The sequence below is a fragment of the Oncorhynchus masou genome, chromosome 16 (genome assembly GCF_036934945.1).
Source record: "Oncorhynchus masou masou isolate Uvic2021 chromosome 16, UVic_Omas_1.1, whole genome shotgun sequence".
Classification (NCBI taxonomy): domain Eukaryota; kingdom Metazoa; phylum Chordata; class Actinopteri; order Salmoniformes; family Salmonidae; genus Oncorhynchus; species Oncorhynchus masou.
The window spans coordinates 15,833,342-16,096,329 of record NC_088227.1 but is presented as its reverse complement, the minus strand read 5'-3'; the positions used below and the strand labels follow the sequence as shown (position 1 = coordinate 16,096,329).

Sequence of the window (262,988 nt, the reverse complement as noted above, 5' to 3'; positions counted from 1 at the left end):
CCAGCATGTTTTAGAATACTTCCTTATCTAAATGCATGCAGTGAGAGGATGTTTGTGTCCTTCCAGAGTACCTGCAGTGGAGAGGAGAGGGAGAAGCGTGAGCAATCTGTCCCCCTTACCAACCAGAAAGAGGCCTGCAGTCAGCACTTTAGCTGCAGGAAAATCCATCCCAAAGTGCCTTTGAAATCCTTCAGTGGGACTCTGGAAGTACAGATAGACCAGGGAAAAAAATAACCGGACTTGGAAAATAAAAAATAAATAGGCGATTCTGATTGAGAAAGGGGAGTTTTTTCCACATCCTCTCATTTTGGGGGGAAATAGAGATGAATTCAGACAAATGTACAGGAAAGGAAACAACATGCACACATCGGAGTGGTTTTTGAATTAAACAATATTCAACATTGGATCGTCTGCTGCACTCCAGTATTGTCTACTTTCAATTATGTTATCGAGGTGTTTCTATGTAGACCACTGATTGTGGAATCAATCACAGAGTGATATTTAAACACCTCATTAACCAAATCTGCATGGATTCTCCATACAATCCATACCATACAGCTACACTTTCTAATGTTGGCCTGCCCATCAACATAGCCTCTATCTAATCCTCATTTATGTCATAGGCAAAAGGTACTTTAATAAAAATGCCATCTTTTTAGGAGACGTTAATTCCCATTTTTGCTAGCAAAAGGTTTACTGGAAGTATTTTACTAAGAAATGCCATGGTAGAGAGAGAGGGGGAGAGAGAGTCATATTTCCATAAAATGGAAAACAAAGCCTGTAATGACACAATTTTTGGTGAATTCAATAAATGTGAGATTGAACATTACACGCTATTGCAATTATTCAGGAGGAAGATATGGCTGAGAAACATCAGGCGTAGGGACATCAGTCTGCAGAAGTCATTTGAGGACCTGAAGTAAGGGCATTATGCTGTGTGTGACGAGCACTTTGAAGAGTGTTTTATTCTGATTAAGGTACTATCTATCTTTGTCAATAAAATACATTTCAGTGAAATGATACTGAACTTTTCTGGTAAAAATGTCTCTTTCAAAAGGGTTCACGGAAGACACTGTCCTTAGAGGCAGTACCTACCAGAATAAATTGCTGGGTTGGGCCACCGATTGAGCAGCCCTATCTTATGAAAACCCAAATCTCACATTTTAGAAGCTAAAATCACATTTCATCCCATCACAAATAATTTAATATTCAAACATTTAAATTAACAACATTTCCATGTGAATCCGATAACTCTGATGTGTAGACTTTCTACTGTAAATTTTATGTCATCTGATTATTGATGAGAATGTCTCAGATGACCACCGAACTGACATCATATTCACTAAGTACCACCGCATATGTTCCATTGGTCAGATTACCAGAATATAGTTCATTTCCCCCCACCTTCTGATGTTCTCAGAATCTCCATGTTAATCAAGGGTTTTGCAAATGTAACATCAGTAGAGTAGAGAGAGGAAAAAGGGGGAAAGAGATATTTCTGACTGTCATAAACCCAGCCCCCAGGCCAACGCCATGACACTAGGAAGAAACCTAGAGAGGAACCAGGTTCTGAGGGGTGGCCTGTCCTCTTCTGGCTGTGCCTGGTGGAGATTATAAGAGTACATGGCCATTTAAGGCCAGATTGTTTATCAGGATGTTCAAACGTTCATACATGATGAGCAGGGTCAATTAATAAGAAGTGGTTGTACAGGGTGCAACAGGTCAGTACCTCAAGAGTAAATGTCAGTTGGCTTTTCATAGCTGAGCATTCAGAGGTCGAGACAAGTAGGTGCGGTAGAGAGAGAGAGTCAAACACCAGGTCCGGGACAAGGTAGCACATCCTGTTCCCTAGCCACAGGCAGAAGAGTTTAAACTGGAGCAGCCCCCAGACCAGATGGACTGGGGGCAGTGAGGAGACATCAGGCCAGGTAGCCCTGAGGCATGATCTTAGGCCTCAGGTCCTCCTGGAGGGGAGGGAGAGAGAGAATTAGAGGGATCATACTTAAATTCACACAGGACACCAGATATGACAGGAGAATTACACCAGATATAACAGACTGATATCAACAGACTAAAAACTTAGTACCCTGAGACAAGGTGGAGTATATCCAAAATGCTTTTGCGTTCTGAGTTGGGGCCCTCTCGCACTCCCTCTAACATGGGGGATGCAACAACGGACTCAGATAGCCGTGATGATGACCTGCTCTCCACTCGGGCATCCAACTTAGTGACCAAGGTGATGAGATGCCCAACATGGTGAAGGAGGTGCCAACCAATGTTGTGAACCCATTCAGTCTCAACGCTAAAGATGGGTCAGAGGAGTCATTCCGAGGTTCTGATCACACGGAGTCAGAAGAAAGCTCTGCCTCACTACGAGCGGTCCTGAGTGCAGCCTTAGCTAGGATAGAGCTTGATGACCCTGCAGCTATCCTGTTCTTTTAGAAGGCTGTGGCAGCTACATTGTTCAGTGTGCAACCTTCACCAGCTTTTCTTACAGAGCTTCAGAGATACTGGGCCGACTTGCGGGCTCTCACCCACCACGGCAAGGATAGTAGGACGCTATCTGACATGTGCGATGCATAACAACATGGGCTGGACCATATGCTTAAGGTGGATAAATGCACAGCAGAGCTGATGCTCTGATGCTCTCTCCAGATGGAACTCCCTTTCAGTGCTCATGCAAGCAGAGAACAGGATGCTCCAGTCAGAACATGCAGTCCTGGATCTCTGCAACCTGAAGGATGCATCTCTTCAAGCGTTTGCGTTCATGACCAGAGCTCTAGGCAGACTGAAGTCCACCCTAGTTGTGACTCGTCACCAGGTCTGGCTTGCCCGAGCCCCAATGTCCTATGACTCCAGTCGGACGCTGAGAAAGCTCACAGTAGTCCCCGGACTGCTCTTCGTCCCTGCAGCTGAGCGGGTCATTGAACGTAGAAAACAGCTGAGTCAGGTTACAACACTGGGAACCCACAGTCCAGAAACCATGCATACGAGAGGTGTGGCAGAGGGAGGCCTGATGACCGTGAACATCGCCGCTCTCACTTGGTCCAGCCCTACACACGCCCTTTGCCCCATCACCAGCCTAACAAAGGTCCTCGCCAGCCCCAGATGGCGATGCAGCTACCCCAGCCCCCCAAGAGGCCGGGGCCATGGTCACCCCCCACCAACCCCACAATCAGGCGTGGAGGCAGAAAGGGAATGGCGGGGTCGGCCGAGTTACCCAGCAGCACAGGACCTACTGGGCATCCCACTCCTCAAACCAATGGGTCAAGGGTACCGGCTGCAGTTCCAAGGCCGACCCCCACCATTCTCAGAGTTTAGAATGACTTCAGTCACAGACCCCCTGAAAGTTAGCACCCTCAACCAGGAGATGACATCTCTCCTGGAGAACGTCGCGATCACCAGAGTAAAAGCATCAGAACAGCAAGATGGCTTTTACTCAACCTATTTCCTTGTTCCAAAGAAAGACTGAAGTTTCCATCCATGGTCTAAAATGGTCTAATGAACCTAAAGGTTCTCCCCATTCACAAACTGTAGCCGCAGGGTAATGGTTCACTTCCCTGGACTTAAAGGACTCTCCTTTCACGTTCCTGTGTTACAGGAACAACAACGTTTTCTGTGGTTCGTCTTCCAAAGACAGGTATACCAGGTATTGGCCTCTCCCTGGCTCCTTGTGTCTTCACAAGATATGTGAGCGCAGCCCTGAGCTCCCTCCACCTACAGGGATCAAGATCCTTCCTTACAACGACAACTAGCTCATCTGCGCACCTTCTCGCGAGTGTGCGGCCAAGGGCACAGCACTGAACCACGTCACCACACTGTGTCTTACTGTGAACAACAAAAAAAGCAACACCACGCCAGAATGTCACTTTTATTTATTTATTTTTATATTTTATTTTTGCATTTTCCAATTAAGATCATTCAAAACAAAAGTGAAAAGATATTAAACAGCGATAGGACAAAGTAACAGTAACAGACGAGCGTAACAAAAAAATTATTATAATTATATATACAAACATACAATAAGAAAATAATATTAATAATGAGACATTGGATCACTTGCCGTAGGCTACATATTATACATTACGTGTGAAACATTATGTGAGGATTATATAGAGATTCAATCAATGAGATGTGGGAGGAGATTCTCCATATAGTCAATAAAAGGTTGCCAAATTCTGTAAAATGTCTTTAAGTTATTCCTCAAGCAGTAAGTGATTTTCTCCAAAGGGATACAACTATTAACTTCCGATAGCCACATTGCAACTGGCAGGGAGGAATCCAATTTCCATTTCAAGGCAATACATTTCTTAGCAATATTTCTGTTAGCTTTATAGTATGGCTTTGCCTAAGACTGGAGTTAGTAAAGTTGCCCAGTAGACAGACCTCTGGGTCTAAAGGGAATGCAACCCCGTGAATTGAGGATATGGTATCGTATACCCCCTGCCAGAAACCGTGTAGTTTTGAACACTGCCAAGTGGAATGGAGGAATGTTCCTTCATCTGAGCCATCATCTAAAACATAGGGAGGAGATATCTGGGTTGAACTTGTGCAGTCTAGAAGGGGTGATATAGAGCTGATGGAGGAAATTAAACTGGATCAGTCTGTATCTGGAGTTCAATGTGGATGTAACACCATCCCTGCATAGGTCACTCCATAGATCCTCATCAAGATCAATACCCAGATCTTTTCCCCATCTAAGTCGGGGTTTATCTAGCCCAGGCAGTGTTAGTCCTGACATAAGAGCATCGTAAACACGGGAAATGGTCTTGAACAGTGGTTGGTCTGCGTGGCAGAGTTGTTCAATAGGTGACATCTTAGGTAAGATCCATTGTCCCTTGAGAGTCACCCTAATAAAGTTTTGTAGTTGTAGGTAGCTAAAGATGTCCCTGTTAGGCAAGTGGTATTTCTGTTTCAGCTGATCAAAAGACGTAAGAACTCCCTCCTCGCAACAATGTTCCAGAAAAGTGATATCCTTATCAGACCATGGTCCAAAGTTACTATTCTGGAAAAACATAGGGATCAATCTATTGTTCCATAAAGGGGTTTTAGGGGAAAGGAATCCCTCTCGTCCGAACAGCTCAGGCAGTTTTCACCATGCCAGGACAGAATGTATGATTAAAGGGTTGTCTGTGATGGTTTTTATAGATTTTCTGTCCCATTAGTGAAACAATTCTGCCCCAGTGTCATCATTTACCTCAAGCTTTTCAATGTTCAACCATGAGGGAGAGGGACCATTGTCAAACCTCTGAGCCATAAACCTAGACCGTGCAGCCCAGTAGTACATTCTAAAATTGGGGAGGTTTAAGCCCCCTTGACTGGAATCAATGGTCAGTTTATCCAGGCCAACCCTAGGGGTTTTGCCGTGCCAGATAAACAGTCTTTTCAGCTTGTTGAGAGAGCAAAAAAATGCTGCGGGAACAGGGATAGGGAGAGATTGAAAAAGATATAGAAATTTGAGCAGGACATTCATTTTAATTACATTAATTCTACCCAGTAGAGTGAGAGGTAAGTCCATCCATTTACAAAGGTCACCCTCCACCTTTTGCAACAAACTGGCCAGATTGAGTTTATAGAGGTTGTTCAGATTACCATCCACCATTATGCCCAAATATGTGAAGCCCATAGGCGAACATCTAAAAGGAAAGAAGGTCACCTTTATTGGCATGGCTCTGAACTCACACACTATGAGGGCATGTATAACACCTCAGCGCGTGGACAGCCTTCTTCTTCTTCTGCAAAAATTCCAGTTGAATGCGTTGAAGGTACGAATGTTACAACAACTGATGGATATGCTCGCGGCGGCCTCTGCGCTGACACCGTTAAACCTGCTCTCTTTAAGGCCACTACAAGTGTGGTTTAACGAACTCTGCTTGGACCCCAAGCGGGACAGAAATGCCAAAATACGGGTGACAAGAGCATGCTACTCTAGTCTGTGGCCGTGGAGGAAGTACCTACCTGACTACAGGTGTCCCTCTCGGTTCAATTCTGGCAAGGGGGAAGTAGTGATGACTTAAGCTTCACTAACAGGCTGGGGAGCAGTGTGGCGACACAGATCTGTAAGGGGAGAGTGGTGCCCTCGCTGGAGGAAAGAGCACATCAACGTGCTAGAACTTCAGACAGTTTACCTAGCCCTGAATCACTTTCTGTCGGTTCTCAAACACAAACATGTCCTGATATGATCAGACAATACATCGACAGTGTTCCACATCAACATCAAGTGGTAACCAGTTCTGTACAGTCCATAGAAGTGTTCCAACAACTGCTGACATGGGCACTACCACATCGGGCCTCCCTACAAGCCATTAATCTCCCAGGCAAGGTGAACGAGGTGGTGTTCTTCTTATCATGCCAGAAGCCTCCTGGGGGGATGGAGACTTCATCCGCAAGTAGTGAAGATGATATAGCAGCAGTTTGGACCAGCACACCTCAGAGCAAACATCACACTGCTCCCTCTGGTTCTCTCCCCCTGGGCATGGACGCCTTAGCCCACACATGGCCAGAGGGCCTACTGTATGCTTTCCATCCAACCCCCCTGATCTTAGCAATGCTGCACAGGGTCTCTCAAGCTCAGCACAGGCTGCTGCTTGTAGCCCCCAGATTTCCAGCGAGACACTGGTCTCCAACCCTCCTCAGTCTTCCCGAGGAAGAACCTTGGCAGCTCCCTCACAGACAGGACCTGCTCTCACAGTTGGATGTCAGGATATGGCATCCCAGACCAACTACAGCTATGGGTGTGGCCTCTGAAGAGCCCAACCCTCTACAGATTGGCTGCAGTCCTGCTATTATCGAGACGTTACAGAAGGCCAGAGCCAATCAACCAGGATTATGTATGTTGGTCGCTGGAAGCTCTTTACTGAATGGTGCTCTAATAAGGCGGTCTCTCTGCCTCGAAGACATATGCCTCAGCCATATCGGCTAACCATTCATGCATTGATTGAAAATTGGCAGGGGCCCACTACATCATCTGCCAATTCTTACAAGGTGTCCACCGGCTGCATCCTTCCAGGGCCGTCCGCGGAGCATCCTGGGATCTGCCACTAATATTTGAGGATTTGACACAACCTTCCTTTGAGCGTACGGAGGAGATGGACATAAAATTGTTATCTCTGAAAATGGTTTTCATCTTAGCTATTTCATCAGCGAAACGTGTGAGTGAGTTCCACATGCTCTCTGTGAGTCCTGTCTGCCTACGATGGAAGGCAGACGACTTAGGCGTGACCTTATGGCCCAATACAGCTTTTTTACCTACGGTTTTATCATCCTTTCACATCAATCAAGCCATCGAACTGGCGGCCTACTGCCCCCTCCTTTCCAGAATGCGGAGGAGGAGCAAGCAAATGTCCTGTGTTGAGTCCGTTCCCTCAAACACTACATGCAAGCCTTGGAGCACTACAGGAAGTCAGACCAGCTGTTTCTGTGGTTCGGTGGGAAGTCAAAAGGCCTTCCATTGTCCAAGCAGAGTCTTTCACTCTGGGTTGTGGATATCATCGCTCAGGCCTACAAGGGTGTAGAGCTCCCGGTCCCAGAACGTGTGATATGTTGTCACATCCTGGGCTGCGCTGAGAGGCATCCCCCTGAATGAGATATGCACAGCTGCTACCTGATCGGCGCCCTGCACGTTTTCAAAATTAAACAAGGTTAACGTCACATCCTGCCACACCTTGGGCTCTGCCATTCTTCGAGTGGCACTGGCGCATTAATCAGAGGTTAGTAGTGCTATTTCTCGCAACCTTGATGGTATGAGTCATCCATACTTTCAACCGTACTGGCGGTCTGAAAGGTATGAATTATAACGGAAGTTACGAATGTAACTATGGTTCTACGAATACCTGGAAGACAGCCAGTACATTCCTGTCACTCTGAATCTTTTGGCAAAAAGATTCTCTGTACTCCATACATTTTCCCTGAGACCCAAAAGTACTCGTTACATTTTGAATGCTTAGCAGGACAGGAAAATTGTCAAATTCACACCCTTATCAAGAGACCGTTCCTGGTTATCTCTAATGCCTCTGATCTGGCGGACTCACTAAACACAAATGTTTCGTTTGTAAAGATGTCTGAGTGTTGGAGTGTACACCTGGCTATCCGTAAAAAAAAATAAACGGTGCCGTCTGGTTTGGTTAATATAAGGAATTTGAAATTATTTATACTTTTGATACTTATAACCAAATACTTTTAGACTTTTACTCAAGTAGTATTTTACTGGGTGACTTTCACTTTTACTTTAGTAATTTTCTATTAGGGTATTTTTTAATTTCACTCAAGTATGACAAATGGATACTTTTTCCACCACTGTATATAGCCTGCCTAAATAGCTGCATGTAGTCAAACTCCCCTCCTGAAAAAGGTACATGAAATCGCCAGACTACCTGTTCTCGTGCTTATGTTTTCTTTGATTACTGTTACAACTGAAAAAGTACTACGTTTGTTTGAACAAAGCGGTAGCAGAGTCATGGAGTGAGTAGCAGCTGGAAGGCTGTAAAGTGTAAAGTACTTAAGGGAAATTCTTTAAAGTACTCCTTAAGTAGTTTTTGGGGGGATCTTTACTTATTTATATTTTTGAAAACAAAGAGTCGCACACTATGTATATACTCACAGTAATTTACTGGGTAAACCACCAACGTTTCTGCATCACTGTGCCTTCTCTTTGTTTTCATAGCTTACGGTATATTCACCATTAGTCAGCACATCTACACTAAATCATTTTCTCCAGCTCATGCTTTTTGTTAGACTATTTATATTTTTGACAACTTTTACTTTTACTCCGCTACATTCCTAAAGAAAATATGTACTTTTTAATCCCATACGTTTTCCCAGACAACCAAAAGTACACGTTACATTTTGAATGCTCAGGCAGGACAACAATGTGGTCCAATTCACGCACCCATCAATATAACACATTTTTATCTCTACTGCTTCTTATCTGGTCGGACTCACTGAACACATAGTGAGTTTGTAAATTATGTCTGAGTGTTGAACTGCCCGTCTGTCATAAGAAAAGCAACACAAAAATTGTGCAGTCTGGTTTGCTTAATTTGACTTTTACTTGAGTCCTTTTTCATCTTTACTTTTACTCAAGTGTGACAAGTGGGTCCTTTTTACACCACTGCTTAGGGTCATGTAAAAAAAAGCTGGGTAGGCCGTTATTTTGAGCTATGATTTTGGCTACCATGGCTATGCACTCATAGCAGTGGCGACCCGTCATTCAAATCAAATCAAATCAAATCTTATTTGTCACATACACATGGTTAGCAGATGTTAATGCGAGTGTAGCGAAATGCTTGTGCTTCTAGTTCCAACAATGCAGTAATAACCAACAAGTAATCTAACTAACAATTCCTAATCTACTGTCTTATACACAGTGTAAGGGGATAAAGAATATGTACATAAAGATATATGAATGAGTGATGGTACAGAGCAGCATAGGCAAGATACAGTAGATGGTATCTAGTACAGTATATACATATGAGATGAGTATGTAAACAAAGTGGCATAGTTAAAGTGGCTAGTGATACATGTATTACATAAGGATGCAGTCGATGATATAGAGTACAGTATATACGTATGCATATGAGATGAATAATGTAGGGTAAGTAACATATATATATATATATATAAGGTAGCATTGTTTAAAGTGGCTAGTGATATATTTACATCATTTCCCATCAATTCCCATTATTAAAGTGGCTGGAGTTGAGTCAGTGTCAGTGTGTTGGCAGCAGCCACTCAATGTTAGTGGTGGCTGTTTAACAGTCTGATGGACTTGAGATAGAAGCTGTTTTTCAGTCTCTCGGTCCCAGCTTTGATGCACCTGTACTGACCTCACCTTCTGGATGATAGCGGGGCTCGGGTGGTAGATGTCCTTGATGATCTTTATGGCCTTCCTGTAACATCGGGTGGTGTAGGTGTCCTGGAGGGCAGGTAGTTTGCCCCCGATGATGCGTTGTGCAGACCTCACTACCCTCTGGAGAGCCTTACGGTTGAGGGCGGAGCAGTTTCCGTACCAGGCGGTGATACAGCCCGCCAGGATGCTCTCGATTGTGCATCTGTAGAAGTTTGTGAGTGCTTTTGGTGACAAGCCAAATTTCTTCAGCCTCCTGAGGTTGAAGAGGTGCTGCTGCGCCTTCTTCACGATGCTGTCTGTGTGAGTGGACCAATTCAGTTTGTCTGTGATGTGTATGCCGAGGAACTTAAAACTTGCTACTCTCTCCACTACTGTTCCATCGATGTGGATAGGGGGGTGTTACCTCTGCTGTTTCCTGAAGTCCACAATCATCTCCTTAGTTTTGTTGACGTTGAGTGTGAGGTTATTTTCCTGACACCACACTCCGAGGGCCCTCACCTCCTCCCTGTAGGCCGTCTCGTCGTTGTTGGTAATCAAGCCTACCACTGTTGTGTCGTCCGCAAACTTGATGATTGAGTTGGAGGCGTGCGTGGCCACGCAGTCGTGGGTGAACAGGGAGTACAGGAGAGGGCTCAGAACGCACCCTTGTGGGGCCCCAGTGTTGAGGATCAGCGGGGAGGAGATGTTGTTACCTACCCTCACCACCTGGGGGCGGCCCGTCAGGAAGTCCAGTACCCAGTTGCACAGGGCGGGGTCGAGACCCAGGGTCTCGAGCTTGATGACGAGCTTGGAGGGTACTATGGTGTTGAATGCCGAGCTGTAGTCGATGAACAGCATTCTCACATAGGTATTCCTCTTGTCCAGATGGGTTAGGGCAGTGTGCAGTGTGGTTGAGATTGCATCGTCTGTGGACCTATTTGAGCGGTAAGCAAATTGGAGTGGGTCTAGGGTGTCAGGTAGGGTGGAGGTGATATGGTCCTTGACTAGTCTCTCAAAGCACTTCATGATGACGGAAGTGAGTGCTACGGGGCGGTAGTCGTTTAGCTCAGTTACCTTAGCTTTCTTGGGAACAGGAACGATGGTGGCCCTCTTGAAGCATGTGGGAACAGCAGACTGGTATAGGGATTGATTGAATATGTCCGTAAACACACCAGCCAGCTGGTCTGCGCATGCTCTGAGGGCGCGGATGGGGATGCCGTCTGGGCCTGCAGCCTTGCGAGGGTTAACACGTTTAAATGTTTTACTCACCTCGGCTGCAGTGAAGGAGAGACCGCATTTTTCCGTTGCAGGCAGTGTCAGTGGCACTGTATTGTCCTCAAAGCGGGCAAAAAAGTTATTTAGTCTGCCTGGGAGCAAGACATCCTGGTCCATGACTGGGCTGGATTTCTTCCTGTAGTCCGTGATTGACTGTAGACCCTGCCACATGCCTCTTGAGTCTGAGCCGTTGAATTGGGATTCTACTTTGTCTCTGTACTGACGCTTAGCTTGTTTGATAGCCTTACGGAGGGAATAGCTGCATTGTTTGTATTCAGTCATGTTACCAGACACCTTGCCCTGATTGAAAGCAGTGGTTCGCGCTTTCAGTTTCACACGAATGCTGCCATCAATCCAAGGTTTCTGGTTAGGGAATGTTTTAATCGTTGCTATGGGAACGACATCTTCAATGCACGTTTTAATGAACTCGCACACCGAATCAGCGTATTCGTCAATGTTGTTATTTGACGCAATACGAAACATGTCCCAGTCCATGTGATGGAAGCAGTCTTGGAGTGTGGAGTCAGCTTGGTCAGACCAGCATTGGACAGACCTCAGCGTGGGAGCTTCTTTTTTTAGCTTTTGTCTGTAGGCAGGTATCAGCAAAATGGAGTCGTGGTCAGCTTTTCCGAAAGGGGGCGGGGCAGGGCAGCTTATATGCGTCGCGGAAGTTAGAGTAACAGTGATCCAAGGTTTTTCCGCCCTGGTTGTGCAATCGATATGCTGATAAAATTTAGGAGTCTTGTTTTCAGATTAGCCTTGTTAAAATCCCCAACAACGATGAATGCAGCCTCCGGATAAATGGTTTCCAGTTTGCAAAGAGTTAAATAAAGTTCGTTCAGAGCCATCGATGTGTCTGCCTGGGGGGGATATATACGGCTGTGATTATAATCGAAGAGAATTCTCTTGGTAGGTAATGCGGTCTACATTTGATTGTGAGGAATTCTAAATCAGGTGAACAGAAGGATTTGAGTTCCTGTATGTTTCTTTCATCGCACCATGCCTCGCTAGCCATAAGGCATACACCCCCACCCCTCTTCTTACCAGAAAGGTGTTTGTTTCTGTCGGCGCGATGCGTGGAGAAACCCGTTGGCTGCACCGCTTCGGATAGCGTCTCTCCAGTGAGACATATTTCCGTGAAGCACAGAACGTTACAGTCTCTGATGTCCCTCTGGAATGCTACCCTTGCTCGGATTTCATCAACCTTGTTGTCAAGAGACTGGACATTGGCAAGAAGAATGCTAGGAAGTGGGGCACGATGTGCCCGTCTCCGTAGTCTGACCAGAAGACCGCTACGTTTCCCTCTTTTTCGGAGTCGTTTTTTGGGGTCGCTGCATGCGATCCATTCCGTTGTCTTGTTTGTAAGGCAGAACACAGGATCCGCGTCGCGAAAAACATATTCTTGGTCGTACTGATGGTGAGTTGACGCTGATCTTATATACAGTAGTTCTTCTCGGCTGTATGTAATGAAACCTAAGATGACCTGGGGTACTAATGTAAGAAATAACACGTAAAAAAACAAAAAACTGCATAGTTTCCTAGGAACGCGAAGCGAGGCGGCCATCTCTGTCGGCGCCGGAAGTAGTAGGGTTTTGAGCTCCACACTTGCCTGTGTTGTTTGATATTTTGGCATTAATACGTGTCACATATCAGTTTGCAAACAATGTAAAAAAAACAACAACAACATGTAACTGAGTTAATAAAACCACATACCAACATGGTCTCTTTTTTGTTTTCTTATGTAAGGCAGCTCCAAAATGCAGGTGTTTCAGCCTAGCTCAGTTCTTTCTGTGGTGGTGGGGCTAGCTAGCAGAAAATACAGAGCGTTGCGCCTGTTTGGCTGTTTTCTGTCATGATTGGCTCAGTTTTCTGTCACTCATGGGACAGTACGTCATCCCCAATTCTCAAAAATGTTAGCCCCTTGGGTTCTGTCAAAGAGTTATATTGGAAGTGCCCATCCAAGAAGGCTCAATGTCATTGGCCACAGATAGAATGATATCAAATCACATTATATGTACGATAGCTTTGATTGGACTGATCATGTCAACATCATACTTTCAAAATCTTGCAAGCTAGCAGTTGTCACACAATATATAGGATGCCAGCGAGATATGTATACTGTAGCTAAAGTAATACTAAGTGTATGTTGTGTAGTAAGCTGTTAGTAGCCCATGTGCCTCACCCCAATAATTTGGGACTATTTTCACCAACGTGGTATTGTGAACACATGGTTCGTGGCCGCTGTGTGCTTGTTTGCCTATAACCTGTTTTAAAGAAATGTAATCACTGAATATTGTAAGAGCTTTCATTGTCTGTTTATATGTAAGAAAGGCCATGTTCTGAATTCTGTCGCTGTACATTTTAAAAGTGCTGAACAAAAAGTTATATTGACTACGTCCGTCGCCTCTCGCTCGTTAATGTCTTAATCGAAATTACAGATGGCCTCTTATCCACTTGTACAAACTATGGCACAAGGGGACGACATCTCATTTGTCAGTAGAAACATCATTTGTTTAAGCAAGTCAGCCATATCAGCTATGTTTTTTTTGTAACACAGTAAATGAGGCTGAATGAATTGTAGCAGAGGTAAGGTGTTGGGACTCTGCTTTTGGGACAGCTTTATGTAGGCCCAAACAGTTTGTGTTATCACACCTGCTCCTGCTCTCCCTCCCTGGCGCTCAAGGGCGTCAGGCTTCCCAGCATTACACACTCCTGCCACCATCATTACGCACTCCTGCCACCATCATTATGCACACCTGCTTCACTCATCACGCGTATCAACGATTCATTGGACTCACCTGGACTCAATCACCTGTGTTATTACCTCTCCTACATTGTTACGTTCCCCCGTTTCTGTGTTGTGGTTTTGTTTGTATGTGTGTGTTTCAGGATGGCTTCCTGAAATTCCCCCAAGCAGCTTATTGGTCGGCCCCCATTGATGTTTGGAGCTGACCCCGCCCCCTCGTCAGAAAAAGCTGTCTTCAATTACAGACTCCTTCTGAAGTAATATAAGCCAGTGTTCTGTTGTATAGAAAAGAGATGATTGCTGAGAGAATAGAGCTGAGGCTTATATCAAATGTTGGTTGTTATGTTATGTGTTAGTTTGTTGCTCAGAGCGAGAGAGCCTCTTTAATGTCCTTCGTTAGTTTTTTCTCAGTTTTTGTTGTGAAATAGTTTGTATTCTGTTTCATTTGATCCTGAAGGGGAAGGCACCTAGGGAGTGCTTAGGCAAGAGACCTGCGGGCGTACATAACCTGTAGTATTTACTGTCTATGCACACCAGGTAAGACCTGGGCAGACCACCACCTGTATTTTGGCTAGCGCACCAGGTGGTGCTAAAATAGGTAAGTAGTGGGTAAGGTAGGAGAGGGGGCTTTGACATTGACTTTCTTTGCTTTGGTTCCGTCCAGCCCCTTTTCCCCAAATTAACGTGTGATAGAATAACTTCTCTGTAAACGGTACCAATCTGCCTTTGTCATCCTTACTTGCACCTACAGCCCCATACTTCTTTCACTCCATGGGGAGTTGAGTTGTAGCAGGGTGTTGCGTTCCCTCTTCCTAGAGCTGTAGGTATCATACATCTGTCTGTTCCCAGCTTCTGCATTGATTGTCGTATGTCGTTGTGTTACCCGGTTCTGACACTGTAGCTGTCCATTCACCACCAACAACTGATGTTGGCACTAAGATGGCATTCAACAAGCTCTAAGGCCATAAGTAAACAAGAAAATGCTCATCCGAAGGTAGCACTCCTAGTGGCCAGGGATTTTAATGCAGGGAAACTTAAAGCTGTTTTTACCTCAGTTCTTCCAACATGAATGTGTAATCGGAGGGTAAAAAAAACTCTAGACCACCTTTACTCCACACACAGACGCGTACAAAGCTCTCCCTCCATTTGGCAAATCTGACCATAACTCTATTCCCTTGATTCCTGCTTACAAATAAAAACTAAAGCAGGAAGTACCAGTGACTCGCTCAATAAGGAAGTGGTCAGATGTTGCAGATGCTAAGCTACGGGAATATTTTGCTAGCACAGACTGGAATATGTTCCGGGATTCTCCCAATGGTATTGAGGAGTACACCACATCAGTCACTGTCTTCAAAAGTGCATCTGACGTCGTCTTCACAGTGACCATATGTACTTACCCCAACCAGAAGCCATGGATTACAGGCAACATCTGCACTGAGCTAAAGGCTAGAGCTGCCGCTTTCAAGGAGGTGGACTCTAACCCGGACGGACGCTTATAAGAAATCGCACTATTCCCTCTAACAAATCATCACAGGCAAGCATCAATACTGGACTAGAATTGTATTGTCCTACCCTGGCTCCAACGCTAGTCTGATGTGGCAGGGCACAGCTGCGAGCTGCCCAGTGACACGAGCCTACCAAACGAGCTAAATAACTTCTATGCCTGCTTCGAGGCTCGCAACACTGAAGCATGTATGAGAGCATCAGCTGCTCCGGACAACTGTGTGATCACATTCTCCATAGCCGATGTAAGACCTTTAAACAGGTCAACATTCACAAGGTCGCAGGACCAGACGGATTACCAGGACGTGTACTCTAAACATGCACTGACCAACTGGCAAGTGTCTTCACTGACATATTCACCTGTCCCTGAGCGAGTCGGTCGTACCAACATGTTTAAAGCAGACCACCATAGTCCCTGTCCCAAGTCCCAAGAACACCAAGGTAACTTACCTAAATGACTATAGACCTGACTACAGGAAAAGGAGGACAAGCACGCCCCCATTCTCATCGACGGGGATGTGAGCTACAAGTTCCTGGTGTCCACATCACCAACAAACTATCATGGTCCACATCACCAACAAACTATCATGGTCCAAACACACCAAGACATTTGTGAAGAGGGCATGATAACCCATATTCCCCCTCAGGAGACTGAAAATATTTGGCAAGGGTCCTCAGATCTTGAAAAGGTTTTATAGCTGCACCATCGAGAGCATCCTGACTGGTTGCATCATCGCCTGGTGTGGCAATTGCTCGGCCTCCGACCACATGGCACTACTGAGTGTAGTGCGTATGGCCCAGTACATCACTGGGGCAAAGCTTCCTGCCATCCAGGAACTCTATACCATTGCCAAAGACTCCAGCCATCATAGACTGTTCTCTCTGCTACTGCACGGTAAGCAGTACCGGAGCACCAAATCTAGTTCCAAAAGGCTTCTTAATAACTTCTACCCCGAAGCCATAAGACTCATGAACAGCTAATCAAATGGCTCCCTGGACTATTTGAAACCCCCCCCCCCATTTTTACACTGCTGCTGCTGTTTATTATCCATGCATAGTCATTGTACCTCTACCTACATGAACATATCTCAATTTTCTCGATTAACCTGCGCCCCCGCACGTTGACTCTGTACTGGTACCCCCGTATATAGCCTCGCTGCTTTTCTTTTATTGTTGCTCCTTAATTTGTTTTTATTTGGTTTCTTTTTTCAGTTTATTTTAGTAAATACGTAACACTTTGTTTCTTAACTGCAAGGTCTACGCGTTGTATTTGGCGGATGTGACAAATACAATTTGATTTGATTTACCAGTACAATGGGGCTTCACCTTTGAATCCGTGGCTCATGGAACGTTAATGCTGTCTTTATGCACTGAAAGATGCCATTTACCAGATGATCAGACCAGTGGAGGCTGCTGAGGGGAGGGCGGCTCATAACAATGGCTGGAACGACACAAATGGAATGGCATCAGCTTTTGATGTATTTGATACCATTCTACCTATTTCGGTCTAGCCACTACCACAAGCCCGTACTCCCCAATTAAGGTGCCACCAACATTTCTGTGGATCCCACAGTAAGTTTATTTTATAGCAGAAATATACAATATCGAACCCGGGCATCTACATATCCGGGTTCGATCCCAGGCTGTGTCGCAGCTGGCTCCGACCGGGAGACCCATGAGACAGCACACAATTGGCCCAGTGTTGTCCGGGTTAAGGGAGGGTTTGTTCAGCTGGGATGACCTTGTCCCATCGCGCTCTAGCGACTCCTTGTTGCGGGCTGGGCGCATGCACACTGACCTTTTTCGGTGTTTCCTTCCACACGTTGGTGCAGCTGGCTTCCAGGTTAATTGAGAAGTGTGTCAAGAAGCAGTGCGGCTTGGCAGGGTTGTATTTCGGAGAACGCACGGCTCTCGACCTTTGTCTCTCCCGATTCCATACGGGAGTTGCAGCAATGGGACAAGACTAACAACCAATTGGATACCACAAAATTGGGGAGAAAAAGCGGTAAAAAATCTCACCTTTTGCAATATAAAATTATTCATTATCATTTGGCAGTTAACATTAAGGCAAACTTAAAGGTAATGATCAGTTCACCATCATATTTCCATTCATACAAATGGCTCTCAGAACATTAAACATGCCCTCAGGCGGGGACATTTCTATTGAAATTGTTGACGTCGCATCCTTTGATGTTCTGTTGTGTGAACACTTCTCATCATGTGATTCTGTTGACTCCTACTGGGAATATAATATGAAGGTGTTCCAGGGTGTTATATCCAGCAATAACAGCCATGATTCAAAGCTAATGTATGACGGTCCTTGTCAGGTTATGAGTGAGCTGCCATTGTCCCCATTCTGTACTCCAATACCGCACTATCCTACCGGGGACTAGAGCCTACAACCTTCTGATTTACACTAGGGAAGGTTCCAAGCTGTTTTATTGCCTAGACTGGCCTATAGATCATCTATCAGCATTATGCCTTAAGTGCTTTGTCCATAGCTGTCTATTAACCAGTTCTGCTGCGAATATGGATTTCCTTTAAAGAAGAGCACAATGACAGACTGGGGTCATGAATCTCTGATATGATCATTCACCAACCATAAAACCTAGTTCCCTATAATGAAAGGGCTTTGGAGAGGCTGTGTGATATATTCAGCTCAGACTTGTACAGTATATTACCCCATGGGTCAGGCTGGGAGGATGACAGACTTGGAAGCTTGGACTGGTGAAGATCCGCTGCAGGCGCACGAGGCAATTGTGCAGAATTTATGTTTAGTCTCAGCACTGTGTTCAATATCACCCCACTAACCCCTCGTTTGTGCAAAATAAGCACTATGACAAACAGGAAAGTGCTCCTTAGTCTTCCTCAAAAGAGTGTGGCTGGCTGTGAGAGGAGTGTGTGATTACTTTACTTTGATGGTGTTTGCCGTGGGTGGACCAATTGGAAGCAGAGCCTACATATTTGAGCTCTGTGTAATTCTGCATATCCACATTTGGCAGGCTTGTGAGATGCAGCAGAGCTTTTCTAAATTGGCTAAATAGGATCTTCCTAGGTTTTTCTTAATAAGCATATGAATTATGTTTTCTGCATAAGTCAAATGAATGCTCAAAGAGAAACAAACCTTCTTAAATACAACCTCTGTTTGAAAATTTGAAAATCAAACATTGAATGTGGACAGAGACAATGAGATAAGCTTGCCTTAAGCTATCACATTTGTACAGAAATGACACTTGCAGAGCATGAAATTGTCTCAGTAGTGCACCTTCCAAATCCATATCTTCCAATTCACAGTCAGTACAGATGAAAGACTACCAGCCTGGTCTCATAGACTAGACGTAACATAGTAAATAAAATCTGGGACACTCCAAATTATTTTATTGTGTTACGTTTGGTATGGTTACATAACACCGATTAGTTACTGAAGGCAAAAATGAAAGTAGGGTGGTTGGTCTGGCATTTAGCAACCCAAAGGTTGTGAGTTCAAATCTCATCACGGACAATTTTAGCGAATTAGCAACTTTTTAACTACTTAGCATGTTAGCCAACCCTTCCCCTAACCTTAACTATTCTAGCTAACCCTTCCTCTAACCATAACCCTTTAATCTAACTCCTAAATTTAACTTGACCCTTAACCCTAACCCCAAGCCTACCTAATGTTAGCCACCTAGCTAGAATTCATAACATATACATTTTTCATTTTTGTAACATATTGTAAGTTTTGCATATTTGTAAATTCGCAGCATATAATATGAATTGTAATTCGTAATAAAACAAACTCTGCAAAATGAAACATCCTCTCACTGTTAATTGTGATTATTTTCAGCAAACTTAACATGTGTAAGTATTTGTATGAACACAACAAGATTCAACAACTGAGACATATAAACTGAACAAGTCCCACAGACATATGACTAATATAAATGGAATAATGTGTCCCTGAACAAAGGGGGGTCAAAATAAAAGTAAGTCAGTATCTGGTGTGGCCACCAGCTGCATTAAGTACTGCAGTGCATCTCCTCCTCATGGACAGCACCAGATTTGCCAGTTCTTGCTGTGAGATGCTATCCCACTCTTCCACCAAGGCACCTGCAAGTTCCCGGACATTTCTGGGGGGAATGGCCCTAGCCTTCACCCTCCGATCCAACAGGTCACAGACGTGCTCAATGGGATTGAGATCCGGGCTTTTCACTGGCCATGGCAAGACATTCCTGTCTTGCAAGAAATCACCCACAGAATGAGCAGTATGGCTGGTGGAATTGTCATGCTGGAGGATCATGTCAGGATGAGCCTGTAGGAAGGGAGGAGGATGTCTTCCCTGTAACGCACAGCGTTGAGATTGCCTGCAATGACAACCAGCTAAGTCCGATGATGCTGTGACACACTGCCCCAGTCCATGACGGACCCTCCACCTCCAAATCGTTCCCGCTCCAGAGCACAAGCCTCGGTGTAACGCTCATTCCTTCAATGATAAATGTGAATCTGACCATCACCCCTGGTGAGACAAAACCGCGACTCGTCAGTGAAGAGCACTTTTTGCCAGTCTTGCCTGGGCCAGCGACGGTGGGTTTGTGCCTATACGAGACGTTGTTGCCGGTGATGTCTGGTGAGGACCTGCCTTACCACAGGCCTACAAGCCCTCAGTACAGCCTCTCTCAGCCTATTGAAAACAGTCTGAGCACTGATGGAGGGATTGTGCATTCCTGGTGTAACTCGGGCAGTTGTTGTTGCCATCCTGTACCTGTCCCGCAGGTGTGATCTTCGGATGTACCAATCCTGTGCAGGTGTTACGCGTGGTCTGCCACTGGGAGGACGATCCGCTGTCCATCCTGTCTCCCTGTAGCACTGTCTTAGGCGTCTCACAGTATGGACATTGCAATTTATTGCCCTGGTCACATCTGCAGTCCTCATGCCTCCTTGCAGCATTCCTAAGGCACGTTCATGCAAATGAGCAGGGACCTTTGGTGTTTTTCAGAGTCCGTAGAAAGGCCTCTTTAGTGTCCTTAGTTTTCATAACTGTGACCCAAATTGCCTACTGTCTGTTAGCTGTTAGTGTCTTAACGACTGTTCCACAGGTGCATGTTCATTAATTGTTTATGGTTCATTGAACAAGCATGGGAAACAGTGTTTAAACCCTTTACAATGAAGATCTGTGAAGTTATTTGGATTTTCACAAATTATCTTCGAATGAGTGGGTCCTGAAAAAGGGACATTTCTTTTTTGCTGAGTTTATACTGAATGGAGTGTCCCAAATGTACGTACATAATGATACGAAATGCTCTGAGACCAGGTTGACTGCAGATGTGCCTTTCTAGGAAAAGAGACCCATCTAGTGTACATCTATGATTCTGTTTTGATGATAGATATGAAGTTTTGGTTTCACTTGTAAGCAACAGATTGAGGGCATTGATGTGTACAGTAGCCCTGTATTACATGCATTTATTTATTTTATATCAACACTGAGCTAGTGCTAATATTTAAAATGTTACAATTTCAAGAATGTCTGAATAATGGGGATAAAATACTAACATCCACTCAGCTCCTCTTTTCTTAATCCTGATTGGTGCATTTTGGGCGACTAAAAGGCGAGAGTAAGGCCACACAGTGTAAACAGCACAACACAGTTAATAATTAATGAGCACCAACCAGATGATGTTAATCCTTCCTTTTTTTCAGTTCCTCTTTTCAAAAGCTTTCATCACGAAAGAGTGTGGCTTGCTTGTGTTATACCTCACAATGAACAAACATTATGCTTCAGGTAGTATGTTCCATGTTTTTTTAATACTATAGAATATGTTGTAGGCATACATCATTTAAATCTTTTTTTTATTGAGAACAACAATCAAGCATCGCTTTTCTGCACACAATGATGTATGATTTAAAACTCTTCTCTTGAGTCACTGCCCTTCTGATATAATGGTTGTAAACCCTTGCTTGAACACACACAGATAATCACACATTCACACCATATTTCAAATCTGTCGCCTTCACAGGGCCGTAAGAAACTAAACTTTATAGCTTGGCCTTTATTTGCTCTTATCATTTTCATGGTCTTACTCAAAACAGTAACTGCACCTTCTTTACCAAAGATGACAAGATATTTCATAACCAACATGACTTCTATAGTCTGTTTCCTCAAGTCCTATCTACTCAAGATTCCATGGTAATATGTGGATGAAGACCCCTCAGCTATGGGTCAAGGCATGGACTATTATTACCAAATAGGTTAGGTTTTGCTCCGCACGGACGGTCATTTTCCTCATTGAATTACACCTAGTGTGGGTTAATCATTAATGATGCGCACCACGTGTCATATTAGTATAATTATATCATAATATAATCATATTATAATTTACCAGTAACGAGCCTGCAGATGGAACCGGTAGTTATCAGCGTGTACGAACATCTAAGATCTGGCACTAACATCTGACTGGGTGAGTCACGTGTAAAGACTTCAGGAAAGTGCACATTCTGCGCTATAAAGACAAATCTGTTTTTGATGTTAAATATCAAACACCCATTGATTCTCTGAGGTAAATCTTTGTTGACCTTTGTGGTTGCCATTTGGCCACATCAACCAAATCCTTTTTAATGTGGCTTTTGGGAAGAAAAACAAACAAAAGGTCCGTCTGTTCACCTTCTAATCTGTCGACTTCTTCAAAGAGATCATGAGAATGTTCACATCCATGTGACAGTCAACTGTTCATAAAAAAATATATCTATGGGGGGAGGCATTTCATACATGCAGGCAGTCACACACAGTCACACAGACACCAGTAATTGCACTGAACAAAAATATAAATGCAACATGTAAAGTGCTGGTCCCATGTTTCATGAGCTGAAATAAAAGATTCCAGAAATGTTCCATATGCAAAAATGTGTTTACATCCCTGTTAGTGAGCGTTTTGTTCTTTTAGGTGCTGAGGAGTATTTCTGTCTGTAAGAAAGCCCTTTTGTGGGGGAAAACTCATTCTGATTTGCTGGACCTGGATCCCAAATGGGTGGGCCTATGCCCTACCAGCAGGAGTAGGAGTACTGGAGCTGAGGTGCAGGGATAGACCTGGTTTACAGTTTGAGTGTTCAGGCTTCAACACATTTAGACCTGGCTTAGTTGACTAATTGAGTTCAAGCATAGGTGCAGACTTTGTAGGTATGTAAATTGCATCTGAAGTACAGGTGTAGACCTGGTTTGTATGAATAGTATGTCTGAAATGCAGAAGTACACCTATTTCTATGACACATGGGGCTGACATGTAGCAGTAGACTTTGTTTTTCAATATTGGGTTAGACTTGCAGGTGTACACCTGGTCTGTAAGAATATTGGGTTAGACTTGCAGGTGTACACCTGGTCTGTAAGAATATTGGGTTAGACTTGCAGGTGTACACCTGGTCTGTAAGAATATTGGGTTAGACTTGCAGGTGTACACCTGGTCTGTAAGAATATTGGGTTAGACTTGCAGGTGTACACCTGGTCTGTAAGAATATTGGGGCTGAAGTACAAGTGTCGACCAGGTTTGTATGAATGTTTTTGGGCACTGGGGTAAACCTGTTTTATATGAGAACCCATGTATTGATCTGGTTTATATGAGTCATGGGGTGTAGAGATACACAAGGCTCAATTCAGGTAATGGGTCTGGATGGACCTCTATTGCCCATTAAAATCCTTTTTGGCAATAGTTTTGTGGTAGGAAATGATTAGCGTGTACAGGTTAAGGTCGTAGGACTAAGATATGCAAATGACAGGGTTGGGATGTACAGCGACTAGCTGGATAGGTTACTGTTGGTGACGTGGGGAATACACGCCTAATGAAAGTGGGTAACATGGCTGAGAAAGGCAAGTAACATGGATGAGGTGTATTGGCAAAGGAACTGGGGTCTATGAGTAACAAATATGGCATTTGGGGCTAGGATATGTGTACTTGATTGTATCAATATTAGGGTATTTGTCACACCCTGCCCATAGTAAGCTGTTTATTCTCTGTGTTGGTTGGGGTGGGATAGTGACTTGGGTGCCTCATCTAGGTGAATTTGTATTTCTATGGTGGCCTGATATGGTTCCCAATCAGAGGCAGCTGTTTATCGTTGTCTCTGATTGGTGATCATATTTAGGTAGCCATTTCCTCATTTATGTTTGTGGGATCTTGTCTACAGTTAGTTGCCTGTGTGCACACAAATAGCGCCACGGTTCGGTTGTGCTTTATTTGGTGTGTTTCAATGTTTTAAATATGTGGAACTCTACGCACGCTGTGCCTTGGTCTACTCATTATGACAATCGTAACAGTATTGGCATGTGGGTGTTAGGTTTTGGACAAGGGGGTAACAGGGCTGGTTTGTGTGGGTAAGTAAGGGTGGCAGTAAGATTGGCAGGTTGCCCCTAGCGGTTAGAGCTTTGGGCCAGTAACCGAAAGGTCAATGGTTTGACTCCCCGAGCCGACAAGGTGAAAAATGTGCTCTTGAGCAAGATACAACTATGGCTGACCCTGTAAAAACAACACATTTCACTGCACCTATCTGGTGTTAATAACAGAAACACTTTTTGAGAGGTGTATATAGATATTGGGGCTGAGAAAAATGGCTAATTGTTTGTTTATTTTATTATAGTTCCCATTGGTCACAACTGTGACCAAGAATAAAACAATTTTAAAAAAAATATACTTTTCAATAAAAAAAATGTTTTTTTAAACAATATGGATTACAAGTTAGGGTTACTAGTGGTATAACATTGCATAGTGGCGTGCCTGAGAAACAATGTGGGAACAAATGGGTTAACGGTAATTGTATGACATCGAAGTGTCAAAATATTTGAGGAAAAAACTAATGCATCCTTCATTTGCATAGACAGGTCAGTCCAACAATTTCCCTGAAAAGCTTTGTCTTCATAGTCAGAGGGAAGTACATATTTTACATAATGTACTCTGCAGGTGGAGGACAGTAAGCTTTAGTGTGTTATAAAACAACATGGTAAGAGACCATTACAGCCACACTCCTTCCTGGTTGTTAATCATCATGAGGTAAAGTGACATTGCATGTGCATTCAATTAAATGTTGTATGAAGTTGTACACAAAAAAAGCTATCTGGCAATATATCAATCGTAATAAGTAAGTAGAAAAGTATGGATAAAGTACAAAGTTAAAAAAAAACTATTAACTCAAAATATGTTAGTTACAATCACAGTGCTAAAGCAGTTAAGTGTTTCAGATGAGTTTAAAAAAATTCCTTCATTTGATTTGGCAATTTTTCCACATACGGTAAACATAAACAAATTGCCATTATGAATAGCTATACCACTCTTTAGTAGTGTGTCCCCCAAAACCCAGTGTAAATGCCCAATAAGTTATTCTTCCATGTTGATCACTAGGCTCCAGTTGTTCTGTAGTTCAGTCAGATCACTCTCACCCTCGCACTCCTCTGACTGCCTCACCACCACAGAGGGTAAGATCTCCACTTGCTCTAACTCCCTGTTCATCTCCACCTCCACCTCTGGAATAGGCTTGGAAAGCAGAGGGATCTGGAGGATCCCTGTTGTAGGGCTCCAGTCAACACAGTTACCTCCAGATCCATCCTCTTCCTCAGACTCCTGTGGAAACAGCGTATGCCTCTGGGTTCTGTACAGGTTGACCTGGGATAGCCGCAGGGGCTGAGTACCCCTCCTGTTAGACTGTGTCTCGTACTCTGAGGGGTAACTTTGGGGCTCCTCAGCCTTGTCTTCCCAAAAGTCCACCTCAGGGGTCTCTCTGACTGAGAAGTGCTGCGGTGCGTAGGGACCCACCCGATCAGGCTCTTTGTAACACGTGCTCTCCTCCCCCATCTTTAGACCAGACAGCAGTGGAATTATAAAGAGCCCTTTCTCCACAGGCCCCTGTGAACATGGCGCAGATCTCTGTGCTATGTGCGTATTGACCTGGCTGAGATGCAGCAGCAGGGTTTCCTCACTGTGAGATGCCTCACTTTCCCTCATTTCCGGAATCTTTGAGGACGCTCCAATGAAGCCGTATTCTAGGGGCTCTGGTTGGGCCTCCCTGAAGTCATCTTCCCACGATCCCTCCTGAGAATCCTCTCTGCCAGGGGCTTGCTGGGCAGCGTAGGGTAGTATGGGCTCCCCCTCTGAATGTTGGATGAGGGCAAGGATAGTGTTGGGATTTATGGGCATCATCTCCATGGGCTTGGCCATGTTGACCAGTACCACGTTCACTGTCACAGCTTTCTCAGGACAGAAGGTCTGCGGTGGGTTCGGAATGTCCGATATTTCCTGAAACAGGAAAAAAGTGGACATGCATTTTAGTAAACTGCACTTCATAGCCATGGTTGAAGTCTTCTATTGGTCACATAAGTCACACAATTCTTACCAGGAAAGGGGGGCTATTCTGTTTATTACCACAGACAAAGTGGTAGACAAGGCATCCGACCAGGATCAGCATGAAGAGGCAGATGACTGATGGGACAACGGCTCCCAGCAACATCAGTAGCAGCTGGCCATAAAAGGGATCTGTAAAGACAGTGGTAAGGTAGAGGTAAAATAAGACAGATCTATACAGTACACAGCCGTTATAGGAAAGGGAAAGCCCATAGGATAAAGCTGAGAAGACAAACCCACACTCACTCACTAGCACACGCACATACACACACACACAAACACCCCTTGAAACATCAACATAATTCCTTCTCTAACAGGAAGAGAAAATACACCCTGGGAAAACACCTCAAGTTGTCTCATTCCTCAAGTCCTCTCGATTGTTTTGTCGTGCTGTACCAAAACCTGTTGAGTAGACTTATCCTGACAGATAGAAAAGAACAATGCACACTAGGTCATTGGAGCAAGATTAAATCGAGTCTTATCTTACCCTTTGGGGTTGTTAGGCACTGCCATTCAGATGCATGACAAGCAAAAAGAAGTGATAGGACCTGGGCCTTAGCAGAGAAACAATACTGGGTTTCAAAGGCAAGCAGCCTATATTCAAAGGATCTGTTTTCCACAGTGAAGTGTTGCTGAAAGACAAAATGTATACAGAAAGTTAAAAGACACAATATAAAACTAACAATCATAATTAATCTTAGCTAAATATATAATACAAAAAATATATAATTGTAGATCACAATCTATTAATGCAGCAACTTTCACTGATTAAAGTCCCTGTAGACAGTCCTACATATTATGTAATTTAATTCTTTACACAGTTACAGTAACCTATGTAACACCAACCGTTTTGTTGCTTGTGTTGTCGTACACAGACAGGTTGTAAGTCATCTGAGGGTAGAATTTCAACAAGGAGTACTCTTTTGTCATATTCCCAGTCTTCCATCTCATTGGACCCTTCAGCTTAACGGTAACACTATTCTCCTTCACCACAAGTTTGACAAGTGGAGGTCCAAAGGTTGCTGTTTGAGAAAGGTATAAAACATGTCCTATCATATGTGGCCTGACACATTCTCCGATTGAGTGTTTCACTTTGGCTCCTCTTTCATAGATAAGGTAAATGATCTTTGAACAGGATCTCAACTTACTGTCAGCTTTGGGTTCGAAACACTTTTCTGTGAGTGTCCATTTGGAGGATCCATTTTTGCCCAAAGCCTTGACTCTGGCAAAGTAGCCTTCATCCAGGTCAGTTGTCTCATTGGATAGATCACACCAGGTCTGAGGGATGTCTCTGCACTTCTTCTTCACCCTCCAACGCACCCGTCTCGCTCCACCATCCATGCGGTCACCATAGCTAGGAGACAACAAATAAACACAATGAGATGTGTCCTTAAATCCATGGATCATGGACATTTATTTACAAGTAGTTCATGGAAAGCTCAGTCTCTCGTGACAAAACCGAGTAGCTGATTTGGTTCTGAGTGCTGAGATCATGATAAAGTATAAAGTGTCCTCACATTGCATATTCCACTGTGTAGTTGGTGTCATTTGGTGCGTCTTTCCCAGGATGCCACTTTACAATGTTCCTCAGGTTCATGGAGTTGAAGTGTACTCCTTTGGGACGCGCTACAGAGGTAACGTCTGAGACCACTAGGAAAGGAGAAAGAGCAGAAAGCAGATGATCAAGGTCATTTCAAAATGACTGCTGGAGCATCAGTCCTTAAACAGTAAACAGTTCTAAAATAATAGAATTATATTATAGAGAAATAAAGAGAGCGATTTAGACCCTTCTTTTGGAGACTGAAAATATTTTTTTTTATAGAACAGGATGCTGTGATGAAATTTCAACAATAAAAGATTTCATAAACCCTCAGCTTTCCCTCTGACTGTACGAGACCACATATTTGTTTCCTGTGTGATTCAGAATACCACACGATCACGTAATTCAAGGACATCTCATGATTAGATAAAAGAAAATGAACCCTGTTCAGTGCATCATAAATGTCATTGAGCGCTGTTTTTTCTGTATGCATGCCAACAACCTTTTGAAATAGCTTTGATCAATGCCTTGAGTATCAACTTATCATAAAATGTAACACATTTCTCTACCATTTCATTACTATCTACATCTGCTGGGTATGCTGATGGAAAATACATTTAGAGTGAGGTTCCACATCAAGCACAAGTAAAGTGAGTGAAAACAAAAGCAAACCAAAGTAAATACCACCCACATAACGATGAACGTGTTTGGGTGAGTTCCAAAGTAACAAAAAAGTATTACATTGGTTAAACATGCTTAAAATGAGTTTTTAGGGGAGAAAGGGGGAAACAAATTGAACAATGACAGCTGAACAATGATAGCTGATTGCCAGGTGATATGTGATCAACTGGACTGCACAGCAGTAGTAAACATTTTCTTAAATTGATTATGAGCTGCAAATGAAAATTAAGCCTACCTGCGGTCCATAGAGAAATAATGTAGAGATATTTGACCATTATTTCCCGTAGAATTGTTGGTAAATAGTTTATAACATTGTCATAACAAAAGTTTTGACACCTTTAAAAGGAGAAATGAGCTCATGGACATTTCAACCGATAGGCTAAAGTAAATTATTCAGTTCTCGGATCTCGTTCTTCCACATCGCTTCCATGTTGTTCACGCAGAGTGGCATTCTTATCTGATATACCTTACACTGGCCAGGTCGCTTAGTCAAGTGACATGGGCGGAGTTATTTACTCTAAGATATTAGGAATTCGAAACATTAGCACATGGGGAAATAAACTAGGCCGAGACGTTAGTGTTTTTCCATATATTTTTAAACCCAGGTTATGGGATGATAACTTTTGTGATTTGATATGATTCAATGTTTTAACATTTAAAGTATGAATATGAAAAACACTTGTTCCGGTAGGGAACATCTGTCAGATTCGTGTAAAATGTAGTAATAACTTAAACATATTTGTTTGTGTTAGGTCACCATAGCTTGCCACTTTTGACAGGCCTACAACATTCTTGAGATGGCAGTGCAGTGATTAATGTACTTGTATAGGCCACATTGCAAATATTTCCAAGTTTGAAGACTTGTTTGACTGGTGTGAATAGTTTATTTAATTGTCATAGATCACCACCTTGTGGCATAAATGCCAACTCTCCACTTGAGGTTATTGATGACGTTGACGTTTTTACATTATGATTTTGCATAAGCACGTTTACTTAGTTTAAACTGGTCTAGACATATTAAATGTATCAGTATGATTAATAGTTTCATTTTAGATATGCCACAGACCATTGAAACGTAGATCGTATTGTTTTATTAAACGAAATGGCACCACAGACATGGAACAATGTACTGTGTCATATCGGTTTGTTTTTAAGGCTGCACCAACTTCCGGTTAACAAACCTTAGCCTTGTAGGAACCATCCATAATCATTTAATGGAGCAAAGTGTCTATGTGATTTCTGACATGAATTGGTAAATTGTAGTGTTCATCGTCGAAGCATGGCGATTTCAATGGAAACCCAGCTCCAGAGTATATTCGAGGATGTAGTGGTATGTGCATTCTGTATCAGACAGCTAACTTTAGATAGCCAGCTGACGTTAGCCACTTACCTTTTGTTAGCAGCTAACGTTACTAGTTTAGCTAGCTAGCTTTTTTTGCTAATTCACTTATGGCCGAATAGTTTTTGGTTAGCCACATTTTACAACAATCTCAGCATGCATTCTACTTAGCCTAATATTTGCTGCCTCGTGTTGATCAAGCTAATGATACATGTTAATAGCAATGCCAAAACCCGCTAGCTAACTTTATACAACATTTCTACTTTAGCTATATAACGTTAGCCTATGACAACAGGGGTGTAATCATTATGCTGATTCTGTAGCAAAACCCGAAAACGACAGGTTATATTTGACAGGCAGGTAGGTCCCTCCCCGTTTAGTTCCGTTTGGCTCTTAAACGGCAAACGGTTTCCGTAATGAATACATCCTTAGATCGTGCACGTTTTGTCAGGTCATTAACTCTATATGTGATAGCTGGCTAATTTGTCGAGTGTAACATTCTAACCATTACTCCATTGATTGTCTATTCACTGAATGCATCATTTTCTTTTTCAGAAAACAGAAGTTATTGAGGAAGCCTTTGCAGGGTATGACTTCTGAAGCAGACTTGTTTTGTGAAGACATAGCTAGGCCAGATGTGCACTGTCTGTCCCAGTTAAAGATTAAGTGCAGTATTAAAAAAACCACTTCAGTGTCATACAACTTGTGGAGGAGTTATGTTTTCATAGTTGTCTTTAATGGCTTCGCATTTGTCTTCTCAGCATGTTTATGGACACACCTGAGGATGAGAGAACAAAACTTATCAGTTGTCTAGGTGCCTTTCGTCAGTATTGGAGCACTCTTCCTCCGGTGAGAGAGATGCCCAAGATTTGACACATGCAGCATCAAACATCATTCAAACCTTATACATTGCACTTGTTTCTGTAATTCCCCAGTAGTAACAAGACAGTTTGCTGCTTTTTTTCAGGATTCCCATGACCAGTGTGTGCAGTGGATTGTCCGATTCATTCATGGCCAGCACAGCCCCAAACGGATCTCTTTTCTCTACGACTGCCTCGCCATGGCAGTGGAAACCAGTCTGTTACCTCCCAGGTAAGGATGTGTTTTTCTCTGTGAGATAATGACTAGTGTTGTGTATTGTGCTGAGGACAGACAAATGAAATGTCATGTTTTCTCAGGATGGTGTGTCAGGCTCTCATAAGCTCAGATAACCTGGAGTGGGAGCGGACACAGTTATGGGCCTTGACTTTTCGACTCATACGAAAGATCATCGGTGGTGTGGATTACAAGGTAAGAAACAATGCACTTGGAGAGGCGCTGTTGGAAGCCAAGGATGTACAACGTGTTTCCCTATAGTTCCTGAGTTAGTGACCAAATTGATATATTTAACCTTGCAAAATTGTATATATTTCTGTTTGGCCAGGCGTCTGAAGAGACCCGTAAACAATTCAGATCAAGTTTGAGAATTTTAAGTTTAATGTCGTCGACTCGGAAAAAAACGAAGTCTGCAAGAGCAGGCCACAGCAAGCCCGCGTCCTCTCCTGATTCTCTACCGGACGCTGTTAATGCCGGCCCCACGGAAACACTGACTGTGGAGATGCTACAATCCGTGATAGGCACCCTCAAAACCGACTCTCTCTCTACCAATCTCAGGTCAGAGATATCAATGGTCAAAGATGAGCTTAAAAAATCTATTGAGAGTATAACGTTACAGAATAAGCTCGACGCACACGGAGTGGCCTTATCGGATTTGGAACGAGATGCTGCAGACCACAGCACTCGCATTAGCGAGCTAGAGGCTAACGTTGGCTCACTGACAACCAAGGTGGCATACCTCGACAATAGATGCAAAGATATGGAAAGTAGAATGCGGAGGAACAACATTCGTCTACTGGGAATACCGGAGGGAGTGCAGTGCCCAAGACCAACGGAGTTCATGGCCCAGCTGCTTCAGGAGCTGCTCGGTCTGGAGGAGAACTCACTGCTAGACCGGGCCCACCGCACTCTGCGGAGCCGACCACGGGATGGAGAACCCCCGCGACCATTAGTCATCAGGGTGCCTTTCTTTCACGTTCGCAATGACAGACTGAGGAGATCGGGAGAAGCATCCCTTGTTGTACCGCATGGTGTGGAACAAATGGTTGGTTAGCTGATATTCTTAGCAGGCTAGTTAGCAGCCCGAATGGTTTACTAGCGAAGCCAATTTTGCTGGGTTCATCAACATTTGAATGTCATTCTCTTTTTCATTTAAAAAATGTCTAACCCAGGTTGCCGCCTCTTTCAATATCTGGCTGTTTTCATGGTTCAGTCGTAGTTTTACCATCTGTATTGCTGTTAACCCGCTCTTAACCAAAGCTAGTTTTCCTTAGACTCTGTTGGGGGCCAATCTATGTATGTTTGGCTTACTCTAGTTAAATGGTCACAACTCCCAGGTAGCACAGGGTAACAGTTGTCATGCTTTGCGCATTTTTTTCTATTTAGGGTTTTGCTTGCATCTCAGTTGGGGAGATGCTTCTGGAAGGGGTTTTAACCTCTTTATTTGTATATAGTTTTTGTCTTTCGTGCCTTGTCGTTTGTCTTTGTTTTTTGGAATGGAAATACCTTTTTTACACTCTAAATAAATTATACTTTGGCTCCAAATTCATGGTTTGTATAAGACTTATGTAGTCATCCCCTCAAGCCTCTGTCAGGACTAATAACACTCAGACTGCTTCCCTTTGCATCGATCGACACGCCAGGGTTGCCCTTTAAGTCCCTTACCTTTTGCCCTCGCCATAGAACCACGTGCAATAACACTTTGCTCCAACCCCCTCATCAAAGGTAAAGTCGGATATGGACATGAACTATATGCAGATTTATTATTATACACATCCAACCTTTCTGTTCCTGCTGCCCTTACCTCTTGCATCCTTCGGTCACTTATCATGGTATAAACTGAATCTCAGTAAAAGCGAATTGATGCCGCTGAATATGGCAGAAAATAACTTGCCATTTAAAATTGCTCACAGTAGTTTTATTTATTTCGGGGTACATGTCACAATCAGATTTAACCCCTTTTTTCAAGCCAACTTTGTTCCTCTTTTAATCCGTACTAAGGACGATTTGGAACGCTGGTCTTTGCTACAACTCTCCTTAGTCGCAATAATTAATTCTATTAAAATGAATACTCTCCCTAAATTCTTCTATCAGTTCCTTCTGATTTTTCTTCCCAATACATTTTTCAAAAAGATCGACGGCCTAATACCACCATTTTATATGGGACAAAAAGGCACCAGGATGCGATAACAGCTTTTGCAGAGGCCCAAACCAGACGGCAGTCTTGCTCACCCGGATTTCAGAATCTATCATTGAATCTATTATGAACCTTAGGATCATTCACTACTGGTTGCAGAGCAGAGAGATATTCCCACCCCCAATTTGGCTAGAGATTGAGGCTGCCTTGTCTATACCGGCATCATTGTCTTCCCTTGCTCACTCCTCTGTTACAGGCCTCCTCCTTCACCAAAAATATGTTTCAAAACAACATTGAAAATCTGCAATCAATTTAGGCGCCACTTTGGGTTTCAAACAACCTCTTTGGCTCAGGTAGCCTCAAACCCAGCTTTTCCCCCATCTATGGTTGATGGTGCTTTCTCAATGTGGTCTAATACGGAGCGTATTAGAAGATTCAGAGATCTGTATATTAACAATACATTTAATACGTTTTAACAATTATCAGCTAAATTTGGTCTCCCCATACATCAATTTTTTTAGGTTCTTACAAGTCCGGAGTTCATCCGCAGCATAGATCCAGGATTCCTCACCCTTCCTGGTGAAACCCAGTTCGACACACTTCTTATCCCACTTCCTACTCTGAAAGGCACCGTGTCAATAATCTATAGTCAAATTTTCTCACTACAAGTTATCTCATTAAACAATATTAAATCCTCATTGGAGGAGGAACTGGGTGAGGAAATATCTGATGAACTATGGGACGGGGCACTCAAGGGTTACATAGCTCTTTTATTTGCACTCGACACGGCCTCATTCGATGCAAACTCATTCATAGGGCCCACTGGACCAAAGCAAGATTATCCAACATTTACACGGATGTGAACCCAAATTGTGTATGACGTAATCTGTCTCCTGCTAGTCATGTACACATGTTTTGGTGTTGCCCATCTCTTGTTGGTTTCTGGAAAGACATCTTTAACACATTCTCAGAATTAAGCGGCACACAGACCCTTTCATTGCACTATTTAGGGTTTCCTTACCCACAATACAATTGACAAATGAATAAGGATAAAATTGCCTTTGTCACTTTGTTAGCGAGACAGTTAATTTTACTTTGATGGAAATCATCTGCAGCCCCTTCTCATGCTCTTTGGATTAAATCTGTTTTGAATTGCATACATTTGGAAAAAGATTAACACACTCAATGGGTCTATAGACACATTCTATGCAATGTGGGCTCCCTTCTTATGTTAAACGAATACATTTCCCTGCAGTTCCAGAGTGATGTATATTTATATATTGGTGACGTAAGAGGCCTGGTATGTGCATACACGACATCTCGGATGTTAAGGACGGTATTTTCTGTACTCGTTGACCTATAACAACTGTATCAAAATGTTTTTCCTTATTTATTTTAATTTTGTATTTTCTTTTTGCTGTATTGTTGTTTTATACTACTACCAAATAACTTACAAGTGCAATTCTTTTCTAAATGCTGGTATTGAAAATTCAATAAACAAAGTATTTTAAAAAATAAATACCAATGCACTTGATTTCAATCAATGTGACTAGAGATCGTAGGATAGCATAGAGGAAGGGAAGTCTTATACAACAGTGTAAATAGTTTTATTACATGTGTATTATAGGATATTATCTACTAAATAACATGAATGATGTGCTTCATTGTTTTCCATCACAGGGAGTTAGAGATCTACTGAAGGCTCTGCTGGATAAGATTCAGACCATCCCCAACACTGTCAGCTCAGCTGTGGTCCAGCAGCTGCTAGCTGCACGAGAGGTACGCCTCCTTTCCAGCTATAGGCTTTTTCACAAGAGTTTGGGGATTTCCTGTTGAAATAACCTGCTGAAATGTTTGTTTATCTCCTCGCAGGTGGTGGAGTACATCCTCGACAGAAACGCGTGCCTCCTGCCTGCCTACTTTGCCATTACAGAGATCAGAAAACTCTATCCTGAGGGGATGTTGTCACACTGGGTATGTTTTTAACCAGGCTGTATTCATGTCATTTGTGTGGATGATGAATTGATTTGAACTGAGATACATAGCATCTGAGCTGGTCAGTCTTTCACGCTATCCTTCTCTTTTATTCTAGCTTCTGGGCAGTCTCATGTCAGATTTTGTTGACAGTTTTCGACCCACTGCAAGAATTAACTCCATCTGTGGTAAGGCCACCATATGCACCTAACCTGCCTGGTATTGAGCAGTGAGATGCATATATTTATTTGGGACTATTGCTCAGAGACCTTTAAGTGACCTATCATATGTTTGACCTGTAGGGAGATGCAGCCTCCTTCCAGTTGTCAACAACTCTGGAGCTATCTGCAACTCCTGGAAGCTAGACCCCACCACATTACGATTCCCTCTCAGGGGCATGCTGCCCTTCGACAAGGTACTACTCCTAAACCTATCATACCTATCACCTCCATAGAAATCTTTTACCCAAACAGTGTAAAGCCTGTTTTTCAAAGCTTTTGTCAAAGGATGTGGGTGTTTTTCCCCCAGGACCTGTTTGAACCACAGACAGGGCTGCTGCGATATGTGCTGGAGCAGCCCTACTCTCGAGACATGGTCTGCAACATGTTAGGGCTCAACAAGCAGGTACTTCTCCTCTCCTGCCCCGCCCTGTCAGCTCTCCCCTTCCTCTACCTCCCCCCTTGCTCTTGGTAACACAGGTACAGTACACAAGCCAAGGATGCTCCAGATGACCAACCTATCTCGTGAGGTGTCTTGTACTGTATTTAGTGCATCTGATTACCTGTAGAATCCAGATGAAAGCAAACAACAATGGTTTGCATTGCTTTGTTTCTATAAGGCCAGCCTCCAATCTATTCCCTGCCAATTCAGTGCTCCATGTTTACCCCCAGCCCTGCTTGGCAGCTCAAATCCACAGTGTTTCAAGTTCTGTCTGACTCTGCCCCTTTGGCCCAGGGACACACAACAACGAGTATTGGTGTAAGGGAATACACCAGCTAATATGCACCGTCACATTCGCTTGATGTGTCTCTTAGGAGTACTCCGGCTTTACTGACTGACAGGGGAACTTGGAGCTGGCCTCCTAGTCACTGTTTTGTCTTCTCCTTTTTTCTTCCTTTCTTTTTGTTCTGTCCTGTCTTGCCCATCCTCCAATGCTCTAGACCTTGAACATTGCTCAGGTATGTTCACAATCTTCCTGTTGTATTGTGACTAACCAGTTGCTGGACACAGCTTCCTAGCTACACTGATCACGTCTAGACAACCCAAAAAAATGACAAATAAAGCATAACATAGGGCTTGAAATTACCTTAGATAGAGGCCAATGTCCAAGAGCATGTGAAAGAGCTGATATGACAATGCATCACATTGACAGGATGTGCAAGGGTCTACAGTTCCAGCTCCCCTTGTTGGCCACGTAGTGTGGTCCGTAGACGTCACATCTCATTGGAGTTTTAATGCTGTGGCTGTTGCTGTCTGTCAAGACATCTCTCAAAGCTGTTTTTTAAGAACATACTTTCCCACAGATGCGTTGTGTTCGGTCTTGGGTTTCAGAATTCCATCTCCCGTCCCAAGATCCTGTATACAAGTCCAGAAACACAGCAGCTTGACAATTATTTTGCTTCTCTGTCTTTCATAGATTATTCTACTTCAAATTTTCTATACATAGTTAGACACAATTGAAACACTCTTTCAACTGCCTGTACACTGTGGCAAAATTAGTTAAGCAATTTACTTAGCCACCATAAAATGAGAATTTAACTCCACTGCCCCTGTAGTCTCCCTGCATTAGACTATGAATTCATTTTGTTGAATTCATTTAGCAATTCTAAGAATGTGCAGAACAGCATTGTAAAAGCTCTCGTGAGATCTAAGGGAAAATGATTGTAGTAAAATGTGAACAAATTGTATCAATTGCCACCAATTGATACAATTGCAAATTTGATATTATTAGAATCTACTTTGGTGTGTTATATTATTGAATACACTAGTTCCTTCCCTATTCCAATGTCCTTGAATTTAGTAGCCTATATATATATATATTAATTTTGAATGAAACAAAAGCATGTTACAAATCATTAATCGTTTACAATTTCAAACATGCAACATTACCAAATCAACAAAGAGGATTGGACATTTTCTGTTTGAAACTAGAGGTGTACGTACCTGAGAATGACATGTTAATTTCAAGCCCTGATCTGCTGCATGCCGGAATGTAGTATAGTCCTGTCTGTTTTCAACTGTGGTTCAGGTGTATCTTCACGTTTGCACTGCAAGAGTTTTCCATTTGAATGTTAACACTAGATTGGCTACGTTGTTTCAAGGTACTAGATTGAAAAGCATTCCGGGAATGTCCGGAATTGACCATGTCTTTGTTCCCATTGGAGCATGATCAAATTTATCTTTTGCCATTGAGGTTACATTATTGGATTTTGACACATCCACCACAACAGGGATGATTTGGTTCAAAAGCTATTATGAATCATGTGCTGACTGACTAATTATTTTGTCTGCCAAAAGTCATGGTGAAAGCAATCTCCTGATTTTGAGTTGTTTTCCTAATGCAATGGGCTGAGCCTTACTAAAATTATCCTTATTATGTTTCAAAAGAAAGGTCCAAGTAATCAATCTTTGGTCCTGGCCCTCTATCGGAACATTGTACTAAAAGGCAGCAAAAAGGCTCAAAATAACCCACTGTATACATAATTCCATCGAAGATGGCTTTAACTCTTTTAGATTCCATAAACCAATTCCATTGGTTAGACACCCATCAGACCAGCCTTAATCCAGTAAAGAAACCCCCATCTCAGAAGAGCATGTGTTGTACCACTGTCTCCCCCCCCCACCCCGCCCTTTGGAGATGATGCTACCCTCTGCTCACAGTGTGGTGTTGATGAATGGCAGTGTGTCCTATACCTGCATGTCACTTTCAGGGGCAGCTGCAGTATATCAGAAAGAGAAAGTACTTTGTGGTGTCAGAACAGACTGGGTATATCGACGCTTGTTCTCAGTCTATCAGCATTGTTTTTCAGTAAACGTTTTGACCACAAGCCATTTTATTTATTCAGTGTAAGACTGATTGTAAATGTGCAGAGCACCACCTGTTGAGTAAATATTGTCTTAACAGGTCATTCACATTGGCTAGATTACTGAAATTACTTTATCAATGATGGCAAAAGTGACCAATGTGGTGATATAGTGCAGCTACTCTGGGATCTGGGCTTTCATTGGCAGTGGTGTAGTCTTCATGTCATGCTCTGTTTTGTGTGTGTTTGAGTCAGTGTGTACCCTCTGTGTGCCCGGGACAAGCTCTGTTTGTACCCAACATTTATGAGACTCCCCCGTTTGAGCCAAGTGTCTAGAGTGATGTTGGTGTGAGACAGTGTTTGGAGTGGAGTAAGAGGGAATGGAACTAAAATGAAGCAGTCAATGAGGCTAGTCAAGGGCCCCTTTTTTTATTTTTTATTTTTTTAAACTCAACTACATTTCTGAATCCACTGTATGCTGATTTCACTTGTTTTGGTGAGGTATGGGCCAGTGCTGAATTCCCTGTGTGAGGTACATTTGACTTTTCATTTTTTTTTTGTGAACATTTTTATACACCCCTCTGACACCTGTCTCTTTGGGCTCTTCCCCCCCAGCACAAGCAGCGCTGCCCGGTGCTCGAGGACCAGCTGGTGGACCTGGTGGTGTACGCCATGGAGCGCTCAGAGACTGAGGAGCAATTTGACGACGGCGGCACCAGCCAGCTCCTGTGGCAGCACCTCTCCAGCCAGCTCATTTTCTTTGTGCTCTTCCAGTTCGCCAGCTTCCCACACATGGTGCTCTCGCTTCACCAGAAGGTGAGGTAGTGTTGATTTGAAACAGACACAAAACTTTCATAGAAGTGGACACAGTCATTTGTCCTATTATCGTGAATGCTCTATTCTTGCGTCATTTTTACCATTGGCGATTGAATTGGCTCTTTTGTTCCACACTGCTCGTCTGTGCGACAGAGAGACTGTTATACAGATCATGTCTAAAATGTCTGTCTTGTGTGTGTGTTGCTCCTCAGCTGGCCGGTCGAGGTCTGATCAAAGGCCGAGACCACCTCATGTGGGTCCTCCTCCAGTTCATATCTGGCAGCATTCAGAAGAACGCCCTGGCTGACTTTCTCCCTGTCATGAAGCTGTTCGATCTTCTCTACCCAGAGAAAGAGGTAGCCACTGTGTGTGTGTGTGTGTCTGTCGTTTCAGCTCCTCCATTTGTCAGAGCATCGCTGCAGGAACCAGGAGGCTCCACTCTGAACTGCATCGAGAGCTGCTGTCTCCAAGGGGACGCAATGAAGGCATCTGCAGCCCCATCTCCCCCCAATTGACTTCTAGCCAAGTCTTCCATTAGCATGCAAATACTGGATCTGTTTACTAACGCTAACACAGAATCATGGCTTACTTGTCCTGCTTAGTCCAGAGCTAAGTGGATATTTATTAGCTTTCTGACCAATGATGATACAGCCAATTGTGAATGATTGAGTGACATAATACATTTTACTAGTTGGGTGATACAACCATTTACTTGGTGTCTACATAATTTAGAAGATATTGATATAAATTGAAAGTTTTATTGGTATGACTGGAGACATCGTGATGTGTGTGTCTCTACAGTGCATCCCGGTGCCAGACATCAGCAAGCCCCAGTCGACCCACGCCTTCGCCATGACTTGCATCTGGATCCACTTGAACCGCAAGGCTCAGAACGACAACTCCAAGCTGCAGATTCCTATCCCCCACTCCCTCAAGCTGCACCATGAGTAAGAGAATGTCTCAATCAATCAAGTGTAATTTTATAGAGCCCTTTTTACATCCGCAGTTGTCACAAAGTGCTGTACAGAAACCCAGCCTGAAACCCCAAACGGCAAGCAATGCAGGTGTAGAAGCACGGTGGCTAGGAAAAACTTCCTAGAAAGGCAGGAACCGAGGAAGAAACCTAGAGAGGAACCAGGCTCTGAGGGTTTGCCAGTCATCTTCTGGCTGTGCCAGGTGGAGATTATAAGAGTACGTGGCCATTTAAGGCCAGATTGTTCTTGAAGACTTTCAAGCGTTCATATATGACCAGCAGGGTAAAATAACAACCACAGTGGTCAACACCTCTGGAGTAAATGTCAGTTGCCGAGCATTCAGTGGGTCCAGGCAGCAGGTCCCACAGAAAAAGAGAATGTCAAATCAGCAGTTCTACCTTTAGAGGCCAGTATGTACTTAACACCAGCTCTTGTCTGTCATGTTGTCTACTATAACTCTCATAAGGAATCACTTAGGCAGCCAGTCTAAAAGTGTTTGTAGTCAGTGGTCACCAACTTGCAATATAACTCACAGATGCATGATTTGTGATGCCTTTGAGATAAAAGTAACATCTCAAATCTGGGGTTCGATTGCATTTAAACTGCTTGCCTCCCTCCTACCCCCTATAATATTTCACCTGTCCTTGTGTGTTTAGGTTTCTCCAGCAGAGCCTGAGGAACAAGTCCCTGGGGATGACAGACTATAAAATCGCCTTGCTGTGTAACGCCTACTCCACTAACTCGGAGTGCTTCACTCTGCCCATGGGCGTGCTTGTGGAGACTATCTATGGCAACGGCAGCATGCGCATCACCCTGCCTGGCACCAACTGTACCGCATCAGGCTCCGTCACACCACTACCCATGAACCTCCTAGACTCCCTCACCGTCCACGCCAAGATGAGGTGGGCAATACTTACCACAGAGAGAGATACTGTATATCTCTATAGTCCCTACGACTACTACTGCTCCTTTCAATGGTGCTGTCATGATATCACAGCAACATCACCAGTAATACTTAATTTAGTTAGAGCTCTTTACTAGGGGTTATTGAAGTAAGAATGGAGCATCCTCAGTCTTCCGAGGCTTACAGGAAAACTTGAGGGTGCGTCCTATGATGATTTTAATTAAGTAATAAAAATAAAAACGCTTGAAATGCTGTGCTAAAAATAATCTACTTTAAAATGCATAATTTTAGACACCTGCCATGTTCTTTTTAAGGACACGCCATTATGCAATTTTATTCACATTTATACTGCCCTATTTAAAATTCAAGAAGGCTTGGATAATTTGTTTTTTATTTAAACGTATAACATTTCAACTCTAGTCATCTTCCCTCGCTCTGGTTTAGTGTAGCCCAGGGTGTATGAAATGGCTCTGTGCTAAATTACAAAGAACAGATGAGTGTTGAAGCGTGGTGTCTCCTCCCTCTTCTGTTGATCACTGTTGTATTCTCCCTGCTGTTAGTTGCCATTTACAATCGAAAGAATGGAGAGTGATAATGAGTTTAAACGGCATCCACCCATTTCAACCTAAAAGCTTTTTATTTTTTTCATGTATTTTTTTATACAGTTGAGTGGGTTTTGTTTTTTTGACAAGATATTGTCGCTAATGAAAAATCATCTGCTCTAGCGGCTTTACAGTGGATTCAGTGCTTATTCATTTTACAACAAAGCCACCCACAATTTCTGAGCCAATAATGCCTTGAACATTTGTACTTGCATAAGCAGTATTCTGACAGTTTAGTGATCAAAGTATAATATATTAGGTGAAAACTGCATACATTGGTCAAGTCTCGTTCACATTTCCCCTGTCCCCTGTACTTTTAAGCCTGATCCATAGCATCGCCACTCGGGTGATCAAGTTGGCCCACGCCAAGTCCAGCATCGCCCTTGCCCCAGCCCTGGTGGAGACCTACAGCAGACTGCTGGTCTACATGGAGATAGAATCTCTGGGCATCAAAGGATTCATCAGTAAGTCCTGCAAACTCTGAATATCCTTACAGAGCTTATCAGTCCCTGCCTGCATTTTTTTCCCAAAAGAGACCTGGTTCATGTTCCGAAAGGCACACCATAACAAAACCTTTTCTCCCTGATGAACACGACCCTGAGCGAGCAGCATGGCCAGATTAACTGTATTCCCAAATGCATCACAGATGTTCTGACTGCGACGACATGGTGTCTGTCTTGTTTTACCAGGCCAGCTCCTGCCCAACGTGTTCAAGTCCCACGCCTGGGGCATCCTTCACACTCTGCTGGAGATGTTCAGCTACCGTATGCACCACATCCAGCCCCACTACCGCGTCCAGCTGCTCAGCCACCTGCACTCGCTAGCCGCCGTGCCCCAGACCAACCAGAACCAGCTACACCTCTGGTCAGTAACGACAAGAGGAGGCACAGTCAGACACAATTTTTAGGGCCAGGTCCTGGTTGCATAGTAGAGTAATGGTTTTTCATCTGAAGCAATATGTTGATCCTGTTTTACTATCTCACAAAATAAATACGATTTCTTTGACAAGATGATTAGTCAGTGAATCAGGCCGTCTCCGTGGTAACCAGATACTCTTTCTGCAGTACATGCTTTCAAACTACCATAAAACCCCTTGAAGTGTGCCCTTACGTAAGGTAATATTTTAGGAGCTCTATGCAATACCCTATTTCCCATAGGTAAGATAACATTATCATTCCTTAAGGGAAACACTTAAGATGTTTTATGCAGCCGTAATCTGACCAGGAAACACTCAACACCCTGGGTGTAGTCATATACTATAACTAGAGGCCTGAATATTTCCTGGTTAGGTCATTTGACCAGTTAAAAACTCCTTCACCCACGTGATCAGCACCACAGGGGTTGCAGGTCCTTGAGCTCCTGCGCAGGCAGGGATGGCTCATTACAATCACAGATACATAAGACCAGAAAGGATTTAGTACTAGTCTATATTCTGGGGTCAAGCCAGTGCAAGCCAAGGTGTTATAAGAGGAATGATGTGCTATTGAGCGGACGTTATTCAATCATTGCCAATTTCAATAAGAACATTACATAGAAATGGGTCAGCGTTTTGCAAAGACGTAACTGTACATAACCACGAGCTTTCGCTGTGAAATAAAATTAACCTTTTTTTGTATGTCTGTTTCTGTGTCCTCAGTGTTGAGAGCACAGCGTTAAGGTTGATCACAGCGTTGGGGAGTTCTGAGGTTCAGCCTCAGTTCACCCGCTTCCTCAGTGACCCCAAAACGGTCCTGTCGGCTGAATCTGAGGAGCTCAACCGTGCCCTCATCCTGACTCTGGCCAGAGCTACCCACGTCACAGGTCTGCCTCTCTAGCTTAGAGTACCAGTCAAAAGTGTGGACACACCTACTCATTCAAATATATTTCTTTATTTTTTTACTTTTTTCTACATTGTAGAATAATAGTAAAGACAATAAAACTATGAAATAACACACATAGAATCATGTAATAACCCAAAGTGTTAAACAAATCAACATATATTTTATATTTGAGCTTCTTAAAAGTAGCCACCCTTTGCCTTCAAATCAAATTGTATTTGTCACATGCACCGAATACAACACCTTACTGTGAAATACTTACTTACAAGCCCTGAACCAACAGTGCAGTTCCAGAAATGGTTAAGAAAATATTTACTAAATTAAAAGTAACACAGTAGAATTACATAACAATAACGAAGGCTATATACAGGGGGCACCGGTACCGAGTAAATGTGCTGTGGTACAGGTTAGTCGCGGTAATTTGTACATGTAGGTAGGGGTAAGGTGGCTATGCATAGATGATAAACAGCGAGTAGCAGCAGTGTAAAAACAAAGGGGGGAGGGGTCAATGTTCATATACCGGGTGGCCATCTGATGATTAGTTCAGCAGTCTTATAGCTTGGGGGTAGAAGCTGCTAAGGAGCCCTTTGTACCTAGACTTGTACCGCTTGCTGTGCGATAGCAGAGAGAACCGTCTGACTTGGGTGACTGGAGTTTTAGACAATTTTTTGGGGCCTTCCTCTGACACTGCCTGGTATATAGGTTTTGGATAGACTACACTCTGTAGCACCTTACGGTCAGATACCGAGCAGTTGCCATAACAGGCGTTGATGCTACTGGTCAGGATGCTCTCGATGGTGCAGCTGTGGAACGTTTTGAGGATCTGGGGACTCATGCCAAATCTTTTCAGTCTCCTGAGGGGGAATAGGTGTTGTCGTGCCCGCTTCACGGCTGTTTTGGTGTGTTTGGACCATGGTTGGTTATTTGGTGATGTGGACACCAAGGAACTTGAAACTCTCGACCCGCTCCACTTCAGCTCCGTCGATGTATAATGGGGGCCTGTTCGGCTCTCCTTTTCCTGTAGTCCATGATCCTTTGTCTTGCTCACATTGAGGGAGAGGTTATTGGCCTGGCACCACACGGACAGGTCCTTGACCTCCTCCCTATAGGCTGTCTCATCGTTGTTGCTGATCAGGCCTACAGCTGTTGTCATCAGCAAACTTCATGGTGGTGTTGGAGTTGCGCATGGCCACACAGTCGTGGGTGAACAGGGAGTACAGGAGGGGACTAAGCACGCACCCCTGAGGGGAACCTGTGTTGAGGATCAGTGGCAGATGTGTTGTTACCTACCCTTACCACCTCGGGGCGGCCCGTCAGGAAGTGCAGGATCCAGTTGCAGAGGGAGGTGTTTAGTCCCAGGGTCATTAGCTTGGTGATGAGCTTTGTGGGCACCATGGTGTTGAACGTTGAGCTGTAGTCAATGAATATCATTCTCACATAGGTGTTCCTTTTGTCCAGGTGGGAAAGGGCAGTATGGAGTGTTATTGAGATTGCGACATCTGTGGATCTGTTGGGCGGTATGCGAATTGGAGTGGGCCTAGGATTTCTGAGATGACTGTGTTGATGTGAGACATGACCAGCCTATCAATGCACTTCATGTCTACTGAAGAGAGCTATGGGGCGGTAGTCATTTAGGCAGGTTACCTTCGCCTTCTTGGGCACATAGTGGTCTGCTTGAAACGTGGGTATTACAGACTCGGTCAGGAAGAGGTTGAAACTGTCTGTGAAGACACTTGCCAGTTCGTCCGCGCATGCTCTTATTACACGCTCTGGTAATCCGTCTGGCCCCGCGGCCTTGTCAATTTTGGCCTGTTTAAAGGTCTTGCTGACATTGGCTACGGAGAGCGTGATCACAAAGTCCTCCGGAACAGCTGGTGCTCTCATAAATGCTACAGTGTTGCTTGCCTCGAAGCGAGCATAAAAGGCATTTAGCTTGTCTGGTAGGCTTGCGTCACTGGGCAGCTGGCGGCTAGGTTTCCCTTTTGTAATTCGTAATAGTTTGCAAGACCTGCCACATCCGACATTGCAAAGTTGTCATTCTTGGCATTCTCTCAACCAGCTTCATGAGGTAGTCACCTGGAATGCATTTCAATTAACAGGTGTGCCTTGTTAAATTCCACAAATTAACTTTTATTTCCTCTTTAATGTGTTTGTGACGAGGTAGATGTGGTATACAGAAGATAGCCCTATTTGGGAAAAGACCAAGTCCATATTATGGCTCATATAAGCAAAGAGAAACAACAGTCCATCATTACTTTTGACAAGGTCAGTCATTCCAGAAAATTTCAACTACTTTTAAAGTTTCTTCAAGTGCAGTTGCAAAAACCATCAAGCGCTATGATGAAACTGGCTCTCATGAGGACCGCCAAGGGAAAGGAAGACCCAGAGTTACCTCTGCTACAGAGGATATGTTCATTGGAGTTAACTGAACCTCAGATTGCAGCCCAAATAAATTCTTCAGAATTCAAGTAACAGGCACGTCTCAACATCAACTGTTCAGAGGAGACTGCGTGAATCAGGCCTTCATGGTCGAATTGCTGCAAAGAAACCACTACTTAAGGACAACTGTAAGAAGAAGACTTGCTTGGGCCAAGAAACATGAGCAATGGACATTACACTGGTGAAAATCTGTCCATTGGTCTGATGAGTCCAAATGTGAGTTTTTTTGGTTCCAACCACCGTGTCTTTGTGAGACGCAGAGTAGGTGAATGGATGATCTCCTCGTGTGGTTCCCACCGTGAAGCATGGAGGAGGAGGTGTGGGGGTGCTTTGCTGATGACACTGTCTGTGATTTAATTAGAATTCAAGACCCACTTAACCAGCATGACTACCACAGCATTCTGCCATGATACGCCATCCCATCTGGTATGCTCTTAGTGGGACTGTCATTTGATTTTCAACAGAACAATGGCCCAAAACACACCTCCAGGCTGTGTAAGTGATGCATCAGCTGACCTGGCCTCCACAATCACCTGACCTCAACCCAATTGAGATGGTTTGGAAGGAAAATCTACCCATGCTAGATTACGGAGATGTAATTTATAAATCAAATCAAATTTTATTGGTCACATACACATGATTAGCAGGTGTAAGAATGCGAACAGCATTATTTATGTCCAGATGGGATAGGGCAGTGTGATGGTGATTGCAATTTATAGATCGGCAGGGTACTCTCGAGCGGCTAGGTGTTCTTTAGCATTCAGCCATCAGATATGCCACCAATGCTCCTTATAGGACACATCACGGCACTCTACTCCCCTGTAAACTGATCATCTCTGTATACCTGTCGCAAGACCCACTGGTTGATGCTTATTTATAAAACCCTCTTAGGCCTCACTCCCCCCTATCTGAGATATTTACTGCAGCCCTCATCCTCCACATACAACACACATTCTGCCAGTCACATTCTGTTAAAGGTCCCCAAAGCTCACACATCCCTGGGTCTCTCGTCTTTTCAGTTCACTGCAGCTCACGACTGGAACGAGCTGCAACACACTCAAACTGGACAGTTTTATCTCAATCTCTTAATTCAAAAACTCAAACATGGACACTCTTACTGACAGTTGTGGCTGCTTTGTGTGATGTATTGTTGTCTCTACCTTCTTGCCCTTTGTGCTGTTGTCTGTGCCCTATAATGTTTGTACCATGTTTTGTGCTGCTGCCATGTTATGCTGCTACCATGTTGTTGTCATGTGTTGCTACCATGCTGTGTTGCTGCCATGCTATGTTATCTTAGGTCTCCCTTTATGTAGTGTTGTGTGTTGTCTCATCATGGTGTGTGTGTGTGTGTGATATATATATATATATATATATATATATATATGTATATTTAAATCCCAGCCGCTGTCCCCGCAGGAGGCCTTTGATAGGCAGTCATTGTGAGTTTGTTCTTGACTGACTTGCCTAGTTAAATACAAAATAAATGTTTTTTACAAAGCAGCCAACAAGTGCTCAGCATATGTGGGAACTCCTTCAAGACTTGTTGGAAAAGCATTCCCCATGAAGCTGGTTAAGATAATGCCAAGAGTGTGCAAAGCTGTCAAGGCAAAGGGTGGCTACTTTGAAGAATCTCAAATATAAAATATATATCTCAAATATAACACTTGTTTTGGTTACTACATGATACCATATGTGTTATTTCCTAGTTTTGTTGTCTTCACTTATTCTACAATGCAGAACAACCCTTGAATGAGTTTGTCCAACAGAATGAGTCCAAACTTTTGACTGGCACTGTGTATGTAATGTCAGTTCAACATTTAACACGTGTCTGATAATGCCTGTGAAACTCATCATAGCTCGGCGTAACGCTGACTAGTAGGTCAGCATTAACAAAAGACTCATTTTCCTTCCACTGCTTTCTCTGGTCCAGATTTCTTCACGGGCTCCGACTCCATCCAGGGTACGTGGTGTAAGGACATCCTGCAGACCATCATGAACTTTACTCCTCACAACTGGGCCTCTCACACCCTGAGCTGTTTCCCTGCTCCTCTTCAGGTACGGAGAGAGAGAGCGAGTCAATTTGGGCTCGCTTACAGGGGGCAGCCATAGAGAATTATTGACTGAGAGAATCCTATTTCAAACGCAACATATCACGGCGGTACCGCCCCAACCCGGCTTAAGTGAACATGTTATATTAACGGTACCTACAAAACCGACTGAGCCCATTCATATTTGTCAGATGACAGACAGACACAAAGTCCCAGTGGAACATATGAGTATTTATCCTTTTTCACAGAAGGAAAGGAGAAAAAGACATCTGTGTGCGCGTGTTCCCTCAGGCGTTCTTCAAGCAGAACAACGTTCCCCAGGAGAGCCGCTTCAACCTGAAGAAGAACGTGGAGGAGGAATACAGGAAGTGGAAGAGCATGACCAACGAGAACGACATCATCACCCACTTCTCCATGCAGGGATCGCCGCCCCTCTTCCTGTGTCTGCTGTGGAAGATGCTGCTGGAGACGGACAAAATCAACCAGATCGGCTTCAGGTACACCACAAAGTATTCACTTCTTTTCTATTTCTACGGTTGCACAACACTTAACCATTTTATTTGTGCATTTATGAAATGTATTCGACAGGGACGGTGCACATGAATCAACGTTTCCGGTTCAACATCGGGCTATCAGTTCCTATTTTAACGGTAGCAGGGCCACGTCCTGTGGATTTTGTTCTCATTATATCCTGCTGGTTTTATATGGTCATCAATAAATATTAGAAGGTAACCTGGGACCGTTTTTAAGGAGGTCAACATGATTGGCTGAGCCCTGTGAATGTTAAGTGGGTGGGGAACAGAGGGGTGTGGCTTCTCTGGGGTGCAGCTGCTCCTTCTCCAGACAGAGGGCAGTTGTGTGGATGGAGATGCCTGACCCCACGCACACGTCCCACTTGTCATTCTAGTCACGGTCGCTGAGAGATAATGATCTTTACACTCCCCGCACGCTCCGACAGCACCAATACAGCTCCGCTGCCGCTATCATCTCGTCTTTTAATTTATTTCTCTGAGCTCCCCCCCCAGACACAGTCTGTACCAGCAAGGCAGTTTTTAAAGTGCTTTCTGAAGCAGAAGTTGTGGCGACTGCCTGACAACCTGTAACCAGTGCCCAGCTGCTAAAGTGCTGTTGCTGATTCCATGTTGGTGTGGAAATCAGCACAGCCTCACAACCTATCCCTTGAGCCAGATTGCGGGTTATGTGCTGAGTGCTGCTGTTCCGTAGAGGCTATGTGCTGTCTGCTCTCTCTGCAGGCCTGGGGTTTGAGGCGATTGGAGTGCAGAGCTCTTCTAATTATCACCAGGCGGGAGGGGTGAAATGGCTGTGAAGGGCTGCTGTTTGCGTAACCCTCCGGAGGGAGTCTCTGTAAAAGTTCTTAAACACTCAATGACTCTCTCCCAAGCACCTTCTATACCCCTCTCTCTCTCTCCCTCCCTGACACTTTCTTTCCAACTCTCCCTCTTTCTCTCTCCATCTCTTGTCTGTAGGAAAGAATCTATGGCCTCTCCCCAACAGAGTTTGAGTGTGAGGAATGCGAATAGCCTTGTCTACTGTAAACCTGCCTCCGGCTCTTTACGTCACTACCCAGTCGAGAGTGATGGCTTTCCTTGAGTAGGCAGTCATGCACCGCACGCCACCATTTGTAATATGATTTACCTTCAGTGAAAGGTATTTTGCAACGGGGCTTTTAAGAAGTGACTAAGGACTTGGCTTTTGCGGTAACTGGCTGCTGTTAATGACAACCTGTGAACGCAACCGAGCCGGTACAGTGAAACTGCTCTCCTTCTGTCCTCTAAATAGGGCCTGTCTGCTAGGAAGCCAGAGTCTGGGGGATTGGGAGAGAGCAGTGGTGGTGGTTGTGGTAGGGCCAGGTGGGGTGGTAGGAAGGCTGCCACAGGGGGCCACTACCACTGGGAATGGCTACTGTGGGCCCTAGGCTTGGCTCTCAGCTTCTGGATGCTGTTGAGAGGAACACACTGAAGCAGATGGTGTCAGGCTGTTTGCTGGTTGTTGTTTGTGTTGATGATGGCTGTAAAGGGTGTTGATGGTGTTTGAGAACAGCTTTGCATTGAATCATGAAGTAATTGTGTTATTGACAGATGGCCTTTTGAATTCAGAGGAATAAATGCTCACTCGTTATAAAGACTCATGGTAAACAAGCAATGGTACTGTACATTATGTCAATTTGACGTGTGCGTGACTGTGCAGGTGTCTTTGTGTTGTGACACAAGGCCATCCTCCTGACCAGCCGTGTGTCCTGTCTTGCCCCAGGGTCCTGGAGAGGATCGGGGCGCGGGCGCTGGTAGCCCATGTCAGGACGTTTGCAGACTTCCTGGTCTATGAATTCTCCACGTCGGCCGGTGGCCAGCAGCTCAACAAGTGTATCGAGATCCTCAACGACATGGTGTGGAAGTACAACATTGTCACGCTGGACAGACTCATCCTGTGCCTGGTAAGGATGAGATGAAACTATGGGCCAGTCGTATGGTTCACCTCAAATGAAGCCTTTGAAAGCTTCAATCACATTATGGATAATTATGTTTTCAGATCGGACATTTAATATCTCATTGTTCAATATGAAACTGGTTCAGGTGTTCGATAACAATGTTTAGTTCCCTACTAATCTCTCGTTCCCATCGCTTCCCTCGCTCTGATCTCCCTCTCCTCTCCAGGCCATGAGGAGTCACGAGGGTAACGAGGCCCAGGTCTGCTACTTCATCATTCAGCTCCTCCTCCTCAAGCCCAACGACTTCCGCAACCGCGTCTCTGACTTCGTGAAGGAGAACGCCCCCGAGCACTGGCTGCAGAGCGACTGGCACACCAAGCACATGACCTACCACAAGGTACCGTACTGGCCCCCGACCCTGGAGCTCTGACTGACAGCTCCAGCACGGAAAGAGCAGCTCTGCCCTAAAGACAGTCTGAAAGGAACCAGAGAGGGGCTCAAGGCGATACGAATGTAAATGTCAACGGGAGGCCACTGTAGATCAGCCTGCGCCGTTGCCTGTTGAAATTTGGCCCTTTTTTAAATGTCACATTTACATTGGCTGGGCTGGGATCTCAACCAAGCTTTCTGTGGTGTTAGCTGTGTTAGTCTCCATCTGTTCTGCTGTAGTGATTGAATGACCTCCACTCACTGTTTCATGGCTCCCAAGCTTGCTCTTTCATTAAAGCTTGCAGGTGATACAGTTCCATTTGACTTGGACTCTTGTTTTCTTCCCTATTGTAACAGAAATACCCGGAGAAGCTGTACTTTGAGGGATTGGCCGAGCAGGTGAACCCGCCCATGCAACAGCAGTCCCACTACCTGCCCATCTACTTTGGTAACGTCTGCCTGCGCTTCCTGCCTGTCTTTGACATCGTCATCCACCGCTTCCTGGAGCTGCTGCCCGTCTCCAAGTCACTGGAGACCTTACTGGACCACCTGGGAGGACTCTACAAGTTCCACGGTGAGGAGAGGGTACAAGACCACGGGGACGAGTTCTGGTCTGTTGCTTTGATTGTCCATACAGCCTGGAGGTATACGGACGTCACGAAAGAGCCCCGATAGAAGAGCCCCGATAGAAGACCCCCTTTATGAGTCAATGTTACGCTTGCACTTGAAACATTTGGAATGATGTTATGTGGTCAGTTCAGATGGACGGTCTAATTGAACTGAATTGTGTGTTTCTCTGTGTCGTCTCCAGACCGCCCGGTGACCTACCTGTACAACACGCTCCACTACTACGAGCGTCACCTGCGCGACCGCACCAACCTGAAGAGGAAGCTGGTGCACGCCATCATGAGCTCTCTGAAGGACAACCGGGCGCCAGGCTGGTGCCTGAGTGAGACCTACATCAAGTGTGGCATGAACCCCCGCGAAGACAACGTCTGGATCCCCGATGACACCTACTACTGCAAGCTCATCGGACGCCTCGTCGACAATATCCTTTGCTGCAGTTTGTTCCCGAGCACATTTGACCTGTCCAAATCATTATCAGCCAGTTTTCTATGTCTCTGTCGGGATGTTCAGACCAATGAAAGTAGTCTCACGACATCTACGAGGGAATAGTTGACGTGCTAGATTGCTAGAAGGTCTTTCCAAGAATGAAAGTCTATGGTGTGTTCACTCACTGTTGTGTAGCTGGTGTATCTTCAGTATCATCCTTGACCTGCTGTCTCACCGATGGCTGGCAAGTCCCCCGGGCCGTTCCCGAACTGTGACTGGAGGTTCAACGAGTTCCCCAACCCAGCCGCCCACGCTCTCCACGTCACCTGCGTGGAGCTGATGGCCCTGGCAGTGCCCGGCAAGGACGTGGGCAACGCCCTGCTCAGCGTCGTCCTCAAGAGGTCCGAATGGGGTCATAGATCAAACGGGGGGCAGTAAGCAGCCAATTAGAGGGGAGATTGAAAGGTCTCTATGCTATGTAGACAAGGCACAGTCTTGTGGGCTCTCGTGACGCACGTGTAAATGTGTCCATTTTTATGCGGAAGTTCTTGTGCGAGGAATGGACGACGAGTCATCTCGAAGTGGTGCTGAATCACTGCAGTGTGTTAGCTTTCGGCAGAGCTCAGTTAGACCTGTGTGCCCCTCTGCATGACAGCGTCTGTATCTGTATGGTGTTGTGATTGATTGTCCTCCTGATGTCATGTGACCTCCCTCACAGCCAACCGCTGGTGCCTCGGGAGAACATCACCGCCTGGATGAACGCCATCGGCCTGGTGATCACCGCCTTGCCTGTAAGACTCCTCTCTGTTCTCACACACTTAGCACAAAGGCTTTGTTACATATCAGCAACTTATTGCGCCAGAAATCTCAAGTTCACGGCACACAGCAAACCTGTTTTTTTCCATTCGCGTGGTCAAGTTTCCACTATCCATGAAAAACAAGGTTCATACATTGTTGTTCTTACTGCTCACAGTGTAATTCTGGGCAGCCAGACAGTAGTGACAGCTTTACCCAAATAAACATCTATTTCATCCTTCAGCCGTCCTGCAGACTCCAGAGAACTGTCTGACAAGTCAGCTAAACGGTATGCGTGTCTGTCTGCCTGTCTCTCTCCTCTCTCTAGGAGCCTTACTGGGTGGTCCTGCAGGACCGTATCGTGAGTGTGCTGGGCAGTCCGTGCTTCACCACAGAGACTGAGTGGGTGGGTTACCCCTTCGCGCTGCTGGACTTCACCGCCTGCCACCAGTCCTACTCTGAGATGTACTGCAGCTACGTGTTGGCCCTGGCCCACGCCGTGTGGCACCACTCCAGCATCGGACAGCTCTCCCTCATCCCCAAGTAAGAACCAACATTAGTCCCCCGATTTAGCTGTTCTCCAGCCTTCTAGTCCTGGTCTACCAGCAGTCTCCTGATGAGCTGTTCTCCAGTCTTCTGGTCCTGGTCCACCAGCAGTCCCCTGATTAGCTGTTCTCCAGCCTTCTGGTCTACCAGCAGTCTCCTGATGAGCTGTTCTCCAGTCTTCTGGTCCTGGTCTACCAGCAGTCTCCTGATGAGCTGTTCTCCAGTCTTCTGGTCCTGGTCAACCAGCAGTCCCCTGATTAGCTGTTCTCCAGCCTTCTGGTCCACCAGCAGTCCCCTGATTAGCTGTTCTCCAGCCTTCTGGTCTACCAGCAGTCTCCTGATAAGCTGTTCTCCAGCCTTCTGGTCCTGGTCTACCAGCAGTCCCCTGATTAGCTGTTCTCCAGCCTTCTGGTCCTGGTCCACCAGCAGTCCCCTGATTAGCTGTTCTCCAGCCTTCTAGTCCTGGTCCACCAGCAGTCCCCTGATAAGCTGTTCTCCAGCCTTCTAGTCCTGGTCCACCAGCAGTCCCCTGATAAGCTGTTCTCCAGCCTTCTAGTCCTGGTCCACCAGCAGTCCCCTGATAAGCTGTTCTCCAGCCTTCTAGTCCTGGTCCACCAGCAGTCCCCTGATTAGCTGTTCTCCAGCCTTCTAGTCCTGGTCTACCAGCAGTCTCCTGATGAGCTGTTCTCCAGCCTTCTGGTCCTGGTCTACCAGCAGTCTCCTGATGAGCTGTTCTCCAGCCGTCAGGTCCACCAGCAGTCCCCTGATTAGCTGTTCTCCAGCCGTCAGGTCCACCAGCAGTCCTCTGATTAGCTGTTCTCCAGCCGTCAGGTCCACCAGCAGTCCCCTGATTAGCTGTTCTCCAGCCTTCTAGTCCTGGTCCACCAGCAGTCCCCTGATTAGCTGTTCTCCAGCCTTCTAGTCCTGGTCCACCAGCATCTCCCTGTGGTAGGGTGGTCGAGGAAAGTGTTAATTCATTAGTAGGTGAACGGAAGAGTGTCCTCCCCTCAATAGCCACCTTTCAGCGAGGATACTCATGTATATCCTACCGCGAGAAATATTTTTGAAATTTGCCATACCCACTTTGAATCAGCTTTTGTTTTGTCAGAGGAGAAAACATGCCCTCTTTAAAATAAAATAGAAATAATATGCTACTTATTGTTTTATCTATAAAATATCTGGAACAACTAACCTCATTTGTTTCCATCACTTTCCACATCTATATTGGGATCCGGCCCTGTAAACGTCATTTTCCTAACGGCGCGGAGAAGGACCCATCTCAATTCAAGCAAGCGTATTTTCTTCCATGTTCACTCTCAGCGACTCTTCTCGATTAACTTTGACCTTCAAAGGAAGGGATAGAGGACGCAGGAGGTGAGCAAATCTAATTGACAAAAGTCCCTCTTGCCTCCCTCCATCCCCACCATCTTGTCTCCTTCCTCGGCCCAAGCTGCTCACTCCTGTCTTATATCAGATGGGGTTTTGTTAAGAATTTGTCTGCTTCACGCCTACCCTGTGTTTTATCTGGACACAGTGGGATAGTCCTGCTGCTTCCCAGCTCAGGCTTAGCTTAGCAGGCATTCTCATCTAGCCTGGGAATATCTTCCCCTGTAACACTGTGTGTTCAGGCTTCGCTGGACTTCAAGCCCAAATAGTTATGCTCCCTGATGTGTCAGCAAGTGCCCTTGTGCTCCTGTGTGTCTGCTGGACTGTCATGTGAAATGACAGCAGAGCCCTGGCCTGCTGGGATTACATTACAATGAAGCAGATGGAAATGCCTTGGGATGAGACCGAGAAGTACAGTACACTATGTATTGGGCTGGCTACAGATTTCTGACATTATGTGATGCTACTGTTTAAGATGAGTAATGTGCCCGTAAATTGGACTGAGCATGGGGATTCTAATTTCAGGAATTGGTGCATATATGCCTTCATACTCTTTGGTCCAATAACATTTCTGTACATGTTCTACTTGCATAGTATCTCAGATTTCACTGATGATTAAATATTGTAACCTTTTACCCCTTCTCCTCCCCAATTTTGTAATATCCAATTGGCAGTTAGTCTTTTCCCATCGCTGCAACCCCGCCCTACGGACTCGTGGGAGAAGTGAAAGTTGCGAGCCACGCGTCCTCCGAAACGCGACCCTGCCAAGCCACACTGCTTCTTGACACACTGCTCGCTTTACCCGGAAAGCCAGCCACTGACGAGTGTCAGCTTGCAGGCGCCCAGCCCGCCACAAGGAGTCGCTAGAGCGCAATCGGACAAGGATATCCATGGCCGGCTGAACCCTCCCCTAACCCGGATGATGCTGGGCCAAATGTGCGCCTCCTCATGTGTCTAGCGGTCATGGCCGGCTGTGACACAGTCTGGGATCAAACCCGGGGCTGTAGTGACCCCCTAGAGCGCTGCGCCACTCGGGAGGCCCAATATTGTTTATCTTTGAGATTGAATTTGAAAAGCAACCAGAATAACTACAAAAGCAATTTATATTCAAAAGCTCATCAGTATGAGTGAGCAAGATATATACGATGACCTCTCCTTGCCAGACAGTCATTACCTTTGTGACGGCTCTCAGCCTGTGTTTGTGTTAGTGTGGAAGCGCTATCATATTATTGTGACGGGCAGGTTGCTGCTATCCCCAAGCTGTCTTCATCAGTGTGGTGCGGGGCGCGTGGGAGATCTCAGCAGGCGTCACGGCGTTCTGACAACAGAGCCCGGTGACGAGACGCACCGCCTGTGGTTCGGGCAGCCGAGTGGGTACACCTCACGCTGAAGCTTCTGGAACACAGATCACACATGACAAGATCCCAGTGGGATCCATCTTGTCGTCTACAAACACACTGAGGCTTTGGTCCTGCTGTACCTGGTTTATATTCCACTGCCTGTTCATTCAGAAAAACCCTGTCAATTATCATTCAAGTTCAATGCCTCCACTGTCTTTCCCCCATTTGCATACAGCTCTCACAGTTAGAGCCTTAGTCACTTTTGAACATCGGGTGCTTGGTTTTACAAATCACTTTCATTTCTGGGGAGATTTTTCAGTCCCTTTCTCCTCCATCCCAGCATGTCTTTGAACGAGCGCAGTCCATCTTCTCCTATTCGGTCTGTCTCTTTACGAGACGTGTAACATTCTCTCTCCCTCCCTCCCCAGGTTCCTGTCTGAGGTGCTGAAGCCCATAGTAAAGACCGAGTTCCAGCTCCTCTATGTGTACCACCTAGTGGGGCCCTTCCTCCAGCGCTTCCAACAGGAGAGGACCCGCTGCATGCTGGAGGTACTGACTACTCCTGTCAATATATACCTCTCCTCCTCCATCTCCCAGTACAACCCTAATACACCATACAATCCCACACAAAAGGCCTGTCAATTAAATTCCCTTTCACACTCCCTTGACCATTAAAGAGGATAGAACTGATTGTGTGTGTGTGTGTGTGTGTGTGTGTGTTAAAATGGACAATAGCTGGTTAGGTGGCTCACTGAGAAATCCTGTTATTTGTGGAGAGGGAGAGTGAAGGTCCTTGGTCTCCTCTCCCAAGAGGCAGTGGCTCTGTGCTGGGGTTATGCTGTGGCTTCCCATGGACAGCTCTAATGAATCTGCAGTTCTGCTGTTGACCAGCCTGCCACCCCCCTGGAGCGGCTCTGAAAAAATATCCGTTCTGAAATAGCCATTCATTCTGTTTTCCAGTCTGGCTTTGTGTTAATCAGATGTGTGACCCACCATTCACCATTAATCAATGACTGATTTTTGTCTGTGCCTTTTCTTAACGATCTACGCATTTGTGTGTGTCGTGAACTGCAGATTGGAGTGGCATTCTATGAGATGCTACAGGCTGTGGACCAGCACAGTCAACACCTGTCCTACATGGATCCTATCTGTGACTTCCTCTACCACATCAAGTACATGTTCACCGGGGACAGCGTCAAAGACCAGGTTCGAGAAATACTCAGGGTTAATGTTCTTCGCCACTCTGGTGTTCAGATGAAGGGATTGAAATAGTCTGTAATGCGCACCACTGCAGCGCTTAAGTCAGTCCGCTGTGTGTAGCTTACTTTAGCTGCCGCAAAGTTATTCAAAGCGTATACTTTATCACTCAGGGATGTAACTTTCCACTTCAATTTTTTTTCCCATGTAATGTTATTTAAGCCAAAATCGGACAACCCCATAGTAGAATAGTTCACCTATTTACCTAGTCAGCTTGTGTGTTCTATGCCAGATAAATATTCCTCTTGAGGCGCATTCAAGTTGCGAGGGCCATAGGAGGGAATCGTGTATTCTGGTAAGCAGTCGACGCACAGCAATTCTTTATGCAATCATGGGGAAACACTTTTGAAAGCAGTTTTGGCAAATATGTTTTGAAAGCAGTTTGACCTTTTTAAGAAAGGGTGGGCTCCCAGTTTTCCATTGGTGCCACGTTTATTTCTCTACTCCTTCCTTTGAGTGTGTGGCGTCGCTTACAAATGCAGTTTTTACAACCAGAGTCTAAAACATGGTTTAGGCGCAGCTGCGCTACAGAGCTCTTAAAGGTGCAGTGCCGTCTTAAAAGAACAATTACATACTTTGTAATAGAAACCTATTTTTCAAGTGAGTAATAATTCATAATGATTTATGCATTTATAATAAAATATTAATTATTAATAATAATAATAATAATAGCAACAATCAGGATGTTCTGTGGGATAAATGCAGATGGACATTCTTCAAGTGCCTTCAGAAATTATTCATACCCTTTGATTTATTCCACATTTTGTTGTGTTACAGCCTGAATTCAAAATGGATTCAATTGATGACAGAGAACATGTTTTTGAAATGTTTGCACATTCTTTTTAAAATTATTTTTAAAATTCTTCAAGCTCTGTCAAGTTGGTTGTTGTTCAAAAAGAGCCAAGTCTTGCCATAGATTTTCAAGGAGACATGAGTCAAACTGTAACTCCGCCACTCGGGAACATTCAATGTCGTCTTGGTAAGCAACTCCAGTGTATATTTGGCCTTGTGGTTCCTGCTGAAAGGTGAATTTGTCTCCCAGCGTCTGTCAGAAAGCAGACTGAACCAGGTTTTCCTCTGGAATTCTGCCTGTGCTCACCGCTATTCTGTTTCTTCTTCTTATTATTATTATTATCAAAAAAAGATAAAGTGTTGGATATGCTCCCAACAACGCTTTGTGTTCAGGACATAAAGTACAGTTCTTTGCCACATTTTTTTGCAGCTTTACTCTTAGTATCTTTTTGCAATCAGAAAGCATGTTTTGGAATATATTTTTATCTCTTTACCAATAGATGCCCTTCTTTGTGAGGCATTGGAAAACCGCCCTGGTCTTTGTGGTTGAAATTCACTGCTTGACTAAGGGGCCTTTACAGATAGTGTGTGGGGGTACAGAGATGAGGCTGTCATTAAAAAAATCATGTTAAGCATTATTATTGCACACGAGTCCATGCAGCGTATTATGCGACTGGTTAAGCACATTTGTAGTCCTGAACTTATATAGGCTTGCCATAACAAAGGGTTGAACTACTTATTGACTCAAGACATTTCAGCTTTTTGTTTTTTTTATGAATTTGTAAACATTTCCTAAAACATAATTCCACTTTGACATTATTGGGGTACTGTGTGTAGGCCAGTGACACAAAATCTCAATAATCTATTTTAAATTTGGGCTGTACCACAACAAAAAGTCAAGGGGTGTGAATACTTTCTGAAGGCACTACATTTTATAGTCACTATGCTTCATCAGTTGGGCTACAGGCGATAATGTTTATTGCTAATAGCACATCCTGATAATATAGACCATGCTTAGGCTATAAGATTGTTCCAATGTGTTAATATTTTTTACTGAATTATTACAAATATGTTACTGGGCCCATTTCTGGAGGTGGAAATTATATTTAAGATGGTGTCAGCAGCATTTTCTTTTCCTGTCCTTTTAAAAGGTCTCCAGAACTGAGCTTCTCAGTCTTTCTACAATAAAGGACCCTGGACCCCATAAGCCATGCGGCTAGAATTGTTCAAATCGCAGTTTAATACATGTACAAAATGATCCTCTCTCCCTAAAAGCATGTTGGTCATGACTTTCTTACATGAAAAGGGGAGGTTAACTTGGCCCCAGACAATCGATCTGAGATTGACATAAGTTTCAGTTGTGGGATTTTTTGTTGTTGCTTTAGCCCCCAAATACTTTATGCCTTTCCTTGACCTCAATGTTTGCTCACTTGGTTTTCTGTCATGTCCTGCATTGGTATTCCTCCTCTCCTCCTCTAATTATATCAACACACCCTGAATTTGAAATTCTAATTAGTTTGTCCTCCAAACATTCCCACTCTTACTTTTGAAGTCACTTGCTGCACGTCCCACTTCATTTCAGGGTCTGAGGCTGAAGTTGGCTTCTCTCCTCAGTAGTAGTGCAGAAGAGAGTTGAATTCTTAGTTGAATTCTCCTCCCAGCTTATCCCTGGTCTCCCCTAGTGTTGTCTGATGGTGTGTGTGTTCCCAGGTGGAGAAAATCATCCTGACCCTGCGTCCGGCCATGAAGCTCCGTCTGCGGTTCATCACCCACACTAGCAAGATGGAGCCTGCAGCCGCCAGCGTTCCCCAGCCCTCCTCCTCTGTGTCCTCACCCGCCCCACAGAGCAACCCTGGCCCCTCCAACCTCCCCCTGTCTGGGGCCCAGTAAAACACACACACACCAAGGAAGGAGTCTGTCAGCCCCATGGCTGTGGTCCCACTGTCACCAGCTGGAGTATTGAGATGGACACACTCCACGAATGTTTAGGTCAGGGTCGAGACAGACAAGATGACCCTGAGAGTCTGGTCTCTTGAGGCTGACATTGCAACACCCCAGTGCTGTGGTGTGTTCCAAAGCTATAAACAGCCATTCAGTCCCGAAAAGCAACATAGAAGAAAACAGACATGAACTGTTACACAACAGACATTACCTTTTTTATAACCTTTAGCTTTGTAGTGCTTTTTATTGTTGAGTGTATTGGAAAAAGACAAGTGTTTCTGCAATCATTGGTCTGCTGGAGTATGTATATAAAAGGAGTTGGTGGCGGCTCATTCTGTTGTTGCTCTCCCTTTGTCATAACATGAGATGGTCCAGTGCCTTGCGACTCCCCACTTAATCATGAGAGGCGATTTATGTTGTGTTTTTCACACAAAGTAAAGAAACAATAAAAACGTCTTTAGTATTCTGTGTTGGTTTGTCGTCTTGTCTGATCCCCTGCTATTCTGCTCTGTCGAGAGGACCTGTATTCTGTCAGCTCAGGACCTCCGCCAGGTTTCTGAATGTTGTTATGGCTGCACAAACACTAAGGTCAGAACAGGGTCAACAACTCCCAACTCTTTAAACACAAACTGGACTGGAGCTGCGTACGGTGCTTAAAACACTATCTCTACATGGTGTGAAAACATGAGCATGGATTTTTAATGAGGACGGGTTGACAGGCTCAGAGCAGCGTTTCCTAACCCCCCCCCCCTTCACATTTGGTGGGTTTTTTTGCCCTAGCACTACACAGCTGATTCAAATAAGCAAAGCTTGATGAGTTTGTAATTTGAATCAGCTGTGTAGTGCAAGGGGAAGGGGCAGGACTGAGTTTGGGCACAGAGGACCCTCTAGAACTCCTCAAGCAGAATAAGAACCACTGAAGTGGATATGAATTAATTCTTATATTTGCCCTCTTGTGGATTCCCTTCTCTTGTCCTTAGTATTCTCCCTTACGAATATAAAACATACTGTATTGTTGTTAGAGGATGACTGCCAATGTTTTATTTATTTACCTGTTATGATAAGTGGCTAAATCAGAGTCCTTTAGTTATGTAATTTGTGTTATTATGCAAAGCACATGCCTTCACATCTCCCATAAATTCAAGTATAATTTGGCTGTAAAGGACTGAGTCAATCATGCCTTCAATATCAAATATTCCCTGCTGCCTTCAGTGCCAGCAGCTTTCAACAATTTTTCAGATATCAGCAGTAAATTAGGTGTTGCTGCTAAAGCAGTCTCTTAAGACATTACCAAGTTGTAGAGTAGTCTCTGGCAAACAGCATGACAGCACTAGTAGTCAGTGTGGGAATGGGTGATTTCACGTCGGCAGTGATGCAAGCCCTGTGCTAACTGGCAGTGGTGTAACGTAAAAATACTTGAAAGTACTACTTAAGTTGTTGTTTTTTGGGCTATCTGTACTTTAGTATTTCTATTTTTGACTACTTTTACTTTTTACTACATTCCTCAAGAAAATATTGTAGTTTTTACTCCATACATTTTCCCTGACAACCAAAAGCAGGACAGGAAAATTGTTAAATTCAAGAGAACACGTGGTCGTCCCTACTGCCTCTGGCCTGGTGGACTCCATAAACAATATTGCTAGAGGTATGATAGCAAATACCCCCCCATTTTTTCATCAAGCACATTTCTGAATTAGCGTCTCATTGCATGCGTACTGCACCAGAATTACAATTACTGTACATTATAAACTGGGTGGTTCGAGTCCTGAATGAGAATTGGCTGATGACAAAACTATTTTTACTGCTCTAATTACGTTGGTAACCAGTTTATAATAGTTAAGGCACCACGGGTGTTTGTGGTATATGGCCAATATACCATGGCTAAGGGCTGTATCCAGGCACTCCGTGTTGTGTCGTGCCGAGGAACAGCCCTTTGCTATGGTATATTGGTCATATACCACACCCCCTCGGGACTTAATGCTATTATAAACTGGTTACCAATGTAATTAGAGCAGTACAATGTTTTGTCATCAGCCAATCAGCATTCAGGGCTCGAACCACCCAGTTTATAATGTACAGTAATTTGAGTGTGCAGGCAATGACACGCTAATTCAGAAATGTGCCTGATGGAAAAACTGGGGCAGTGTATTTGCTGTCTAGCAATATTGTTGGTATAAATGTAGCTGAACATATACGTTAGAATTTTTTCTCTCCCATCTATTCATTTTTTTCACTGGAGAATTACATTAGCCGAGACCATGTGGACTTTTCAGACTGGAAGGGCCAGAGAGGTGATTCTATTTGACAGTTGGGCTGCTGCTCAGCTCCAGACATTGGGGCAGCTGTGTCTTCATCTGTCATAGATTTAGGAAATGTGGGAAATTGACTCAATAACACTTGAAATGAATCAAGTAGTTGCTGAAGCTCAGTAAGATGAATCTGCTGGGTGACATTGATAGGAGGTATTCTCAGTTTGATAAAATACAATGCAGAAATACATGGTAAAGGCAACACAGGCCGTGGATCAAATAGAATGAGAATAGATTATGTTTGGTTCAGATTTCTACTTTATGGGTTTATGTAAAGAGTTTCACTAATCTAATAAAGAATTACACAAAGGCTTCCAGTAGCAGTCCTTACTCTCCGACACAACAGGGTCTCCAGAACAAATCTATTACTTTACAGAGAGTCATGACTTTGTTACTGTGGAGAGACAGGGCCATGTCTTCATCTCCCACTGACATTTTTGAGAAACCCACCTCACCTCTACTTCCTGTTAACAGTCCCAAGGACCTGTAATCTGTGGTCTGCTGATGATGCGGTTGCCATGGTCACTTTGACCAGCCAGACCTCTCAGACCAGACCAGAGATAGCATGTGACTCCAGGGGACCTGGGGGAGTGGGCAGGGGAAAGGCAAAGATAGGGATGGAGGGGGTGTGGACTGTCTTTGTAAGGCGCTTTGCTGATTCCTGTGTCCAGAGGATCAGGCCCTCTCAGTAGGGTTGCATGGCCGCTACATTAAGCATGATTGATTTCAGTAATCCCTGGCTCAAGTCGAGACATTCCATTAAAACAAATGATGCTCCTTGTACAAGGGTTGAACCTTTCTGCTCTGTTGAAGGGAACAGGCTGAACATATAGGAGAGTTATTTAAAAATGTTGAATCCAAAATGCAATACGATCATTTGCTTTTCTGGAAATGCATGCTGTCTGATGTTTGATTGTAGGTTGCACTGTAATTGCTGCTATTCCACCCACCCATTCAGTTTCTGTTAACAGCTACATTATTTCCCTTGCGATATGCCACTTTTATTCTCTCAAGTGGGTTTATTTGTTAGCTGCTCTGAAAATGCCATGCGTTCTCAGTCCTTGATGTTCTCCCAGCAGGATACAACAAGCCCTCTCTCGAAATGCCACACTCACTGGTCTAAGAATGAATTATACAGACCTGTTATACAGGTAATCTGCTCAGACGGTCAGGTGGGGCATCTGTGACAGACTGACTTGCCTGTCTCTTCCCAGCCCCCCAGAACGTCCACCCCAGCTTCCCTGTCTCTCAGTCCCTCGGCCTCTCTGTTCCTCCAACCCCTCAGCCCCCAGGCTTCCTCATCCTCTGTGCCTAGCGTTCTGCCCCTGGGACTCCTAATGAAGAGTAATCAAGCCAGAGCTGTCATTAAGACTGAAGAGACAGACAGCCCTGCTCGTGATGACAGGGGAGCAGCCATGAACTATGTGACAAGGAAAACCTCAGCACCACAGTCATGAATGGCACAAGTCAATGAGCTTTTTTTTCCCGACCATACCAATCTCGCTGAATGTAATAGGCGCATGCATTTAACAAGTTGACTTGATACAGATAATTGATATGCAGTCGCTACTTGGAATAGAGTCTAGACTTGATTCAATTATTAAGCCTCTGCGAGAGAGGCACAGTTGTCACGTTTTAAACTGATGTCTTATAATCTCCCCTGATGACATTACAATTGCCGAAAGAGACACACCTGATGTGAACAATTGAATTTTTTTGGACAGACTGAGATGAATAGTGTCTGAGCGCGTGATGTCACAAGATTCTGCTCTCTGAGGCTACAGTGTGTCTCAGTGATTCAGGGGTGCCTGCCTCGTCGTTGCACATTAGTCGGTCGTCTCAGATTGCTGTTCCTGTGTTACCTGGCAACGTAAATGTAGACTGCACCCTGAGAAGCCAGATTCTGCCTTTGTCAGAGACTTCATGCCCTCACAATTCAACAGTAACTATATTTCCATTTTAGGATCATGTAAGTTCATGAAAGTTCACACACTGAGTCGTAGTTGTATACATTTTTATGATGGTCTTAAAAGTAGCCTTAAGTAGCCTTTTGCATCAAAGCAGGGACCGAGAGACTGAAAAACAGCTTCTATCTCAAGGCCATCAGACTGTTAAACAGCCACCACTAACATTGAGTGGCTGCTGCCAGCACACTGACTCAACTCCAGCCACTTTAATAATGGGAATTGATGGAAATTGATGTAAAATATATCACTAGCCACTTTAAACAATGCTACTTAATATAATGTTTACATACCCTACATTACTCATCTCATATGTATATGTATATACTGTACTCTATATCATCTACTGCATCTTGCCTATGCCGTTCTGTACCATCACTCATTCATATATCTTTATGTACATATTCTTTATCCCTTTACACTTGTGTGTATAAGGTAGTAGTTTTGGAATTGTTAGGTTAGATTACTCGTTGGTTATTACTGCATTGTCGCAACTAGAAGCACAAGCATTTCGCTACACTCGCATTAACATCTGCTAACCATGTGTATGTGACAACTACATTTGATTTGATTTGATTTTACACTGTCGCAACCTCAAGGTTTCATGATCATCTCTGTCTCAGAAAAAAAAAGAGCTGCGTCGATTTGTATTCTGTCTGAATAGCTTTAGCCATAATGACCGAGCCGTCGACCTGATTCCATCTCCCTGCCTGCCCTTGTGACTGTACTGTATAAACACTTAGGGAGTAGGAACTGCATACCTATTAAAGCAAACCCACAACTCATTCACTTTTGCCTCTTTTTGATAATGTGAACTGAGGTTACCAATTTCTACTTAACCTGATGGAACATTTGCCTCTCCCCAGGAACAGATTTGCCTTCCCCGCCATCCAGTGCCTGGATACAGTTCGCTATTTTATTGAGAAAGGTGAATACTTATCTAATCAAGATATAGTAGTGTTTTATTTTTCATTCATTTGTAATAAACGTAAGAATTGTAACATTACTGAGTATTTTGTGTAGATCGTTGATCAAAAATGAAGTAGAGCCAGTTCAGAAACTAAACCCAAATGCCCCGCCTCAGGCAGAAGCATCAGCTGAGATGGCATCAATTAGAGGCTAATATCAATCACGCCTACCTTATTTGGTGGTCTATTTAAGCTGAGTGGGTCTGCTCACTCATCCTGCTGCCTCTTGCTGCTACTATGCGCTGAGTTCTTGCTTCAACCACCACCTGTAGGAGCAGAGCCTATAGCGCCAAGACTTGCATTATTCATTGCTCTATTAATGGTTAAACATACTGTATTTCCCCATGGCATTTTCTTTCTAAAATGACAGTTAAATCCATTTTTATCCTACTTTTGTAACTCAACAAAATGTGCAAAAAGTCAAGGGGTGTGAATACTTTCTGAAGGCACTGTAAATCCATCCACATATGTCTTTGGCCTCTAGTCAACTCCAGTCATGTGCAGTTGAATAGGAAACTGCATATTTATGCCTACATCCTTAGTGCTCTATTTTCTCACCGCCAGCCAGGGTTTCCATGGTAACGGGGTGCATGGGGGGGATCGGTGTCTACCTGTTGTTTGTCTGTCTATCATTGCCCCTCCCCCCCGCCCGCCTAATCTGCCCCTACCGTGTGTCTTGTTAAACTGCCTCATTCGCTTTTCATTACTTCTGCTACAAGCACTCACATCAGCCTCCTGAGGACGAGAAGGAGACAGACGAGACCCCTCGCGCCAACCACAGGCTTCTTCAGTCCAGCGACAAGAGCCTTTATCTCTCCCAGCCTCCCTCACTCTCTCCCCAAAGAGCAGCCTTGGCCTGGAGATGTGGGCTGCTGTCCAGAGATAGTGTTTTGGGAGAATGTGTATTTGTCCACGTGTGAGTGCTTGTGTGTGTCGAAGAGAGAAAGATAAGAGAGAGCGAGATAATGCAGTATCTCATGAACGACAACATAGTTCAATCCACAGCGGGGACAGTGTAATGTGGACAAGAGATAGAAACAAAGCCAGAGCAAACCGAGTTCATGCCTTCAGAATGGTCACACCAAAGTCGGACGGTCAAAGCTACCTGGACACAAAGCAGTGTTACAGGGATTCAATAGACATGCCCCACCGGGCACACCACGTCAATTCAACGTGGTTAAGTTGGTAATAATTGGTTGAGATGTTGATCAATGACATGAACCTATATTCACCCACTCAAAAAGACAGCAAAAAGTTTGTGATAGCTGGATTTCCAATGTGTTATCACTATCAGATCACGTCTCTCTGTTCCTTCAAGCAGTAACTCAAGAGGAAGCCACCAACACAATGAGGCCTGGACAAAGGAGACAGACTCAATGCTGCAGGAATTTTGAGAATACTGATTGCATTATGTTCAAAGAATCATCCACCCAGGACTCCTCCATCGACAAATATATATCGTCAGTCAGGCTTCATTTGGAAATGTGTTGATTTTATACCCACAATAACAATCCGAACAAAGCCCAACCAAAAACCCTGGATGAACAGATATCCATACCATGCTGATAGGCCTTACTGCAGTATTTCATGTCAGCAGAGCGAATCCCGATGACTCGGTGGCACAACAGCTGGCGGGCATCATCAAAGCTGTCATCGAGGCAAAGGGTGTCTACTTTGAAGAATCTCAAATATATTTTGATTTGTTTGATTTGAACACTTTCTTGGTTACTAAATGATTCCATATGTGTTATTTCATAGTTTTGATGTCTTCGCTATTATTCTACAATGTCAAAAATAGTACAAAAATTAAGAAAAACCCTTGAATGAGTGTCTCCAAACATTTGACTGGTACAGGATATATCATTTATATTCAGATCCCCATTATCAATCAAATGCATTTATAAAGCCAATTTTACATCAGCCGATGTCACAAAGTGCTATACAGAAACCCAGCCTAAAACCCCAAACTGCAAGCAATGCATATGTAGGATAAACTCCCTAGAAAATCATGAACCTAGGAAGAAACCTTGAGAGGAACGAGGCTCTGAGGGGTGGCCAGTCCTCTTCTCGCTGTGCCGGGTGGAGATTAGAACAGTACATGGCCAAGATGTTCAAACGTTCATAGATGACCAGCTGGGTCAAATAATAATAATAATCACAGTGGTTGTAGAGGGTGCAACAGGTTAGCACCTCAGGAGGAAATGTCAGTTGGCTTTTCATGGCCGCGCATTCAGAGTTCGAGACAGCAGGTGCAGTAGAGAGAGAGTTGAAAACACCAGGTCCGTGACAAGGTCTTATTCTCCTCAATTAGGTTGGAAAAATAGGATGATCAAGCAGCAGTGAGGGCTCTTCGATATTACACTGTACTGTCTTCCCAGGCTAGTCGGAAGACTTCCAGTTTGGTGGAGCGTCATTTCCGTCCCAATTTTCTGGAAGCTTGCTTCTGTTAGGCGGAACGACACAGGGGAACCCAAGAGCAGACCCAGGTGAGGAAACAGGGATGAATGAACCAAGATATTTAGTGTAACACAGGGAGATATGGAGTGCAGATCCGGGGAAGCTCGGATGAGTTGTAGAAACTGAGGTTGGAGTGAGCTGGGTAGAACCGGGTAAACAGGTCCGTAGGGGAATCCAAGGTAGTGGTGGTGAGCTAAATCCAGAACAGGGTAGTAGGGTGGTGAGATGTGGAACGGGAGACAGAGATAGAGCGGTAAACTGCAATGAGAGGATAAACAGTGTCAGGCAGAGTATAAGGATCTTGAATACTCATAAATAGCTAGAACCATGAACTGACTGAGCAGAGATTAGGATCTGGCAGAGTGGAAGTGGCAGGACTGAGTATTTGTAGAGGTCTTGATTATGGAACGAGTTGCAGCTGGTAGGGTTCTGCTCTGACTCCAGCACACCTCTCTCCAACCACACAATCACACAGAGAGGGCGAGGGAGAGAGGGAGTGTACTGTGGGAGTAACTGCAGGTCAAGAAGGCACCGGATGAACACAAGAGGGTGAAGCGGGAGCAGATGTGACAGCTTCAGGGTTTGGGCATTTTCTGTATACCAGGGAGCTAGTTTCTTGTGACAAATGTTTTTTGTTTTTCAGGGGTGTGAATGCATCTAGGGTATTATGCAAGGTTAAATTGAGCTCCTCGGTTAGGTGGGTAACTGATTTTTGTACTCCGATGTCGTTGGGTAGGTGGAGGGAGTCTGGAAGGGCATCTAAGAATCTTTGGGTTGTCCGAGAATTTATAGCATGACTTTTGATGATCCTTGGTTGGGGTCTAAGCAGATTATTTGTTGTGATTGCAAATGTAATAACATGGTGGTCCGATAGTCCAGGATTATGAAGAAAAACATTAAGATACACAATATTTATTCCACGGGACAAAACTAGGTCCAGGGTATGACTGTGGTAGTGAGTAGGTACGGAGACATGTTGGACAAAACCCACTGAGTCGATGATGGCTCTGAAAGCCTTTTGGAGTGGGTCTGTGGACTTTTACATGTGAATATTAAAGTCACCAAAAATGTGAATATTATCTGCCATGACTACAAGGTCTGATAGGAACTCAGTGAGGGAACTCAGTGGATATAAAAAGTGATTGAGAAGGCTGCATAGATTTCATGACTAGAAGATCAAAATACGAAAACTCAGTCATTCAATTTTTTTAATTTGCTATCGGAAGTGTTAGCAAAACCTCTGCATTTGCGGGATGCGCAAGATATATGGTCACTAGGAGATGAGAGGCCTCATTTAACACAGTAAATTCATCAGGCTTAAGCCATGTTTCAGTCAGGCCAATCACATCAAGATTATGATCAGTGGTTAGTTCATTGACTAGAACTGCCTTGGAAGTGAGGGATCTAACATTAAGTAGCCCTATTTTGAGATGTGAGATATCACAATCTCTTTCAATAATGACAGGAATGGAAGAGGTCTTTATTTCAATAAGATTGCTAAAGTGAACACCACCATGTTTAGTTTTGCCAAACCTAGATCAAAGCACAGACACCGTCTCAATGGGGATAGTTAAACTGACTACACTGACCATGATAGTGGCAGACTCCACTAAACTGGCAGGCTGGCTGACAGCCTGCTGCCTGGCCTGCACCCTATTTTTTTGTGCAGCTAGAGGAGTTAGAGCCCTGTTTATGTTGATAGACAAAGTGTAGAGCTGCCGCGTTCAAGGAGCGGGACTCTAATCCGGAGGCTTATAAAAAATCCCTCTATGCCTTCCGACGAACCATCAAACAGGCAAAGCGTCAATACAGGACTAAGATCAAATTGTACTACACCGGCATCCGACGCTCGTCGGATGTGGCAGGGCTTGCAAACTATTACGGACTACAAAGGGAAGCACAGCCGAGAGCTACCCAGTGACACGAGCATATCAGACGAAAGGAAATTAACAAAATAACTTCTGTGTTCGCTTTGAGGCAAGTAACACTGAAACATGCATGAGAGCATCAGCTTTCCCGGACGACTGTGTGATCATGCTCTCCGTAGCTGATGTAAGTAAGACCTTTAAACAGGTCAACATTCACAAGGCCGCAGGGCCAGACGGATTACCAGGACGTGTACTCAAGGCATGCGCTGACCAACTGGCAACCTCTCTCTGTCTGAGTCTGTAATACCAACATGTTTCAAGCAGACCACCATAGTCTCTGTGCCCAAGAACACTAAGGTAACCTGCCTAAATTACTAAATGACCCATAGCACTCATGTCTGTAGCCATGAAATGATTTGAAAGGCTGGCATGGCTCACATCAACACCATTATCCCAGAAACCCTAGACCCACTCAAATTCGCATACCGCACAAACAGATCCACAGATGATGCAATCTCTATTGCACTGCACACTGCCCTTTCACACCTGGACAAAAGGAACACCTATGTGAGAATGTTATTCATTGACTACACCTCAGTGTTCAACATCATAGTGCCCTCAAAGCTCATCAATAAGCTAAGGACCCTGTGACTAAACACCTCCCTCTGCAACTGCATCCTGGACTTCCTGACGGGCCGCCCCAGGTGGTAAGGGTAGCTAACAGCACATCCACAAAGCTGATCCTCAACATGGGGCCTGTGTGGCTCAGTCGGTAGAGCATGGCGCTTGCAACGCCAAGCGTGCGTGCTCAGTCCCCCTCCACCCATGTACTCCCTCTTTGGACAAAAGCTCATGACTGCACCCCTCCTGTACTCCCTCTTCACTCATGACTGCACGGGCAAGCACGACTCCAACACCATCATTAAGTTTACTGATGACACTGCAGTGGTAGGCCTGATCAGCGACAACGATGAGACAGCCTATAGGGAGGAGGTCAGAGACCTGCATGTGTGGTGCAAGGGCAACAACCTCTCCCTCAGCGTGATCAAGACAAAGGAGATTATTGTGGACTACAGGCAAAGGAGGACCGAGCACGCCCCAATTCAGGTTGAGAGCATCAAGTTCCTTGGCGTCCTCATCACCAACAAACTAACATGGTCCAAGCCCACCAAGACAGTCAAAAGAGAGCACGACAAAACCTATTTCCTCTCAGGAGACTGAAAATATTTGGCATTGGTCCTCAGATCCTCAAAAGGTTTTACAGTGAACCATTGAGAGAATCCTGACGGGTTGCATCACTGCCTGGTATGGCAACTGCTCGGACTCCGACTGCAAGGCACTACAGAGGGTAGTGCTGACGGCCCAGTACATCACCGGGGCCATGCTCCCTGCCATCCAGGACCTCTATACCAGGCGGTGTCAGAGGAAGACCCTAAAACTTGTCAAAGACTCCAGCCACCCAAGTTATAGACTGTTCTCTCTGCTACCGCACGGCAAGGGGGACCCGGAGCATCAAGTCTAGGCCCAAGAGGCTTCTGAACAGCTTTTACCCCCAAGCCATAAGACTCCTGAACAGCTAATCAAATGGCTATCCCCCTCTACGCTGCTGCTACTCTCTGTTATTATCTATGCATAGTCACTTTAATAACTCTACCTAAACTCAGCAAAAAAAGAAATGTCCTCTCACTGTCAACTGCCTTTATTTTCAGCAAACTTAACAAAACCATGATTCGTCAGTGAAGAGCACTTTTTGCCAGTCCTGTCTGGTCCAGCAACGGTGGGTTTGTGCCCATAGGCTACGTTGTTGCCGGTGATGTCTGGTGAGGACCTGCGGTACAACAGGCCTACAAGCCCACAGTCCAGCCTCTCTCAGCCTATTGAGGACAGTCTGAGCACTGATGGAGGGATTGTGCTTTCCTGGTGTAACTCGGGCAGTTGTTGTTGCCATCCTGTACCTGTCCCGCTGGTGTGATGTACCGACCCTGTGCAGGTGTTGTTACACGTGGTCTGCCACTGCGAGGACGATCGCCTGTCCGTCCTGTCTCCCTGTAATGCTGTCTTAGGTGTCTCACAGTACAAACATTGCAATTTATTGCACTGGCCACATCTGCAGTCCTCATGCCTCCTTGCAATATGCCTAAGGCACGTTCATGCAGATAAGCAGGGACCCTGGGCATCTTTCTTTTGGTGTTTTTCAGAGTAAGTAGAAAGGTCTCTTTAGTGTCCTAAATTTTCATAACTGTGACCTTAATTGCCTACCATCTGTAAGCTGTTAGTGTCTAAACAACCGTTCCACAGGTGCATGTCCATTAATTGTTTATGGTTCATTGAACAAGCATGGGAAACAGTGCTTAAACCCTTTACAATGAAAAATGAGTTATTTTGGATTTTTACGAATCATCTTTGCAAGACAGGGTCCTGAAAAATGTATGTTTCTTTTTTTTTCAGTTTACATGTACATATTACCTCAATTACCTCGACACCGGTGCCCCCGCACACTGACTCTGTACCGGTACTCCCTGTATATAGCCCCACTATTGTCATTTACTGCTGCTCTTTAATTATTTGTTATTCTTATCTCTTACATTTTTTTAACTGTGTTGTTGGTTAAGGGCTTGTACGTAAGCATTTCACTGTAAGACCTACACCTGTTGTATTCGGCACATGTGACAAACAAAATTATACGATTATACGATACGATGAGTCCGTCACTCCTCAGCAGGCCAGGTTTGGTTTTGTTTGTGGATGAGTCCCTGAAAGAGGGCCAATTATCTATAAATTATATATTTTGGGAGGGGCAGAAAACAGTTTTCAACAATCGATTGAGTTGTGAGACACTGCCTGTCAAGCTCATCACTCCCCCTAACAGAGACAATTAGCTGTTGAAGAAGCTGTTGAAGATGCTGTTGAAGAAGCTGTTGAAGATGCTGTTGAAGAAGCTGTTGAAGATACAGTAGCTATTCTTCCTGGGATCCACGCAAAACATAGAACATGACAAAATATACAACACTAATGGACAAGAACCGCAACACAAATTCAAACTAAGAACACAACGACCAAAAACCTACAGGACTACTTTAAAAAAATAACAACAACAAGAAAGAGAAACAAAGAAAAAGAAAGAAAATAAGAACACTATTCTCAAACATTAAAGTGCTTTGATATGTTGACACTCTAGGCTGTTGCAGTGTGAGCGTGTGTAGAGTTTAGAGTGTGTGTGTGTGTGTGTGTGTGTCTATGTGTCTCTTCACAGTCAGTATTGTTCCTTGATGTGTTGTTTTATCTGGGTTTTTTTAAATATTAATTTGTAGACTCAGCAGATCTTTTGCATTGTTCAGTAGTTGCTGTGGGAGGGTCAGAGTCTGTAGGGTGGAGGAAACGACTGATGGTGGAAAACAAGGTCCTGGGATTTCCTCTGTCGTTGTCTATAATGGCAGATTAGAAGGTGGAGCGGGCTGCTTTTAATGCTTTGCTTTTAAAGCCTGGTGGTCATTATACACCTGCAGGTGGACAGTTAGGCCAGTACTTCTCCACAGATGCTCTACCTTACGGTCATGTGTCTTCATGCTGCACAGCTTCTTTGTGAACCATGGGGAGGACCATTGGAAGGATACTTTGCGTGTTCTTTTCAGGGTCAAGGCTGTTTAAGGTGTTCCTTAGAGCGCCTAGGATAACACCATTGGAGAGGGTAGGACACAGAGAGGTGATCAGCTTAGAACACTATGTAGTAAAAGAGACAGTGTTTGTTGTAGATAAGTATCACAGTGAGGGGACTGGGAGACTTCATTTTATTAAAAGCCTTGCACTCAAATGATAAGCCAGCATGGACAAGCAACATTTTCAGTTCAAAACAGTCTTTGTGGAAAACAGAAAGACCACCAGCCTTGTCATTTTCCAGATAGTTATAACCAGGTGGAGCTGTTTCATTGAGTAGATAGAAATCACAATTTCCGGCAATTGTTACTGATTAAGTCTTGTAATAGTAGTCTTATTTGTTAGAGACTGTGCATCAAACAGTCTTAAAGGGGCCTCAGTGAGAGGTGGAACATGGACTTTTTTTAACTGGCTGAAGAGAGACTCTTTTGGCTTATGAATCGCTGTCCTCGATGTTTAAGCTTTTTCCATAGGATTCCAAGTTGAAGAAGACCTTTTTTGAGCTCATTAAACTTTTGTTGATAACCGAAAAGTCCAATTTCTTGTCCAATTTCAGGTAGAACAAATATTAGATCAAAATTATCAATACTTGACAGTAAGCAAGCCAAAACAAAAGGTTTTTCAAGAAAAATGCACAATAAAAAACACTTAAAACGAACAATTGTAATTAAAATAGCAGAGCAATCAGCCTAGGCTTTTCCTGGTTAAATAAAGGGACTGGGGGGCAGTATTGAGTAGCTTGGATGAATAAGGTGCCCAGAGTAAACTGCCTGCTACTCAGGCCCAGTTGCGAATATATGCATATCATTAGTATATTTGGATAGACAACACTCTGAAGTTTCTAAACCTGTTTGAATGATGTCTGTGAGTATAACAGAACACATATGGCAGGCAAAAATCTGAGAAAAAAATCAGACCAGGAAGTGGGAAGTCTGAGGTTTGTCGTTTTTCAAATCATTGCCTATCGAATATACAGTGTCTATGGGGTCATATTGCACTTCCTACAGCTTCCACTGGATGTCAACAGTCTTTAGAACGTTGTTTGAGGCTTCTACTGTGAAGTGGGGGCTAATGAGAGCTGAATGAGTCAGAGGTGGCATGAGCTGATCACGCACGCTCACGTGAGAGTTAGCTGCGTTCCATCGCATTTCTACAGACAAAGGAATTCTCCGGTTGAAACATTATTGAAGATTTATGATAAAAACATCCTAAAGATTGATTCTATACTTCGTTTGACATGTTTCTACGAACTGTAATATGACTTTTCGTCTGAACTTTTGCCTGGACTTGCCCCCGCGTCGTGATTTTGGATTGTGTACTAAACGCGTGAACAAAAAGGAGGTATTTGGACATAAATGATGGACTTTATCGAACAAATCAAGCATTTCTTGTGGAACTGGGATTCCTGGGAGTGCCTTCTGATGAAGATCATCAAAGGTAAGTGAATATTTATAATGCTATTTCTGACTTCTGTTGACTCCCCAACATGGCGGATATCTGTATGGCTTGTTTTGTTGTCTGAGCGCTGTACTCAGATTATTGCATGGTGTGCTTTTTCTGTAAAGGTTTTTTGAAATCTGACACAGCGATTACATTAAGGAGAAGTGGATCTAAAATTCCATGCATAACAGTTGTATCTTTTAGCAATGTTTATTATGAGTATTTCTGTAAATTGATGTGGCTCTCTGCAAAATCACCGGATGTTTTGGAACTATTGAACGTAACGCGCCAATGTAAACTCAGATTTTTGGATATAAATATGAACAAAACATACATGTATTGTGTAACATGAAGTTCTATGAGTGTCATCTGATGAAGATCATCAAAGGTTAGTGATTAATTATATCTCTAATTTCTGCTTTTTGTGACTCCTCTCTTTGGCTGGAAAAATGGCTGTGTTTTTCTGTGACTAGGTACTGACCTAACACAATCGTTTGGTGTGCTTTTGTCATAAAGCCTTTTTGAAATTATTGCTCACTGTGGCTGGATTTCCAACAAGTTTATCTTTAAAATGGTGTAAAATACTTGTATGTTTGAGGAATTTTAATTACGGGATTAATGTTGTTTTCAATTTGACGCCCTGCAATTTCACTGGCTGTTGGCAAGGTGGGACGCTACCGTCCCACATATCCCAGAGAGGGTTTAAATAAGTAATGGCGCAAACAATATGTTGGATTCACATCTTCATATCAACCAAAAATCTAAGTTAATGAATAGGACTAAATCAAAACAAATCTATCTTTTAAATGCATTTTCAGTAAAGTTTGATTTGATTTAGTCCTATTCTTTAACAGGGGGGTACCGGTACAGAGTCAATGTGTGTGGGCACTGTTTAGTTGAGGTAATATGTACATGTGGGAACAGTTATTAAAGTGACTACGCATAGACGATAACAACAAAGAGTAGCAGCAGTGTAAAAGGGGGGCAATCCAAATAGTCAGGGTAGCCATTTGATTAGATGTTCAGGAGTCTTATGGCTTAGGGGTAAAAGCTGTTTAGAAGCCTCTTGGACCTAGACTTGACACTCCGGTACTGCTTGCCGTGCGGTAGCAGGGAGAACAGTCTATGACTAGGGTGGCTGGAGTCTTTGACAATTTTTAGGGTCTTCCTCTGACACCGCCTGGCATAGAGGTCCTGGATGAGGCTGAGCAGTTGCCATACCAGGCAGTGATGCAACCAGCAGGATGCTCTCGATGGTGCAGCTGTAGAACCTTTTGAGGATCTGAGGACCAATGCCAAATCTTTTCAGTCTCCTGAGGGGAAATACGTTTTGTAGTGCCCTCTTCACGACTCTCTTGGTATGCTTGGACCATGTTAGTGTGTTGGTGGTGTGGACACCAAGGAACTTGATGCTCTCAACCTGCTCCACTGCGGCTTCGTCGATGAGAATTGGGGCGTGCTCGGTCCTCTTTTTCCTGTAGTCCACAATCATCTCCTTTGTCTAGATCACGTTGAGGGAGAGGTTGTTGTCCTGGCATTCATTTGTAGACAAACTGGAATTAAAGACAAACACAATTCAATATCACTAAACATACTTACATTTTAAATCAACCAGAGCTTGAAACCCTATTCTTATTCTATTGTAAAAAAAATCTGGGTTGAATTGAAACAATAGCTGTTGATGAATTTGCAAATGCTATATAGGCCTAAATAGCATCATTGATGTTACTGTATATGAGTGGTCACTTTTCATTTTCTCTGTTAAACCTACCCTTTGGAATGACTCCGATAGCAAGTAAATAGATTTATTTTGTTTTTAGGTGGAGATTTGTCAACAATCATTCTCACGATAGCTATTTTCTGATAGTGTATATACTGTAATGTTGAAGATCTGACATTGTTTTAAAGGTACAAATTCAACATATTTTATACAAGGTTTTTCTATGTTGAAATGAGGTTACCATGATGACATAATCCTGTGGTTGAAATTTCAACTTTAAAACAACAGTTTACGTCTAACTTTTTTCAATTCCAATATATTTTCTACGTAGATTCCATGTCGCAATAAGTTGACAAATTATGCTAATTCAACCAGTTTGTGCTCAGTGTGGCAGTTTAATTCAATTCAATAGATCTTTATTGTTCCCGAAATACAATTCTTGATATTTCTACCCATTGTAAATAAAGGTTAAATACTGGCAGGTGCAGTTATATCAGGCAGGCACACTGTAGTATAATGAGGCATGTAGGCTGAATAACATTATGATTATGACATGGTGGATCTGTTGAAGAAATACTCCTCCAACTCATACACAGTGTGGCATCCATCATTGCTACCGGGACCACAGTAATTGTTGATGTAATATAGGCTTAATTTTTTCACAATTGAATAGACATCAGGTAATTAGGCGGGCCAGCCACTCGGGAAGGTCTGGAGAGTTGGTAAGGGAATTAAATTGAGGTTGAGAGGAGTTTTGGGGGAGCGTTCGAGATGACAAACCCTCATTTCGGTCATCACACTTGATGAATAGAGCCCAGTCCACCCACACACATCTTATCAAGACAGAGAGGCAGCGAAGGCAAGGCTGTTGGAAAGGCACTTGCACCTCTCATGGACAAAACAGAACAGTCCTGGGGAAATAGGTGGATCCGGGATCCGTGTGCTTGATTCCAACTGAAGGTTGCTTTTTCTTACATTGAATGTGATGCTTTTCCAGATGAACATAAATCCGTGCATCAGTGTATGGCTCTAAGCTTTCTGTTCATTGCAATCCCTCAGATTGGGTTTAGACATTGCCTCGGGGGGAAGCTGAAAACTTGGCCCTGTCTCCCACAATAACCAAGTCAAGACATTCTCTGCAGATGAAGACATTTTGTTCTGCCATTCTGGTTGTTTGGGAGAAAGTAAACTCTGCTACTTGGAGGCCCGAGCAAATCAAGACCAAGTCAAGACCGAGACTGCGAGGGGTGCGTGTGGGGTCCAAGACCGAGACCAGAAAAATGTCCACTTCAAGACCATGATTGTAATTGTGTCAAATCGCCACCATAATAAGAGTTGTTGTGTTGCTGTGTTCATATTTCAGAAGAATATATGGATGGTTTAGATCAAGGATGGGCAACAGTGATGGGGGGGGGGCACAAAACATCTGAACTCACCACCACAGTGGCTCGCGGGTCTGCGTACCCACATCCTTAACAGAGCCAACCCTAGCCTGTTGGTGGTCATAAGCCCAATTTTGTTGATGTTACGATTAAAGTAGGAAGCTCAGGTTTCAATTTTATTTTATTTATTTATTTAACCTTTATTTAACTAGGCAAGTCAGTTAAGAACAAATGATTACTTACAATGATGGCCTACCCCGACCAAACCCTAACCAAGAAGACGCTTGGCCAAATGTGCGCTGCCCTATGGGACTCCCAATCACGGCCGGTTGTGATACAGCCTGGAATTGTACCAGGGTCTGTAGTCACGCCTCTAGCACTGAGATGCATTAACTTAGACCGCTGCACCACTCTCAATAGGCAATAAGATATTTATGTGTCATGAAAGGAGTGTAGATATTTGTCCTGGCGAATCGGTTTTATAACGCTAACTGAATAGAAGCTGACAATTATGATATGTTCTTGGGAAGAAATGATGAGTCCTCACTGTCCGAGACCGAGTACATATATATCTGACACAGAGACAAGTCCAAGACAATGTGTGGTCGAGACCGGACTCGAGTACTACAACAATGCTTTATGTAATTATTTATTAGACAAGTAACCCCATCTTTGTATCATTAAAGTCTAAAGATAAATTATATTTTCATGAGCTTGATTAATCATGAACTAAAAGTTTATTTTATTTGTAAACCTACAGTGTCTTGCGTTTTTCCTATTTTGTTGCCTTACAACCTGGAATTAAAATGTAATTTTTGGGGGGTTTGTATCATTTGATTTACACAACATGCCTACCACTTTGAAGATGCAAAATATTTTTTATTGTGAAACAAACAAGAAATAAGACAAAAAAACTGAAAAAAACTGAAAAGTTAATACTTTGTAGAGCCACCTTTTGCAGCAATTACAGCTGCAAGTCTCTTGGGGTATGTCTCTATAAGCTTGGCACATCTAGTTACTGGGATTTTGCCCATTCTTCAAGGAAAAACTGCTCCAGCTCCTTCAAGTTGGATGGGTTTCGCTGGTGTACAGCAATCTTTAAATCATACCACAGATTATCAATTGGATCTGGGCTTTGACTAGGCCATTCCAAGACATTTAAATATTTCCTCTTACACCACTCGAGTGTTGCTTTAGCAGTATGCTTAGGGTCATTGTCCTGCCGGAAGGTGAACCTCCGTCCCAGTCTCAAATCTCTTGAAGACTGAAACAGGTTTCCTTCAAGAATTTCCCTGTATTTAGCGCCATCCATCATTACTTCAATTCTGACCAGTTTCCCAGTCCCTGCCGATGAAAAACATACCCACAGTGTGATGCTGCCACCACCATGCTTCACTGTGGGGATGATATTCTCGGGGTGATGAGAGGTGTTGGGTTTGCTCCAGACATAGTGCTTTCCTTGATGGCCTCAATTTTATTCTCATCTAACTAAAGTACCTACTTCCATATCTTTGGGGAGTCTCCCACATGCCTTTTGGCGAACACCAAATGTGTTTGGTAATTTTCTTCTTTAAGCAATGGCTTTTTTCTGGCCACTCTTCCGTAAAGCCCAGCTCTGTGGAGTGTACGGCTTAAAATGGTCCTATGGAAAGATACGCCAATCACCGCTGTGGAGCTTTGCAGCTCCTTCAGGGTAATCTTTGGTCTCTTTGTTGCCTCTGAGTAATGCCCTACTTGCCTGGTCTGTGAGTTTTGGTGGGCGGCCCTCTCTTGGCAGGTTTGTTTTGGTGCCATATTCTTTCCATTTTTTTAAAGAATGGATTTAATGGTGCTCTGTGGGATGTTCAAAGAATCAGGTATCTTTTAATAACCCAACCCTGATCTGTACTTCTTCACAACTTTGTCCCTGACCTGTTTGGAGAGCTCCATGGTCTTCATATTGCCCCTTGCTTAGTGGTGTTGCAGACTCTGAAGTGTATACAGGTGTATATATACTGAGATCATGTGACCGATCATGTGACACTTAGATTGCACATAGGTGCACTTCATTTAACTAATTGTCTAACTTCTGAAGGTAATTGGTTGCACAAGATCTTATTTATGGGCTTCATAGCAAAGGGGGTGAATACATATGCACGCACCACTTTTCAATGTTTTCTTTTTAAAGAAGTTATTTTTTGCATTTCACTTCACAAATTTTGACTATTTTTTGTATGTCTATTACATCAAATCCAATAAAAATCTATTTAAATTACAGGTTGTAATGCAACATAATAGCAAAAATGCCAAGGGGGGGGGGGTGAATACTGTATGTATCATCATGATGGTTTTGTGTCTCCGCAGAGCTTTAAGGATAAGTGTCTGAACTGTAATTTGGGAGGTAATGTCACGTGGATATCACAGCTCCTGCAGGAGTAGCACAATCCCACAGGAACAGCACTGATTCAAATGATAATGGCATAGGTTATAGGGTGCACTGAGCTATTGAATAGATACCGCTCCCACATTCACACCTACACACACAGTGAAACACCACACTATGCTCATCTGCAGCACACCATGCCTGGTAGATATCTGGCTGCCTGTGTTGTGTCACCCTGTTGGAGCGATGCTATGCTGTGGATTAGTTATGCTGTAGGATGATAAAAGACACATCTTTAGACGGTTTGACGAGGCATATGAGACACGTGCAAGTATTACTGTGCCTGCGGTGTGTCAGAGTAACACAGTGGAGGGAGGCAAGCTTGCTAGAGTCGTGTGGGCCTCAAATGCTCTCCTCAACATCATTATTCTTATGAGAACTAGAACAGCCTCCCTCCTCCACAACATCCCTCCTTTCATTATAATGTGGACGGCTGGACTCCAAGCTAACAATTCTAAGGAGAGAGAAAGTTTTTGTAATGTTATCCATAATGTTCCCCCAAGATGTTTGAGTGTCCACTTTTCCGTTAGTTTGGGGAACTTTCTGTGTATGTTAGCAAATAACCTCATGAGAACCTGTTATTATTGTCATTAGAGTTAGGGGAACATTCCCTAAATGTCAAACAGAACTTACCCAGAATGTGGTTGCCATGTTGTTTGAGACACGCTTCATGGGAATTTTGCAAGAACATTCCTGTGCCCAGTTTTCTGAAGGTTAGGAGAATATTCCATCAATGTCCCACCAAACACACAGAACATGATTGACATGTTCTCAGAATATAAGATATTAATGTTCTAGACACTTTTCATGGGAACGTTGCAGGAACATTTCTGTATATCAGTTGTCAGGATGTCACCTGATGGTCCCAAAGAAACATTCCCCCCTCCCCCGTAAATATTTTCCCTTACACATCACACCTTATTACTGAGGCCATCAAGGCCCTGATTGGTGAATCACTAATCCATTCACAGCTCTTTGTCTGTTGGCAAGGTTAGGGACACACAGTGCATTTAACATAGTGTTTTCAAATTACATATTTGACATGATTATGTTGTGCATGTTCAATTATACAGTAATTATTTTTCATTTTTAGGGCTTTCTGTATAGTGATCTGATGATGGTGGGGCTTTTTACCCTGTTTTAATGTTACTCCTGAATCACTATATAAAATAGTTTTTCTTGTACTTTTAATAGAGCTGAGATTTACTTCGAAGTGCATTCACCCTATTGCTTACACCTATACAGTTGGTTCCGATTTACACAAGTGGATAGGGGGAAGAGGTTAGGGTTTGCTTCTGGACAGGGCCTAATTATACTGGCCCTGTCCTGTGGTGGATGAGTGACTCAGGCATCCACCGTCAGAAAGAGCAGGCGGATCACCACCGCAGTGAGGCTCCCATGTCCCATCCTGGTGATTGCGTCTGGCTCTCCACCAGGAACCTCCGTTCCGCCTGCTCTGTAAGAAGCTGAGTCCCCGGTTTGTGGGGCCGCTCAAGGTCCCCTCACCATCTTCCATGTTTCTCTCCTCAGGCCGGTGGTTCCTGGTCCCCTGGCTGATGCAGTCCCACACGACACCCCTACGCCTCCCTTGGGCATTGAGGTGGAGCCCTGCCTATGCCGTTAGAACTCTCCTGGACTCCCGGCGTTGTGGGGGTCAACTCCAGTATCTGGTGGACTGGGAGGGGTATGGTCCAGAGGAGGGGTGCTGGGTTCCGTTGGACAACATTCTAGATCCAACATCATCCAATAATTCCCCCTTTGCCTCGCCCTCGGGGCCTTCCTCCTGCCTGGCGTCGTGCTCCTGGCCAGTCTTGTTCTGCGGCTGGAGCCCCGCGTCAGGGAGGGGTACATTCACATCTACTCTCACTCCCCCTCTATACAGCGCTCGACATCGCTGGTCTACTAATCACTGGTCCTGGCAACCCATCATTACGCACACCTGGCAACCCTCATTACGCACACTTGTGCCCCATCATGAAGCTCACCTGGACTCCATCACTACCCTGATTACTCCCCCTTTATCTAGCATCAATCTTCAGGCAATATTGGTTATGTTTCCTTGTCAGATGTTTCTCTTGTTTTGTATTGTTCTACCTTCATTATTATTAAACTCACTAACTGCACCTGCTTCCTGACACCTGGCGTTGACTTTACAGACGTTGATGGAATGAATATTCTCCTAACCCTCAGAAAACTGGGCACATCAATGTTCTTGCAATGTTCCCATGAAATATGTACAGAACATTAATTTAATATTCTGAAAACATGGCAACTATGTTCTGTATTTGTTTGATGTGACCTGGATGGAATATTGTCCTAACCCTTAAAAAACTGGACACGGGAATGTTCTTGCAACGTTCCCATGAAACGTGTCTAGAACAGTAATATTCAATATTCTGAGAAAATAGTAACCATGTTCTGGGTAGGTTCTGACATTAAGGGAATGGTCTCTTGGAAACAGTCATTGCACGTCACTGGGGCATTCCTATGAAAACTTTAGGTAAGGACCTAATGAGAGTCTTCAGGAAATGTTCTCTAGATCGTTTGTTGTTAATGAGAGAAAAAGGGCTGTGAGATCGTGCCGATAAACCAGGGGGAGAGTTTGCGGAGGGGCAGACCCAGAGGGGCAGATCCTTGGTGGATAGCCATACCTTCTGCCCAAGACGATACCAGGGAGCTGGAGCCTGATGGTGATCCGCTTGTTGTCGATACCTGGAGATGGTCTTGAGGAGGGCTGACCGGGCTCTCCTCCAGGTACAATGACAGCGGAGGACAAACATCTAGGCAGAAGGTATACCGACCTCCTCCTCCTGCTCCGGGAAGAGCAGGGGCTGATACCCCAGAGAACACTCAAATGGTGATAGGCACGTGGCAAAGCAGGGAAGGGTGTTGTGCATGTATTCCACCCACACCAGCTGCTGGCTCCAGGTGGTGGGGTTGGCAGAGATCAGGCAGCACAGGGTGGTCTCGATGTCCTGGTTGGCTCGCTCCGACTGACCGTTAGACTGGGGGTGGAAACAGGAGGACAGGCTGGCCGACGACCCAATGAGGGTGCAGAATACCTTCCAGAACCGGGACAAGAACTGAGGGCCGCAGTCCATGGATCCGGAAGACATGCTGCACCATGAGCTGGGCTGTCTCCTTGGCAGAGGGTAACTTGGGGAGAAGAATGAAGTAGGCGGCCTTGGAAAAGCGATCCACCATGGTCAGGATGTCAGTGTTGCCATCAGATGATGGGAGACCCGCGACAAAGTCCAGGGAGATGTGAGACCAGGGGCAATGAGGGACTGGCAAGGTTGGAGGCCAACAGGCATGACCAGATATTTGTAGTGGCCGCTGGTCGTGTTGAAGGCGGTCTTCCACTCGTCCCCCTCTCGTATCCGCACCAGGTGGTAGGCGTTACATAGATCCAGCTTGGAGAACACAGTGACCCCCTGGAGCGGCTCGAAGGCTGAGGAAATGATTGGTAGTGGATAACGGTTCTTTACAGTGATGTCATTGAGTCCCCGGTAGTCAATGCACGGGCCAGCAGGAGAGGAAGAGGGACGGATAAATCCAGTAGCTAGGGAGTCCCCAGTGTAGTGCTCCATAGCCTTGGTTTCAGGTCCAGACAGCGAGTACAGACGCACCCGGGGCGGCGTTGTGCTTGGGAGAAGGTCAATCCTGCAGTCATAGGGGCGGTGAGGCGGAAGGAAAGTGACCCGGGACTTGCTGAACACCTCCTGAAGATCCTGGTACTCCACGGGAATGGCGGAGAGATCCGGAACCTCCTCAGAGTACACAGGAAGAAGTCCCAGGGCAGGTTGCGCTGACTTCAGACAATGGACGTGGCAGAATGGACTCCAGCCCATGATGGCACCCGTCGACTAGTTGATGAGTGGGCTGTGTCGCTGGAGCCAGGAGAATCCCAAAACCACGGGGGTCTTGGGCGACTTGATAAGCAAGAACTGAATTGTCTCGCTGTGATTCCCTGACACACGTAGGTTGATGGGAGTGGTGTTATGGGTGACCCAACCTATAGAGCTCCCGTTCATCACTCTAACATCCACGGGAATGGAGAGGGGCTGAGTGGGGATGTTCAGCTCGGAAGCCAGTGTGGCGTCCAAAAAGCTCTCATCGGACCCAGAGTCAATGAGGACCTGGAGAGATTTGGACTGGTTTCCCCACAGCAGAATGACATGAAAAGGGGTGCGAGTAAGGGAAGCAGAAAAGTTCCCCATATGGCCCACCAGGATACTCGCTCCTACCGGTGAGCCTGGTCTTTTACCGGGCACGAGGACACAAAATGACCAAAAGACCCACAATACAGACAGCTCCTTGTGCTGTTCCGGTGTTGCCGGTCCACTGGCGACAGCCCAGCCCTGCCTAGTTGCATGGACTCGGGAAACAGTGCCTCGGCCCTCGTCGGTGACTCTCGAGGAAGGTCAGGAAATCTCGGGTGCTCTCGGCCACGGGACTTCCGGGATGACTCGGAGGCGAGATGGAATCCCTGGACGTGCGAGTGAAATTGAATTTCCTCTCCATCCATCGTTCCCGCAATCGTCCATCAATGCGGATGGCCAAAGCGATAAGGGAGTCAAAATCTGTGGGTAACTCCCGATCCGCAAGCTCATCCTTAACCTCCTCCGAGATGGTGTACAGGAACATGTCAAACAGTATTTCTGGATTCCAAGCACTCTCCGCTGCCAACGTACAGAAATCCACCGCATAGTCGGCCACAGTGCCTGACACACTTTTCACTTTTCAAAGATCCCTAGAAATGTACATGTTTTGAGCTCTTGTTGGAAGCAATCGCTCCCATATTGCTGACTACAAATGATCTATAACTGGGATATTTACTCACTAACTAGCAAAGGATATGAACAATATGTGCACATGTGGCTACATGCATCTTTTGCTTAAATCTCAAAACAAGAGCATCTACTCATGACCTCTCATGCTGTAAACACAGTCCAGTTCAAAGTAAAGGGCACAGATCCATATATGGCAATGGTCTGTTTGCATATAGGCCTACTGCAGCACTGATTGGTTATGCCGCATTGGTCTGTGTAGAGAACGGGCTGAGTAGTGTGTGTGTCAATATAATAGAAACCTATTCTGATGCATTCTGCCTACAACAAAATGTCTTGCATAGCTTTTTGTTTCAGTATGTTGCATTGAAAGTGGCTAATATTGCACTGATTTATCAAAATTGCCACAGTAAACGGAAACGTTGATAGTGTTAACAGGAAAAACTCTAGAACAGTGGTCACCAACCATTTTTGAGTTAAGATCACTTTATGAGTCAAAATGTAAGCAGCTCAGTTTTTTTTAACATGACTTAAAAAACGTAAGCTTATGCAAAATTAACCAATTAAAAACAGCACTGTAGCAAGGAGATTTGTGCAGTAAGCTACAGGCCCAATACATTATCATAGCATATTGGACTTTCATTGAATTCCCCTACCAATGCATTGTTGTCCGGGCCATTTTTTTGCAATTATATAAAACAATTTGAGTTAGGCTACATGATCACACTGGTAATATATTCATTGTATTACTTGTGAGGCACAGCTGAGTATACATTTAAATAATTTGCTTTCTATTTTACTGGGCTGATGGTGCCTGCATCTGATGGTCAGTCTTAGCGGAGGGAGAGAGAAGCAGAGTGAGGGTCCTTCGCCTATCAGCATCCCACCGCTCTCCCTTTCCTCCACTGACACTGACCAAAAAGGGACACGGTCTTCCAGCTGATGGGGAAACTTGAGTCACAATGCATTATTTTTGCCTCGTGCACTAATTCATGGTGTTACTCATATGAATAGAGAAAGTGAAATATTCCTTGATATAAATAAAATACCCAAGCGGCTAATACAGGTACGGCGCTACACCGGGGAGGGGGACTATAGCCATGTCACAAATCTGCATAGCCCCAGTTAAGTCCCCTCAAGCATTTTAGTATTTTTAAATAAAGAAATATGTCAAAGTTAATAACCAGTCATTCTGTTCCCAATCCGATCCCTGGCTGCGTGCTCGTGCCACCTACAGTATATCACAAAAGTGAGTACACCCCGCACAGTTTTGTAAATATTTGAGTATATCGTTTCATGTGACAACACTGAAGAAATGACACTTTGCTACAATGTAAAGTAGTGAGTGTACAGCTTGTATAACAGTGTACATTTTCTGTCCCCTCAAAATAACTCAACACAGGCATGTCTAAACCGCTGGCAACAAAAGTGAGTACACCCCTAAGTGAAAATGTCCAAATTGTGCATCATCTTTAGAAGAGGCTTCCTTCTGGGACGACAGCCATGCAGACCAATTTGATGCAGTGTACGGCGTATGGTCTGAGCACTGACAGGCTGACCCCCCACCCCTTCAACCTCTGCAGCAATGCTGGCAGCACTCATATGTCTATTTCCCAAAGACAACCTCTGGATATGACGCTGAGCACGTGCACTCAACTTCTTTGGTCGACCATGGCGAGGCCTGTTCTGAGTGGAACCTGTCCAGTTAAACCGCTGTGTGGTCTTGGCCACCGTGCTGTGGCTCAGTTTCAGGGTCTTGGCAATCTTCTTATAGCCCAGGCCATCTTTATGTAGAGCAACAATTCTTTTTTTCAGATCCTCAGAGAGTTCTTTGCCATGAGATGCCATGTTGAACTTCCAGTGACCAGTCAGTATGAGGGAGTGTGAGAGCGATGACACCAAATTTAACACACCTGCTCCCCGTTCACAGTCAGTTGCAATTGAATGCCCAGGCCTTCAGCCTTGCTCTGGGACACGAGGTCACCCCCCCCACCACACACACACACCTCAGTGTACATACAGTATATCACAAAAGTGAGTACACCACTCACATTTTTGTAAATATTTGAGTATATCTTTTCATGTGACAACACTGAAGAAAGGACACTTTGCTACAATGTAAAGTAGTGAGTGTACAGCTTGTATAACAGTGTAAATTTACTGTCTGAGACCTTGTAACACTAACGAGTCACATGACACCGGGGAGGGAAAATGACTAATTGGGCCCAATTTGGACATTTTCACTTAGGGGTGTACTCACTTTTGTTGCCAGCGGTTTAGACATTCATGCCTGTGTGTTGAGTTATTTTGAGGGGACAGTAAATTTACACTGTTATACAAACTGTACACTCACTACTTTCCGTTGTAGCAAAGTGTAATTTCTTCAGTGTTGTCACTTGAAAAGATATACTCAAATATTTACAAAAATGTGAGGGGTGTACTCACTTTTGTGATATGCTGTATGTACACTGAGGTGTGTGTGTGTGGTGGGGGGGGGGGGTGACCTCGTGTCCCAGAGCAAGGCTGAAGGCCAGGGCATTCAATTGCAACTGACTAGGTATCCCCTTTCCCTATCTCCTGTGTGTCTCCATCATGTCTTTTCAGACCTCTCAGTGGGAATGGGCAAATGTCCCCCCCCCCCGGAGGTAAACAGATGCATAAGGTGATGTTTGAATAAATGAATTCAGATGAGGCACTCTCTTAATCATGTTATCGGGTTGCCGTGGAAACAGGAGCCATACCAACTGCTAGCTTAGATCACGGGGATATGTCAGTCTGCTGTGGCATGGCTGCTGCCTCTATCCCTCCTCATTACTGGACTGGGTAGAGATAAGAGGGAGCGGGAGGGTTCCGGGTTGCTCTATCTTCTCAGGGTCGTCAGGCTGTGGAGGCAGTGGCTGGTGACACAAGGCTAATGGCCATGTCGGAGCAGTGGTAACATGGGAAAGCAGTGGCTTTTCTTTTCCTTCTCATCCACCACTACAGCCCAAGGACATACGCCACAGGTCAGAATGGATGGGTGGAGCACTGAAGTGTTCCCAGAGATGTGAGAGGTCAGGATCAAACAGGGGGTGCATATATTTCTCCTGTTTCAAACTATACGTGTGTGGTGTGAAATGGAAATGGGTATTTTGCATATCCCCCCCCACCCTCGGCACCCTCGGAGAGTGGAGTCACAGCCAGGGATCAGCCATTATTGACGGCAACTCTGGAGTAATTTGGTGCCTTGCTTAAATTAAGGGCAGATCAACAGATTTTTCACCTTGTCGGTTAATTGGCCCAACAGTTTCACCGCTTGGGCTACTTGCCCCGGGGCTTTCATTGTGTATTAGCCTAATTTTGGGATTCCCATGATCTAGAGAGCTTTTGTGAGAGCGAGGGAGAAGGTTTACTACAATGCCTGCAAGAGTAATGTCAGACCTCTTCAACTGTTGAAGGGGAAGAATTCGCACACCCATGAAAGTAAACATCATTTTTTATAATTTCGCTACCGTCAGGCATGGTATTTCAAGACCATCATACAGAACACTATTTCATGGATATAGTCACTTCAACACAACACTGTTTTCAGCCATTATTCAGCCTGATGTGTGCAAGCTGCAACTAACTGACAATAATCTCTCTCTCTGTGGTCAGAAAGCATCAACAAAAGGACGGACAAAAATGTCAAGAATGTGTGGAATAAAAAGGCAGAAAACTTGCTGTTTGTGATTTATTTCTGAGGATTGGGTGGTGTGTGTGTGTGTGTTTCTCGAGTCCTGAGGTTGACACATGGCATTATGAGGCAGATGTATGCACATCCTGGGGGGATATGACTGGAACAGGGAAAAATACACAAACTCAATGCCAACAAGAAACCACAAGCTTTTAGCTTTCTAATGAAAGAGAGGAAAAAGTTGAAAACATATGGATAGAAAATGTGATAATTGTACTTCATGTATGGGCAAAATCATTAGTAGCAATAGGAAATTGATGGAGGTAGAAAAATAACAGCTCTGCCCTCATTTAATACAATTCAAACAGCATCACGCAGGGTCATTATGCAATGTCAATATTTATGTTCTGTTTTCTTGAGAGAAAATGAACTCTGCACAATCAATTTATAGATCTTCGTCGTTGCTGTGAAAACAGGAGCATTAAAAAAATGTACAGCTGGGAAGTGAAAATGCCTTCATTATCTATGGGGGACGGGAGGGTTTCCCAGTGCCACTATGGCTTCCTTATCCATGCCATGGAAAGACAAACGCTACATTACTTTATACACACCTAATGAGGCATGATGATGATGATTCTGGGGGTATCGGTTGACCATCACAGAAAAACCAAAAGCTCTAACAACTCTAATCTCTTCCTCATTTAGGTCCATTAGTCCAGAATAGATGACGCCATTCCTTGGTTTAATAATTAACTGTTTATGAATATGTTATGAATGGAATGCAGACATTGGTTATCTATGAGCCAAAGTTCAATAATGCTCCAAATAGCAAAACATATTCACATTGCACTACCTCACCTACCTCCCAGTTAAAACAATAGTCAAATATTAAAGATGCTTTCTGCTAGGAGAGTGAACCTGCATGCTGCGATTGTCTATGAATACTTGTCAGGATTTGTCATGAACAATTAAAATCATTCAAGGGATTTGTGGTGACATGGTCATGGAAACACAAGTAAATATGGGATACAAAGTACCGTATATTGGAAACAGGTGATTCCACACAGGTGTGGATCCAGAGTTAATTAAGAAATTAACATTCCATCATGCTTAGGGTCATGTATATGTGCCCAGTTGCCCATTATTTTGGCTACCATGGCTAGAAGAAGATATCTCAGTGACTTTGAAAGAGGGGTCTCAAAGGAACATTGGGGGTTTAAAGGGTGCGTGTCTCAGTCACCAGATCTCAACCCAATTGAACACGTTTTCCACCACCATCAACAAAACACCAAACGATGGAACTTCTGGCTGGAAAGCAGCCAGGTAGAGCATCATACAACACAATCTTGGAGAAGAGAAGTCGAGAGTAAAGAGCAAAGGTCTGCTATTTAATTTACAGTGGGGCAAAAAAGTATTTAGTCAGCCACAAATTGTGCAAGTTCTCCTACTTAAAAAGATGAGAGGGGCCTGTAATTTTCATCATAGGTACACTTCAACTATGACAGACGAAATGAGAAGAAAAAAAATCCAGAAAATCACATTGTAGGATTTTTAATGAATTTATTTGCAAATTATGGTGGAAAATAAGTATTTGGTCACCTACAAACATGCATGATTTCTGGCTCTCACAGACCTGTAACTTCTTCTTTAAGAGGCTCCTCTGTCCTCCTCTCTTACCTGTATTAATGGCACCTGTTTGAACTTGTTATCAGTATAAAAGACACCTGTCCACAACCTCAAACAGTCACACTCCAAACTCCACTATGGCCAAGACCAAAGAGCTGTCAAAGGACACCAGAAACAAAATTGTAGACCTGCACCAGGCTGGGAAGACTGAATCTGCAATAGGTAAGCAGCTTGGTTTGAAGAAATCAACTGTGGGAGCAATTATTAGGAAATGGAAGACATACAAGACCACTGATAATCTCCCTCGATCTGGGGCTCCACGCAAGATCTCACCCCGTGTGGTCAAAATGATCACAAGAACGGTGAGCAAAAATCCCAGAACCACACGGGGGGACCTAGTGAATGACCTGCAGAGAGCTGGGACCAAAGTAACAAAGCCTACCATCAGTAACACACTACGCCGCCAGGGACTCAAATCCTGCAGTGCCAGACGTGTCCCCCTGCTTAAACCAGTACATGTCCAGGCCCGTCTGAAGTTTGCTAGAGAGCATTTGGATGATCCAGAAGAAGATTTGGAGAATGTCATATGGTCAGATGAAACAAAAATATAACTTTTTGTTAAAAACTCAACTCGTCGTGTTTGGAGGACAAAGACTGCTGAGTTGCATCCAAAGAACACCATACCTACTGTGAAGTATGGGGGTGGAAACATCATGCTTTGGGGCTGTTTTTCTGCAAAGGGACCAGGACGACTGAAAGGAAAGAATGAAAGTGGTCATGTATCATGAGATTTTGAGTGAAAACCTCCTTCCATCAGCAAGGGCATTGAAGATGTAACGTGGCTGGGTCTTTCAGCATGACAATGATCCCAAACACACCGCCCGGGCAACGAAGGAGTGGCTTCGTAAGAGGCATTTCAAGGTCCTGGAGTGGCCTAGCCAGTCTCCAGATCTCAACCCCATAGAAAATCTTTGGAGGGAGTTGAAAGTCCGTGTTGCCCAGCAACAGCCCCAAAACATCACTGCTCTAGAGGAGATCTGCATGGAGGAATGGGCCAAAATACCAGCAACAGTGTGTGAAAACCTTGTGAAGACTTACAGAAAACTTTTGACTTCTGTCATTGCCAACAAAGGCTATAAAAGTATTGAGATAAACTTTTGTTATTGACCAAATACTTATTTTCCACCATAATTTGCAAATCAATTAATAAAAAATCCTACAATGTGATTTTCTGGAATTATTTTTCTCATTTTGTCTGTCATAGTTGAAGTGTACCTATGATGAAAATTACAGGCCTCTCTTTTTAAGTGGGAGAACTTGCACAATTGGTGGCTGACTAAATACTTTTTGCCCCACTGTATATGACCCCAGTATCGACTTCTCCCAGCAGACAGTGGAATTTAGTCACCAGATGATGAACAATGAAATACTCAACTCTGACATCAAACATGGATTACAAATATACTGAAAGAGATTGCTCTGGGCCTGATATCATGACACATTTAACCTTTGTGTGACTGTTATGCCTTCACTATGACAGATGGTGGCTTCAATGCAGTGGTCATATACAGGTAGCTCCGTGATAAGTATAGTTTCAGCCCACGATCGCCAATCCTACTTCGATCTCTGGGCAGCGTCCACTCCCCCCCCCTCTGCTTGGGCAGATGGTGCCAGGGCTCAGGCGAACGGGAGCTTTGAGGGCCAAGATCCAAAAATGGAAGAGAAAACATGTAAAAGTATGAGTAAAACAACTGCTTGAGGCAGATGCTTTTAAAATACAGGAACTACCCACTGACCCATCTGTTGTGAGGAAATTCCAATGAGGTTGCATCACAAAAGGCTCTAGACCTTTGCCTTGAACCATCCCCAAAGATCGACACCATAGATCATTCAAAACATCCTCAAGGCATCAGTCAACCTGACAGGAAACAAAGTCTGTTTGATCGATTTTCATATCCTGATTTATTTTTATTTTTTATTGTTCATTGTGGCTAGACATGACACACAAAACTGTCGTTGACATCTAGCAAACCTGGTACATAGACTGTGGAGGCCATAAGCAAGGCAGCAGACAACGCTGTAGCATCCCATGACACAAAGCATATGTTAAGGTTCTGGTGAATTTATGCAAAAGCTGAATATAGACATAAACAAAACACAAGCCTCCAAGAGCAAGGTAATAATAAATCAAGGTCTACTTCACTTCAGTCATTATTAAGGCCAGTTCGGATGTGGTATTTAAGCATCTACTTCGCTAACAGCATGTAAAATAAAAACTGAAATTCATCAGTTGTCCTTTTTTCAGCCAACTATTTTTTTCCTACTCATTTCAAAATTACAAACATCTTTTTTTTGTAGTAATGTAAATAATAGTATCATACAAAAAACCTTCCACTATGACAACTGGATGTACTTTCTGTTGTGTTTGTACTGTGGTGTCTCTCTCCTGTGTAGTACAGTAACCTACTCTTACAGTATGTGTTACAGTAACCTACTCTTACAGTGTGTGAAGTTCCTTGGTGCTGTCGCCGCCCTGGAGGTGGGCACTGGGAGTGTTCAGTCAGTCAGATGCAGATGGACCCTGACCTCCAGAGATCTTCCGGCGGATGCTAGCCTGGACAGCTGGCTGGGATAAAAGCTCCTTTATGTCCTGTAGTTTCTGACACGGACACTGGTTCTGTGTGTGAACGGGCTTCCCAACCAGGTCTGCTGCATCAACCAGCCTCTTCTACAGGGGACAAACAAAACACACAAACAAACTAACAGACACACAATATAATCCTCATCGTCAGTAGGTCAACCTTTTTGGCTGTGTATATTCATTACATTTTAAAAAGCATATTTTTACCACAGGTAGGACATGGAACCCACTCTACATTTACCCTTCACGTCTTAACCTCATACAGCACAGATGAGACAGGATCATGTAAACATAGTTCACAGCATATTTTCTAACTGCATAGTCCAGCTCAATCCCCTTGGCCTCAAGATTTTGAGTTGCAGTTCATTTTGTAGTGATGTTTTGTTTTAGCTTTAGTAGAAAGACGGTGATTGTCTTTGCACTGACCGCACCTTGCGGAGGGCTGAGGTTTAGCCCAACCTAACCTCAGGTCCCAGATCAGTCTGTAGTGTGTGTCGTGACACGTCAGCTCCACTCTGAATGTTGGGGCGACCTTTGGCAGCCAATAAATCAGAACAGCAATTTCCTTCAAAAGGGAAACTCTTTATAGGAGGAAAGAATGAAGGTCCAAACTAGTCAGACAGTTGGGCAGACAGACACGACAGAAGCTTGTTTGGAGGGAGACTGCTGAGAGTAGTGGGTGACAGAGTTAAAGATACACAAAATGCTGCATAGGGATTCCACGATCAATTCAGTGCCCCAAAAAGCCCACCTTCCTTGTCTAGTAAAACCCCTCAACTGCCCATTGGCTCCTGGGCTGGCTGACTGCCTGAGTTCCTGCCTGGGCTGGTTAGTGTCCAGTGCCGCCTGGGGGAATTGTCTGTGGTCACTTGCTGCTGGCGCTGGTGTCGGTGGTGGTAGTGTTGACAGTGTTACTGTTGAGGTTGTCTGAGGGCCGCGCCAGGTCAGATGACGCGGCCCCGTTGTGCTGAGTCTCATCCATGTACTGCTGCACGGCCCGCAGCACGGCGTCCTCCACCAGCCTCTTACTCAGGCTCACCAGCTCCTCATCGTCAGGCTCCGGACCCCTCTTCACACCTACACAACCAACGACACCACAACAGCTAGCGTCACTACTACACCCGGTCACTACTCACACCATGCAGCCTAGCAGCTCTGAGCTACATGACCTTTACCCTATTCCAGCTCAGTGTCAAGTTCTGTCAACACAACACGAGCCCCTTGGTTAAAGGCTCTTCAAGCCTCAAAGCTCAGTGATGGTAAGCTCATACAGTGTCAATTAAGTACATTCCCAGAGGAGTACAATTCACATTTTGAGCACTTAAGTGATTAAGGTAAGCTATGAATTTACTGTGGCTATAGTTTTAGGAGAAATATGCTGTGCCTGCAGTACAGTTCTCTTGTTAGCTACTGTATCAGTGACAGTCTGCCAGTATTAAAGTATGTTCGAGTTGGAGGGTGCATTAGAGCGACAGGGGGATTTGGCATTAACAGTGAGAACACTGAGGAGCCGAGGCTAAAAACAAGACAAACACTGGTGTCATCCTTTCACGCTCTCGTTCCAGTATGGTTTAGAGTCAAACAGTCTGCTAGTTACACAAGAACATGTCAAAAGGAGGAAGTCCGGGAGAGTACAGTGCTTTAAATGAAATGGTGCTTTGGGAACTCAGAGAGCTCACTGAGAGACAGAGACACACGTACTTGTCCGAGCAGCCCGGGGCCCGCTCTGAAAAAGATCTGCAAGACAAACAATAGCCGTTTAGCAACAGAACAGTACTTCAACACAAATCAGACTCCATTTTCCCACAATCAGGGGCGGTTGTGCGGCAATTAGCCTATTCTTTATTTTGATTGGCCATACACATTTTTGATTGACTGAGAGCATACCTTGATTGCAGTGCTGAATGATCGGTTTGGTGAATTTCAACACTCAGTGATTTAGGAATCTCACACATTTTGATTTCTGTGGTGTTTTATGGTCTCGCACTCAGAGGACCACTGCGTTGCAGAATCAAGTAGTCAGATTAAGAAAGGTTCATCAGTGTTAAGTGTATTTCTCTCAGGGATGAGTCTCTCTCCAAAGACATTTAATGAATACTTACAGCAGAGGGGGAGAAATAAATAGCTTTCTTCACACGGCAAAGTAATGACCTCTATTCTACCTTACAGTATGCTGATTAGAATGAAGCGTGTGCTGCGATACGAGTGACACATGGAGAAGTTGGTTTCCAGAAGTGTGAAGCAAAATATGTCAACTCAATCAAGGCAAGAGTGCACTTTGTACCATGGAAGTCCACAGAACACAATGTGAGAGAGTGTGCAGTACATAGAACGGCGTGCATACATCCACGGAACTAGATACTAGTAATTATATTTCTATGTCTGCATTTGCCACGTGAAGAGGGGGGTAAACTCACAAAGGAGACAGACCCCTTATGGGTTGACAGACGCCAAACCTGAACATCGTAGACTAGAGAGACTCTCTATCTCGCTCTCTCCCACGCGAACAGTGAGCAGCGTGAAGGTAAACTCTAGTCCATTAGTTAGTGCTGTGGCTCAGAGAGAACTTTATGAGAGCATAAAACGCTACATCCACACCAATAATAATGCAGGAGATATCAGGCTGACAGATTAAGAGCTAGCCAGCAGGGTGCACCTGAGAGACAAGGCAAAGTGGTTCACCTTTTTGTATTGGACTGAGAAAAGGGAAGCCAAAACCCAGACTAGCATACGTAGTAGTCAAGGCGATAGCATTAGAACGATTGAGAGTATTAAACTATGCAAGTATCGAACAGCAGTCTCTCTCTCCGCCTCTACTCCACTCCTGTGCCCAGACATTTCATCAGACGTGTTATCAAACGAGGCAGCAGGTAGCTGGTTCTAATCCCCAAGCCGACTAGGGGAAAAAAAATCTGACAATGTGCCCTTGAGCAAGGCACTTGACCGTAATTGCTCCTGTACGTCGCTCTGGATAAGAGTGTCTGCTAAGTGACTAAAATGTAAATGTGTGTGGTTTTCCTCCACCCCTGGAAGGGGGAGTGGTGCAGTGGAGTCTGCTTGGAGGTATTTCCTGAGGAAACGGCAGCTCCATTAGGGAGATCCTGAGAGCTCCTCCTAAACCACCAGGTCATCTGAGGGAAATGAGGCGAGGAAGGATCTTTTTAGCTCTGCTCGCTCTCTGCTGTACACACACACACACACACACACACACACACACACACACACACACACACACACAGGGACTCAACCGCTGCACTGCACCTCATCAACCAGCACACTAGATTGAATCTATCTCATGGATAATGGATAAGCCACATTCCAAAACAAAAATGAGTATTCACAACACAGCAACTAGGATATATTCTCCAACAAGATAAAGTGATGCATCAAATGAGCCCGTACAGTGGGTGTGTGTGAAAGTCATTGCATGTTGAGCCTAGCGCTTCTGGACCTTCTGCAGTCATATATCACAGGGCGCTTGTCTCTCCATCACTATAGGGACCTAGTGCTGGTGGCCTGACAAGGTTGCCATTGGGTCCCAGCTCCAATCTGTCCTTGGACGGGGTTAGAATAGGCCGTGTGTATGTGTTTTTCCATGACTGTGCACTGCGTGTGTGTGTCTGTGTGCATGCATATGTGGCTGCATAAAAGCAGACCGACAGGAGTGCAGACAGGCAGCAACAACACAGCGCCCTCTGCCAGTCATGTATCTTACTCATCAGACACACAAGCAGGAATGTGCTACACACCTCAGGCTGACATGATGCCATAGCAAAAGAACAATCAAGTGGTCTCTTCCAATATGGATACAGATCACAATGAAGCCTCTGCTTGAATCAGCAAACCTAACTAGCACTGTATGTGTCTGAGTGTGTTCTGAGGCCCTCTCCCGTCTTTTCTAACTACACTGGGAATACCAGGCAGACAGATCGGCTTTAGCTGGTTACAACTACCCGCCCCCCACTCCCCTCCCCCCTCCACTCCACCATGCTGCCTTTTAAAATTCCAAAGCTATTATTTAGCGCTGTTGGGGTTGTCAGATGCTCAGGGCTCACAGTTTGTGCCCGTGGAAGAACAGACGGTCTCCCTTTTCCGTGGAAAACACAGACACCCTTTCACAGTATTCACACGGCCAGCCAGCGGCCAAACGAGGACACGCTCCTCGCACCCAGCTGGGCTCACGAGGCGTGGTGACAACACAATCACATCACCCAACGAGCATCTGACCTCTCATGACAAACCTCTTCACCCTTCTCTTTCTTCCCCTCCCTCCCTTCCTCCCCCACCCCTCTAGTTTCCCTCTCACTCCTACTCGCTCTCTCTCTTTCCCTCCACCAAGCTAGAATTAAAAAGTAGGGCAAACATGCTCTCAGAAAAGGCAGCTCTCTGATTGCAGTGTTTCAACAGAGAAAGTCCCCCATCGAGTTGGAGACAGAGAAACAATGCAGAGAGAAAATCCTGCCAAATTAAACAAGACTAGCTTTGCCAGACTGGCAAGAGCTTTGGACGGATTTATAATAGAGAAATGAAAAATAAATTGTTTGGCAGCATGGGAGCTTCCAGTGCTGAGTGTGCTGCATTGCCAATTGTTGGAGAGGCTGTTGGCACATAGCAGCTCCAGAAAAAGACACAGGCACTTTGACAGACAGCCCCAAGTTCAGATATCAGTACACTGGTGACAGAGACAGGAGCACGCACGTTTATGGCATGTGCACGTCGTTTATAGTGGACTATAAACTCTTCCGCAATGCCAAGATAAGACCTAAGGTGCAAATACAAATACACACACAAAAGCACATACTTACCCACACACACACACACACACACACACACACACACACACACACACACACTGGACACCCGGATACAAACACACATTCTCACAGAGACATACAGTAAAATGATAAGCCCCTTTCTTTCTCCCATAGATCTGAGTCCCAGCCACAAGCAAACCAGAAGACAGAAAGACCACCCACACCCAAGGACTTACGGATCTTCTCCTCTGCTCGGGAGAAGGGAAAGCAACACAACTGCCCCATAGCCGCACTGCTCCTCTGCCCCCTGTCTCTCTCTGTCTTTATCCTCTCTCTATCACTCTCTACTTTACCCCGCTGCAAACAGATGAGTAGTAAAATCCAACACGGCTTCCACACTGCCTGAGATGGAGTGAGTGAATGAGGGAGTCAACTGAGAGGCTGAAGGCTGCGTTCACTCTGTGACAAAGAGGGGAGGGGTGTGTGAGTGTGTGGAAAGGGAGGGGGTTACTCAAGCTCCACCCTCTTCCCTTTCGCTGCCTTGGATAACTGCTTTGGAATGGCCGGCAGCTGACTGCCACAGTTGTGTGTTCTGCTGTGGGTGTGTGTGTATATATGTGCGTGGTCTCCGAAAGATGTGCCAGTTTTGATTATAGCTACAACTGTCCCAGCTCCCCGGTTAGGCAACTTAGGATGACCAGTGGGAGACAGAGATTTTCATTTTAATACCACGCTCAAGACAGCCGGCATTGAAACAGGAAGTAATGGTGGAAGTGGTTGTATCATCAGCAATGCGCTATCACACAGTTGGGAAGTCCAGGTTGGAGGATTGTCCTTGTAGGAAGGCTCCATTGGTGAGTTGTGTTGAAGTGGTGCAAAGTTCTTCTGACCGGTTGTCTCTCTGCATCTCCTTGTTCAACTAAAGCACCGACTGTGTTGGGGGGGTTTGAGATCCTCACCAAGTACAGCCTGTGATTGGGGTGACCAAGTCACATGACTCTAGCCAGGGAAGAGTGTTCTGGAAGGACCCATGGCAACCCCCTAGCTACAGAGTAGCCAGGTCCAGAGGTGTCCGAAGGTTTGCGTCTAACTCCCAGGACCAGAGAGAGGGTTTTCAACAAGACCAAGGTTACTCACCTCGCCAGCTTCTCGGCATTCCACACAAAGACGAGCGATCATTAGGAACCAACTGAGAGGCTAATAATTCAAAGCTGTGTAGGCACTATGACTGTCACTCACAGCTGGCAAATTCTGTTTCCATTTAATGAGTTAACCTACAGGTCAAAAAGATACAATAAAAATCAAATCAGATCTGAGATGAAAATGTCGACCCGCAATAGAATGCAGTAAGTGAAAATCCAATCCTCCTTTTTTACAATTCAATATTTGAACAATGGTAATTGCCTTTAGAGAGCAGCTTTCTACTGAGAATAGAAAAACGACATTAGGCAGAGAGCCAGGACATACAGAGCCTATAGAAAGTCTACACCCCCCTTGGATTTCTTCACATTTTATTGTGTTACAATGTGACATTAAAAGGGATTTGTCATTTTTTGTCAACGAACCACACAAAATAATATGTTATGTCAAATTGGAAGAAAAGTTATATATTAAAAAAATAATAATAATTAAAAATAACACTTCAGTTAAGTATTCACCTCCCTGAGTTAATATATGTTAGAAACATCTTTGGCAGCGATTACAATTGTGAGTCTTTTTGGGTAAGTCTCATAAGAGCGTTGCACACCTGTATTGGGCATTATTCCCATTATTCTTTTCAAAATTCTCCAAGCTCTGTAAAAGGTGTGGGGATCATAGCTAGACAGCATTTTTTAAGTCCTGCCATAGATTTTCAAGCAGATTTCAGTCACAACTGTAACTTGGCCACTCAGGAACATTCACCGTTTTCTCGCTAAGAAACTCCAGTGTAGATTTTGCTTTGTGTCATATGTCATTGTCCTGCTGAAAATGTGAATTCCTCTTCCAGAGTCCGGTGTAAAGCAGACTGAAGCAGGTTTTCTGCTAGGATTTTGCCTGTGCTTAGCTCCATCCCCTTTCTTTTCATCCTGAAAAACTCCCCAGTCTTTACCATTGTCAAGGATACCTTACCATGATGCAGCCAACACCATGCCTGAAAATAAGGAGGCAGTTATTTCAGTGATGTGTTGTGTTTTTCCTTCTGTGCCTTGTTGCATACATATGCATGTTATGGAATATTCTGTATATTTGTATTCTTCTTTTCACAATTCGGTCATTATTGTAGAGTCACTACAATGTTGATCCATCCTCAGGTTTCTCCCATCACAGCCATTGAACTCTGTAGCCGTTTTAAAATCACCAATGGCCTCATGGTGACATCCCTAAGCAGTTTCCTTCCTGTCCTGCAGCTCAGTTCAGAAGGACGACTGCATCTTTGATGTGTTGGGGTGGTTTAATACATCATCCACAGCATAATTATTAACTTGACCATGCTTGAAGATATTCAATGTCTGATTTGTTATTGTTACCCATCTACCAAACACATACCTTTTTTTTTAACGAGGCTTTCAAAAAGCTCCCAGCTCTTTGAAGTTTAATCTATTCTTGAAATTCAATATTTGACTGAGGGACCTTACAGATGTAGTATGTATGGGGGACAGAGGAAGGGGTAGTCATTCAAAATTCATGTCGACCCCTATTATTTCACACTGAGTGAGTCCATAAAACTTGTGATTTGTTTAACCAAGTTTTAATTCTGAACTAATTTAGGCTTGCCTAAACAAATGGGGTGAATACTTACTATATTTGAGACATTAAATGTTTATTAATTTGTAAACATTTGTAGAATTTTCTTTTCACATTATGGAATATTTTGTGTAGATTAAAAAATGTAATAAATGAAATCGATTTCAATCCCATTTTGTAACGCAACAAAATGTGAAAACATTTCAAGGGGGTGTAGACTTCTTATAGCACCGTATAGGCCTAGCTAGAGTTAATGATATGAATAAACACCATCTCATCTCCGATGACTCCTTCACTATTAGGTAGTGGAAAAATGTGTAGAGTGAGTCAACGCAGTCTAAAAGCCGAACTGCCAGAGAAACTCTGACCACTAGTGATGCGCGGGTTGACTTATAGCCCACAGCCACCATGGTTATATCCGCGGGCCGGGTGGGTTTAGGGTCATGACATATTGAGTGGATGAAGGGTGGGTGGGTGGATTAAATAAAGAGAAAATGCACTTATAGATTTAAATAAAATGTATCATCATTCTTGTGCAATTTATATCTATCTGCCATGAGTGCGTAAGCCTAAGCTGTAGGGCCTAACTGTATGTGCGCCACATAGCCGACATGCCAATCGTCAAATGCTTTTGTGGACAATGTCGGAGTTTAATTCAATAAAGAGAAAAGCTGTGAAAAGGAGAGTTGAAAATAAAGGAACGATCCAGAAAAGCCACTTCAGATTTGGTGGTGGTAAAAGAGGATGATGGTAGTGCCGGCTTTGTTATGTGCGATGACTGTGAGGTGCTATAGAAGTTCGACAGTCACAAGACGGGGAGGGGGCGTCAAGTAGACTGTAGCCTACTGTTCAGATGGGTTAAATAGAAACTCTGACTCTAGGTCTATAAACCTCTCAAGTAGCCTTAATATTAACTATTTTAAATAAAATAATGTTATTGGTCACATGTGCCGAATACAACTGGTGTACACTTCACCGTGAAATGCTTACTTACGAGCCCATTCCCAACAATGCAGAGTTAAAAAGAACAATATTTGCTAAATAAAAAAGGAAATAGTAACACAATAAAATAACAATAATGAGGCTTATACAAGGAGAACCAGTAACGAGTCAATGTGCAGAGGTACGAGGTGAGGTAACGCAGGTGGGGTACGAGGTGAGGTTGAACCGATTAATCGGAATGGCCGATTAATTAGGGGCGATTTCAGGTTTTCATAATATTTGGAAAACTGTATTTTTGGCGCCGATTTTGTATTTTTTTTTTTACACCTTTATTTAACCTTTATTTAACTAGGGAAGTCAGTTAAGAGCACATTCTTATTTTCAATGACGGCCTAGGAACGGTGGGTTAACTGCCTTGTTCAGGGGCAGAACGACAGATTTTCACCTTGTCAGCTCGGGGGATCCAATCTTGCAACCTTACAGTTAACCAGTCCAATGCAATAACGACCGAATGCAGTAAGACAAGCTAAATTGCTAGCTAGCATTAAACCTCTTATAAAAAAAACAATCAATCAATCATAATCACAAGTTAACTACACATGGTTGATGATATTACTAGATATTATCTAGCGTGTCCTGGTTGCATATAATCTGACTGAGCATACAAACTGAGCGGTGGTAGGTAGGCAGAAGCAGGCACGTACACATTCATTCAAACAGCACTTTCGGTCATTTTGCCAGCAGCTCTTTGTTGTGTGTCAAGCATTGCGCTGTTTATGACTTCAAGCCTATCAACTCCCGAGATGAGGCTGTTGAAACCGAAGAGAAATGGCGAGCTAGTTAGCGCGTGTTAATAGCGTTTCAGGAGCGAGGAGAGGGATGGAAGCTATACTATTACACTGGCAATACTAAAGTGCCTATAAGAACATCTAATAGTCAAAGGTTAATGAAATACAAATGGTATAGAGGGAAATAGTCCTATAATTCCTATAATAACTACAACCTAAAACTTTTTACCTGGGAATATTTAAGACTCATGTTATAAGGAACCACCAGCTTTCATATGTTCTCAAGTTCTGAGCAAGGAACTGAAACGTTACCTTTCTTACGTAGCACATATTGCACTTTTAATTTCTCCTCCAACACTTTGATTTAGCATTATTTTAACCAAATTGAACATGTTTATTATTTACTTGAGGCTAAATTGATTTTATTGATGTATTATATTAAGTTAAAATAAGTGTTCATTCAGTATTGTTTGTAATTGTCATTATTGCAAATAAGAAAATGCAAAAAAAAAAAAAAATTGGCCGATTAATCGGTATCGGCTTTTTATTTTGGGGGGTGTCCTCCAATAAATCGGTATCGGTGGTCGACCTCTAGTATGTACATGTAGGTAGGGTTAGAAGTGGCTAGGCAATCAGGATATACTGTACACTAAACAGTGTGAATGTGTGTGTGTGTGTGGCATCAGTATGCATGTGTGTGAGCATGTATGTAGGAGTGTGTGTGTGTGTGTGTGTGTTTGTGTGTGGGAGTGCCAGTGTAGTATGTGTGGGTTTGCATAGAGTTTTTCTTTCTTTCTTTGAGAGGATCTTGAGAGAATGTGCAATTAGGAACCGTCTGTAAAGGTGCTATGTTTATCAGTATCATAAAAGCTGATTTTATTTCAACCACATAAAATATGCATTCATGCCAAACTGAAATGTTAACATTTTGGGTCGTTTTTACAGCTTTCTATTTTCTTACAACTGGTCAAACTGATGTCATTTATTACATTTTTACAGAAAACATTTCCTGTTTTAAAAAACAAAATGTATTACATTTCTTAATGGTCCCTAAATGTCTTTGCTCCGCGAAAGAAGCAGAGAGGACAGAGAAAAATGTAACGACGTCAACTACAGTAGATTGAAGCATTCGTTCTATCGATTTATGACATTCTGGTGAGATAGGGTTTTTATTTTGTCTTCTCATGACAAAAGAGAAGCTGAATGTATCTAATTATAGACAAGTTGACTAACAAATAGCTGACCAAAATGTTGGATATTCTAGGCAGAAACCTATCTAAATTAGGGCCCTTGTAGCAGTCCACTCGTAAGGACAAAGATTCAGCAGGAGGCAGGCAGGTCGAGCTGTAAATGGTGGTTGAATTTATTTACACAGTGATGAATTTACAAATACAATATTCACATTCCTATTAAAATTTAGTCAAGTATTCATCCACTTTTTTTATGGCAAGCCTTAATAAGTTGCATGGATTCATTCTGTGGTCAATAGTGGTTAACTTTTTTTAATGATTACCCCATCTCTGTACCCCACACATACGATTATCTGTAAGGTCACTCAATCGAGTAGTGAATATCAAGCACAGATTCAACCACAAAGACCAGGGAGGTTTTTCCAATGCCTTGCAAATGTTTTTAAATTATACATTTAACTAGGCAAGTCAGTTAAGAACAAATTCTTATTTACAATGTTGGCCTACACCGGCCAAACCCGAACGACGCAAGGGCCAATTGTACGCCGCCCTATGGGACTCCCAATCATGGCTGGTTGTGATACTGCCTGGAATAAAACCAGGTTGTCTGTGGTGACGCCTCTAGCACTGTGATGCAGTGCCTTAGACCACTCCCCCCCTCAGGAACCCCAAAGGGCACTGATTGGTATTTAAAAAGCATACGCTGAATATCCCTTTGAGCATGGTGAAGTCATTAATTAGGCTTTGGAGGGTGTATCAACACACCCAGTCACTAAAGAGCTATTGACATCCTTCCTAACGCAGTTGCCAGAGAGGAAGGAAACCGCTCAGGGATTTCATCACGAGGCCAAGACAGTTAGAGTTCAACGGTTGTGATAGGAGAAAAATGAGGATGGATCACCCTTGCAGAGTCATGTGAAATACATAGATTAGAGACTAATGTATCTATGGCAAGACCTGAAAATGGCTTTCTAGCAATGATCAACAACAAACTTCACAGAACTTGAAGAATTAAAAAAATACAAATTGGCAAATATTGTACAATCCAGGTGTGCAAAGCAATATAATCAAGATACACAGAGTGTACAACACATTAAGAACTCCTGCTCTTTCCATGACATATACTGGACAGATGAATTCATGTGAAAGCTATGATCCCTTATTAATGTAATTTGTTAAATCCACGTCAATCAGTGTAGATGAAGAAGAGGAAACAGGTTAAAGAAGGATTTTTACCTTGAGACATGGATTGTGTGTGTGCCATTCAGAGGGGGAATGGGCAAGACAAAATATTTAAGTGCCTTTGAATGAAGTATGGTAGTAGGTTCAGGCGCACCGGTTCGTCAAGAACTGCAACGCTGCTGGGTTTTTCACTCAACAGTTTCCCGTGTGCATCTAGAATGGTCCACCACCTGAAGAACATCCAGTCAACTTCACACAACTGTGGGAAGCATTGAAGTCAATGTGGGCTAGCATCCCCGTGGAACGCTTTCGACACTTTGTAGAGTCATACCCCGAAGAATTGAGACTGTTCTGAGGGGGGAGGGGGTTGCAACTCAATATTAGGAAGGTGTTCTTAATGTTTTGTACACTCTGTGTATATTTAACGAGGAATTGATCAAGATTGACAAAACAAAGAGCAAACAATTGACAATTAATAGCCTGTCCCAAGAGAGTTACGTTACAGACCATATTCTAAAATGGATTAAGTAGTTTTTCCCCCTGATATATCTACACACAATAGCCCTTAATTCGAAGGCGAAATTAGGTTTTAAAAATATTTTTGTAAATGAATATCCTGTTTCAATTGATCATTCTCGAGATGTTTCTATAACTTGATTGGAGTCCACCTGAGGTAAATTCTATTGATTGGACATGATTAGGAAAGGCACACACCAGTCTATAAAAGGTCCCACAGTCGACAGTGCAAGTCAGAGAAAAAAACAAGCCATGAGGTCGAAGGAATTGTCCGTAGAGCTCTGAAAAAGGATTGTGTTGAGGCACAGATCTGGGGAAGGGTACCAAAAAATGTCTGCAGCATTGAAGTTCCCCAAGACAAAGTGGCCTTCATCATTCTTAAATGTAAGATGTTTGGAACCACCAAGACCCTTGGTCAGGGAGGAAACCAAGAATCCGATGGTCACTGACAGAGCTCCTCTGTGGAGATGTGAGTACCTTCCAGAAGGACAACCATCTCTCCAGCACTCCACCAAATCAGCCCTTTATGGTAGAGTGGCGAGACGGAAGCAACTCCTCAGTAAAAGGCACATGACAGCCCGCTTGGAGTTTGCTAAAAGGCACTTAAAGGACTCTCAGACCATGAGAAACAAGATAGTCTGGTCTGATGAAACAATGATTGAACTCTTTAGCCTGAATGCCAAGTGTCATGTCTGGAGGAAACATGGCATCATCCCTACGGTGAAGCATGGTGGTGGCAGCATCATGCTGTGTGGATGTTTTTCAGCGGCAGGGACTGGGAGACTAGTCAGGATTGAGGGAAAGATGAACGCAGCAAAGTAGAGAGAAATCCTTGAGGAACACCTGCTCCAGAGTGCTCAGGACCGCACACTAGGGCGAAGGTTCACCATCCAACAGGACAACGACCTAATACACACGTCCAGAAAGCCACTCCTGCATTTTCTTGGCTAAGTCTCTGAATGTCCTTGAGTGGCCCAGCCAGAGCCCGGACTTGAACCCGATGAAACATCTTTGGAAGGACCTGAAAATAGCTGTGAAGCTACACTCCCCATCCAACCTGACATAGCTTGAGAGGATCTGCATAGAAGAATGGGAGAAACTCCCCCAAATACAGGTGTGCCAAGCTTGTAACGTCATACCCAGGAAGACTTTTTGATTTCAGTTTTTTTTAAACTATTTTTGCTTTGTCATTATGGGGTATTGTCTGTAGATTGAGGATTTAATTTTTTCAAATTAACTTTAGAATATCGCGGTAACGTAAAAATGTGGAAAAAGTCAAGGTTCTTAATACTTTCCGAATGCACTGTATATATACATATTTTCACAGACCCTGCAGTACCTCCGTGGCCCACTGGTTGAAATCCCCTGAGTTAGCTACAATGGAAGTAATAGCATGACTACATTTTGTAAACAATTTCATCAATGATGACCACTTCATTATTAGTTTGGCGAACACTGTGACGACAACATTAAATGGTCAATAAAGAAGTGAAATATGGAGCCAAACTGCCAGAGAACTGACTACATCTCCATGTTAGAGCAGTAGAGTGGAAAGACAGCCAGGAGCATTCAGATGATGAAGTGAGGCTAGACAGAGCATGTTTATGTTATGACCCAGTTGGCACACACTGCTCTGCTCTGACCCCACTGGCCCAAGTCCTCCTCTCACCCACTCTACACTATCACCACCTCTCACCCACCATCCAAGGCACACCAGAAAGCAGTGTTTGTGAAATACTATGCCAGGGTGACGACTGTCCTCTCCTCTACTTAACCCTCGAAATACGAGATTCAATTAGCAGCTAACTCTGGGCTGTAGGTATTCAAAGCTGCTGTGGCAGACTTTGGCCAGACTGGATGAATTGTTAGGGCATGAACGTATGCATGCACACATCTCGGTGTGCAGAAAGACTATGAACTAGATGTACCAGGCAACATTCCTGTTGCTCTCCTAACCTTGGCCGTGACAGCGTGACGCCTGCTTAGAGCTCAATGACATAGAACTGCTCTCTGGACGTCAGCACTGTTAGATGTCAGATAGACAGACCGACATAATGTTGTCTGTCTGTGGACCTTGTCTAGATGACTGTGCTGATATCAGACACAACTCTGTTATTGTTTTCGGGTAATAAACACTGATAACATCAGAGCTCTTTTCACCTCCCTGACCAAGGCCCATCTCCCCCAACTGTTCAGTTTGGCTGGGCGGTCAGCTCTTGGAAGAGCCTTGATAATTCCAAACTTCTTCCATTTAGGAATGATGGAGGCCACTGTGTCCTTGGGGACCTTCAATGCTGTAGACTTTTTTTGGTACCCTTCCCCAGATCTGTGCCTAAACACAATCCTGTCTCGAACCTCTACAGACAATTCTATCAACCTCATAGCTTGGTTTTTGCTCTGACATGCACTGTCAACTGTGGGACCTTACATAGACAGGTGTGTGCCTTTCCGAATCATGTCCAATCAATAGAATTTACCTCAGGTGGATTCAAGTTGTAGAAACATCAAGGATGATCATTGGAAACAGGATGCACCCGAGTCTCAATTTCAAGTATCACAGCAAAGGGTCTGAATACTTAAATAAGATGTTTTACTTTTAATAAATCTGATAAAATTACAAAAAAAAACAGTTTTCACTTCATCATTATGGGGTGTTGTATGTTTTTTAATAAACACATTTTAAAATAAGGCTGTAATGTAACAATGTGGAAAAAAGGAAGGGGTCTGTATACTCTCCAAATGTACTGTATGTATATACAGTTGAAGTCGGAAGTTTACATACACTTAGGTTGGAGTCATTAAAACTTGTTTTTCAAAAACTCCACAAATTTCTTGTTTAAGAAACTATAGTTTTGGCAATTCAGTTAGGACATCTACTTTGTGCATGACACAAGTAATTTTTTCCAACAATTGTTTACAGACAGATTATTTTACTGAATCACAATTCCAGTGGGTCAGAAGTTTACATACACTAAGTTGACTATGCCATTAAAAAAGCTTGAAAATTCCAGAAAATGATGCTTCTGATAGGCTAATTGACATCATTTGAGTCAATTGGAGGTGTACCTGTGGATGTATTTCAAGGCCTACCTTCAAACTCAGTGCCTCTTTGCTTGACAACATGGGAAAATCCAAAGAAATCAGCCAAAACCTCTGAATTTTTTTTGTAGACTTCCACAAGTCTTGTTCATCCTTGGGAGCAATTTCCAAACGTCTGAAGGTACCACGTTCATCTGTACAAACAATAGTATGCAAGTATAAACACCATGGGACCAAGCAGTCGTCATACCGCTCAGAACAGCAGCAAAGGAACTTGTGAAGATGCTGGAGGAAACAGGTACAAAACTATCTATATCCACAGTAGAACGAGTCCTATATCAATATAACCTGAAAAGCTGCTCAGCAAGGAAGAAGCCACGGCTCCAAAACCGCCATAAAAAAGACACACTACCGATTGCAACTGCACATGGGGACAGAGATCGTACTTTTTGGAGAAATGTCCTCTGGTCTGATGAAACAAAAATAGAACTCTTTGGCCATAATGACCATCATTATGTTTGGAGGAAAAAAGGGGGAGGCTTGCAAGCCGAAGAACACCATCCCAACCGTGAAGCACGGGGGGTGGCAGCATCATGTTGTGGGGCTGCTTTGCTGCAGGAGGGACTAGTGCACTTCACAAAATAGAGGGCAACATGAGGCAAGAAATGGGTCTTCCAAATGGACAATGACCCCAAGCATACTTCCAAAGTTGTGGCAAAATGGCGTAAGGACAACAAAGTCAAGGTATTGGACTGGCCATAACAAAACCCTGACCTCAATCCTATAGAAAATTTGTGGGCACAACTGAAAAAGCGTGTCCGAGCGAGGAGTCCTACAAACCAGACTCAGTTACACCAGCTCTGTCAGGAGGAATGGGCCAAAACATATTGTGGGAAGCTTGTGGAAAGCTACCCGAAACATTTGACCAAATTTAAACAATTTAAAAGGCAATGCTACCAAATACTAATTGATTGTATGTAAACTTCTGACCCACTCGGAATGTGATGAAAGAAATAAAGGCTGAAAGAAATCCTTCTCTCTACTATTATTCTGACAATTCAAATTCTTAAAATAAAGTGGTGATCCTAACTGACCTAAAACAAGGAATTTTTACGAGGATTAAATGTCAGGAATTGTGAAAAACTGAGTTTAAATGTATTTGGCTAAGGTGTATGCAAACTTCCGACTTCAACTGTCTCTCTAAACAGTATATTATATCTATCTATATTCACACTACCGGTGAAAGGTTTTAAACCCTTCAATGAGTAGGTGTTTTCTTTATTTTTACAGTTTTCTAAGTATGAAACTATGAAATAACACATGAAATCATGTAGTTTTTTTGTAATAAATGTGAAAAAACAACAACTGTTTTGCTTTGTCATTAAGTGGTATTGTGTGTAGATGCTGAGATTTACTTTTTTACATCCATTTTAGAATAAGGCTGTAACGTAACAAAATGTGGAAAAAGTCAAGGGGTCTGAATACTTTCCGAAGGCACTGTATTAGAGGTCGACCGATTCATCGGAATGGCCGATTAATTAGGGCCGATTTCAAGTTTTCATAACAATCGGAAATCGGTATTTTTGGACACCGATTTGGATTTGTTTTTTTACACCTTTATTTAATCTTTATTTAACTAGGCAAGTCAGTCAATGACGGCCTAGGAACAGTGGGTTAACTGCCTTGTTCAGGGGCAGAACAACAGATTTTTACCATGTCAGCTTGGGGATTCAATCTTGCAACCTTGCAGTTAACTAGTCCAACGCTCTAACCACCTGCCTCTCATTGCAGTCCACAAGGAGCCTGCCTGCTACGCGAATGCAGTAAGCCAAGGTAAGTTGCTAGCTAGCATTAAACTTATCTTGTAAAAACAATTAATCATTCAATCATAATCAATAGTTAAACTAATATCATCAACCATGTGTAGTTATCTAGCGTGTCCTGCGTTGCATACAATCGATGCGGTGCGTATTTGCGAAAAAGGACCGTCCTTGCTCCAATGTGTATCTAACCATAAACATCAATACCTTTCTTAAAATCAATACACAGAAGTATATATTTTTAAACCTGCATATTTAGCTTAAAGAAATCCAGGTTAGCAGGCAATATTAACCAGGTGAAATTGTGTCACTTCTCTTGCGTTCATTGCACGCAGAGTCAGGGTATATGCAACAGTTTGGGCCGCCTAATTTGCCAAAATGTTACGTAATTATGACATAACATTGAAGGTTGTGCAATGTAACAGGAATATTTAGAACGGTTCCGTATTTCACTGAAAGAATAAACGTCTTGTTTTCGAGATGATAGTTTCCGGATTCGACCATATTAATGACTTAAGGCTCGTATTTCTGTGAGCTATTATGTTATAATTAAGTCTATGATTTGATAGAGCAGTCTGACTGAGCGATGGTGGGCACCAGCAGGCTCGTAAGCATTCATTCAAATAGCACTTTCATGCGTTTTACCAGCAGCTCTTCGCTGTGCTTCAAGCATTGAGCTGTTTATGACTTCAAGCCAATCAACTCCCGAGATTAGGATGGTGTAACCGATGTGGAATGGCTAGCTAGTTAGCGGGGTGTGCGGTAATAGCGTTTCAAACGTCACTCACTCTGAGACTTGGAGTAGTTATTCCCCTTGCTCTGCATGGGTAACGATGCTTCGAGGACGGCTGTTGTCGATGTGTTCCTGGTTCGAGCCCAGTTAGGGGCGAGGAGAGGGACGGAAGCAATACTGTTACACTGGCAATACTAAAGTTCCTATAAGAACATCCAATAGTCAAAGGTTTATGAAATACAAATGGTATAGAGAGAAATAGTCCTATAATTCCTATAATAACTACAACCTAAAACTTCTTACCTGACCTGGTAATATTGAAGACTCATGTTAAAAGGAACCACCAGCTTTCATATGTTCTCATGTTCTGAGCAAGGAACTGAAACATTAGCTTTCTTACATGGCACATATTGCACTTTTACTTTCTTCTCCAACACTTTGTTTTTGTATTATTTAAACCAAATTGAACATGTTTCATTATTTACATGAGGCTAAAAATCGGCCAATTAATCGGTATCAGCTTTTTTTTGGTCCTCCAATAATCGGTATCGGCGTTGAAAAATCATCATCTTTTGACCTCTACACTGTATACAAAAGTATGTTGACATACCTTCACATCCGTTTCTGACAGGTGTATGAAATCGAGCACAGCCATGCAATCTCCATAGACAAACATTGACAGTAGAATACCCTTACTGAATAGCTCAGTGACTTTCAACGTGGCACTGTCATAGGATGCCACCTTTCCAACAAGTCAGTGTGTCAAATTTCTGTCCTGCTCGAGCTGCCGTTTCCATTGCCGAGCAGCCACACACAAGTCCAAGATTACCATGCACAATGCCAAGTGCCGGTGGAGTGGTGTACAGCTTGCTGCCATAGGACTCTGTAGCATTAGAAACACATTCTCTGAAGTGATGAATCACGCTTCACCATCTGGCAGTCCGACACTCAAATCTGGGTTTGGCGATTGCCAGGAGAACCCTACATGCCCTAATGCATAGTGCCAACTGTAAAGTTTGGTGGAGGAGTAATAATGGTCTGGGGCTGTTTTTCATGGTTCGGGCTAGACCTCAGTTCCAGTGAAGGGAAATCTTAATGCTACAGCATACAATGACATTCTAGATGATTCCCTGCGTCCATTTTTGTGGCAACAGTTTGGGAAAGGCCCTTTCCTGTTTTAGCATGACAATGCCCCTGTGTACAAAGCGAGGTCCATACTGAAATGTTTTGTCGAGATTGGTGTGGAAGAACTTGATTGCCCTGCACAGAGCCCTGACCTCAACCCCATTAAAAACCTTTGGGATGATTTGGAACGCAGACTGTGAGCCAGGTCTAATTGGCCAACATCAGTGCCCGATGTTCCAACATCTAAAGCCTTCCCAGAAAAGTAGATGCTGTTTTAGCAGCAAAGAGGGGACCAACTCCATATTAATCCCTATGATTTTGGAGTGAGATGTTCGGTGAGCCGGTGTCCACATACTTTTGGTCATGTAGCGTATCTACTGGCGTGTCTTGAAATCCAAACTCACCTGGGCGGGCATTACTTTTAATGTCGAAGAGCGTGAATATGACAGAAACTAAATTCATGAAGAGAGACTTGTTGTGCAAGAAACAAATACATTTATTAATTCCGACCGTGCAGACTACTGAGACTTAGATCAGAAATGTGTCTGCTTGCATTAAATAACAATGAATTATATTACATTAGCTACATATTTCATATCGATTTAGCCTAAAACAGAATGAATCCCATTACCATCAAACCCTCTCGAACCCTTTAGCTTAGCCACTGAAGAGCACTCTATTGATCGTTATCTAAACACTAACTGTGTGTTATATCCAAGACGATAGCTCATCACCATCAGATTAAAAAGGCAAGAGCAAATGACTGCAGCCTGGTTTACTATAGATTCCCTCCTTGTGTGTGAGAAGAGCATCAAGGCCATTAAAGGTGTCTGAACAGTGGCTGGCGACGTCCACAGAATTTATAATCCAACAACAAACAGCATCAAATCAATAGAACAGCATGTTTCATATCTACAGCCTCAGAGAGCAAGCAGGGTGAGGCTATTGAGTGACACTCCATAGCAGGGGGAAGTTATGGTGACCATCGTGCGTATGACTCGCAAGCAATACCATCTTTCATCCACTACTTACTAGGGATGCACAATAAAAAAAAAAATGTAAAAAAAAAAATAAAAAATAAAAAAAAAAAAAAAAATCGGTAAGCATATCCGAGTTGGACAATATTAGCTAGAAAGCCCAACATCGGTATCGGCCCGATGTCTAGTTTAAACGCCGATGTGCAAAACCCATGTCAAAGCATACCTATGAAATGTAGGTAGCTGTTTGAAAGACGTCACAAAAAATATATAGTGCTAAATGTGCAGCACGGCATTCCTAACCTAGCCCACAATGTCTGCTGTGAAGATCAAACAGTTAACAAGTCGAGCAGTCATTTGAAAGAGTAATACAATTTCAGTGAGACAACACAAAAGGCCAAATTCATTAACGCCAAGTTAATGGTATTCATTGCCCTTGACAATCAACCTTTTCTCTGTCGTGGATGATGTTGGCTTTTGCCAACTGGTCAAGCAACCGGTACACACTGCCAAGCACGCGCTATTTTTCAAATGTTGCCCTTAACTTCAAGACTGACATTTGGACCAGCGATGTCAGCCTCATGAGCATTATGAGTCTGACAGCACAGTGGGTCGACAAGGATTTCCTACTGAGGAAAGCCGTATTGCATGCTCGAGAATGTGCTGTTTCTCATACCGCAGCTGCCATTTCAATAGCATTTGAGAACATGTTTGAAACTTAGAACAATGAACACTCCTAGCTTCATTCCAACAACTGACTCGAGAAATAAGCTCAACTCCGCCTGCAGCAGACGCGATACCCTGTCATGGCATTGAAACGCCTGCTCAACAAAAATGCCAACACAGACCGTTGGGCTAACTTGGAAAAGTACTCTACTAGAGGCTGTAAACAAGCGATTCGGTGGCATTCGCTGAGCCTCTACTGTGTCGCCACAGTAGAAGCTCGATGCTAGGTACAAGGACTGTTACTTCGACGCAGACAAGAAATAGGGTAGGGTTTACGTGAAACATTAAGACACACCTGGAAACGGACAGTGACAGTGCACACCGGGGAAGAGAGTCCACGGACAGCGAGCTGAAACTTCCCTGCTTGACATGTATGATGAACTCCTGGTTGAGACTGAACAAACAGCACAGCAAGTCAGTGAAATAGGTTTTGAAATATGTTTTATTGGTAATGGGGACATAAATAAATGCCAACAAAATAACGTTTTGGTCAGTGTGTGTTGTTTCAACTAAACTCAGCAAAAAAAGAAATGTCCTCACTGTCAACTGCCTTAATTTTCAACAAACTTAACATGTGTAAAAATCAAAAGTAACAGTCACTATCTGGTGGCCACCAGCTGCATTAAAACCTGTTAGGGATAGGGGGCAGCATTTTCACTTTGGATGAATTGCGTGCCCAGAGTAAACAGTCTCCTACTCTGTTTAAGATGCAAATATATGCATATTATTACTATTGGATAGAAAACACGCTGACGTTTCTAAAACTGTGAGTATAACAGAACTCATAGGGCAGGCAAACTTCCAAAGAGGAAGTGGAAATTCTGGGGCTGGTTGAATTTCAAGTCATCGCCTATTCACATCCAAACAAGATATGGATCTGTTCACACTTCCTACACCTTCTACTAGATGTCAACAGTCAGTAGAACGTGGAATGAAGCCCCTAGTGTGATGTGGGACTGGATGGGAGGGGAATGAGTCAGTGGTCTGTCAGAATGCCAGTTCCTGGTTGAGCATATTACTGTTGATATAGCCTTGCGTTCCATTATTCCGTAGACAAAAACGAATGCTCCAGTTGGAACGTTATTGGATATATATACGAAAATAACATCCTGAAGATTGATTCTCTACTTCGTTTGACCAGTTTATTCGACCTGGAATATAACTTTTTGAAGTTTTCGTCCGAGTTCGCCTGGACCAGCACCAGCTTTTGGACATGTGAACTAACCGTGCTAGCAAAAGCAGCTAATTGGACACTAGTAATGGACATTATGGAACAAAACAACAATTTATTGTGGAACTAGGACTCCTGCATTCTGATGAAAGATCATCTAAGGTAAGGGAATATTTATGATGTATTTCTGTTGACTCCAACATGGCGGAGAAATATTGTTACGTCTTAGCGCCGTTTTAGACTATTGCATGGTATGCTTTTTTCAGAACGTTAAAAATAAAATCAGCGGTTGCATTAAGAACCAGTGTATCTTTAATTATATGTAAAACATGTATCTTTCGTCAAATTTATGATGAGCATTTCTGTTATCTGGCGTAGCTCTCTGTAATTACTCTGGATATTTGGGAGGCATTTCTGAACATGGGGTCAATGTACACCGAGATTTGTGGATATAAATATGCATACTATCGAACAAAACATAAATGTATTGTGTAACATGATGTCATATGAGTGTCATCTGATGACGATTATCAAAGGTTAGTGATTCATTCTCTAATTCTGCTTTTGTGACTATCTTTGTCTAGGAAAAATGGCTGTGTTTTTTGGGATTTGGTGGTGATCTAACATAAATATATGTTGTGTTTTCGCTGTAAAACATTTTAAGAATCGGACACGATGGGTAGATTAACAAGATGTTTATCTTTCATTTGCTGTATTGGACTTGTTAATGTGTTAAAGGATGAGCCTGCAGGCCTTTTCTGTAAATCTCAGTCCTTTGACGATAAACGCGAATCCAACCATCACCCCTGGTGAGTCAAAACTGCAACTTTTCAGTGAATAGCACTTTTTGCCAGTCCTGTCTGGTCCAGAAAACGGTGGGTTTGTATCCATATGCGACTTTGTTGCCGGTGATGTCTGGTAAGGACCTGCCTTACAACAGGCCTACACGCCCTCAGTCCAGCCTCTCTCAGCCTATTGCGGACAGTCTGAGCACTGATGGAGGGATTGTGTGTTCCTGGTGTAACTCAGGCAGTTGTTGTTGCCATCCTGTACCTGTGCCGCCGGTGTGATGTTCGGATGTACAGATCCTGTGCAGGTGTTGTTACACGTGGTCTGCCACTGCGAGGACAATCAGCTGTCCGTCCTGTCTCCCTGTAGCACTGTCTTAGGCGTCTCATAGCACGGACATTGCAATTTATTGCCCTAGCCACATTTGCAGTCCTCATGCCTCCTTGCAGTATGCCTAAGGCAAGTTCACGCAGATGAGCAGGGACCCTGGGCATCTTTCTTTTGGAGTTCTTCAGAGTCCGTAGAGAGGCCTCCTTAGTGTCCTAAGATTTCATAACTGTGACCTTAGTGTCTTAACGACCGTTCCACGGATGCACGTCCATGTATTGTTAATGGTTAATTGAACAAGCATGGGAAACAGTGTTAAAACCCTTTACAATGACCTGTGAAGTTATTTGGATTTTTACGACTTATTCTTGAAAGACAGTTTCTTTTTTTTGCAAATTAATTACTGAAAAATCATACAATGTGATTTACTGGATTTTTTACCTATGATAAAAATTACAGACCTCTACATGCTTTGTCAGTAGGAAAACCTGCAAAATCGTCAGTGTATCAAACACTTGTTCTCCCCACTGTATATACATACAGTGCATCTGGAAAGTATACAGACGTCTTCCCACATTGTTACATTACAGCTTCATTCTAAAATGTGTGAAAACAAAAACACACAATACCCCATAATGACAAAGTGAAAACAGTTTTTTTGAAATTGTATCAAATTGATTAAAAACATGAGGGAGTATTCTGACCTTTTGCTATGAGACTCGCAATTGAGCTCAGGTGCATACTGTTTCCATTGATCATCCTTGAAATATTTCGACAACTTGAGTCCATCTGTGGTAAATTCAATTGATTGGACATCATTTGGAAAGGCACACACCTGTCTATAAAAGGTCCCACAGTTGACAGTGCAAGTCAGAGAAAAAAAACAAGCCATGTGGTGGAAGGAATTGTCCGTAGAGCTCTGAAACAGGATTGTGTCAAGGCACAGATTTGGGGAAGGGTACCAAAACATTTCTGCAGCATTGAAGGTCCCCGAGAACACAGTAGCCTCCATCATTCTTAAATGGAAGTAGTTTGGAACCACCAAGACTCTTCCTAGACCTGACCGCCCGGCCAAACTGAGCAATAGTTGCTCTCGAATGAAGCAGTGTTCTAAGACACTGCATCACCTGGTTCGAATCCAGGCTGCATCACATCCGGCCGTGAATGGGAGTCCCACAGGGCGGCGCACAATTGGACCAGCATCGTCCAGGTTTGGCCGGGGTAGGCCGTCATTGTAAATAAGAATTTGTTCTTAACTGACTAGCCTAGTTAAATAAAATAAAAAATATATACAAATCGGGGAAAAGTGCCTTGGACAAGGAAGTGACCAAGAACTTGATGGTCACTGACAGAACTCCAGAGTTCTTCTGTGGAGATGGGAGAACCTTCCAGAAGGACAACCATCTTCACAGCATTCCACCAATCAGGCCTTTATGGTAGAGTGGCCAGACGGAAGCAACTCCTCAGTAAAAAGGCACATGACAGCCGCTTGGAGTTTGCCAAAAGCCACCTAAAGACTCTCAGACCATGAGAAACAAGATTATCTGGTCTGATGAAAGCAAGATTGAATGCCAAGCGTCACTTCTGGAGGAAACCTGGCACCATCCCTACAGTGAAGCATGGTGGTGGCAGCATCACGGTGTTGGGATATTTTTCAGCGGCAGGGACTGGGAGACAGGATCGAGGGAAAGATGAACGGAAAAAAAAGCACAGAGAGATCCTTGATGAAAACCTGCTCCAGAGAGCTCAGGACATCAGACTGGGACAAGGGTTCACCTTCCAACAGGACAATGGCCCTAAGCACACAGCCAAGACAACACAGGAGTGGCTTTGGGACAAGTGCCTGAATGTCCTTGAGTGGCCCAGCCAGAGCCCGGACTTGAACCCGATCGAACATTTCTGGAGAGACCTAAAAAAAGCTATTCAGCGACGCTCCCCATCCAACCTGACAGAAGTTGAGAGGATCTGCAGAGAAGAATGGGAGAAACTCCCCAAATACAGGTGTGCCAAGCTTGTAGCTTCATACCCAAGAAGACTCGAGGCTGTAATCACTGCCAAAGGTGATTCAACAAAAGTACTGAGTAAAGAGTCTGAATACTTATGTAAATGGGATTTCAGCATTTTTTTTTTTTGACATTTTCCAAAATTTCAAAAAACCTGTTATTGCTTTGGCATTGTGGGGTATTGTGTGTAGATTGATGAGGAAGAAAAACAATTTCATCCATTTTAGAATAAGGTTGTAACGTAACAAAATGTGGAAAAAGAAAGTGAATACTTTCAGATTGCATGCATGCGCGCGCATAGATAGATTACTTGTTAGAAATTACTGCATGGTTGGAACTAGAAGCACAAGCATTTCGCTACACTCGCATTAACATCTGCTAACCATGTGTATGTGACAAATATCTCAGGAATCGCCCATAAGTTAGGAAAAAGAGAGATATGGCTTTTAGGCCCCCCCTCCCCACATCGCTAGCACCCTAGCAATTCACGTTGTAGACAATGAGCTTCAGCCCCTCGCCATTTGATTGACAGCTAGCAAGATTCACACACAGCAGTGTGATAGAGAGAGCAATGACGTGGTGCACATATCACATATCGGGGAACACTTTTGGCTCATGAGCACTAATTACACAACTACTGGCTAAAAAGTATACAAAAGTACTGGAGAATAAAAAACAAATAAAATGATACTTGGCGTCAGAGTATCGATATAAAATAGGATTTTTTTTATTGCAATACACTGCTGTATGATTCCCCCCCCCATCTATATTTTTTTCTGGTTTTGAAGATGAAAGTACCAATACTATCCCTCCCCTAGCTCATCATGAACATCCAGTCATGTGTTTTTGTACCCTGTAATTTTTGTCAATATCCATTGGAGGCACAGCAATTGGCATGTTCTAGCACCACAAATTGGGATTGGGGGGATTATAGCAGCAGTCAGTTTAACAGTGTGTACATTGGGGTCTGTGCCCACAAGTGTGTGCTTGTGTGTGTGTGTGTGTGTGTGTGTGTGTGTGTGCCTGCAAGTGTGTGTTTTTTAGAGCAGCAGCTGTGTGAGTACCACTGCTAATGGGGGCTGGAGACGGTTGGCCCTCTTACACAGCTTAGGACAAATGTTTCTGTGTGTGGTCCTTCAATGGCCTGTTACAATGCTATCACACATCCCTAACGGCCTGACTGGGGTTTCATACAGCCTTAGAAGGATTGGCCACAACTCATCACAATTTTGAGCCAATCAGTTGTGCTGTGACATGATAGTCGGGGTATACAGAAGATAGCCCTATTTGGTAAAAGACCAAGTTCATATTATGGCAATGAAGGTCAGTCAATACGAACTCTGAATGTTTCTTCCAGTGCAGTCGAAAAAAACATAAAGAGCTATGATGAAACTGGCTCTTATGAGGACCGCCACAGGAATGGAAGACCCAGAGATACCTCTGCTGCAGAGGATAAGTTCATTAGAGTTACCAGCCTCAGAAATTTCAGCCCAAATAAATGCTTCATAGAGTTCAAGTAACAGACACATCTCAAAATCAACTGTTCAGAGGAGACTGTGTGAATCAGGCCTTAATGGTCAAATTGCTGCAAAGAAACCACTGCTAAAGGCCACCAATAAGATGAAGAGACTTGCTCGTGTTTCTTGGCCCAAGCCATGGACATTAGACTGGTGGAAATCTGTCCTTTGGTCTGATGAGTTGAGATTTTTGGTTCCAACCGCCTTGTCTTTCTGAGATGCGGTGTGGGTGAATGGATGATCTCCGTAGGTGTAGTTCCCACCATGAAGCATGGATGAGGTGGTGTGATGGTGTGGAGGTGCTTTGCTGGTGACACTGTCTGTGATTAATTTAGAATTCAAGGCACACTTAACCAGCATGGCTACCACAGCATTCTGCAGCGATACACCATCCCATCTGGTTTGGGCTTTCATTTGTTTTTCCAACAGGACAATGACCCAACGTTGTGTAGGCTATGTAAGGGATATTTGACCAAGAAGGAGAGTGATGGAGTGCTGCATCAGATGACCTGGACTCCACAATCAGCCGACCTCAACCCAATTGAGATGGTTTTGGATGAGTCAGACCGCAGAGTGAAGGAAAAGCAGCATATGTGGGAACTCCTTCAAGACGATTGGAAAATCATTCCAGGTGAAGCTGGTTGAGATAATGCCAAGAGTGTGCACATTTCTTTTGCCAGAACCATGCACATCCACTAATAATGAACAAACTTCTGGTAGCAGGCATTATATAACATTAACACAGGTCTTATAAACAGTCTTTTATGCACGAGTCCACGTGTCAGTGAGTAGCCAGGTCATCTTTATATTTAAAGTCTAGCCAACTTGGATCTATTGCTTGCTTGCTAACAAGGTAGAAAGAACCGTTTTAACTGTTATGAAACATCGGTCTCCAACGGTTTGAACAACATAGCCCATTGACCTTGTTTATATATTGAACCCAAGTGGCCTACCTGGATAAGAAGATGCGTAATTCTCAGAATGAGAGCGGGTTAACAATCCGTAATATAAATGCATATTTTTATGCTCAGTGCACATTTATAAAACACAGACTAGGCAGCAAGCACATGGCGGTCTGTGGCTAAAATGCTGCTAGCGGTATGTGGTACAGCAATGCTGCGTGTGACATATAAGGATCAGTTTTTTTTCAACAATCATGTTCCTTGATACTCTCGTTTTAGTAGGGTCTGCTCTGTTCAAACTTTTGGGAGTTGAAACATGAAAAGGGTACCGCTAGAAAGGCTAAGTTCTCGTCTATTACAGTAAAATAATGTCTCTAAGCGTTTTGGTGTCCATATTACAGATTGTGTTGGACCAAACCTCAAATGCAAATAGCGAGTTTAAACTGCTCATTGTCAGAGAGGAGTACGTCATCTTTCCTCATTGTTGTTGTGAGTGGCAGGGGATAGGGCTTGGTGTCTGTGTGTGAGTGGGAAGGTGCACAGTACAGAAGGAGTAAAGGAGAATAGACCAAGATATAGAATACTCAAACACAAAAAATAAAACCTACATTCTTGAGATACAAATTAATTTGATGTTCCAATTCTTGGAACATCAAACTAGTTTGATATTTACCCAGCACCATTTCAAACTAGGGATTTCGTAGATAATTGAGGTAAAAGAGTTATTCTGCTCCTAGACTATGGATGTACGAACTACACATTGACACCTCTAGCCCCATGCGGGAGGTAAAAAAAAAAAATACATATATATATATAATAAATAAATAAATATATATATATATAATAAATAAATAAATAAATATATATATAATATATTATATAATAAAAAAATAAAAAATAAATATAATATATAATAAATAAATAAATAAAAATATATATATTTTTTTTAAATATCGGATTGCCTCCGATCGATACCACTGCCTCCATGGTCCACACCGGCAACACACAATCTGAGTAAACTTAAAAAGGAACAAAGATCAATATTGGTTTTCAGACTCTTTTGATGAACACACAGACTGAGCCTCTAGTGACTCAGACAGCGGGCCCTACCCAGTACCTTGGACTTGGGGATGACTTTATATTTGTATGAAGGTCAGCTTTGCTCACCATGACGCAGTAAAAGTGGTCAGGAGGCAGGTCAGCACACAGATAAGCAGCTGCACACTAAAGATAACAAGGCCTTTCCCATCACCCTTCTGGATTATGACTGGTGTTAATGATCGCTGCCATCACTCACTACACTAGATGTATGTTTCCAGTTGCTACCCAAGACGTAAATCATCCAAAAGGCAAAATATCAGCAGGCCAAGACTAGCAAATGTACCACACAAACTGTTGTTACACAGTCAAGGCCATTATCATTTCAACACACTTTGGAATATACAAACCTCAATTTACAGTGTATAACAAAATCTGTTTGAAATGCCAGGCATAGGATTTAGGTAGCACAATTCATAATATTACGAGAATATAATCAATACACACAGTAAATGCTCATTGGTACAAATATAATGTAATGATGCCTCCAACTTCATGAGTAAGAGGACTGTCCAATAGGCCTTAGGTAAGTGGTGAAATCATTCTATATCTCCTAGACATAGTTCAGCAGGACAGCTCAAATGCTTTTTCCCGCTCTTTTGATAAACGAGGCCTGAAGGAATTGAGCATGTGCAAACCCAACTGTTACATACACAAAAACAACAACACTGGGTTTCTCTACAGCACCACTGTGCTACAGAAATGTCCAGCTCACAAATTCCTTGTAAATGTGTTCTGCAGCTGCAGGCAGAGGAGACAAAACATCTTCAGAACCCACCAGTAGAACGCGCCTATCTCCGCGCTCAACCACACTACCTACCTCCCCTACTGCCGCTGACAGAACAGAGAAGTAGGCTAGCTACCACACGTCCATTTTCCATTAGCTCAAACATACCCTGCTGCAGATTCTTATGGCAAAGGCCATCTATAAGATGACCCGTGGAGGAAAACAAAAAAACATTTGAGGATTATCCCAAGTTCTCAACTCTATATTTGAACAGTGATGTCAGCCAGGAGAATGTAAAACGGTCTCCTCTAGGATTAAATGTAAACTTTTTTTTAATCCAGTTGGGGAAGCAAAAATTGGTCCAGAAATAGGTTCCTTCCGAGTCCGACTGTGACCTAGTTTTAACGGTGATGTGGCGAGTTACAGGGACACTGGTCTGTCTGGAGGGCATTGTCACCGTTTTTTAAACACGCCGAAGCGCGATTAAAAGAAAAAGAAAAAAGGACACATGAGTATTATTAATCTACTGCTACACTGGTGAACAAATAAAAGAATCAAACATTTAGCAGTGTGACCTTTGGCTGAGGGTAGCATAGAGAACGTGAAAATCCAGTGAAGATTACATTACTTGCTTATCCTGCTCTTCCCAGCTGCCACAGAGGAGTTGATGAATTACGATCAACACCACGGTGGATTACTAAACAATTCACAGATTCTACATCCCTATATGGAAGGCAGAAGAATAGTAGGATTATGTAAATCTATGTATTTAAAAACAATCCGACATGGAACACAGAGGAATGAGGAGATGCATGACATCTCAGCCCCGCCCCCCCAGCCATCACAGACCGATGAGCAACACAGATGACATGGAACACATGGTGGCACCTCCATCTCAGGCTGGGAAAGTTCCATAATAGGGCTGAAGAGGATTTACAAACGTCATATTTCTGAACTGACATTTTGTTCAGCATAAATTTACAACGGCGTTAGTCAAACATGACTCTCTACACTTCTCAGAGACTCTAGAGAGGCATAATTCCCATGGGAATTTACAAGTGCAGTACATTTCATTACTGTAAAAGGAAAAAAAAATCGAACTAGTTTTTCCCCCCTCTTTTTAACTACAGTAAGGTAAGCGTCCCTATTAATTCTACGTGAACTACAACAAGATTTCAGGCATTCTCAAAATACATTTTGAAATGTATGCTCCAGTACGCTCCTATTCTCCTATTAAGCCCAGTACGCTCCCATTCTCCTATTAAGCCCAGTACGCTCCCATACTCCTATTAAGCCCAGTACGCTCCTATTCTCCTATTAAGCCCAGTACTCTCCTATTCTCCTATTAATACCAGTACGCTCCTATTCTCCTATTAATACCAGTACGCTCCTATTCTCCTATTAAGCCCAGTACGCTCCTATTCTCCTATTAAGCCCAGTACGCTCCTATTCTCCTATTAATACCAGTACGCTCCTATTCTCCTATTAAGCCCAGTACGCTCCTATTCTCCTATTAATACCAGTACGCTCCTATTCTCCTATTAATACCAGTACGCCCCTATTCTCCTATTAAGCCCAGTACGCCCCTATTCTCCTATTAATACCAGTACGCTCCTATTCTCCTATTAAGCCCAGTACGCTCCTATTCTCCTATTAAGCCCAGTACTCTCCTATTCTCCTATTAAGCCCAGTACTCTCCTATTCTCCTATTAAGCCCAGTACTCTCCTATTCTCCTATTAAGCCCAGTACTCTCCTATTCTCCTATTAAGCCCAGTACGCTCCTATTCTCCTATTAATACCAGTACGCCCCTATTCTCCTATTAAGCCCAGTACGCTCCTATTCTCCTATTAAGCCCAGTACGCTCCTATTCTCCTATTAATCCCAGTACGCTCCTATTCTCCTATTAAGCCCAGTACTCTCCTATTCTCCTATTAAGCCCAGTACGCTCCTATTCTCCTATTAAGCCCAGTACGCTCCTATTCTCCTATTAATCCCAGTACGCTCCTATTCTCCTATTAAGCCCAGTACGCTCCTATTCTCCTATTAAGCCCAGTACGCTCCTATTCTCCTATTAATACCAGTACGCTCCTATTCTCCTATTAATACCAGTACGCTATTCTCCTATTAATCCCAGTACGCTCCTATTCTCCTATTAATCCCACGCATTCTCCTATTAATACCAGTACGCTCCTATTCTCCTATTAATACCAGTACGCTCCTATTCTCCTATTAAGCCCAGTACGCTCCTATTCTCCTATTAATACCAGTACGCTCCTATTCTCCTATTAATACCAGTATGCTCCTATTCTCCTATTAAGCCCAGTACGCTCCTATTCTCCTATTAATACCAGTACGCTCCTATTCTCCTATTAAACCCAGTATGCTCCTATTCTCCTATTAATACCAGTACGCTCCTATTCTACCTATTAAATATCAGTACGCTCCTATTCTCCTATTAATACCAGTACGCTCCCTATTCTCCTATTAATATCAGTACCATTCTCCTATTAATATCGCTCCCCATTCTCCTATTAATATCCAGTACACGCTCCTATTCCCTATTCTCCTATTAATACCAGTACGCTCCTATTCTCCTATTAATACCAGTACGCTCCTATTCTCCTATTAATCCCAGTACGCTCCTATTCTCCTATTAATACCAGTACGCTCCTATTCTCCTATTAATCCCAGTACGCTCCTATTCTCCTATTAAGCCCAGTACGCTCCTATTCTCCTATTAAGCCCAGTACGCTCCTATTCTCCTATTAATCCCAGTACGCTCCTATTCTCCTATTAAGCCCAGTACGCTCCTATTCTCCTATTAAGCTCCTCCTATTCTCCTATTAATACCAGTACGCTCCTATTCTCCTATTAATACCAGTACGCTCCTATTCTCCTATTAATACCAGTACGCTCCTATTCTCCTATTAATACCAGTACGCTCCTATTCTCCTATTAATACCAGTACGCTCCTATTCTCCTATTAATACCAGTACGCTCCTATTCTCCTATTAATACCCAGTACGCTCCTATTCTCCTATTAATCCCAGCGCTCCTATTCTCCTATTAAGCCCAGTACGCTCCTATTCTCCTATTAATACCAGTACGCTCCTATTCTCCTATTAATACCAGTACGCTCCTATTCTCCTATTAAGCCCAGTACGCTCCTATTCTCCTATTAATACCAGTACGCTCCTATTCTCCTATTAATACCAGTACGCTCCTATTCTCCTATTAATACCAGTACGCTCCTATTCTCCTATTAATACCAGTACGCTCCTATTCTCCTATTAATACCAGTACGCTCCTATTCTCCTATTAATACCAGTACGCTCCTATTCTCCTATTAATACCAGTACGCTCCTATTCTCCTATTAATACCAGTACGCTCCTATTCTCCTATTAATACCAGTACGCTCCTATTCTCCTATTAATACCAGTACGCTCCTATTCTCCTATTAATTACTCCTATTCTCCTATTAATACCAGTACGCTCCTATTCTCCTATTAAGCCCAGTACGCTCCTATTCTCCTATTAAGCCCAGTACGCTCCTATTCTCCTATTAATACCAGTACGCTCCTATTCTCCTATTAATACCAGTACGCTCCTATTCTCCTATTAAGCCCAGTACTCTCCTATTCTCCTATTAAGCCCAGCACGCTCCCATTCTCCTATTAATACCAGTACTCTCCTATTCTCCTATTAAGCCCAGTACTCTCCTATTCTCCTATTAATACCAGTACGCTCCTATTCTCCTATTAAGCCCAGTACTCTCCTATTCTCCTATTAAGCCCAGTACGCTCCTATTCTCCTATTAATACCAGTACGCTCCTATTCTCCTATTAAGCCCAGTATTAAGCCCAGTACTCCTATTCTCCTATTAAGCTCCTATTAAGCCCAGTACGCTCCTATTCTCCTATTAATACCAGTACGCTCCTATTCTCCTATTAATACCAGTACGCTCCTATTCTCCTATTAATACCAGTACGCTCCTATTCTCCTATTAATCCCAGTACGCTCCTATTCTCCTATTAATACCAGTACGCTCCTATTCTCCTATTAAGCCCAGTACGCTCCTATTCTCCTATTAAGCCCAGTACGCTCCTATTCTCCTATTAAGCCCAGCACGCTCCTATTCTCCTATTAAGCCCAGCACTCTCCTATTCTCCTATTAAGCCCAGTACGCTCCTATTCTCCTATTAAGCCCAGCACTCTCCTATTCTCCTATTAAGCCCAGCACGCTCCTATTCTCCTATTAAGCCCAGTACTCTCCTATTCTCCTATTAATACCAGTACGCTCCTATTCTCCTATTAAGCCCAGCACGCTCCTATTAAGCCCAGTACTCTCCTATTCTCCTATTAAGCCCAGCACGCTCCTATTCTCCTATTAAGCCCAGCACTCTCCTATTCTCCTATTAAGCCCAGTACGCTCCTATTCTCCTATTAAGCCCAGCACTCTCCTATTCTCCTATTAAGCCCAGCACGCTCCTATTCTCCTATTAAGCCCAGTACTCTCCTATTCTCCTATTAATACCAGTACGCTCCTATTCTCCTATTAAGCCTAGTACGCTCCTATTAATACCAGTACTCTCCTATTCTCCTATTAAGCCCAGCATGCTCCTATTCTCCTATTAATACCCGTACGCTCCTATTCTCCTATTAATACCAGTACGCTCCTATTCTCCTATTAATACCAGTATGCTCCTATTCTCCTATTAAGCCCAGCACGCTCCTATTCAGCCCAGCACGCTCCTATTCTCCTATTAAGCCCAGTACGCTCCTATTCTCCTATTAAGCCCAGTACTCTCCTATTCTCCTATTAATATCAGCACGCTCCTATTCTCCTATTAAGCCCAGTACTCTCCTATTCTCCTATTAAGCCCAGTACGCTTCTATTCTCCTATTAAGCCCAGTACTCTCCTATTCTCCTATTAAGCCCAGTACGCTCCTATTAAGCCCAGCACTATTAAGCCCAGCACGCTCCTATTCTCCTATTAAGCCCAGCACTCTCCTATTCTCCTATTAAGCCCAGCACGCTCCTATTCTCCTATTAAGCCCAGCACGCTCCTATTCTCCTATTAAGCCCAGTACGCTCCTATTCTCTTATTAAGCCCAGTACGCTCCTATTCTCTTATTAAGCCCAGTACGCTCCTATTCTCTTATTAAGCCCAGTACGCTCCTATTCTCCTATTAAGCCCAGTACGCTCCTATTCTCCTATTAAGCCCAGTACGCTCCTATTCTCCTATTAATACCAGTACGCTCCTATTCTCCTATTAAGCCCAGTACGCTCCTATTCTCCTATTAAACCCAGTACGCTCCTATTCTCCTATTAAACCCAGTACGCTCCTATTCTCCTATTAAGCCCAGTACGCTCCTATTCTCCTATTAAGCCCAGTACGCTCCTATTCTCCTATTAAGCCCAGTACGCTCCTATTCTCCTATTAAGCCCAGTACTCTCCTATTCTCCTATTAAGCCCAGTACGCTCCTATTCTCCTATTAAGCCCAGCACGCTCCTATTCTCCTATTAAGCCCAGTACGCTCCTATTCAGCCCAGCACGCTCCTATTCTCCTATTAAGCCCAGTACGCTCCTATTCTCCTATTAAGCCCAGTACGCTCCTATTCTCCTATTAAGCCCAGCACGCTCCTATTCTCCTATTAAGCCCAGCACGCTCCTATTCTCCTATTAAGCCCAGCACGCTCCTATTCTCCTATTAAGCCCAGTACGCTCCTATTCTCCTATTAAGCCCAGCACGCTCCTATTCTCCTATTAAGCCCAGTACGCTCCTATTGAACCCAGTATGCTCCTATTAAGCCCAGCACGCTCCTATTCTCCTATTAATATCAGCACGCTCCTATTCTCCTATTAAACCCAGTACGCTCCTATTCTCCTATTAATATCAGCACGCTCCTATTCTCCTATTAAGCCCAGTACGCTCCTATTCTCCTATTAATATCAGCACGCTCCTATTCTCCTATTAAGCCCAGTACGCTCCTATTCTCCTATTAATATCAGCACGCTCCTATTCTCCTATTAAGCCCAGTACGCTCCTATTCTCCTATTAAACCCAGTACGCTCCTATTCTCCTATTAATATCAGCACGCTCCTATTCTCCTAAAGCCCAGTACGCTCCTATTCTCCTATTAAACCCAGCACGCTCCTATTCTCCTATTAAACCCAGTATGCTCCTATTCTCCTATTAATACCAGCACGCTCCTATTGAACCCAGTATGCTCCTATTCTCCTATTAAGCCCAGTACGCTCCTATTCTCCTATTAAGCCCAGCACGCTCCTATTAAGCCCAGCACGCTCCTATTAAAGCCCAGTACGCTCCTATTAAAACCCAGTACGCTCCTATTAAGCCCAGCACGCTCCTATTCTCCTATTAAGCCCAGTACGCTCCTATTCTCCTATTAAGCCCAGCACGCTCCTATTATTAATATCAGCACGCTCCTATTAAGCCCAGCAAGCCCATTAAGCCCTATTCTCCTATTAAGCCCAGCACGCTCCTATTAAGCCCAGTACGCACCTATTAAGCCCAGTACGCACCTATTAAGCCCAGTACGCTCCTATTAAGCCCAGCACGCTCCTATTAAGCCCAGCACGCTCCTATTAAGCCCAGCACGCTCCTATTGAGCCCAGCACGCTCCTATTAAGCCCAGCACGCTCCTATTAAGCCCAGCACGCTCCTATTAAGCCCAGTACGCTCCTATTAAGCCCAGTACGCTCCTATTAAGCCCAGCACGCTCCTATTAAGCCCAGCACGCTCCTATTAAGCCCAGCACGCTCCTATTAAGCCCAGCACGCTCCTATTAAGCCCAGCACGCTCCTATTAAGCCCAGCACGCTCCCATTAAGCCCAGCACGCTCCTATTAAGCCCAGCACGCTCCTATTAAGCCCAGCACGCTCCTATTAAGCCCAGCACGCTCCTATTAAGCCCAGCACGCACCTATTAAGCCCAGCACGCTCCTATTAAGCCCAGCACGCTCCTATTAAGCCCAGCACGCTCCTATTAAGCCCAGCACGCTCCTATTAAGCCCAGTACGCTCCTATTAAGCCCAGTACGCTCCTATTAAGCCCAGCACGCTCCTATTAAGCCCAGCACACTCCTATTAAGCCCAGTACACTCCTATTAAGCCCAGTACACTCCTATTAAGCCCAGTACACTCCTATTAAGCCCAGTACACTCCTATTAAGCCCAGTATGCTCCTATTCTCCTATTAAGCCCAGTACGCACCTATTAAGCCCAGTACACTCCTATTAAGCCCAGTACACTCCCATTAAGCCCAGTACACTCCCATTAAGCCCAGTACACTCCCATTAAGCCCAGTACGCTCCCATTAAGCCCAGTACACTCCCATTAAGCCCAGTACGCTCCCATTAAGCCCAGTACACCCAGTCCTATTAAGCCCAGTACACTCCTATTAAGCCCAGTACACTCCTATTAAGCCCAGTACACTCCTATTAAGCCCAGTACACTCCTATTAAGCCCAGTACACTCCTATTAAGCCCAGTACACTCCTATTAAGCCCAGTACACTCCCATTAAGCCCAGTACACTCCCATTAAGCCCAGTACACTCCCATTAAGCCCAGTACACTCCCATTAAGCCCAGTACACTCCCATTAAGCCCAGTACACTCCCATTAAGCCCAGTACGCACCTATTAAGCCCAGTACACTCCTATTAAGCCCAGTACACTCCTATTAAGCCCAGTACACTCCTATTAAGCCCAGTACACTCCTATTAAGCCCAGTACACTCCTATTAAGCCCAGTACACTCCTATTAAGCCCAGTACGCACCTATTAAGCCCAGTACGCACCTATTAAGCCCAGTACGCACCTATTAAGCCCAGTATGCTCCTATTAAGCCCAGTACACTCCTATTAAGCCCAGTACGCACCTATTAAGCCCAGTATGCACCTATTAAGCCCAGTATGCTCCTATTGAGCCCAGTATGCATTGAAACACATGGGGATAATGTGTTGATATCACATTATTTTGTTCAGATTTAAGTCGATTAAAAACACACAAAAATGACATTTATGTATATTCTGCATCTAGCCATGGTGCCTTTACCAAGACTAGAAACCATTAAGGACCATTAGAAACCTCTGTCGTCTCTCCAAGACGTTTGGAGTGAACAGGTAGTAGTGGATGCAGAGCGAGAAGAAGACGACCAGGGTTGAGGGATATCTGAGATAGAAGACCAACAAGAGGTTGATTAAAATGCAAACAAATGAGGGGCAAGAAGATGACTATTGGGCGACTGACTAGTCATGAACTTTTGGGTGGGGGCATTGTCATGTTGTCTTTCATTCATAGGTGATTCAGTTGTTTGGTCCACCACCGTTTTCATACACAGTAAAAGGGGAGATTTGAAACTGTCTTCAGACAGGCTTCAGGAAGACAAGTTGAAATAATTAACAACAATAGCAGTACAGCCAATGTGATAATTCATTGAAAGTTGTGTGTGTTATGGTCTTTGTGTCATGGCTTCTTATCCACAGAGGGCCAGTGTGGGTGCAGGGTTGTGTTCTAACCAAGCAGTAACACACCTGATTCAACTAATCATGTCGTGATTGAAGTCTATGATTAGTTGAATCAAGTGTGTACTGGTGGACAAGAACAAACGCCTAAGTCCACATTGATCTCTGTGGATACGATTGGACAGCCCCCTGTTATAAGTGCTACGTTCATGATGAATAGTAATGATCAGTTTACTTTAATAACTTTAGGGGAGATTTATATCAGCTCATTTTACACAAGTAAGTTTTTTACATTTGGAAATGAATTAAAATTGATAATTTAAGATGTGGGCTTATTTAGAGCACATTCTGTTTCTATTAACCCCCGTGTGGATTTCACACATTTTATCAAATATTTTTGTGTTATTAAATTTCATTGTAAATAAAGTCAGAGATTCATCTTTCATTTTATCTCTACTTTTCTTGCAGAAATTAGGGCAGTACATGTTAGAAATGGCTAAACTTAGATTTGGGTGGGCTTAACAGGTAAACTTAACCAATTCACAAAAGATTCAGCGACTGGTTGGTCGGACAGCTCTGACAGTCAAGCATAAAAAATGCAATATATTCAACCCAGGACTCCCAGTGTTAGGGGACCTCAGATAAGAAACACATGAAGTAGACCTAAAGTAATGTTCTGCTGGGCTAGATCAAACTCACACGGAAAAGGAGCAGACACCAGGCAGGACAAGAGGCCCCCTGAGATGATTCTGCATCGACGATGACAGTGACAACATGAAAAGGTCACAAACACTAAGCCCAGACAGAGAGAGGCAGGGGGAAAGAGAGAGCGAGAGAGAGAGAGACAGAGAGACAGAGAGAGTGAGAAAAAGAGCGATAGAGGAAGGGAGAGAGACTGTAAAGGAGGAGAAAGAGAGCAAGTGAGAAATCCAATAGACTCATCATTCATGCATTCAACTTTATTTTCTGTAAAAAACATCATGACATTTAGATATCCTAAAATCTATTTCCTAATGAATACAGCACATTCTGCCCCAGACAGAAATAACTAAATCGTTAAAAAGCAGAGTGATTCTATCATCTACAATATGAAAGGAACCAGCCTAAAGCATCCTTGGCAGTTGGCACAAAACAGATTCACAACCCAGGCACACTATCAAATCTAAGTCACACACACCAGCTTTCCCCCCCAGAGTTGCCAAATTGGTTAACCTCTTGCCCAACCTTAGAGGGTGAGTATGGAAACAGTGTTTTTGATATAGAGCGGTGGTGTCAGCTCCTTGTCATGGGCTTCACAGCTGGCTGCTTGTGTGAGGTGAGCGGGACCCCTCTGTGTGCTGTGTCCCGTCTGTAACACCACAGTGTGACTCAGTCTAGGGGAGGAGAGCCAGTCAGGAGTCATCCCATCACAGGGCCTGCTCAGTAGCTCATGGTCCCCACAGGACAGGGCCTGACCCACTCTTCCTCCTGTCCCCCTCCTACCTCTTCCTCCCCCTTCTGCTTTCCCCATCCCGCTCCTCCTCCTCCTGCTTTCCACCTTCCTCATGGAAGACTGCTTTATTCTTTCAATAAGTGTCACATTGCATGCATAAGTGTCAGACAGCGGTATGCAAGTGCTTTGAAATGTGTATGTCCCACGTATGTGAGACCTTAGAAGGCTTAGCTTACATGTCTATCGTGTGTTCGTTTTTTTTTAAATACATGTAACAAATGTTGCGTCTAAATGTTAACCACCGACATGAGTCAGATATGACAAGAATCTTCAGTGTATTTCCTGCCATATGTATTACCTACAAGTACCAGGTAGAGCAGAAGCATCTTGTTAAATTAAATTACATACGGGAGCAGAGATCAGAGGGCTAGGGAGAGACCCCAGGCCTGCCTGCTCCCAATGCCAACTACACACATCTAGTGGATGAGTCCAGGAGAGCTTGCCCAGCTCGCCTGGCACTGCTTCCCAGTCATAGCTTCATCATGAGCCCAGAGGCAGCCGACAGAGAGGAAAATAGACGGACTAGTGAACTCGCATCAGTGTTTATGTGCACTACAACCCAAATTCTATCATAATATCACTGACAGTCACTATCATTTTCATTGTGTGTGTGTGTGGATTGTTTTAAAAAAAGAGAGATTGGCCATGGAGCAGAGCATTGGGTGTGATCTATTTCTGTCATGTATAACCAACACATATTCCTTTCACATCCTCCTGAATCAACACCCTTCTTCCACTCTGTCGCCTGCTTGCTGACAGTTTCCTGATCCAGTTGGAGTCCTTCCAGACCAACCCTGAGCGCCAGGCTAATTAACATCACATTTCTATCGGAACCATGTTGCCCTCAACCTGATGCCTCAGACCTGTACCAAAAGCTCTGTGGACCAACTCATTACAGAGGGTGAAAAAGATCTTGGCTAAAGCTCTACCACTTTCTTCTCATGTTTCGTTGTCAACCATATATACAGTGGGCTTGGGAATTATTGGGTCCCTTGATAAAGATAAGCAAAAAAAAAACTTTCTAAAATAAGGAAGCAAAACTGCTCCATAACATCAAATGATCCACCGCCAACAAGTCTATTCCCGGTACCACCAATTTCACAGGCTGCTTGACAGCAATCCGAAGCAAGATGTCCGTTTGTTCAGTATGCGAGGGAAGCTTTCAGACAAAACAAACACCACACACGTCGTCACGACAAACCAAGCCAGAGGAGAGCACTGTGGGGACGGTCAGTGCACATGAATTAGGCTGCGCCATTCCCTGTTCCCCACAATGCTTTATCCCCCTCTTCTCACCACTTCAACTCTCAGTGTGTGGGCTAATCATTTCCCAGTATACGGGTGAGCTCACGCAGACAACCCATCTCCCTCACTGTGGGTGCATTAGACTTTTGCCAAGCTTGTTTGTCAGACCATCACTAAGCTACAGCAGACAGCTATCTCCTCTCTCCCAATGATTCATACAATTACATTTGCAGACCTGCTTGCATGGAATGAGCCTTTTATGTTATGGCTGCAGTGTTCATCACAACCACAAGGTGTCTACTGGGCAGCACAGAAGCAGATGATACAGGCACAGGCTGGTTACAGTGCATTTAGTAAATCTATTCTGGATTACTGGCTTTAGTAGAACATAATCAAAAATTCCAGATATTGATGGAAGCCAAAAGTAAACATATTCGTGGACTTTCAAACAATTAGGCTAATTAGAAAAAAGGTCTGTTCTGCTGTTTACTCAGTTAAGAGGCTGTGAGAATAGAACAACGTGAAAGTGAACGATTACCAAGGACACATCCTGAAGTGATTAATCCAGAAAATAAAACAAGCTGGGAATCAGAACAAACAAAACAGGCACTAAAAGCCATTCAGACAGGAAGAAAGAGATGACAGCAATTAGGAGTGTCTACCGATTGTCAGAACAAACCTCTGGGGAATATCAAGGCAGGTCTGAACAACAAGCATCTTAAACCTCCTAATGTTAGTCCCTGGGTAAAGAGTTGACCAGATAAGTTGGAGGAAATGCATTGCCTTCACAGACAATTACCTTCTAAAAAAAGATTTAACTCCCCCTGCTGGTGAAATATGAACACAGCAAGGCGCTCTAATTCCATTCAATAATATCCAAGGCCGTTTGCAAATAAAATCTGAGCTAATAAACAATTACATCCCTTGCTACATTGAGAGAAATAGGCTAATTAATCGCAGTAAGACAATTCCCACTTTACAATAACTATTATATTGTTATCTTGTTAACAGCGGTGTAGAGTACTTAAGTAAAAATACGTTAAAGTACTATTTAAGTAGTATCTGTACTTTACTACTTATATTATTGCCAACTTTTACTTCACTACATTGCTAAAATAAAATCATGTACTATTTACACCATACATTTTCACTGTTGCCCAAAAGTTCTCGTTACATTTTGACAAGAAAATGGTCCAATTCACACACTTATAGCAAGACAACATTCCTGGACATCCCTACTGCCTCTGATCTGGCAGACTCATTAAACACAAATGCTTTGTTTGTAAATTATGTCGGAGTGTTGGAATGTGCCCCTTGCTATCCGTAAAAAAATTATTATTATTGTGCCGTCTGGTTTTCTTAATATAAGGAATTTGAAATGACTTATACTTTTAGGTTTACTTTTTATACTCAAAGTATATTTGAGCAATTTCATTTACTTTTGATACTTAAACTATATTTACAACCAAATAACTTCAAACTTTTACTCAAGTAGTATTTTACAGGGTGATATTCACTTTTACTTGAATCATTTTCTTTTAAGGTATCTTTACCTTCACTCAAGTGTGACAATTGAGTACTTTCCCCACCAATTCTTGTTAAGTCTATCTTGTTAAACTTTCTTGTTAAACTTTCCCTCAGGTTCAGTTTTCCTCCCAAGCTCTGGAGTAAATCAAGTTATGTGCATAATTCATCTTGAATCCCATTCTTCAACTCCATCACACTATGTGTAACATTTGTGTGAGCTAGCCAGGAGAAGATTCTACAAGCAAGTAAAAAGGTAGAACCACCTCCTAAGAGACTAGGATCAATTTAACATTAGAGAAAGCGCCAGAACAACATCAACACAAAAGAGGGTCAAATGTAGAACATAAATGAAGTGAGTGCCTTCCTACACCAACTGGAACAGCCTCAACTCATTGTAGTGTGCAACTATTTGAAATGCGTTGGTCCTGCTGAAGGAGGTTTGTTAAATAAAACCAGATAGTCTTATCCGGGTGATTGAAAGGGCATAAAATGACATTGAGGACAGGGAATGCGAGTACCTGAGAGGCGTCCTCTAATCCATGCAAGAAATGAGAGGAGTAGAGAGAAAGAGGTAGAATAGTCCCTGATCACAGCCACCTTGCTGACCTCGAGACACATTATGTCCTGTTACAGAGAGTCCAGAAGGAAAAAGTGCAGAGCCTTGGCGGAAGAGAGCAGATGCCTCCGTGAGATGGCCACACCCCCCCAGGCATGGAAGAGAAGTACAGACCACACCACACCCCAGCACCACTGGTAACACCACATCATACCCCAGTACCTGAGGTCACTAAGAATAGATGGGAATTTAGGAGAAGTGGGACAGAGAGACAACCTGTCATACACCAGTGGGTTGATGCTGTTTATTCTAAAAACCAACCTATAGGGGCATTATAAAGAAGAGAGCTTATCTGACATATCACAAACTAATGAATGTGTCAGAGTCAGCCCAGACCTTCGAGCTGAAAGAGAAGCTACTGTGGAAGTCCACAGACAGGGATGAGGAGGACTACAGCCACGACCTGTTCCAGCAGAGGTTCCTCCGTGCCATCGAAACTGAACTACTAAGTGATGCCAAGGATGAGTGAGCCACCACCACAGTCGTAGAGAGGTTACATCCAGGGTCCACATTTCACATCCGAAACCCACCAGCTGAGGTCCCATGTCTGGGAGATGAGGAAGGTGTTCCTGGCAGCAATGGAGGCCACCACTCAGCCATCACAGGGAGGAAGGTGCACTACTCAGCCATCACCAGGGGAAAGATACACCTCTCATTCAGCCCAGAGGGGAAGATCTACCACACAGACCAGCCAGAGACCACGGGGATGTGCGGTGTGTCAAGAGGCACACACAGGTGAGCAGTGCTACCACTTTCTGCTGTGGTGACGAATGGGATGCTGAGAAAGGATCAACAGTAGCTCCAGATCACGTGTCCCACCTAGAGCCAGACTCCCCAACCACAAGAGACACACAGCACCAGCACAAAAAACAGCAACGACAACAGCAACCAGGTAGACTAAAACACACCACTCACCACTAAAAGCCACAACAACAGCTCCAATCCTGAGTCTATATGAACTATGTGGTGACAGGGCACAAAACACAGCTCATCAATCTGATTGGAAGGTAATGTCTAGTCAGCTGCAAGCTTGATGAAATCACAGTAGAGGCCCTGTGGGACAACAGAGCTCAAGCAAGCATCATCAACGAAGCCTGGAGCCAGCTCCCATCCTTATGTCAGACAACCCAAGTGGGGCAGAGAACCCCATTTTTGGATTCAACGTTATTGAGGAGGTGGTGAAGGCCCGCAGCACCGGTCACAACACAGACACCATTCAAACAGTAAGTGCTGCATTCTCTCTCACAGCCAAGACTGCACAGATGGTGTTGAAGCTCATCCTGGTGAAAACAGGCTGCAGGAGGATCTTCTTGTCTGCCAACAAAGTCATAACCATCCGTTTACCTGCACATGTAGGAGCCAAGTTCAAAGGCCAAGAGATATTATTCACACCCAGTGAACTACACACCCTCCCCCACAGCTTGGAAGTGACTGAGGGGCTGGTGACGACTAAAACACTTGGGAACACTTGTCACCATTCCCATCGCGAACACCAACAACCACCCCATCACACTCAACCAGTGCATAATCCTAGGCCACCTCCTGACAGTGAAAACTGTGTTTCCTGTTGCCAATGACACCCAAGCAAAGTGTTTTATTGTCAACCTAGCCCAAGGGAGTCCAGAACAGCAGAGAGAGAGAAACAGCAACAAAGTGGAAAGCAACAGACCAAATTGGTAGCCTCCAGTCAATATGGACCACATGACAGAGGAAGCGTGAGAGAGATGTTGCATAAAGCCTTAGCATATGATGTTGACATCAGTTGTATCCCATCTCTGGACATGTACATCACCCTGAAAGACCCTACACCAGTGCAGAAGACTTACATCTCCAAGCCACTCCATGCTGAGGTAAAATAGTATCTCCAGGACCTGCTAAACAAAGGTTAGGTAACCCAGTCAAGGTTACCATACTCCTCCCCAGTGGTGTGTGTGAGGAAGAAGGATGGAAGCCTGAGGCTCTGCTGTGAGCTCAACAACAAATCTGTTCCTGATCAACACACAACCCCAGAATACAAGACATGCTCGACTCACTGAGTGGCAACTCATGGTTTTCCGTCCTCGACCAGGGAAAGGCCTACCATCAAGGGTTCCTAGATCCTGAAAGTCATCCATTGACAGCTTTCATCACCCCTTGGGGTCTTCTTCAGTGGGTCAGGATACCTTTTGGCCTAAGCTCAGCTTCTGCAGAGTTCCAGAGAGGCATGGAAGAATGTCTATCCGGCCTCAGACACACCATCTGCCAGCCCTACTTGGATGACAACCTGGTCCACCTGTTAAGTTCTCCCCGGAAGAGTAAAATCTTCAGGAAGAACATCAGGTTCTTGGGGTAGATGGTGAGTGGAGATGGATACACTATGGACCCCAAAGACAACTCCCCAATAAATCCCTTAAAGAGAGGAAATCAGACTGTGGGAGAACTGAGAAAAAGACTGAACTTCCTCTGCTACTACAGGCCATACATCCCAGACTTCTCCAAAGTAGCCAAGCCACTGTATGCCCTACTAGCCACCCCAGACACTCCACAGAAACCATTTCTAGCCTCAGGAAAGGAGAAAGAGCACAAAGAACAACATCCGAAAGCCTTCACATACTCCCATCTACTGGAACTCTGACCATCAGGAAATCCTAAACAAGCTGATAGGTGGTGCAGAGGGGCAATCTATCCCAGGTTATCCAGACATGACATAACCCTTCATACAGCTCCTTCACAAGATGGACTGGGAGCTGTCCTCTATCAGCGACAAGGGGAAAGGATGGATGCCGTACGGCTCACAGACATTGACACCACCAGATAAGTTCTTAGCTCTTTTAGGGACTACTTCTACCATGCCCCTTCCTTCGTTGTCTACACAGACAACAACCCACTTATGTCCTCACCACAGCCAAGCTGAACGCAGCTGGGTTGCAGAAAAGAATTTGAGAACCAGCTGCTCACAAGATTAAATGAACTGAGTGGAGTACATGGATCCCACACCACCCCTTATCACCTTGAAGGGAATGGTCAGGTCGAGAGGTTCAACAAGACGCTGCTCCGAATGTTGAGAACCCTGAATGAAGAGACAAATACGGACTGGAAAACCTCACTTCACAAGGTAGTGCATGTCTACAATTGCACATGCTCAGACGTAATCTTTCTTTCTATCTTCTGTTTGGAATGTCCCCAAGACTCTGCATCGACCTGCGATTCGACCTCGAAGTCAATGGCAGAAAAGGAATCTACCAGGACTACATCACAAACTAGCAGGAGAGAATGAAAGAGGCATACAACATCGCTGAAAAGGAAGCCACAAAAGGGTCTGAGAGAAAAGTCATTACGACAGGAAGGTCCATGGTCAGGAGCTACAACCCGGAGACAGTTCTTTTGAAAAACCTGTCTGAAAGAGGAGGGCCAGGCAAACTAAGGTTGTACTGGGAGGATCAAGTCCATATAGTCCTTCAAAAGGAGACACCCAGAGTCCGATGTATGAGGTGAAACGAGATAATGGACGAGGAAAAAGGGTGCTCCACAGAAAACTCCTGCCCTGTGACCGCCTTCCTTTAGAGAAAACCGAGGAGACCACATGCCCATGTACAAACACATCAAAGACAACACCCAAAACCCCCTCCCATAGACCCAAACAAACAGGCAGAGCATTACTCTGACAGTAACACCGATGACTATGAACTGAGATATGCCCTGCCCAGTCGCCACAGATCCAACTCTGGAGTGGAGAACACCGCTATGGATCCAGAAGCTGAAAGTCGCTGATTCCCCTGCCCACTTGCCCCCTTACACACCACATGTCCCCTTGCACATCACATTCCCCCTGCAATGCACCACATTCTCCCCGACACATGGAGAGGTCTGTGTGAAGGAATCTGGTGAGGAGTGTGGGGCCAGAGGGTAAGGATACAGTGGGTGAGCAGGTGCCAAGTCTTAGTAGCCCTGAAGACTTACCACCTCCATCCCACGAAGAGACTGACATCAGCCCAGAATACTGACATACGGTGCTTTAGGTGAACCGTCAGTGATTGACAGAGACATTAATATGGTGGATGTTCAGATTATGCCCCAGCGTTCATTCTCTAAAGCACTCCCAACACTCTGGAGACCCTGGTAATATGGTTATTGTATGTGTTTGATATGAACTTTAAACTCTGACAAGAACTGCCAGTATACTCTTAAGCTCCACTGAAGAGGAACATGAGAGTCTGACGTGTGTAGCCTATGCAAACAGAATGTGATTTTGTTGGCCGAAAAGATATCGGTTTAGTAAGGGAGATGAGGTATGGTTACCTTAAACTTCTAAATTTGTATTTATTATGGATCCCCATGAGCTCTTCCTGGGGTCGAGCAAAATTAAGGCAGTATATACATTTCAAAAAAACATCACATTCACAAATCTCTCAACACACGGTGTGCCCTCAGGCCCCTACACCACCACTACAGTACAAAATCCATGTTGTTGTGTGTGTGTGTATGCAAGTGTCCATTTAAAAAAAAAACTAATTTCACTGCTTGCATCAGTTACTTGATGTGGAATAGAGTTCCACGTAATCATAGCTCTATGTAGTACTGTGCGCCTCACATAGTCTGTTCTGGACTCGAGGAATGTGAAGAGACCTCGTGGCATGTTGTGTGGGGTATGCATGGTTGTCCGAGCTGTGCGCCAGTAGTTCAAACAGACAGCTCGGTGCATTCAACATGTCAATACCTCTTATAAATACAAGGAGTGATGAAGTCAATCTTTCCTACACTTTCAGCCAGGAGAGATTGGCATTCATATTATTAATATTAGCTATCTGTGTACATCCAAGGGCCAGCCGTGCTGCCCTGTTCTGAGCCAATTGCAATTTTCCTACTCCTTCTTTCTGGCACCTGACCACATAACAGAATAGTAGTCCAGGTATGACAAAACTAGGGCCTGTAGGACCTGCCTTGTTGATAGTGCTGTTAAGTAGGTAGAGCAGTGCTTTATTATAGACAGACTTCTCCCCATATTAGCTACTGATGTATCAATCTGTTTTGACCATGACAGTTTACAATCCAGGTTACTCCAAGCAGTTTAGTCACCTCAACTTGCTCAATTTCCACATTATTTATTACAAGATTTAGTTGAGGTTTAGGGTTTAGTGAATGATTTGAACCAAATACAATGCTTTTAGTTAGAAATATTTAGGACTAACTTATTCCTTGCAACCCAATCTGAAACTAACTGCAGCTCTTTGTTAGGTGTTGCAGTCATTTCAGTAGCTGACATGTATAGTGTTGAGTCATCCACATACATAACCACACTGGCTTTACTTAAAGTGGCATGTCATGTCATCAGTAAATACTTTTTTTAAAGTAAGGTGCATAGACAGCTGCCCTGGGGAAATCGTGATTCTACCTGACTTTTGTTGGAGCCTTCCATTAAAGAACACCCTCTGTGTTCTGTTAGACAACTCTTTATCCACAATATAGCAGGGGGTATAAAGCCATAACACATATGTTTTTCCAGCAGCAGACTATGATCGATGTCAAAAGCCGCACGGAAGTCTAACAAAACATTTCTCACAATCTTGAAAAAAAGTGCTGTGCTTGTTAAATGTCCTTCCCTATAAGCATGCTGAAAAGTTTGTTGTCAATTTGTTTACTGTAAAATAGCATTGTATCTGGTCAAACACCATTTTTTGGCTTACAGGCTGATCGGTAGGCTAATTTGAGCCAGTAAAAGGAGCTTTACTATTTTTAGGTAGATTAATTACTTTTGCTTCCCTTCAAGAGCTTGGGGCTACACACTTTCTAGTAGGCTTAAATTGAAAATATGTAAAATAGGAGTGGCAATATCGTCCACTATTATCCTCAGTAATTTTCCATCCAAGTTGTCAGACCCCGGTGGCTTGTCATTGTAGATAGACAACAATAATTGTTTCACCTCTTCCCCACTCACTTTACAGAATTCAAAATTATAATGCTTGTCTTTTATAATTTGGTTAGATATACTGGTATGTGTAATGTCAGAATATTGTTGCTGGCATGTCATGCCTAAGTTTGCCACTGAAAAAAATCATTAAAGTAGTTGGCAATATCAGTTGGTTTTATGATGAATGACCCATCTGACTCAATGAATGACGGAGCCGAGTTTGCATTTTTTCCCAAAATATAATTTAAGGTGCTCCAAAGCTTTTTACTATCATTCTTCGTGTCATTTAACTTTGTTTCATAGTGTAGTTTCTTCTTTTTATTCAGTTTAGTCACATGATTTCTCAATTTGTAATACATTTTTTCAATCGGTTGTGCAGCTGGACTTATTTGCCATTCCTTTTGCCTCATCCCTCTCAACCATACAATTGTTCAATTCCTCATCAATCCAAGGGGATTTAACCATTTTTAATAGCCATTTTCTTAATGGGTGCATGCTTATTAGTAACTGGAATAAGTAATTTCATAAATTAGTCAAGTGCAGCGTCTGTTTGCTCCTCATTTCACACTAATAATGATGTGATCAATACATGTTGATGATTTAATTCCTGTGCTGTTTGTAACTACCTTGGTAGGTTGACTGATTGCCTGCAACCTGGTTCAGGTTCTGGTTACAATTTGAAGCTTTTTCTTGAGTGGGCAGCTAAATGGAAATATGCACAAGTCTTTTGGATAATGTGCCAAGAATGTGGGTCCATTCTCTTTCAAGTGTTTAATGATATTCCAGGAGATACAGACTTACATTTTAGTGTTGAATATCTGGAGACATTTTACATTTTTAAAGTAGGGGAGGGTGAAATATGACTATTTATCCATTTTGGCATGATTTGAGCAATTATTGTGCAGTACCAGTATGGCCACTCTTGTTTTAATGTTGTGGTTGCTTCTTCTATGGTGGGCTCGCACTGTGGCAGTTGAGAGTAGTTTGCCAACTGAGTCAACAGCAAGACAGAGGCACCAACATAAAATTTATACATTTCCTTTATTTTAAAAGGTAAGCGAGTGGCAAAGACACTATTTAAAATATTACGTTTGTTATATTGTTATGTAGCATGTATGTTCTAATGAACTTGTGAAAGTCCACTAGATAATTTAGCCGTAGCAACACTAGATTCCCTAGCCAGCTAGCAATCTCGCAAAATAAGAATGCATTTGATTAATTATATTGTCATGTTGATGACTGTATAATTATATTGTATTTTGATATATACTGAACAAAAATATAAACACAACATGTCAAGTGTTGGTCCCATGTTTCATGAGCTGAAATAAATTATCCCAGAAATGTTACATACGCACAAAAAGCTTTTCTCTCAAATGTTTTGCACAAATGTGCTTACCCAGTAAGTGAGCATTTTTCCATTGCCAAAATAATCCATCCATCTGACAGGTATGGCATATCAAGAAGCTGATTAAACAGCATTACCATTACACAGCTGCACTTTGTGTTGGGGACAATAAAAGGCTACTCTAAAATGTGCAGTTTTGTCACACAACAGAATGCCACAGATGTCCCAAGTTGAGGGAGCGTGCAATTGGCATGTTGACAGCAGGAATATGCACGGCCCCATGTCACAAGGATCTGTACACAATTCCTGGAAGCTGAAAATGTCCAGGTCCTTCCATGGCCTGAATACTCTCCAGACATGTCACCCATTGAGCATGTTTGGGATGCTGATGACTGACGTGTATGACATCATGTTCCAGTTTCCGCCAATATCCAGCGACTTCGCACAGACATTGAAGAGGAGTGGTACAACATTCCACAGGCCACAATCAACAGCATTATCAAATCTATGCAAAGGAGATGGTGTTGCGCTGCATGAGGCAAATAGTGGTCACACCAGATACTGACAGGTTTTCTGATCCACGCCCCTACCTTATTTTTGTAGGCATCTGTGACCAACAGAGGGATATCTGTATTTCCAGTCATGTGAAATCCATAGATGAAGGCCTACTGAATATATTTAAATGGTTGGATTTCCTTATGAACTGTAACTCTGTAAAATCTTTTAAATTGTTGTGAGGTTTGTATTTCTGTTCAGTGTATATTCTGAATTTATATTTGTATTGTTATTACTTTTATCTATGAAATGGCAGTTGAGAGACGTTTGCCAAGTGAGTCAACAACAAGATGGAGGAACCAACATAAATATATTTCTTATCTTTATTTTGAAGGTCTTGGCTCCCTTTCTTCAACTCCACCACACTATATGTGTAACAATATCAATAATGCTGAGAGCGGATGAGAATTTCAGTCATAAACTATATATATATATATTTTTTTTAAAGCCTCATGGTGTCTACTCACCGAATGTAACGGAGGCCTCTTGGTAGTAGTATCCATCTGGGGTCTTTTTCTTCAACATTGAGCAGAGGTCCAGCCTGATCACCCTCTCGTCTCCAAAATGATGCTGAGCGTAGTCAGAGTACAGCTCAGGGTCCAGCTTCTTCACACCCTGGGAGAGAACACAGACATACACACAGAGACATGGGGATGTGCTCGCTGTCATGTCTGACCAGATATGGATGTTCTTGAACACACCCATCCACCCTGACCCCACACAGAAACACGTGCACGCACAGGAGGAACACGCAGGAAACGTGTCATCCACCACCACCAAACAGATTAAGCCGGCAGCTCTCATTTTTCCCTCCAACTCCCAGGTCAAATCCTCATCCCTCCTGCCAGACCAGACCATCTACTAATATCTATATACTGCCATAACCATCAGTCACTTGGCCACGATGGCAACCATAACCCTTGGCCACGATGGCAACCATATCCATCGGTCACTTGGCCACGATGGCAACCATATCCATCGGTCACTTGGCCACGATGGCAACCATATCCATCGGTCACTTGGCCACGATGGCAACCATATCCATCGGTCACTTGGCCACGATGGCAACCATATCCATCGGTCACTTGGCCACGATGGCAACCATATCCATCGGTCACTTGGCCACGATGGCAACCATGTCAAATAGTGGACCGCTGTTACAAATATACATTCTCTCAAAAGGAACATTTAACGGGCCTGCTTCCTTCCACGTGACAGTGACGTAGACTAAAGATATTGTACGCCATTTATAGGCTCAACAGTATTCACAGGAATAACCTTTCCTCATTTTGGATCACTGTATTATAATAGGGTATGATAATTCATACGCTCCACAACTACTGATTTTCATTCCCAAGTCTAGAATGATCATGCAGAGACTTATTTCATGATAACACATTATTATAATCAATGACATTAAGACTCCAGACAGCCAGATTTAAGTCAATCAAGATTATACGAGCCAGAATAGAAATGTACACCTAGCTGTGAATGACTCAGCGTCACTACCCTCCACACATTTCATCGTCTTACCTACGCACCCACATAAGGTATCCCTCAAAGGCAGAGAAGCTTGTGAGTCTGAAAGGAGAGTGAAGCTGCCCTAGACCTCCACACAGCAGTGTTGTTTGTCTGTCTGAGTCGGTGTTGTTCTCAATGCATGCCATTCCAGCCAGAGTGATGAGGAGTGATGAGGCTCACCTGACTGCGTAGCTTAGGAGCTTTGGACAATTTCATGAAGGTAAGGTGGGGCTTGAACGCTTTGCCGTCGCCGGACGAGAGGCCTTTCTCCTCAAATGTTTTCCTCACAACCCCTGGAGCGAATGACCACAGAGACAGAGAGAGAGGTTGATGGAAATAACAACAGCAGATCCATTTGCAATGCAGGACAGCGAGGGAGAGAGCAACTTTAGCCCAGGATGGTGTAAGATAAAAAGATAATCAATAGGAGGAGAGAAGAGGAGAGGGCGGGTGTATAGCGGTTAGTGGAAGTACAGGACTGGGCAGGACAGCTGCTGATAACATAATCCGTTAGTGTCTGTATTTAGGAAAGCTTGCGCCATCTAAAAAAAACTGTTTCATTGGAAACAGTAAGAAATATCTAAAAAAAAAAAAAAAATAATACCAATATCAGATTTTGCTAAAGAGAAAAAAAGCTAAACATTAAATATTATTTTATGAAAAATGGGTAAACAAAACTGTGCTGAGGGCTGACCCTTGGAAATCCTCATATACATAACAGATTTATCTTGAATTGGCATCCCAGCTCACATCTATATACGACTAACATATAGTTAGCAAGGCATGGTGAATGACGTAAAACATTACGCACACGGGAGAGAAGCAGAGGGAGGAGGAGGATGGGGGGAAAAAAGGGCAGAGTGGGTGGGGCAGCAGTAGCCGACTAGCAGTAGCACCCACCTGTGATCTGGGCCAGCGTGGCGAGGTGTTCTCCCTGAGCCAGCTCTACGAACGCCACCTCATTCCTGAAGTGTCCGATGCTGTGGAAGGGCAGGATGAGCTCCCGCCCCCGCAGCAGGTCCCGCAGCGCTGCCTTCATTTGGGCCACTGCACACACCGCCCTGCAGTCAGCACAGCACAACAGCCAGATCAATCCCATGGCATTAATCCCCTCTACATCCTCTTGCTCTTCCCACCACACCATGCTCACGCAGTAGCCACTCAGGCTAATACATCATTCATCCCTGCAGTTTTTAGTGATGCAAAATTAAATTGCCTGGGATGTGTACACAGTCAGATCTATAGCCATTTGTTTATCAGAGGGAGATAGTAGGCCTATATATTCAGTGGTTATAGAGGTTAAAAAAAGAGGACATTGTTACCTGCATTGTGTTTTACTGTATGTTTGATTTGTATTATTATTTTAACCTATTGACAAATTGTAGATGAATGAATATCGTCGGCTACAACATTTTTTATTTATTAAGGATCCCCATTAGCTCTTCCTGGGGTCCAAACAAATGAAGGCAAAATGATGAAACACATTACACCACTACATATCTACAATACAACTTGTATAATACCACCATACATACGCGTGTGTGCGTCTCCTCACAGTTCGCATTGTTCCAAAAGGTGTTGTTTATCAGTTTTGTTAATAAAATGCGTAGGACATAGAAACAGACAGAATTATTCTACTACAATCCCGATCAAACACGGTGGCTATCTGGTTGAAATAGTTGAAATCAGCTGCAGACACTCACAAGTTGACTTCCTCTTGACTGGCCAAGTGAGTCACCAGCAGCGTGATGTGAAGACTGCCCACAGGCACCAGAGCCCGTGTGAGTCTGGAGTCTCTCTGCATCACCAGGGCCTGCACCACCCCCACACCTTCACTGATCTGCACAAGTAGAACATGCCATTCACCCTCCTGCCATCCAGCATTTATATATAATAACCAGAGAACCTCCCACATACAAATCAATCAAATGTATTTATAAAGCCATTCTTAAATCATCTGATGTCAAAAAGTACTGTACAGAAACGCAGCCTAAAACCCCAAACAGCAAGCAATGCAGGTGTAGAAGCACAGTGGCTAGGAAAAACTCCCTAGAAAGACCAGAACCTAGGAAGAAACCTAGAAAGGAACCAGGCTACGAGGGGTGGCCAGTCCTCTTCTGGCTGTACCACCCCTTCCCCGTGGGCTTGAAAGCAAAGAAAGTACCAAAGTCTAAATAAATATACATAATTGGTTTGTATGTGTGGGGCTTTAGCTGAGATTGTTCTTTACTTCCAGGGCTCAATTGTTCCTTGCCTAGCACCATTCATTCTCACTGTCGATAATTCTAATGTTATAACTTCTAAATGGTTAAAAAGTGGGGTGGTTTCCATCTCAGAGCCAACATTTGTCTGCGCAGCAGTGCTGTATGCCAGCAGAAATCCTGTCTGATTGATGGAGAGATTCAAGGGGTTATCATTGTTAAGTAACATAATAGATTCAACGCATTGAATATTTAAATTCATGCTCTTCGAAATGTATTTCAGTCTGAGGTCCTGAGCACTCTGGAGCAGGTTTTCATCAAGGATCTCTGGTTCTTTGCTCCGTTCATCTTTCCCTCGATCCTGACTAGTCTCCCAGTCCCTACCGCTGAAAAACATCCCCACAGCATGATGCTGCCACCACCATGCTTCACTGTAGGGATAGTGCCAGGTTTCCTCCAAACATGACGCTTGGCATTCAGGCCAAAGTGTTCAATCTTGGTTTCATCAGACCAGAGAATCTTGTTTCTCATGGTCTGAGAGTCTTTGGCAAACTCCAAGTGGGCTGTCATGTGCCTTTTACTGAGGAGTGGCTTCCATCTGGCCATTCTACCATAAAGGTCTGATTGGTGGAGTACTGCAGACATGGTTGTCATTCTGGAAGGTTCTTCCAGCTCCACTGAGGAACTCTTGAGCTCTGTCAGTGACCATCGGGTTCTTTTTCACCTCCCTGACCAAGGCCCTTCTCCCCCGATTGCGCAGGAGGGCCGGTCGGCCAGCTCCAGGAAGAGTCCGGGTGGTTTCAAACTTCTACCTTTTAAGAATGATGGAGGCCAGTGTTCTTGGGGACCTTCAATGCTGCAGACATTTTTGTACCCGTCCCCAGATCTGTGCCTCAAGAAAATCCTGTCTCAGAGCTCTATGGACAATTCCTAGAACCTCAGGGCTTGGTTTTTTTCTCTGACATGCACTGTCAACTGTGGGACCTTATATAGACAGGTGTGTGCCTTTCCAAATCATGTGCAATCAATTGAATTTACCAATCAAGTTGTATAAAATATTTAAAGGATGATCAGTGGAAACAGGGTGCATCCGAGCTCAATTTCGAGTCTCATAGCAAAGGTCTGAATACTTATGTAAATAAGGAATTTCTGTTCTTTATTTGTAATAAATTTGCAAACATTTCTACAAACCTGTTTTTACTTTGTCATTATGCGATATGGTGTGTAGATTGATGAGGGGAAAAATTATTTAGTCCATTTTAGAATAAGGCTGTAACGTAACAGAATTTGGAAAAAGTCAAGGGGTCTAAATACTCTGAGTGTACCATAAACTTTTGAAACTGCACTATGAATTTAAATCCAATAGCCAGAAGCAGGAGCAATGGGACGCATTGAACTAGAGAAATTCAGGTTAAAGTAACTGGGATATCATTCCATATACTGAGGTCAGAGTAAATTAATTTGAGCGTTATGTCAAAGTTTCTGGCAATGGTTTTATCCATGGAAGGAAATATATCTACTCCCAAATATTTAAAATGGGAAACAATTAGGATTCCATAAGTAGAGATGGCGTCCTCCATCGGGGGCTTGAGAGGCAATAGAGCTGATTCGGTTAGATTAATTTTATAGCTTGAGATGAAGCTGAATGTATCTATGATCTTAAATGTATTTTGGAGCGACTGAGAAACAATGTCTAAAAATAGTAAAATATTGTCAACATATAACGAGATCTGTAGATATTAGAGAAATTGGTGTTATTTCCTTCGATTGATGAATTACCTGGCCAGAGGTTCCATGGATATAAGAATAGCAAAGGCGAAATTGGATCGCCTTGTCTGCTGCTTCGAGTGATTCTGAATAGAGCAGATATTGCCTGTTATAACTATAGCTAGGGGATTGGCATATAATATTTCAATCATATTAATGAAATTGGAGCCAATTCCCATATGTTCCAAGACAGACCAGAGATATGACCATTCTAGTCTATCAAAAGCTTTTTCTGCGTCGAGAGATAATACAGCCCAAGGAGCTGTTGTTTCTGATGAAGCATCTAAGATATGTAATAGTCGACAGAGGTTATATGAGGATAAACGCTTTTTAACAAACGCACAAAGTTGCGTAAGTCTCGAGATGGGACGACAACATTTAAAAAAACAGTATAACATTGTGTTAATCAAAGATATTATTTTCATTAAACCTTTATTTAACTAGGCAAGTCAGTTAAGAACAAATTCTTATTTACAATGATGGCCTACCCCAGCCAAACCCCATTGCCTTTGATCAACACAGATGTTAAACTGTTTTCTATGTAGCAGTTGTTTTGTGATCACATGGTGTATGTATTCTAAATATAGTGAGTTTATATGGACACACTATATAGAGAAATACCCCAAAATAAAATACAAATGAATTTTTCAACAAAAATATATCACTAAATTGTACCTTGGGATTTGTGATGGGTATTGAAACAAAGTAGTTTGGGCGTTGTGTTTCCTTCTTCTTCTTCTTTGTATCTGCATCCTCTTCACTTTCTACCCGACCACTTGCACCTCTCTTTCGTTTATTTTTCAATTTGGCCTCTGGCTTGGTAACTGGGGGAAATGTAACACAATGATATTAGTGTTGTACAAGAGACAAATGTGTGATGCCGTTATTCTGTAGTTGGATTTGACTGCCCTCCTGTAAAACCAACTGCCAGTCAAGTCAACAATGCATTATTCATCGCCAGTAGGCAGCTGGAGAAAATTTGAATGCAAGGGCAGCTGCGGTACAAGGAAGATCCTTGCATCAATTGGCAACTACAAATAACCAGTCATTATAGACTTACAGAGTCGGTGCCGCTAGTCAAATTTCTGCTCTCCTACTCGCCCAGCCAGTTAAAATGGAAAGAAACCATCAACTGGTCACACTATGGGAACTACTGAGCACATCCTCTCAATGAAGGTATGTTACAACTAACTGTGTTATATTAGCCTGGATATGTTGATTTGAGTTAGCCTGGAATCAACTGCAAAACAAATTATATGGCATAGACGGTTTACTTACAGCCAAGATCCTTCCATATTGCTGTACTTGCAAATGGAAGTTCGGACATAAGATTGTCAGAACATTCAGATGACTTAGACTTCTGCTTCCTTCCACGTGGCTTCTTGGGTCTCTTCTTGATCCTCTTCACTATTTCATGTTCTGAGGAACAAGGGGGAGATGATGACAGCATGTGGAAGGCTAAGATTGATCCTTCAAATACCTCAGACATAATTTTCAAGAAAAAGGCTCACCAAGTATCTGGATGAATGTAATTAATGTTTGTAGCTAGTGAATATAAGCTATTCATTGGAAGTAGTTGAGCAACTGCAAAAACTGATCGTTGTACAATTTATGGTCTGACTAGACAGATTGTGCGTGTGTGTGTGACTCCACCCCATCCACTGTTCTGCGTCGGGGCAATTCCACAGTAACAGGATTACACTGAGACACAGATCTTTCACTTAAAAAATGTAAACCAAACAAAAACTATTGATTTCAAAGTTATAAAATATATAACTTTATGCACAAGGACAATTTTTAACAAGTTCCACAGAAACTTTTATAAAAACACATTTACAGGAATAACACTGCAGACACAAAGTTCTGGTTCCAGAATAATACTGAGGGAGATTTGACCATAATTCTGTTAACAAAAAATTTCCAGTAAAACATGTTTTATTTACTGTCTAATAGTGATTGTGCATAGAGTTCTGTGGTCATTGTGCATAGAGTTCAATGGTTTGTTAAACTTCAAAATCAATGGTTTTTGTTTGGAGTCTCTGTCATTTTGTTACCATGGAATTGTCTTTTTTTATTTATTTTTTACCTTTATTTAACTAGGCAAGTCAGTTAAGAACAAATTCTTATTTTCAATTACAGCCGAGGAACAGTGGGTTAACTGCCTGTTTTGACAACAGCAAGCATGTAAACAGTATGCTAGAAGGTCAGACATCTTGTGAGAGTGACGATACTATAATTCTGATATTAGGCCATGACACTGGCCACCACTAAGACAGTACATAATAACAACAACATACTGTACTTACTGTACAAAGGGGCTTCTGTCTGTTTGCGCAACATGTCATCCAATAAATTACTGTGGGATGCACTGTCAAGAAGAGTACTTTCTTACAATTCTCTAATAATCATTTATGAGTTTTCGATTTCAGTGATGATACATGTAATGAAAACAAGCACCACAGAGGGTAGGATAAATATTTCTCACCAGGGGCAATGAGCTCCTTCACATTGCAATGCAAGTGACTCTCCTCAGCAGCAACTGGATCGGTTGATGCACCATGTGCAGGTGACAGCAGGTGGACGTTGCCATGTTCAATGCTGTTTGTCTCAAGCTCGACAGCATAATCAGTCCCGGTGACCGGCTGCATTTCAATTAAGTTTACCTGACCTTGAGGTAACACAGACACGTAGCAACTGTTTTGACGAGCTTTGATCACATTCAGCGAGGCACCTTGTGCAGTTCGCACATTGATGTTTTCTGCTACAATTACTCTTTGAAGCAGACAAATCCCTCTCAATGATTTAAAGAACTGAGGTCCTAGCATGAAAACCTAAACGAGATTCACCAGTTAGCTAGCTACATATTTATAGAATTTGTGCGCAAGACAGCTTACTCACATGTGATCAGGCCATGGGATTCAGTCTTACGTGCTTGCTAACTTTTAGCTAGCGCCTGCCACCTGTTGAAATAAGTCAAATTCAAGTTAACGTTAGCTCGCTAACTAGCTCTAACCTCGATAGCATGGCTACGACAGCAGACCGGCTGACTTAAAGGAGCATGTGCCTGGACAAACGTGTCACTCACTCATTCGAAAATAGTAACGTGTTGCTTACGGCTAGCATAGCTAGCTAACATGATTCGCTACACATGTAAACACAGGACTACGGATGCTCAAAAGGATCAAATTATATACGCTAATGACAAAAACTGAAGTTAACGTTGTCATATGACATTCTCGTGCTCAACGCTACAGTTTTGGAACATCATGGTAATGTTACCTTTTGTGTTTGTTTGTCTGTAAACGACTATTAAATCAGCTGTTTACTCTTCAGAATATAAAAAAACATCAATACAGATGTAGTGATGTTGATTAGTAACACACTTTGTATTTGACACTGTTACTGAAACAACGTTTCACTTTCTGCTAACTGATACAGTAACGTTAGCAAGTGATAATAGGGTGAGGTCATTACAATATTGTACAGGTAACGTATTTACGAAATAATACGTTTCCTTCGACAGCTAAATTCAGAGCACTCATTTCTCTCACTAAATGCTGAGAGCTGTCCGTCACTTGTCCGTGCCTGAGAACTGCTACTTTCTAAAAACAAATAGCCAGCAACAGGTGGTGATATAGTATCAGTTAATGCGCTATTGCCTCAGTTAGATTAGGCCACAGAGGACCCCAGGACATGGTTTGTAACGCACACATGCTGTGTAGGTGGCGTGGTGAACAAAATAGATCAGAGCTCTTATAACTATTTGAGTACTGTTTATCTCTTCTCTTCATGTATATAATAACTGAGGGGAAAAGACTCATCAAATCAATACACACCTTCTTGTATTTGTGTTAGTGACAGTTAACAGCTTTGTAATTTCAGGTGGCAGGCGCTAGCTAATTTCAGCCATAACCTCTTGTAAAATAACACAGTCACATACATTGAGGTGATCCTGAAGGACAGATCTCTCAACAAGCCAGTAGTTTGTCATCATATAACATTGTGTCCAATTCACCTGCTGAAGCTTATGCAGTATTGAAATGACATTAAAAACATTAATTTAATTTCTGTTCAAACTCCATGAGAAGAAGTACACCACACTCCTTCCTTGTTCACCATCCTCTCCTCAGGTAACACCTGTATTGTTTGCGGAACAAACAGTGCCTTGAAAGTGTAAGGTTCACATATGTGCTTGTCTCTGCCTTTCACGCCTTTGTTTGTGTTGTAACTGTAAACCACTGGATTTGGTTTCAGGTTGTGGGGGAGATATCTGCCATCACAGAAAGGGAACAGGTGTAATAGCAGGACCAGTTTGGCAACTTGTTCTTGAACTAAACAGAAGCGGCCCGGTGAATGCATGGAATGTCTCTCCCCACCTTACCCCTTGTGCCCATGTCACTTGTAGTACAGTCTCTGAGGTGAGTAAGAATCTGAAATGCCTATATTTGCTTAAAGTTCCTTCCTCCAAGATATGTGACATGGGGTGCAGTGTTACACAACAGCAACCATTCATAGAACCACCATTTACATGTAAATTGTAGCCATGTAAAATCAAGACTTATTTTTACACTGAAGTATTCTTGGAATGTACCATGTAATCTCAAAGATGTGTAATTGATTGCGGTATGTGCGGAATGTCAGCCATTAAAGGCATATGCATGCCGTCATGAAACAGATTATAATGTGGAGGATTAAAATTAATGGATTTTTAGTCATTCCATCAGCTCCACTGTCATCACCTGTACATGACAGTCATCCTGCGTCATGGAGGGTATTACATGAAAAGGTTATGAAGAGAGCAGTTGCTGTTGTCTCAATAATCAGTCAAACAATGACAGTGGAGCTGCTGCTTTAAAAAAGTAGAGGATTTTGAACCAGGCTGCCTGTGTTCAAGGCTCAGCCCCAAGGTAGCATCGAGAGGATTTACGTGCACACAGTGTGTGACAGTCACTGCTCCAAGTACTTCTTCTTTCTCCCTCTTAATCCACTGTTGACTTTAACACTAGCCATCCTCATTGGTCAGCAGTAAGGAGAACTAGCGGATACTCTATTTTCATCCCATTGGAATTTGCTTCATTGAAGGCAAACCTGGACCTAGCTCTTCTACCACAGGTGATGTTAACCTAGAGCAACCTCTTTGCCAACAAAAAGTGAGCAGCCAGGATTTCTTTTAATGCAGTTTTTAATGCATTTAATATCTACAGCACGGGCCAGATGGTGAATTGTGAATTCTTCTAACTAATCCCTTTGGGTAAATCTGCATAGCCACCATGTTCCGGGATTTGACAAGAAACAACAACCCTGGGTGGTTAAGAGAGAAGTTTGATTCCCTGGTAGTATCACTGCACATATCATGCTAATCAACTGGAACTAGGATTTATCTGTCGTTAATCTGTAATTGAGAATCAGTGGTTTAAACAGGACCAACACTATTGAGGTATATAATTTCTCTTTTACTTCTGGTTTTAAATTCTACATGGGTGTGGTCTTGTTTCATACCTCTGACAGCATGTACAACTATTAAATTAATACAAGATGGACATAATTCTCCCTTTGTCTTTGTTTTGCACCCGTATTTCTTGGGATGTATCGGTGGACCTGGCTGTCATCTGGGATCATGTTCATATTCTGCTGGTGAGTTGGATGTTACTTTTACCTTGATGTGTGAAGAAAGACGGAATATGGATAGTTCAATGAATTCAAACTTTATTTGCCACATGCACCAAATACAACAAGTGTAGACTTTACCGTCAAATGCTTACTTACAAGCCCTTAAATCAACAGTGCAATTCAAGAAGAAAATATTTACCAAGTAGGCTAAAATAGAAAGTAATACACTGACTCGATACCGGGCACCGTTACCGAGTCAGTATGCAGGGGTAAAGGCTAGTTGAGGTAATCTGTACATGTAGGTGGGGGCGAAGTGACTATGCATAGGTAAAACAAACAGCGAGTAGTAGCAGCAGTGGGGGGGGGGGGGTCAATGTATATTGTGCGGTGGTGATTTTATGAGTCTAATGGCTTTGGGGTAGAAGCTGAGGAGTCTGTTGGCCCTAGACTTGGCGCTCCGGCACCGCTTGCCGTGCGGTAGCAGAGAAAGCAGTCTATAACTTGGGTGACTGGAGTCTCTGACAATATATATGGGCTTTCCTCTGACACCGCTTATTATATAGGTCCTGGATGGCAGGAAGCTTGGCCCCAGTGATGTACTGGGCCGTTTGCACTACCCTCTGTAGCGCCTTACGGTCAGATGCCGAGCACTTGCCATACCAGGCGGTGATGCAACCAGTCAGGATGCTCTCGATGGTGTAGCTGTAGAACCTTTTGAGGATCTGGGGGCCCATGCCAAATCTTTTCAGTCTCCAGAGGGGGAAAACGTTTTGTGCCCTCTTCACAACTGTCTCGGTATGTTTGGACCATGATAGTTCGTTGGAACATGGAACATGAAACTCTTGACCCGCTCCACTACAGCCCCATCGATGTTAATGGGGGCCTGTTCGGCCTGCCTTTTCCTGGAGTCTACGATCAGCTCCTTTGTCTTGCTCACATTGAGGGAGAGGTTGTTGTCCTGGCACCACACTGCCAGTTCTCTGACATCCTCCCATAGGCTGTCTCATTGTTGTCGGTGATCAGGCCTACCACTGTTGTGTTGTCAGCAAACTTAATGTTGGTGTTGGAGTCGTGTTTGGCTCCATATTTTTCTTTGCATTTGTGCTTTATTAATCCTATTTGAAATTGACCTTTCAAAACCTTTTGACCAAAATAATTTGTTCTTTAAAATGTGATTCCTCAGTCTATTATGTGTTATTTGGTTGGCTGAAATTAAGATGTTGGTTTCATCATGGTTTGATGTTTCAGATGTTGGCTTTTTGACATGACCCTATCACAGGAGTGTTGTGAGGGACCCTTTAGACCTCTAACACAGTCCTATTATGAGTTACAACTAGAGGTCGACCGATTTAATCAACATGGCCGATTAATTAGGGCCGATTTTCAAGTTTTCATTACAATCGGTAAATCGGCCTTTTTGGATGCTGATTACATTGAAATCCAGGAGGAGACTGCATGGCAGGCTGACCACCTTTACGTGAGTGCAGCATCAAAATGACCTTGTGGATGCAAGGAGCCAAGGTAAGCTGCTAGCTAGCATTAAACTTGTCTTATAAAAAACAATCAATCTTCACAATCACTAGTTAACTACACATGGTTGATGATATTACTAGGTTAACTATCTTGTTCTGCATTGCATATAATCAATGCGGTGTCTGTTAATTTATCATCGAATCACAGCCTACTTCAACTTCGCCAAGCGGGTGATGATTTAACAAAAGCGCATTTGCGAAAAAAGCACAATCGTTGCACAAATGTACCTAACCATAAACATCCATGCTTTTCTTAAAATCAATACACAATTATATATTTTTTAACCTGCATATGTAGTTAAAAGAAATTAATGTTAGAAGGCAATATTAACTAGGGAAATTGTGGCACTTCTCTTGCGTTCAGTGCAAGCAGAGTCAGGGTATATGCAGCAGTTTGGGCAGCCTGGCTCGTTCCGAACTGTGTGAAGACCATTTCTTCCTAACAAAGACCGTAATTAATTTGCCAGAATTTTACATAATTATATAACGTTAAAGGTTGTGCGATGCAACGGCAATATTTAGACTTAGGGTTGCCACCCGTTTGATAAAATACTGAACGGTTCCGTATTTCACTGAAAGAATAAACATTTTGTTTTCGAAATGATAGTTTCCGGATTTCACCATATTAATGACCAAAGGCTTGTTTTATTATAATTAAGTATATGATTTGATATTTGATAGAGCATTCTGACTGAGTGGTGGTAGGCAGCAGCAGGCTCGTAAGCATGCATTCAAACAGTACTTTACTGTGTTTGCCAGCAGCTCTTAGCAATGTTTGAAGCACAGTGCTGTTTGACTTCAAGCCTATCAACTCCCGAGATTAGGCTGGCAATACTAAAGTGCCTATAAGAACATCCATTAGTCAAATTATATGAAATACAAATGGTATAGAGCGAAATATTCCTATAATAACTACAACCTAAAACTTCTTGACTGGGAATATTGAAGACTCATGTTAAAAGGAATCACCATCAATCAACCGATATGTTCTGAGCAAAGAACTTAAACGTTAGTTTTTTTTTACATGGCACATATTGCACTTCTCCAACACTGTGTTTTTGCATTATTTAAACCAAATTGAACATGTTTCATTATTTATGAGACTAAATTGATTTTATCATATTACATTAAAATAAGTGTTCATTCAGTATTGTTGTAATTGTCATTATTACAAATATATAAAAACTGTCCGATTTAATCGGTATTGGCTTTTTTGGGTCCTCCAATAATCGGTATCGGTGTTAAATTCTTTATTAACATTTTGCATCATCATGATGATGTGGCCAGTGACACTTTGCTTCTCGAAAGTACAATATCTTGAAAAGTTGACTGACATGCAAAATATTTTGGGACTGTATCAACTGTGGGCTAATGCATTTTTTGGCAGAGTGGTTTTCCTTTTAATGTTCCCTGTGCAGTAAATATAAGTAGTCTAGTATAATCACTCATATATATATATATATATATATATATACACACACACACTGACACCACACACACACTTTCACTCTCATATACTGCTGCTACTCTGTTCTTTATTTTACTCTTATTATTATCTATCCTGATGCCTAGTCTCTTTACCCTGCCTTCATGTAGATACTGTACAGTATCAATCTCATACCTCTCTCTGCACATTGATCAGGGACTGGTACTCCCTGTATATAGCTCCATTCTTGTGTATTTTATTCCTTGTGTTGCCATTTTCTTTTTCTACTCTGGTCGTTGGGAAAAGCTTATAAACAAGCATTTCACTGTAAAGTCTACACCTGTTGTATTTGGTACATGTGACCAATACAATTTGATTAGCTCACGTCTACGTCAAGGTTATAAAGAAAGACAAGGCCATCAGCCCATTGATTCATTACACTACAAACATTTAAAAGGTAATCGATGCATTAATAAAGCACACGCAACCTCCTAAACATAAAATGGTATATTGATCCCCAGTGCCCACAACAGAATATCTGCTATGTAATGGATATTTGATGGCAAGTGAAATTGCTAATGGTTGTTGTGCGTGCTGCTGCACTACCCTGCAGCAAGGTGGTCCAGTCTTTTATTTGTTTTGCCAAGTAAAGCTGTTGATATGTCATCTGATGCTGCGGTTATAGAACACACGACACTGTTCTTTGATACAAATTCACTCCATTTAAAAAAAAAATGTTTAGTCTGTCCAGGTCAAAATGATATGGTGTTATCTCTGCTTCACATTAATTGCTAAAAGGAATTGAAAGGCAACATGTCAACCAAATATCATGTGATCATTACAATATTACACTGAGTGTACCAAACATTAGGAACACCTTCCTTATATTGAGTAGTACTGCCTTTTGCCCTCAGAACAGCCTCAATTTGTCAGGGCATGGACTCTACAAGGTGTCAAGCGTTCCACAGGGACGGCAGTCGATATTGATGCCAATGCTTCCCATAGTTGTGTCAAGTTGGCTGGATGTTCTTTGGGTGGCGGAGCCTTCTTTCAGGAGTGCTAAAAACCCAGCAGCGTTGCAATTCTTTACACACTCAAACTGGTGCGCCTGGCACTTATTACCATACCCTGTTCAAATGGACTTCAATATTTTGTTTTGCCCATTCACCCTCTGAATGGTACACATACACAAACCATGTCTCAAGGCTTAAAAATCCTTCTTTAACCCGTCTCCTCCCCCCCGCATCTACACTGTTTGAAGTGAATTTAACAGGTGGGATCATAGCTTTTACCTGGATTCACATGGTCAGTCTATGACTATGTAATGGAAAGAGCGGGTGTTCATAATCTTTCTTGCAATCAGTAAATGTAAAAACATTGTAATTACAATACATTTTCAGTAGTGGGAGCCACTTCCACGCCAAACTCTTAATACACGTACAAATTGTAGACCGCCAATAGAAAAACGACTACATTTACAGACTGGTAGCGGAACCAATCACAATGCATTATAGGATACTTGTAAAATGACTAAGCCAATGATATGAGGCAATTTTTTTTACGGGGCGGGGCTAGTGTGATCGACTGAGTTGCCTTTTCTCCCAGACAGATTTTAATTTTTGGTCTGGGAATTTCAATTTTTGAATTTAGGAGGTTGCCCAGAGCATATTTTTATGAGGCCACGTTCTGAAAGTGTTTCTTATCTCGTCTGAACTGCATCAGGTAAGTTCATTAGCCATGGTGCAACCTAATTGGTAGTCAGTGATAAAAGAGAGGTAAACATAAGTACTTGTAAAACGTTAACATTTGTAAAAAAAAAAAAAAAAAAAAAAAAACGTTTTTCACGTAGTAGGCTAGCAAGCCAGGTAGCTAAATTCAATTTCCTTGGTCAGTTTTGGAGCATCTCCATCTGTTCCTTGACCACGTTGTTTAAGAGGTAATGGGCATGGCATGTTTGTGTTCAACACTTATCGCTACCTATGACTGGTTCTCAAGTGGGATCCAACCTTTTACTACATGACAGCTGGCTTGCCCGAAAACTCTGACTCTTTGTGAACCATGAATGCCTTATATAAGCAAGTTGTAGCTAGTTAATCCTCAATCATTTTATATAACCATGGTCTACATGGTTACCTTCTGTTGAAACCTCTTCTTATACCTCAGAGGTTCATAGGCTTCTTCTTATACCTCAGAGGAACTCCTTTGAGTTAGCTAGACACACTTGCAGGAGCTTCTAGCCAACGATAGTTATCGACATCATTATGCATTTCAGGATGTACCCAACTACTGTTTACTTGGGTAAATAATACTATAGCTCGCAGACACTACTGCACGGGTATACTTCACTACTGCAATAATACTGCACTGTTACGTCTAAGATTTATGAGATGGCTAGCTACGCGATTGAGAATTGTTGCTAGTAACGTTACCTGCATTCGTAAAAAGTTGAGATTGACGTAAGCTTACCGTAATGAATAAACGTAGGTTAACGTATCGGTTGGCTTTCTTTGCTGTAACTCAAATCCTTTTGATAATGCTTTCAAATGGAATCACGCCTGCAGACATTACACGTGCAGTTACCACCAGTGTATGTTTTGATTTCACGCGCAAAACAGACCGCTAGCTAGCTGATACACGCTCATTTTACCTCGCGACACATTGCTTTTAAATTGATTTATCTGGCATAATCTTGCTAAAGTTGTGGGTGTAGGATGCATGGCCACTTAAATCAAGCACGTCATTACAATGAATGAATGTGATGGTTTTGTAACGTCAGATCATAAATCTGGAACGTGGTCTGAGCATTTCATATTCTTTACGTAAATCCGAGACACTCCATTTAGTAAGAATACGTATGTTACGTTTCACATGGTATGTATTTATGTGTGGATGTCCGTCATACATTTTGCATGATATATTACGAATTTGCTAAGCGTATATTACGTAATATATTACGAATTACAATTGGTTGTGGCTAACGTCAGCTTGCTCCAGGACAGCGTTCACCAAACACCGTCACCCCCCCCCCGTAAAAATACACATCTGATTCAAATGATCAATGTTTGACGATTATTTGAATCAGCTGTGTAGTGTTAGGGCAAAAACCAAAGCATGCACCCATTGGAGTGCCGAGGACGGAGTTTTGGAAACTATGGTTAAGGTTTTGACGTATGTTAGGGCAGGGTGTCAAACTAATTTCCATGGAGGGCTTAGTGTCAGCTTGTTTTTGTTTTTTTCATTTCAATTAAGATCTAGACAACCAGGTGAGGGGAGTTCCTTAGTAATCAGGTACCTTAATTCATCAATCAAGTACAAGGGAGGAGCGAAAGAACCGCAGACTCTCGGCCCTCTGCTGAATGAGTTTGACATGTGGGGATGGGTCAGCTAACATACTAAGTAGCTAAAAAGTAGTGAGTAGTTGCTAAAATTGTCCGTGATGCGATTCGAACACGCAAACTTTGGGTTGCTTGGCATTTCCTATGTTACATCTAGTCTGAGACCAGTCTGCAAAGCTCAGTATTTCTCTCTCTGTGTAGCATCTGTGTGATACTTCCAACCAAATCCATGTAGACTAATGACAGATGGCTTGCCTTGAGCTCAAGGACACGCCTCACTTGTAGACACCCAAATGGCAGGACAGGCTGCATTGGAAGAAAGCCAAATGTAATTAAAACCTCACCCAAACCGTAACTATAGACATTTAACAGCTTTTTCAGCAGGAGCGGAAGTGAACCCTGGAACCCCAAATAACTTCTGGTGTATTTGTAAACAACAGCTGTTCTGTTGTGGCTGTAAACCACTAGCTAACTTAGTCTAGCTAATGTGAAGTTGGCTAGCTGGTGATATTTAATTCACTGGCTATACCGTATATTAAGTTAGCTAGCTGCCTAACATTACGTTTTTAGCTCATTTGAGTTAGCTTGCACACAAACTTCTGTAGCATGCTACCTAGCCAATAATATATATTTTTTTAATCATAAAAATATAAATATTTACTGACTTGAATAGGTTCTCCCCCTGCCTCTATTTTCAGGGTCCTAGCTATCTTTCTGATGGCTCCCGAGTGGCCCAGCGGTCTAAAGCACTGCATTTCAGTGCAAGAGGACTCTCAATCACTGCAGTCCCAGGTTCGAATCCAGGCTGCATTGCACCTGATTGAGAGTCCTATAGACCGGTGCACAATTGGCCCAGCATCGTAATGATATACAGTACTAGTCAAAAGTTTGGACACACATACTCATTCCAGGGTTTTTCTTTATTTTTATTATTTTCTACATTAGAGAATAGTAGTGGAGACATCAATACTATGAAGTAACACATGGAAATATCAAAAATATTCTCTCAACCAACTTCATGAGGTAGTCACCTGGAAAGCATTTCAATTAACAGGTGTACCTTGTTAAAAGTTCATTTGTGGAATTTCTTTCCTTAATGCATTTGAGCCAATCAGTTGTGTTGTGACAAGGGAGGAGTGGTATACAGAAGATGGATAGATTTGGTAAAATACCAAGTCCATAAAATGGCAAGAACAGCTCAAATAAGCAAAGAGAAACGACAGTCCATTACTTTAAGACGTGAAGGTCAGTCCTTCCGGAACATTTCAAGAACTTTGAAAGTTTCTTCAAGTGCAGTCGCAAAATCCATCAAGCGCTATGATGAAAGGAAGGACCGCCACAGGAAAGGAAGACCCAGAGTTACCTCTGCTGCAGAGGACAAATTCATTAGAATAACTGCACCTCAGATTACAGACTAAATAAATGCTTCAGAGTTCAAGTAACAGACACATCTCAATGTTAACTGTTCAGAGGAGACCTGTTAAGGCTAGGCGTGCCGCTCGACAACATCCGGTAAAATTTCAGAGGGCGAGATTCAAACTACAGTATTGTAAATATTTAACTTTCATAAATATAAGTGTAATACATCAAAATAAAGCTTAACTTCTTGTTAATCCAGACGCTGTGTCAGATTTCAAAAAGGCTTTACGGCGAAAGCTTACCATGCGATTATCTGAGGACAGTGCCCCGCATACAAATGCATGAGGTATAATTTCTCAACCAGGCAGTTGCGACACAAAAGTCAGAAATAGCAATATGCCTTACCTTTTAAAGATCTTATGTTGGCACTCCAAAAGGTCCCAGTTACATTACAAATGGTCCTTTTGTTCGATGAAGTCATTTTATATCCATAAAAACTCAGTTTAGCTGGCACGCTTCAGTCAATAATCCACCGGTTTCCGTCCATCAAAATGCATAAAAAATGAATCCCAAACGTTACTAATAAAATTATCCAAACAAGTCAAACAATGTTTATAATCAAACCTTAAGTACCCTAATACGTAAATAAACTATAACATTTAAGACGGAGAACCATTATTGTCTTTACCGGAGATAAACAAAAAGAATGTCCATGTGCATGGAAACACTACAGCCAAAATGGGAGCCACTTAGAAAAACTACAATTTCTACTTCATTTTTGCAAAAACCAGCCTTAACCTCTAGCGTCGAGCAATCCCGTATCCGGGAGTGTAATCATAGCCTCAAGCTCATTAGCATAATGCAACGTTAACTATTCATGAAAATCGCAAATTAAATGAAATAAATATATTGGCTCACAAGCTTAGCCTTTTGTTAACAACACTGTCATCTCAGATTTTCAAAATATGCTTTTCAACCATAGCTACACAAGCATTTGTGTAAGAGTATTGATAGCTAGCATAGCATTAAGCCTAGCATTCAGCAGGCAACATTTTCACAAAAACAAGAAAAGCATTCAAATAAAATAATTTACCTTTGAAGAACTTTGGATGTTTTCAATGAGGAGTCTCTCAGTTAGATAGCAAATGTTCAGTTTTTCCAAAAAGATTATTTGTGTAGGAGAAATCACTCCGTTTTGTTCATCACGTTTGGCTAAGAAAACCCCAGAAAATTCAGTCATTATAACGACATTTTTTTTTCCAAATTTACTCCATAATATCGACAGAAACATGGCAAACGTTGTTTAGAATCAATCCTCAAGGTGTTTTTCACATATCTATTTGATGATAAATCATTCGTGGCAGTTGCCTTTCTCCTCTGAACCAAATGGAAAAATGCACGCAGCTGGAGATTCGGAGGACACCAAGCGGACACCTGGTAAATGTAGTCTCTTATGGTCAACCTTCCAATGATATGGCTACAAATACGTCACAATGCTGTAGACACCTTGGGGAAACGACAGAAAGTGTGGGCTCATTCCTGGCACATTCACAGCCATATAAGGAGACATTGGAACACAGCGCATTCAAAATCTGGGGCACTTCCTGTATGAAATTTCATCTTGGTTTCGCCTGTAGCATTAGTTCTGTGGCACTCACAGACAATATCTTTGCAGTTTTGGAAACGTCAGTGTTTTCTTTCCAAAGCTGTCAATTATATGCATAGTCGAGCATCTTTTCGTGACAAAATATCTTGTTTAAAACGGGGACGTTTTTTTTATCCAAAAATTAGGAGTGCCCCCTATATCGAAGAAGTTAAACTCTCTCCAAAGACTGACGTCTAGTGGAAGCCCTAAGAACTGCAATCGGGGAGGATTTCGCCTTATAATAAAAGTGACGGGGGGGGGGGGGTCGTGTCCTTGGGGTTTCGCCTGTCATTTCAGTTTTGTTATACTCACAGACATTATTTTAACAGTTTAAGAATCCAATTATATGCATATCCTAGCTTCTGGGCCTGAGTAACAGGCAGTTTACTTTGGGAACTCTTTTCATCCGGACATGAAAATACTGCCCCATAGCCCAAAGAGGTTTTAATAGTCAAATTGCTGCAAAGAAACCACTACTAAAGGACACCAATAAGAAGAGACTTGCTTGGGCCAAGAAACACGAGCAATGGACAGACATTAGACCGGTGGAAATCTGTCCTTTGGTCTGATGAGTCCAAATTGTAGATTTTTGGTTCCAACTGTGGTGTCTTTGTGAGACGCAGAGTGGGTGAACAGATGATCTCTGCATGTGTGGTTGCCACTGTGAAGCATGGAGGTGTGATGATGTGGGGGTTCTTTGCTGGTGACACTGTCTGATTTATTTAGAATTCAAGGCACACTTAACCAGCACGGCTACCACAGCATTCCCATCTGGTTTGCACTTAGTCCCGCTATTATTTGTTTTTCAACAGGGCCATGACCCAACTAGAGGTCGACCGATTAATCGGAATGGCCGATTTTAATTAGGGCCGATTTCAAGTTTTCATAACAATCGGAAATCGGTATTTTTGGGTGCCGATTTGCCACTTTTTTTATCTATTACATTTTTATATACCTTTATTTAACTAGGCAAGTCAGTTAAGAACACATTCTTATTTTCAATGATGGCCTAGGAACGGTGGGTTAACCTCCTTGTTCAGGGGCAGAACGACAGATTTTCACCTTGTCAGCTCGGGGGATCCAATCTTGCAACCTTACAGTTAACCAGTCCAACGCAATAATGACCTGCCCCTCTCTCGTTGCACTCCACAAGGAGACTACCTGTTACGCTAATGCAGTAAGCCAAGGCAAGTTGCTAGCTAGCATTAAACTTATCTTATAAAAAAACAATCAATCATAATCACTAGTTAACTACACATGGTTGATGATATTACTAGATATTATCTCGCGTGTCCTGCGTTGCATATAATCTGACTGAGCATACAAGTATCTGACTGAGGTGGTAGGCAGAAGCAGGCACGTAAACATTAATTCAAACAGCACTTTCGTGCGTTTTGCCAGCAGTTCTTCGTTGTGCGTCAAGCATTTCACTGTTTATGACTTCAAGCCTATCAACTCCCGAGATATGCTGGTTTAACCAAAGTGAAATGGCTAGCTAGTTAGCGTGCACTAATAGCGTTTCAAACGTCACTCGCTCTGAGCCTTCTAGTAGTAGTTCCCCTTGCTCTGCATGGGTAACGCTGCTTCGATGGTGGCTGTTGTCGTTGTGTTGCTGGTTCGAGCCCAGGGAGGATCGAGGGGAGGGACGGAAGATATGCTGTTACACTGGCAATACTAAAGTGCCTATAAGAACATCTACTAGTCAAAGGTTAATGAAATACAAATGGTATAGAGGGAAATAGTCCTATAATAACTACAACTTAAAACTTCTTACCTGGGAATATTTAAGACTCATGTTAAATGGAACCACCAGCTTTCATATGTTCTCATGTTCTGAGCAAAGAACTGAAACGTTAGCTTTCTTACATAGCACATATTGCACTTTTACTTTGTTTTTGCATTATTTAAACCAAATTGAACATGTTTCATTATTTACTTGAGGCTAAATTGATTTTATTGATGTATTATATTAAGTTCAAATAAGTGTTCATTCAGTATTGTTGTAATTGTCATTATTACAAACAAAACAACAACAGCAAAAAATTGACCGATTTTAATTGGTATCGGCCTTTTTGGTCCTCCAATAATCGGTATCGGCGGTGAAAAATCATAATCAGGCAACCTCTAGACCCAACACACCTCCAGGCTGTGTAAGGGCTATTTGACCAAGAAGGTGAGTGATGGAGTGTTGCATCATATGACCTGGCCTCTCAATCACCCGACCGCAACCCAATTGAGATGGTTTGGGATGAGTTGGACCACAGAGTGAAGGAAAAGCAGCCAACCAGTGCTCAGCATATGTGGGAACTCCTTCAAGACTGTTGGAAAAGCATTCCTCATGAAGCTGGTTGGGGGAATGTCAAGAGTGTGTAACACTGTCATCAGGCAAATGGTTGCTATTTTAAAGAATCTCAAATATAACATATGTTGACTTGTTTTAAAACATTTTGGGTTACTACATGACTCCATATGTTATTTCATAGTTTTGATGTCTTCACTATTATTCTACATTATAGTAAAAGTAAAGAAACCCATTGAATGAGTAGGTGTCCAAACTTTTGACTGGTACTGTACATCTGAGGTATTTATCATCAACCATTCATTACTAAGTAATGCTTCATTACTCATCAATAGTTCTGCCTGCAAATCACTTGCAAGTTCACTTGTTGAGAGGATGAAAGTGAATACAGTGCCTCATTATGGCTTGTCAGATGTCCTAATGAGACATTTGGGGGGTTGATTATCTCCTAATTAGACAGTGGCTAGCATGACAGTACATGGAACAGTGAGTTATTGTGTGAAGCTGCATGATGGTGCCCTGTCACAGAGTTCAGTAGATTTGCTCGTTACTTGAGTTTTTGCAGCTTGGTAAACGACTGTCCAAAATGTTTTGCATTAGCCTATTGGTAGAAGGGTAATATATTTTACTAGAAGTTCAAGAGCTATGGTACTCTTATTGATGTTAAACCTTTTGATGGGAAATTACAGTACAACCTATCCTGGGGTTTGTTTCTGATACTTTTGGGCCATGCCTGATAAAATGTAGGGGTAGGACTTCTCAAGCAGGCTATCTGGTGCTGTGCTTGTTGAGCACTGCAGTGCTATTATATACCCCCTGGCCTATTCTTATGCAGCCTTGAGATTCCTTTCTTGGACACGTCTCTGAGCACATGCAGCACTACGTTTGTGGTTCATGGAAAGTTGAACTGGAATCACGTTGTAACGGATTTTGCCTAGACTTTGGTTTAGGGTTAATCCATGGTTCATGTTCCATTAGCTTCAGTGGTTTAGGAGACTGAAGGCGAAAGATCTGGTTGAGAAACATCTCTGGTGTATGGGAGGGCGAGTGGGAAAAGCTGCAGCATAGGGTACTCATTAGCCTACTTCAGGCAACCGCTTATGTTATCTCTTTAGAGTAACAACAAGATAGTATGAGGTCAGGTGACACATGTCCCCTTTCCTTGGCTCAGTACCTAAGGATGCCTAAACACTTGTTTCCTCTTATCTAGTTTCCATGGTGGTTAGACTCAATCTAAGCTAAATGTAGCATTCAGCTTGGCTCTGTGTACTCAAAAGAACCCTGTTGAAAAGGTTTCAACTTGACTTTCTCATATATATATAAACTGCTGTAAATTGGCACCACTGACAGCTGTTAGAACAGCTGATATGCCAATTCTTAATTGTTGCAAAAGAGGAAGAAATGCCAGAGCTCTGAAATGTCAACCTTATTCTGTCGCTACAGGTAAGTACCTCAGATTGTGATTGGACAAAGGTGAGGTGGGGATTTATTCCTGTTTGAACATTATTGCAACAGACCCCTCTCCATGACGCTCAGTCTCCAAATTCTGGGTGTGCACTGTGAGAGTGATTGCTTAACCATTCGGAAGGGTTATGGGAACATCCCGCTTTTAGAGTCCTGTGTTCCTGACATCCTGCCATGGCCACTGTTTTTCCACAGGGATTGTCACAATGGTTTAGGCTTCTATGGAATGGCTCAACAAATAAAAGTTACACGCCTCTGGAACAAAAACTCTGTTGCTTCTCAGACAGTTTCATATCAAGCATTTTTCAAAGATTACCTTTACAATCCAACACAAGGCTTTTGATTCAGTTGACTTCAAAGCTCTACACAGTTCTCCCAACCAAAATTGTTTGCAACAAGCTTCATTCATTGGTAGAGCAAAACAAAAGTAAACCGTGATCAGAAATTACTTGCTAAAGTAGTAAGCCACCAGGTCTCTATATACAGTGCATTTGGAAAATATTCAGACCCTTTGACCCTTTTCCACATTTTATTAATTTAGTCTTCTAAAATTAATTAAATACCCTTTTCCGCTCATTAATCTACGCACACTACCCCATAATGACAATGCAAAAACAGGTTAAATGTTTGTCAACAAAAAAATACTAATGAAATACCTTATTACACAAGTATTCAGACCCTTTGCTATGAGACTCAAAATTGAGCTTTGGTGATTCCTGTTTCCATTGATCATCCTTGAGATGTTTCTACAACTTGATTGGAGTCCACCTGTGGTAAATTCAATTGATTTGACATGATTTGGAAAAGCACACACTGTCTATGTAAGGGCCCACAGTTGACAGTGTGTGTTAGAGCAAAAACCAAGCCATGAGGTCGAAGGAGTTGTCCGTAGTGCTCCAAGACAGGATTGTGTTGAGGCACAGATCAGGGGATAGGTACTCAAGAAATGTCTGCAGCATTGAAGGCCTCCATCATTCTAATATGGAGGAAGTTTGGAACCACCAAGACTCTTCCTACAGCTGGCCGCCCGGCCAAACTGGGCTGTCGGTGGAGATGGTCCCTGGTCAGAGAGATGACCAAGAACTTTATGGTCACTCTGACAGAGCTCCAGAGTTCCTCTGTGGAGATGGGAGAATCTTCCAGAAGGACAACTGTCTCAGTAGCACTCCACCAATCAGGCCTTTATGGTAGAGTGGTCAGACAGAAGCCACTCCTCAGTTAAAGGTAATGACAGCCCACGTGGAGTTTGCCAACAGGCACCTAAAGACTCTGACCATAAGAAACAAGATTCTCTGGTCTGATGAAACCAAGATTGAACTCTTTGGCCTAAATGCCAAGCGTCACGTCTGGAGGAAACCTGGCACCATCCCTATGGTGAAGCATCGTGGTGGCAGCAGCATGTTGTGGGATGTTTTCAGAGGCAGGGACTTAGGAGACTAGTCAGGATCGAGGGAAAGCTGCCGGAGCAAAGTACAGAAAGACCCTTGATGAAAACCCAGAGCGATCAGGACCTCAGACTGGGGCGACAGTTCCCCTTCCAAACAGGACAACGACCCTAAGTATACAGCTAAGACAACACAGGAGTGGCTTCGGGACAAGTCTCTGAATGAGCGGCCCAGACTTGAACCCGATAGAACATCTCTGGAGAAACCTGAAAATAGCTGTACAGGGACATTCCCCATCCAACCTGACAGAGCTTGAGAGGATCTGCAGAGAAGAATGGGAGTACAAAGATGTAGCTTTTGATTGCCTACAGATTCTTACTCAGTTTGCTTGGTGGCTGACCTGCCTAAACTGTGTCCCTCCCCTCTCTCTCTGTCCTTCGGTAGCTTGCTATGAAAGAGTTTGTTCTCCGAATTATGGCAACTAATGTCTCCATTACAAAATACTGAATCTTAGGAATCGAATCCTAGCGGAATCAACTCTTGACACTCAGAAATGGGAGTTGACAGCAGGAGTAAATATTGAGTTGATTCTCCACCTCTACATCACCGTCGTTAACACTTGGAATAATTACAGAGAACCGCAAGTGACCGCAGTATAGGAGTACTTTGAGAAGTTACAATGTGCAAAAATATATAAATTCAACATGCAACAATTTCAAAGACTTTACTGAGTTAGTTTATATAAGGAAATCAGTTGAAATATTCATTCGGCCCTAATCTATGGATTCCACATATGCGTCTGGTCACAGAAACCATTTAAAAAACAAACAAATGGGCATGGATCAGAAAACCGTCAGTATCTATCATTTGGTCTAATGCAGCGCGACGCATCTCCTTCACATAGAGTTGATCAGGCTGTTGATTGTGGCCTGCGGAATGTTGTCCCACTCCTCCTCGATGGCTGTGCCAAGTTGCTGGATATTGGCGGGAACTGGAACATGCTGTCTTGTACGTTGATCTAGATCATACTGTTTAATCAGATTCTTGATATGCCACACATTTCAGGAGGGTGGATTATCTTGGCAAAGAACATGCTCAGTAACAAGGATGTAAACAAATTTGTTTAAAAATTAGCGATAAGCTTTTTGTGCGTATGGAACATTTCTGTGATCTTTGATTTAAGCTCATGAAACATGTTACCACCATTAAATGTATCGTTTTTTTATTTTTGGATGTCATTTTCATGGACAGCAACTACTCAACATTTCCCCAAACTATACTAGCCTCCCTCCACAGCAACGATCCTGAATGATGCCTGGGCAGTGGTCACAGATAAGGCATCCTACTGCCTGAAGGCATACAAGGAGGTTCTGAAAGGAGTGATGCCCAACAGGAGTGATGCCCTATGAAATTCTGTTTTTTTCCCCCGTTCAAATTATGAATTCGGTGTTTTACAATTAACACAAATTTTATAATCAAAGTATGTAATGTGAATGAATGAAATTTGATAACATAACAATACATTTGTAATGTCGCAACACAACATTGCACAATTTGTTTTATCAAGGCAAGTGCTTCAATACTGAGTTCTACTAAGTGTTAAATCACATTTTACATTTACATTTAAGTCATTTAGCAGACGCTCTTATCCAGAGCGACTTACAAATTGGTGAATTCACCTTCTGACATCCAGTGGAACAGCCACTTTACAATAGTGCATCTAAATCATTAAGGGGGGTGGTGAGAAGGATTACTTATCCTATCCTAGGTATTCCTTGAAGAGGTGGGGTTTCAGGTGTCTCCGGAAGGTGGTGATTGACTCCGCTGTCCTGGCGTCGTGAGGGAGTTTGTTCCACCATTGGGGGGCCAGAGCAGCGAACAGTTTTGACTGGGCTGAGCGGGAACTGTACTTCCTCAATGGTAGGGAGGCGAGCAGGCCAGAGGTGGATGAACGCAGTGCCCTTGCTTGGGTGTAGGGCCTGATCAGAGCCTGGAGGTACTGCGGTGCCGTTCCCCTCACAGCTCCGTAGGCAAGCACCATGGTCTTGTAGCGGATGCGAGCTTCAACTGGGAGCCAGTGGAGAGAGCGGAGGAGCGGGGTGACGTGAGAGAACTTGGGAAGGTTGAACACCAGACGGGCTGCGGCGTTCTGGATGAGTTGTAGGGGTTTAATGGCACAGGCAGGGAGCCCAGCCAACAGCGAGTTGCAGTAATCCAGACGGGAGATGACAAGTGCCTGGATTAGGACCTGCGCCGCTTCCTGTGTGAGGCAGGGTCGTACTCTGCGGATGTTGTAGAGCATGAACCTACAGGAACGGGCCACCGCCATGATGTTGGTTGAGAACGACAGGGTGTTGTCCAGGATCACGCCAAGGTTCTTAGCGCTCTGGGAGGAGGACACAATGGAGTTGTCAACCGTGATGGCGAGATCATGGAACGGGCAGTCCTTCCCCGGGAGGAAGAGCAGCTCCGTCTTGCCGAGGTTCAGCTTGAGGTGGTGATCCGTCATCCACACTGATATGTCTGCCAGACATGCAGAGATGCGATTCGCCACCTGGTCATCAGAAGGGGAAAGGAGAAGATTAATTGTGTGTCGTCTGCATAGCAATGATAGGAGAGACCATGTGAGGTTATGACAGAGCCAAGTGACTTGGTGTATAGCGAGAATAGGAGAGGGCCTAGAACAGAGCCCTGGGGGACACCAGTGGTGAGAGCGCGTGGCGAGGAGACAGATTCTCGCCACGCCACCTGGTAGGAGCGACCTGTCAGGTAGGACGCAATCCAAGCGTGGGCCGCGCCGGAGATGCCCAACTCGGAGAGGGTGGAGAGGAGGATCTGATGGTTCACAGTATCGAAGGCAGCCGATAGGTCTAGAAGGATGAGAGCAGAGGAGAGAGAGTTAGCTTTAGCAGTGCGGAGCGCCTCCGTGATACAGAGAAGAGCAGTCTCAGTTGAATGACTAGTCTTGAAACCTGACTGATTTGGATCAAGAAGGTCATTCTGAGAGAGATAGCGGGAGAGCTGGCCAAGGACGGCACGTTCAAGAGTTTTGGAGAGAAAAGAAAGAAGGGATACTGGTCTGTAGTTGTTGACATCGGAGGGATCGAGTGTAGGTTTTTTCAGAAGGGGTGCAACTCTCGCTCTCTTGAAGACGGAAGGGACGTAGCCAGCGGTCAGGGATGAGTTGATGAGCGAGGTGAGGTAAGGGAGAAGGTCCCCGAAATGGTCTGGAGAAGAGAGGAGGGGATAGGGTCAAGCGGGCAGGTTGTTGGGCGGCCGGCCGTCACAAGAAGCGAGATTTCATCTGGAGAGAGAGGGGAGAAAGAGGTCAGAGCACAGGGTAGGGCAGTGTGAGCAGAACCAGCGGTGTCGTTTGACTTAGCAAACGAGGATCGGATGTCGTCGACCTTCTTTTCAAAATGGTTGACGAAGTCATCTGCAGAGAGGGAGGAGGGGGGGGGAGGGGGAGGAGGATTCAGGAGGGAGGAGAAGGTGGCAAAGTGCTTCCTAATCACAAATTAAAGAAAGTCATGCAAGAATCTAGGCAACAATGCAGCAACCTTCTCCTCTGTTTCCAGCTGGCTGAGGATGTTTGTGACTGCCTGGGGATGTTTGTGACTGCCTGGGATGGTGACTTTTCTGCCAACAAAAACTCTGTACAGATGAACATGCTCTGCATGGTACTTCACTGCCTCAAACCAGCTACTCCATCTGGAGATCACTGCTTCAGGAAGAGTCTTGGCCTGCACAAACTCCTTCATAATGAGGAAGCTCACCCATCTTCTCTTTCTGGCAGGCTTCTTGAAGAAGACAGATCTCATCCATGTCAAAAGTGATGAAACAGAGAAGTGAACTCAGCAAAAAAAGAAACATCCTCACTGTCAACTGCGTTTATTTTCAGCAAAATTAATGTATAAATATTTGTTTGAACATAACAAGATTCAACAACTGAAACATAAACTGAACAAGTTCCACAGACATGTGACTAACAGAAATGGAATGATGTGTCCCTGAACAAAAAGGGGTAAAAATCAAAAGTAACAGTCAGTATCTGGTGTGGCCACCAGTTGCATTTAGTTACTGCAGTGCATCTCCTCATGCACTGTACCAGATTTGCCAGTTCTTGCTGTGAGATGTTACCCCACTCTTCCACCAAGGCACCTGCAAGTTCCCAGACATTTCTGGGGGGAATGGCCTTAGCCCTCACCCTCCGATCCAACAGGTCCCAGACGTGCTCAATGGGATTGAGATCCGGGATCTTCGCTGGCCATGGCAGAACACTGACATTCCTGCCTTGCAGGAAATCACGCACAGGACGAGCAGTATGGCTGGTGGCATTGTCATGCTGGAGGGTAATGTCAGGATGAGCCTGCAGGAAGGGTACCACATGAGGGAGGAGGATGTCTTCCCTGTAGCGCATAGCGTTACTCATTCCTTCGACGATAAACTCAAATCTGACCATCGCCCCTGGTGAGACACAACCGCGTCAGAGAAGAGCACTTTTTGCCAGTCCTGTCTGGTCCATAGGCAACGTTGTTTCCGGTGATGTCTGGTGAGGACCTGCCTTACAACAGACCTACAAGCCCTCAGTCCATCCTCTCTCAGCCTATTGCGGACAGTCTGAGCATTGATGGAGGGATTGTGCGTTCCTGGTGTAACTCGGGCAGTTGTTGTTGCCATCATGTACCTGTCCCGCCAGTGTGATGTTCGGATGTACCGATCCTGTGCAGGTGTTGTTACACGTGGTCTGCCACTGCGAGGACAATCAGCTGTCCGTCCTGTCTCCCTGTACCGCTGTCTTAGGGGTCTGAGTACTTAATTGCCTACCGTCTGTAAACCGTTTGTCTTAATGACCGTTCCACAGGTGCATGTTCATTAATGGTTTATGGTTCATTGAACAATTGTGGGAAACAGTGTTTAAACCCTTTACAATGAAGATCTGTGTAGGTATTTGGATTTTGTCACGAACGGGCTCGAAGTTCGTAACAAAAAGGGAGACAACGTGGAGTTGAGGAATAACAAAATATTTATTAACTGAAGTAAACTAAATACAATTAACAATTGTGTGTGTGTGTAGTCAATCACCAGTGTGACTGGTTGCGTGCATAAATGTGATAATTGAGGGGTGTTGAAAGGTGACAAAGTAAACAAATAAATCGATCACAAAAATGTCAGTGTATCAGTGTGTCTGCATGGAGAGAGTCTCCTCAATGAATGGGTAAGAGGTGTATTTATCCCGGGACACACCCGGGCCCAGGTGTGTCCCATGTCGTTGATGACCCTCCCAGCTCCGCCTACCGACATCCTATTTACGGAAAACAAGAGCAAACATAAAGAATACGGCAGACCGAGTGGGAGGGTCGTCACATTTTTACGAATTATCTTTGAAAGACAGGGTCCTGAAAAGGGGGCGTTTTCTTTTTTATTTGTAGTGCTGCCTGGTCTCACCCACCAGATTGATGACATGGCAGAGACGGGTTATGTGGACACTGTTGGGCATCACTCCTTTCAGAACCACCTTGTATGCCTTCAGGCAGTAAGGATGCATTATCTGTGACCACTGCCCAGGCATCATTCAGGTTCAGATCGTTGCTGTGGAGGGAGGCTAGTATAGTTTGGGAAAACGTTGAGTAGTTGCTGTCCATGAAAATGACATCCACCAGAAAGTACTGATTTTCAACACCTGCAATGAAAGGTAATGGAAAACTTTTATGTTTTAGCTTAAAATAATTTTGTTACAAAATACATGTTATTTAAATTTCAAGTGTAAACAATATAGAAACAGCGATAGTTAGCTCGATGGAGAGGCAGACAGCTGCTGCTGACATTATGTATCACTATATTTCACCACGATAGCTCATCTTTTGGAATATCACAATTTTGCAATGGTATATTAACCTCTAGCGTTGAGCAATCCCGTATCCGGGAGCGTAATCATAGCCTCAAGCTCATTAGCATAACGCAACGTTAACTATTCATGAAGATCGCAAATGTAATAAATATATTGGCTCACAAGCTTAGCCTTTTGTTAACAACACTGTCATCTAAGATTTTCAAAATATGCTTTTCAACCATAGCTACACAAGCATTTGTGTAAGAGTATTGATAGCTAGCATAGCATTAAGCCTAACATTCTGCAGGCAACATTTTCACAAAAACAAGAAAAGCATTCAAATAAAATCATTTACCTTTGAAGAACTTTGGATGTTTTCAATGAGGAGACTCTCAGTTAGATAGCAAATGTTCAGTTTTTCCCAAAAGATTATTTGTGTAGGAGAAATCGCTCCGTTTTGTTCATCACGTTTGGCTAAGAAAACCCCCCGAAAATTCAGTCATTACAACGCCAAACTTTTTTCCAAATTAATTAACTCCATAATATCGACAGAAACATGGCAAACGTTGTTTAGAATCAATCCTCAAGGTGTTTTTCACATATCTATTCGATGATAAATCATTCGTGGCAGTTGCCTTTCTCCTCTGAACCTAATGGAAAAGTGCATGCAGCTGGAGATTGCGCAATAATTTCGACGGAGGACACCAAGTGGACACCTGGTACATGTAGTCACTTATGGTCAATCTTCCAATGATATGCTTACAAATACGTCACAATGCTGCAGACACCTTGGGGAAACGACAGAAAGTGTGGGCTCATTCCTGGCGCATTCAGAGCCATATAAGGAGACATTGGAACACAGCGCATTCAAAATCTGGAGCATTTCCTGTATGAAATTTCATCTTGGTTTTGCCTGTAGCATTAGTTCTGGGGCACTCACAGACAATATCTTTGCAGTTTTGGAAACGTCAGTGTTTTCTTTCCAAAGCTGTCAATTATATGCATAGACGAGCATCTTTTCGTGACAAAATATCTTGTTTAAAACGGGAACATTTTTTTATCCAAAAATTAAGAGTGCCCCCTATATCGGAGAAGTTAATAGGCTGTTAACTCACCATTGACAACGTTTAGAGCGCTGCAATCCTTTGCATCTGTCTCGCCAACAACCACTGCAAACTTCTTCCCACGGTTCTTCTGTAGAACGGCAGTCATGTTGGTTGAACACACGGGGCAGGTGAGTTTGACGGATGTCAGACTCGGCGCGCACACAGCCACTAAATCCTGAATAAATGTTCGTCTTCAATCTTCTGATGCGCTTGCACTAGCAATGGTTGTTTGACGAGGCATGCTCTAGCTAGCACTGCTTTTCCTTGTTCCCCCTCTCAAAACACCCCAATCGAAAACAGGATTATTTCTCTATTGCCTACCCGTCTGTAATTTTACAATTCTGAATTAATTTTGTTTATTACAATAATTAGGCCTACTTTAAAAAAATTCAATTTTCTATTTCAGCCAAATTATGGAAAATTCTTGCTTATTCCACTTTTTACAGTTGATTCCATTTTTATGACCAAATTCTGCTTTTCTGTCCCGTTTCCCGCATCGCGGAAATCATAGGGCCCTACCATAGGGGATCTTTCAATGTTCTGTCTAGAAGCACAAGGATCTGTTTGATGTACTACATAAAATAGGTAAACATATTAGTTTAGTGAAATGCAGCTTAATTACACAACTAGTGAAGTCAGAGGCACGGATGTTCTTCACCCCCTGTACTCTTTTGAAGCCCCCCTCTGTACATACGTTCCCTTTTTCGGTCACTGAGCAAATTTCACGTCTGCTGAACGCAAACTTGAACTTTGTGAAAATTCTGTGCAACTTCCCGCGCTCGTTTACTGTGAACATGGATGCTGTACATGTTTTTAGTTTGTTTTAAGTGGTCAAGTAGGCTATTTAAAAAAAAAATCACAATGTAGCAAATAATATGCATCATTATTCCCATACCATTTATTACAGAGAATTAGACCAGATATGCTACCCTCTGCCTATTGGCTACTTAGCTTATTCAAGCCCGTCTCAAAATACAACACTGCCTCGAAGACAACAAAAATCACTTTACCCTACTCTTTTCAAAGATGTGCACACATTTTGTGCTCTTATACGTTCTGCCTAAAACAAAATCTCTTGCATAGTTCATTTTGTATACGAAGTCTTGTATTGTACGTTTTTTGTTTCGGTATGATGCATTGAAAGTGGCTAATATTGCATTGATTAGATCGCAATTCCCTCAGTTGATAGTGCTAACTAATGGGGAAAACACTAGAAGGTTGAGTGAAGTCCAATCTCGTGCTTCTCTGTGCGGAAGTCCCAAGGAGCTGCACGCCCACGTGCAACTAAGAGGGAACATTGGCTAGCTAGGTATCTCTAGCTTTGCTTGCTTCTCTGCTGTTCTAGCCTAAATATCAGTGTCTCTGGCAGGATGGTGGAGCAGTGATAAAACCCCAAGCTGTATAAACAAGATGTTTAGGCAGTGCAGCCCCACATTTCTGGTTACTGGGGCAGCAGGACTGGAAAATCAAGAATGCCCTGTGTCACTTCCCACTTTTCCATCAGGAAAATGTTTGCATCACTGATTTCCGCCTCTTTAGGGTGATGCCAGTGATAACCTCAAAACCTTGGTCCTTCCAAGGGTCCTCTCTGGCTGCCTGAAAAGTGCCTGACCCCATCGTGGAATACTAATTGGAGTCGTGTTCACAGCCCCTTGCTGTTTCCTCTAACACTACAAACTGAGGGATCCTCAAGGTCTTTAATCTACTATTAGGAGATTGCTTTAGTAAACCGAGGAGGCTATACCCCCTAATCATCTCTTTTGGACAGCTCTCGTTCTCAGTCGCAGCTAAAGAGAAATAGAAGGAAGTGCTTGACTGCTCTCATTACCCAAGGGATTGAACTGAATAGATTTTTCTAAGGAGCTTGATTCAGCTACTGAAGGATTTTTGTTTGTGTAGTTTGGAGATGTGAGCTTGCATGTCAAAAGATAAAGCTTAGATTTTTATTCAAGGTAAACACAGCTTTGACTTCCCTTTAAATTAAGCCATTGTTGGCGCTGTTTTGAGCTGATCAAATAATCAACGTAAATCACACAGTAATGGAGGAGGTTCTTTGTAAAATTCATAGTTCTTATTTCCATACCCTTTAGTGAGACAAAAAGGCCCTTGTTCATGCTGGAGAGGGTGAGATAAAGGGATGGGATTAGCAGAGGAGACAGAGGAAATGGCCTGAATGGGAAGGATGGAGTGTGTCACCACGTCAGACTTCCTGTTACCATGCTCTGCGGGTGCAAAGGTCACAGGGCTGTTTGGGGCCACTTGCAGGAGGTGCAGACGGCTCCTTCTCTGGAAAATAAACATGGCCCCCAACTTTCACCATGTCAGAGCTGGCCTTGGCAGAACAGGCTGCTGCACTTCTGCTGTTCTCTCCGCTCACATGTAGTCACACACTTTATCTAACAAGTCTTACGCGTGATTTTTTTTTTTTTACTACACTATATTCAAAAGCTTAGCCAGCTGACTAGGCTTGTTCTGGACCTGGGTTTGTCATAAGTATAATTGCCTCGTTAAATGTATAAAATACAAATTTGGGAAAAGTTTGCCACAGATGAAAACCAGTATATTTGACTTCACCAGCATTCTAGTACAGTTAAATAGTTAAACACACACACACACACACGGACGCAGCTGTCTAAGTCACTGCATCTCAGTGCAAGAGGCATCACTACAGTCCCTGGTTTGAATCCAGGCTGTATCACATCCGGCCGTGATTGGAAGTCCCATATGGCGGGGCACAATTTGGCCCAGCGTCGTCCGGGGTAGGCCGTCATTGTAAATAAAAATTTGTTCTTAACTGGCTTGCCTAGTTAAATAAAGGTGACACTCACCACACACATTTACGTATGTTCGCATTACCAGTAAAACATCATCAAAACCGCCTTCTTTCACTTGCTGTGCTGTTTCGTTGTTCAGTCTCAACCAGGATTTCATCATACATTTCAAGCAGTGAAGTTTCACCTCTCTGTCCACGGCCTCTCTTCCTCGGTGCATACTGTCACTGTTCGTTTACATCTTGTCCAGCTGTGTCTAATATTTTCACGTAAACCCTGTTTCTTGTCTGTGTCGAAGTAGCGGTCCTTGTACATAGCATCGAGCATGGTGGCGACACAGTAGAGGCTCGGAGAGAATGCAACCGACTCGCTTGTTCACAGCCTTTAGTAGAGTACTTTTCCAAGTTAACCCGATGGTCTGTGCTGGCATTTTTGTTGAGCAGGCGTTTCATTGCCATGACAGGGTATCACGTTTGCTGTAGTCGGATTTGAGCTTATTTTTCGAGTCAGTTTTTGGAATGGAGCTAGGAGTGTTCATGTTTCAAACATGTTCTCAAATGGCGTTGAAATTGTAGCAGCGGTATGAGAACCAGCACATTCTCGAGCATGCAATACGGCTTTCCTCAGTAGGAAATCCTTGTCGACCCACTGTGCTGTCAGACTCATAATGCTCATGAAGCTGACATCACTGGTCCAAATGTCAGTCGTGAAGCTAATAGCAGTGACGCCCATAGCAAGTAGCTCATGAATGTGAGTTTCAACAATACCGTGTAACTCCGGTAGGGCAACCTATGAAAAATAGTGCCTACTTGGAAAGTGTGTACCGGTCCTCAACTCGTCGGCGAAAGCCAACATCATCCACGACAGAGAACGGTTGATTCTCAGGGGCAATGAATCCCATTATCTTGGAGTTTTAATGGATTTTTGCCTTGGAGTTGTCTTGCTGAAATGTTCTTACTCTTTCAAATGACAGTTCGACTTGTACTTGTTTAGTTGTTGGATGTGTGCGCTTAGTGTTTTTCTGCTTTGTTCTGTGTAGCGCTGTTTTTTTTGTGGCGTTTTTACGTCATCTACCTACGTTTTATATAGGTATGCACGTCAGCTTTGACATTGGTTTTGCACATCGGTGTTAAACAAGACATTGGGTGGATGCCGATGTTGGCATTTTTAGCTAATATCGTCCGGTTACGATATGCTCACCGATAGATTGCATCCCTAATTGTTATCAAGTTTTGGCATCTTCCATAAGAGACATGCATTTTTCTACATTGTAATGGACACCGTGCAACCTTTGGTACTGTAGGCAGGCTTCGGCTGCGGTACAGCAAATCCAAGTTAGCCTGTGCTCGTGGTTCTCACAGGGGAAGTTTAATGATAGGCTACATTACTTTTGGGAGGTGGGGGTACATCTCAATGTTAGGAAAGTGTTCTTAATGTTTTGTATTGTGTGTTTGTATATAGCGATATATTACACACCCTGTACAAAACATTAGGAACACCCTAGTATTGAGTTGCACCCCCTTTTTCCCTCAGTACAGGCTCAATTTGTTGGGGCGTGGACTCTACAAGGTTTCGTAAGCGTCCCCCAGGGATAATAGCCCATGTCGACTCAATACTTCCCACAGTTGTGTCAAGTTTGCTGGATGCCCTTGGGTGGTGGACCATTCTCACTCTCACTACATTATGATTTAAAAAAAACTAAAGTGGAGGTACACCCTCTAATTTTCTCCATGCCTCAGGTGGCCAAGTATAGGCCATGGCAAAAAAGCTCTTTTGCCCAGTCGTGACTTGCGAAAAAGAAGATCTTTGCAGGTGTTTCTGGTATGAAGAAATGTCCTCTCACTGTCAACTGTTTATTTCCAGCAAACCTAACAATGATAAATATTTGTATGAACATAACAAGATTCAAAAACTGAGACATAAACTGAACAAGTTCCACAGACATGTGAATAACAGAAGTAACAAAAGTAACCGTCAGTGTCTGGTGTGACCACCAGCTGCATTAAGTACTGCAGTGCATCGTCTCCTCGTGCACTGCACCGGATTTGCCAGTTCTTGCTGTGAGATGTTACACCATTCTTCCATCAAGACACCTGCAAGTTCCTGGACATTCTGGGGGGAATGGCCCTAGCCCTCACCCTCTGATCCAACAGGTCCCAGATGTGCTCAATGGGATTGAGATCTGGGCTCTTCGCTGGCCATGACAGAACACTGACATTCCTGTCTTGCAGGAAATCACGCACAGATCGAGCAGTATGGCTGGTGGCATTGTTATGCTGGAGGGTCATGTCAGGTTGAGCCCGCAGGAAGGGTACCACATGAGGGAGGAGGATGTCTTCCCTGTAACGCACAGCGTTGAGATTGCCTGCAATGACAACAAGCTCAGTCCGATGATGCTGTGACACACCGCCCCAGACCATGACAGACCCTCCACCTCCAAAATCGATCCCGAGTACAGGCCTCAGTGTAACGCTCATTCTTTTGATGATAAATGGGAATCCGATCATCACCCCTGGTGAGTGAAAACCGCGACTTGTCAGTGAAGAGCACTTTTTGTCAGTCCTGTCTGGTCCAGTGACAGTGGGTTTGTACCCATATGTGACGTTGCTGCCGGTGATGTCTGGTGAGGACCTGCCTTACAACAGGCCTACAAGCCCTCAGCCCAGCCTCTCTCAGCCTATTGTGGACAGTCAGCACTGATGGAGGGATTGTGCGTTCCTGGTGTAACTCGGGCAGTTGTTGCCATCCTGTACCTGTCCCGCAGGTGTGATGTTCGGATGTACTGATCCTGTGCAGGTGTTACACGTGGTCTGCCACTGCGAGGACAATCAGTTGTCCGTCCTGTCTCCCTGTAGCACTGTTTTAGGCGTATCACAGTACAGACATTGCCATTTATTTCTCTGGCCACATCTGCAGTCCTTATTTCTCCTTGCGGCATGCCTAAAGCATGTTCATGCAAATGAGCAGGGACCCTGGGCATCTTTCTTTTTGTGTTTTTCAGAGTCAGTGGAAAGGCCTCTTTAGTGACCTAAGTTTTCATAACTGACCATGATTCCTTACCTTCTGTAAGCTGTTAGTGTCTTCATGACCGTTCCTCGGGTGCATGTTTATTAGTTGTTTATGGTTCATTGAACAAGCATGGGAAACAGTGTTTAAACCCTTTACAATGAAGATCTGTGAAGTTATTTGGATTTTTACGAATTATCTTTGAAAGACAGGGTCCTGAAAAATTTACATTTCTTTTTTTGCTGAGTTTAGAAGCAATGTCATGCTGGTGTGTGGTAACATCAAGTAAAACCCAGTTCTGAAATGAACAGACAAAGTATTGGCGCGTACGATCATCAGGGAGACACGGCATTGCCACAGAAATTCCCACTTCAAATTTTCCACTTCAAGCCCAAATATATTATACTTTGACTAGAACGATACCGTAGCCTGTTATTGCTGCAATCCTAATACCGGGATCGAGATGACAACTACCAGTGAAAATAGAGGGCGCCAAAATTCAAACCACAAATCTCATAATTACAATTCCTAAAACATACATATGTCTTATATCATTTTAAAGCTATTCTCGTTGTTAATCCCACCAAAGTGCCCAATTTCATAGGCTTTTCAGCGAAAGCACTACAAACGATTATATTAGGTCTCCACCAAACCACAATGAGCACAGCCATTTTCCAGCAAAATATAGCATTCACAAAAAACAGAAATAAAGATAAAATTAATCACTGACCTTGAATTATCTTCATCAAATGACACTCATAGGACTTCATGTTACACAATACATGCATGTTTTGTTTGATAAAGTTCATATTTATAAAAAAAAAAAATTGGAGTTTACATTGGCGCATTAGATTCACTAGTTCCAAAAACATCAAGTGATTTTGCGTAGCCACATCATTCAACAGAAATACTCATCATAAATGTAGATGATAATATAGTTATACACATGGAATTCTAGATATACCTCTCCTTAATGCAACCGCTGTGTCAGATTATTATTTTTTTAACTACGGAAAAAGAAACGCATGCAATAATCTGAGACGGCTCTCAAAAGATGGCGTCAACATAAACAAGAAATTACATGATAAATATTCCCTTTGTTGATCTACATCAGAAAGCACTCCAAGAATCCCAGGTCCACAATAAATGTTTTTTTCTTTTCGAAAATGCCCTTTGTTTATGTCCAAATACCTTATTTTGTTAGCGCGCTTGGTATACATTCTGGTCAGCGTTATATCGGACAAAAAGTGATATTACCACTCAAAGAAACATTTCAAACTAGGTACAGAATCAATCATTAGGATGTTTTTAACATATAGCTTCAATAAATTTCCAACCGGAGTATTCCTTCTTGTCTTCGTGAGCCATGGAACGCAAGTGACTACCATGAAGGAAAAGGCGCGATCACAAAATGGCTGCTTGATGGACATCTGATATATTCTGCTCTCATTCACTCCCACAACAACATAGAAGCCTCATTATAATTTCTATTGATGGTTGACATCTAGTGGAACCCCTAGGCAGTGCAATATCATTCATATCTCAAGGGGATTTCATTGGGGACTCTGGTGAATACATACAAGCTCAGATTTCTGACTTCCTGTTTTGATTTAAACTCAGGATTTTGCCTGCCAATATGAGTTCTGTTATACTCACAGACATCATTCAAACAGTTTTAGAAACGTCAGAGTGTTTTCTATCCAATACTACTAATAATATACAAATATTAGCAACTATGACTGAGGAGCAGGGCACCTTTCATCCAAGCTACTCAATACTGCCCCTGCAGCCATAAAAAGTTAATGACTTTAATCGTGTAAAGTCATCATTAAGTTGTGGGCATTGTCTTTCAGTTGAAAAAGTGCATATCCACTCTTGTGGGCCTATAATATTGTCACAAAGAATGTGCAGTGAATAAACACTTTTAGATACCATTCAAAATTGATGCAAGAAATGTCCTTTGTTTTTCAACTAAACTTGAACCCAGATATTGTTTGCTTTTCACGGAAGTGCTCAAAATAGTCGTGGTGTAACTCCTACAATTAGGACTTGGCGATATGGCTTAACTCATCTCAATCTTTTTCATACTTATGGGCAATATATATATATATGTCTCTCAAGCTTTGTTGTACAATTTTAAAAGATTAATTACTCTGCTTTTTTAAACAGTCTGCAATAATCTAATGAATTCAGAGCTTTTGAAATTATACCAAGGCAGAATATATGCTTTCCACAACCACAAGACCTGATAATTGTATCAAAAATAGTTGTACCTGCTTTTTTTGCTATTGTCACTGATCTGTTTTGTTTTGTTACAGATTTAACCAGAACCATGCATATAATGCACATTCACTAATAATGTAGCAGGCATAATAAATGAACACCAATCTCTCAAGCACAAGCCCACATGCTAGTGAGTAGCCACCTAATATTTATATTACGTTTTGGCAACTTTGATCTAAGTATAATTTCACAATCTCTGATTTCAGCTAACAAGGCAAAACAGTTGATTTGTGATAAACACAACCCTGTCCACTTTGTTCAGATGTTGAAATCAAGTGGCCTACCTTATTTCTCAGAATGAGAAAAAGTTGCCAATTCCTTATATAATTGTGTTATGCTTATTGCACATTTATTTAAACACAGACTGAAACAGCAAGTATATAACAATCTGTATTTGACTAAAATGCTGCTAGCGATACGTGGTACCGTAATGCGTATTTGACAAGCTGAGAATTCATTTTCTGGTTTGAATGTTCATTGATGCATCCGTTTTAGTAGTGTCTGCTCTGCTCGAAATTTGGGGAGTTCAAACATAACCTTTCGAAACACCCTGTCTAACTTCTCCTCCTATTACAGTAAAAGGTCTCCATGTGTTTCTCAAATGCAAATAGCGAATTGAAACTGTTTGTCAGAGAGGAAGAAGTGATCTCATCTTTGTTGCTGTGGAGGGTCTTAGGAGAAAGAGGTGAAGCGTGAGGTTTCACTCTCGCCAAAATCTGTCCAATGCATTTCTATGCGCTTATTTATTTTCAACCTAAGTTTGTCTCCCGCCTTTGGGACAACGACTCCCATTGAGCATATCGTCATTGCATACAGGTCTCTGGTGTAAATGGGTAGGTGCACAGAAGGAGCGAACGAGACGAGATCAAAAAGACAACATGAGAACAAGCAGATTCTGCGATGCCGGCATTTGAAAAACATGCATTTGAATTAATTAGACATATCGCCCAGCCCTACCTGCAATATATTTCCTTGGGAACCCCCGTGCACCTGTGCTGAGATGGACCCCACATATGGAACCAAGTGACCCTTTGGGAGCACCCGTCTCCGCGCCTCACTGCACTAATCGAAGCTGAATAAGGGAATTTAGAGCGGGACAATGGGCAGTTATGACTGATTGTTGTATCAGATTTGGAATACTCAGCCATTCACAGAGAATAAAGGGGTAAGGGGCGGTCTTCTAGGGAGCAGTCCGGCTCTATTACTGTTTAAACACAGCACACTGGAGCTCTCTCCACATGAATGTCCCTCCATTTTGACACCATTTTGCCCTGTCAGTGGCAGGGAAGGGATATAGACTACATCTTTTGGTTCCCCCTCAGCCTTAAATGCATAGATATGGGACGTGAACATGGACGCTTGTCCCTCGGCCATATTATACAATAGGGATGTGTTTTTGTATATTAATTTGTTTAGTTAAACCTGTGTTCCTACTTCAGTTATTCACTGCAGATCATTGCTCATACTCTGGTGGATGAAAACAACCGTCTCATCCAGGTTTTTGTTTGGCTGTCTACGACACCAACCTAGTTATAAACAATCAAGTCATCACACGGCTGGCTTGCAGTGTAACCCAAATCAGGGTATAAATACTATGTTTGTGTAATAATGTAATCCTCGCTTTTAATGTGAAAGGGATGAATTTGAATATTGAGAATATTTTTTAGGGGTGTCAAAATACTGTCTCGCTGAGTGAGACAGATGGATGGCACTGTGGACACAAGGATTAGGCCATGATTTGTTTTTCTTAGGTGATCGTTAATACATATTTTTACTCAAAAGATGACCCCTTGAGTACCGTACTTGGGAGAATAGCCTCAGCACACAAGGTAAAGGCTATCCCCCGGGGCTATGTTCTAATCTATAGAAAAACAATGACATTTTGTTACAACATGAGTCTGTTCTCTCTTGAGGCTGTAAGTAAGGGCTTCTCTATTAGGGTTGGGTCCGCATTCATTAGATTAGAGATTAGATCCACCCTAGCTTAGCCCGGCTACATCATCATGCTGCTCTGTCTTTGCTTCGGAGAGCTGACATTTTAGGGGTCCAGCCCAGATTTGGCTCAGAACCTCACTCCTCTAGTCCGTTGTTGGTGGGTGGGAGTTCTGGGAGGAACACGGTCAGTGCTCTAGAACCCAGATGTGTTCCCTCAGGAGGTCCACTCCAGGGCTGGCCCCATGCCCTCCAGTGAATATCAGCTATTACATCACCAGTCCTTCAATCAGACCCCAGACTGTAATCCACAATAACATCTCCCCCAGACTCAACAGCTGTCTGGATTAAACGGGTGTTTATTTGGGGTTTGATTAATCTGTGTGATAATGCCCCTATAATGTACTTCATGTAGGCTACCTCGCCCCTTACAGCCAGCTATGTTGATGTTTTTGTGTCATCTATACTAGAGGAATGTACCAAAGGCAAGCTGTTATCTCTGGAATGCTAAATCTTTTGGGTGCAAGGGTTTACAAAATGTTTGGAATTTTGACATGCTCATTATAGTTAATAAAAACATATTAAACTAAAGTTTTCGTGCAATAACTGCATATCTTCTCAGTTTCTTCATTTCATTTGCCTTCATATGACAGCAAAGTTGTGACAGTGTTCCCTTTCTTTTTAGATGAGATCCCACAAAAAAAGTAATAATTCAAGCTAAGCACATCATGAATGGCTTAATATCCTCTATTTTGCAATCAATCTGGAACATGTGGTGTTGGGTGTGTGCTCCCAACGTGCTGAACAAATGCATCCCTTGGCTGAAGTGAAGGTTGGGGTTGAGGCTCATTTGGACTGGGGCTAAAGCCGGGGCCAATATGGACTGGGGCTGGAGTTCAGTGACAGATGTTCTGGTCTAGGGCTGGAGTTCAGGGCTTGAGCTCTGGAATTGGGTTGGAGCTCTGGACTGGGGATGGAGTTCTGGATGGGTTGTACTTCTGGACTGGGGCAGGAGCTCTGGACTGGGGCTGGAGTTCTGGGGCCTCATAACTATTGCGCCATTTCTGAAAAGACCGTGTATTTAAAAAAAAAAAAAATGTAGATTGAGAAACTTGGCGCTTGCCATACATATGCATTTTTCCCATTTATAAATCAGACCTGTCCTGAAGCTGTTTGTGCATGAATGAGCATTAAAACTCTGCCTGAAAAATGCCCTCCATTCACCTTTTATGGTGAAAATAAAACCCTTTATTTTCTGAATACTTTGGAAGTATTGGAATTAGGCCAAGACCGGGTTTTAAAGGAAATGGCAATTGGGAACTTGATCAAATGTCTTTAGAGGTGTTGACAGAGTGTTTTCTTTTGCAATGACATTTACTGTATCTGACTGTTAACGAAAGTCCAAAACAATTGAAAATTGTTGTGGCCCTGTAAACAGATAATTTGAATTCAATAATGTTTTGCATTTACTTTTTCCCAAACCTAAATATGCTGCACTGCCCTCTAAATTTTGAAACATTATCTACTCTGGGGAAGAAAAAAAATAAAAATAAAAATATACACACACACTAGGCCAACTTAGTGATAGCCTATGTACTTCCATGCAAATTAAACTGTCTGATCACCTGGTAAATTCTACTGTATGTTATCTGCCACGCACCCTTTCAGCTGCAAAGCCTAGACCAAAAACTTGTGCATGTGCTTATCTATTTACTACTGTAAAGTGTGTACAATTAAATGAGAGATGGGATGAAGGGTAGCCTATCCTAACTTGTTGTAGGCCTATAGGCTATCTCGCGAGTATTAAACCATACTATACCGGTCTATGTATATTCGTAAACAGCAGCTGGTGCATGAAATCTAAGGAAGTCTCAAGGTTTTGCTCGCCTGAGGTAGAGTATCTCATCATAAACTGTAGACCACACTATTTACCAAGAGTTTTCATCTATATTCTTCGGAGCTGTCTCTTTACCACCACAAACCAATGCTGGCACTAAGACTGTACTCAATCAGCTGTATATGGCCATAAGCAAACAGGAAACGCTCATCAAGAGGTCGGTGCTCCTAGTGGCCGGGGACTTTAATGCAGGAAAACTTAAATCCGTTTTACCTCATTTCTACCAGCATGTTAAATGTGCAACCAGAGGGAAAAAACATTCTAGAACACCTTTAATCCACACACAGAGACGCGTACAAAGCTCTCCCTCGCCCTACATTTAGCAAATCTGAACATAATTCTATCCTTCTGATTCCTGCTTACAAGCAAAAACTAAAGCAGGAAGCACCAGTGACTAGGTCAATAAGAACGTGGCCAGATAAAGCAGATGCTAAGCTACAGGACTGTTTTGCTAGCACAGACTGGAATATGTTCTGGGATTCTTCCGATGGCATTGAGTAGTAGACCACATCAGTCACTGGCTTCATCAATAAGTGCATCAACGACGTCGTCCCCACAGTGACTGTACGTACATACCAGAAACAAATGGATCACAGGTAACATCAGCACTGAGCTAAAGGGTAAAGCTGCCGCTTTCAAGGAGCGGGACTGTAACCCGGAAGCTTATAAGGAATCTGCTCGTTGGATGTGGCAGGGCTTGCAAACTATTACAGACTACAAAGGGAAGCACATCCGCGAGCTGCCCAGTGACAGAGCCTACCAGACAAGCTAAATAACTTCTATGCTCACTTTGAGGCGTAGATAACGCTCTCCGAAGGGTCGATGTGAGTAAGACCTTTAAACAGGTTAACATTTACAGGGCCAGACGGATAACCAGGACGTGTACTCTGAGCATGTGCTGACCAACTGACATATTCAACCTGTTCCTGAGTCTGTAATACCAACATGTTTCAAGCAGACCACCATTGTCCCTGTGCCCAAGAACACTAAGGTAACCTGCATAAATGACTACCGACCCGTAGCACTCACATCTGTAGCCATGAAGTGTTTTGAAAGGCTTGTCATGGCTCACATCAACACCATTATCCTAGAAACCCTAGACCCACTCCAATTTGTAAACCGCCCAACAGATCCACTAACGATGCAATCTCTATTGCGCTCCACACTGCCCTTTCCCACCTGGACAAAAGGAACACCTATGTGAGAATGCTATTCATTGACTACAGCTCAGCGTTCAACACCATAGTGCCCTCAAAGCTCATCACTAAGCAAAGGACCCTGTGACCTAAACACCTCCCTCTGCAACTGGATCTTGGACTTCCTGACGGGCCGCCCCCCAGGTGGAAAGGGTAGGATAACAACACATCCGCCGCGCTGATCCTCAACACGGGGGGCCCTCGGGTTGAGTTCCCTCCTGTACTCCCTGTTCACTCATGACTGCATGGCCAGGCACGAGTCCAACACCAAGTTTGCTGTTGACACAACAGTAATAGGCCCGATCACCAACAACGATGAGACAGCCTATAGGAAGGAGGTCAGAGACCTGGCCGTGTGATGCCAGGACAACATCTCCCTCAACGTGATCAAGACAGAGGAGATGATTGTGGACTACTGGAAAAGGAGGACAGAGCACGCCCCCATTCTCATCGACGGGGCTGTAATGGAGCAGCTTCAAGTTCCTTGGTGTCCACATCACCAACAAACTATCATGGTCCAAACACACCAAGACAGTCGTGAAGAGGGCACAACAAAACCTATTCCCCCTCAGGAGACTGAAAACATTTGGCATGGGTCCTCAAAAGGTTCTACTGCTGCACCATCGAGAGCATCCTGACTGGTTGCATCACTGCCTGGTACAGCAACTGCTCGGCCTTGAGGAGGGTAGTGCGTACGGCCCAGTACATTACTGGGGCCAAGCTTTCTGCCATCCAGGACCTCTATACCAGGCGGTGTCAGAGGAAGGCCCTAAAAATGGCCAAAGACTCCAGCCACCCTAGTCATAGACTGTTCTCTCTGGTACTGGAGCGTCCTGTCTAGGCCCAAGAGGATTCTAAACAGCTTTTACCCCCAAGCCATAAGACTCCTGAACAGCTGAATCAAAGGGCTACCCAGTCCCCTCTTTTACGCTGCTGCTAATCTCTGTTTATTATCTATACATAGTCACTTTAACTGTACCTACATGTACATATTACCTCGACTAACCAGTGCCTCCGCACATTGACTCTGTACCGGTACCCCCTGTATATAGCCTCGGTATTGTTAAATTGTTTTATTTTAAATGTTTTACTTATTTTTCTTAACTTCTTAAAAGCCCTTAACCAAAACTGCTTTAAGTAAGCGTTTCACTGTAAGGTCACCTGTTGTATTCGCTGTGTGTGACATACATTTGATTCGATTTGATCACCGTCAGAAAAGGTGAGGAATTTGTTCTGCAATTCTAATGGAAATTAAATAAACAATAGAAAATGGATGCCTTTCGAATTATTTTAGAATGGAAAGATCAAGTGATTGCATCTTGTGTCACGAACTGGCTCGAAGTCTGTAACAGAAAGGGAGACAATGTGGAGATAAGGAATAACAAAAAGGTATTTATTAACTGAGGTAACATAAATACAATTAACAATGGTGTGTGTGTGTAGTCAGTCATCAGTAGTGTGAGTGGTTGCGTGCATAAATGTGATAATGAGGGGTGTTGAAAGGTGCTAAAGCAAACAAATAAAACGGCCACAAAAATGCCACAACCAAAGTCTAACAGTGTGTCTGAATGGGGAAGAGGTGTATTTATTCTTGGACACACCCAGGCCCAGGTGTGTCCCATGTCGCCCCCGACATCCTAATAAGGAAAACGAGCAAAGAGAAAGAATATGGCAGACCGAGTGGGAGCGTCGGCACACTTATTACTGTATATTTAGCTGCCTGTTTTTTGCTGTTATGAACAAGAGTGTCATATATTCCCCATTTTCACAAGGCTACTAGGCTACTTTTAGAGGTGAAAGAAACGTACACCTATTTAGGCGAGGTGCTGGCTAGCGGAGTGTAACACCTAAAAAAATCCAAATAAAGGAGAGCCACACACACTAGGAGCTCAGATGTAAAAATATTTATGTCCAAGGTTTTGCCAGACAAGCTGTCATCAGGGTATAACGACAAACACTACGGGATGACCCATTTATATAGTGTCAAACGACACACACACACACACACACACACACACAGGTGTCTGTAATCATGTCCGGGGGTAGCCTGATATCATTGGTTCATTCTCATATATTAAAATTGCATACCAAAAACATAAATGGATAGCGTACGATCATAGATAAAATTTGGCTACATAAGCCTACAAAAACAATAATCACAAGAATGGCTTCAGTTGAAAGTCTACGTTGAGACCGAATTGAGCAAGGGTCTTTAAATTAAAGATCCAGGCAGCCTCTCGTTTTAACAATAAATTGTCGAGGTCACCCCCTCCTAGGGAGGGTGACATGTTCGATGCCAATATAACGTAGAGACGAAATCGAGTGGTTTTCTTCCAAAAAGTGGGCCCCATTTTCACAAGGCTACTAGGCTACTTTTGCCTTGCAATACAATAGTTCAACCACTAGAAACAGCATACGCATTGTCTAAAGTTTGCTGGAGGATATGTACTTAATCTCATCAAGTTTTATAAATGACAACTTTTGCTTGAACTGGCACATGCATATTTTGGGAGTAGCAACATTTTATAAATGAGGCCTTTTGACTGGAGTTGGTGCTTGAGCTCTGGACTCGAGCTGGAGCTCTGGCCTGGGCCTGGATTTCTGGACTTGGGCTGGACCTCTGGGCTGGGGTTGGTGCTCTGGGATGCTGGAGTCCCTGCAGTGGGAGTATCTATGTCTGAGTTGAGTCCGATACTGAGCCATAGGGACACATGCTCCACGGAGTGTAGGGGAAAATCGAAGGACAGGAAGTGTGCTAATATTAACCTGCTATCACTGTGGGGCTGCGTCTTCTACATTGTATGTTGGGATTGGAGTCCTTTCCTGTATCAGATGCAGCTGCAATAAGGCACCACTGGGGGTTGTGTTTTATATTTTTTTATTTCACCTTTATTTAGGAGGTGTGGTGTATATAACCAATATACCACGGCTAGCGGGCTGTATCCAGGCACTCTGCTTTGCGTCGTGCTAAGAACAGCCCTTAGCTGTGGTATATTGTCCATATACCACACCTCCTCGGGCCTTATTGCTTAATTGTATTAGTGGTATGTGCAGGATACACATGGTATACTGTACACTGTCCAACGAAGTGCTTACTTACAGGTTCCTTCTCGACAATGCAACAACAATAAGAAATCATAAAAGAGAAGAATACTAACATAGTAAATGGCTCAGTAGAATAGAAATAACGGTTTAGCATAAGTATAGTACAGAAAGGCACAATTTTTTATAGTCCAATATTTACACATGTATCAGAGAAAGGGGGGATTAAATTGTGCAGTATTAGAAATAAGTCTCTGGTAGTAGAAATTGTGGTGTGTGTGTGCGCCCATGAATGAGTACAATTTTATTTAGCAGGTGTCTAAGTCTGTCTTGAGATCAGCCTTATCAAGTCTGAAATGTGAGTTTCTGTGTTTTACCCCCTTGGCTCGTTGTGTGATAATGTCATGGAATAAGCTCTATCCTATGTGTACTTACTACTGTCTATTTGACCTTTTCTCTCTGATGGAATGTGTAGATTGGACTAACATTAGCCTAAACCATCAGGCTGGGGGTAGACCGATTTATCCCACCCTCAACAGAACTGCTTTCCCTTGCAAATCATAGAAAAACATTGCGGACACGAGACGCCACATTTGATGCACATCATTATTGCAGTTAACTGCCTCATTCCCCGGTGTCCAAAGTTGGTAAAGAAGCATGGTTGGCTGCCACTGTGTGTGGCTGGAGATTAACTAAATGCAGTTTAGATCATGCGACTGATGGGAATGCGAGGAGTTAGTCTAGTGGCCTACATCTCCCATTTAAAGACACTGGCCCTGTCTGAATACCTATACTTGTGTCTTTAACAGTAGGCAGTTTGAGAATGTGAAAAAAATAAAATGTTTAATAGTATGCAACATTTCCAAAATCAAGTATGGTTTAAATGCCAGGATGTTATACTAATTTTGGCTCTTCATCTAGTAGAATTCGATGCACGGTTTTTCACACTTGTGCATTGGTAGAGGTGGGCTGCAAGTGATAGGCCCTGGTTCTGTTCAAATAGCCAACAACAAAACTAGGCTACTTGCATGGGAAGATGCCCAAAGCTCCTGCAATGGTGTTCAAATGAAGGTTAAGTCGTTTTTGTTCTCCTTAAGTTCACGAGCATCGGGCAACATTTTTACCCAAAGTGGATTTTTGTTTTCTCACTGAAAGTGTTTTTGTTCTCTTGGCCTTTTTTGTCAGAGCTTTTAAATGAAATACTTAACCATATTCTGGATGCGTCGGCCACAGGGACTCAGGATGTGGCTGCGTTATTAATGTCACGCTAATCGGTCCTTTTTGATTGAAATTATTGAATGTATGGATCAAGCCTTAGCAGTGATTCTGATCTCATTCCCAAATGATCAGAGCTTTACTTAATTATGTTGCAGTTCTGAATTTGCTATGCACCCAACTGTCCACCTTTTTTTTCAAAACTTTGGACACCTACTCATTTAAGGATTTTTCTTTATTTTGACTATTGTAGAATTATAGTGAAGACAAACTATGAAATAACACATGGAATCATGTAGTAAACCAAAAAGTGTTATACAAATCAAAATATTTGAGATTCTTCAAAGTAGCCACCATGGATGACAGCTTTACACACTCTTGGCATTCTCTCAACCAGCTTCACCTGGAATATTTTTCCAGCAGTCTTGAAGGAGTTCCCACGTATGCTGAGCACTTCGGCTGCTTTTCATTCACTCTGCATTCCAATTAATCCCAAACCATCTCAATTGGGTTGAGGTCGGGTGCTTGTGGAGGCCAGGTCATCTGATGCAACACTACATCACTCTCCTTGGTCAAATAGCCCTTACATGGCTTGGAGGTGTGTTTTGGGTTTTCGTCCTGTTGAAAAACAAAGCGCAAACCATGCTGGTTAAGTGTGCCTTGAATTCCTGTGCCTTGAATTCTAAATAAATCACCATCATACCACCACCTCCATGTTTCACGGTGGGAACCACACATGCAGAGATAACCCGTTCAGCTACTCTGCGTCTCACAAAGACACAGCGGTTGGAACCAAAAATCTACAATTTGGACTCATCGGCCCTAAGGACAGATTTCCACCGGTCTAATGTACTTTGCTCATGTTTATTGGCCCAAGCAAGTCTCTCCTTCTTATTGGTGTCCTTTAGTAGTGGTTTCTAGCAATTCACCCATGAAGGCGTGATTCACACCATCTCCTCTGAACAGTTGACATTCAGATGTGTCTGTTACTTGAACTCTGTGACGCATTTATTTGGACTGCAAGCTGAAGTGCAGTTATTCTAATGAACTTATCCTCTGCAGCAGAGGTAACTCTGGGTCTTCCTTTCCTGTGGCGGTCCTCATGAGAGCCAGTTTCATCATAGAGCTTGATTGTTTTTGCGACTGCACTTGAAACTTTCAAAGTCATTGAAATTTTCCATATTGACTGACCTTCATGTCTTAAAGTAATGATGGACTGTCGTTTCTCTTTGCTTATTTGAGCTCTTCTTGCCATAATATGGACTTATTTTACCAAATAGGGCTATCTCCTGTATACTACCCCTACCTTGTCACAACACAACTGATTGGCTCAAAGGCATTAGGAAGGAAAGAAATTCCACAAATGAACTTTTAACAATGCACACCTGTTAATTGAAATGCATTCCAGGTGACTACCTCTTGAAGGTGGTTGAGAGAATGCCGAGAGTGTGCAAAGCTGTCGTCAAGGAAAGGGTGGCTACTTTGAAGAATCTCAAATGTAAAATATATTTTGTTTAACACTTTGTTTTTGGTTACTACATAATTCCATGTGTTATTTCATAGTTTTCTACAGTGTATAAAATAGTATGAATCAAGAAAAACCCTTGAATGAGTAGGTGTGTCCAAACGTTTTTGACTGGTACTGTATGTTACAGCACTTTCTTTTCTCAAATACATATGAAATGGAACCAAATTATATGTTTGCCTTCAGGCCCTTTTTAAATAGGAGAGATGGGCTATATGGTCTACTAAGGCATAGGTCGAACGTGATAGTATTCCTATAACCAGCTTGAGTTGGCCCATAACTCCATTCTTGTTCTTTTCAGTTTAGAGAAATGTATCTAATTGGAAATGAGCTTTTATCAGGCTGGTTAATGCGACGCATGTCTGTTGAAATAATGCAATGCATATATGTTGAATCCTACTCAGCCAATCATGAGCCACTACTGCGTTGCGACCGTGGGATACCGTATCCTTTTTACTAAACAGTACATGCTAAATAGTATGCAGTTTAGGTATGTGGCACACTAGTATGGTTATTCAATCACAGCTACTATCTAAACCAGTGAGTCTCATTGATTCTCAAGAGTCCTAGAATTAGCTTTTTACCATCTTTCCCTTCAGCCACCACACATACCTTACTGCGAAGTCCTTAAGAGGTCAACTGGGCCCTGTAAATGAGAGCCACCCAGAAGGGTTGTTGTAGGGCGAAAGGTAGCCTAGAGGTTAAGTGCAATGGGCCAGTAACTGAAAGGTCGCTGGTTCGAATCACTGCGCCCTTGAGCAAGGCACTTAGGTCGCTGTAGGTCGCTCTGGATACAAGTGTCTGCTAAATGACACAAATATAAATGTCTAATGTAAGGGATGCCATTATGGCTGGGCTGTTGGACTAACAGTGGAACACAGTAGCCCAGCAGCTGACAGTGATTGATCCCTGTATTGTTGTGCTCACACAGGCTGCAGGTCATTGTAGAGGAGACAACGTTGGTCTCACAGTTGCTGCCGCAGGGATGGATGGCGACTATGGGAGGAATTCATAGACCACAAAGGAGTTTACTATGCAAACAAGGGGAATTGAGGTTGTGTTAGGGCTAGGTGGCTCAGTACACAAATACAAGTGGGTTTTAATGACATGGGGTAAAGCTACTAGGTCTTGATGAACTAAATTGTTGATGATTTTGAGTTTAACTGGCATTGACCAACAAATGAGATCTTCCTAAATGTCCAAGTAAAAATGTTCCAGCATCTCATAACATGATTCTCATTTAATTTCAAAAACACTTTAATTAAAGCGATTTTGTTCCACACCACTGAGTCTGAGGCACTGCACACTTAGTCTCCCCATGCTGTGGAGTTAGTCTGAACTCTAGAGGAAACTGATTCAAACAGGCTTTTCTCTTGCCATTGAGACCATTACTGCTTGTGACCCTCTTTGTTGCTGCCGAGTTAACAGTGTGAGCTGCATGCACTACTGGGAACTTCCTGTTGCTATAGCAACTCAGCTAAATCCCAGATGGTGCACAAAGTTTGGTTTAGACGTGTTCCTCAGGAAAACCAATTTAGCCCAGGTTTGCTTTATTCAAATGTAAGTTATTGAATCACGCTGCAGGGTCTGTTTTGTTATCCTACCTGACGGTGCTAGGACTAGGAGTTTTCAAAGAGCAGGAATACCCTGTCTCAAATGTAATCACGTCCTACATCACTGACAAGCCACGGTTATTTTGACTCATGGAGTGAATGATAATATACACAGAACAAAATATAAACGCAACATGAAACAGGGGCCCAACTCTTTACATGAGCTGAAATAAAAGATTGCAGAAGTGTTCCAGACATACAAGAAGTGTATTTCTCTTAAATGTGCACAAATTTGTTTACATCCTAGTTAGTGAGCCTTTCTCCTTTGCGAATATAATCTATTCACCTGACAGGTGTGGCATATCAAGAAGCTGATTAAACAGCATGATCATTACACAGGTGCACATTTTGTCACACAACACAATGCCACACAACACAATGCCACAGATGTCTCAAGTTTTGAGGGAGCGTGCAATTGTCATGCTGACTGCAGGAATGTCCACCAGAGCTGTTGCCAAATAATTTGATGGTAATTTCTCCACCATAAGCCACCTCCAACATTTTTTTAGGAAATACTGGGCCAATGGCAGACCGTGTATGGCAGTTTGCTGATGTCAACGTTGTGAACAAGTGCCCCATAGTGTTGGTGGGGGTATGGGCAGGCATAAGCTATGGACAACGAACACAATTGCATTTTATCAATGCTAATTTCAATGCACAAAGATACCAGGATGAGATCCTGAGGCCCATTGCAGTGCCATTCATCCGCCGCCGTTACCTTATGATAATGCATGGCCCACTGTCGCAAGGTCTTTTCATCCTTTGGGGCATCTGGATATTCCTCTTAGTTTAATTCCTGGAAGCTGAAAATGTCCCAGTTCTTCCATGGCCTGCACACTCACCAGACATGTCACCAGTTGAGCATGTTTGGGATGCTCTGGATCGACGTGTACGACAGCGTGCCAGTTCCCTCCAATATCCAGCAACTTCGTAAAGCCATTGAAGAGGAATGGGACAGCTCTATGCGACGGAGATGTGTCTTGCTGCGTGAGGCAAATGGTGATCACACCAGATACTGACTGGTTTTCTGATCCACGCCCCTACAATCTGTGACCGACCGATGTCGGTATTTCCCAGTCATGTGAAGTCCATAGATTAGAATTGCTTTCAATTGACAGATTTTCTGTAACTCAGTAGAAGAATCTTTGAAATGTTGCGTTTTTTATATTTTTGTTCAGTTTAAAAGCATGTGTGTTATGCCTTGCGTCTGTTTGATGGAAATAAGATAGGCTTGTGCTCTGGGCACTGCTGTACATAGTGGTTAAAAAATGTAAGCTTCATTCCAACACTTGTGGCTTTTCGCTCTCCCCCGTATCCATCTAACAGCAGAACTCATTGTCATTTGACTTCAATAAAGGGCTTTAGAGGAAAGAGAAAATTGACATTTTGTGCCATGAGACCCGGGCAATTAGCTCCTTTTGTCTGTGGTCTTTTCATCCTTTGGGGCGTCTGGACATTCCTCTTAGTTTAATCCTGCTGTGACCCTCCCACTGATGAGTCTGTGCCCATAGACCCTGTTATCCATCCTGCCTCCTCTCCCATTAAGCACGACAAGCAGTTTCAATCTCGCTCTCTTGGGGCACGCATCCCTTCATAGTGCACACTTTGGGGACACCAACTCTACTTCAGAGTGCGCCTCCCTAAAAATGCCTCTGCATCATTTGGGGGATGAGCATGAGCATGAGTAATACGGCCGTCCCAAAAATATTTTACCAGAGAGCGGAATTTTGTCTTGGAAGACAATGTTAATTTGCTTTCACTCTGGTATTCCATATCTACATGTGCATTTGCGGGGCACAACAATAAAGAAACCAAGCATCACGCTTCTCCCTAAATTCCCTTTTCCCTCCGTCTCACTCAGTCAATTGCGTCCCGACCACCAGCTCTACACACACGTGCTGAGTACGCTGACACACGTGCCGAGTAGCGCTCCCGTTAGGCCTACAGAAATAAACGCCTATTAAAAACGGATCTAACTGATAGGATACACAAGCTACATTCTTCGCAAATTCAAAATGGTCTGGTTGACTGAAGTAGGGACATATGTGTTCCAACAACGAGCGCTGCAGTTTTGGAATAATTGTGTCCCGTCTATTTAACAATGGCGTTCAATATGTATTTACTCAAGACATTTCAGCTTTTCATTTTTAAATCATTTGTGACTAAAAACATAAATCTACTTTGACATTATGGAGTATTGTGTGTTGGCCAGTGACACATCTCAATTTTAATTCATTTAAAATTCATGCTGTAGCACAACAAAAAGTCAAGGGGTGTGAATACTCTCTGAAGCCACTGTATATATGGTGCAATTAGGATTTGTTATCTGTAATGGTTATGATAAATTAGGCATTATTGCGCACTGTTGGCATATAGATAAATGTGCAGGCCTTGTGTTCTAAAAATTGTTTCTCAAATGCCAATCCCTAGCATCATTTTCTGCTGTATCCTACTACGGTGCACTACTGTTGGCAACATGGCTGCTAAGACCCTCTATCGTGTGTACTGTTTTGCCAATGCAGTTCACCCGTCTGTTTCACTGTACATCGACATGACTTGAGCCCTCCCATCTGTCACCCAATGTGTGAAATTAGCACTAATACTGGGATAAAGATTTGGCCAAAATGTAATTTAGGTGCTCGCCTGCTAACACCATTAGAATAAGGAGTTATAACACCATGTTGATGCTTGTGAGAATAGGTGCTGAGAATAGTACATCTTGTCTACAGTCTGGAATGGTGTGTGAAACTTTCCTTTGAGGACAGGCTCCTCAGAGCTCTTTAAACTCCTGTCCTTTAGGTTAGATGGGAGCCAACCCGCAATAGCTCTGTGTGTGTGTGTGTGTGTGTGTGTGGTTAGCTAGCTGCTGCAGCACCAAGCTGGTGTCCTCCAAGGAGAGAGGAGAGGACTGGCATGCCTGTGCCAGTGAAAGGCGGCAGGGCCAGGGAAAAGGAAAAGGATGGAGTGAGCGAAGGAGTTGATTAGCCTTGGTCCCTGAACACAAGTGTCCATTAACAATCCATCTCTTGGCACATACACAGCCGGGGTGGGGTCTGCCTCCTTCGCTCACCCTCTCCCTCCTCCCTCCCCCATTCTCTCTCAGCAGAGTTTGGCTTCCTCTCTCGCCCTCATTCTTCTCTCGGTCTATGCCTGTCCCCCTGAGTTTGGTGCGGTAATGACAGCAGTGTATAGAGCAGGAGGAGGTTGATCAGCTGGAATACAGCACAGGACGGTGAAAGGAAAGGACCGAGTCTTGAGTCGGTCGTCAGCGGGGGGAGAGATCACGGTAAGGTGCTGCTCTGTACTCACACCCAGCGCCACACCACAGCGGTGCACTGGGTTACTGTACTGAGGCTGACACGGCTGGCTAATAGTCAATGCAGTTCATCTGCCGATCACTTTGATAGAATGTGAGGTCAGCTGTTTTGAGTTTAGCTGGACGCAAAGAGTGTTCAGAGTTCAGCTGTTCCTGGAGCTCATGGGTCATACGATTGAGTAGATCTGGTAATGAACAAGCATTTCGCTACACCCGCAATAACATCTGCTATACATGTGTATGTGACCAATAAATGTGATAATATTTTTAAAAATACTGGCAAATTGACTTTGCCTAGTCATTGTCCAGCTGTCATTTAATTAACCAGTGATTTGATTGGAATAATCAGTGAGGGGCGTTGTCCTGGTTGTTGTTGCAGTGTTTTGCCGAGCACATTGTCTGACCCGGTGTGTTATGAGACGTGACTTCATAATGCATGTGTGCGCAGCCGGTGACCGTGTGTAATGTCACAAAGCCAGAAGATACAAGGGCTTGATAAAGAGTTGCGACACTGTACTACAACAAATCCGCTAACCTGTGTCTAAAGATGAAACGGAATGGCAGCTCCTCTCTAATGGATTCTCCTGCCACTGTCTGGGGGATGTTTTTATTGGGGGGGGGGATAGAGTCCTGGGATGAGGGGGAAATGAAAGCCTGCCTGTCGCAAATCCTTTTGAAGCTGCAGCATACCCGGTATGGTATGCCTCGGTGGGGAGCAGAACCTAAGCAAAACAATCCCCAGACCAGCGCCACAGTACAGGAGCGCTCTTAGCGACGTGCTTTTTTTTTCTCTGTCTCTCTGGTTTCCCCATTTAAGAAGAGACTCTATCAAGTACAATTACTTCTCTAAAGCTCTGTTGCACCAAAAAAAAACTGTTTTTAAAGAGGTTGATCAAGAAATAAGCTGATAACTGAAAACAATTTCAATGGATCTAGACTTGGTGTTTGCTACTAGGAGACTCTTCTGCGCATGCAGGAGGAAACCAGTTTGAGAGGTACCAGATGGTTTAGCCAAGTTGCATAAGGCATGTCATAAACATTTAATTCATATAGAAAGGACATATGGGGGGGAAGCGCTTACAGCAAGCTAGATGGGAGGGGGGCACATTTTCGGTCCACGCATGATCTGCATTTCCATTTTGAGTACAAGGCTAGATGGAGATTTCCCAGACCCAGAGTGGGTATGTGAGAGCATGCAAGTCCTATTGTTGTTTAGCAGTGTGGGAATGAGAGCGAGGGGAGAGAGAGGTGGGGGGGAAAGAGGCCTTGAATCTCCTGTCTGGGGAGTTGTTGCCCTGGGCGAGATGGAAGGAGAGGCTGAAACATAACTAGAGACCTGCTTGCTGCAGGAGGAAAAAGCGGACACTGCAGCCAGTTGGGAATGAGCAGAGAAATGATCTTTATCACAGACTGCCAGTGTTGCTTCATGTCAGTTCTTGGGACTACCTGAGAACATTGAAAAAACATTGGGGAAAAAATGATATTTTGCGTATTGTGTGTCTCTTAGAAATGTCTTAATGGTTTTGATTCCAGACTTTGTCACTGCAGTCAGTGTACTTTAATCGTCCAAACGTGTCTAATTAGTGTAATGAAACAATAGGCTGTGTTGCGGTGTAGGGAGGTGAAGTGTTTGATTTGACTGGGGATAAGCTAAATCCCTTATCACTCAACACGCTCCACATAGCCTACACTTGGGCTGGAGGTGTACAGCAAACAACTCACGCCGACATGCTTAAAGTACCCCAGACTGTCACACCCACAGTTCTCCTAGCATAACTGATTGTTATATAGCCGTAGATCGAGACGTGTGTTTTTACGAGCGTTAACACTTAGGCTAACCACCACCCACCTCCAGAACCAGTGTGTGTGTGTGTGTGTGTTGAGGCTCTGATTTCCAGTCTGTTCTGTCTGCTGGATTATGTCTGTGACATTAGCCTCTTAAAGAAAATACCATCTGACGGCATGAGGTGACGAGAGAGCACGTCAGTCATATGTCTCTATGGAGAGGCCATTTTGTTTTTTTGCTGACAAGGACCCAGATTGGTTTTGACAGGCTGTGTTGTTTCACTTACTCCCATGATGTGCAAGCGTTTGCAGATTTGGGATTTAGCCTGCAGTCTGCTGGGGTGGCCAGATCCTGGTTCCACTGAATGGCTGAGCAAGTCACTCCCCTGTGGCAAATTGGTAGAAATATGCTCTGAGTTTTGAACCTGTAGGCTGTGGTATTCAACATGGTATTCTATTTCAGGTAATCTCTGTTGTGATTTCATTTACCAGCCTGACCCTGCACTACATTCAGGTTAGGATTATCAGGGAATTGATGTTGTGTTAAAAATAAAATTTTCTTTTGATTAGATTAGGCCTAGATGTAGACGATTTCTTTGCAATGGATTTGTGTGATTTATTGGCCTAATTTGAACCATTTGATGTGTAGCTTAGACCTACACATCTTGTCTTTTATTTGTGTTTTTGTGTGTCCTGAATGTAGCCCCGCACATCAGTGAGGAAGTGGTGTCTGTTACAATGCCATTTGTGGAGTTAGGTTGATTATTTTCTTAAATTGAATCAAGTCTGACGGTAAACCATCTGTTCCTTGTTATCAGGGTCTGAATGCTCACTGTTGTCGATGCGTGTCGGCGACACAGTTTTCTTATCAGCCTCAATGTAATTGTATTCGTTGCAATTGTATTCGTCTTCTTGTCCTTAACCTGATTAAACCTAATCTGAATTGAAGAAGGCCAAAATGTGTTCTCCTACCTAGCCTGTTCATTCTGTTACATTTTGCTACTAAAGTGTCGCTCATCCCTGTTAGTTCTGGATAGAATAATCTTTTTCTTGGTTACATTTTCAACTCATCCCTGAGTCTTCTCAGCTGCTGCCTCCCTTAATTCCCCTGTCAACTTGTCACATGACCCCTTGTAAAATGTGTGGAACCAAAAAAAGACCATAAAATGGCTCCTCTCCTTCGTAACTCGTTGGCTAGTCATGCGTGAGGGACCATTTTTCTATTTATAAATCGGCCCTGCATGTAACCCAGAATATTGTTCCGTGTGTGTGTGTGTGCGTGCGCTCTCATAATGATTGCTACAAGAATAGTTTTAACTGAAGTGAACCATGGAATGCCAGGTACATGATCAATTCTGACTTTATTCTGCAGAGGTTTACAATGCAATCACATTTGTTATCAGGAGAAAGGAAATAAACCGATTTAGTCAGGGTAGATCATTTGATTTAAGTGAATTAGTCTCAACAGAGAGTCATTGCTCCACCCTGCAGTGCCTTGTCCATTTAATTTCAGAGGCTATGTCCTCCTCTCTGGAACATGACGTTTCCAACCCAATTACTGTCGAAACGCCATTACCCAGAGACTCAGTCAGCTGTAATATCATTGCGTTGATTTATTTTGAGCCGTGCCAATTTCTGTGATACTGAGAGAGGCGTGGCGAACCTTAACCTCTTGCCCTTGAGTCCTGTTGTCATGGTGAATGAGTAAATGCGTTGTGCAGAGCTGTTCCCTTGTCACTGATATTTGGGTTGAAGCCCTGCCTGGGGCCACCGCTCTTCTCTGTTGGGAGATGCAGTTAGCCCCTTAGCAGCCCAGCCATTGATGGCCAATGGCCTTTTGTACCATCACCCCACATGACATCTTAGTTCGCTCCAATTACATAATGTCAAAGAAATCCGTCACGATGAAACACGGCTGACAAAAAATGCTGCTGATATTATGGCGTCCTCACCGTCTTTCGAATTGCGTTGTTGTGTTACATGAGAAGAAAAAAAGAACACAACGTAGACAATAAATGTATTTACAATTTGACCAACCTAAAACAAGCAACATGACAACACACAGGCATAAAATGTGGCTTAATTTACTTGAAACTAAAGTTCACTGAAGTGAGACTTTGTTGTTGTGTTTCTTGGCTATTTACATAGTTTTGTTCACAAACTAGGTTGTTTCTCAATGTTACATTTCATCTATTAGGGAAGACAATCCGGCTACTACTCAGACTCTCAATCTCACAGGAATAAACATGACTTAAGTCGCGTTACACCGCTAACTTCCCACCCTTAAAGGGGCAGATGAAAATTTGTCTCCTCTGTGATATTTTGGTTAGTGGACCAAAAGGTTAGTTTTAGGCCCTGGCTCATTTATTATTAGCTAGTGATTTGGGAATACATATGATACGATGTTAGCTTTTCCTGGTTTAACTCTATCCCTCTTTCTCTCTGTGTGCAGTGTGACTGGGGACCATGACGACAGAGGTGGGATCTGAGACGGAGGTGAGGAAAGAGCCGGAGAAGGCAGAGGAGCAGCCTGCAGCACCTGAATCAGAACCAGCAGCCACCAACCAGACAGACGAGGCCAAGGCCGCAGAGCAGTCCGCCAACGACCACCCCGCTCCAGCCACCGACTCAGCCCAGGCCCCCGCAGAGGCCAAGGAGAAGCAGGAGGAGGCCCAGCCCGCCGACAACGCCACACCACTGGAGGGCGAGGACACCCCAGCCTCACCACCAGCCTCAGAGAAGAAAGGGATCTCCAGGTTCCTCCCTCCATGGCTTAAGAAGCAGAAGTCTCAGAGCCAGGTGGGACCCAAAGAGAGCCAGGCTGCACCCAAGGAAGAGGCAGGCGTTGCCTCCGTGAAGGAGGAGGACGGTGAGAAGGGGGAGCAGGCCGAGGCAGAGCAGACGTCATCGCCCACAGCAGCCCAACCACAGGTGGAAGAAGAGAAAATTAACGGAGAGCCGAAACCAGAACAGAAAGAGGAAGTGAAATCGGAGGAAAAAGAGGAGGAGAATCATTCCACTGGCAGTGCAGACACTCAGGTATGCTAGCCTATATTGGCCATATTAACACCACACACCTCTTACTGTTTCTCCATTATCTTTGCTTGTGTTTTTCAAATCAACGATTCTCAGATTTAGATTTGATTTCCTCTCTGGCAGATGAGAACCCAGATTACTCTATTTACTATAGCTCTGCTTATCAAGATGGTCCTCTCTGCTGGCTGTCTGACAGTAGCGTGTCATCGTTGACCTTGCAGTCACACGACCTGATTCAACCACAGCAAGCCAAGCAGGGGCCCTGAGGAATCGGTGCCACTTAGCTCACTTCACTAGATCTCTCTGTCAAGGTTCCTCCTTCAACCCTGTTAGGAGTTATGACTTAGAAACGAGCTCTGTTGATACAGTATTAGTCAGTCAGTCACAAAGAAGGTACATATCACTTAGTATAGAGATGTTGAATGTTCCCCTCATTTGTCCTTTCTGATTTTATTACGTTGGAATCGCTGTAAGCTATTATGCTGCAGAAGAAACATCTCCTCGTTGTGCTTGTCGATATTCCAGCCAAACCCCCAGCCCTTTTCCATGTTTTAAGACTTTGATCCGCCCAATGACATCATCTACACTGATCAAGCCAAAGGAAAACATAATGAGTGCTGGTTAAAATCTGTGTGTACTGCGATAGAAGTTACACTATGGTTCTCCGTACAGATCTGTGCTAACAGAATTGATGGCACTAAGCAGAACTAGGCTACTCTTTGACAAACCACTGTTGACAAAATGGCCTTTGTGGATGTGAAGGGTTTTTCTTGTTCGCTCTGAGAATCTCCTCTTGGTGATTTGTGTCTAGCCTGCTAAGGAGGAGAAAGCAGCAGAGGAATCTCAGGAGAAGAGCGCAGCAGAGGAATCTCAGGAGAAGAGCGCAGCAGAAGAGGAGACCAAGGAGGCAGAGGAAGGAGGAGAGGAGAAGAAAGACGAGGAAGAGAGCCCGAAACCTGAGGGTGGACACTCTTTTATCAAGTCACCACTGAAACTGACCAAGAAGGTGAAGATGGTGATGTGTCACGTGACCATGCTTGATGGAAGCCAGTTCCCCTGTGAGGTGGAGGTGAGTCTCTTCAATATTTATAGTTGTTCTAAGCAAAGTAACACACACGATCAAAGTCCAGGTCCCGGACAAACCCCAAAATAGAAATGTTTCTGGACACTTCAGATCATATGGTTTAACCTGTTGATGCTCTGGGGGCGCTATTTCATTTTTGGATGAAAAACGTTCCCGTTTTAAACAAGATATTTTGTCACAAAAAGATGCTCGACTATGCATATAATTGATAGCATTCGAAAGAAAACACTCTGACGTGTCCAGAACTACCAATATATTTTCTGTGCGTGCCCTAGAACGTGAGCTTCAGGCAAAACCAAGATGAGATGGCATCCAGGAAATGAGCAGGATTTTTGAGGCTCTGTTTTCCATTGTCTCCTTATATGGCTGTGAATGCGAGAGGAATGAGCCTGCCCTTTCTGTCGTTTTCCCAAGGTGTCTGCAGCATTGTGACGTATTTGTAGGCAGATCATTGGAAGATTGACCATAAGAGACCACATTTACCAGGTGTCCGCCCGGTGTCCTGCGCCGAAATTGGTGCGCAAAAGTCACCTGCCAGTATTTTTCCATGGGATACAGAGAGGAAAGCAAGCTTCCACGAACTGCATATCAATGAAGAGATATGTGAAAAAACACCTTGAGGATTGATTCCAAACAACGTTTGCCATGTTTCGGTCGATATTATGTAGTTAATCCGGAAAAAGTTTTACGTTGTAGGTGACTGAATTTTCGGTTCGTTTCGGTAGCCAGACGCAATGTAGAAAACGGAACGATTTCTCCTACACACAGACGCTTTCAGGAAAAACTGCGCATTTGGTATGTAACTGAGAGTCTCCTCATTGAAAACATCAGAAGCTCTTCAAAGGTAAATGATTTTATTTATTTGGTTATCTGGTTTTTGTGAAAATGTTGCGTGCTAAATGCTACTCAAAATGCTATGCTAGCTTTGCATACTCTTACACAAATTAGTCAATTTCTATGGTTCAAAAGCATATTTTGTAAATCTGAGATGACAGTGTTGTTAAGAAAAGGCTAAGCTTGAGAGCAGACGCATTATTTTCATTTTATTTGCGATTTTCAGAAATCGTTAACGTTATTATTATTATTATTATTATTATGCTAATGAGCCTGAGGCTTTAGTCACAAACCCGGATCCGGGATGGGGAGTTTCAAGAAGTTAATATTGGTGATAGAAGTCAGACTCAAGCCTCAAGCTCATTAGCATAATGCAACGTTAACTATTCATGAAAATCGCAAATTAAATGAAATAAATATATTGGCTCAACACTGTCATCTCAGATTTTCAAAATATGCTTTTCAACCATAGCTACACAAGCATTTGTGTAAGAGTATTGATAGCTAGCATAGCATTAAGCCTAGCATTCAGCAGGCAACACGTTCACAATAACAAGAAAAGCATTCAAATAAAATCATTTACCTTTGAAGAACTTCGGATGTTTTCAATGAGGAGACTCAGTTAGATAGCAAATGTTCAGTTTTTCCAAAAAGATTATTTGTGTAGGAGAAATTGAAATTCATTCATTACAACGCCAAACCTTTTTCCAAATTAACTCCATAATATCGACAGAAACATGGCAAACGTTGTTTAGAATCAATCCTCAAGGTGTTTTTCACATATCTATTCGATGATAAATCATTCATGGCAGTTGCTTTCTCCTCTACCCTTTTCCAAATTAACTCCATAATATCGACAGAAACATGGCAAACGTTGTTTAGAATCAATCCTCAAGGTGTTTTTCACATATCTATTCGATGATAAATCATTCGTGGCAGTTGCCTTTCTCCTCTGAACCAAATGGAAAAGTGCACGCAGCTGGAGTTTGCGCAATAATTTCGACGGAGGACACCAAGTGGACACCTGGTAAATGTAGTCTCTTATGGTCAATCTTCCAACGATATGCCTACAAATACGTCACAATGCTGCAGACACCTTGGGGAAACGACAGAAAGTGTAGGCTCGTTCCTGGCGCATTCACAGCCATATAAGGAGACATTGGAACACAGCGCATTCAAAATCTGGAGCATTTCCTGTATGAAATTTCATCTTGGTTTCGCCTGTAGCATTAGTTCTGTGGCACTCACAGACAATATCTTTGCAGTTTTGGAAACGTCAGTGTTTTCTTTCCAAAGCTGTCAATTATATGCATAGTCGAGCAGCTTTTCGTGACAAAATATCTTGTTTAAAACGAGAACGTTTTTTTATCCAAAAATTAAAAGAGTGCCCCCTATATCGAAGAAGTTAACCCTTTGACGCGTACGAACACGCGCAAACCGGTGTGGTTAGAACATTTCATTAAACGTCGAGTTACGATTGACGCAGCGGTCATTGTTTGAGCTGGCCACACTGTTATTTTTTCACAAAACATTTTGCACAAACGTTGTGTCCTCGACGTGTGCAGTTTATTTATGGATGCAATTTTCAGACATTCACAGAAGTAGCAACAGCGTAACACAATTGTTATCCAAATCAGAAATTGTAGGCTACATCGGTCCTAGCGCTAACTGTGTTAGTAGTGAGCTAACAGAAACCATAATACGTATTAACTAAAAGCATTTACTATTTACAATTAATCACATCACGGGTGAGCTTACCAATCATCAAAATAATTTTGTAAAACACTTTCTAAAAGTCGAAAGTAAATGCGCCTAGTGGGTAGTTTGTGTGCACCGCCATGTTTGTTTTTTCTGCTTCAACCAAAGTTAAGAAGAGGTGACAAGATGAGTTGGGTCTGTTTTCAGTATGCATGTTGAAGGTTGAAGGGGTTGTGTCGTCTACCGTAATTCACTTCCCATCATTGACTTCTGGAAGTTTACTCAAAAGACGAGTGAACCGTCCCTTCACCTTGTTACCACATATCTTCACCTTGTTATTACATCTTGCTAAAATATCTTTGGTCTGACAGGTGTTTTGCGTGACACCCAGAATGCGTTGAATGATGTCAACAAACATGGCTCCACACATAGTGGGTTAATATGGCTTAGCATTAGCTCATTATAATCAGTAAAACCTTCAAAAAAGCATTTTACATGTGTCCATTAATCTATGCAAAAATAAGAATACATTATTTGTCGCAAGTACTTGAAAAATGTGAATAAACAGTAAATACATGACTACCACACAAACCATTATGCGCCATACATACATATGGTGTATTACAGTACAAACAACATAACACTATATACAGAAACTATTACCATAGCGTAATAAGGCACTTACTTTGATAGGAACGCACACATGTCCAAAGTTATTATTAGTAAAGAAAACAATAATGAAAGCAATGGGGCGCCAGCCAGAAAATGTGACAGTGGGAAAAAGTTTGTGCAGGTTCTGTTCTGACTGGAGATGCACAAATGTCTGCATACTTGACCCGAGGAAACACTGGAGAAGTGCTTGGGTTCGCATCAAAGAGCAAAGTTTGTCCGTCTCATCGTAATGCCTCAAACTTCAATTGTCCACCACAATGAAATGGTGTACTTCTATGTGGATTATTGAGGAGGCGGAACACACTTCAATTCAAACTGTCAAATAAAACTTGTTTGAAAATCATTTGAAATTGACAAGTTGAAACACAGTATATAGATAATTAGCAGGCATTATGCCTTGGTTTGAGGGTAGTGCGGGTTAACTGTCCTGTTACGTAACAATCACATTTTGTGCAGTCTCATATCACGCACATAAAATAAAAAACTCACACTGGGGAGAGTTGGAGATGTAGAGTTAAAGGTGATGGATAATATTTGCGCAACTATATACACTGAGTGTACAAAACATTAAGAACACCTTCTTAATATTGAGTTGCACCCCCCCCCCCCTTTTTGCCCTCAACAGCCTTAATTCCTCAGGAAACTGTTGAGCTTGAAAAACCGGTGCGTCTGGCACCTACTATCATATCCCTTTCAAAGGAACTTACATATTTTGTCTTACCAAATCTCTTAATTGTCTCGAGGCTTAAAAATGTTTGTTTTTTTTAGTGACATCAATAAGGTATCATAGCTTTCACCTATTTTTACCTGGTCAGTCTGTCATGGAAAGAGCAGGTGTTCTTAATGTTTCGTACACTCAGTGTATGTATTGTGAATAGAGCTGGCACAATTTCATTGTGAAAGACGTAACTTCGTCGTAGATTTTTTTGTTATACAGAAATAACAAAACATGCCGAAAAGCTGCTATGTTGTTCAATGTAGCCAAGTCAAAAATCCCGACCTACGGTTCACAAATGCCCCCACGTAGGGAAATGGAGCCTGCAAGAAGAGCCTTGTGGCTGTAGGCTATTCGGTGTGGGAAATGTGGGGACGCGGTGTCCAAGTAGGCACGTAGCTGTGTGTGTGGAAAACATTTCATCACAGGTAAGACATTTAACTTGTTTAGTACAGTCTGTTTGTAACTCCACTCACTACTTGTAGCTGTATAGTCATTTTGTTTGTGTTAGTCTTGGCTAGCTTAACGTAGGGCTAGCGGGACACCTGTCGACAACTTCTGGTGAAATTGGAGGGCGCGCAATTCAAATAAATAATCATAACAATTATGGATATTAAACATTTAGGTACAGACAAGTGTCTTATATCGGTTAAAAGCTTAAATTTGTGTTAATCTAACTGCACTGTCTGATTTACAATAGGCTTTACAATGAAAGCATGCGATTGTTTGCGGACAGTGCCCCACAACATATTTTTCCACCAGCACAGGCTTCATAAAATCACAAATGGCAATGAAATATTCACTTACTTTTTGAAAATCTTCCTCTGATTTGCAATCCAACGGGTCCCAGCTACAACATGTAGTTATGTTAGATAAAATCCTTCTTTATATCCTAAAAAGTCAGTTTAGTTGACGCCATCGATTTCAGTAATCCACTCGTTCAACACGCAGAGAAAGGAATCCAAAAAGCTACCGCTAAACTTTGTTAAAACAAGTCAAAATACGTTTCTATTCAATCCTCAGGTACCCTGTAATTAAACTATGAAAAAAATATTTCATACGGAAAGAAATATGTTCAATAGGAAAACCATATTAGCAGGTGCGCGTCCTCTTTATCGCGTGCGCACAGACTGATTTCCAACTCTTGAGTCCCAGTATTAAAACTCATAATTCTTCCTCGTTTGGGAAGAAACAAGCCTGAAACCTTGAACAAAGATTTTTGACATCTAGTGGAAGCCATAGGAATTGCAATCTGGGAGCTGGATGTGGATACGCCCCTATACTTTCTCCTTTGTAAGAGCATGGGCTCTCAATTTTTTAAATAATTCTGGTTGTTTTTTCTTTGGATTTTCTTTTATCATATCTATTGTGTTATAGTCTCATACATTATTTTTTTTTACATTTTTACATACTTCAAAGTGTTTTCTATCCAATGGTACCAATTCTATGCATAGCCTGGATCTGGGCCTGAGTAAAACGCAGTTTACTTTGGGCACGTCAGTCAGGCGGAATAAAGGACCTTAGCCCTAACAAGTTTTAATGTTCTGGTCTGTAGCGAGCTAGCACTCACTCAAGTGGTTGCTAACATCGCCAAGAAAAGGGGCACGATGGAAGCCCTACAATATGATGTTTTTCTAAACAGTGAGAACGATAGGGAGCAGGTAATGTTGAGAAGTCATTTTTAGACATGTTGTACTTTTCTTAAATGTACTTTTGTAATTGACTAAAACAAGCAGACGACAAGAAAATTGCGTTTGAAAGAGGTAAGGTTTTTGCTGTGTGCCAAAGGGGTAAACCACGGGTTGTCTTTTTATCTTTTTCATAGGGAAAACAATTGCCTGCCTTTAACGCCGTGTTTTGACAGATGCATTTTTTTCCGCTTTATAGAAGATTCAGTGCAAGGATTATTGTTGTTGTAGATAAGCATTCAGAACCATTGTCATGTAGTTTTGCGTTGTCCCAGAGGAAAACAACAGTGCAGTGTACTGGAGCTGTACACAGCACAGCAGCCTCTCCTTATTCGATGAACCTCATCACCATAATTTAGTTTTGCGCAGGAAGAGGATAGCATTACATGTAATCCTGTTGAATAGATTGAGGTTTTCGTATCAGACATTTCATTGTTATTTCCTCCCTTGCTACCGGTGGAGTCTGAGGCTATTTATAGTAGTGCTGAGATTTGCCAGGGACCTCACGATACGATATCACAATACTTAGATGCTAATACGACTGGCCTGGTTAAATAAAAACAATTATTGCGTTTCAATAGTGTAATTTTTATTGCGATTCGATGTTCCAAACGTATAGTTTCTGCGCTGTGCTGCGGCTGCTGATGATCTCAGCAGGACATCAACCTATAAACACAAGTGTAGTAGAGGTGACTAACTAGGACACACAGCAGGGAGAGTACTGGAGAGGACCGAGAGGAGAGGTTGGGCACCTAAAGAAGGGAACATCAGGGAGACCAAGTTAACCATTTAGCTGACTGCTGCTCTCAGGGGCCATGACAACACATGTGAAGTTGATAGTACTGTGTTTGGTAGGACCTACTTCTCAGCTGAAGTAAAGAATTTATTGTGGATTTTGGCCTATCTGTAGGTGCAATAAATTATGATGATTTTGATTGTTGGTTTTGAGTCAGGTAATCATAGCATAGTTGATTAGTAGATTCTGCTGTGCCCTTTTATAGTGGGATAGAGAGGCTGAGAACATCAAGGCAGCCAGTTTTGGCTCAACAAATGGCTCTCCCCATCACTGCATGGTTTAGCCTAGCTGTTACTATTGGACAGATTTTTGGCCGAGGTCCACTGTAAACCCCATAACACTGCAGCCTGCATTGATGATACTTTTGGTGATGTGGTGTATGTGGACACCTCTTCAAATGAGTGGATTTGGCTTTTGCTGACAGGTGTATAAAATTGAGCACACAGCCATGCAATCTTCATAAACAAACACTGGCAGTAGAATGGCTCAGTGACTTTCAATGTGACACTGTCATAGGATGTCAGTTCGTCAAATTCCTGCCCTGCTAGAGCTGGCACGGTAAACTGTAAGTCTGTTATTGTGAAGTGGAAGCGTCTAGGAGCAACAACGACACAGCCGCGAAGTGGTAGGCCACACAAGCTCACCGGATGGGAACGCCGAGTGCTGTAGTGCGTAAAAATCGTCTGTCGGTTGCAGCATTCACTACCGAGTTCCAAACTTCCTCCGGAAGAAATGTCAGCACAAGAACGGTTTGTCGGGAGATTAATGAAATGGGTTTCCATGGCCGAGCAGCCGCACACAAGCCTCTTCATCACCATGCGCAATGCCAAGTGTCGGCTGGAGTGTTGTAAAGCTCGCCGCCATTGGACTCTGGAGCAGTGGAAACGCTTTCTCAAGTGTGAATCACGCTTCACCATCTGGAAGTCCGACAGACAAATCTGGGTTTGGAGGATGCCAGGGGAACGCTACATGCCCCAATGCATAGTGCCAATTGTAAAGTTTGGTGGAGGTGGATTAATAGTCTGGGGTTGTTTTTCATGGTTCGGGCTAGACCCCTTGGTTTTAGTGCAGGGAAATCTTAACGCTACTGCATGCAATGACATTCTAGATGATTTTGTGCTTCCAACTTTGTGGCAACAGTTTGGGGAAGGCCCTTTCCTGTTTCAGCATGACAATGCCGCCGTGCACAAAGCGAGGTCCATACAGAAATGGTTTGTCGAGATCGGTTTGGAAGAACTTGACTGGCCTGCACAGCCCTGACCTCAATCCCGTCGAACACCTTTGGGATGAATTGGAACGCAGACTGCGAGCCAGACCTAATCGCCCGACCTCACAAATGCTCTTGTGGCTGAATGGAAGCAAGTCCCCTCAGCAATGTTCTAACATCCAGTGGAAAGCCTTCCCGGAAGAGTGGAGGCTGTTAAAGCAGCAAAGGGGGACCAACTCCATATTAACGCCCATGATTTTGGAATGCGATGTTCGACAAGCAGGTGTCCACATACTTCTGGTCATTTAGTGTCATGTATTATTGTTTCTCCAGCATAGCAGGTGAATTAGTGTTTCACTACATTGGACCATAGGTCAAGTTCCCTAGTGTCTCATTTCCACGTTGTTACTCCCCCTCATTCCCTTTTGCCCTGAAGTTTATTTTCATTTGCCTACTAATGAGCCGTGGGATGATGAGAAATCAATAGCCTACATCATGTGTTTTTGAAGGCACCAGTCCCTGCAGTGAATTCTAAGAGAATTGCTGCTGGTGTCTTATATATATAAAAAGACACCAGCAGCAATTCTCTTAGAATTCAATAGAATTCAACCTCCCAGCTCCACCCATGACATCGAATTCCACCCACAGCGAAACCAGATGATAGCCCACATCATTCAAACCCATGGGAGAACCCAAACAGACTTTAAAATAAATAAAAAAATATAAATAAATAAAAAAATATAAATATATATATACCATGGGAGAACCCAAACAGACTTAAATAAATAAATATATTTTAAATAAATAAATATATTTATTTATTTATTTATTTTAACGTCTGTTTGGGTTCTCCCATGGTATATATATATTTATATTTTTTTATTTATTTATATATTTTTATTTTTTTATATTTATTTATTTTATTTATTTATTTTAAAGTCTGTTTGGGTTCTCCCATGGGTTTGAATGATGTGGGCTATCATCTGGTTTCGCTGTGGGTGGAATTCGATGTCATGGGTGGAGCTGGGAGGTTATGGGACTGAACTTGGGCCTTTGTTTGGTGGAGGGCCCACGGGTGGAGGGCTGCCCTCTCTTTCTCTCTGGCCCTCAGGTGTTGGGTGGAGGGCTGCCCTCTCTTTCTCTCTGGCCCTCAGGTGCATGTAAAGCCCCTTTTTATATTTGGGAGTTTTGTGGTTTATACACTAAAGGGATAAGCGCTGGTGTTGAGGGGACCTTAACCGCTGACCTGGAAGGGATGGGTGGATGACACCCCCCTGCCCAAGCCCCAGTCCCTCCCAACTTCTACCCCCCCCTGGCCGGGCTGGGGTAAAAGCAGGCTGCACGGCGGGTGCTCGTCTGGTGTTCTCGTCTAGTTCTCTGGTCCTGAGCCCCTCACAGATTAAGCCTGTAGCATCTGCTGTCCCCCACAGAGGCGTGGCAAACCAACCCTGCCTGCAAACTCATAACCTAGTCATCATATCTTCCAGTTAGTCAGTCAGCTATCTCCAATAAGATCCACTCAGTAGGATAGAGGGACCTTCTCTTCATAATTACAAGTCAAGTGTTAAAGCTAGTTGGTCGCGTTTGCTTAAGTCTATCTATTATGTTATTGATTCTGTCTCATTGGTTATTCATGTGTAGGCTAGTCATTTTCCCATCCTGGAGGCTAAGGGGTTTCACTGTGTGTGATTGAGAGTGTTTGTGGATTCCAGTGCAGCTGAACATGCGTTTTGAGATGGCTTGTGAATGGGCCCCAACACTAATTGCTGTTTGAACAGGGCCAGCTTTGTTCAGTTTCAGAATAGCTGAGGCATCAGTAAATGCCATTGTTGGGAAGTATTCAGCCAGAAGACAGTGGCATATTTATAACGAGGTGCAATGCCTAAAGTCTATCTGGGAGCGTTTGGAAAATGGAGAACAACAAAGTGTTCCAGAGATTAACCTTAATTTTGGGGGGAGAAGCAAAGCAAGCGCCCACACTAACCCTCAGTGGAAAACAATGACATGTTTCATGGAAGCACACTAGGGCCACTTCAGACATTCTCAACTGGTCTCCCTTTGAAAGTAATTTCTATTCTTCTCTCAAACATGTTGTTTAGGTCCTTATTTTATGCGACTTGAATTGAGAGCTAATGGAAATGGCAAAATCTGACTGCACGACCGTAGTTCTCTCTCTACGTACTCCAAGGTGTTCTCTGAGACAGACTGAATGGTGCTGGAGCGCTCTATCCTCTGTCGCTCTCTCTGGGGCCGTGTAGCAGCTGTTGGGCTAGGTTCCTTGTTCCTCGTCAATCATTTGCTTATTGGTGAAATCAGCAATCGGACAATATCTTTAAGTAAATCAATCATTAATTTATTATTGTAATTGCAGACAGTAGTTGGCAACGGGAACATAGCGCGCATGTTTACGAGTAAGTTCTGCAAAATAGGAAAGGGTCCAAGTTGCTTGAATATGCTTGCAGTCAACCCCTAGTGATGTCGCCTACGTCTTCTAACACCTTCTACTCATGAGACCAAGCCTATGCATATACAGTTATACAAACTTGCAGGAGAGATAATAGTTCATGTTTTCTAAGGGCTCAGCAGTAATTTTCCACTCCACAAGTTGCTTTATGTATGTCTGACCTGTCTCTTATCTCTTTCACTCCCCTGCAGGGTTCTGTGTCGACAAATCTCTTTTAGCCTTGAGGCGCTGTCTCACAGACACACTGTTTTGACTGCAATAACTCACACATCTCACAGACCGTTTCTTATAAGAAGCAGAGACTAGAAAAGAACTGTGGAACAATATCAAACCTTATAATGCATAATCATATGGCTAATCTGTAGTCCAGGACCCTATAGATGTATGAGGGAGGGGTCTCATAGCCCTTCCTATTCTATTAATACAACATAAGCATAATCAATTATTGTAATACATAAATAATTTGGTGCAGCCCCTATCGTGACCCCCCCCCGTCACAGCCAGGCTTGACCAGACCAGGCCCCAGCCCATTAGGACCATTAGTGGGGCGTGGAGGTGTCTCTGGGAGACTACAGCCTGTGCGGTGTGCCTCCCCCCCCTCTCTCTCCTCCTTATCCTCCTCCTGGGGTCTGGGCTGCTGCCTGCATAGTAAATCCACTGGTGGACTGGGCTGCTGGTGGATCTGTCTGTGATCCAGAGTGGGATTGTCATGTGTGTTTTCAAGGCAGGGGATTTGGGCCAATGGGGGGGGGGGGCTTGTTGATGGTGTTTAGACTGTAGATATAGTTTCTGATGTAGCTAATCAATCAAACCCCTGACTCTGCCTGTATTGATCCTTTCTCTAGAATGCACCACTTTTGAGATGGATGGGTCAGTGTACCGGAAAATAATATTGATACATATCTAAAGAAATCTATATCTCATTCTCTACTCAGAAGTACCAGCCGGAGAAGTAGAGTCCGAGAAACACAGTGCTCTCGTACTGCCAAGCTACATAAAGCATGATTCTCACGCACTCTTGACAAGGCCTTGCAGTTTCAGGTATACTCTCTCCCTCACACATTTTCCCTTGCTTTGTGAGTGCCTTGCAATAATGAGAGCGACGAAACCACAACATTTGTGTGTGTGTGAACAAACCGTAATGGCGTCTGGGGCTCTGCAGCAACGTAGTCATCTCCTCTTCAGCCAGTGGTGTGGCTCTGTGAAGTACAAGGCTGCTTCCGCTGTGTTCCGCTTGGCTACAGAGTCCTGCTGCATTTGTTCACCATCGGCTCATTGCGGACGGACACGTATGAGTCTAATCTGCTGGAACAGCAGGGAGCTCTGGGGCGCCGGAAAGACAAGTCTCGCAATCACACGCGCACACACACACAGCAGGTAGCCTAGCGGTTAGCTCGTTGAGACGGTAACCAAAAGGTTGCTAGTTTGAATCCCCGAGCCGACAAGGTGGAAAAAACATCTCTGTGCCCTTGAGGTAAGCACTTAACCCTAATTGCTCCACTGTTGCCATCTATAATGGCTGACCCTGGCCCCGTGACCCCACTCTGAGGGTGTCACAGGGAGGAGTTGGGTTATGCAAAAAAAAAAAAAAAAAAAAAAAAATCCAATTCACTGGTATGCATATAATACACCTTGTAAAAGGGACAAATATTAGCACCCACCAAATTACTGTTGTACACACAAACTTCCCTTTCTCTCTTTTGTAGTGGATGCAGACAAAGGGTGTCTGTGTTGTCTACAAGTCCATTCCCCTTGCTTCTCTCTATAGATTGTCTGCATGTGAATTTGATTCTTGCTGTTTTGTTTCAGGCAGATTTCTCTATAAGCCTGTGGGAGATGATAAAACTGTGTCTGGATGTCCGGATTCTTGACTTCCAGCCATGGACAGACTGAGTCGGACACTCCCTTCTGTCGCTTTCTCCCAGCCTGTCTGTCTCTCTCTCTCCCACCCGGTCTCTAATGTCCCAGTGATGGACCCCTCCCTCCTGATTGCAAAACAATGTTCAGACATCAGGAATGCTCCCATAAAGCCAAATGAGTAGAAACAGTTAGTGTTTTCTTGGAGATTCCCAGTGTTTTGGCCAAATCCGTCATTTGTTTGGTAGTAAGACGATGTGTTCATTGGGTACCATTGTTGACTGTAGATTGATATTTGCCCTCAGCACCAGACCTGTTTGTTGTCTATGGTGCATGGGGGGGGTCCGAAAAGGCTTTCGTTTGAGATGTACCCCTCTTAAGTGTCCTTATAGGAATCGTGCTGTAGAGATTCACTCATGAGCAGGCAGCCCGGGCCTTTTGATTATTCCAACCCGCCAATTTCAATTAGGCTGCTGCCCAGCTCCCTGCTCCCAGCTCCACTTGGCCTGCTAATTAGTCCTCACTGGGTGGATTGTTGGTGGTGCCACCATGTTCCTTTCTGGGCTGGTTCACCTTGGTTCAATAAGATGATTGGACATGGCACTGTATGCATCAACGGCTGCACTGCTGCATTATTCAACACACTTTCAGTGTGTTTTCAGGGCAACTCGCTAGCATTGATTTCAACTTGTTAAATATGCCAAAGCATTACTTTTTCACATCCAGACCCTCACATACATATAATACCAAAAATGTGTATGTTCCAAATAAAAAAACACTGTCATAAAACGTAAGTGAACTCACTTGACCTGCTTGGCGTGTGACTGCCAGTGAGGCAATACTATTGCTGTGGCCTCCGCTCTGCATTGCCGAGGCCAAAGCAGACAGGGCAAGGCCCTTGTTCCTGAAGTGCCCTCTGTTAGCATGGTAATGACTGATCTAATTGACCTGCACTGTAGAGCGGGGCCAATGGAAGAATCCTAATGAGGCTAGCTAGTAGCTCACTAACGTTGTAGAAGTCTAGCTCCACCTTTATGACGACTGCCCCACCCTGCACTCCTCGCCCAGGTAACCACAAGTTTGTTTTCATGGAGCATCAGCCCTCTGGAGGGAGCATCTCTCTCAGCAGCACGGATGGGCTTTGGGTGGTGTTTACCTTACCTCTAGTTGAGCCTAGCGTAAATAGCTGTGACTTTGGAGAGGCTGTCAGAGACCGTGTAAGCTTGTATGGATGGACTGTATAAGACCTGGAAGTTTTTATGGTGCCTTTGGTCTGCGACTGTGCTTTTACAGCTGCCAATGAGATTACTTTGCTGTTCTCGTTCCATTGAGATGTAGCTGTCAAACATTTTTACTAGGAAGTATGTGACTTGCAGCAGGAGGCAGTAATTCTGATTAGGACTTGTCTGCTTGTGCTGCGGTCTCTCTCTGTCAGGCACTGCTCGGGCTAGGGCACAGACCGTTTCATTGCATTTGCACCGAAATCCGAGCTTCAATTTGAAGCGTCTAAAATCTCCCGCCTAATGGTCGAACATTTTTTATTTATTTATTTATTTATTTATTTTTACAGTGCTGCCTACTTTGCTAATGCACTTCAAAGCAATGGCTTCCGAATGGCCAGTAGTAAGAATGGGGGAAATCCGTTTTGCTGTTTGCCTACAATCCTTAGTGACTTGACCAGCCACTACTGAAGTGCTTTAGTAGAAGAAAGAGATGGCCCTGAACTGAATGTTGATCCTCCCCATCGGGCTTCTGTTTTCTAAACTGAGTTCCTGTCCTGATTGGTTAACATGTTGTGCAGAAGGGCGTGCCACGGGCGGAAAACGCAAAGTCATGTGTAAAGTGATTCATTTAAAACCAAACAAAGGCATCACCTTGGACACACATCTCAGAATCCACCTGGTGCCAAATCGTGTGTCTCAGGGCCGCACCCCTCTGGCTACTAGGATGTTGCAGTCTCCAAGCTGATAGACTGTTAGCAAAATACTTTCTTCTCTGTCACTCTCTCACTCTACAGACGATCTAATGTAACAGTGTCTATTGTCGGGGAGCAGGCAGGGAGGGGGGGGCACTCAAAAGCTTCACCAGTGTCCTTCTTGGGAGTGACTGATAATACTAGCATAACTTAAATATCTCCGCTGTCCCAAGGAGGCGAAAATGCAGAGCTTTTTTTCTTTCCCTCTTCATCCCCCTCTGTCTAGAATGCAGTGTCGTTGTCCTTTGTGGACCTTTTCTGGTTATTGTCCCTCAGACCAAGGCAATGTGTTGCCCCGAGGAGGTAGTGTGGTAGTTCGCCCCCTTTTGTCCACACTGCAATGTGTCCCAAATAGCTCCCTCATTCCACCAATGTCAAAGGACCAATAATGCTCACGCAATCCGTGGGGATTTTCCTGTAATGCCTATACTGTCTGGTTCTGCTGTGCAGGCGAATACAGGGCCAGTTGGAGAGAGCTGCCAAGCTGTCCCAAACGGCTGCATATCTGTCTGCCTGTCTGTCTGCAGGGCAAATGTCAGCTCACACCCAAGAGATGCCCTGGAGGAGTGCATTCTCTAGAGTTCTCTGACACTTTCAACACACAGCCATACAATTGTGGCATTCATGAGCCAGATAAATGAACCTCCACGTGAATGAACCCTGTCATAATGAACTGTGAAAGATGTAATATTGTTCACTAAATGAATATATTTTTCTCCTGTTATCTCCCGTTATCTAAATAATCTGCCTCGCTGCTATTGTAGGTCGTGATTTTTAATTTTTAATGTCCACTGTTCTTTATAATTGATGATTAGTGACATGGTTTTAATGCTCTTCTCTTTGTTCTTCCCTCTCTGCAGAAACGGGCGAAAGGCCAGTACCTGTTCTTTAAAGTGTATGAAGCCCTGAACCTACTGGAGAAGGACTACTTTGGGTTGAGTTACAAAGACAACGCTGACCAGACGGTAAAGTCATTGTGTTTTCAGCCACATTCTTCTACAGTTTTCAGAACAGTAAAAAAAAAAAACAGTAAAAAAAAAAAATAGAAATGCAAACGTATCTTCTACTCAGATCCACTTTTGGGGGAATGTTTTGTTTTCTAAAGTAGCAGTACTTCTAGGCCTAACTACACTGAACAAAAAATCTAAACGCAACATGCAACAATTTCAATGTTTTTACTTGAGTTACAGTTCATATAAGGAAATCAGTCAATTTAAATAAATTCATTAGGTCCTAATCTATGGATTTCACATGACTGGGAATACAGATATGCATCTGTTGGTCACAGATACCTTTAAAAAAGAAAAGAAAAGGTAGGGGTGTGGATCAGAAAACCTGTCAGTATCTGGTATGACCACCATTTGCCTCATGCAGCACGACACCTGTGCTTCGCGTAGAGTTGATTGTGGCCTGTGGAAAGTTGTCCCATTCCTCTTCAATGGCTGTGCAAAGTTGCTGGATATTGGCCAGAACTGGAACACGCTGTTGTACACGTCAATCCAGAGCATCTCAAACATGCTCAAGGGGCGACATGTCTGGTGAGTATGGAAGAACTGGGACAATTTTCATTTTTCAGGAATTATGTACAGATCCTTGGAACATTCAGCATTATCATGCTGAAACATGAGGTGATGGCGGCGGATGAATGGCACGACAATGGGCATCAGGATCTCGTCACGGTATCCCTGCATTAAAATGCGTGACGGGCACGCCGTGCACAACGTTGACGTCAGCAAAGCTTGCCCACAAGACGCCATCGGTTGAAACTGGGATTCATCCGTGAAGAGCATAGTTATCCAGTTTGCAAATGAGATTCCCTGAGATGGTTTCTGACTGTTAGTGCAGAAATACTTTTGTTTTGCAAACCCACGGTTTCATCAGCTCTCCGGGTGGCTGGTCTCAGACGATCCCACAGGTGAAGAATCCGGTTGTGGAGGTCCTGGGCTGGCGTGGTTACACGTGAGGCCGGTTGGACATACTGCCAAATTCTTTAAAATGACATTGGAGGAGGCTTATGGTATAGGAATTAACATAAAATTATCTGGCAACAGCTTTGGTGGACATTCCTGCAGTCTGCATGCCAATTGCACGCTCCCTCAAAACTTCTGTGGCATTGTGTTGTATGACAACATTTTGGTGGCCTTTTATTGTCCCCAGCACAAGGTGCACCTGTGTAATGATCATGCTGTTTAGTCAGCTACTTGATATGCCACAACTGTCAGGTGGCTAGATTATCTTGGAGAAATGCTCACGAACAGGGATGTAAGCACATTTGTGTACAGGTTTTGCGAGAAATACGCTTTTTGTGTGTGTGGGACATTTCTGGGATCGTTTATTTCAGCTCATGAAACATGGGACCAACACTTTGCATGTTGCGTTTATATTTTTGTTCAGTGTACTTCCTAAGATGAATCATATAATAACCTCTCTCCCAATAGCACAGATGTTTTTGCGTTTATGTCATCAAACTTTTTTTATATCGTTCCTCAATTGTGTAATTAGCTAGACTTTTATTCCGCTACAAAAGTTACAATGACTAATGGTTTGACTGCATAATATCCCTCTCTGTGATCAATATGAGCTGTTTAGACATTTGAAACGGTTTAGCGGGCCTGATGGACCACATAATTGATCGTTTAAAAATAAAAAGACGTTTTAACAAAGGCCTGAATGAACCAACAGTGATTCATAAAAGTCAGATGGACAATAAACTGTGTGCTAAGGCCAGCCCATCCTCACAGGAATGTCTGAAGTGTGCAGTTAACCTCCAGAGAACCCAGATATGCTTCCAGGGAATAACATCAGTTATATTCCAGATCTATGTCAACACAGTTTATTGGGATGCTCTCTAATATCACAGGTTCGAGACAGACGAGGTTCCTCTCAACCAACTTCAGTCCAGACTCTGCTCTGCCTTGCTCTGCTCTCGCCCCCTGCCAACCAAGCAGGCCTGCTTCACAGACCCATATCCTTCTCTCACATTGCCTGTCGGTATTCTTATGGCTTTGGTCCTGAACTTTAAAGTCTCCCCTGCACACTCGAACTGGAGCTTAATGACACAGAGTCAACACACTCCACAGTCTGTCCGCAGGCTCAACATCAGTCATTGAGGGTGACTGTTTGGAGAGAGATCAGCATATTTGCGGTGGGGCTGCATGCAGAGTTTTGTTCCACGTTGACACTGGAAACTGCAGGCTAGCCAGGGGGGTGGCGGGAAAAGGCTGTATAATATAGGTTAGTGTAGTTTAGTGGAATGGGTTTTCATCGTGTGTGTGTGTGTGTGTTTTATATGAAAGTGGAGCACAGAAGTCGAGGGATCAGACCAATAACGACAACCATGGCTGAGTTTTGTTGTCTGGATTGGTGCTAAATGTACTTTTTTTTTTTTTTGCATTTTACAGCAGCTCTGTGCCTAATGCATCCCTCTGTCTTGTTTTTGATGACGCTCGTCTTGACATACCTGATCTCCTACAGTACTTACATGAGAAATGGCACAGTGTTCTTCTATGTTTTAGATGGTGCGTCTTGCCCAGTAGTTATTTGCAATATGGACGCTTTCACAATCAAAATCCCACCTGCATTTGTCTAACATGAGTTGCCAATCACCATGGTTACTCAACAGGGAAACTATGAAGTCTGTGGTCAGTGAACTGCTAGAAGTCTGATACTGTGTGGTTTGAAGTGCTGCATGCTTGTTGAAACCAAAACGAGTAGCTCCTTTGTTTCTCTTTTTATAGTGCTGGTTGGACCCTACAAAGGAGATCAAACGTCAGATCCGCAGTAAGTTGTGTTTTTTAAACCTCTTGAAACCTATTTCTGTATGAGGTTTCTCATTAAGTTACCGGGCCACCATGGTACACACTACTTGGCTTTACTGTACATACCAACCTAATGAAAGGCTTCCTCCCTATACCCTGTTATTTCACCCACCATTTTCTCCCCTTTCACTGTACGCTCTATTCCGATAGCCTTAATAGCTAATGTAACTGTTGATATTTACTAGAACTTTTGCAGAGACACATTTTTATTTTTTATTTTTTTCTGGAGTGAGATGCTCTTTTCACATCTGGACATTGGATTGCAGTAATTCTGGATGGGGCTGGGGAGGTGGAATGTGTTGGGGATTATGTGTGTTGGGTGGAGGGAGGCTGCGCTCTGTTGAACCTCTGGGCAGAAAGAAGGGAAGGGGGGCGCTCGCCACCCCACCCCCAGTCTGATACTCCCAGAGCACTTAGCTTCCAGTAACACCGGCCAGACGTTTGCACATAGTTACACCCCCGAGGAAATTCAACATGTAACGATGGGAACAGCGGCTCCGAGCGGAGGTACTTTCTGTCCAGGGATGCGAGTGTAACACGCCGTGCAGTACAGCCTCAGTGGCTCTTCTGCCTCTTCTGTTCCACCAACTCTTACAGTGGTCATTCTACCTGGCTGTCCAAGAGCCAAACCTATGCCAATTTTCTAGCCTTATCTCTCAGTCTTGTTTGGACTGGTTCAACACCTTGTGCCGTTAAGTGAGAAACAGACATATGCCCTGTCTGTTAGCCACAGTTTGCTCCCATCGAGATAAATTCTAAATATCTGGAGCGCTGGCTGATAAGGGAGGCCACCGTTAGACTGACTTGACTGATTCAGATCAGTAGGCAGGCGGAGTTCAGTCAGGCCTGCAACTGAAATCACTAGTGGTTTATGTTACTAACTCACATGTCACTGACTACCAGTGGGTTCCAGTGAAATCATAGATATTGGCGCACATTTTCTTTAGCATATGAAATGAATCCCTCTTCGTTAAGATAATGGCCTGTGCTCTCGCTGGTTGGGGTTTGAGTGCTCTCTCCGCAGAGAGATGGAAAGACTTGGAGCGCAGCAGTGCAGAGGAAATTGCCCTGACATGAAGTCATCTTCTCTGGGATAGAATTTTGTGCAGCTTGACTCTGGACATGATGTCACCAATGTGTGCGTGGGTGGCGGTAACATGCGAGAGAGACCGGACGATGAAGAAGCTTTGAATTTGTTTCACTTATTGAACCTATTGTGTAGGATTTCAGACCAGTGGTGTATTGCTGGTGGATATCATTCTATGATATGATACACCCCATTTTCATTTAAGGTGTCTGTTTACCCTGTAATAGTGTTCAATGGTGTGTGTGTTTGTGACTGGGGAATGGAGGCTGTCACATGACATGAATTGAGGCCTCTGGTGGGGACTCACTTATCTGCAGGCTGTGACTCTGACTGGAACGTTTCAAGGATAACTGAAAAGCGAGGCAGAGCGGAGGGGGGAGACTGAAATCCACTGTGTCCCTGTCACACCACCACGGTTGGACCTTTTTGCATGGTCATCTTTGGAGCAACAGTTACTTTTTAATGAGTCTGCCTATGAATGCTCACTGGGAAAATCACCCTGATTTCCCAAGGTGCTTCTGTGTGCTAGATAACACCAGTTTTTATTTTTATTTTTATCGATATTCGTCCTCTTACACACCTGGAATGCTACACTTAATGGGATCATTGAAGCTACTGTTCCTGCCACACACACCCACCAGAAAAAACACAATGTTCCTGGACAGATCAAGTGGTATTAGTCCCTCGGATTGAGATGGTCATATGATTAGAGCTTCCCCCTCCCAGTAGCACCAGTGAATGAACCCTCCCCTCATTGATTGTGAAGGGTGATCGTCCAGACATGTGACTTGCTCTGAGCCAGCTGCCTCGCATTCCAGTGTATCAGTCTTTAATTTGCCCCCAAGCTTCCTCAAATGGTCACTGACCTCCTCCGCTCAGTCCAGCTGAAGGACAACGGCCACAATATGACTACTGTTGGAACAGTGCTGCTGGGGTCATTTTTGGAATTCCTCTAACATATTTGACTTATCCTGTATCCCATGGCCAAGCTAAGCATGGGTGAATTCAGCATGGTTTCCCTTCACATGTCTTGTGGGAAAATAAAGTAAGCATTTTTTTTTTGTATGATTTTCTTTGACCTCTCAGTTGTTCAGACTTCCTGAATTCCTTCCCGTTTTCGCCACACCGTCAATGGAATTGTTTGCTTGCCTGGCTTTTCATCCCAACGTTCACTCTCACATGGCCTTGGGATTCTGGGAAGGATGAAAAGCAAAGCCCTTCGTTGCTGCAGCAGAATAAATGGTCCCCCATGGGATCACTTCATAATTACTCTGTTCCAGCGTACTGTCCAGACGAGACCAGGGACACTCACTCGCCTGCAGCTGAACAGAAAGGACATTAGTATCTCTCTCCACTGATGAGCAACACAGAACCTCCACTGGGAGGTTTTCATTATTTCATTATCCCTTTTCTGCATAGAAAAATCCATAATTCCTAATATGTTTCAGACTGTACATTTCAGGGAAAGACCATTTAAGTCTGTTATGTCAGGACACGGTTGACATTTGTTTTCAATTAAGCCGTTGTGTAACGTCCCTCGCCCAGATGAAAGAGAGAGAGAGACTGTCGTCATCATCATCCATCTCTTCTCTCCCCGGGTGTAATCAAGGCTAGCGCTAGCCCATACCTCTCTCGCTCTCCGCTAGCGGTTGCTAGGTGACAGCCAGCCCTAGCCTAATGCTGACGAAGCTTTAGGCATCACCACATCAAGCCAGTGGTCTATGACTGGACACGCGCGCGCACGCACGCACGCACAGAAATGAGGCGATAGTGTGTATCAGCACTGCTCATCCTGTCTCATCTCACATGGCGCTCTCGAATCGCTGATAACAGGAAGTGGTAGGTAAACATGGAGTTTTGCAAAAGGCTGTTAAGCCCATCTGACCCCAACACCAAGTAGTCTCTCTAAAAACGTAGGCTACTACTAGAAAGTACGTTACTTACGTAAAAGTTACTCCGTGTCATGATTAAGTGTCAAGGATTTGAGTTTGAATTGTTTTATTAACCCATCCACCACCCCCTTCTTTGTAGCACACGTCTTTTTTTTTTTGGTACAGACTTTTCTTTGATCCATGTAAATACATATCACACTTTACATATACATTTTCCATACATGGTACTTTTCTATACAGCGGTCACAACAATAATTCATGACTGAAACATGAGCTCTTTAATCCCACCTCACAGCCACTCTCAGTCCATCACGACTATCACCGTAGACCACCGTGTTTGGTGTGTGCCATATGTTTTGCAATTGTGACGTGAAGTTGATTTGAGAGTTGTTGAACGTGTTTTCTGAAATGTACTGTGTTCTCCGCTAGCTGGTTGAGCCTAAATCCAGCCTTTTTCTACTGATTTTAAATCCCCTCAGTGTGTCCAATGATGAATACCCAAAACAGAGTGTGAGCGGTATGTTGAAAGGCCCTGTTTCTGTTCTGCTATTTTTGATGAGTCTCTTTGCGCCACGGTACAGCACCAAATCAAAATTCCTCTCACCAGGTCTTTCCAGGCGTGACAAAACTCCACTTCAAAGAGAAGACCCCAATTGTATACTCCTCGCAGCGTCTCTCCTTTTCAAAACCCATTGGAGGAGAAGACCGAGGTCCCGCCCCTCTGACCTTCTCCTCCAATGTGTTTTGAAAAGGAGACGAGGAGAGAGGAATGCCAGGAGTATGCAATTCAGATCTTCACAAAGCCTCTCCTCACGGGTCTTAGCTGTTGTGTAATTGTGTGCAGCTGCTACATCCTTCCCAGTGTGTCATCTTGTTCTCTTTCTATCTCTCTGCCCGTCTCTTTTTCCTCTCCTTCTTTCCCCCCCGCGCTTTGATTCCCTCTTCTCCACCACTATCCATACATGCACGCACGCACGCACGCACACCTACCTTACGATGAGCACAGCTGTTGGGGCTGTGCCACTTCTTTTAGCAGATTGTGTGTTCTTAGCACATCTGGTTCTTAGCACATCTGGCCCGGCATGCCGCCATCGCTTGTTTTTCCGTGTTGGTTATTTTACACTAAATGCATAATTATCCTTCCTCTACATACAGACACTCACCCAAACGAATTAGCTGGAGTCGGTTCGTCTTTGTTTGAACACTCGCGGCCTGGCCTTATGGCTTAGAAATAATGATCACGTGTTATGACGATATAGATCAAGTATTTCCTTTCACTCTTTTGATCAGATGAGACCCTGTTTTTTTTTCTGTTCCGTTACCACAGATGCCACCTGGCAGTTTGCGTTCAATGTCAAGTTCTACCCCCCTGATCCATCCCAGCTGACCGAGGATATTACCAGGTATTGTACGGTCCCTTTCATCAGGAAACAAAGAGGTCAAACAGCCACGATACACACACACACCACATCTGTTTCGTCCCCACTCCTTCAATTGTACATTTTGAATGTTTGGCTTTATTGTGTTAGTCATAAAGCAAAGAAAATGGATCTGCCCAGTCGCGCAAACAAATCGTGTTTTTATACCACACAGATGGCCCGGAGCAGTCTCAAACCTACAGTCTGTTAATACTTTGCATTCACACTATTTGGACATCTTTCCAGAGTATTTTGTACACAGGCTTTATGGGGGAAATGTAAATACATGTACTGTTATGGTATGTACAGTACGTGCTATTGATTTTCAGACAGCATGCCCATACAGAATGTACATGCAGAATGTAGCTAAACACACACACACAAGCAAGCACTGTTATTCAATGTACAACTGGTCTGTATAACCTAGTCCAGATCCAGTAAAGGCAAGTCCGTTGCTGTACAGTAGTTTTACACTGCAGCAGCAACTGGTTGATGAGGTCAGAAGAGCAGAACACTGAGAGGGAGGGGACGGTGGGCATCCACTGAGTGTTCAATGTCCGTGTGTGTGTGTGTGTGTGTGTCTCTAGCTTCCCAGTGTCTAATCATTCCCTGATCCGAGCCCTCAGCCGGTGCACTCCCATCACTGAGCCGCTGCCTAAACTAGCGTAGAAATGCCCTCTTTGATCGGCGCCCGTCAAAAGGTTGCAGTAATATCCAGTGCAGCAAAGCTTCAGCCTCCAGAGTTTAGTTTCAGTACAGCCCCAGGGCCAAGGTCACAGGCAGTATGCTATTTCTGCATCTCTGAGTCTGCAGGCTGCACACCGTGTGTGTGGGGGGGGGGGGGGTTGCGTTTTGCGTGCGTGCAGATGGTTGCCCTCCGTTGCCTGTGACGTTGGCCCTGGGGCTGTACTGAAACTAAACTCTGGAGGCTGAAGACCGCTCCACTGGATATTGCTGCAACCTTTTGCTATGTCTGTATGCTATTTCTGCTTCCCTGCAGGCTGCTGCACTACTGTAAAGTACAGGAAAACGTCCCCCCTCCCACCATCTAACCCACAGTTTTCACATGCCTGTTGTGTCAGAACTGAAGTAGTGGGCTAGTGTCATGAGAAATGTACAGACCAGAATTACAACCTGTGTTTCATGCCTCAATGTGGTTATGGACTGTGACTCTCTCCCTCCACCCCTCCTCCTCCTCCTCGTCGTCCCATCTCTCTCTCTTCTCTCCGTCTCCCTGTAGATATCTCCTGTGCCTTCAGCTCCGGCAGGACATAGTGTCGGGGCGTCTGCCCTGCTCCTTCGTCACCCACTCCCTGCTGGGTTCCTACGCCCTGCAGGCCGAGCTGGGAGACCATGACTCCGGCGAGCACCGCCTCGACTACATCAGCGACTTCCAGTTCGCCCCCTCACAGACCAAGGAGATGGAGGAGAAGGTGGTGGAGCTCCACAAAACTCACAGGTCAGGGCCGTGTGGGGTTAAAGGGTATAGTTCAGTGATGACTATCCCTTTTTAAATTAGCAAACGAGCGAGTGACAATGACACTGTCATTGTTTTAGGGGAGATTAAATATTATAGCTAAAAGGGAACTCTTTAAAACCTAGGACTGGGGAGAGACACCTGTGTAGAAATTAGTTGGAAATGACCCGTGGACAGGTACTGTGATCATTATCATACTTTGAATTCCCGTTTTCAGAACCTGCCACTTCAGATCATTCACTTGAACTCTTCACTTGAACTCTTCACCTCTGTGTTTATTTACAATAGATTGTTTGTTTTGTCTACTTTTCTAGAGGGATGACTCCTGCTCAAGCAGATGCCCAGTTCTTAGAAAACGCTAAGAAGTTGTCGATGTACGGTGTGGATCTCCACCACGCCAAGGTGCCTAGCTGCCACACAAAGTGGTTTTGAAATGTCCAATTCAACCAGAAATTATGTTTGAGGAATAATTCCTGTATTTATTTTGGGGGAAATGTGAGGAAAAACATTTTTAGGTTTATAAAATGCCCTGCGATGAGAAAATGTGAAGCTGATGGCAGTAAGAAAGGTGAATGAACTGTAAGCTGTAGTGTGGATATCCTCTGCACAAGGAGGTATAGCTTGCTGGTCAGTATTCGAACTTAGTCATTAGTCCCAGGAACTGTTCTACTATGCTCCATTCATTGTGTATGGAGGTCTGGAAGAAACGCCTGTGAGAGCACACAGGACTCAGGGAGGCTCCTTTGATGTGGTGTGCATTGAGGGGAAGAGAGGGCGCCGGAAAACAGAAAGCCAAAGCATTTCAACTGGAAAAGAGAGCCGGCCCTACCACCGCGTCAGCTGTACAAACACATGTGGTGGATTGGACATGGGAACAGCCCCGTGGAATGAACCCTTGTTTCTCCACGTGGACTCGACATGGGTTGAAAATAGTCCGAGAAATATTTGGTCCAGAGAGGGAGAAAGGGAATGAGAGGGAGAGCGATAAGGGGGGAGAGAAGGATCAGTGACCTCTTAGTACATATCCCAACCGTCAGTGAGAAAAGTACATGCAGGCCCACATGTCCTCTCACTCGCTCATGCTATCTTTCTTTCTCTGTAGGCAGGGAATGCAGGTCATGTGGAAAAGCATGCCAAGGCCATGCGGGGTGAGAGGGTTTGGTTAAAAGCCATGCATTGTCATCTAATAGTTGCCATGCCCATCGGCGGGGATGGATTTTCCTCATTTTACCGTTGAATACACAAATCAATAGTCACTCTGTATCTATCCACACGGCCGGGCTTTAAAAGGCCCTTTATGGCATCATGCAAGCTTGATAAAAACGTTACCATTGAGTTATGATGGGATGATTGAATATCCGTCCTTTTAGTTGTATGTTATATCAAATAATCCCATTGTGCACCTTGGCGAAATCTGAGAACGTTGTCCGTTCTCTCCTTGTTGTCTATACTGCATACTTGACTGTGTTTTCTCTTCATTGTACTTTGTTGAATTGTTGCTTTGGCTGGTGTCTTTGTCTGCAGGACTCTGAGGGAGTGGACATCATGTTGGGAGTGTGTGCCAACGGCTTGCTGATCTACAAAGACCGACTCCGGATAAACCGCTTTGCCTGGCCCAAAATCCTCAAGATTTCCTACAAACGCAGCAACTTCTATATCAAAATCAGGCCGGGAGAGGTACGGAACAGCACCGCCCTCAGAGGAAAACACTAGACATTTCCACATTTTGGAGTTGTCCTTTCGAAAGCCCACTCGAGAGAGCAGCCGTAGGAAGCAGACTCCTTCATTGAGCCAAATACTGACAGTGTTAGGAGATGGTTTGATTGTACAGAGGGAAATACTGACATTTAGATATTTCTTTCTTTAACGCCCATTCAAACTAGTGTCTTGGAGGTGGGGGCGTTGGGTCCATATCTCTGTCTTTTGTAGCGCGTATGTTTTCTAACAAAGCCAGTCTCTAGTACTCAGGGGAACTCACGTCTATACTCTGCTTTCCAGACAGAGCAGTTTGAGAGCTCTGTGGGCTTCAAGCTGCCCAACCACCGCGCTGCCAAGAGGGTCTGGAAGGTCTGTGTGGAGAATCACACCTTCTTCAGGTAACAATCACTGTCAACAACCCCTACATTTCTGTTGAACTTAATCCTGTTCACCTCTAACTCACTGCATCAGACTTGAAAAGATGTCTGAACGAGGAAGAGCTAGTGTGTTAGGTCCTTTGAAGTCTGTTGTTTTTGAATGATTGCACCATTTGTTAAAATGTTCTGTTCCACCTTTTACATCCATCGACAGGCCCTTTCTAACCTGTTGACTCTGTGAAATGCGTGTCTAAGCTAACACAGACAGTCGGAGCCCATGTCAAACCACAGTGGAGCATGTTAAATTGCATTCCCCCCCCCCCCCCCACAGTCTGAAGTGTGTACCAACTGGAGTGTGTAATTGGCCAGTCTCTATGGAGCACTAAGTTCCTCTGAGTCTTCCTGTCCAGTGCAAAGACTGAAGAGATGGAGCACAGTGGAGTGGAGCGAGGCCATTGTGCACTTATTTGTTTAAGCAGCTTCTCCGTCCGAGGCCTAAAGCCATGGCCATTATCATGCGCTTAAACTGTCTTCTTAGCGTCCGCTCTGCAGGGATGTATCATTAAGGAAGGAACTGTCCCCCACTGGGGATTAAGAATGAGCAAACATTTAATATCCTTTAGGAAAGCAGAGTCCCTCAGACCCACTGATAGAGATGTCTTTCAACCATGAAACCCCAACTTCTCGCTCCCAGATCAGCCCGTCCCTTGGGGGTTCATCTGTCTTGACGTCATTTTAAACGCAACGCCCTATGGTTGGAATCACCCCAGCAACGCATTACGTTAAATAAATCCCACCTGCGGTGCCTTGCATTGTTTGACAGTTTGTAAGAGGAGTGTCGGTCCATGGCAAATTGGAACCAGATTCGCCATGGAGATCCTCGGCTGTTTAATCGAGCTATGTTGTTCTTGGCTCAGATGACAAGGAGGGGAGCCACAGCCTCAACAAATGCAAAGCAAAAAAATTGCTCGTTGCCTTCTACTCAACCACTAATAGCCAAAGCCCAATAGCACCTTTCTCCTCTGATTCAGATCCTCTGTGTGCTAAATCAACTCCTAATAATGACTCTCCTTAAACTGCCATCTGCTTAATGGTCTTGTACACTGATATCAATACCAATGAGAGCTTTAATCAGCCCGGTCAATATCGGTTTGGGCCGAAGAGCTTGATCAAATAGCGGCTTCTTTTGGACTGTGTTGTGAAGGCATGATGTCATGTCAGACCCAGGCCCTGGCTGTGCTGGGATGGAGAAGTCGTACCAGGGCTGCTGAGATCATGATGGAATCTACAGAGACCCTGACACACCAGCAGCACACCCAGGGCCAGTGTGTTTGAATGGGGTTGAAATCAGCTCTGACCTTCACGTCCCTGTGTTTAAACAACAGACCGCCGCCCCAATGTGCCTGTAGAAGAGCAGAGAGCAATTGCCTCACTTTATGGACGCCACTGTGGCTAAACCTGACACCACTAGGACGACGCCAGAGACATCTGGACTTAGTGCCTCCCCTCTCCCCTCTGCTCCAGCCTGCCGGCCCCTCAGGCTGGGCACGGGCCTGTTTGAAGGAACGTGTGTGTGTGTGTGTGTGTGTGTGTGTGTGTGTGTGTGTGTGTGTGTGTGTGTGTGTGTGTGTGTGTGTGTGTGTGTGTGTGTGTGTGTGTGTGTGTGTGTGTGTGTGTGTGTGTGTGCGCACGCGCGAAAAATGTCTGATTTTAAGGGGCTCTGCGAAGTGAATGGGGGGGAGCCAGATAGGCAGGAAAGCCCTGTCGCCATAGGAGATTAAGGATAGGGGCAGGGAGGTTTGCGACCAGCCCTCCCCCACTCCCACCTCTGTCTCCCGATAAAACACAGCTGTGACTCAGAGCAGAGCCAGCTAAGGGGAATAAGAGACAGCTAAATGTTCGGCGCCCTTTACAGCTGTGTTTACTTACGGTCACTTACAAACAATGAAACAGTTGAATGGATCCCTTATACCTGCGTCTTCATGACTCATCCTTAGCCATCTCTGTGTGTAAATAGAGAGGTTTTGTTTATCACTGACTTCAGCGGTGGTCCCAGTTTACTGGCATAAAATAGAGTACTAGACTTTCTTCCAATGAAAAATCTATCTACTCTCACAGTCTTCCAGTAAACTGAAATAAGTTTTGCATACTGCCACTAAACTGGATATGAAAAAGTTTTGTTTTCAGAATAGTATTGATCTTATTTTGGTCCTATTCTCGCTCTAGGTTGATGACTCCAGAAGCGCCCATTAAAGCCAAGTTTCTCACGCTGGGCTCCAAGTTCCGATACAGTGGGCGGACCCAGGCCCAGACACGACAGGCCAGCACCCTCATCGACAGGCCGGCACCCTACTTCGAGCGCACCTCCAGCAAGCGTATCTCACGAAGCCTGGATGGAGGTAGGCTGTGGCACTAGACAAACACACACACATTTGGGATGCCATATTACTATACCCACTACCTTAAACTATGGGCTCCGCTGAGTCAGTCCATAGCTATCTCTGCAGGAGGAGTGGAGCGTGTTACTCGGTGGAATAGGGCCTCTACACCCGGCCTTCACAAGCAGTAAGTCTCTTTGTGTGACCATCAAGGAGCTCTCATTCAGTCCGCTCAAGGCAAACGCCGTAGGGGCTCGTCACAGAACCACCCCCCCCCGGCCTCGTCATCAAAGAGATATTTAGAGAAACTGCTGGGGAAACACTCCAAACCAGAGAGGGGGCAAAGGAGGGAACGTAACAAAGGACCCGCAAGGTCAGAGGAAAACCATTACAGTGAGACGTACAAAAAGAAACACAACCCTGTTCAGATGACTCTGTATGACCGCAATCCTCAACATGCCTCAGCATGCGTTCTGTTTCGTCACCGATCAATTGTTAACGTTTAGAGCACACTAACACCATCCTCCTAGTTTGTTCAAACCGTCTCGTCTAAAGTGTTTAGAGCGGAGCCAGTGTCCTATACGGGGTCAGCCAGTGACCTATACGGGGTCAGCCAGTGAGTGTGTGTGTGTGTAGCTAGCTGTATGCATGACTTCCTCCCCATCATGGGCATTTGGTTAGATATGGGAAATGGCTCCAACATCTGTTTCCCTTTGTTTGGGAATGACTGTGGATGAATCCGGACTCATTCGTCTTGACCAGGGGATTTCAAAAGTGTTTCAATGGCTGGACCCCTGCTGTATACGTGACACTATACATTTACCACGGGAAAGAAACTGCTAGTAAGGCAATTGCACGAATGAAGGGTGTTGTCAGTCATTAGGCCTATTTTCAACCATTGAAAGCGTTCTGGAACTAGCTCTGAGCAAAACTTAGTGTCTAGTTGATTTGGGCAATTAGACTGAAATGCAGTAGTACTGGACTGTAGCCTGCAAGCAGGCTACCATGAAGATTAAATGCAGGTGATGCTGTAGCTGAAAGTGTTGTTGTAATTAAAACCGGGAATCTAAGCTTGAACATGTACGGTGGTTCCTGTGACAGAGCGAATAGCGTGTAATATTGACCCATCTGCATTTTGCTTCCCACTATATCAGCACTAATCCAGGAGGAGAGTGCTAGCCCGACAAACATGAATCGCCAAATGAATGTTGGTTACTCAATACTCTACGCTGCCGTGAGTAGCCTACAACGATTGAATGAGGCGAGGGCTTTTGCCCTTCTTCCTCCCTCTGTCTAGCTTGAAGATATGAAGGTACTAGGATAACTAAATCAAATATCCCAAATACCCTGAGTGCACCAGGGCCATTCATTATTAAAGGGTTACTCTACTCTACTCAGTCCAGCTGTGGGCTAACCTGGCCTGCTCTGGAATCTCCATTCTCTGCTTCCTTCCCTCCTTTCCACTCCTGTATGTAGGTCCTCTCTGAGGAGCCTCTTGATCATTCACCATCAATGCTCTATACTATAAATTCCCTCTAGCCCCTCCGTAGTAGAGGCGATCAAGAGAAGAGACGTCGGGAACCATTTGTTCTCCGTCTGGCCAGCTGTGGAGTCTTCTCTGTGCTCTGATTGAGACAAAGGTCTGGCCCCTGATTAGGGCCCCCAGACCCAGTAAGCCCCCAGAGCTTTAGAGAGGGTCACAGCTGGTATGGGACCGGGACTGGGATTCTGAACGAGGCGGCGCTAGCTGAGGAGAATTTGGTTCTGGTTTCTGGATCAATTATTCTCTCTTCCCCCAACACATGGCACAACAATACAGGGAGTGGTGGCTGTGCTGTGGGTGGCACGGTCGGTTACAGATGATAACATGTCATAGTACCCTCACAACTAAACCTCAAGAATCCATGAACGGACCACTCAGTTGTGTGTGTGTGTGTGTGTGTGTGTGTTGGCACTACTAAATCCACTACTGTACACTACTGCTATTCATGACATGTCAATTACTGTAGTTTCACATAGATCTAGCATTTAACCAAAGAACTGATGCTGTGTCATTTTTCTCTGAGCTCTTTTCATCTGAATAGCTATTGGAAGTAGGCCTATACTATAGCTAAAACAAATAGCCATGTCTGGTATGTACTATGAATCTGTGCAATCATGGTCTTCTCTCCTCCACAAAAGGCAGGGTAAAGTCATCTTTCATATGAACCAGATTAAACTGTGCTCTGTGGTTAGAGTGCCCTCTGCTGGCCAGGTGTTGACTTTAGGACTTCCAGGGACTTCATGATATGTATTGTGATTCTCACGATTCTATATGTAATGCGGTTTGATACTGCGATTTTATTATATGCGATTCGATGTTCCAAACATATTTCTCAGCATATGTCTGCTGCAGAGAGGTGACAGAGCATGAGACAATTAGTTTTCATTAGTCTTTGATTAAAAAAAGGGCTGAAAACATGATGGGTCTATTTTTTTATTTTTTAAAGATGGAGAACACAGGTTTAGCCAACTAGTGCTAGCTAACGCTACCTAACAAAACATAGCAATATTGTGATGTAACTGTCGAATTGTATTTTTATCACCAGTTGACATTAGAATTGATGTGCTGAGCTGAATATCATTCGGAAGTATGCGTAAATGAATGGAGAATATAGTTGTTATATAAAGCTGTGCGTGTTGTCTCCTCTGTGCCCCTCTAGCTCCAATGATTAACGTGACCGAGCCCCAGGAGTCAGCCCCCACCTCTGGGGAGAACGGCAGGGAGCCTGGCCTGGAACTCTCCTCTGACTTCAAGGTGAGAGAGGAGGCAGGGGGATGTTCACACTCTCCTCTCCCTCTAGGTAGAATGAGACATCCCGTTGTTGGACCGGGACTGAATTGTCTGTCTGTTCCTAATCTCATTTGTCTCAAAGAAATGCCCCCAAGGTTTCACTACAGGGGAACTCAATTCATTGTATGTCTACTGTCTAGCTTAATAACTAGCCTATTGTTCTGTTCGTTCAATTGTATGTAAACCAACCAGTATAGTGACTTAATCTTTGTATATTTGGTTTTTGTCACGTTCCCCGCCCCTCCTCAAAAGATCTACTGTGTAATGTGTTTCTTTGCGTTTTGACAAATCTACCCGAACAAACCCCCCCATTCAGCCCAGTAGTCAAAACAACAGCCGCTGGAGCATTGTATAGTTTAATTGAATTTAGCTGGAGCTATAGGATGCCATTCTGAACTGTCTGCTCCGTGCCCCTGCTAGTTCCTATTGGAAGAGTTTAAGACTGGCTTGACATTTGGTAGCTGTATAAAGGATCTTATTCAGTCTTACAGTGAGTTGGCCATGAAAGCCATGTATTCAGTTCGTTATGTAACTTGAGGTACTGAGCGCAAAGAATTCAGAGGCTCATCTCTTCTGTGATAAAGCCCAGTTCATTGGGCACACTGTCTTAGTTGTACTAGGGGTAATGTATCCCGATAGGACCATGGGACCCCCACTTTGTTAATGTGATTATTAATCGAGACTCCACTAACTGGATTTTTGTCCGGCAGATGTTGTCCTGCCATGGCAGGGTAGATGTATGGTTCTCAGGAAGTGAACATGTTGTTAAGATTTGAGTTTTGAATTTGATTTGAATGAGGACAACCGGAGTACGACGGTGCTCTAACTCAATCTCAAACACCTTCCTGTTTTGGGGTTTCTTCCCCCCCCCCGTTATCTCTTCTGACTTCAGTCTGCGTCTCTGTCCACTAATGATGCCAGCTCTAATCCTGTTGTACAGTTGTAGAATGTGATTGACCTCCCTCACACCCCACCCACCCTCTTTCTCCAGCACCCCCTGACCCCTGACCTTTTCCGCTGCCCCCTCTCTGTGACCTCTCGTCTGCACCCCTGACTTGACATGTCTCACTGACTAATAGTGTGTTTCTCTCTCTCCCCCTCTCCTCTCTTTTCCTGTGCACTCTATCCTGTTACTGTTTTATAATTTCTCACACACATTTATTTTATTTTATGGGTTGTGATTTTGCTTGCGTTTCCCCTACTGGCCCCTCCCTGCATGGTGTCTACATGTGGACTGCTCTCTTTCTCTCTCTGCGGCGGGGAAACGATGGTCCCTCACTGTGCAGTCTATCTTCATGTTCCCCCTGTCCTTCTCCTCCTCCTCCTCAATCTCATCCCTTCCTCCCATCCTGGACACCATCTCTGAGCTGGATGTTCTGTCCGACATCTCGGAGGACGGGGACAGGGACTACCCGGGTATCTGGGACCCTGAATTTACCCAGCAGCAGCATGCAGACAGCTTGGCTGCATCAGAGCAGTACCATCACCAGCCTCTAGAGGCCTCTCCTCCCCCCTCCCCCCTGGCCTGTAGCTCAGAGCCCCAGGAAGGTTCACCTGCCCAGGCCAAGGCTGCCGCTCAATCCAGGCGGGGCCTCTCCCTGCTGGGCATGTTGACGGGCCTGCGCCTGGGCCTCCTTCCCTTCTCTCTGCTGGATGAGGACGGCTACCTCTGCTTCCCCAGTCTGCCCCAGGACTGTGCTGCCTGCTTGGTCCCCGCGGGGTTGCAGCGCTTCCTGCCTCTCTCCTCCCCCTCCCTGGTGCCCTCCTTCATGTTCATCTTGGCTGTGCTGCTGTCTGCCTCCCAGTCCCTGGCTCTGGCCTTCCTCTTGGCCCTGCCCCTGGCCTTGTCGCTGTGCTATCTGGAGCCCAAGACGCCCGCTCCCGTGGCCAGGCTCTGCTCAGACAAAAACACTGACACACACACTCCCCTGCTGCAGGAAGAGCTGTGTGACCAGCTGTGTGACCCTGCTGCCTAAAGACCGCTACGACACTTTACGCCAACGCAGCGACGGCGCGTCGTTCTCTACGTACTTCTACACATTATTTTGTGCGGGTCAAATTTTGGAACAAATTGCATACGACGCTCCGTCACTTTGTTTGTGTAGGGTGTGTAGGGGCCTTAAGTGGCACCATGTCACTACCTCACCTCCGTGTTCTGCACTCCCTCCCTGTTATGTTTCTCTCTCCGTTTTCCTTCTCCAAACCCTTGATTTTCTGTGTAAAATGACCAAATTGAATTGTAATCTTTCGCCAATCTCCAGAGATCTTAAATTAGAAATCATATTGTAGTATTGGCTGCTCTGAGGAAAAGGATACCTTGTACAACTTTTTAGTGTTGTAAAATGATAAATTCCTGTCATCATACGTTTGGCTGGAAATTTTGATAAACCGCTAGATGTGTGAATATGTTCAGTATATGTCTGTTATCAAGCTACTTTTGGACGTTATTGCAGCGTTTCACTCCCTGCCCCTGTCCTGATCAATGTTATTAGTCGCCATTTAATATGCCAGAGTTTTTCACAATTTTTTTTAAACACACGTTAGAAAATTCACAAAAAAAGTAAAATCAGCTCTACACAGAAACAAGACCAGACCGCCGCCCAGTATCCCAGCCAAGGCCAGCATGTGCACCCCCCCCCCCCCCCCCTCCGTCCAATCATGCCTTACTCTCATGTGGGCGGAGCCTGGCTGCTCCTCCCTCAATCACATGACATCGCACCTTTATGTGGTGCTGCTGGGAATCGGCCTTTCCCATCATCCATTTCACCTTCTCTTTCTCCCAACAAAAACCATTCCCACAACATGCAGGTAGAGGAGGAGCCTAGCGAAGGGGCGGCGGCCACACCTACTGAGGGCACTGAGGTCTGTGAGGGCCTGTCGTACTGCACCTTTTTAAGATGATCTATAATACCATTTATACAGAGCGGTATGGGCAGTGCAGGTGTCAAACTAACATGTCCTCTTCTCCTTGGCACTCGTAGATGAAAGGAGATGAGCCAGACTCCTCCCAACAGGTTGATTTGATTGGTTGTTTGATGGTGTATTTGTCTGTAAATCAGCTGGGGTTTTCCACATCCTCTCTGCGCCTCATTTTGTAGCCTGGGTTTGACTTTTGCTGCAGGAATGTATGCTTTGTTGTTGATATCTTTTTTTTTTTTGTGCTGGTGCCACTGATCTGGGATGTGTTTGGTGCGTTTTATTTCCAGGGGAAAAAGGAGTACAACACACTGCTGTCCAACCACGCGCCACCAAAGCTGCACATACTACGGTTTAGGACATTGTTCCGGATTGGCTTGCCTTAGCTGCAGCATTCTAAGGGTTAACACCCAAGTGAGCTCCACATTGTGAGGACTAAGTGTTCTCTTATGTCCACATTTTAGTATTAGAGTTGATCACTACACAGCTACGGTGAAGTGTGGTTTGGAGAGGGTCCAGTGTGCTTGTGGCCCTGTCCCCACAGCCTCTGTACTGGATCTGTCCCCACAGCCTCTGTACTGGATCTGTCCTGACTGCACAGGTTCTCACCTCTGGCTGCATTTTATTTCCTCTTTATTTAATTTTTTTTTGCACAAAATGCCTCATGTCTTCATTTTTTGATTCCACAGAGCGGAAGGTTGAGAGTGCAGGGGGAAAATATATATGTCAGACATAGCAATTTAATGTTGGAGGTTGGTATGACTATGATGACTATTGGAGCCTACCTAAAGGGAATCAAAGCCCAAGCCTGTGTCCTCTTGGCTCCTGTCCCAGGCTGACTACTCCGGTCTACCTCTCACTCTCAGGCTCTGTGTGTGTGATTGTGTGTGTTTGAACACCAATGCATGATTCTGCATGAGGGTTGGGGATTGGGTGCATGTCTGACCCAACAGGGTTCGGTGTTTAGTGGGGTGAAGGTGGCCGCTGATTACCGGCCTATTATTGAGTCTATTTTTTTTTTGTGAACATATTATTTAGTATTGCCCGGTGATATCCGACTAATATTGTTTCCCTAACCCATTTAGGGATTTTCCTGCTTTGGTTGGCTTGATTTGAGTTTTGAATTTGTAATGGTACAATAACAAACTAAACCTGGCCCCAAAACGTGGAACTGCCATGATGCCTTATGCCATGTAATTACTAGAATGTCTTTTTACGCTATTAAACGTAAATAAACTACACTTTTATCATGACCTTCCCTTACCGGGGTCATTATAGGAGAAATTACCTGGAATAGACTCATGAAGTATAGATAATGAGAACAGTGTTTCAAACTGAATGGAAAGAATGTTAAAAATATATGTAAATGTATTTCAAGTGAAGCCACACTCTGTCACTTATCACCATGGCAACAGCATGTGCTCTATGCCATGTATAAATTTACACCTGTCGAAATGTGACGACGAGACACATTTAAAGCGAAACCCTTGTTCAACGGTGTCAAAGGGACAATTGGTTCCTCTGATTGGGTTCCATTGGCAGTTCCATGTTTTTGTCGTTCACGTTGTAGGCTACTACTGAACTAAAGGGTTCAACTCTTGACAAAAGCCTCACCTCACTGATGCCTCTCTCTCATCACAACCTTTGATCAGTGTGGATGTTTTCTACATCCTCCAATTCTCTAAAAGGGCTCACATCCATTTGAAATCGGACTGCTTTTAATTGGATATTGTTATCCGTTAGAGGGAGGTCACGAATGGGATGGTGTGTGGCCATTATTTCTTAGTCTCACTAAATACAGTGAAGAAACGGAGCCACTACAAGCCTGTACATTCTGTGGAGGGATAGCGCCTCCTGGTGGCTCATAAGGAAATGCCCTCATTACTTGGAGCTAGGTCTCCTTGGCCAAACTAGGCTCATAATTGTAATATTTGTATTAATATTTTACAGATCCCCTACAGGTTTGTAATTAAGCCATATGAAAGTTCACATGTTCAAAAAATATGTGTTTTATTTATTTATTTGAGCCAACTGTGAGGTAGGAAACAGCGACAAACGCCTATAATTCTGAATGCGGTCACAAATGGTACACCCATACACACACTAAAACTAGCCATACACGGGCAATCAGTGAGGCTTGGCGTCCATCCTGTTACTGTCATGGTATCCAGACTAATGTAGCTGTTGTCCATTGTTGTTGTCCCCTCTCCTCACCCCCCACCATGGCTGTGTGGCGTCCTCCTGGCACCACTAGGACCTGGATAAGACTCAGGAGGATGTTTTGAAACATCAGGCTAGCATTAGCGAGTTAAAGCGCAGTTTTATGGAGGCCACCCCTGAGCCGCGTCCCAGTCAGTGGGAAAAGCGCCTCACAGCCAGCCCGGCTACCAGCCTGCGTCTGCAGGCCCAAGGGGTACGTGTCCAGCCGTGTCCTACCGCCAGTCCTCCTGTCCCGCCAGCCTGCCTGCATGTCATCTACTCTCCTCCCCGTCTCCACCTCTCTCCGACCTGTCTCTAGCCTGCCGGGAGGCCCTGACTCCGCCCTCCTTCCCCTGGTTCTGGCTCTCTTGATGTTGTATTATGATGTGACAGTTGGGATGTAGAAGCAACACCATTCCTCCTCCCTCTCTCTCTGTGGTCCTAATTCCACTCAGTAACCCCCCCCCAACCCCCCTGCTATCCTGAACAGATGGGTAGACCACTCTCTAAGAACAACACCTGTCAGTCCTCTACATGTCACTAGAGTATACTGCTCTCTCTCTCGTGCTCTGTCTCTCTCTCTCCCTCACCTCCCTCTGACTGTTAAGTGGATTTAATGATATTACCCATAATCCCAACTGTCACACAGGGGGCCTCTGTGGGCTCTTCTGTCTGCCTGTAAATGCCATTCTTCTTTTGTCAGCCAATGGCTGAGCCAGCTCCTCTTCTCCCTCAGCCAATGGCTGGCTGAGTTTATCTCATTACTGTTGCTGTTATGAACGGTCAGCCTCCGATCGGATTAGTTCTCTGGCTGACTGTCCACGTCTTAAGCACTCTGATCTCTGTATTTCTGTCCTGAGCTGTAGATGCACGTTATGTCAGACTGCACCACCCAATGTTCTTCCGCTCTTGTGTTTTTCCCTGCCTATTATGTTTGATGATGCACAGAGTAAGCTGTTTTATTTGCCCACTGTTATTGGTACTTTCCCAGGGCTGTCCAAAGTGTGCGTTTCTTTCTTTGAGCTGCAACTTTCACTGCTGCATTTCACAACTCTGTGCTTACTGCACTTTGTGCGTCAGTGTAACCGCTCCTCCTCCTTTCAGCTGGACAAGCCTGACTTTTGAGTTCCTACTTCACGTGGCTCCTCTTGTGATTCTCCCACCCTGTGTTTCAGACCTGTGTTTGGCTGTGTTGAGTGGTGTACTGCATGCCTGCCTCTCACTCGTCACTCTTGTCACTCTCTCTACACCCGACAAGCAGGTGATAGTGTTCACACACAGGCCTTGGGTCTGGTCCTGGACTTGTGTGATAAACAGTGTGTGTGTGTTGTCTGTGTTACCGATGTGTGCTGCCTCATTCCTAGAACGCACACCTCCAACATCCCTGTCTCAAAACTGCACTCAATCACTCTGCTCGATCACTCAGCCACTGTATAGTTTTAAGGGCACTTCTATATCTTCTGTTGCGTTGCACTGTGTGTGTAGACTACCTTCTCTCCAGTAATGTATGTCCTTCCTCTAACTCTGACATCTTTGCTTTGTCATTCTCTAACCTGTGTAGAGCTTGGAAGAGGAAATGACCTCCATTTTATTCAGTAAATTTGCCTGCGAGTCTGGTCTGGTTGATCCCGGCTGCACTACCACTAGGCGAGCAGCAGAGGTAGTAGTCACTGCGTCTGGCCCTCTGGCCTCGGCTCTACTCACTACCGAGGTGCTCCTCAGTACAGATGAATCAAAGCCAACAAAACATCAGGTCGCTGCCCATGAGACCACTAATGTATTGTCCCATGGTGCATCTCTCGAACTCTGCCACACCAAGTTCATGACCAGTCCCGACTACCACACACAATCAAAGTAGTATCACCTACTATGGTGACTAGTTGTGTTGGCTTGGCAGTGCACAATATGATGCAAATATAATATAAGCACCTACTCATTTTGCACACACGCTGTAAGAGATTATAGAGCAAACCAGGCTGGCCATAAACTTTGGCATGAATATTTTCTTGTCATTTCATACACTTCTGTAAATTGCCTTTTCTTTCTTTGAATGCTTGTTTTCTGTCTCATTTGAGTGGACAGTGTTACTAAATGTGTTTTACATGCTATAGAACTGTTAAAGGGTCCCTTCCTACAGATGGGTAGTGAGGTGGTCATGTTTTGTGCATGTCAGAGAGAGAGAGAGAGTCAGTCTCTCTCTCCTAACCCGGGGAACCTGTACAGTGCTATGGTAACCCTAGTGATTCCTAATGTCATGCTGACGTGTGTGAGTGACCGCTGCCTGTTGGTTGCCTTTACGTTCCACAGAGATGCCCCCCATCCAGAACCCAGGAGCCTCCCCCTGACCTCACGGTGGACACGGTCGCCAAGGTGGTCCCCCCCCCCCCATCTAACACTGCCCCCACCCCTCCTCCATCTCCCTCCCACGCATATACTTAACTTCCAGCTCATCTCTCCTTTTTCATTTCAGCCATCTCTTCTTCTAGTCATCCATCTCTCTTTCTCTCTCCTTTTTCTGGTTGCTGTTACGCTGCCCGTTCTCCATCTGTTGCCATTTCCATCCGTCCTTATATTCGTTGCGTTGCCTTTTTTCAGTTGGTGGTGTCGTTGTTCTTTGTTGGGTTGTGTGGTCATCTTTTACGTCTTTGTTGTTCTCTCTCCATCCTGTTTGTTGTTTTTGTTCTCTGGTGTAGAGCGCAGATGATAAACAGAAATCCGGCGAGGCGGCATGGCAGGCAGCAGAGGTTGAGATAGAAGAGACGGTAGTCGTCAAGGAGATCAGGGTGGCCCCCAAAGGTTCCGTCACCATAACCACTCCTGAGGTGATCACCCCCGTCGCCGTGGAGTCTGAGGTCGAGAAGCCCAAGGACGAAGTTATGGAAGAGCAGAAGAGGCCTGTGAGCATGTCCTCGGACAGTGAGGAAGAGGAGGAGGAGGAGGCGGGGGAGTACCATCCGCAAGTCACCGTCAGCGCCTCAGTTGACCAGATCAAAGAAGAGCCCGAGGAAGAAGGGGAGGAGGAGGAGGAACAACAAGTCAATGAAGAGCCAGTTGCAGAACCACTCCCAGAGCCAGTGGTCGAGGTAAAGGCCCAGCCTGTCCCTGCAGTAGTGGAAGAAAACTCCGCGACAGAACCACAACTAGCCCCTGTGGCGGAGGAGAGCCCCGAGGACATCCTGGTTACCCCTGACGAGGCCCCTAACGGGCACGCCGAGTCCCCCGAGGGCCATCAAGGCCCCGTGGCCCTGGAAGAGGAGGAGGAGGAGGAGCCCAGAGTCAACGGGGACGCGTCTCACTCCGAGACAGAGCGCCTCCCCCAGGTTATTTGTTGCTCTGAGGTAAATGAATGGCTGTCGTCTCCCAGACCTGCGTAGTGCAGAGCACGGCCCGTCGCCTAGCCTGCTGCTGCATACTACGCACTTCTGACCACCACCACCCACCTACCTACCTACCTACTACATACCTAGCTACCTACCTACCTTCATATTGTACATGCCTGCTGCTTCTCTACGCTGTCTGTCCGTGCTCCTGACGCTCAGCACCTGAGCGCCACAGCAACAGAAGGCTGAAGGCCTTTCACCTGCACAGCGGTCGCTTGGGCTAATTTTCGCTAAAGGAAGTTAAATGATAAGTGATAATCGTAAGAAGTAATGGCTAACATCCCCCAAGCAGCACCTTCCGTTGTGCATCTGTGTCAAAGCTCTGCCCTACTCTACTGTGGATCTGTCCCCCAGACTACTTCACTGTAATCATCGCCACCTCTCAGTCCACCACGTTTCTGTTGGTGTTTTGTTTTTACTTTACATTATACATACTGTGAGCACGTAAACATACATATACACTATACATATGTGTGTGTCGGCCCTGGTCCCTGTGTTTGTGAACGCACTGGCAGAGATGGCGCTGAGAATTGCGTGGGAGTGGAGGCGTTGTTGTGCAGTGCATGGCACTTGTGTGTGTGTGTGTTACAGCATGTGAAGTGTGTCCCCTTCCCTGTATTGGGTCTTTATTTGGTTAAGTTGTTGGTTGAGATGAGTCACTGGCATTAATTGGGTTTTGTCTCTGCCTTGGCGGTCTTCAAGGACTCATCCTCCCAACCACTTACTTAAATGTCACGCCGTTCATTTGTGGGAAAGTCAATGCATGTCTGTATCGTGCTGTGCTGTTGGTCGCCTGTGGCAAAGATCAAAGCAAAAATGCATTGTACCGTTACTTCAGAGTTCCAACAACCTCTTATTATTTGCTTCGTTTGCTTCATTTTGCATTTTCAGTAGGTAACTTCGCTTGCATGCGCTTGGTTGCATGGTTACGCCAAAGACGTTGTCGTTTATAGTTCTGTGCATTTTTGTAACGTTCATTTGCAGCCCGTGCGTGAGTTCTGTTCCTACTTCTTTAGAGGTTTGTGCTGTGTTTGCCTTTGCCCTTGGTACATGTGAAGTGTGGGTCTCTGTCATGACTCTCTCTCCCCCTACCCCCTCCTCAGCCACCTGTGGTGAAGACCGAGATGGTGACCATCTCAGACACGTTTGCGGCCCAGAAGACCGAGATTGCCACTAAGGAGGTTCCCATCGTGCACACCGAGACAAAGACCATCACGTACGAGGCTGCACAGGTAGGCCCTCTACCACTAAACGGCTAGTGTTTAGACGGGTGATATGATGCTCTAACTGGCTCCGTGTGTGTTGTCCAGCTGGACGGCAGCGGAGACGGCGAACCAGGCGTTCTCATGACGGCCCAAACCATTACCTCGGAGTCACTGTGCACCACCACCACCACACACATCACCAAGGTAACTACACGTCACCACAGTGACCCCCCCCCCCACGCGTCACCGTGGTAACCGCGCAGCCGCACACTTTGTCATGGTAACCTCAAAGCCACATCCATCAGCAAGGTAACAGCCCAGCTCTCCCTGGTGTATTGTGTAAACGCCATGGTATGTAGACTGTGGACTCTGGCAGGGAGGATTGGATTCCCATCTGGCAGCATTATTCTGTGTAATCTGTGTGCAAATGTAGAGCAGCCTGCTCTGTAGTCTGTTGTGTTGATGCTTGGGGCTGTGACTGGCACCTACCCAGCCCAGGCAGAATTCCTCTGTTGTGACTTGGTGCAGACTCATAGATGCTAAACCTCAGGCCAAGTTTGTGTGCCGTACCTGGCTTCAACAGACCCCAAACATCAGTGGCCAGTGTTGCTAGCAGACTGCTGAAGAATTCTGATTTTCCTCTACTCCGATGTGCCCTTATGCAAGGGTTAAGTGCCTTTACATAAGGGCATATCGACAAATATTTACCTCGTCAGCTCGGGGATTCGAACCAGCAGCCTTTGTTACTTGTCCAACGCCCTTAATCGCTAGGCTACCTTGCTGCCCATTCAAGTCTTACCTTAACATTATAGTTATTTCACAATACTGAGGACGGATTATCTCTTAGTGAGATATATGTTGAGGCAGCTTATTCTAATTCTTAGGCTATCCTCTGCACTAAAGAGAATATTGGCCACATCATTGGGCATGTTAGGCCGACACATCATGAAATTGAGAAAAATTACAGACAGTAGCCTACAATTAGCTAAATAGAACTCAATTGAACTCGATTGAACATGAAATGTTTTTCAATATTATTGAAATACAGTACCAGTCAAAAGTTTGGACACCTTCTCATTTCAGGGTTTTTATTTTCTTTTTTTAAACTTTTTTCTACATTGTAGAATATTAGTAAAGACATCAACACTATGAAATAGCACACATGGAATCATGTAATAACCAAAAAAGGGTTAAACAAATCTAAATATATTTTAGATTCTTCAAAGTAGCCACCCTTTGCCTTGATATAGGCCTTATGTGGCCTATACTGTATATATATTTTTTTAATGCAGTCATCTCCGTTTTAATTTGAAGCATTTTTACCCTTTGCTTGTTTGTAACAATTGCAAAGACTTTGGCAACTTTGTATTTGTAGTAAACTTCATTCTGAAGTTATCAGTGGTCACAGAGAGAGAGAGAGAGATAAACATCTTGATTATGTGTTTAGAAGAGAGCTATGTATCAAGTGGCGCGGAAGGGCAAAAAAGCATTTAACAAGGCACTTAGCTGTTCAGGTTTGAGGCAGTCTGTAAATGACAAGCATTTTCAAGTGCAACTTTAGTAACGATAGTTTTTGGGAAACAGTTCTGAGATTTTAACGGTGCTCCTACAGTGGTTCTAACGATGACCTTCGCCTTAATGTGCTTTTGGGAAACCCGAGTCCTGAAGGATGTGTTGTTTTACTCGTGCAGTACGTCTGTGCACTTATCCTGAACATCTGGCTGTTTGCAGACATTAAAAGGCGGTCTCTCAGAAACCAGGATCGAGAAGCGCATTGTCATCACCGGAGACTCGGACATCGACCACGATCAGGTGAGCGTCAGTCAGTCACCAATCAGACACGTCCTCCGGTGGGACCAATTACACACCACAGCAGCTTGTATTACTGAAGGGAAGATGTCGGCCTATGTCAAAATGTCTCCTACATTTTATACTTATGGAGATATGAGAATGTGCCATACTACTGACTGAGGTCAGGCGCTCATATGTTCAGTGAAGTGGTGTATCTAAGAGAATATATTATTGGCCATTTTAGCAAGAATGAGAATTCAATGTGGTGGCCCAGTATCTCTGGTGTCTGCTCCTTTAGACTAGAAATGGCAATAAGAAGAGGACTTAAGTGTTTTCAATCAATGTCTCAGCTGAAAGAGATGCATCGATCCCTGTGAAAAGACCTCGCTCTGATTTATAGTGGCAAGGGTCTTTTACCTCCGTATGAGAGCTCATCTGGTCATTAAGCCAAAGAGTACAGCAGACCGTTACACTCCACACAAAGAAGTCCCTAAAGAACTCACCAAAATTCACAACAACATATGTTTCCATAGTATAAGTTCTTCCCAAACCCCAAAGGCACAAGCATGGGCAGATGTCCAAGCCATGCTTTCCATTCCTCCTCCCACCCTCCCATCCTTTTGTCTTCATTTTATGTTTTGCTGTTTTTTTGTTGTTGTTGCTGCTACATTTCTCATCTGTATCCATAGCGCCTCCATTTTGTTTGTCTGTTTTTCTGTTCCTTTGTTCTCCTTTTATTTCCGTTAATGCCATCGTCTCCCTTTCCTTTTGGGTGTGTTGTTGCCGTGGCATGTTGCCACCCCGGGTAGGCCTTGGCCCAGGCTATAAAGGAAGCCAAAGAGCAGCACCCTGACATGTCAGTGACTCGGGTGGTGGTCCACAAAGAGACAGAGCTGGCAGAGGAGGGCGAGGACTGAGGCGCCAGGTAAGGAACAGAAGCCACCAGGAGGCCCAGGGGTGTGGTGATTAGGGGGTTTATAAGGGTAAGTGGTAAAGGTTAGTCCCCCTCTGTTAGGATTCTACAGTGGCCCTTCTAGCCCAAACCAACAGCACATCACAGGCATCTGCCGGAAGTAAGTCCCCCACAGGGCGGAACTGACTGTCTCCTTGTCTTTTTCTTTGAGATCTCCATCTTTTCTCTTAACTCCACGTTTCCTCTGTCTGCACTTATGAATGAGCTATTTTTGGACGGATTGTAAAGTTCATACAAAATGTCAGCAAACCAAACATCTGCAGATGTGTCACTTTTCCTGGTCAAAATGTTTTGTTTCACTGGCTTTACTAACCTCGTGACGTTACTATCTGTATTCTAATATGCACAGTACTGGCAGACTGTGGAAGCACACTCTCCACCAGACAGATGACCCCTCATACACACAGGAAGAGCAGATTAATGACAATGGTAATTAATTGGTGTAATGGAGGAGAAGAGAAAACAAATATTCCCTGTGGGTTGCTAGCGTGAAAGCCCTTCACAATAGCTCTTTCAACAGTCACTCGACCTTGTCAACCCCTGGAGTTAGAACCATTCCAATCCATTGAAGTCTCATGAAGCTTGGATCAAGCCCAGAGAATTGTCTTGAATACAACTCAGTCATAAATCAATATCTATGGGCCCATCAAATAGGAGCCAGAAATGGATTCACACAATAGGATCAAATGTACCCACAGCAAGGCAGAGGCTCATAGACAATTGTTAAATGTAGTCGATTCAGGGGTGCTTGGTGGAAAATATTCCTTGATTATTTTGGTATTACTCTGTCCAACCAATCATTGCTCTGCCTACACCCTGCCCATTTAGCGGTATGTCCATTGGTCGTTTGCTCAGACCGTCATGGCAGCCGTCCAATGCACAGGAATTTGTTTACATTACAGTTAAGCTATTGCTTAAAATCCATCAGCAATACAATGTGCAAAATGTATTTCCACCACTTCAGAGGAGTGTTAGTTCTGTCATCCTCTCCAGTTATGAATTTGGGGGGAAATAAGCATGACTGCAGCAGCTGCTGAGAATAGAAAGGTGCTTTGATTGGTGTAGCAGCGTATTTACCTTCAGTGAGAATTTTGTGGTCAGATCATCAAGTGCTTTTGTCTTGTCTACCTACAGAGCCTTCAGAAAGTATTCACACCCCATGACTTTGTGCTACAAAGTGGGATGAAAATTGATTTTTTTTTTGCAAACTATTCACACAATATTCTCTGTCAAAGTGGACAAAAGAAAATTGATTCAACCAAAGTATTCAACCCCTGAGTCAATACATTTTAGAATTACCTTTGGCAGAGAGCTTTCCACACTTGAATTGTGCAACATTTGCCCATTATTATTTTCAAAATTCTTCAAGCTCTGTCAAATCGGTTGTTGATCATTGCTAGACAACCATTTCCAGGTCTTGCCATAGATTTTCAAGCAGATTTAAGTCAACTGTAACTCAGCCACTCAGGAACATACACTGTCTTCTTGGTATAAGCAACTCTAGTGTAGATTTGACCTTATGTCCTACAGAAAGGTGAATTCATCACCCCATGTCTGGTGGAAAGCAGACTGAACCAGGTTTTCCTGTATGATTTTGCCTGTGCTTAGCTCCATTCCATATGTTGTTGTTTTTTTTGCCTGGAAAAACTATTCAGTTCTTAACGATCACAAGCATACCCATAACATGATGCAGCCACCACTATCCTTGAAAATATGGAGTGGTACTCGGTAATGTGTTATTGGATTTGCCCTAAACATAACACTTTCTATTCAGGACAAAAGTTAATTGCTTTGCCATATGTCTTGCACTATTACTTTAGTGCCTTGTCACTATTTGTATTCTGTACAGGCTTCCTTCTTTTCACTCTTGTCAATTAGGTTAATATTGTTGAGTAACTACAATGTTGTTGATCCATCCTCAGCTTTCTCCTATTTCAGCCATTAAACTCTAACTGTTTTAAAGTCACCATTGGCCTCATGGTGAAATCAATGAGCAGTTTCCTTCCTTTCCGGCAACTGAGTTAGAAAGGACGCCTGTATCTTTCTAGTGACTGGATGTATTGATACACCATCCAAAGTGTAATTAACAACGTCACCATGCTCAAAGGGGTATTCCACGTCTGCTTTTTGTATTTTTTTTCTCCTCTACCAAATGGTGCCTGTCTTTGTGAGGCATTGGAAAACCTCCCTGATCTTTATGGTTGAATCTGTGTTTCGAATGCACTGCTCGATGGATGGTCTTCACAGATAATTGTATGTGTGGGGTACAGAGATGAGGTCGTCATTCACAAATCATGTTTAACACTTATTGCACACAGGGTGAGTCCATCCAACTTGTGTGACATGCTAAGAAAATCTTTACTCTTGAACCTATTTAAGCTTGCCATAACAAAGGGGCTGAATACTTATTGACTCAAGACATTTCAGTAAAAACGTAATTCCATGTTGACATTGTGCGTGTAGGCCGGTGACACACACAAAAAAGTCAATTGAATCCATTTTAAATTCAGGCTGTAACACAACAACATGAGGAAAAGGTCGAGGGGTGTGAATACTTTCTGAAGGAACTGTACCTGGCAGGACGTGAGAGATGCCTCGCTCATCAAAAGACTTTGAAGCAGACGCTGGTGTACTACCTGGTTTTGGGGCTTGCGTTAGGGACATGGTGTCTTTTAATCCCATTCGGCTAGTATGTAATGAGAATCCAATTTCTACTGTAGTAGCTCTTTAGCTCAAGGCGATTCAGCCACTTTCGCCAAAGCCGATTAAATCTTCCTAATTAAATTAGAAGAGCAACAAAATAGCAGATATGGTCAACTGTATAATACACTGTTAATCGGTGCAAGGCAGTTGCATTACCATACCAAGTTATTTTAGGTGATTTTGATTAAATCTCCAGACACGTTGGACCTTCTCTGTAAAATGACTCCAGTTGGTGGCACTCAACTCTCCTTCATGTTGAATAGAATATTCAGTCCTTCAATTCTTTCTCTTTCGCAGAGCTGAGAGCCTGTGAAGTTCATACTTGGATGTTTTCGAACCTCCTGTCATCTCCCAAACCGAGAGTCAACCTGGTGGGAAGACTGTCGGACAACCCCGAGGCTGAACTCCTGTGTTTCATTGCACACGTTCCTTTTTTTTTTATCACTCAGAAGAAAACCACTTAGCTAACATTTGTAGCGTGTTTAAATTGTTTTGTGCTTTTTGCAAAAATAAGAAAAAAATTCTACCATTATTAGAACCAAAAAGTGGTCATTTTTATTGTTGAGTAGTATTCACATTCCTAGTATGTACAGACAGGTAATGTTATGAGAAAGTCATTTCAATATCTATCTTCCTGTATTCATGCAGTTGCAGGTGGACAGGTATTATATTATATTAGCTTTGGTCCTGGTCTTCTTCCATGTTCTCTTATAGTCAAATGTTTATCAGTTTCTGGGGAAAAGGAGGAACAGCAAATTGTATTTAATTGGGTGAGTTTCCAAGGGACTAGCAAAGGACGAAGCGCTGTGTCATTTTGTACATTGCACTACAGTGCCAACACATGTTCTTCTCTATGCAGTCATAACAAAAACATTCCTTTAAAGGGCAGGTGCTTTTCCTGTACCTCCCTCAGAAAAAACACAACAAAATTTACATTTAAAACATGAAACACTTAGGCAGCTTGGAAACTTTTGCTTTTCCATAACTCTCTGGCATCATTAATCAGAAATATATTTGTAGAAACATATATATTTTTTTGCTATCTTTCTTTGTCACTCAGTAAACTGATTTAGATGATGTGGTTTTTTTGGCCCCTTCTTAAATATTTTTAATATATTTCAGAGGTTTTTTGACAACTAAAAGAAATACACAAAATTGCCACTGTTTTTATCTTTTACCTGTAGGTAAAGAAGATGGCTGGCCTTAGCTCTCTCTCTGCAATCTGACAAACCTCACCAAATCCAATGACGATGTCAATTTGCTATTTGGGCCCAGTGTATAGCAAATAATCTTAGATTTTTAGCAGCTTTAAAATGTTGTCTCCCCCACAGCCACCCCACCCTCTGTGTAACACTGTTGAAATAAAATGTTGTTATTCTCTGATTGGATGAGTTTGGTTCCTTTTTTAACAGTGTTAGAGAGTAGTGAACTACATGTTGCAGTAGCTTGGTGGTAGTTGAACAAAATTAAAATCTAGTTAGTGTTTTCAGTAGTTAATTACTTTTTTTGCAATGTAGATAACTACTGGAACTACACACTAGAAAATATGCACTGTGCAAAAATAAAAGTTGTTTAGACAGTAACTTACTGGCAGCCAGTTTCCTATAAGTTACTGTAAAATAAAAAGGCACAGTTTTACCATACTGTATTTTGTGGTATCTAATACTGTTACTGTATTTGATTTACTGTACTAATGCTACTGCAAAGCGCCTCTTACTGTAAAGGCTTATTTGCATATTTTTCAGATTGCCTTGCCTTTCGAATGAATTGTAGAGTTACCACCCATGACTGTATTTGTTAGTGACAGAGACATGGTTGTTGCATTCAATGTTCAGTCTTTTGGCCTTCACCAAGTGAGATCCTAAGTAAATATGTTAACATAAAAATTACATTCTTTAATACAATACATGGGAAGTCTATGGGTATCTGCTAGCATGCTAGCAACTTCCTTAAAACTACACGCAGAGACATGAAAATGGTATCCACAAGTTAATCTGACTAGGGAAGTAGATAAAGGGCCTCAGTACCAAAACACTGAAGTATCCCTTTAACAAAATCTTTTTGTGGACTTTTCAGTTTCTTAACCTTTTCAACCATAAGGAAATATTCTGAAAATATCTTGAACCATTCTTAGAAAGGTATAATAAACACTATAATTGCAGCAATAAAAAATGCACTTTGTCTCTGCATTCCAACACCTTGTTAACCGTGATTTGGAATTCCATATTGGTTGTTGCTTCACTCCATCCATGGCTTAGCTCGTGTTTTATCCATGATCTGGTGGTGGATAGTCCTCAGTACTTGTATTCAGCATCTCCATCCACTGTACTCTCACTGTGACACTGTTCTGTTTGCATATGAGTTCTCAGAAGGCTGTACTGTACCCAGCAGGGCAATATCCAGCGTGGGGCCATCCACACTTCCCCTTCTTAGGTGTACATTCTCCCCCCAGCCCGTCGTCTCTGCCTGGGTGATGTGGTTCTGTTGTGCTGCCTGTCCCTAGGGTAAGGTGCTGCAGACAACTCTGCCTCTACTGAGATAGAGAAAGAATATAGTCAGTCTGTCTCTTTGTGTCTGTGTGTGGTCACATCTCTGTCTACAGCCAGCAGGGTGTGACAGCTGTGAGGTCTGAGCCCAGCTGAGAGGCAGAGCTCCATCAGTAATACTATCAATAATGAAGAAGTTGAGAAAATAACGACCAGTGACTAAGCCGCCAGGCCAGCTCCACACTAAGAAACTTTCCAATGACTGCTACAGGTCTCTCAGGCAGGGTGAACTGTTTTCAAATTATTTTTTTGTTTGTTTAAAAAGTCGTCTTTTTTCTATGCCAATGCAGCTGTGATATGCATGTCAAATCATACCAGGTTTACACGGGCCAGTTGTCCAATAGCAATATTCTACAAGTAGTATGTTACAGACAAATAAGAAGATATAGATATTGACAATCTTTGTCTCATCTAATTGCATATTGTCAAAATCACTAATTTGTTAGCTGTTATGACAGATAAAGCAGAGTGCAGTTAAATTACCTTCCTTCAGCTTCCAATTCAGGTAAACCATGATCTGTATCAACAGCAGAGTGACAGGCAGGAAGACCCCAAACCACAGCAGCCATCCAGGGACCTCCCTGAGAACCTCTCTTAGAAACAGCACCAAGCTGGACATACTGATGGTGGTAACTGGTGAGACTGAGGCCTTTGGCTCTGTGACACTGCTGTAGTAATACCACTGGTGATTTGGACTTTGTGCGGTTGTTTAAACAACCCTGTGATTACTAAGTGGATTTACTGCTGCCTAGTTAATAGTTTACCCAGCCCGGGACCTGTGCTAGGGGGCCAATCCAGACATGAGCCCCTGTTACCCTGTTCCAACATCATAAACATACAGACTCTCTGTCACTTTGGCTAGTTACCATTTCTCTGAGATAGTATGGGGTTTGATGGAAACATCTAGTCTGTTGAAGCAGATATCTGAGAGATTTGAATTGGCCAAACAGATTTTGAGTGAAGCTGTTGAAAGGTTATCTGTGTGAATGTCTATTGACTGGTTTGTTTAGTTTAGGATTGTGACACAAATTAGATTTGACTGGGCTGTTATACTGACCTCTGAATGTATGGTTGTGGAAGTCTATACTTAATCAGAATACAATTGAAATCTGAATTGATAAAATCATTGCGATCTGTCTTACAAAAATCCTGAGGTGTTTTATTTTGTTCAATCATAGGATTTATAAGACTTCCTATTATAAACAGGCTATGTTACTCAGCTTTCATTATTGGCACGATAAGCACGGTTTCCTTTGAAACAGGCTTTACTCTCAACTAAGATAGTTCAGCTATCGAATACTGTCAATTTTGCATTATGTGTTTCTTGAATAAGCATGCCCGAAAGTCCCCTGCTATGATTACAGAAGAGATTTACAACACTTCATGAGCAACTCTGAAACCAAAATACTCCCCCCAAGGTATTGTGTTTCATTTTCAAGGGTTCAAGATTACTACAAAATGTTCTGTTTAGAAAAATGTTTGTTAGCTCCTTCATCTGGCCTAGTAATGTTAATTTGTTTGCCATTCAAGGTAAGGTTATTCAAATGAGCCATTGGGGTACCGTGAATAAAAAAGCAATTTTCTCAATCATCTCCATGTCAGGCCATTTCTGAGGCTTTCTCTTGTTTTCGTAGACTCTTAGTGCCTTGTTCATTTGCATACTGTGGTATTTGAGAAATCCATAAAACACATCTTTGACCTGCCACAGTTTTATCTAATCAATCCCTCGGCCCTAGAAACTCACGTCACTGTCTCAGCCATCAAATGGTGAGAGAGCCACTTTGACTCCGAATGACGAATACCAACCATCTGGATCAATGCATTGGAATGTATCCTTCTCCCTTTGATCATGAGCTTATTTTGGCTACCAAGACGCTTTGCCAGGCTTCGTGGTTTCATGGGGATTTCTATAACAATTGCGGAATATGTTTTCTCCATCACTGGCTCATGTCCTGGAGAGGGACTATACTTAATATCACACACTGGTGCTTATTAAGGGCGTGCAGCGCTACAGTAGGCTTTTCAATGACATTCGGCATTGTATGTGGCTTTTCTATGTGTCCTAGATCTTACTGCATTTTCATAGTAGTTAAAGAGAAATCATAGAATTTGATTATATCTCCACCTCTAACATGGCTTTAGACTGCACATAACCCCACAGCCCTTTATAGCTCAGCTCCAAAGAGAGAGCGAGAGCGCGCGAGAGACCGGGAGGGAGCTGTGTGTGAAATCCAACTACCTTCATAATGGAATCCGCCGCCTGTCTCTTACTTTGGCTACTCAGCCCTACTACTTCACTGGATTTAGTCACGACTGACATTTTCCACAGCTTGCTCGCGTCCCCATTACATAAGCACACGAACTGGGGGTTTTGAGTGGGAATCGTCGCTCTCTTGTTCGTGAGGGTTCATAGGCTTAAGTCGTGTGTTTTAGGCTGGGTTTTGAAGAGGGTAAGGGCCAGGGTGTGCTGCTTTTATATAAATATTATTCTAGGCCTCCACGGTGCTCTATAGTTCATAAGAATACAGTGCCACAAACTACTCAATGTTTGATTTTGCGTCTACTAACATGTCGTTACGATTAATCAGTGATTCAAAACCCAACAAAGTGTCGCGAGCACTAAAGATAGACTGACTGTCGATGCTATTTCAAATATAGACTATTAGTTCTTAGCGATGGAGATGAAACGTTCAAACGCTGCCACAAAACATAAGCAACTCATCAGAGCACGTAATTACCTAGCTCCGACCCAGAGCAGACGTATTTAATTAGGCTGTCATGTTTAGACTTCCTCAGACTTTAGTAGCTACTAAACCATGATTGATCTTCTGTTTGTAAGGGAGAGGCCACAGTAAGTGGATGTCTCCCCTACAGTGATCATGTCTGGTCCTACTGTCATTGCCTAAGCACCACACTTCTCACTCGAAGGGGGGGGGGACATCGAAACAGGCATCATTCTGGATTCAGTCTATTGCCTGTCAATTGTATCGACACTCACTGGATGAGACATAAGGGTGGGGACTCTAAAAGTGTGATTAATCAAGGCTAAATTGGTCATTGGCATTTTCATTACTTGTTGATGATGACCGTCATGGGCAGCATACTGTATAGTCGCCATATTTTCTCTCCTTGATAGATGAGCATATAACAGCCATCTATATGCTAGTCATACTAGAAGAGCATTTCAATGCCTTTCTGCCGTTTTGTTATGTATCTATCCAGAGTTGCCAATGTGTTAAATGCCACTATACTTCATTTGAGGACGGATGACAATTTCCTTTTAGTCGCCATCACTCAGCATCAACCCAATCTCACTCATATTCCAGCTATTGACTCTGCTCCTCTGAAAATATGGATTATAATGAAAACCCGCCTGAGGTGTGTGAGTTGTCTGACCACTGTATTGTCCATAGTGAATGTAGGACTGCTGTCTACAGCAAGTCAGTACTGTAGGAAGTGGAGCCACTACCTTTCGTTGATGGGATGACATGGTCTTAACCTTTCTCCTAAACCCGCTCCCTGACCAGCCCACATGGATCTGCTGGAACGTATGAACTTTCTGTTTCTCGACACATCAATCAATCTCCGTTGATCCCATTCCACACCATGAAGCTCCTTCAAGGTTAAATCTTACATTCTACTACTATATGCATCATGTACTTGTTCCGTCTTGTACATGACACTAGATTTGATATTTAATGGTTTGCATCTGCCCATTAGCTGTAGGAGAAGAGAGAGCAGCGCAATCATGGTTTGCTCTTCAAACACTGTTCCTCCACACCATTCTATGAGCTTGTTTGTTTTCCTGTAGTGCAATGTTAAGTCAACTGCTAATTATTTTTCCAGTATGATCATACTCTGTATAAACTGAGCTATTACCATGTTCTACTATAGGCCGTGCAGCGGAGGACTGCAGAGCTGACCATGTGTTCGTGTTTACTAGAGCGTCTTGGAGACATTGTGATGAGGTGCGTCTGTCTGTGAGGAGCTGTTGGAGCCCAGGGTTGGCAGGGCTGGGAGTTGAGATTTGGTTCTATTTAGTAGGCTGCTCTTTTGCATTGAGCAGCGAGTTATTGCTGCAATTGTCATTATGGCATGTTTGAAACCGTTGTGGAAATGTGTGTTTCTGAACACAAGGATGAGCTGCCAGCTGCTTCAATAGGGTTTGAATGATGCACATCTTCCCATTCTATCAGCGCGCCTATTAGCCAGGCCCTGAAAGGTTTTTTAGCACGACAAAAGGAGAACAAATATTAAGACATTAAACACATGCTCAAATTAATTCATTCTAGATATGTTCCTGTTCTGTCCATCAGCCCTGCTGGCTGGCTCTTTCATCTTTTTGGGCTCTCCTGATCTTTCCCAAGTGGAGCACAACCAGACACTTGACGATGACCGAATCTGACAAGGCTTTGAAAATCTAGGATAAATATTGGATTGGTGTTGTGGCGCAACAGGGGCAGGAATTGATTAGTAAAGGAATTTGCCTTAACTCTTTAACAGATGCATGTCATGGTTGTGGGTAGACTGCTCTCTCCTGCCGCAATTCACAAAACAAGAGGGCTGCCAAGAAAAATAAAATACTCTGACAAACCCATACAAGACAATATGAGCCAATCGCAACTCCTTATCTGACGATCATAAATGCACATGTTTATTTGTTTATCTATTAGTAGCAGCATACGTCTGTATTACAGTTTGATTGTTCTGTTTTACCAGAGCCTGCAGCTCTCTACTACTCATAGTAGATAATGAGGTAGTGTTTACAGAGGTTCTTGTGAGGTTGTACATCCATTTGAAAGGGAGCGAGGGATTCATTAGGGAGAAGTATCGTTAAAGTAGGCGTTCTTCTCTGCATCAGGTTTGAGTAAAAGTGTTTTGACCTCTGCCCTCTCTGTGTCACTCCTCACAGAGAGCCTTCTTACCTTGACGACGAGTGTGTGTGCATTTCAAAGAAAAACTGCTTTTCATTCTATAGAAGCTGCCAAGTGTATACAGCATAATACATGGATGTAAAATACAGTATGTTAAAAATGAGCGTTAACAATGTTTTTGGTGTGGGACATACGGGATGGTGGGAAAGATGATCATTTCTTCCTTCTTTCTTAAGGTTTTCTAGTGAGAAACATCTTTGGTCCCTAACACTGGATGCTTGTCAAGCATAATTTATTGTTTTAGTATTCTGTTAATGGATTATGCCTCTGGGGGTGGGGGGGTGGGGGGGCTATGCATTTCCCCAACTCTGTACACTGGTGTATGACTGACACATACAGACATCGTAGGCTATTCCCTCCCACGTGGGTTATGACAGATCTCTTCTTCTGTGATTCATCTTTCTGAATGTCATTATGTCACAATATATTCCACACATCATGCTGTGTCAGTGGGGTAAATCTGTTCTTTCTAGGAGTTTCACAATATATTTGGTGAAAACACACTACTCTCATTTGTGGGAATTCGGAAGAGTCAATCTCCCATTTGCCTGTAACAAAAAATGATGCGCATCATCAATATTCCTGTAGTGTATTGAGATGCGTGAGCAAACAAATCCCTGTTTGTATATATGCAAAGTATCCTGGTATGGGTAGTTTTTTGTTTCTGTTGGGTAACTATGGAAACAGTGCTGGTGTGTAAATGTGACAGAGGTCTAATCCTGTGGTGTGAATGACACATTTAGAGGAACCGTTTGTAGTGTAGGCTACAGAGGTGAACTGTCCAGGGGTGTAGTTGATAGCTTTTAGAATTCCACTGTTGTTATGTAAGGGGATGTGTTTGGAATAGTCATTCAGCTTTTAGACATCTGTGTTTTAGTGTGTACAGCCACTTGATCACCCAAACCAAACCTGAACCTCTACCATACTGAAATGGTTTCAGCCTCAGCCTCATGGAAAACAGATCACTGTTGGCAGTACTACAAGCACAGTGCATACACTGAGTGGACAAAAACGTAAGAACGCATTGAGTTGCACCCCCTTTTGCCCTTCGAATAGCCTCCATTCGTTGGGGTATGAACTTTACAAGGTGTCAAAAGTGTTCCACAGGAATGCTGGCTCAATTTGACTCCAATGCTTCCCACATTTGTGTCAAGTTGGCTGGATGTCCTTTCGAGGGTGGACCATTCTTGATACACACTGGAAACTGTTGAGCATGGAAAAACCCAGCAGCTTTGCAGTTCTTGACACAAACCGGTGCGTCTGCCGCCTACTATCATACCTACATTTTAAAAGGCACTTTACATATTTTGTCTTGCCCGTTCACCCTCTGAATGGCGCACATACACAATCCATGTCTCAAATGTCTTCAGGTTTAAAAATCCTTCTTTTAACCTGTCTCATCAAATCAAATTGCATTGGCCGCATACACAGATTTAGCAGATGTTATTGCAGGTGTAGCAAAATTCTTGCCATGCTGCCGTGTCTGTCGGCGCCCCTTTATCTACACGGATTGAAGTGGATTTAACAAGTGACATCAATAAGGGATGATAGCTTTCACCTGGATTCACCTGCTCAGTCTGTCGAGGAAAGAGTGTTCCTAATGCTTTGTACACTCTGTTTACATTTTATCATACTAGAGTATGTACATACGGTTGTGTGGGTGCAGACTGTTCAGCAACTGTGATGATACTTTATGTACAAGCTGCTGGACAGAAATCTCCTCTCTGTTGAAAGAAAAACCCATTAGTGGGAAAGTGGAGGAGCGCACATCCTTTTTCTAGCCCCAGGGAGAGACCGTTTTTTTGGCTCATAGAGGAAAACTCATATTTACTGTGCGTTTTTGCCCTCGTGAAATGATGACCTGCTGAGAAATGCCAAGTGGTGGGCATGGAGAGAGAGATCCGGTCTGCCCGTTTTTTTTGTTGTTGAGCATGTGTCAACTTAAAAACAACTTTAAAACAACGTGACGTGAGAATTACAATCTCATCATCTGATTTAAATGGATTTGATTGAGACTCGTGGCAGTCAGTTTTAATTTAATGTCCTAAGACACTGGAGGTTGTTTGACTGAAAATAAATGTTCCGATTTTGAAGGGAAATGAATCAAGGGCAAGGGTGTTATCGCAACAGAAGTTGTCCAAAGGGAGCTATTAACATACTGTCTGACTAACAGCACAAGTTATGCATAAGCATGGCATATGCTGTGGATTTGGTGACATACAGCTTGACCTCAGTGTAATTGCTCTTCCTGACTCCCCAGCTCTGCTTTTCTTTTCCAACAAAGCTTATTTCATACAGCTCTCTGTCTGTCTTCATACCTGGGACAGTGCTTTTGAGATAGGATGTGTTTTATTTACCAGCCTTTCTAAGTGCACTGTAACATGAATTGAGAGAGCCGTGCACCAGACTGTATTTTTAACATAGCTACGGTAGAGAACGTGGCTGTCACTGTGGGATTATTGAGGGAAATGACGCCATTATTGATACAACATTACAGAGATGTTATGTGTAAAATCGTCCATATGCTTCCCAGCCGAAACCGTTCAGAATAGTTGGTGCATATATTATGACATTTTGTTTGTTTTAGACTTCGGTAAGGGTTTTTTCGTCTGTTCGGCACATTTTATTTCTTGAGGCAAGCTGAAGTCTTTGAGAAATACTGCACCAAACATCTTAGTTAGATGTGAAATTGCACTACTAAGATCTCCTCTGACAAAATGTAAAAATGAATGACAGATTTCATGAGTTGTGTAAGAGTTCTCGTCCTCCTCTTCTGAGGAGGAGTAGTATGAAGGATCGGAGGACCAATTTGCAGCATGGTAAGTGTTCATGATGTAATATTTAATTAATCAAAACTGAAACACTGAAATACAAAAAACAATAAAGTGAACGAACGAAAACCGAAACAGTCCTGTCTGGCGACATACACAAAGACAGAAAATAAACACCCACGAAACACAGGTGGAAAAAGGCTACCTAAGTATGATTCTGAGACAACTAACGACACCTGCCTCTGATTGAGAACCATACGAGGCCAAACACAGAAACCAACATAGAAAAACAGACTGCCCACCCCAACTCACGCTTTGACCATATAAAATAAAGACAAAACAAAGGAACTAAAGTCAACGTGACAAGTTGTCTATTTTTTTCAGACTATTTTGAGGAAGTGGCTGGCTACGGTGTCTCAAAATGGACAAACAGTACTATCTTGTTTTTCAAGGGAGTATGTGAGCACACTCGTTCTGTTCGCCAGCCGAACTGAAGCATGCTGACGCCTTTCGGCTCCGCGCTCTGTAATAGAGCTTTTAATGATGCCAAGTTCCGTGATTTTCAGAAGGTGATAAAGGACAGTACCAGTGAATGTTAGGAGATGGAATGGAATTGACTTGAAAGTGAATAAAAACAGCTTTGTTATCATGCTTGTTTACAAACTTAGCGCATGTCGTAATGTAAATAATGTACAGTGAGCTCCAAATATTGGGACAGTGACCAATTTTTTTGTTGTTTTGGTTCTGTAGTCCAGCACTTTGGATTTGAAAATGATACAATGACTATGAGGTTAAAGTGCAGACTGTCAGATTTAATTTGAGGGTATTTTATATATTATATTGGGTGAACTGTTTTGAAATTACAGCACTTTATGTTCATAGCCCCCCCCCATTTTTCAGGACCAAAAACATTTGGGCAAATTCACTTGTGTAATAAAGTAGTCAGATGTTTAGTATTTGGTCCCATATTCCTAGAACACAATGATTGCATCGAGCATGTGACTCTACAAAGGTGTTGGATGCATTTGCTGTTTGTAGTCAAATGTTTAGTATTTGGTCCCATATTCCTAGAACACAATGATTTCATCGAGCATGTGACTCTACAAACTTGTTGGATGCATTTGCTGTTTGTTTTGGTTGTGTTTCAGATTATTTTGTAAGAATAGAATGTTTCTAAACACTTTTACATTAATGTGGATGCTTCCATGATTACAGATAATCCTGAAGGAATCGTGAATAAGGATGACTGAGAAAGTTTGAGGCATGTTATTGTAATGGTGAGAGGTTGGCATGTCTTGGGGGTATGATATTTGTGTGTCTGTAACTAAAACAAACAGCGAAGGCATCCAACAAGTTTGTAGAGTCACAACCAAGATGTAATATTTGCGTGCTAGAAGTATGGGACCAAATACTAAACCTTTGACTACTTTAAGTTAATACAGGTACAGTGGCAAGAAAATGTATTTGAACCCTTTGGAAATACCTGGATTTCTGCATAAATTGGTCATACGATTTGGTCTGACCTTCATCTAGGTCACAACAATAGACACACAGTCTGCTTAAACTAATAACACACAAACAATTATACGTTTTCATGTCTTCATTGAACACAACGTGTAAACATTCACTGTGTAAAAAGTATGTGAACCCTTTTAATAACTGGTTGACCCTCCTTTGGCAGCAATAACCTCAACCAAACGTTTTCTGTAGTTGCGGATCAGACCTGCACAACGGTCAGGAGGAATTTTGGACCATTCCTCTTTACAAAACTCTTTCAGTTCAGCTGTATTCTTTGGATGTCTAGTGTGAACTACTCTTTTGAGGTCATGCCACAGCATCTCAATCGGGTTGAGGTCTTCTGTTTTTGATTTACTTCTATGTTTTGGGTCGTTGTCCTGTTGCATCACCCAACTTCTGTTGAGCTTCAATTGGCAAACAGATAGCCTAACATTCTCCTGCGAAATGTCTTGATAAACTTGGGAATTCATTTTTCCGTCAATAGCCCCAAACCATCAAAGCAGCCCCAAACCATGATGCTCCCTCCACCATACTTTTCAGTTGGGATAATGTTTTGATGTTGGTGTGCTGTGCCTTTTTTTCTCCACACATAGTGTTGTGTGTTCCTTCCAAACATCTCAACTGTAGTTTCATCTGTCCTCTGAATATTTTTGCGGTGGCACTGTGGAACATCCAGGTGCACTTTTGCGAACTTCAGACATGCAGCAGTGGCTTCTTCCGTGGTGTCTTCCCATGAACACCATTCTTGTTTAGTGTTTTACATATCGTAGCCTTTCCAACAGAGATGTTAGCATGTTC

General features: G+C 43.6%; 4 protein-coding genes across 28 annotated transcripts; 2 read left to right on the top strand and 2 right to left on the bottom strand.

The window, feature by feature from the left end:
- Positions 1-23,922: 23,922 nt before the first annotated feature.
- il20ra (interleukin 20 receptor, alpha) lies at positions 23,923-28,397 on the bottom strand. The gene is made up of 7 exons (XM_064990923.1): positions 28,162-28,397; positions 27,223-27,355; positions 26,854-27,059; positions 26,552-26,727; positions 26,193-26,337; positions 25,698-25,837; positions 23,923-25,600 (listed from the first exon to the last, which is right to left on the bottom strand). The coding sequence occupies exons 1-7, from the start codon at positions 28,199-28,201 to the stop codon at positions 24,686-24,688; spliced, it is 1,755 nt and encodes a 584-aa protein (XP_064846995.1). The 5' UTR covers positions 28,202-28,397; the 3' UTR covers positions 23,923-24,685.
- A 605-nt stretch (positions 28,398-29,002) lies between these two features.
- med23 (mediator complex subunit 23) lies at positions 29,003-59,542 on the top strand. 2 transcript variants are annotated; one of them, XM_064990921.1, is made up of 29 exons: positions 29,003-29,256; positions 29,821-29,852; positions 30,027-30,114; positions 30,233-30,357; positions 30,444-30,555; positions 34,178-34,276; positions 34,370-34,471; positions 34,590-34,659; positions 34,774-34,886; positions 35,000-35,095; positions 38,110-38,310; positions 38,523-38,666; positions 39,112-39,257; positions 39,941-40,186; positions 41,112-41,254; positions 41,480-41,654; positions 42,427-42,590; positions 46,977-47,101; positions 47,386-47,603; positions 49,366-49,546; positions 49,767-49,937; positions 50,327-50,543; positions 50,781-51,017; positions 51,258-51,423; positions 51,741-51,813; positions 52,146-52,360; positions 55,518-55,638; positions 56,164-56,295; positions 58,849-59,542. In XM_064990921.1, the coding sequence occupies exons 1-29, from the start codon at positions 29,206-29,208 to the stop codon at positions 59,026-59,028; spliced, it is 4,143 nt and encodes a 1,380-aa protein (XP_064846993.1). In that variant the 5' UTR covers positions 29,003-29,205; the 3' UTR covers positions 59,029-59,542. The 2 variants fall into 2 exon arrangements, with proteins under 2 accessions (XP_064846993.1, XP_064846994.1); XM_064990922.1 differs by having other exon boundaries at positions 29,004-29,256; positions 47,386-47,591.
- Positions 59,543-91,281: 31,739 nt separating this feature from the next.
- Positions 91,282-150,824, bottom strand: LOC135557550 (A-kinase anchor protein 7-like). 6 transcript variants are annotated; one of them, XM_064990917.1, is made up of 10 exons: positions 150,761-150,824; positions 150,574-150,635; positions 150,161-150,343; positions 148,954-149,094; positions 148,351-148,499; positions 145,411-145,547; positions 144,608-144,768; positions 143,888-144,000; positions 142,654-142,801; positions 91,282-93,052 (listed from the first exon to the last, which is right to left on the bottom strand). In XM_064990917.1, the coding sequence occupies exons 3-10, from the start codon at positions 150,321-150,323 to the stop codon at positions 92,841-92,843; spliced, it is 1,224 nt and encodes a 407-aa protein (XP_064846989.1). In that variant the 5' UTR covers positions 150,324-150,343; positions 150,574-150,635; positions 150,761-150,824; the 3' UTR covers positions 91,282-92,840. The 6 variants fall into 6 exon arrangements, with proteins under 6 accessions (XP_064846989.1, XP_064846987.1, XP_064846988.1 ...); XM_064990915.1 differs by having other exon boundaries at positions 150,161-150,635; positions 150,761-150,820; XM_064990916.1 differs by having other exon boundaries at positions 150,574-150,819.
- epb41l2 (erythrocyte membrane protein band 4.1 like 2) lies at positions 148,736-251,804 on the top strand. Of its 19 annotated transcripts, XM_064990896.1 has the most exons (24): positions 148,736-148,851; positions 151,930-152,093; positions 202,703-203,289; positions 204,098-204,355; positions 219,137-219,241; positions 222,014-222,056; positions 226,401-226,476; positions 227,732-227,950; positions 228,283-228,370; positions 229,493-229,645; positions 229,967-230,064; positions 232,270-232,442; positions 235,124-235,218; positions 238,063-238,116; positions 238,236-238,268; positions 240,425-240,583; positions 241,931-242,122; positions 242,677-242,739; positions 243,063-243,707; positions 244,853-244,981; positions 245,060-245,158; positions 246,686-246,766; positions 247,555-247,670; positions 250,719-251,804. In XM_064990896.1, exons 3-23 carry the CDS (start codon positions 202,717-202,719, stop codon positions 247,660-247,662), a joined length of 3,444 nt encoding a protein of 1,147 aa, XP_064846968.1. In that variant the 5' UTR covers positions 148,736-148,851; positions 151,930-152,093; positions 202,703-202,716; the 3' UTR covers positions 247,663-247,670; positions 250,719-251,804. The 19 variants fall into 19 exon arrangements, with proteins under 19 accessions (XP_064846968.1, XP_064846969.1, XP_064846967.1 ...); XM_064990897.1 differs by lacking the exons at positions 148,736-148,851; positions 151,930-152,093 and adding an exon at positions 153,142-153,309; XM_064990895.1 differs by lacking the exons at positions 148,736-148,851; positions 151,930-152,093 and adding an exon at positions 157,859-157,965.
- Positions 251,805-262,988: the final 11,184 nt, after the last annotated feature.

Excerpts from the sequence above, each read along its gene's own strand:
- epb41l2 (XM_064990896.1), top strand. The coding sequence starts at position 202,717 with ATGACGACAGAGGTGGGATCTGAGACGGAGGTGAGGAAAGAGCCGGAG. Across the intron at positions 227,951-228,282 it reads GAGCTCCACAAAACTCACAG|AGGGATGACTCCTGCTCAAG; the intron begins GTCAGGGCCGTG and ends CTACTTTTCTAG. Across the intron at positions 230,065-232,269 it reads GAGAATCACACCTTCTTCAG|GTTGATGACTCCAGAAGCGC; the intron begins GTAACAATCACT and ends TTCTCGCTCTAG.
- LOC135557550 (XM_064990915.1), bottom strand. The coding sequence starts at position 150,500 with ATGCTAGGACCTCAGTTCTTTAAATCATTGAGAGGGATTTGTCTGCTT. Across the intron at positions 144,769-145,410 it reads AGTCAAGAGGAAGTCAACTT|GGCGGTGTGTGCAGTGGCCC; the intron begins GTGAGTGTCTGC and ends TGCTGACTGCAG. Across the intron at positions 142,802-143,887 it reads CTCCTAAGCTACGCAGTCAG|GGTGTGAAGAAGCTGGACCC; the intron begins GTGAGCCTCATC and ends GTTCTCTCCCAG.
- il20ra (XM_064990923.1), bottom strand. The coding sequence starts at position 28,201 with ATGGTCAAATATCTCTACATTATTTCTCTATGGACCGCAG. Across the intron at positions 25,838-26,192 it reads GTGCCTAACAACCCCAAAGG|ATCCCTTTTATGGCCAGCTG; the intron begins GTAAGATAAGAC and ends CTGTCTTTACAG. Across the intron at positions 25,601-25,697 it reads AGAATAGCCCCCCTTTCCTG|GAAATATCGGACATTCCGAA; the intron begins GTAAGAATTGTG and ends TTCCTGTTTCAG.
- med23 (XM_064990921.1), top strand. The coding sequence starts at position 29,206 with ATGGCGATTTCAATGGAAACCCAGCTCCAGAGTATATTCGAGGATGTA. Across the intron at positions 30,556-34,177 it reads TCGGTGGTGTGGATTACAAG|GGAGTTAGAGATCTACTGAA; the intron begins GTAAGAAACAAT and ends TTTCCATCACAG. Across the intron at positions 34,277-34,369 it reads AGCTGCTAGCTGCACGAGAG|GTGGTGGAGTACATCCTCGA; the intron begins GTACGCCTCCTT and ends ATCTCCTCGCAG.